At 39.4% G+C, this 232,510-nt stretch overlaps 3 protein-coding genes across 5 annotated transcripts; 2 read left to right on the top strand and 1 right to left on the bottom strand.

The window, feature by feature from the left end:
• Positions 1 to 14,636: 14,636 nt before the first annotated feature.
• Positions 14,637 to 169,482, top strand: NT5DC1 (5'-nucleotidase domain containing 1). 2 transcript variants are annotated; one of them, XM_050892975.1, is made up of 13 exons: positions 14,637 to 14,729; positions 16,792 to 16,883; positions 18,559 to 18,630; positions 20,152 to 20,258; positions 21,642 to 21,721; positions 22,365 to 22,367; positions 25,421 to 25,502; positions 118,901 to 119,075; positions 123,628 to 123,725; positions 148,747 to 148,865; positions 149,724 to 149,882; positions 156,030 to 156,198; positions 169,211 to 169,482. In XM_050892975.1, the coding sequence occupies exons 1-13, from the start codon at positions 14,637 to 14,639 to the stop codon at positions 169,327 to 169,329; spliced, it is 1,368 nt and encodes a 455-aa protein (XP_050748932.1). In that variant the 3' UTR covers positions 169,330 to 169,482. The 2 variants fall into 2 exon arrangements, with proteins under 2 accessions (XP_050748932.1, XP_050748931.1); XM_050892974.1 differs by lacking the exon at positions 22,365 to 22,367 and having other exon boundaries at positions 169,211 to 169,481.
• On the bottom strand, positions 32,077 to 39,590 carry COL10A1 (collagen type X alpha 1 chain). The gene is made up of 2 exons (XM_050892970.1): positions 39,452 to 39,590; positions 32,077 to 33,975 (listed from the first exon to the last, which is right to left on the bottom strand). The coding sequence occupies exons 1-2, from the start codon at positions 39,588 to 39,590 to the stop codon at positions 32,081 to 32,083; spliced, it is 2,034 nt and encodes a 677-aa protein (XP_050748927.1). The 3' UTR covers positions 32,077 to 32,080.
• A 13,306-nt stretch (positions 169,483 to 182,788) lies between the features above and the next one.
• DSE (dermatan sulfate epimerase) lies at positions 182,789 to 219,526 on the top strand. Of its 2 annotated transcripts, XM_050892965.1 has the most exons (7): positions 182,789 to 182,805; positions 183,490 to 183,559; positions 196,438 to 196,906; positions 208,454 to 208,707; positions 212,481 to 212,720; positions 214,211 to 214,418; positions 216,458 to 219,526. In XM_050892965.1, exons 3-7 carry the CDS (start codon positions 196,491 to 196,493, stop codon positions 218,220 to 218,222), a joined length of 2,883 nt encoding a protein of 960 aa, XP_050748922.1. In that variant the 5' UTR covers positions 182,789 to 182,805; positions 183,490 to 183,559; positions 196,438 to 196,490; the 3' UTR covers positions 218,223 to 219,526. The 2 variants fall into 2 exon arrangements, with proteins under 2 accessions (XP_050748922.1, XP_050748923.1); XM_050892966.1 differs by lacking the exons at positions 182,789 to 182,805; positions 183,490 to 183,559; positions 196,438 to 196,906; positions 212,481 to 212,720; positions 214,211 to 214,418 and having other exon boundaries at positions 208,573 to 208,707.
• Positions 219,527 to 232,510: the final 12,984 nt, after the last annotated feature.

Here is a 232,510-nt window from a genome sequence, read left to right as displayed (position 1 = left end):
GGTTCCCAGTGGGAAGCCTTTGCTCGCCCGAGGCCGGCAGACGCCCTCACCTGGAGTGCACCTGCGGCTTCTGCTCTCGCTCACACCCCGGTGCTTTCCCCTGCCGAGCGCCCGCCCTTCAAACCAGTCCTCCAGCTTTTTTTTGTTGAGCTGGGTTTGGCACTTCTTACCAGGAAAAATAAATATATGGGGCTTACAGTAATACAGCAATAGATTTTAATTCATTCCTTATTTTGCATTTTAAGGAAACAAAGGCACTAGCCAAAAAAATTGCTCTAGGTGGTTGGCTAATTATATCAACCACATACAAAAATAATGGCTGTCTTCCAGTCACCATGTAAGCCAATGAAACTACATTGACCAGTATATTCCCATTTCTAAAGCGCCTATAACCTGGCATACAGACCGAGCACGAGTGTCTGGATACTGCTGTGGCAAAGCAGCCTGGAGAGCCAACTGCCACATCCCAGCAGTGCAGCCCAAGCTTTACAACAGCTGGAAATCACCACAGCCTGGGGGATATGCAATGCTCAGAACAGGAGCAGGAAGCACAGGAGATAGCCTGTCTGCACCATGCGGTGGCATTTCAGTAAGAGGCAAACTCTTACAGATAAGAGGTCAATCAAAACCTACACGTGGACCTATAACTTCCTGATGATAAAGAAAACTGGCTCCCATCTCTTTTTTTTCTTTTTTTTTTTTTTGTCAGGAATAACTGCTGTTTTCCTAAACCATTCACACATGTCTCAGCTCCATTTAGAGTTGCTGACTTCTGCTGCTTTACTTTACTAGAAGGAAAACGCAACTAAATAACGTAGAAACCAAAGCCACTTGTTTTCATCATGTCTCTCAGTCAGTCCTTTGAATGAGGAGACCAGTGGCACAGGCAGAAGCCTACTGATGGACTAGGGACTGTGGGATGACTGAAAGAAGTCTCCACTGAAAGTTTATCACTATCAGTCAGGTGCCTCTCCACTGAAAAGGGATGGGGAACTGCTTATTCACTCCTCTTCTGCAATGCTGCAAAAGAAACTGAATAAAGGAGAAAGTACCATGCACATTAAGTGATCACTAAACCTCATAATTTGTAGTGAACCCTTTGGGTCTGATAAAAAAATGGCATGCTGATTTTGCAGATTATGAAAATAGTATTTAGTTTCTGAAGCACCCCTGGACAGGATTTTTCCCCACAGCAATTATTAATCACTACCCAGATCAATAAGAACACAGATATCCAAGACATATTTACTTTTCTTAGTTCTGATGGACAATATCCAAAGTCAGGAAAGGCCTGTGTTGAAAAAGAAACTATTTTCATTAATCTTGTTTAAAGAATTATCTACGTTTACTGAAACCAGAGAATACTAGAAAAGATGTATTAAATAATCTGGGTTTTTTAAGTTTGCATATTTGATTGGCTTTTCCTGTAACGTTTTGTGGTTCTAGCAACTTGGGCATTAATCTGGCAAAGATTTGCATGCACATTTACTGCACAGAATAGTTTCATCATGACAATGAAGCCACTTGCATCGTACAGAATCAATCTATCTCATGCACAGCTCTTTTCAGGATCAAGACCCATCTTTACACTCAGGTACCAATATACATACACATTAGAAATCACACTGCATTCACTGAGATCACTCAGATAATTATTTATAACTGTAGCTAGAACAGGGCTTAAGCCTAAAAACATTTGTGTATTTTAATATCTTATCTCAAATAAACCCAGGCATTAAATTCGTCTTCTCTCCCAATTTATGCCCCTGCTTGGCTTTACAAGACCAGAAAGACTTTTGCTGGAAGTGATCAATAGCTATAAATCAGATTACTTTTCTCCCAACCAACTGTTCAGGATCAGTTCTGTTTATGAAACAAGTAGACTTTAACAAATAGCCATGAAATTCATTAGTCAGATTTAAAACTCTCCTCAAAAAGAGAGTGGAGTGGGGTTGTTGAGAACTGGTGAGCAGACTCCCGAGCCCGTGTGGGGCAGGACCGTGGCTGAGCTGTGGTGGCCACACTGCAGCAGTGCCTCTGCAAGGGTCTTTGTTCCCATCCTGGTGACTTTATTAAGGATTCTCTGCATTTCTGAAAATAAAGCAGTACTCTTTATGTTTTAGAGACTATATAATTTTATCACAGGCAAGAAAAAAATGAGCATGTAATAAAAATGTTCTTGCTGGTTTTACTGAAAAAAATAAAATCTGATAAATCCCATAATCCTAATTTTCATGCTCACAGTTTGGAACAAATGAGGATAATCATGTATATTCAGGAGCTTTTCAATATAAACTATTGTCCGAGTCCTCTGCACTGGTATTACACAGAATTTAACAGGACAATCTTTGCAGCACCTATTTCTGGGCTTAATTTATTTCTTTTGCCTTGCATCCCACTATATTTTCTTTTTGCAAAAGGAGGCCAAACAGATCTGTATTGCTTACTGGCCTTCTGTATCTTTTCTTAATTTCTTTTGGAGGCTGAGTGTCAAATCAGAAATTGTCCAAATAAATAAGGTACTGGATGTAAAGTGACTGTGAAAGACTTAATCAGATATATTGATGAATTTTATTAGCAAAAATGCTTCGAGAAGGACACAAGAGTCTCACCTCATTCTTACAGCCAGCAATAGCTAGTGAGAAAGATGAATTTATTATGACCAGAGAAATTTAGTATTGTGGTCCCTATATTATTAAAAAATCATTAATATTGCAAGTAGTTTCTTGAAATATGCAACACCTTAAAACAAAGATGGATCATTTACAATCTGTGTCTGACAGGATTATATAAACTTAGATTTTAGAAAAGGAAACAAATCTATTCGACCAAGTAGTACTTTCTGCCTTCAAACTAGGTCATTCCCCATTGTTTTTAAAGTATATTTCCTTGTTCCATAAAGAAAAAAGTCCACGCTGATGCTATAGGTTTGAGGATGACAGAAATCTGAAGTTACTTTTTATATTCTATATGTTCCTTACGAAGTCCTATATAAGTAAGACTCATGCAAGAAGCCTTACCCTTGTTTTAAAGGATTAATTTGCAGTCCTCTAAATCCATTAAATCAAATTCTAATTAACTTAAAGTCAATATTCTTTAGGCCTTGTTTATTCTACAAAACAATCATGTTTAAACATGGTGGTGAAAAATACTTCTCTTAGTCGCCTGAATGGACAGAAAAATAGTGTGTTAATACGATATGTTTTAGTAAGCCTAGTACAAACCTAATCTGCAACACTGATATTAATTGAAGTGCTCTTGGAATGAGGTACTGCTCTGCATGATTTAAGGTATTAGACTGAGTCATATTAAATAAGTACAGATAAGATTTGAATTCATAATATTTCAAAAGTCTTGTTTTGATAGAATTTTTATTTGTGTTCCATGCTTTCAAAAACGATTTTGTATGAGTTTTCATTACAGATATTTCCTATGTTTATTGATTTGTATGTGCTCTGTATGGAACTGTTGGTATAATTACATAAAACCTTAGAGTTTTAGAAAACATGAACCCTCCTCCACCTCATAAATATGCTCCTTCATATTTCAGAGACAGGGAGTGAACATCACTGAGCATCAGGCTTTGGTACTGATGATACATGATGTTTGAAACAATTCCCCTATGCCATGCAGAGAAGAATTACAGTCAGAACGGTACTCTGTTGGGGAGAAAAGAATATTCCAAGGCAATATCCACCAACAGTTTTGTTAAGAAATATGAGTCAGTTAAACTGGAAATTGAAAGAGAGAGGTTTTTTTCTTAATAATAAGATGAGATCACAACAGAAACAAACATTTTCCTCCGCAATTGTTTCGAATTTTGTAAACAGGAAAAAACTCCATGTGGGAAAACGAGAAATTAAGATATAAAATACAAGAATCGTAATTAAATAATGTATGAAACTGCAGCCTGTAGCATCACTTTCTATATTGTATAATCTTTTTCAAGTCAGTAGTTATACTGCTGCATTAATATATGCTAATTTAAATATTGGACATAATATACCTCGTTTAGAAAAACTTCTTAATGCATTATGATAAAGCAAGTCAAATGTTCCAGCAAACTAAAATATTCAAATAATATGATCTTTAAAGAAATTAAAAGAAAAGCAAATGCATACTGCTCTGAATCTGTGCTAGGGAAATAATTTAAATGATTAAACATTTTAAAGTTGTGTTGTTTTTTTAAGGTAACAAATTGAAATGAAGCACAGTGATTTTTTTTATTACAGCTGTCTTTTCAGCTATATTTCTTTCCATTTGCACATTAGAATGGAACACATTACCACCACTTTGTAGCTTTTTTATAATCCTTTTAATCAGCACTTCCATTTTGTTTCTGTAATTTGCAAATTGCCATTCTTTTCAATGAAAATAAATTATGTGCGTACTTTCACTCTTGACAAAATTGTTTACTCTTATTGATTAATCACTTTCCTGGTTTTATATATTATCTTAAACCATAAATCCACAAAGACATAGAGTTATATTTGATTCGGCATTTTTCAACCTTAAATCTTTTGCATTTGTAATGAGAAAACTCTGGCTATTTATTTTCATAAGGCTGATCCAGTAATCCATCTCTACTCTAGAAAGCATTAAAAGTACATTTTCAAGTGCTTCGGTGATGGGGTTTGCTTATTTATTAGCTGAATTTGGGCCTAAAACAGGCTACATCTGACAACAAATGAACACAGAGGAATAAGGCTCTGTCAAGGATTGACAGAATAGAGACTTTCTCTATTTGTTCAAACAATCAGATCTCACTCTGCTTAAATTTAATGTGAGTTTTGCCATTATCTGCAATGGGACCAGACCTCAGCCATTATTTTTCATTTTATCGTACATTATTCTAAATGATATACAGCACACACTGTTAAAAATTGTAAGTTAATTTGCTTTCTATGAAGCAGCCTTTCTGAATAAAACCACGCTGTAGCTCTCTAAGGCATGAAAAACACTTCTAATCAATTCTATCTCTGGGTGGGAAAAAATATGGTAAGTGGATGACAGAATTATCAGCAAACATGGCTTTGCCATTCTTCTAAGAAAATGTATTCCAAAACTGACCCTGTTATGGATAGTTTTTAAATTTAGAAAGAGTATATATTTATGAAGATTTTACGATGGGTCAAGATCATTTCTCACATAACTCTATCAACGTCTGCATGCTATGCCATGGATGACTTATGAACATGATTTACCATCTTTATCTTCAGAAGTTGGAATTGCATCAAGAGAAGCAGAGAAGTCCAAAGAGTGATGGACAGAAAGGAATAGTGTATTAAAGTACTGTACTCATTGTTTCACCTGTGAATGAAAGTGGAGGTTTTTTCCCAAAAATAAAATCAACACTCTCTCCTGACCTGTGCATGTGGGAAAGGCAGTACCTTACAAGGAGATAAAACTTATAATTAGAATATATTGATATACCATATAAAGGAACACATCTTTTTAATTACTTTAAATTACTGAAATATTACATGTAAAAACAGTAGAAAAACACTAGCTCTTAGTTTTTAAATAGAATAGAATAGAATAGAATAGAATAGAATAGTTCAGTTGGAAGGGACCTACAACGATCATCTAATCCAACTGCCTGACCACTTTGGGACAGACCAAAAGTTAAACCATGTTATTAAGGGCATTGTCCAAATGCCTGTTGAACACTGACGGGCTTGGGGCATCGACCACTTCTCTAGGAAGCCTGTTCCAGTGCTTGACTGCCCTCTTGGTAAAGAAATGCTTCCTAATGTCCAGTCTAAACCTCCCCTGGTGCAGCTTTGAACCATTCCCATGTGTCCTACCACTGGATACCAGGGAGAAGAGATCAGCACCTCCCTTGCCACTCCATTTTACTTTTATTCTTCCTGCTAGATAAACTGTATTTATACAAATCGCTCCACATTACTATCAATTGTGCACACACTAGGATTTTATACAGCTAAAATCTCTCTGTAGGAAAAGGGCTGGGTCTATAATCAGTTCCTGTGACTAGGAAAGGGGATCGGAAGTGCCCTGCAGCAACCTCAGGATATGCACTTATATATTTTCCACATGAAAAGGAAAGGGTAGGCAGAAAAGGAAGCTATAATCCTGGGGTTTACTTCAAAATAATGTTGGGAAGCAGCAGCCAGGGCATGTGCTAAACTCTGGAAACAATCTTAAACACCATAGCGTAGCCATGGCCAAGGGCACAACTGATTTAAAGCCGTTATTGTACCTACTCATCTTCAGAAGCATACGTATAATCTGAGTGTCAACAAATACCAATACTTAGGTGACTAATTTCTGTATATGATCCAGTATAAAAGGTCTTAAAATCATGTTCTTCTTACTCTGAAGTCAGTGGTGATATACTCATTGGATTAACTGAGAGCAGGATTTCATTTTTACCGTGAGGTCATGTATCATTATTTTTGTATCAGTTTTTGACTTATGTTTAGAATAGTCTTTATGCAAAGGTAAAGATGCAGTATGTGAAGATATTTCTTTACTATCTTTCAGCATCAGTCTGACCTGTTTCCTGTGTGTTCAAAATAAAACGTTTCACAAATGAAACTGATGCACCTTGTCCTGCAAATATGTGTACTCTTACTCTTCTTCTTTTCCTTTTGTTTCTGTATTCTTCTCTCCCTCTCTCCTAGTATCTTTTCTATATAGTTTCCTACCTCCTCTTTTCTTTCTGCTGTATCTGTCTTTCACAGGTATGCCGTGAGATGCTGTACAAAGAACATTACCCAACATGCAAGACATGGTCTTTATAAACATAAGGAAAGGGGATAGGAAGTAAGCACCTTTAGCAATACTCACTTTCAGTGAGCACTTGTGATACAGATTTCTGTTGTTGTAGACAAAATAATTTACTCTCCTTCTCTGACAAAATTTTCCCAAATTCATATTCCTCTGTCTTTGTTTCCACAGCTCTAAACCTTATTGGAACTCCCCCTCTCCCTGAGAAGAGCATGAGGCTCAACACAACAACATAGGTAAATGCAAACATACTGTTTTCCTAAAAATAGAAGAGGTGGCTCTGACCTTCTTCACAGACTTACATAGAAACAGAGTACAGATCTTTAAAAAGGTACAGCAGCATGATGGTATCTTCTTGAGGCTTAGTATATACTTAGAGTTTTAGAATATATTCTTCTAGATCACTTCCTTCTTATCAAAATCCAGCATACTTTTTTTTATCCTTTCATCAGATCATTACTAGACACCCTCTAGAGGCAGAACAGTAAATATCAAATGCAATTTATATTCAAAATAAGCTCTTATATTTGAGATTTATAAGCATTACTATTAGCATTTTATTATTGCAGCTCCAAGGAACATCACTCTCAGTGTCCAGTATACTCAGCAATGAACACATACAGAAGAAAATATTTCTTAAATAGAAGATCAAGCACTCCTTAAGAGAGATGACTTATTGTTTGTTAAAAGAAGAAAAAAAGATTTATCTTTCTACTCATCATAGTGACAGGATAGAATTTGATCTTGAAGATTCTAACATGGTGATGATTGTAATGAATTAAGTAACTTGTATGTTACTTTGAAAGCCCAGATTGCTGTGTTACATTACTGTGGGTTCATTATTTCGGTACTCAGCCCTCGTAAGGCCAAAACTGGAGCAACATGTCCAGTCTTTGATCCTGTATTCCAGAAAAAAACAGATATGGACCAATTTAATAATGAATGAGTGATGAATGAATATCATCCAGATTGAGAATGAAAGATAAGTGGGCTCAAAACCCCTCAGCCTTTAAGGAAGGACCTTAAATAACTAAACAAAAGAGTCTGTGGGAAAATATATAGTAGCAGCCTTCAAATAGATAGAAGGCTGGTGCGCAATGATGTGGTTCTCACATCTGCTAGGAATAGGACACGACATAAGAAAAAAAGATGCATTAGAGCAACAGAGACTTTATTTTGACGTGGAGGGGGGGAGAAAACTCAGAGTGTTCTGTGTGTAAGGACTGTTAAACACTGGAAGAAATTGCCTCGGTGGCTCTTTGGTGCTTTTTAAGAAGAAGTTAGACAATTGACTATTAGGGATGTTTGTAGTCAGATTGATCCTGCCCCAGGGCAAGAAGATGACTGTCTTTAGGTCTTTCCTAGTTCTGTTATCTTCAAGTCTGTAGTTTTATAGTTGTGGCATTTCCCACCGGCTCTTCAATAGCTCTGTTCTTTTCTGCAGCCTGTGTATTGAAATACATTAGATGTGTCTTTTATGCAATCATTAGCAAGTGTCAGGCTTGAAATGCAAGCCTGTAACCTACTTGAACAACTCAGAAATCCTCAGAATGTCTGAACTAGATAGATTCCAGTTCTACACATGAAGAAATTGAAGCCATAAGCGATTAAGTTATCTGCCCATGAATACACCATGAATGAATGGGAAATGAGCACTGAGAACTTAGGAGTCCTACTCTGGATTTTATCCTTAAAATTGTAAAAATAAAATAATAGTATGTTCAAAAAGAAACCATAGAAGAAACAAGGCAGTGTCCCATAGATCACAGAAACTGCACAGTTCTTTCACCGTAAAACACATACAGTTCTACTTTGGAAGTATAGCTTCCCAGAAAGTCCATATTTTGAAAGTACAATTTCTTTTGACTAAATGTAGCATCAATGCAGCTAAAAAAGAAAAATCTTTCAAAATACCTTTAGACAACTATTCAGAGTTTTAAAATATATACTCACTAAGGGTCCAGCAATCAGTCTTGGCTATTAATCACTCTGACGAAATAATTGATTTTTATTTCCTTCTTTCATGTTGCGTGGGAACAGCCTGAGTTAGATTACGAGATCTGAGAGAGGTGATAAGGACAATAAGCAGGCTTTTGAGAGATTCTGAGTGCCCTAGTGGATTACTGTCTGTTTAACCTTTTAATGAACTCTTGGGTTTAGTTTTGGGAATCTTGTCTCTTTAGCAGCATGAGTCTCATTTCTATGCTGGTGAGACAGAGAATGTAACCAATATAGTACTGAGGTGCCAGATGTAATCAGATGTCCTGCTCCCAGCAGGATGCTATAAATTGCATCTACGTGATGCTACTGAAAAAGTTAATGTGTCCATATTTTGTGCCATATAAAAAGGCTACTAAACAACCCAATAAACAGTAAAACTTCTGAAATTGCTAGAATTTAATCAAATCTTAAATGCTGATCAATAGTCAAGTATGTTCACTGGGCTTCTCTGCCTAGTAACAAGGCACCCCATGTGTCACAGAGGGATGCCTTGAAGATTATGTAGTATTTTGCTAAACTTTTAAAGGTCTACTAAAGAAATAGTAAGTGCTAGTGACTGTTTTTTCAAAGCAAATATATTCTTGACAGCTTTCATTCTCTCACAGAGAACCAGATTATCCTTGAAATGAATTAGTGTTGTTACATCTATGTCTACTAAAGCATCACTGTAATAAGTCAGAGGCCTGCTTCTGTATATTCTTATCTTATTCCTCTGATGGTTCCTAAATGGAAGTGTTTCCTTCTAAGTGTCCTAAACTTAAAAACATAGAACCAAATCCTGCAATCCTGTTTAACTTCAAACATGTGAAGTATCCCATTGAAAGTACAACTTCATGCAAAATCCCAGAAACATGTGTTGTACCTGTGTGACTACCACCTACTACTAGTGAGTTTTTCTTTCAAGCTGTGATTGTGGGGTCAGAGATGAAACTAGCTTTATGCTCCCTAGGCCCTTTGACTTAAACAGGTACAGCATCGTTATGCCAAAACAACCGCATTGTATTTGAATCTGATTATTGGTTCACACATAAGAGAGGAAGCAGAAGGGTAGTGGTGCATTGTCAGGAACTGACTGTAGGATGGGAGCTGTGTGGTGGCTTTTCAGGCGTTGTGAAGGGTGGTTGTGTGCTGTGGCAGCACCAAAAGGGCTAATAATACCTGAGATGGGAGGGAAGTTAGAGCAACAGCAGTGTTTGTCTGGGGGCTGCCGCAGACTGTGGGGAGGATAAGGGGAGCTCTCAGGAGACATGTATGCAGAGCTCCCTGAGCTGGGCCAGTTGGGTGAGCCTGAGATGTGGGTTCCGTCCTCCTGTCAGTCTGGGATGGAAGTAACAGTTCTCAGATGGGGAGTTTGCGCTGTGAAGAGCAGGGAGTTATCCCAGCGGGAGAGCGGGCATCATGCTTCAGGGGGGACAGAGGTACTCTGTCAGTGCAGGATGGGGATGCTGGGCTGTGAGGCACTCTTCTACCTATGCATTGAACAACTTCATGGGTTAAAAGCTAAATCAAGTGCAAACCTGAGGTTCTAGCTCTTACCAGTGTGCTAAAATAAAATGTAAAAAAAAAACCCAACACTTCTTGGTTTGACTTATTCTACTCCAAAAGTATCTTCGTTTGTTTTCAAAAACAAACAGGGAAAAATCTAGAATGTTCTGAGCTTACTTTTGTGTAAGAAGGTGTTACTTGTCTAAAATGAAAATGCTTCAGGTTTGTTCAAATTCTTGTTTTATTTTCACGTATCACTATTGCATACTCTTCCGTAGCAATATGAGGGGCCCTTTCCTTTTTTTAACTAAACTCTTATAACCTTTGCCTAAATAGGCAAATGGCTGCAACTGCATAGTTGGGACAAAACACAACTGACAAAGTCAACTTACACAGCCTTAGGAAACCAAACCGAAGTTTAAGGAAAGTAAAATAGATTAAGGTGCCGATGATTCAAAGTTAACTCAGAGGGATGCTCCACTGTATCGTAATGCTGCCCTCTTAAGGACAAAGAAAGCGAGGAGCTGGAGTACCTGTCTTGCTCAGAGGCCTACAACTTCTGTGTGACAGCTAAGGTTTATCTGAGGTATTTTGACATTGTTCTTGTGCCTTTATGTATGTTACCGCACTCTGTTACGTTCCTTTCGCCCTCTGGGGCATGTTGGTACACTCCTGCGCTCTAAAACTACGTGGTGGTAGGAGCCTCTTCTGTGTGGAATGCAGGCATGAGGCACGACGAAAACCAAAATGCCCCTTTTCATGTCTACAAAAGACTTTGACGCATCAGATCTCGCACTTCACACGTGTTTCCTGCAGGTCGCTAACCGCGAGGGCACCAAGCGCGGGCAGCACCTGCTGCCCTGTCCTGCCCGCGCCATGGGGGTCTGTGTGCCCACGGGCAGCCCCACCACCATGCAGCACCGGCTGGGGGGGGCTGGGGGCTGGGGGCTCTGGGGGCGAGCTCCCTCCAGGCAGCCTTTCATCCCCGGCCTGAGGGATGCTGCAGCTGCAGGAGGTGAGCCACAGCACAAGCAATTATATCTCCTTCAGCGTGAGCAGTTAGAAATTTCCCCTGCTAGGACAGGATTTACGATTTTTCCCAATGGATTATTACCACGTATTTACAATATAATTGTAATTAGTGCGATGCATAAATTAACCATGGGGAAACCTAAAATATTATCACCTAGGACCTGATAGCCCAAAAGGTCAACCCCAGTTATGTGGACACCTCTAGAGCGGCTCACGGTGCCATCAAACTTGAAAGACAGAGCTGAAAAAGTAACCTGAAAGGATGCTGTTAACACATTAAGGTAGTTCAGTTGCTACAGAGAATTTCGATTAAAGGCAGCTCCTTTCTGAGAAAGGCCCTAGAGTGGGATGTCAGTATGTTTAAAGGATGCATCTGAAAGGAAGAAACTGAGAGACAAAGCAACACTTTTAAGACAAAAGAAAAAGAAATAAAATTTGGGGTTTGTGTGCTGAAAGTAAACTGCTGAGACTTTCCCGTTATCAGGTTTGTGCTGTGAATACTGAAGATGAAGGTGATATTCTCTCATTTATCTTCTCTTTTCCCAGAACTGAAAACCAATTCTCTCCATCAACATTATCTATATTTCTTGTTGTCGTACTTCTAATTTAATCTTCAGCTTCATGTACCTGAAGTTTAACTTGCTGAATCTCTCCATTAGTGAGTATTGTGCCTCACACAAAGTGGTTTAAGATTAAATATGATTAGTACTTTTATGTTGTAAATTCTAAGATAGCTTGTCATTACTGCCAATATAACCGTGCAGCATTCACAAAACATGGATGTGCAAGATTACATTCAGTTGACAGTGAATACAGTGACCAAGGGGTTGGACTAGATGCTCTTTAAACGTCCCTTCCAACCCTAATTATCCTATGATTCTATCAATGAATATATGATTTTCGATATCTCTCCAGATGTTTCAATACTACAGCGTGTTAAGTTGTTTTTGTGGTGAGATTTCGTATAAAGTGTTTTACAGGCATAGCAGGCACAGTTATAAATTTAAAATGCCATAATCTAAACACAATTTTGGAAGCTACCTGAGTCCTTTGGGGAAAAAAAAAGTCATTCTGGAACAAGAGAGCTGTACCAATATAATCTACAAGTCAGAAAAATTTTAAGTATGTGAGGATAGTGTGAAACAGCAGCTGTGGGTGAACTCTTGGACCTACTGAAGTCAATCAAAATTGTGGCCATTGACTTCAGTGGGGCAGGAATTTACCCCGTGTGTCCTAAAGCGAGCAGCTTTAGGAAGGTAAATTGTCTTGTGCTCTGAGTTCCCAGGCTGCTGCCTCATCTTGGTAGTTACGATCCCTGTTGTGTGTAAGAGCCCAGATGTATCTTTCTGTATGCTCAGGTTTCACACCTGTTAATTCAGATGTATTTAAGCATATATGCATGTATTTATTTAACATATATCTAAAACATGTTTATCGTTATGTATATATAATTCATGGTGTGTGTATATATAATGTATGGTGTGTATATAACATACAATGTATATATAATGTATCGTGTGCATATATATACATACACAACAGCATTAGAAAGTATATTAATGTCTGTGGGAGATACTGAGAATCTTTGAAAGAAGCTGCTATACAATGGTTTGAAGTAAAATTATGCAATCCATTTCTTTCTTGTGCTGACACCTTAAGTGCTCATGCTGTCCTACTATTAGCATTAGTGAATTTTATTCCTAATTTCCATATATTTTCCTGTCTAGTCCACTTTCTAATCTGATACTGAACTTCTCTGTAGAATTTTTAAACATATGTGATAGGTCATGTTATTTAAATTTCTCTCATCTGTGTCTACCTGGGCATAGCAAACTGAATTTTAATATATAAATACCTTGTATCTCATTCAACCATTTGAGTGTATTTCCGAAAGCATTTCACTCTGGAATACCAAATCATCATTGAGCCGTCCTGCAAAAATCAAATCATAATTTGATATAATCAAAACATAATTATTTTCATATAATCAAAACTGCTGCTGTGCCCTGCTGCTATGGTTATGCACCCCAACTTTCCCACCTGCAAAGCACAACACTTACAGCTGTGCACAGGAAGGCAACGCTGGGAAAGATGACTTGCATTAAATGTTTCATAACAATTGCTCTCAATTCAAATACTTTTTATATTCTTCTGTGTATAGCCATATAAGAATTTTAAAAATGAGATTTATTTGCAGAGTAATTGAACTAGACATTTTCATCTTTTGTGAATCAAAACAAAGTTTTGATGGTGTCACCAGTCTATGGAGAGAAAAGAATTGCAGAGAGGAATGAGGAAGACCTGCAAATAAGGCTGTCAAGCCCAGCTATTTAAGCATCCTGAATCTGGCCTTAACTAGGCACTATATTCAAGTTCAACCACAGAGAACAGAATTAAGTCAATGCAACTCTCATCTGTTTACTTTTCTCCAAACACGGTACTTCCTTTCAAACAACACTTTCTTTCCAATTGCACTACGGCAATACTTGTTGAGCGGATACCTATCAAAATACCCATTTGATTATGTTACCTGGAGACAGACTGTACCGTTCTTAACGTTATTCTTTTTTTGATTACCCAAGCTGTCAAGAAATTAAAAGGTAGTTAGTTACCTCTGCGGTTTTATTTTTTTTAACAGCTATGTATGTACAGTGTTGCTTACTTTATAGTGTTGCTTATACCCTACAGGGACTTTGATAATGAAGTAGTAGTAGTGTTTTTCTACTTACACGAGAAGATTCTGCCTAGTAGGGCCCTTACGGTGCGGCACTGCCTGCCTGCCCTCACGCTAACCAAGGCTAACTCCTTTTTCTTCCCGCCCGTCTGCGCCCTGCTTGCCAGGGCTCAGCAAAGCACCCTCCAGACGACTTGCATTTGCGAGGAACGCACTTGCGCTTCTGAGGAACCGCAGCTAGGGCTGGACCCAGCAGGAGCCCCTGCGCTTCCTCGCCTGTTCCCAAGTACACAAAGCCTCGGCGGGAAACGTATTTTTTAAATCCGAGCGCTCAAACACGCCTCCGGCCAACTGCCTTGCAGCTCGCCTTTCCAAAGCCCGATTTTACTGCCGGGGGCTTTGCCGCCAAGTTTCCCTGGAAGCGACGGCCCGTTTGGCGGGGAGGGGGCGGGGGGGGGAGGATGGGCTCGCCCCGAGCTCCGGGCCCGGCCCCTGGGACGTCCCCAGACCCCGCGCAGGTGAGGGCAGCCCCGCCGGGGCGGGGCGGGGCGGGGCGGGGCCAGGGCGGGGGTCTCCGGCTGCCCCGCCCCGCCTCGCCCCGCGCCGCAGGAAGCGCCGCCCGCGCCCCTTCGTCCTCCTCCTCCTCCTCCTCCGCCCGCCTCCCCGCGGCGGCGGCGGCGGCGGCTCGGCGATGCAGCAGCACTTCTCCCTGGCTGACTGCGACGTGATGGGCTTCGACCTGGACCACACGCTCTGCCGGTACCACCTCCCGCAGAGCGCACGGGTGAGTGCGGGCCGGCGCAGCACGGCACGGCACGGCACGGCCCGGCCTGGGAGCCGCGGGCCCCCCGCTCCGCTCCGCTCCGCCCAGCTCGCCGCCGCCTGCCCAAGCGAAAGGGAAAGTGCCGGGGAGCGGGGCGGCGGGGGGCGCGGGGGCCGGGGCCGGGACCGGGACCCCCGCTGCCGTGGCAGCGAGCCCCGAGCCTGCTGGCTCAGGTACCCGTGGAGAAACCTAAAAAGGGAAGAGAAGCACAAGTGCATGTCTCGCCGGCCGCTTCCTCAGCAGGCCTCTGCCCGAGCAAAGGGCACAGCCATGTCTTCTTCCTTGAAAATGGTGCTTCTTGAGAGCTTTCCTAACCGTAGCGGCGCTGAGAAAAAGGTAGAGCTCCCCCCGCCAAATCTAGAGATGCTGCAGGCAGAGTTAGAAGTCCGCAGCACTTTCGACAGGCGACCTTTGCAAACTTTCTGGTGCTTAAAATAAAACGCCAGGCTAAAGGCACTCAGCATCTCTGACTTAGCCCTGTTGTCCCTTGCGGAGAGGAACTACTGCCATGTGCTGTGCCTTGCCGCCCTTGGCACTTTTTTTTCCCGACGGGTACATCTTAAACTCCCTGATAATCTTTCATTTACTCGTCCTTCTTTGTTAATGTCAGGACTTTGCCACGGAGCTATCTTGTGTTATGGATGCTGGTGATGTCCCCCTCTCCCCTTTTATTTGCCTCCGTTCACCTACAGTACATTTTGCACTACACAGGACTCCTACGCTAATTGCAAGATATTTCAGAATTTGGTATAGAAACAAATGTTTATGAGGTGTCCCATTTATAAATAGGCATGGTTCAGTGTGTCCTGTGTTGAAAAATTGCATTGCTTCCTTTAGCTGTGAGTGACTTTCTGTAGAGAGGCATCTTTCTTACAAAGGAGGGTTCAACAGTAGCAAGTTATAAAATGTATGTGCTCTTAAGGTCCTGCTGGAAACTATACAACTCTAGGCTTCCATGTTCATTCTGTTATGCCACACACATTACATCTTACACAGGCACATTCTTCCTGATAAGAATTTTGTCCAACGAAGGCAAACATTAGACAATTGATAACTAGAAGAGTTTAAAAAAAAAAAAAAAGAACAAAATAGAGAAAAAACCAAAAACATTTACTAAACTTAGTTCACTCTTCGTCTTCTCACAGCACGCAGAGACACTGACGCATGCTCATTGCATGCCTCCTTATCTATTGGAAATAAAAATTACTTAAAAAGGCTGACAGGCACAGCTGAAGATGCAGTTAGTTCTTACTCTTTCAGTGTTGGCCTTCATATTAGTCTTTCTCAGACATTATTCATATTCATTCCAACAGCAGCTTTTGTAATTTAAAAAAAAAAAAAAAGGCCAGGGAACAGCTTTAATGAAAGAACCATGAGAAAAAGGGAGCAATTACTATTTTTGGATGGTCTTTAAGGACCTGGCGGCATCTACATAGATCTTCTTGTACAACTTTACCAGCACGTTACATTAATAAATCGCTGACTGTTGTACCAGGCTTTAACAGTGTTCTTTCTGAACTTAGAAATAGTAAAAATTTACTTAGTAGCTGCCTGTTTCCTTCAAAATATGTTCCTTCGAATACTTTTAAAATGTCCCCTGAGGGTAGTTGTTTATTGGTTTGGAAGCTGCTTGTTGAGTCTTGGTAACTGTGACATTTAAAATTAAAAAACAAAACAAGATTGGGGAAGGGGAAGTAGTGACTAGTCTCAAGTACTTACCACCTTGGTTTCCCAACAGTCTTGAAGCACAGGGGCAATAAGGTAGAATGCTGTAAACTTGACTATGCTGGACCCATTGCACCAGAACAGTTGTGTGAGCATCTTGAGCTGGTTTCCAGCTATGACAGAAATAACCTCAGGCACTATTTCCCAGTAGTGGAGGCAGTGGGACAGGGCCACTAGCTCCCTGGTTTGTTTTCACTTAGAAGGCATCTAACACTTGCATCTTGCCACTTTCCAGGGAAGCAGTATCTTTGGTCTCACTTAATCAATATAATTAATGTATATATTTTTTCATTTGTAGCTAATATATGATAGTTTTGCCCAGTATCTGGTAACGGAGAAGGGTTATGACAAAGACTTGCTGACTCTAGCTCCAGACAGCTTAGACTTCTGGTGAGTATGTTGAAAATAACAGAAACTTTCTTCATAACTTCCTTTATGCTGTAACTTTTACAAAGCTTGGAAAACAGCTTCTCTTATTAGGCAGCTGTTGTTGTGATTGTCAAGCCCAATGGATAAATCCAAAATTACAGTTTTAAATACTTGTTCGAACAAGTATTTCTCATAAGATAGTTCTAACGTGGTATTTTGAAGAGAGAACTGAGCATCCACACTTGCTTTGTCTGTGCTTCTAGTTGTCTAGACACAAGCCTTTTAGTCTGACTTTCTCTCTTATTTTATATATCTCCTTTGTCTTCTACCTTCAATTCAATTGGTAAATCCAATAACCATCAGAACTTAGTAATTTTTATCTTGACAGATGTGGTTTTGTTTGTGTAAGGCAGAATAATCCCAACAGCCTTCTGAGGAACCGAGGAAAGGTGATGTGCCAGGAGGTAGCCCTTGGCTGGCACGTCAGGCACAAAGCTGTAATGCAAAAGACTGAAATGCAAGTTTCTGCTCTGAGCTCAGTGGTCTCTGAGCAGGAGCTTGAACATGAATCTCTGATCTTCCAGCTTTAATAGGTTATTATCTAGGCCATGGAGGTGGGGGCTTGAAGGCCAGGTAATCACTAAATTTTTTAGGAGAAACACAGGGGTTTTTTTTAAGTAATGCAGGCATTATTGTGTAACGGTTTTGATCAGTTGTTTTTACAATTCAGTATTTGACTGGACAGTTTCCAATGAGATCAATTTCAACTTTCATAAGACAAGCAATGTATTTCTCATATTTTGAGGCCTCTGATGCATGAAATCCTTTGTTAAGATCTAGATATCTCGGCCTTGGTCCCTTATTGGGGCTGGAGGTTCATTAACGTGGACCTGCAAGCCCACAGTGCTGGTAGTCGTGTGTGGTGCTACTCACCCAGGTGTCATTTGTGAAAGGTTGGGGTCTGCTTGCTGCCTTCATAGCATATCTTCTTTCCTTTGGGTACCTTATAACAGAGGGTGAAGGTGCCATTACCTTTTTCGGTCTTGTTTATTCATTATTATTCTAGCCACTGAACTCTGGATTAATTTTTCAAACAACCTAAGTGAACATAGATTCTGTTATCTGGAAGGTACAGATTTACTAGAAGAGTTAGGAACTCTTGTTGAGTGTCTGTCCTACGCTGTTAACTCTTCACCTTGTTAGCGCTGGCTAGCATGGCAATGCTTCTGCTTCACGTGTTCCTTGGATATTCAGTTGCCTCATTTAGAAGGATGTTCTACTCATCTCTCCCTTAATAATTGGTGTTACCAGTCTAGTAAGTTGGGGAGTTGCCACCAAGAAAAAATATATTTCTTTAATAGAAGTGGCTTAAATATCACATTTCTTAGTTGTATATGTTTGGACCTTAATCCTCCCACCTTATCTATATGAACAGTCACTGAACTCACTGAACAATGGAACTGGATTTATTTAGTAGGAATTTGCTATGTAAGTGAAATCCAGCCCTCATTGTAGTAATATGTATTTGCATATATAGAGCATTGTTCAAACATGGAAGTATTTGAAGGATTGTGACTGTTGTTTTTGTGTAGCATCATTGTATAGCTTCTGTAACTGCATTTCACTGATATATAACAAGGCATTCCTCTGAAAGCATTAATTGTTTGTTTCTTCCTTAAAATAAAATTATTCTTAGTTGCAAAGGCTTGGTGTTGGACATTGAAGAAGGAAACTTCCTGAAACTTGCAGAAGATGGAACCGTTTTAAGGTAATATTGACAATAAGTTTATATTGTTAAACAAACACCAAAATTTTATCCTCTTTCTGAAAGCCATCTCTCAGTTTTATTAAATATTTAAAATACTAATTTCAGCATACATTCATTTATTAGATGTAAAAGTTTAAATACTTTGATAATGTGGTGCTCAGTTTCTCTTAATGTTACATATGCAGTCTTTTCGTAATATTTCCATGTTAGCTGCTAGTAAAGAATATCTCATTTTTAATAAACATCTAAGACTCTGAGGGCATACTGATCGTGAAAGTAAATTCACTTTTTCAGTGGCTACCAATGTACTCTTTGTCCAGTTCTGCTAAGATCCAGGGTAAGGTTTTTCTTTGGATTGTGAGTAACCTGACTCAGAGTCAGTGCTAATGACTAATGCTAATGACAGGAGCACTACTATCTTTGTATCATACACATTCAAAATTCTGCAGGCTTACAACACATAATTTAAATTGCCTGAGGTAGATTAAACACAGAAACTGACACATTCGCTTTCAAAATTCTATTTTTTTTCCTCTTAAAAGCTATATTTTGCCTTCAGTCATCATTTCAGTACATCCTTAGTTCCCTTTCCCTTTTTTTTTTAAACGTAGAAGACTGCTATTTTGAATCACAAATCTGAAAAGTAAATGTATCTAAAGTATATCAATCCCAGTCCCATTTCCCCCTTATTTTTTTCCAAAATGAAAATCTGTGTAATTTAGCATGCAAGATAGATTCTACTTTTTTTTTTTTCTGATAGCATGTGGAAGAAGGAGCTTGAAGATGCTAGGGGAAATCAGATCTCATTGAAAGAAGGGAAGAAATACCTGTGAATCTCTGCTGTGTATCCTGAAATTCATTTAGTACCATGAATTTTGGAGTACTAAATGCAGAATTCAAGACTAGAGGGTATACCACATTAAAGGGAAGAGTGTTACAGGATTACTTCTCTAGTATTGCCTGCATTTGCTTCAAAACTGGAGTCTGCGCGTTCTTTTGGGGGCCAATTTGGTGGTCAAGCTAGTTGATTTTTAATTCCTAAAAAGGCTTGTGCATACTTCTGTATTACACAGCTGCTTGCAGCGATCAAACTAGCACTTTTCCATAGTTCTGCCCTGCATTCTGTGAATGTTACCAGGCTTCAGAATGATGTATAGGCTTTCTGCACTGTGTTTTATTGTGCGGTGTATATTGATAGTTCAAGTATAGTGAGTGTCCTCACACAATTGAGAACATTCGAGCAATACAGAGTGATTGTGTTAGCAGGTGAGGCACAGTAGCCATGGCCCCAGCCAGCCAAACCTCTGTGTAGTAAGGCTTTTATTGAGGACTGTAATGTATATGATAAAAGCTTAGGTCCTGGGAAACTTCGAACTTATAAGGAGAGTTACTTTTGATCAACTTGCATGCACCTCAGTATTCAGTTGCAATGCATTACATTGCACAAGGAGTAGTTTGGCTGTTTTCAACCTTTTTCTTTTTCTTCTTTTTTTTTTATTAATAACTTAATGCATCAAATAGGGCAAGCCATGGTACAAGGAGCATGACATCTGAAGAGATCCTGGAGACATATGGAAGGAGGGAGTGGAAGCATTTTAATACAGTCAGTGGAATGGTTTCCCGCTCAGGTAGCTATACCTTAGCATGTCCTCTTCTTTGAAATTACGCTGGCCCCTTCAGTGCCTCCTACTGTTAGTTCTTACCACAAATATTTAAAAATACTTGAGCTGAGAATTACTGAAGTAGGTAAATGTTTTGGGGGAGAGTTGTTTTTTTTGTATTGTTTATTTGTACTTCTAATGCTAGACTTCAGCTTAAATTTAGGTCACCAATGATGAGACAAATAAGCTGACATTATAGGCATGTTTTGCTTATAGAGATGGGCACATTGTTCCTTGATGAAGTAGGCTGGTAATCACAGTTTATCTCATTTAGGAAGTATTTTGCAGATCTTAAATTTTTCTTAATTGTTGACTCATTACCATCGGTGCTGTTACTGGAGGCCTAGGTGCAGGTGCAAAGAACAGAGCGGGTCTGGAAACAAAACTTCTCCTCCTGCAATTGAAGTTTCTTGGTTTTAAGATGGGAGTCACTTTGAAGGCACCGTGGCTGGGTTTGTGTTCTTGCTCTGTGCTTCCTCTCCGTTTTACTTTGATCTTGGCAATTGTGAGTAATACACATAAAGTGCTCAGTTAAGTTGCATTGTGCTATGTAATGGAGATATTTTCCTTGGGATTTTGCTGACATAAACTTGTTTGTGATGCTTATTCTAAACTGCAGGTAATCTTTTGCATCAGGGTAGAAGAGAAAGGTTTCCTTTGGTCATATAGCAAATGTGCCTTTCTTATTCATTGAAAAGTGCACTTGGTCTCTCTTGTGAATGTTAATCCCTGTTTTGCTGACTTGTTCTTTAATATACCTAAGAGACAGCACAGACAAGATCATGAATACAAAAAGAATCGCTGGTTAACTCATTTCAGTCCTAGGAGAGAGTTGTTGAACGTGACCTCAGTCTGGCGGGACATTTGCACCCTCCTGATTTAGTTCTGTTTTGGGGGCTCACGTGGGCATGCTTCCCCACGCTGTCTGCAGCATGTGTGTGCAAAGGACAAGATGATGTGTAAGACCTGTCCAAATGTTTCTGAAACAACTTCTCAAACCCTTTCTTTGTGTTTCCACTGCTAGGGAAATAGGTATTTTGGAAGAGTTGAATGATACTGTCCTGACTCTTAAAACTCACGGTTCTCCCCCATCTCTTCCGTCTTAACTTTTAGAACCTTAAAATGTATTTTTAAAATCTCACTGCCTTGATATAGGTGAACAACTTTCAGTTGCCAATTATGAGAATCAGAAGTGGGAATAAAGGCTAACAAAGATTGGGAAGCAGATAATGCTTATTACGAGTAAAATCCAAATAGGAGCTTATATTACTTAAATGTTTTTTAATTTGTGATTAAAGCATACAATACAGATTAAAAAAAAGTAGAAATTTTTTTATTATTTTTTTCCAGCTAAATACTATTTGTATGATAATTATTTTGACCTGCCAGGAGCTCTTTTGTGTGCAAGGGTTGTGGACAGCTTAGATCAGGTAAGAACTGGATTGTTTGAAACTAAATATTGCATTGTCTTTATCTTCCCCCACCACACTTCTTGCATGCATTATTAAATGCATACAGATAGTGTACTGAACAACATCAAGGTCTTCAGCTTTTTTCTTGTTTGCAATTTTTCATGTCGGACTTAGTGTATTAAAGTTGTCTCCAAAGATAATTGTGAGCTACATGGCATGTTCAAAATAAATGTACTTCCACCAGAGGGCACAAATAACTAGGATACGAATAGAAATGCACTGTTTTCTCAAGTTTACTCTGTGATATACAGACTATAGTTCTTAAAATCTCCTTTAATTATACTTGATCACACTTGAATTAAATCTAATGTAAGTCTTCTGAATAACATAGTTTGCTAATTTGCAAGGTGTTAATGAGTTGAAAGCTTAATTCCATCCTGTTTTAAACTTGTTTTTGTCTTAAATATATTGATCTGTGTACACCTCTAGAATAGTATCCAATTTTTTTTTCTCTGCTAAACATTAAGTTACATTCTCAAGGCGAAAAATACAATTGCTTGAACCTTTTCAGTGCTTTTAGATAGACAGAATGTCCTAAATCCTGCCTTTGAAGTTTGATGCTAATTGATTTGGTTGTCTTAAAGAAGGTTTGAATCTTTAGCTTGTGTGCAGCTGGGAGTAGGAGAGGGTTCTTCTCGTATGGCAAGTATATTGGTGTCAAAAGAGTACTGATGTAATCTTCTGGCTAAAGGTACCAAAGTGCTGCAGCACTGAAAATTGCCAATACTAAACTTTGTCTGCAGAGTGAAATTCAGAGCTGTGAGATGGGTATCTGGGATCCCTTTGGGTATCAGCTGACTTGATGCTTTAGCCTCCACTCCGAAATAGCATGCTGAATTGATTGTTGCCTAAGTCCAAGTGCTGCATGAAGAGCTAGCTAAAGCTAGCTTATCAGGAGGCACTGAGGACAGGTGTGCCATAAGACTCTTAATTTTGTGCCTGATTAATCTCCTTCTTCTAAGCTGTTCACAGCTTAGAACCCCATCTCAGATGTAACACCTGTATTGTATTACTTTATTTTATATTTAATTTAGACTCAGCACAAATCACCTACTTATTGAGAGAGAAAGCATGTCATAGCATGTATGTAATAAGCTTTCACATTCAGTGACTAGTTCACAAGCTGGAGCACTGACCCTGGATCAGTGCTGTCTTCAGCCAGAGAGAATTAAACCTGTGCTGTTTCTCCAGAGAGCTACCAGAACTGGGTCATGCACCCTCTTTATCAGCTAGCAGTTCTTGAATATTTTACTGGATGTTGGCCAGTTTCAACAGGAGGGCTACAGTAATTCCCTGGAAGGTTAGCATCAGCCAGATGAGAAAGATGCAAGGCAGGAGGTGGTAGGCTTCTCCAGCAGTCATGCCTGCAAAATGCTGCATCCTAAGGGTTAGAAACCATCACATTTTCTTCTTCCACATTTCTAAAAGGAAGTAGAGGCTTCTGTTTCCTGTTCTGGGAGCCTGTTTAGTAAGGGCTATTTTCTTACCATTTCCAGACAACACTCTAGGATCAGGAAAGCTTTCTACTGGAAACAGATGGGAGAATTGCTAGGTTTGCGTTCAAAATGGTTTTAGACATGAGTTGGATGCTGGGCTGCTCTACACTGTTAAAAATGAATCTGCTTTTGCTGTATCCAGAGCCAGAACTCTTAGGTATTTTCAGACAAAGCGGAGGAGCTTCTTGGTGTTTTGGATCTTAGCATTTCTTAGCATTGAAGAGCTGTACAAAATACTGCTTTGTCTGATAGTTCGGCTAATGAAATCACATTTGATAATCACACCAAAATCATGGTGGACTGCATGGGCATGCACACAGTTTTCTCTCTGCTTTCTGGGAATCGGTCTGTTTTCTTGTACGTTTCACGCAACGGCTGTAGATTTGCAAGGAGTTTTACAGTTATTTTAGTCTTCTCTGAGGTCAGATAAGTGGACCCACTTTTAAACTAGTATCCATCTGTCCACAAAACAGCACTCTGAGGAACTGTTAACTCATTGCACTTTTTTAAAAGAAACAAACAAAACCAGCCAAAACCCCAAACTAAGGAGCAAGTCAGCCACATGGAGTATGAGGGGAGCGGACAGTTGAATCTGTCTGTCTCAGGGTCAGTGCTAGTGTAGGCTAGTGCCATTGCCACTAGACAGATAGGTGCTCCCCAGGATCTCCTGAACACAGCTTTGAATAATGACCTTGGTTAGCAGCTGACTGAAGTTTGACATATATGAAACCTTTTCTCTTTATTAGTTCTTTTATGTATTTCTCTGGCAGTTTGCTGTAGGAATGAATTAAAAAACACTTTGAAAGCCACAACATTGTGTCTTTCCTGCTCTTAACCTGGAAAGCCAGTGGATGATAAGCAGACTGCCATAGTGCTTGTCAGTCGTACACAAAAGGCCTTGTTTGTGTGACCTGCTGGTTGTGAAATTAAGGGTGGACCATTCCTCTGGAAGCCTCCATGGCAGATTAGGCCTGAAATAGCAGTTTACTTCAATACATACAAACTACATGTTTTTGGTTGGCGATGTTAAGGGTGGGTTTGGTTTTTTGGGTGTTTTTTTTTTTTTTTTTCAGTTTCTGAATGTTTACCTTTAGAAAATGTTTTATGCTTACAAAATGGGTCATTAATCAGGTATCAGCGCGGTCATCAGGACACAGAGGGCGGCAATGCTGTGAAATCTGTTAACAGTTGCCTTGAAATTTATCCTACTGTAGATGCGGAAAGCCTGTAACAACACTACAAAGATACTTTCCATGGCCTACAAACTCAGAGACTATACCACCTGCTTTACTGCTGCCGGGTTACCTTGTAACTCCGAGCACCTCTTACAGGCTCTGTGGCTAATCCTCTGCTCTGTAATATTGGCTGGCTGCGTAATTACATCTGTTTAATTCAGCACTCCTAAAATTTGTGGGGTTTGAGAGTGCTGTGGGGCTCAGCTGCTTGAGAAGCTTTTCCTCTCCCCTGGTGAGATGCTGAAAGGGTGGTTGAGGTCAGCTGGAGCTCTTCGGTGCCTGGGCAGCTTTCTAGGAACGGCGAGAGACTTCACAAGCACAGATCACCTTCCCCTGTCCTTCTGCCAGAGCTGGGGTTTGGCAGTCTTCAGAGTACAATGCAATGCAGTGCTGCTCAGCCTGGCTTCTGGATGAATGTTTTATACGGTGTTTGGGGTGGAGTTGTTGGCAGAAGGGCGTTACCTCTAAATTATAGCGAAGGGGTTTGCCAGTTCTGAGGGTGGAAGGTGATATGAGTGCCAGGCTGTAGATAATGTCAGCCTGCTAATTAAGTACAGTATCTGCAACTCTAGGCACTTATTTTTCCCAAATGTCAGTGGGATAGCTCATTCAGTAAGTTGCTGTTCTGTCTAATGCCTCCCTTTGCTGTAACATTTTAGAGTTCCTCACAAATGTGAATTCTTTCTCCTTTCCCCTTCCTCCCTCCACCCCCACCATAACCTTCTGAAGTAGGGAGATAACTTGTCTGCAGTTACCCAAAGTTAAGCTGGGTACTACTGAGTCCTGATGTCCTGAATCCTACTGTCTAAGACTGATTTACGCCAAATACTTTTGTTTATTAATGGCATTCCTGTCACTGTTTCAATATGAAAGATCAAAATAGCTGATACTTGATATAATGACTAGGTTCCTTTTGACACTTACAGCATGATGGTCAGAAAAAATATGACTTCTGGAAGGACATGGTGGCTGCTATCCAGCATAATTATAAAATATCAGCTTTTAAAGGTAAGTGGGTTCACTGAAAATGTACTCTAATAGCCGAAAATATTATGTGTGCTTGCCAGAGCAAATACATTTGCAAGTACACTGTAGGCTACTCAACACAGCTTTTCCTTCTCAGGCTTACAAGTAGTTGTATAGTATACACATGTTTTCCTGGAATAGAATTCTATTTCATTTAGCTGAAACTTTTGCTGTCTTTAATAACACTTGTGATGTGCTACTTCACTGAATTTAGAGGAAAAATGGTTTCTTACCATGATTGGTATGGTAATGTGGACATCCTTGAACTGTGTTTTGATTCTATTCCTTATGTTCTTGTAATCATAAATAAAATCAGAAATGCATTAGGAAAAAAATTAAAGTACTAACTAATATTTGATAATTTTCTTTAGCGTTCTAGTTTTGATTAGAATTCCTCATGTAGTATTGACACAACAGCAATGAGATTGTTATTTTGTTATAAACTACTAAAAATTGCAGAGGAATTTTTTTTAATAATAGCCTTCCTCCACCCAAAGCCAACCTTATAATACTGTAATATAAATTAGAGTTGGAAAACATCTTGGATACCCTTCAGCTAGAAATTATTTTCCTTTTCACAGACTTGACTTCTGAGTTTCTGTTAGGCATATAAAATAACAAGTTGATAATAAAGGCTAACCATCTTGTGTGTGCACACAGTTAATTGAAATTATTTTTAACTATGTTTTTTTGTAAAAAGATTATGTGCAGCTTAGTTCAGAATTCTGTATCATTTTGCTGACAGTATTTTCCGATAGAATTACCTCTATTAATGCAATGTTCATTAGGCACGGGTGTACTTTGAACCCTCTTAAAACTTACCTTTTGTTCAGCAGAGCTGTACTACTTGCTGTATTCCTTTCCAATGTAAATGACAAAATTGTCTCAGAGAGGTTCCAAACAAAAATAGAAGTTGATGTCAGGATGCATATTGTAAAACACAGCAAGATATTCCTAAAATGTGTTGTTTGTTGTTGTTACTGTGTTTCCATTGGAGCTTAGAGTGTGATTGGTAGTTAAGAATTCCTCTAGGCACTCAATCATACATGAAATAAATGTATCCTTCGTTTTCTGCTGGTATTAACCCAATCCTCATCAACTGTAACTATTTTTTATGCATTTTTTCATTCTTTTTTCAAATCATGAAAGCTCTTTGTTTTAAAAGGTGTGGATCATGCAGCATTTGGCAAAAAATAATATTTTAAAATGTTCTTTGGAAATTAATTAGATCAAACAAAAGTTAAAGCCTGATCTTTGAACTCATAAATACTTGCTCAGTTTTATTTATATATGAGTGTCTGCTTGTGTGTACAGGTGTATGTTTATGCATATACTTACCTATCAGGTACCTATTTGTGTATGTAAGCATGGAATCTGCATACAAACAGATGTGTGATATGACTTAATCCTTTCTAACTCCTATCAGAATTGGTACCTATTTTAATACACCTCATTCTCTGTTATAAAAGTCATGAGGCACATGTACAATGGTGTTGAAAATATAAGAAAACATAGTAACTGATAGGCATGAGTTGTTTTGGATAAAGCTCTGTAAAATCAGAAGTGAAACAATGCAGATTGTATACACTACTTAAATATTTTAATACATGAAAGTGCTACGCTCTGTCATGCATCGCTTTGAAAGGCTTCGTAGTGGTCTTATTTTCCTTTTAATAACATGGTCCAGTGGATAAAGCACTGAACAGGGAGTCAGAAGAACCAGAGATAATTTCTTCCTGTATCACTTACCTGTGATATTCCCATGGAGTATCTCTTTTTTTGGTTCAGGTCCATCTGTGAAATGAGAATAATGGTACTAATCTTCTGTCACAAGTTTGTGCCAAAGAGATTTTTTTTTTTTCTCAGTTGCAAGCTTAACATAACTTCCTGAGGAAACTCCTAAACCTGGCTTCAGCCCAACGTCTACATACCAGGAAGCCCCACCGTCTTTCTTAGCCCAGAGCCTGGCCTGAAAACCACAGTCTCTTGACTTAACTCCATGCCTTTGATGCCTTGTAGAGGGTTTAACCCTTCAGAGAAAAGCAGTGCTCATTAACAGTTAGTCAAGGTAAAATTTCAAAAGCAAAATTAAGTGCTCAGTTGAGGAGACGCAAAGTTCCCAAGTCAAAATGCCATCTTGGTAGTGCCATTGTCAGTGATGGAGCAGAACGACTGACCGTTTTATTTTTTTAAATCCATTAAGTGTTTGCAGTTCACCTTGGTTTGTTGTCAGTATGCCCTTGTTTCTCTATGTCCTTTCTCTTTTTCACATGATTTCTTTGATCATAATCAGGTGTCTGGTGGATTTTGCTTTTCATTGTCTTAGCTATGGTAATTGCCTTAGATAATTGCCCTATGATTTTTTTTTTTTGGATGGCTCTTTCAAATAGGTATGATTGTCCTGACTCAGCTTAATGAAGGGTATTAACCCACTCTTCTACTTGTAAAGAAGTGAAGAACTGAGGCTTGCAGAGGGAAAGTAAAAGGGTACCAAAATAGTCTTGTGCTATTCAGACCTTCCTTTGTGAAGAATAACTCAAAAAAAAATTGTGAGAATCTATTAAACAATACTATCAGAAAAGCATGATGTCAGATAGCAATGAACAAGGATATTCATATTTGCAAAATGGTCATTTCTTACCTAATAATACCTGCAAGAATGCCCTCTGCAATTGATATCCAAGCTGAGCATTAAATTACTTGAGAACCCTTTTTGTAAATCTTCAACTTATTACTGGAATATTTTGCAACTTTAAGGTGATTAATATTACTTTGTATGTGTTTCATTTAGTGTATGTTCTACAGACATTAGGAAAGAGCAATTTTAAAGGAAATGTCACGTGGCAATGTATTTTACACTATATAAATATGTGGACAGAGGTCCACAACATGTTGTGGAAACAAAGTTTGATCTTCAGAGGAGTAATGAGGGCTTGAAGAACTGTATAATTATTTCCATGTGAAAAATTTCAGATTTGGTGATTTTTGACAGAGAAACCAATAGTTTTTGTAGGAGGAAGTTGCCTAATATAACTTCTTAATGCAGTATTTTGTAAAATTTCTTCTCTTAAAGGCTGCTTTCTCTCTCTTGCATGATTCTTTCCCTATAATTCCCCTGACACTTCTGAAAACCATAGCATCTGTGGTTATATAGTGACAATGACATATTTGTAATATTTTCAATCAGTTCATAAGATTATATTTCATTTTGGAAGTAAAAAGATCACGGCTAATATGGCAGCAGAGACTTCATAAATTGCCCATAAAAAGGCTTGATGGGATCTGCTCTCAGGTTTCAAGGATGCATCTGAGAAATTTGTCACTGACCATCTTTTACAAAAAGGAAAATTATCAGAGAAAGAAAGTCCTAGACTTAAAACCTGTTTTTTAATAACTTGCGTTTTGTCTTTTTTTAATGTGATTTGATCAGTATTCTGAAGTGGCATGCTGATATATGGGAAGTGTTACTTTGGGGAGGAAAACTTTGGATCTTTCTAAACTACTCCATCCTCTCCCCAAAAACGTGCACACGTACACCCACACAGATGTTTTTGATCACAAGTTTATGGTATTAGCCTTTTGTCTTGGCAGAAGATAATGAATCTAGATGTCTGTGATATGTGTGTTATAGCTTTTATATGCAACTTCAAATACAACAAACAAAAAGCGAAGATGCTTTTCTGGCCAAAAAGAAAGAATTCTCTAAAAATTCTGTAAAACATGAGAAATTCCTAATGTTGATGTAGTCCAGTGATGAGAGATCTTTAGTTGTCTTAATTGTGAAAAGTGCAACAAAGATAGAAGCACGTTAATTTGTTACACTTCTCTGCTGGGCTTTCCAGCTAAATACAGAAGAGATTATTTGGGTGCTTCATGTGTTTGACCACTTAAGGCTTCAGAAATTTCAGTAGTTCTTTGGAAGTGAGTTTTGCACTATTACAGGCTCTTATGTTTTCATTTTAATCTCATATTGGATTTTCTTTCCTCTAATGCCCATGATCCAGAAGAGATGTGGTTTCTGGAAGAACTTTATCTTTAAGTAGGTTGCTAATCTTCATGTGGAGAAAATACTAAAAAACAAACTTAAAAATCTTGCAGACCTTCTCAAGGTCCCCTCTAAATTGAGAATCCAAAGCTAAAATCAAGGTGTAAGTTGTGCTTGTGCCACAATTTGGTGTGTGATGTCTAGCTTTTCAGTGTTAAGAGTTGCTTTCTTAATGTCTGAACAATTATGAAAAGCCCTCAAAAAGACGGGCATGAGGTACTAGGCTGTAGACGTATTTGAAGTTCTGTGTGTTCATTCGAGGAACAAAGATGTTAAAGGACAAAACCTGATTTAAAGTGGATGGACGATAAGGATTAGTGAACTATGCTTTTAAGAATACTGTCTGGGCCCAGTTTCTTGTGCAGAGACTAGTTAATTGGAATCACAGGACAGTAATGTACTGCTGAGCACCAAGCATCTCCAACAATTTTAAACGTGTGCTTTGGCATACATTTCGTATGTAAAGCAATTAACCAGAAACTTTACAACTACTGAGCAGTATTTTCCAGCTCCAGTACCCAGTCTCTCTATTTGTTTCTGAAACAAAAGTGCCAGAATGGTTGAATGTGTGGGCTGCAGCACTTTCTATGTTTAAGTACTGAAAAGTGCTGTTGAACTAATTCAAGTGACTGCACAGGAAAACATTTTTAGTGCAAAAAAGAGATAATTCTTAGAAGATCTGTAATTAATGTTTGGCCTAAAACAGGAAGGTAGAAAAGTGGGGATAGACAATTCAGACTCAATTGTCTTGAGTTTTATTTTGGCTTGAAAGAAAAGTATTGCAGGATTGCTACTTACGAATCGTGGTACTGTCCACTGTATTATTTCCCTACAAACGTTTGTGTGCAGTGTTTATAATAGTAGTACCAGTTTCCTTGCCTAGGTCTACTTGGCTGCTAAAATAAGCAGATCTCATGTTACACTCTCTACTTAAGCATTTATTATTTTACCGAAGTATAGCCTAAACCACAGGCTTCCTTATCCAGCAGCACTTAATAAGGGGAGAAAAAACAATTCTGCAAAGTTACTTTCTTCGTAGCTCTCTACAGTTTCCAAAACATTACATAGTTTTGCTAATGATGGATCAACCCAAAGATGTCCTCGCTTTTTTTTATTAATCCCAACGTCTTATCAAGGACTTAGGAAATTGCTGATTTCAAATGTACACAACATAACAAGCCTCAGGTTCTGCTTTCATGAAGAAATGGTAATATCACAAAACTTTTAAACACAGGCCTATGTACTTTTAGTGCAAGTGATTAAAAACTTCTGTTTAAAAAAATAACGCTAAAAATAATAGTTTAAGAGTTCATAAGGTTTTGATGTATATGATACTAGTAACTGTCATTGGAAGAAATATGTGATCAAACTATTATGGTTTCAAAATTTATAAGCACTAAATTTACTAAGCTAGCTTACTTTATACCATTAACTTTTCATAGTGCCATAACAGATTAATGTAATGTCTAATGTTTGTGAGACATGAGTGTATGTAGGTATGGTAAATATGGTTATGTCTACTGACTAATTACTGTCATCATCTGATAAATTTACCATGTAAGTAAAATATATTCCCCAGACTGTTGTGTTTTAAAGGAATGAACTGTTCAGGGAAAATCAGTGCAAAGATTGTCTCCAATTTTGGTGTGGTAAAGCTGTTCTGATTTTGTGAGCGTCTGCATGCTTGTGAAGATATGTTCTTAATGTCTGGCTTTGGTGATAGTTGTTTTACAGTACTCTGAATATTGTAGTTTTACAGAATGGTAGGAGCTTAAAAAATATTGAACTAGTTTGTTGCTGCAGATTACAAAATATGCATCAAACAAAGCTAAGTGGATTTCTAGGCTTCAAATCTGGTTGCTTTTTCATATTGTGAAAGTCTTAGATCTTCAGTAACAGGTAATAATTTGTAAATCTACCTTTCTGCAAAGTAGTTATGTGTTAATAAGAAAAGTTGAACTAGTTTAAAACTATGACATGATATGCACTGTATTAGAGTTGTTTTCTTGACTCCTGTTTGATAGGTTAAAGATGAAGCTGACAGATAGCAGAATGTTCCTGAAGTATATTATCCAGCTGTTGTGATGACTGTAGTGTATCTGAGACTGTTTACTTTGAATAATACCTTCAGTTAATTCAAGTATAGTGAAGTACGATGTAGAGTCCTGGAGTGGCTACTTTATGTGTTATGAGAAGTGATAGTTAGAAAATCTGATTTTCCTTTTTTTTAAACAAAAAAAAAAGAGAAGCTGATGCATTATATTAATTCATAAAATTTTAATGTTGTATTCAGTCAGAAAATTGATCATCATTTGAAACAAATTTCTTATGACAATTCTCTAAAAACATACAATATTATTCTACTAGGTTTGAACCAATCTCTTCCACCTTCTCACTCCCTCCTTCATTTCTGTTGCAAAATTGAAGTTGCATGACCTGCTAATGATGAATCAGATCAGTGCCCAGTTAAATGGTCTGAAGGAGAGAGTGTCAGGACAGTGTAAGTGGGATGTTGTTAGATATGAGCAAATAGGAAACCTGAGAAAGAAGAGTGAACATAGTCAGAGGAATAGAGACCATTAGATTCTGAATTGGGCAGTTGGAGCCATACTTGATCATTCTCCATGAGATCGATGACAGCACTGCCAGAAGCCTGGTCAAGGTATCCTTTCTTGTACTCATCATAGGTGTACATGAGTGGGGAACCATTTTTGTAGAGTGCAACCCAAACATTTGTTCCTTTTGCATGTACATGGTAGGAGAAATAGTACAGTCCAGGGATCCTGCAGGTGAAGATTCCTGTTCTGGGATCATAGTGTTGCTGCCTATTGTACAAGATTTTATCAAATTTGATGGGCACTGTTGCCCCAGGGTAGGCTTTTGAGAGGATGACACTGAAAGCAGACACTGGCATCCCTGTAAGAGCTTGGTTTACTCCTCCTTTCATGAAAGACATTCCTGATAACTCCCGAGACTCTCCTGCTTTAACATAGCTTTCAGGCATCTGTGGGATTACAGCTTGGCCGGGGGGACCAGGAGGACCTGGGGGGCCTGGCAAGCCAGGCTCTCCATTGTTGCCTTTAGGCCCAGGGGGTCCAGGTGGTCCCATGGGTCCACTTAAGCCTTTCGTAGAAATACCTGCTGGGCCTGGCAGTCCTGGTGCTCCTGGCTCACCTTTCGCACCAGGGGCTCCTGGCAGGCCAGGGGGGCCAATGGGGCCTCTGTTCCCAGGTATTCCTGAAGGCCCTCTGGGGCCCGGCTCGCCATTGATCCCTGGCACTCCCTTAACTCCTTGTGGACCCATTGGACCGGGCAAGCCGGGTAGCCCAGCATGGCCAGTGTCGCCTTTGGGACCTGGGAAACCTGGGTGTCCCTTAGGACCAGCAAGACCCTGCTCACCTGGGTATCCTGGTTTTCCCTCTAATCCTGGTAGACCTCGTTCACCCTTGGCCCCTGGGAATCCTGGGGGGCCTGCAGGGCCCATGTCGCCTTTGGGCCCGGGTAGGCCGTTCTCACCGGGCAAGCCTTTGAGTCCTTGAGGGCCCATGTTCCCTGGTGGCCCAGCAGGCCCTGGTTCTCCTGGCACACCAGCTGGGCCTTGGTCTCCTTTAGGTCCTGGAAGGCCAGGAGGACCTTCAGGCCCTCTGTGTCCCTTCATCCCCGGCAATCCTGGCTTTCCAAATCCTGGAAGACCTGGGGATCCAGGCAAGCCTGCAGGTCCGGGGTGTCCCTTGGCTCCGGGGATGCCTGCTGCTCCTGGTGGTCCCATTGGCCCAGGCTTGCCAACGCCAGCTTCTCCAGGTTCTCCTGGGGGACCCTGGGGACCTGGGATACCAGCTGCTCCAGGTGCACCTGGTAAACCTCTGTCACCTTTCATACCTGGCTGACCTGGAAGACCGTTTTCGCCAGGCTTCCCTACCCCAGCAGGCCCAGGGAGGCCCCGGGGTCCCTGTGGGCCTGGAAGACCCCTGTTACCCGGGCGGCCTGGAACGCCGAATCCATTTTCTCCCTTTTGTCCGTTTATACCAGGGATGCCTGGCTCTCCCTTCTCGCCAGGGAGGCCCCTCGGCCCTTGAGCTCCCGGAGGGCCTTGTGGTCCTGGCTTGCCAGGAACAGACAGTCCTGCGGGGCCGGGAGTGCCGGGAGGTCCTTGTGGCCCTCTTGCTCCTGGGAGCCCAACAGGTCCAGCTTCTCCTTTCTCACCGTTTAGTCCTCTGTCTCCTGGCTTTCCTGGTAGACCTGGCATGCCTGGCTTTCCAACTGCAGAGAATCCAGGTGGTCCTGGGGGACCAGGGGGGCCTTGGGGACCAGGACTTCCAAACCCTGGCTTTCCAGCAGGACCTGGTTGTCCTCTTGGTCCAATAGGGCCTGGGGGACCAGGGGGTCCTTGTTCACCCCTTATCTGCACACCTGTGAGAGAGAGGAAACCAGGTCAACCAGGGCAGCTATAACAGGTCTGCAGACTTGTAGCATGGTGGTGAAATGTGTGAAGGGTTAACTTAACTTGAACCTCATAGAAGTCAAGTTTCTAATACTGTGTTTGGTTACTGAGAACCTGATGTTCAGAGCTCTTACAAGCAACAAGTGCAAATTTGTTGGAGCTGTGTTGTGAGCTACAAGGCCTCTAGAATTTTTTTTGCCTTCAATACATTTAGGGTCATCAGAGAGCTTAAAAGGTGCTGTGCAAGTAGATGCAAACTATTAAGGAAGGAAAAAAAAAAAACAGGTAACTGATTTAGCAAGTCATCAGACTTGCATCTTGATGATGAACAAAACCAGAGAAAGCTTCCTGTGCAGCTGTAGCTGCTTTTCTGAAACTACTTTGCTACATTTAAGTAGTGAGATTTTTGTTCTTCCCTCCCGACACTTCCAAAAGTGGGCTATGGCTCTGGTTTTTTTGGTAAACATATGAATGTCATATTTTCAAATACTGTCTTAAAGATTTTTGTTTTTCATAAAAATTTCACACAGGGGTAAGGTCACAACTGATAATTCATCTTACTGCAGTCAGAATTCCAGCATTGTTTATTTTTTTAATAATACTTCATTTTCTTAGTTATCAAAACAGCAGGTGGAGCCACTTAACCAAATGTCACAAACAGAGGAATAAACAAACAAGCTCACTGCTTAGTTTTCTATGCACTTTGGGGGAGCTTGCAGCTTCATGTTGGAAGTAGGATGCTGATTTGTGGGACATTACAGACAAGATTGGCATGGATATTGTGAGGCTGCTTCAGTAGATTGCAGCAACTGGCAGCATTATAGAACGAAATACCATACCTATGATGAATGTTAATTTAAGAAGTCGTTTTAAAAATAAAAACTGAGGTATATAGGAAGAGCTTGGATTCTGTTTTTTATAATGGCAACATATTCTGTTTGATGCTTATTTAGAAAAGATTGATAATTGATCAACAATTGGATTAGCTAAAATTTGTATTTCAGTGTCTTACAAAAAGAGCAGTGTGTATATATATATATATGGAAGTTTATGCAATGACTATTCTGCTGTCTCTTAGATAATAAATTGCTTTTTCCAATCTGTGGCTAGTCTTGATGAACCAAAAATGAGATGAAGGAGGATGAAAACTATTCTTGTACATACTGTATTTAAAAAAATGAGATGTGTATATGAAATACATTTGATTTTGGTTTGATATTGGATCTGCAAGGTTGCCTTCTTCCTATATTGCCAGGGAAATTGTTCTTATCTACCAAGTGTAGAGAGTGCATTTTCTTTTTTGCTGGTGCATAAAATCAGCACAAATGCATATGACCTTATTTTGCACACCTTCCTATCTCATCCTCCTTAAGGCAATGACAAGGAAGATAGTTTTAAAATCCTACATAGAGAAAGAAAGCAATGTCTGTGATTTATTGACAAACTGAAAATGCAAACACACATCCTTCTCAGCTGCAAAGGAGATTGTGGAATCTGTGAGTACCAGTGACAAGTCTGGTGCAGTCTTTTATATCTTACTGATATTATTGGATTTCTTACTACTGAACTCCCAGATTCAGCAGGGTGCAATTGCAAGTTGGTTTTCTTGTTATATAGGTGACATAAGATATAGCAAATTTTAAGAACTACATTGCATGAAAAAATGATTTGGAAAAGGCTTAAGCCTAACAAGTACCCTGCAGCAGAAGTGGCGTGTAAATGTTCTTTAAATGTTACACATTTTCTCTTCACTACAGATAAGAGGGCTACCATCAGAGAAAACAGCTTACTCAACTGGAGGACTCAGAATTTATTCCATAGGTTCTGTCTACGGATAGAACTTCAAAAACGATCTGTTCACATCAGAGAACACAGGCAGGTCAGATCAAAGCCTCAATACAAATACCTAAACAGGTTCCTGAGTTAATACTGTTTCCCTTGTAAAGCATTAGGGGAAAAATACGAATAGGTTTTTCCATCAACTGCATTGAATCCAAACCCAAGCGTTTATGTGGGTACTTTGGCAGAGGACAACAGTGACCCCAGCCAGGTCTGCTCTTTCATAATGATAACTCAAGGAACTATGTCCAGGCCTACCAAATGTATTTTGTTCTTTAGCAGTCAGAGTGAGTTTAATTTCTGCAGGGGGGGAAACAATCAATTTATTCAGCTGTGTTTAAGTAACATGCAGTTATTGCACTTGATCTAATTTTTTTTTTTTGGTGGCAGATTGCATCAGACTTTAGCTTCAGAGTGCTTCTCTTTCTTGCTTTTTACCGTATTTTAGATGCAACTTTATATCAGTCCTAGATTCACAAAGTGGTGGGTGCTGCCTTTTTTGCATAAGATGCTAAAGGCTTTGTCAGTGTTCATGTTGTTATAGAGATTTTCTGTGAGGATCTATATTGTTTCAAAGTTGTGCTGCTTTTAGATCAAGATGTCTGATAATTGTGCTGTCTAGAGACAATGGTAAGTCCTCTGAGGAAAGGACAGCTGAACGCATTAATGAAGTAGGATTTTTACCAGGAAAACTGAAGTAGTGTTTGGCTACTCTTTTATGTGTCTTGGCACATATCTTGACGCAAAATTGGTTTTCGTTCTCTGAGTGTAGTCAAACCCTGTTTATGTATTGAATTAAGTATGAAGACTTTAACATAACCTGCAATAATGGCTTATTTAAACATTGCTGAACAGTCAGTCTTAATTGAATGATTATTCTGAACTAGGACTTTTCAAAGATTTCAAGCCAAAGAGCTACTGGTTTAAAAATTATGTGCTGGTAATTTTAAAAAATGGTAACACTAAATACATACAGAAAAGGAAAGTATATTCTGACTGGAGAGCTGTCAAGAACAAGATTTTTAAAACTGTTAAAACAATTTCACCAAATCAAATGAAGATTATGAAAGCTTGGTTTTGATTTGCCAACAGAAATTGTATGATTGGTTACATGTTGTCCTGAGTGACCAGTTTGGGCCTAGACTGAAATTTTAGTTCCAGGCTGCTTTTTGACAAAGCTGTACAAAACAAAAAGAGAATTTGTTGGTAACTAAATCTCTAGAAGCCAATGTTTGGTGACCAAATAGGAAAAGTAAGCTATGATGAAAAGCTTGCCATATGCTACTTGAGCTACTTGCATATGGAAGAACTCACTAGACAATAGTTAGATGAATTTGGTTCTGTAGTCTCCTGTTTTATTCTTCCATGATTGTCTCAGACTAGAAATGATGATCTCTAACAGTCTGCCCTCTATAAACTCTTCTAAAAACCATCCATAGGATGCTTGTTTTCCAGACTGAAGAGTAGCAGTGGTTTTCTAGTCCTCCATTTTGATGCTTGTTCCCCAAATGAAGATTTGTCAAGCAATTTTGAATGACTGGACTGCCACATCTGTAAAACTGTAGGCTGTTCCTGCTTTTGAGGTCTAGTATATAGTCTTTATTACCTTTCCTAAATAGACAGCATTTTACACTTCTCACATGTTGATATAAACAGTCTCATTCTAAATATGAACTTTCATGCACATTAGATTCTATGTTAGTATATAAAGTGAAAACTTAGTTCAGGACAGTTCATTTCCCCCTTTCACCCCATTTCCTGTCTACCATGCTCCTTCCTTGATTTTCTGCTGCTTTCCCCGTTTCCAAATGTTTTCTATAGAGGGGAAAAAAAAAAAAAAAACACAACACTACAAGGAGAAGAGAAGTGAAGTATAGTAGAGGATAACCAAGTAAATATTGTACTTCACTTTAAAATAATATAAATATGTAAATGATTCTGAATAAAGTAATGGAAAACACTATGAAAAGTTAATGAGGGGAGACGGAGGAAATGCAACTTTAACTCAGTGGGAATTCCAGTTAGTAAGTCCTCAGAGTAGCTGTTTATGTACATGTACCTAAATTCAATCTGAGTGTGCTGGTAGGATTCCAGAAGGTCCTTGTGCTGAAGGCAACGTTTGAAACTGACAGTATGTTGGTACAGCCCCGAAGAACATCCTGGGGGGTATGTTTGCCAGCCATGCTGCTTTCACTTGGCTCTTACTGCAGAGTGTTCTCAGAGTATGTGGGCTGGAGCTGGTTGGGATGAGACCAGGGTTGCGTCTTTGGACTCGATGTGTGCTGCTCATGAGCATCGAGTCCATAGGATCAGACTGGAGCTATTCTGAAACAAAACCTCCTGAATGAAGGTAATGTGGATGCAATGTCCTGAGCAGCAACTATTCTGCTCTCCAGATCTGCTTCTGTTTTGCTACCCTGTTTTCTAATGCAGATATAGCCTAAAATGTCCTTTTTCTTGTGAAAAGAAGCTTATTTGCAAATGCTATTTTCTGAGTCCCTCATTCAGTTTCCTCATTTCTGCCCAAGTATGGTTATTACAACTAAAAGTAGATGGGATACAGCAAAAGTGAAAGCTATTCTGAATAGCCTGTTGATGTCTGAAATAAAATAATGTTCTTGCGAGGGGGAGAGCGGGATGTTTACAGGGAAGATTCAGTGCTCTTAATTTTAGTGATGATGATTTTGAATAGAGGCTACTGATCATACTTTGGGGGACAATTCATGAAATAAAACCAGTACCTAGGAACTTAGATATTTTGGTTTCAAGTTTTTAAAAAAGGCTTTGGCCTAAGCATGGAAAAATGAAACAGAACTCAAATAGTTTCAAACACTAAGTATAGCCACCCATTTGACTTACAAGGACAGAGAGGATACCCAGAAATAAGATGTCACAATGTATAGCATTGCAATTATATATTGCCTCTGCAATCTGCCATAGGACTGATTTATGAAATGAAGAAAACTTTTTATAATAAAGCTAGAATTGTTATATTACTATGAGATTAGTCTGATAATTAACATATAAGCTTAAATCACTCATGAAAAATCTATGTAGAGGTTTATGTCACATTTTTACAACTATATATCAATTTATTTTGCCTTTCTAGACCTTAAACAGGTCTTCATTTGGCCATGTGTATCAGATATGTATGTAAATTCACCCTAAGGTCTGTTTTGAGTAGAGATAACATGACAGAATACGTAAAAGTTCTTTGAGTATTGCAGATAACAGGTCTACTGTTAGAAACCCCAGTGTTGAATCAAGAAATTTGAGGACAATTAGCATGTTGTACATAATGATGTACACAATCATGTTATTTTATTCCCACTACTGAAGATCAGATCTGTAGCTGTGATTTTGTTTCTGCTCTATATGCCTTTAGTGATTGTTGTGTAAAAAATTTCTGACAAGTGTACATCTTTGTCAATAGGAGGCAACTGCCAGAGCTACTGCCAGTTCTTTCTGCAGTGATGACATTATTTTAATAAACCTAAACTGTTAGTGAAAGTTGAATACCAATAGTATAAAAAAAGAGCTTTTGTTCATGTATTGACCCACTAGGAATAATTGTGTTAGTTTATTATCAAAAAGTAGTAAACTTACCTTGACTCTTTACATTGAATGGTAGAAAATGTGGCCCCTTGATGCTGGATTGTTTCTGATAGCGCTCAGAAAAATATCCATCGCTACCATGGACGATGTTCAGACAAAACAGCAGCAGTAAGGATATTTGTAAATGCATGTTTCCAAATCCGTTCTGTGTTAGAAAGGGGAGAAAACATTTATTATAAAGCAAAGCTGTTCAGTTCTGGTTCTTGTGCATGAATAAATGAGTTTTCTTAAAGTATTGGTATTAAAAGTAACATTATTTGTGCTTCCTTCCTCCTGCTTTCACTAGTTGTGGAAAATCCTGTGAGAAAAAGGGAATCAGTATTGCTATCACTTTGAATGATAGAGCTCTTGTATAGATAGCTTAGAGGCAATAGTCTCACTCTTAGGAAAAGAATCATTTTAAATGGATGCCAGCCTATTTAAAACCACTGTCTTCAGAAACAGTGATTATTTTCCTAGTTATACTAGGGCTCCAAAACTAAGTTCAGGAGTTGCATATATCAAAACTCCTGAAATGAAAAAAGTTTTCAGTGGAAATACATAGACATTCTACCATGACCTTGTTGCCTCTGTCTAATGCTATAGCAAATCAAGCATGAAGTGCTGGCTCCTTCAGCATCAGTGGCAAAAATCTCACATTGCCCTGTTTGAAAGCAGGCTTTTAACTGTAGCCTTTCAAATAGCCCCAGTGGCAGTCACTGGCCCTTAAATATCAACACCCTTCCCTCCCCAGGCAGAAAACATGTATCCTGTAGAAGTTATCTTCAAAACCAAATAGAATGAAATGAAATCATGACATACCAAAATGTTGTGGAGCTCCAATGCAGAGTGGTAGAGCAGTGAATCCTCCTCTGTTGAGGAGTTCTTCTGCCACTGGTGAGTGAGCAGAAGCTGATGATTTCATGTGTCACCCTTGAGTATTTATATGATTTTCCCCCTAGTTGGGTGACTGCTGGGCATAAGCTCCTCCCCAAAAATCAGTAAGCAGTAATTATCTGTGTGTATATGTGTGTTTTTTAGGGGTGGGGGAAGCTATTTTGGGCAGTCATCCTAGATCCTGTTAAGGTTTTTTTTGGTGTTTTTTTTTTCTTCTTCCCTTGGATTTCTTATTGTTGATGAAATTGTGTTGCTCATAGCTTGTATTTTCTAAAATTTTACGGCCCCTCTGTTTTTAGAACTGAGAAAGGTAACACTGGAAAAAATCATGAACTTGTAAGAAAGGTTGGTAATTCTAAGTGCTTCATTTGGATTTCTTTGTAAATGTAAGGAAAGAACTACACATTTTGAACTTTGAGCTGTTACTTTCAGGAGTAACCCCACTGAAGTCTATAGAGACTACTTATGTGAGTAATTGTTCGTTGGAGTGGAGATCTTAAAATCAATTAAGATGTTAATAAGAGTTGTGTGAGAACCTGAAGGTTACTCTTAAGCAGTTATTTTAGGAGATTGTTATCTTCACATTATATTTCTAGACTTCTGTTTTGATGCTGGAGGTACAGTACTATGTATATGATGTATTCTGCAAGTAATGTTTCTGTATTATGAATTCTTGAAATGCAAGTTTACCTTACACAATGAGAACTTCATTGTGCTAGTTGTAACAAATGTATTGAAATCCATACTGCTTAAATTTCCAAGTGTTATACAGGCTCATGTTTGGGGCTGATGGAGCTTTTTTGAGCTTTTCTGCAGTCAGCAATTAACTTTTTAAGGTTTGTTCAATCAAATGCAGTTATTGCTGTACTTTTACTAGATGCATGTTTTTCCTATTAAATTATTTCAGTTTAGTAAATTTAAACCACTGCTTTTTTACTGTTGGTAGATCAAACTTGATTACAGCTTATCTCTTTTTTCTGTTTATTTTTCTTCAGATTATAAACTAGTTTTAGCCATTAAGAAAGTTTGTTAGACCAGTCTTAATAGACTGTATCCACACATTGTGACTTCTTTTTTTGAATAAATAATGGAATCTTACAGTGTTTCAGCATCACTTTGATTAGTGTTCAGTACTAAATAGGCAGTAACTTTCAGTCCTTGAATTGTTTGGGACTCTGAAGCATCATTTAGGATCAAAGAGCAAAATAAGAGAGAAAAAACAAAGCTTTCTCATTTAGGATGAAACTGTAGAACTAAATATATAGTGCACTTCACTTTTATCGAACGTTCTCAGCAAAAATACCTACATATAACTTATCTGTGTATTAAATCTCCTTTGCCATTTACAGACTTCTTTGACATTGTTATATGGTATTCAGTCCTGTAGGAGTTAGATTTTTTGGATGTGTTTGAAATTCTTTGTTTCCCTTGCACCAAAGATTAGTGGAAAAACGAAGATAAATGATATGTGTTGTTACTAAAGGAAGCTGAGCATGTGCTACAAGTTACTGTCCTGATGAAGTGAGCATGTATTTTTTCAAGTTAATTTATGCCATTTGTGGAAGCTGTCTCGGAGCCTTTTGGTGAGGTACAAGCAATATCTGTGCAGAAGAACATGTATACACCCATATCTTAATTGTAGAAATATTGTAATCAGGCAGGGGTACTAGCATGTTACGTTATAGGAATACCAATAAATTACGTGCATTACTGTGAGTTCTCATGCATGGTAGGTACAGAAGGGACACCTGTTACTGTTGCAACCAAAAGACTGAGCTGGTGGCCCTGAACTGTGCGGCTATCCTGTGGAATGACAGGTTAACGTGGGCTGAATTTTACCTGCTTTGTGTCTTTGTTTAATTCCACACTCTTCAAGTGACAACTTTTTTGGCTTTTATGTATTATGGCAAATATCCTAGAACACAAGTTACTGTACTGAAAGAGACCAATGGACCATCAAGTCTATTCTGTTTAAAATTGTGCTAGTACCTTTGCTTACTAGAGGGCTATATTAATGTTGTGATTTAAAGACTGCTGCAATAATTTATTTAAGGTATCATTGAACAGTTCTTTTCTTCTATTCTTCTTCCTAGCCATCCTCTAAACAACACTATGTTCCATTTTTGTAAATAAACCCTTTCTGCTGCAGGGGTCTTCAGACTGAAGCCTGCTTTCTCCATCAAGCTTGCATGCCCAATCTGGTCAGTGGTTTTCAGAGAATGTTTGCGTGTCTGAGGTGGCATTTCTACTCCCCATATGTGCATTCAGTTCCTTTTAATCTTTTGGAGAAGGAAGCTTTGTCCTCAAGTTGTTTGTGTAACTTTTCAAGGTGCTTCATTTAAAAACTATTCTCTATAAATTCAAATGAGAATCCATTCATCCACTTTTGACAGAGGCAGCAAATGTATGGGCAGAGAGTTTATTTCCTCCTTGCAGAAATGCAACTCCAGCCCCTTTTTTTGATTCACATAAATCCAAAAATAGCTTTTGATTTTAAAACATTTAAATATGCAGCCCTCAGTGGGAAGTGTGGTTGTTGCTAATTTAACAATATTTGGTTAAGAAAGTTAAGAACAGCAGGCAACAGTTTTATGCACACGCAGTTTCATGCTAATTTCTAGCCTAATTCATAAATACCCCCAAAGCAGGCACACTTATGTTACAGAAGCACCAATAATGTACACTGATATTTGCCCAGCAGCCTCACTTCCTGCCTTGGCTCCTTCTGGGCAGGAAGGCGAATAATCTCTGTGTGTCTCTGTAAATAGGGATGATTGTGGGGTCAAAAGGTATATACAGGCAAACCTGTTGTCCTTGTGTTTAATGTGAGCTCCACCCTATTGTGCTATCTTACGCGCCTTCTTTGGTTTGAGGTTTTGTTTTTTGTGGGTATGGGAAATTGAGGTAGAATTGGAATTCACTGCTTTTGTATGTTTTCCCTGTTACTGTGGCTATTTCCTATTGGGAGAGCACTAACATGCATTTAGCTCTAAGCACGTATATGAAAGGTAGGCTTCGGTATGTATTTGCGCGTGCAAAAATACATGCAGTAGACATACTTGTGTATACCTATTTACAGTAACAGCACATTTTAAACAAGAAAGGTTATTTGCATACCTGTTTTCAAAGTATAAACATTCAGATGCTTTTGTTTTGTAGTTATGCATTTAGAAAGTTGTCTTTGCTTACAAATGAAGGTGTCTTCGCTCCCTCCTGCTCCCCCTGTCCCACTACCGTAATAGTCAGGAATAACATTTGATCCATTGCACCACTCCAGAACTTGCTTTTTAGGTGTGTATTGGCTGCTTCTTCCCATGTAAAGATAGCCATGGTAGATGTTATGGTGATGTAATAGCTTAAGTCCTAAGCTTAACTGCAATAAAAAGACTCAAAATAGAGTTTCTCTGGACCATAGGTACTGGAATGACAGTGTCTTTAATGCCATTCACAGCAGTCTGCAGTGTTTCATATTTGCTGACTGAATGTTCAGTTTGTTGTTGAATGTTGTTGGAAAGCATGCACTCGCACATGCTTTCCAAAACCCCCTGTTGCTTCAGTGTCTTACTCCCACAGTTAGTGAAAACATATGCATAAGTAACATGGAAGTGACACATGATTTGGGAAATGGGAACTGACTTTCACCACAATCTTGCAAGTTACTCACGAAGTGACTTGAATGAGTCCCACAATAAGCAACTGCTTACAAGGAAGAAGTGTGGAACATCTTAATTAAGTATAAATTGTAATAAAACAAGCAACCACTCCCTGTCACACACCCCATCCTCACCCTCACCCCCTCAAAAAAAAAGGAAAGAGGAGAAGCAAAACTCAGAGAAAGGTTGGGCTACGTCCTTGCAGTAGTTGGGAACTGCTAAATACATTCCTGTTGCTGAGGATTTTCAGTGTGAATATGCTTAGATTTATTGTTTTGACTACGTGATCTTGATTTTTGCACCATCTAAGCACAAACTATGTGCTTAATTTCAAAGAACTGTGAGTTCTTTGAAAGTAATAATTCACAGCTTCAACTCAGAATTTGTCTTATTTTTAATAATTGGCTTTTAGTCTTAATCCTGCATTTTTTGTAGTTTATAATTACTATTTATGTTAAAATATGGTATCCCAAGGAACCTGGGGGTGGTTCTTGACTCCTTTTGTTTAGCTAGGTAATCTCAGCTGTGAAGAAAGAGGCAAGAATGTGTTGGTGGGAGATTTTCCTGTGGTTTAAAAAGTAGTCTGAAAAATTTTATTGATAACATATCTCAATACTATTAAAAGGACACAATTATTTTGCTGCTTCTGGCTCAGTATCTATGACTAGTGCTTTCTGATGTTGTCGGTTCCAATTTTGTTATCTGCCTGAGGTAAACTTTGAAGACTTTACCCTAGTCTGTGACAAGTTTTCCTCTATTAAAGTGCTTATACCCAAAACTCGTGGTAGCTACCATTTCGCAAAGGACTGTAATAGCTTGTAGCAGCACCTCTGGTGAAGAAATTCTCCAGTCTCCAATTTTAAGTTCTCAAAGAAAGGCGCTTAGGAATTTCTACGAGGAGTTTGAAAGCCTGCCATGAAATTAAAGGAGTAATTGGGTTTCCTAGTTTGTGGTGCACTTTATGACACTCTGGAAACTCCTCAATCATCGCAACTCCATGGTTTAAAACTGTCCTCTCTCCCTTTCCGTCACACAATGGTGAAAAGTGTTTGCACGCTTCTGTAATAGCAGCCAGGTAAGCCCTCAATGGGAGTGCGGAGGAACAAAGTGTTCCACTGTACCTTAATGGGGAAAACTAATACAGAGGTTTTTCAGCTTCTTACTGCTCACAGTCAAATGAACCCAAAGAAATAGGAAGCGGGAAAATTTGTGAATTCAATAACTGGTGGGAAATCTGGGGGGGGGTTGTTTTGTTGTTGTTGTTGTTGTTTCTTTGTTTTGTTTTGTAATTATTGTTACTTTGTATTTACAAGGAAGATATTTTCTGTTCCAACACTAGCCACTTGGACTGCACGGAACTAGAAAACATCTTGGTGAAGAAAATATTTACCTTGCTAATTGCAAAATAAATAAGATTTCTTTTGAGTTTCAGAATGCATGTCGTCTTTTGTAATGAATAGAGGCTTGTTGAGGTAATCTGCAGGGCTGTGCAGTCCTATCTATATTCAAATTTTGAGATACAATAAAGAATTCTCTCTTTACACAAACCAAACAAAAGAAACTGTGTTACTCCTACAGTTCTGTACTAGTCTTTTTATAGATTTAAAGTCCTTATACTTTTAACACTTGTAATTGTGGTTGAATAAATGTCCTACTTTCAAGTAGTAATGGAAAGATGGTCTAGTTATTCTGGCACTGCAAAACTGACTGCTGACCAGTTTGTTCTGTTCAGCTCAGGTAACTTGATCACAAGAGCTCTATTTAGTATAGCAGTATATTTGAATAGATGACACCCAGTTAAATATTTATAGTTGTATTCTGACTGAGTTAACTTGCAGAGACACTGAATAACCATGCTGAAACCTCAGGAAAAGATGTGTTCCACATAGGCTATAGAGAAAGCTTTGAGACTGACATGAATTTCTGATTATGCATTCCTCAGTCAGATATTATTATTGATGAATGCTTTCTAACAACACTACATTGTTTGTGGCCCCAATTCATTACGCTTGTATAAAGATAAGATAATCTTCACCCATCTTAGAGAATTTATGATACTAGAGTAAAAGATACCAAACAGAAGTACTGGTGTTAGGAAAGATGTTTTTCAGTACCTTGGGTATGCTGCCGGCCTGACCTTATTCCTCCCTCATTTTTATTCCTCCTTCCCTTTCCTCTGAAAGTAAAAACAACAAATACTGTTCAAATGAATGCATTAATTTGAAACTCATGTCAGATGTGTGGCTTTAAATGAAAACTGATCAGTTTTCAAGACTGAAAACACAAAGCTGTTTTTATATATTGATATTCATCCTTTCTCCCACAAATGCTTTTCTGATTAAATAGTGTAAATGTTTATATATTTAAAGTTTTGGATTTTCACTAGATCTGTTTAAAAGTGTAAACATGCAAGTGATGGCAGGACTTGCACCTTCCTGATGGAGGGAAAGAGCAGAAGTATCCAGTTAACTTTGTGCACAATTTAGGAAAAAAAATTTTCAGTGGGCCTGACCACTGAATAGCCTAAGCAAATATGAAAATTTGACTGTGGATTTTGATGAGGGGGTTCCACAAAATGGTTTCTGGAGCTGCTTAAACATAATCAGGTAAAGAGGTTTCCAGTTCCTTCTAGCTGGAGATGTTCATTTTCAGCCTTCTGCCTGATGTTGACTGCACTCTCAGTTGTGTCAATACAATGGTTGATGAAGCTTTTCTGTAAGCTGAATTAGTAAGAATTTGATTTGGACTAAAATGCAATCAAACTTTCCTGGGAGTGATAGAAGGAAGGAGGCTTGTTTTCCATAGGTCCAAATCATTTCACAGGATGTGTTAAATGATATTCAAACACCTGAAATATGTAATTGGTCTTTAAAGATTACCGCAAGTGTTCTTTCTTTTTTAGTAAGTTCCTGGTGTTCTTGTTTAAAAACCTGATATATAACAGTAAAAAGAGCATTGACATAAAACCTTGAAATTGCTAAATAGTCATATTTTCCTGGGGAGGAGTATTTTTATGGTTTCTTTAATTCATGCTCTATTTTTCTCTGATTTTTATTAGATTATTTAATATCTTGTTCTACGTCTGTGCCTGCTGGACTCGAGGTTTGTCAGACTCCCCTGGACCACAGTGAATAAAGTAGAAGCCGTAGTAAAAGAAGGGTGGGAACCACTCCTACTTTCCCAAAGGTGAAAAAGTTCAAGCAGCTTCCTCAGGTATCCCATAATTAGGGGAATCTTCCAAATAGTTGGTGAAAAATAGGTGTAACTGAACTGCTTTTTCAAGCGTACCCACTGGAGCAGGTAGTCAGCCTGCTGAATAGTCTCATTCATTGACCTTACTACCTGCTGTGGTTTGGACAATTGGCACAGAGTTGTTTTTAAACTTTCATGTTTAAAAACAGGTGCCAAAGGTGGTGGTGGTGGGGGAATCCAGACTTTTACAGCCAGAACAAATAAAAGTTGTCTGAGTTCACTTTAAAAATAAGGGATTTGTTTGGGTTTTTAAGTCTAGTATTTTAAATATTGCTGTTTTCATTTATTTAAATTGAAACTTAGGAAAGTTTTGTTGGTAGGTGCATATAAACTTTCTATACTCTGTCCCTTATGCAAAATAAGCTTGAGTCCATGGAGTCTAATGTTTATTAGGACTGGTTTTAGTTTCACTTAGCTGAGATTGCATTTTTACAAGCATTATATTGTCATAAAGGAGAGTCATAATTATCTGCTTGTAATAAAGTGCTAATGAAGTGGCTGCTTTTATTATTACAGAAAATGCATCAGGGCTGCAAAGTTTTATAGGTGACACTTACCACATTACTTGACTCAAATCCACAAGCTTCAATGTCTCCTGCATTTCACAGGAGAAAAATCACATGAATGTGAAGGGTGATTTTTTTTTTTTTTTTTAGAGTACTTTAACCAGTAGGTTCTCACGTTCAAAGATCTGAGGATTGAAAGATAGTTATATAAAAGTGGTTCATATGTGGAGCTGGTAAATACTTCCCAAACTACTGATACAAAAAATTATCCAGATACCAGGGAAAGATGGAGACTCCTAAACTCATGACAGACAACCTGACCAAACTGCCAGTTTGTTTCCAATGGTGCTACTTTCTGACCCTGCTGTTACTATGGTAAATGGTGGAAAAATAAAACTGGAAATTGAATTCCTCCTGGATATGATGTTAGATGACTTCTGCACCCATTGATGGAGAGATGTAAGCAAGGATCTCCATGGAGTTAATGGATAAGAGCCTGATGTATTTCTGCTGCATACAGAAGTAAAAGTGGGTACCTTTGCAAGCAGAAATTAAGTGCTTTGAGATTTTTGAGTGTGTTACTCTTGGATTTAGGTGTGCAGGTTCCACTGAAGCCATTAAACCTTTCCGGACATTCACAGTAAATTGACTGTACCTTTGACTTTGTAATTATCACAACTTAAGAATATAGCCATGGAAAGGTAATGGCTGCTTGGATTATATGTGGTTAAAGTGCTGTAATGTGAATGTGTTTAAGCCTTAACAGATTTACTGAAGATCAGAGAAGCTGAGAGGCAGGGAACTGAATCCACAAATACCAGGTCCCCATTTGATTCATTAACAAATGAGCTGTTTTCTTCTGTGTGATCTGTAACCAATAGTCAGTTTTTGTTCTTGAAACAGTTTTTCTGGCAGTAGCTTAGCTAAGGATGTAGATAAAGTTTCTGGGACTCCTTTTGTTAAACAACTCATGGTCCATAAGCACGGAGGAGGCTGCTCTGCTGTCAGCAGCTGCTGCCAATGACATGCTACAGCAGAAGACTGATACCAGATTTCAAGGAAGATTTTCTGACATGCTGGTGTTGCCACAGGTCTGGAGTGGAAGAAGTCTTCCACCAATCTGCAATAACCAGGATAAAGAGTTAGGACCTTGAAATGGGGATGAGAAAGAAAGTCATATAGGATAGGAAGTGGGACGTAGAGGGAAGGAGTCATTTATCTGTGTCACATAGTCCAGATTGTGATGCGGAGTCTGAATTTTATGGTTATCTCAAGCAACATCTTTCTTGAGGAATTCTTATAGACCCTGTGGGTTTCTTTAGTAACAAAAGATAAAAGAGGAGGAGGGAGGACACTGCAACTCCTGGTGCTCGGCTCATCTGTTTTCTGATCAAACTTTCATGAAATGGGGAAAACCTCTGAGCAGTTCACCATACTAGGTGAATGTAAGCCTATGTAATACACAAATTTGAGAGAAATAAATGGTGTTTGGGTACAGCTGAGTTGGAAATTAAACTGCCTTAAATGTAGGTGCCTTAACCTGGGCCTGAACCCCAGCCTTTCTGGCTGTATACAGGCTGTTGGACCTTAGTGCTGAAAAGCTGAAGCAGTTTTACTCTACTTAGCAGTCTGGCTGCAACCTGTGTTGAGCTGCTACAAAACCAGAGGGAAAGGCAGGGTAAATGCCTTGTGGTTAGCTTGCACTGTGCCCCAAGCTGTTGTGGGAATGAGCAATCTCCGTCTACGACTAGTTTGAGATTGTGTACTGTGCGTTTGCATCTTTGGCGTACTCAAGGACGTACTTATTTTGCTGTATATTATACTGTTGTGACAGGTTTGAAACTCACTATAGTTTGAGTATGAAACCGCTATAGTTTCATTTCATTTTATTCTCACTACTGAATTGATTTAGTAGGTCTTTATAGTGCTTGAAAGTCAACTTTAAAAAAATCTCTGGCAAAGTCAGTCAGTTGTCCAGATTGCATCAGTTCTATGTTTCTGATTAGAGCTTTAAAATGGTATTTTTTAAAATGTATTTTGCCTGGCTGGGGAATATATCTAATCATTGCAGCTATAGCATTGAAATGTAAGGGAGTGAGAGTTGATCAAGATCAGTAGTGAACATCTACTCCAAGTATCTTGGAGTTCTTTACAGATTCATCTCAGACAGAAACGAAGAGGGGTGTAACTTAAACAAGTGGCTGTCTTCCCTAGCACATATTCCAGACTATTCAAATGGTGCAAAGATTTGGCCACCCACAAGTTGTAGATTCCAGTTTGAGAGCTAGTATAACTACTTGTCTGCAGAGGAAAAAAAAAATATCATATGATGACTGGGAGGGCTTTTTAACATGTAGAAAATAAAGGATGTATGTAAACCCTGAAGGTTCGAGACAGCTTGCCATGTTACTCTAAATTATTTTTCAACCAAAAAAAGTGTGGCATCTGGGAAGCTAGGGCTAAAATGAATGCTGTTACTTGATATGATATCTACATTTTGCTTGATACATTTTATTCATGCTAGTTTCATCACATAATTTATCATTAAATCTGGTAGCGTCAATTCAACATTGCCTTATTGCCATTGCATGGCTTATCCATTTAGTATCTGGTTATCCAATTCTGCACTAGAAACAAGGCAAAGTTCTGTCTTTATATTAGCAATCTCATTCTGCATGCTAACTATTTTTTTTAAAGGTACTTCACATTTTTTGGATAAGTGAGAAATAGATTTCAGTATTAGATTTAGAAGTAGAATCAAAAAGGACCCTTATATACAGAAGATCCATCTGCAAATTCAGTAGAAGTTACAGGAATGAGATTTGGAATTTAGTTTTTGGATTGAAACCCTTTCATTTACCAGCTTAAAATATTTTTATATAAAGCTGAGCATCTTTAAAAATTCTCCTTTTTTCAGGACCTAAACATAACACTGTTTATCCATTGAAATATTAGGTCACCGAGAATGCATGTTAGGTCATTCAGAGAGAGCTTATTGTTTCAGAAAATAGACCATCTGTGTCTATAGACCTATGGTGGGATGTATTTGCTTACCTATGTATTAGTAAGTAAAAGTAAAATTAACATTACTAGCATATTTTTCTCCTGGTTCCTTTTTATACCTGTCTAAATCCAGATCTTTTCTGGTATGTCCTGTGTACATAAATTGTATTGGGTTTCAGAGTTGGATTCCACCTTGGGCTGTGCTGATGACCGCAGGATGTTTATGTGAACTATGCTAAGTTTCTGGCAGACTTCTCCCTCTGAGGCCTTCATGCAGTACACTATCCCTGAGACACTCATGTCATTTAGAACAGGTTTGTTTGTTTGTTTGTTTGTGCACCAATAGTTTGCAGGTACTTTAAGGGAAAATATATTTAGGCTAGTCCTGTAGGGAATGTCAACACTGCTGGGAAGCTGAGAGCTGGCAGGCTGGCAGGAGCATGAGCAGAATTCCTTTGATAGGTGAAATAATCTCTGGACAACCTTAAAAAACTATTTAATAGTAGTACAGGGTAATTTTAATACCTTTTCCAGTTTCTAGGGATCAAAAATGCCAAATAAAGGTAAGACAAACTTTTGCATTGACAAAGGAAGATCTATTTTACAAACTTAATGGGGGTAATGGACATGGTTTTGTCATGTTCTTTCTAAAACTGTTTTGGAATATTTAAACTTCTACTGGATCACCTTTTAGAAGCAGAGAAAGAGCTCACTGTAAAGATTCATATTCTCTAGGAAAACAATCTGTAGTTTCTAGAGTATTTGATTAGAAGCTGTCACAGTGATATTACCTATGAATCTCCCAGTTAGGGCTAAATGGTCTCATGGGAACTCAGGATCTTGGTCTTTTGAGAATGAAAAGTCAACAACAATCATAGAGGTAAAGGATCAGAATATCTATTTCGGTTGATAGTTGACTTCTGCAAATTCAAGAGTAGAGAGCAAGTTAACATTTCAATATTTTTAAACTGTTCTCCTGAAAGATAGTGCAGGCCGCACTACCATCTGGCTGTTCTGATGGAAAACTGCCTCAGGCTGTTTGTTCAAAGCCCTGGGAGAAGCCTCTCTCCTGAGTTGCTAACATGCTGTCCTTGGAGTCCTTCATTCCTGGGTTGGACCAGTATGACACCTCAGATGCACAGATGCACGTGCTTTTTTGTGTCTAATAGCTGTGGGCAGTTATTTTGAATACTTACATGCATACAGCTGCAAAAAAAGTGATAGTTAACAAGACTACATTTTGTGTTTGGAGTTATTTTATGGCCTACATCTAAAATATCTACTGAAACAAAACATTTTTTGTCCTCAGTTATACTTACGTTCAGGAAAGGACTGTAGGGCTGTCCAAGTCTCAACAAAAAACTTATCACCAAGGACTGATGGCATCTAGTTACATTTAAGATGACTGCACAGTGGCCTGTGAAGTAAAATATTTCTTTTTTTGGCAGTGGGTTCTACACTGGTTTATGCAAACGTGGATCAGGCCTCTGATGTTTTTTAAAGGATATGTATGGCCCAAATCTGTATTTAACAGAAAATGAATTTATAAACAGAGTCTAAGAACCTAGTTCTGAGTTTCTGCAGTCAAGCTTATGGCCCATCAAGACTTTACCAGCTCCCTGTACCCCTACAGCACAGCACTTCCCTCTACTTCTGCATTTATGCCACGTGCCTCGGAGGCACATAAGAAGCATCTCAAGTTTGTGTTCTTGTGCTTGGCGGACAAAGCAGATGCGGTTATATTCTGCTACTGCCTCTTCCAAAAGAAACACAGTCTGTTTCTTTCGGTGAGTGGTCCATTAAGCAGCTAAGTAGGTGTGAGGTCTCAGGGGCTGAACGTATAGATAGGCTCTTCAGAGCACTTAGCTGCCAAACTCTAATAAGTCTTTACTGTGCAAATGCAATCTGAAATTTGTAATAATTGTATACAATTTCGTGGCAGTGGCAGAATGGATATTTTGCACATTACACCAATATGTAACAAATTCCAGACCTGTGGAAAGAATGAAGGACTTGAAGCTGCTTTGCAAGATGGATGTATAGAACTAGGGTAGAGACTTTTTTTCCTAATATTTTTATTGAAAAATAGACAAACAGTTTTAAACAAATCTTTCTGAAAAAGCAAAAGCCTGAGGTATAAGAAATTGGAGTTGGAATGGTGAAACTTTAGCAATGTTTTAATTGTCTGAAAACCTAATCTTGAGGAAACCTCACACTTCCCACTAGAGATGAAGCAAACTGTTATAACATCAGGTAATTATTTTAATGATTAAGCTCTTTTCTCTTATGCTTTCACAATTCAGGGCATCAGGTTTTTGTTTTGAGGAAAACTACTTTCACAGTCTTTACTGTTTATTATTATTACTATTAAAGACATAATATTTAATATTATTATTAAAAGCTGTTTAATCTGCAAAAACTGCTGTTGAAAGTGCTGTGTATTAAGGTTAAATTACTATGAATTAAAATGAAATCTTCACAAGAAAAAAAGCCAAGAGTACAAATGTTTCATATGTGTCCTTTATAATTCTATAATTTAAAGCATTATCACTTGTTATCTCTGCATTCTCTCTCCTTACTGATATTTGCCTTCCTCTGAGAACCTCTTGCTAAACAGTTCCTAAGAGTAAGAAACTAGTGCCTTGGAAAAGTTTAAATTCACAAGTACACCAGCTTCAGGCTTGCTATCTCTTCCCAGTGGGATTTCTTCTCTTCTTCATCCCAATCATTTATGAAGTTTGCATCTGGAGAACCTTTTAAAGTTGATTATTGCAATGTTCCTGGCTCTTTTTGAAGAACACTGTTTTTTACTTTTGAAGTATAAAAAACAACCGCAAAGTTGGTAAGAACTGGTTTTTTGAATTTTGTTTTCCCAAGGTCTGGCATTTGTTTTTTTTAGTCTGGTACAGAATGTTTGCTCTGAATTTTAGTTATTGTCCTTCAATAGGAGGACTTAGAAATGCTTTCTATATTCTCTGTTTTGGAGCTGATTGGACTATTAATCTTGTATCCTCCTATATATATATATATGTATATCAGAATAATCTGTAGAGGACTATAAATATGGTTAGGGATATCAATATATCTTTTGGGGAGCATCCCTTTGGGGGAGTGGGATTGTAAGATGCTTTTGGAAACTGGTTGGTCATTACAGCATGTAAGTACAGAGAGAGGATTAGAGTTTTAAAGCTCTGCACATATGCATAGGTCATCACTCTTTACCTTCACCTCTCAAAGTAATCAGAATATAACTATTAGCCTTTTTTCTGTGGTTATTTTTTGGGTTTTTGTTTTTTGTTTTTTTTTTTTCCCTGCCCTTTGTTTCCTCCTGCGTATTGTGGTTAGGCAGGTATTAAGGATTTTCATGATTATACAGACCTCCAACTTTTCTTAGAGCCCTTATGCCAGGAATCTTGGATGCCAATGGCGCATATATATATATATATATATATATATATATATATATATATATATATAACACCACTGCTGTTTCAATGGCAGTAACTAAAATGGTAAATAAAAGTACAGATGATTGTATACCAGTGTGCTCAGTTCACACTGTCGTCTTTTAGTTTACTTAGACATAGCCCACAGGTCCAATGCTGTCCAAAGAGGTTTGGCCTTGCTGCCTGCATACTGTGCACTGTGAAGTCATGGTGCTCATGTGCAGTAAACACAACGCTTTCAGGAAGTCTTGTTTCATAGGTGAGCTAAAGTATAGGTCCTCTCTCAGAGGCCTCAGGATTACTGTGTGCTACGGTTGTCTGGGAAGCCCAAGTTGTCAGACAGGATCTATAATTCAGAAAATTAGGGATAAGTTTTACCTTCCCTTCCAGTCAGGAAGGAGCCAGTGTCAGGGGGCCAGAGTACAGCAGAACGGGAGTCGCTCCAAGGGCAGGAGTCGTGGCTGCTCAGCAACAAATGGTAGAAGCAGGAGAGAAATGAGAGAGAAAATTGACTCCAGTTCAGTCAGGTTATGAGAAGGTAAGAAAAGAGGGCATGCTGACAGAATTTTTAGCCCCATACTCATAAAAATAAACTCACTGTGTAGGCCTTAATCAATTTCTCTAAGCATTGAAGTTCTTAATTCTGAAAACAAAGTGTGGATTAGTTTGTACTGGAAAATACAACACTGAAAGGTATTTGAGTAGGTGTGGCTATTGCAAGGAGTGCTGTCTCAGATCAGTAAAAGTGATCCCTTTTAGAAACTGCTGCCTTGTTAGGCACCACACATTTTGACTGAAGTTTTGTAGGTGCTTGAAGTATTCACAGAATTACCTCCATTTAGGCAGTGAGACATTGAAGCCCATGCATCAGCCTCAATCCTAAGTGATGGAGGCAGTTTCATGCTCTGAATACCACTTTTACAGAGGCAACTAATTGCTATCCTCAGGTGAGGCTGGAGATAAGATTTCAGATGCATGCCTTTCTCCAGGTGGCTGACTGAGGCATTCTGGCACTCAATATACTGGCAGTTATAAATCCATCCTTAAGTGTCTCACTCTGTCCATTATTTAGTGGACTGCAGTACTGAATGCTCTGTAATGGCTGAATCACTCTTTGCATCTGGCCCTTAGTGCCCAGTGATGATGAATGACATCTGCTCCCTGTAGGCAGAACCACCTAAAAGGACTAAATCACGGCAGGTGCTGTCCACATTTTAGTCAAACCTTCCTAAAATGCAGTTGTAAGTACCTTTATTGATGGAGGAGGAGGAGATCATACAGCTGACCACATTTGTATTATAGTTGGTATTTAGAACAGTTAGGTAGTGGAAGATGAGGGGTTTAATTTTATTTCTTCGGACTTCAGTGTTAGTTCTATCCCTGTCTGACCCTTCCCTCAGCATCTGCTTATGGCAACTGTTTGAGACAGGAAAGTAGAATAAGCAGATATTTTGATTTGACCCGTTTTGGTCACTTCTAAATTCTTAAAGCATGTGTCTCATTCCCCAGGATGTTTGCCTAATTCCCAGGCTATGGGTCGGACCAAATTGGAGGCAACTATTCTATTCTGTTTCTGCTGAAGCTGGATCACTGCTGAAAACCATGAAAGATTCAGGGAGCCAGAAAGCGTTTGCATAACATCTTGTTTGTACTGCAAATTTTAGTCTTGCCACAAAGTGTAAGAACTTATTTCAGAAGTATTCTGTTATGCAAAGTAATTTAGATAGCATTTAACAAGTATATAAACTTATGCGCTGTCATATCTATGATCCATGCTGATTCTTCACCTATTGGTTTTGGGAGCATCAAAGATGCTTGAAAGATCATCTGGTCCAACCTTTTGAGGGAAAGGGAGCCTAGATGAGACTATCTAGCATCCTGTCCACTTGCGTCTTGAAAACCTCCGGTGATGGTGACACTACCATGTCCCTGGGGAGATTGTTCCAGTGAATGATTGTTCTCACTGTAAAAAATTTCTTTCTTATGTTGATATGAATATACTTTACAGCAGCAAAGGATTTTGTTGATTTGTTTTGCTTTGTAGTTGTTCGTTTTTAGTAGAATATAATTAATATTAAATTAATACATTTTAAGAATACGCCCTCTTTCCCTTTCCTTTACTGCTAATTTTTTTCTCAGCATGTCAGTTCCTGAAAGTTGCTTTCCAAAGTTTGCAAAAGGCAAAATGGCAAACTGTAAGGAAACAACAAAGGAAACCTGTTTTGCTTTCAGGCTATCCTCTTTCCAACAGCACATCAGAACATGTTTTCACTCCCTTTATTGCTGCAGGATTTCTTCTGAAGACTCTGGGCTGGTGAACGTGTGTGTAAATGGAGAAGACAGTTGGCTTTTAACTAGAAGTGCGAACACTGCACATTTCATACATAAAACATGCAAGCAATAAATTTTACAAATGAAGGCTTATCTCTCTTTCAGTGATTCTTTCTATGCATTTCTTTCCATCTTCCATACCTTTAGCTTTGCTGTGTGCTTGTCCATGTATTTGATGCTTCCTCATACTATTTACTGTGTTCTATCTATGCCATTCATCATGGCATGAGTGGAAGAATTTGTTGCTGCTCCTTATATCAGCTCTTGATACTCATGCAATATCAAGCAGGGGTTCCTTGGAGCCAAGCAGCGTGAGTAGGGTGAGAGTCCTTTTTTGAAAAATGAGGACCAGAGAGAGAAGGAAATACATTTTTGAAGTTGGCTAGAATAGAGGCTTTAGATAGCAAGAAACTGCTGCATTGTACACTATATTCTTGCTGCACATTGTCTGACTCTATTGACATAGAATCACGGCTTTTAAATAGAATAATTTAACTAGCACATAGTTTGGGTCATATTTTACAACTCTTCAAAAACACTATATCCAAAACTCAATATTTAGCATTGCTACTGAAGATGCTGGTCTGTCCATTGACTCACTTTAAAATGTGTTCCTATAAAAATGCAACCTGAGACAGAAGCCAGCAATCCTGAAACCTCAGAAGGAATCACCATCTACTCTAGGTGAAAGCTTTGGATTTTCTAATTTTATTATAATAATTTCTGTCATGCTGTCTGAGAGCAGAATTTTCAGTCTGTCTCATCTTAAATAGCATCTTTCCCATTCAGCAGAACTGAAGAACATCTGAGTTTGAGTGCTAGCCTGGATGTACTGGATAAAAATTAAGTTTTAAATTTCTCACTCATTTTGCTTGTATGCACACAAAAAAGAAAAACCTGCTTCTTGGCTCGTAGCTCCAGGAAGCTGCAGAGTGATTCAGGCTTGCGATGAAATGTTTCTGCTGTGATGACAGCCCAAGAATGCTGTCTGTTTGATCAGGTCAGCTTTGGAATTCAGGGCACTTTTCTTTTGTTTATGTCCATGAACTTGACAGGAGCATCTTCCAGCAGGAAACAAATACGGATATTTTTATGATATGGCAGTCATTTCAGGTTTCTTCTTGCAGTTGCTCAGTCACTTGTTTTCTTCAATTTTATTTAAACTTGGTGAGACTGAAGAGCCTTCTTGCTATCTGAGAAATCACTACCAGGTTTTCCAATAATTCTCTGGAGTCTTGACATGTGTCTCCAGCTTATTCTCCCTTTAGCAAAACATAATTTTAAATATTTTCAGTGGCTAAAGCCAGACTGGATCATTACAATAATTCATTCCAACTGTCATAACACAAGCCGAAGAAGCTTACCCAGTAGCATCTGTTTCTGTCCAAAGCATGTCTTTAAGGACATAACATCCTAGCATCCTAGCCTTTGTTTAGCTGTGGGTTACTCTGATTGCTTCACATACTGCTTCTGATTCTCAGGAGGAGAATTCCTACTTCACACCACATAGGGGAGCTCCCTTTAGATGATTTGTTATCACATCTTTTGAATGTTTGGCAGGGGTTTGGGGGGGGTTTGGGTTGGTTTTGGGTTTGGTTTTTTTTACTTTTAAATACGAATTCTGCATTAAAGTATTGTGCAATACCATTTTAGTATGCAAGGAGAACTGAACTTTGTAAAACTATATGGCCTTGTTTTGATTTGGGAGAATCTGAGCATCAGGAACTATCATAGATGGTTACTTCAGACACACAATCTCTCCTATATCTCCAATGAAACTTGATTTTTCTTAGTTTAAGTGTTTTGAGAACACTTCTCTCTCTTTCTCTCTCAAATACTGCTTTAAAAATTAGTTCAATGGTTCCATTTTCATATCTATCTTTTTCTTTTGATCAGATTTTTATCCTGTCTTTTTCCTGCTTGTTTGGATATGATATATATTCTGTCTTTTGGATACAGCACATGTGTTGCTATTCAGATATATACATGTATATATCTGCATATCCTGTATATAAGTATACAAATTGGATAATAGACTTGCACAAATAAACTTTACAAATATGCTTTTCTATAAAAGATATCTTTTGTGTATATGGAGATGAAAAGTTATCTAGCATCACCTGATTTTCAGTATTTGTTTCCAACACCATTTTCAGGCCATATATAAAAATCATAAGTTTTTATTACAAAATATTCATTAGTTTTGGAAAAGTGATGTAAAAAATTAATCCAGACAAAATTATGAGATTAAATAGAAAGTATATAACCACTTATTTCTAATCTGTGAATTCAACTAGTTCCTGACTTAAACTTTCATACTAATTGACTTCCAAGAGATATCTATCAGTGCTAGGTAAGCTATAGCAAAACTTTGTAAAAATTCTATTTAATATGTTTATCTGCAAATTCAAAAGAAAGAGGAGCATTTTTTCCTTATCAAAGGAGGAACATTCCTTGAACTATTCTCGAGACTTTACCCTTAGGTGCATCAAAATCTTTGCTTTTTCAAGTATCTTCTTTTTTCTTTTCTCTTTTCCAAAAGTTTTAAACAATGTAATCATCTTCTGAGAATTATTAATTAATGCTTTTATGTATAGAGCTCAGTTAACTCATTTGTTATGCTTCAGAACAGAGTTGTTCCCAAAAGTGAAATTACGAGTAGTTTCAAAATTATTTCAGGCTCTATACGCTAAAACTCATCTCCTTTGCAAATGATGGGGAGCAGAATGACAGACTGTACTGTTCACCAGAGCAAATGTCTAGACTGGCCCCCTGCATCTTTAAGTAGAGTCTGTTGGATCCTGACTTTGTCCATATTGACAAAAGTCCTGCCCTTGTCAAAGGTTTTCTATTAGGATAGTCTGCTAAATTAGTCTGAAGTGTATCTTTCAAGCTGGAAAATGAGTTTAAACAGGAAAGGCTAAGGTAGAAATAAGGCTGTGGCAGCAAATACGAGTCAACAAAGGAATGCTGTCAAGCCTGGCAGGCTCAAAGCCTACATGACCTACATGAAGCATTTCACAGTGTTTCTATTGACAGATGCATGACTGAACTTGCATCTGGCAAGTTCTGCTGAGAGACACCAAAACAGCTCCTTTTTTTTTTTTTTTTTTTTTTTTTTTTTCTGGCCAGAAGAGTGAATATAAAACCCTTTCTGTGACTTACCAAATGCACACAAATAAATTTGGGATGCCGATTTTTATTTGAGACCATGGTAGCAGGTTGTACTTTTCCTCTGACTGTCATTATTAACTCTTCACAAGTGCTACATCACATCTTCCATTGCTAATGTCTAGTTGACCTTGACCCCGTTAGATTTGTTGTACTTCCATTTGAGTTATTGGGAGGTCGCCTCTTCTCTAGCAGCTGCAGCTTTACAGGAGGATGCTCCTTAGCATATTTCATGCCTCTGGCCAGCTACACAAAGCAAATTTTGCTTTTTGATATTTGAGCTTCTGAGCACATCGGACATGTCTATACAGCTGGCACCAGACTCTTGCACTTCTGCAGAAGCTGGCTGGGTGTGAAGCAGGCGTCAACTGGAAGCTATGTGATCATCCTTCCTAGAGTGGTGCAGCACCTGAGCACTGATACATGTATTAGTGAGAGGACACCCATGCTAATGCAGCTGCTTCCAGGCCATCACTGCTTTGTATCCAGCCAACCCAGGGTGTAAGCAGAGTCTGGTTGCACCTGCCTGCGTAGATATCTCTGTGTCCAGCAGATTGGGTAGAACTGCCAGTTCTGGTCACCTAAAAATAAATTATCAAATTACAGCAAAAAAAAAAAATAGTTGTACCGTTACAGAATACGAGAAGAGTGGAAAAAGAATGCTGCTGGAAAGGGAAAAGAACTTTTTCTTTTACACCAAACTATTTCCATCAAAATGCCAGAGCATACGAGACTGGGAATTGGCAGGAGCCTCTTCCACACAGCAGTTCTCTGTTGGATGCTTAGGGGAAAGCGGCTTTGGAGCTGGATGAGTGGGGAGGCTGGAAATCCTATTGTGTGTGCTTATGATTTTCAATGGAAGAACTTCTTCATCCTGAACTGCAAAATATGGTAGTTGGTATGTGGCAAATGGTAAGGTTTGTAACAAAAACACATAACCGATTATGGAGTATGCTGTGAAGCAGTGGATCCAGAGAGAACAGCTTTGGTGTCTGTTACACTGCATTCCTAGAACTGCACTTGGTGATTGAGCGATTTTAAAGAAAGTGAAAGATAAATACTTCCACACCCGTTGGAAAAGCAGATGTTTTCCTTTTAGCAGAGAACATCTGTTGTAGTTAAACTTATATATGAAATACTTTTTTCTGAGAAATCAGAGCTACTGCAGTTTTTACAAACAGTAAAGACTGAAAAGAGGACAAGAGTCCTTATGAATTAAAGGTCCCCTTCTATATAGAAAATAAATGCTTCCTTTGTATCAACAGAGATTTTACCATAACCTCCATGACTCACATAGATTAAAAAAAACAAACACAAAAACCCCACAGCCTCATCCCCAAGAAGAACTCTAGAGCTGTTGTCTTTCCTCATTTTAAATAGACGTAGTTTGTGTTAGTATTCTGGAAATGTAGATATATCAAAAGCCCTGCTTTACACACTAGACAATGTGAACAGCTAAATATTTGTGTAAGTGACATTAGGTAGCATTAGTCTTTGTCTCCTAAAAAGGCTAGTCCAGATAATAGTATAAGAGCCACCTTCTTTAGCTCAAAAGTTGACTCATGCTTTTAGTTACTGATTCAGCTGAACAAGTTCTGCTTACAGCACATGAACCGTCTCATATAATCGCACAAACTGCTCACATGATTCAGAGAACAATTATCTTTTTGGTTAGTATGATGGTGCTTTTTTCCCCTCCATAAAGAAGGTCAAGAGTCACAGAAGACAGTTTAATTTATCTTTTAAAAATATGTTTGATGCTTTACTGATAGAAGCAATATTTTGCGGCTGATTTACAGCAGGAGGAGCCTCCAAACATCGGTTAGGAGAAGTAGTATCTACTATTACATCAGCCAGCGCTATTATATGAGACAAATTTTGGGACTCAAAAGTGAATTTAATAAGAATTAAAAAAAAAAAAATAAATCCAAGCTAATCAGTCCTGAAGGTTTTTTAGTTTTACTTTTTCTAGTTGTTGCAGTTAGATAAATAGGTATATTTATACATCAAAAAATGTGGAGGAACAGAAAACACTATAAATATGCCTTGTTTGAGGACCAACCACAGCTTTGATACTTGCAATATTGGCTACAGCTAGGTGTTTTATACTAGCCTGACTTAATTCAGTGGAGTATGGATTTGCCCAAAGTAGGTATTGATTAAAAAAAAAAGGAAGTGTCCAAATTGTTTATTGCTGTTACAACTTAATACCTAGTTCAATCTATGAATTTCCAGTTCATCTGTGCATAATTTTCACCCTGTCATGGATTAGTTAAAGCTTCCAAAATAGCCTAAGGGAAATGTAGAATGTTGATTTACAGTGCTACTAATGCAATGTTAGAAACGAGCTGTTACGCCTTGAAAGAGCAGCGGAAGCAGTTATATGCAAGACGTGATTGTTTTTATGTGAATGGAGATAAAAGTGACATGGTTGATGAAGTCAGCAGTTGGAAAATGTCATAATATTCCTCAGTAACTAGATTGCCTCTGTCCCCCACAAATGGAAAGAAATCTCAATAATGTTTTAAAATGTGCGTTTCTTTTTAAAAAGCACTTTTCATTCAAAAAATCATTTGTTGGGAAAACTTTGTAATATGTTTTTCCCCGAAACCCTTTTTCTTCTAAATATTATTGTGAAAGACTGGGAATTTTGTGGCTCAGTTTCATTATTTCATATGGTTTTCATTTTCTCTTACTAAAAGCAAATTAAATTCTATATGTATGTATGTGTGTGTACGTGTATTTATAGTGAGAGAGAGAAAAGACAACCTTCAACCTGGAAAAGGTGACAGAAGACTAAGAAATATTTTCCCATCACTAATTTAGCCATTCCAACTTAGTTACATATGGTCAACTAGTAAATTTCTCTTTCCAAACTGGCCTTTGCTCATGAAGCACAACATGTTTACTTTGGCTGCAGGAGCTTTAAGCAGACGTGGTACGAGAGGCGGACAGTGCCAACTTAGCTGAAAGGTCTATTAAAAAATTTTAAAGTGGGCAAGGAGCAACAGTGCTACTTATTTATTTGAACTCAAAGTATTAAAATATGGAACTGCTTTCTGTGGTAGTAGAGAAAGCATATTTTTTCCTGGTTGAGAATGTAAGATACTATTGGCAGATGGTTGTTGATTATTTGTAGACTTACAAGAAATCATTATCTTCTATTATAAGTAGAACTATTTGAACTTATCCTCTTCTATAGACCTATTTTTTTTACTTAGCAGTTCATGAAAGAAAAAGAGTAAAATTCGTATTAACACTGAGGATGGAGAAAATACTTAAATTCTTAGCAGTGGTTTGAGTTTAGCCTGGGAGGATACTGGTTTTTCTGAAGCTGGAATGCAGTTGTTTTTCTTTTGTTTGCCTGAGGACTGAAGTCCACGAATTATGGCAGGTCAACTGGTCTGCAAATAGCTTTTAATTTGTAATGCTTAATGCTTAAATTGGTATTTTTTTCATTGCATTTTGAGTTTCGACTTAGATTTTTTAAAATGATGTGATGAAATATAGAAATAAATTATTTCCACAAAACACCTTATAAAAAGGAATGAGGCATATGTCTGTATCTAAAACTGAGTAACACAGTTTGCCCCTTCTATTTTTCCTTCCTTTGCACATCTTTGTCACAGTTACATACCTTCCACCTTTTGTTAGTCTTTTTTTCTTTTGGTTTTCCTAATTTTGTTCAGATTGTAATTTTTTATTGTCAACAACATATTTTGTTATAGCCTTTTTTTAAAATTACATTTATTTTTCTCATTTCCTATAGGTAATAATATTTCTATATGGTATCACATAATGAGAAGTCTGCTACTATCTTCCATTGGTTTTAATTGTCAAAGGCTTATGTGTAATGGACAAGACACATTATATTTCGATGAAAGCAGAAGGATTAACCCTTTTCCAGAACTGGAAGAGCAGTGTGGTTGTGAGAGATAATAACCAAGATGAAATTTTGCTTTAAGCTTGTTCATCATAACAATAAAATTTCTCTGAATGACTTTTTGAATAACCTTGTGTCCAATTCCTTGTTTCAGTAGGACAGAGGAAGCGCACAAAGGTATGTAGCGGACTGAGAACTCCATGGTCAAACAGAATTTTTTGCTTATCGCAGCACACCCCAGCCATCTTATCAAAGCAGCTTCAGCGCCCTCCAGTAGCATTCGTATATTCATATTCAACATACAAATTATTCCTTATGTTCCTTTTCATTATGGTTTCTCGTTGTAGTAAGAGAAATGAACAGAGAAGACCTGTTCATACACAGGTCACCACAGGTGACAAACACATCAGGGTTTATCTTTCTGCCTCCAGACTAGAAACCTCGCTTAAAGGAAAAAGTGTTTGTAAAGAACAAAAAGAATACATACCTGAGTGCTAAAAGTATTCTTACGTTTCTATTTAAAACTAAAGGTGTCTCTGAGTAATGCCCACAGATATAACATTATGGTTACCTTTAATAACTCAGCCTACAATTTCATATGTGTTTTACTACAAGAGTTTAAGTGTTCAGTCTAGCACAGAAAATGTCATCTGTATGGGACAGAAGAGACTGTATTTAGAAAATTTACCCCTTGACCATTGGAGTACCAGATTCTTGCCCTTTTATTTCCCAGTAGTGCCTATTTTTATGAGTAGTACTAGTTGGATTTAGATGTAAGGATGGCAAAAGGGGGCTCTCAGCTTACATTGTAGTAGTGTAATTTGTTTCACAAAAAAAAAATGTTCTTTAATAAGAAAAAAACAGAAGCCAAAGGAAGTAATACCTTCAGCATGTGTGGCATTCGCAAGTTACTTTCCATATTTTAAAAGTGTTCCAGCTCTTTTTCTTTGTAATATAATGCTGCTTCCTAATTTAATAACTTCCAAGATAATCTTTGGCCTAACAAATGATTGGAATAAACCTAAGAAAACTGTAATACTAAGAGACATTTTTGCAAAAGTTAACCTTAACATCTAAAATTCCAAGAGGAGCAAATTTGACATCTCTGTCTTATTTTTAAGCAATGACTTTAAATAATTTCACGTGTTATACAACGTCTTTATCAAGTGCATGTTTTTATACCTTCTAAATTGTATCCCCTACATTTCTGCAAGATATGTGCTTCTTTCTTACTCAGTAACCCTTTTTTTCCTCCCCCCAAAGTGTCATAACCATTGGAATGGTTTATGTGTATTTCCAGGGGTATGTACTTGGAGGTTCACATTTTATGAGTAATATGAGTCCAAAGCACAATGCTAGCTGTCATCCCTCTGTTTCTGTGCTTTAACTCTGCGACATGCCATGTGATGAATTACCTTGCATCAAAACAGCAGTGTGTGAATATGTGCTTAGTAGCCTATGGTAAATGTGAAATTATGAGAGTAATTAATTATAGTCTTTATCTTTATGGGCTAAGCCAAAGTTTCACAGCTGAGCCCATCTAGTGGGCTGCTGCCACCAAAAAGTCAACTTCTCTGCCCTAGCTCTGTCCTCTTCTCCCCCTCCTGTGCTCTCCTCATTCCCTGATGCCATGTGTGGCGATTGTCAGGTTCTTCTGGGACCTGCTTTAGCTTGAGATAGCTAAAACTAATCAACCTTATTTGCTTGTTTAGTTTTCTCCTATTTTAGAAACTGTCCTGGTTTCGGCTGGGACAGAGTTAATTTTCTTCCTAGTAGCTGGTATAGTGTTATGTTTTGGATTTAGTATGAGAATAATGTTGATAACACACTGATGTTTTTAGTCCTTGCTAAGTAGCGTTTATACTAAGTCAAGGATTTTTCAGCTTCTCATGCCCAGCCAGCAAGAAGGCTGGAGGGGCACTAGAAGCTGGGAGGGGACACAGCCGGCACAGCTCACCCAAACTGGCCAAAGGAATCTTCCATACCATATGACATCATGCCCAGTACATAAACTGGGGGGAGTTGGCCAGGAGGGGCGGATCATTGCTGGGGAACTAACTGGGCATTGGTTGGCAAGTGGTGAGCAATTGCATTCTGCATCACTTGGTTTGTATATCCTAATTCTTTTAGTATTATTATTGTCATTTTATTATCATTATTATTATTTTTCTTCTTTTCTGTCCTACTAAACTGTCTTTATCTCAGCCCACAAGTTTGGGGTTTTTTTTATTCTCTCCTCCATCCTACTGGGGGGCAGGGAGTGAGCGAGCGGCTGCATGGTGCTTAGTTGGCGGCTAGGGTTAAACCACGACAGAAAAGTAAAGACCATTACAGAGATGTTTCATCAGCATTGGATTGAAGGAGTGAGCAGAGGAGGACAGGTCCATAAATCACTTAGCATGTTTCATAGCCCATATTTTTAATTCAGGTCTTTTGCTCTGGCCATGAGCACAATAGATAGTTACTATGGTTTAGCTGAGTGGTGTGATTTTTTTTTTTAAACCTGCATCTTGCATGTGAAACAGAGCCATTTGTTCCCTTATATGGTTAGAAGTAAACTGAAGTCTTGAAAATGAGCTATGTTGCAATTTATCTTTTACAACTTGTCCTGGTTTTGGCTGGGACAGAGTTAATTCTCTTCTTAGTAGCTGGTACAGTGCTGTGGTTTGGATTTAGTGTGAGAATAATGTTGATAACATGCTGATGTTTTAGCTGTTGCTAAGTAGCGCTTATCTTAAGTTAAGGATGTTTCAGTTTCCCATGCTTTGCCAGCAAGCAGGTGTGCAAGAAGCTGGGAGGGAGCAGAGCCGGGGCAGCTGACCTGAACTAGCCAAAGGGGTATTCCATACCATAGAATGTCATGCCCAGTATATAAACAGGGGGGAGTTGGCCAGGAGGGGCGGATCACTGCTCAGGCATCGGTCAGCGGGTGGTCAGCAATTGCATTGTGCATCACTGGGTTTTTTTCTCCCCCCTCCCCCCCCCCCTTTTTTTGTTGCATTCCTTTTCATTACTATTATTACTATTATTATTATATTTCGTTATTACTATTGTTAGTATTATATTTTACTTTAGTTATTAAACTGTTCTTATCTCAACCCACGAGTTCTGCCTTCTTTCCCGATTCTCCTCCCCATCCCACTGGGAGCGGGGGCGGGGGGGCGGGGAGTGAGGGAGCGGCTGCATGGTGCTTGGCTGCTGACTGGGGTTAAACCACGACATAACTTTAGAAGGTTGATTATATCAGTGCAATCTAGATATTTGAAATCCTTTTGGATCACTTAGTAGTTTGGGGCATCTTGAGTTAAAACGTGATGTTCTGTGGGAAATCAAACCAATCTGGGTTCAGATCTATGATGGCCAGTAATTTCAAACTGCTTCATACTGGAAAACAGGACTGGAGAGAAGTGTATGTTGGAGGAATGGGTCCAGTGCTTGGCTGGTCCAGCTCCTCTTTTCCCCTGTACATCCACGACTACGTACAGCCAGCACAGCAGCATCTGAACAAATCGGATAGCCAGTCCTCCAGTGCAGATGTGTAGGAGTCTGGGATGTGGCCACCCTCCTGCCCATGCCCACAGGTTGGTCAGAGCTAGTTGCAGGCAGCTGCAGGTGGATCACGCTGGTGGGCTCCGCTGGATGCGGCAGCACAGCAGCCGAGCGCCAAGGCTGGACTCCTCTTGCGTGTGGCTCGTGCCACGGCAGGGAAGTAGGACAAGCTGTGACCTTATCCTGCGCTAGAGACTCCAGAAGTTGCAAATTTCGCAAATATTAAGGAGACCTGTTCCTTAGTTAAAACACTTTTCTAAACCTATAGCGAGAACCTATTAATCTAGAGTGTGAATGAAACCAGGAAACTTCCATTAGTACAAAAGCAACTGTAGAGACTTTTATATAAAACTTGGATGGAAAAGAAAACATACGTACTATTTCACATCATTCTGTGAACTCTAGTATATGTGTTGAAGCAGTTCTGAAAGGTATAGGCAAAAGATTAGAATATAATAGACATTTGGTTTGGTAAATAACAAATATAGTTGTACCTCTTGGTACTATTTGATATATTCTGCATGTTTTTTAAGATCTATGTCTTATATAATTCAAATATAAAAGTAGACTCCCTGGAGTTAAATTAATTATTCTGAATGCCTCAACTTTTCAGTATTTTAATTAATTTTTAGTTCCTGCCTTTAAACTCATGACATTTGCTTTACTGCAAAATTGTTACCATTTTCCATGCCTGTCCTTGACAAAGATGGACTGTGCTGTTCCAAGGGAAATGGAATGAGGTCACCTCATGGAAATGTTTGTCATATAATAAACATCATAGGAGGAGAGAGTAAAAATGGAGCATAAAAGTGACAGAAAGAAAATTGTCAGCTATTGGCAACAGCCGAGAGGAGTAGAAGGAACCGTGTGGCAGCAGGGAAGTGTGCAAGAGGAAAAGAAGAGAGCAATGCAAAAGGAGGTGGAGTGGAAAGCTGGAAATGAGTTCCCATTGTTCAGAAAGGATAGCACCGCAGCTTTGCATACCCCAGCAACAGGGGAATGTCAACATCTGTGTATTCACTGAAACACAGACAACATGTTTAAGTCTGTATTTAAAACTGAATGTTGGCTGTAGATGATACTACAAAGAAACTGTCAGAATGCAATGACGCACTTTGTCAGGCAAATGTCCCTGCAGCCCAGTGTGCTGACTTGCAATAGTCCTAAGCAGATGCTTGGGGAAGAGGAGGAACAGGGTAGGCATCCTAAAAGATGAAAAAGTCAAAAGGCTGTTCAATTTGGTTTCAATTTCATGTTTCTTGGGATTTCAGTCACAGTTTTTGAATACTTGGAGATGACAATACTTCTGTGTCTAAGTACACCTATCATGCTGTCTCCTTTTTATTTCCTGATAAAAATTTAGTTTCTTGGTATGTCTTGATTTTGTTAGAAAAAAATATTAAAGATAATTTTTAGATAATAAATATTGTCTCCTCTGAACATTTTTCACGTCTTAGATTTTGAAAATGGGGACACTTTTACTTTTTCTACCAGAAAAGAAGCTAACCAGCTTAACTTCAGCAAAGTATTGTGTCTTTTCCTTCGCAGCTTTTTGAAAGGAACCTGATACTTGGGTAACGGTGCTAATGCTAATGTGCTAATAAGGATTTAATAGTCTGATTTCAATTACATAGATTATACTTAGGCAACCTTGACCCAATGGATTGTTGTTTTCCTCTGTTTCATAAAATAGGATATGATTCTTATGTACTGCTCATTTTGAGAACAGAGTAAGCTATCAATCACTGTATTCATCCAGACTCCAATGTACGAGCACCTGCCAATTGCTGTGTATTATATTTGCGCATACACTGCCATCTGCAGAGTGGCCTAATGGAGGATTATGATGTTCCTTAACGCCACCCATCTGGGTGGCTGTCCTAAAAATGACCAGATAATGCTACTCAAGGTAATACCAAGCACATTGACTGCAACCACTGCCTACTCCGCTTCCTTATAAACACCAAGCTATCATCTAAAATAGAGATGAGTCACGTTATGCTTATTTTGGTTCTGTCTGCTTTAGAGTTGATCATGGCATGCAGTTTTGCTCTCCATGGCCTATTCTGTCGTTTAAAGAATCCAACGTGTACAGTCTTTTTCCTTTCACCTATTTGCCACATTATTGATGAAGACAACCTCTATTATTCAAAGGATCCATGTATTGTTTGATGCTGGGGTAGGGAGCTGTAAGCAGTGGCACTTGTGAAATATTACCCCTCAAAATTGCTACCTAATTGTATCCTGAGATTTAAACAGATTCTGTCATAATGGATCACTTGGTACAGGCCTAAAGCTTGTCTTTGCCAAAGGGAGACATTCTTAGCTAAAGATCTAGATGTTTCCCCCAACATTATCATTATTCTACTTTTTTCTTTTGTGTAAATTGCTGAGTAGAGTTCTTTGGGTTTGATTTTTTTGATACTATTTTCTTCTGAAGCAATAATCAGTGGTGGTTTCTATGCTACATATAAGTATTAAGTGTTAGAGAAAGATAAATACTGAGCTAAAAGATAGTATGATTTAGCCAAATTCTTGTTCCTCTGTTTCATGTTCGGAAGTTATTTTCAATAGATTTATTTTTTATCTGAATTGTGTGCTATTTGTCTTTTCCCACGTTTCACAAAAAATATTTGGTGAGCATATCTTGGAATCGTTCTTAGGGTTGAGTTGTCTCCCAGACACAACTACCACAATCTATATGGCTGATTTTTCCATGAAAGACCTTAAGTGTGATTTCATGTTTATTCTTGACCGAACTCTGTTCACTGATTTATTTATTTCTTTAATGTAAAGTGAAAGTTGATAGCATCACCATTGCTGGGCCACTGTGTGTGTGTGGTACCCATGGTCATCCTGTCCAGAGGCAGGAGTCATCTGTGACAGTGCTTCCTCTCTCTGGTGGGAGAGTGGAAGACTGTATCATGGCTGATGTGGGCCAGCCATGCCACCCAGACTGCAGGGGAGCAGATAATACTGGAAGTCATAAATATAAGGTACTATTGCACTATTTGCAAGTTGAATTATTTTTGCTTTTTGTAAAAATTTTCCAGGCTATGATCAGTTTTTCAGTAATGTCACTTCTCATACCACTACAGTCAAGGCACACAAAAAGTATTCTGGTGAAAGGAATGTTTAAAATGACATTTTGTCGTTCAAGAGGAATAGTATTTATAAAAGGTTGGTAAGTGACCTTTCCCTGAACTGTGTAGTGAATGAACATGACACTGGACTTTTTCAAATGAAAATGAAATGTTTGAGAAGAGTAATTAAACTGTTGCAAGCTATGGGGAGGGTAAGGGAGTGAGTGCTTTCAGAGTATTAAAAGTTGAAGAAAAATCACTGATGAGTCAGTGAGGAAAGCAATCATAGAATCACAGAATCATTTAGGTTATCTGAATTGGTTTAGTAAGCAACTAACCCTTTTCTCATCCCCCAAATAATTAACAACTGATTCCATCCTTAATCTAATTTAAATTTGGCAAAGTAGGACAAATTTATCAAACCTTTAATAATCTTGGGGCAGAGTTATGAAATACATGTATGCTTTGAACTTGACCCAGAAAATTACTTAATGCAAATATAAATAGCTCAAATGCTGTTTCTTGGAAAGTATTAAAAATGAAAATATAGCATTTGGAATTACTGATGTGATGGGTAATAAATAATACACCGTCCTGTAAGGAATTGCGCGTGGGGCATTGATAAGTGATTTATAACTGAAAGATCAGGCTGAGTCCACTGGAAAATGGTCATAATGACGAAAAGGCTGGTGATCTGCAATCTCCCATCTGGTTGCAGAACGTCACTGGGCTTGAAGAGAAACTGAAAAGCAATTCTGACACTGGAGGAGCCATGAATAAGATTTGTTGCTGTCAGAGTTACTCAGACTTCTTCTATTCTGTTTAAGTTTAGGTTGTCCCTGGTACAAGATGTGCTTACCAAGTTAGACAATCCAGAGCAGAGTATTTACATGAGCTATAACGATAGTTGCATTGCTTTCAGTGAAGCAGCTATGTTAGTTTGATCTTGCTAATTCCTTTATGCTGTAAGCGATCTGCAAATCTATTGGCAGCCTTTTGAAATGTCATTGATTTGGTAATCTTAGGCTATGCCTGTATTAGTAAATTAAGCTGTGCCAGGGCCCAGGCCCCGGCCCCGGCAGGCAAATTGTTAAACTCTCCTTGTCCTCCCTGTGGCCCAAAGCAGCTGCCATGCTCCCAGACACACCTCAGGCACACTTCAGGAGTTAGGGACTTGGCCAGCCTAGCAAATGATCCCACTAAGGCGTTTGGATGGGGCCTTTTTTATTCTTTTTTTTTTTTATATTTCACTTGTGTATGACCAGACTGTGCCAGTTGTGCTCAGGGCCAGAGAGCAGCAGGCAATGGCCCTCTTTGGCTTCCTGGCCTGAGAGGTAGCGGGGGAACTACCAAAACACACCAAAATGTTCTGCAATCTGTTCAAAATACGTTGACACCAAATGGCAAGTACTTTAATGAAAAAAGTTGTCATGTAAAAAAGATGTCCAAAGCCAAACAATATTTGATAGAATGATATTAATTTGGTGATTCCTAAATGCAGCTCCGTATAAGGTAAATTTTATTATGTCAATCCATTCCATAAATATATTAGAAAACATAATTCATTATATCCTCAGATAATAGCTTGATGTAAGTTGAGATAATAGCTCAAAGTTGTAGTGCACAGCAAATAAGTCAAGTCCTGGCAGAATAGAAAGATAAATGAAAATCTTAAGTTTTAACTGATGTGTACACTCATACACTTTGGAGATCCTTTATGCTACCAATGGAAGATATGCTGCATCTTTAAAAATTGCATTCAGTAACTGACTGTTATGGGAAAATAAAGCTCAGTCAGCAACGGCTGTGTTTAGGAGAAACAATATTGTCTGGTACATTTCTCTCTCACTCCGTCTTATATTATTAAGGATATTCTCCTTTGATTTATACCACAAAGTAATTTAGGCCACGATTATTAAAATGCATACTTTTCTTTCTCAGGGCTGCTTTTAAAAGGCAGAATTATCAATTCTCATGGCAAGCCATGATAAACTCTTTTACCAACCACAAAGTCTTAAGTCTTTAATTTTAGGAAGGCTGCATGCTGTATCATAGAGGAATTTCTGGCACATCCATTTTAAAATGAAGGAAGAGTGTTCTGCTCTTTGTAACAGGCTGCTTAGGTCTTCTGCACAAATAAAAATTATGATGTTACATTTAAAAATATGTTTGGCTGCTTTATATGCAAAAATGTGTTAAAAAGTAAGTGCTTTTAAATTCTTAATGCTGTTGGAAGACAATACCAATTTAGGCATAAAGGAAGGACATTTTCTTTGGGGTGCTCTCCAGCTTTCTCTGATTTTAATACTGCTCCTGTTGGTAAGGTGTGTGAGGGTAAGCATGGGGATAGGTCTCACGGTCAGTGCGCAGATCTTTGCAGGTGATGACTACCTGCAACAGACCACCCGGATCCTCCACCTCACACTTGAGGAGTGCCTAAGAACATGCTGAGATGCAGGATGACCCGATTGAACAGACCGTCTTAAAGAGGTGGTGAGCCATTACAGAGCTTGTACTATCAATATAACTGTAAATGCCTGGAATGAAGGCTATTAATTAGCTTTTCTGAAGTTATTAACTTCAGAATGTTAATTAGAAATGTTAATATTCGATCTTGAGCCCTCAATCAGCCCAACTAAGGTTAGGGACGTGCCTAACTTTAGAAGTGCTGATCACTTTCTAAAAGTGTCTTCAGTGTTTTTATTTTGTTATACAGAAGTGGAAACACAAATTAAGTATTGAGCACATTGAGCGTATTGAGCAATATTGAGTAATTCCAGTGTCAGGAGCTACAGGGCTAGACTGGGGAAAGGTGGGGTTTGATATGAGGAGATTTCGGGTACAGTGTGGAGTTGGAAGGAGTGGATCAGGAAAACAATAATTTTGTGAGGGTACTTGGATGACACAAGCTTCAGTGGGAGAGAATTTGACAGTAAAACCTCAGAGGAGGTGCAGACTTGACATTAGGAAACATTTCTTTACCAAGAAAGTAGTCAAACACTGGAACGGGCTTCCCAGAGAGGTGCCCCAAGCCTGTCAGTGTTTAAGAGGCATTTGGACAATGCCCTTAAGAACGTGCTTTAACTTTTGGTCAGTCCCAAAGTGGTCAGGCAGTTGGACTAGATGATCATTGTAAGTCCCTTCCAGCTGAACTATTCTATTCTATTCTATTCTATCCTATCCTATCCTATCCTATTCTATTCCAAAAAGATTGGAAAGGGATTGGAAGTAGAGGGGGGAAAGCAAGAGGTTTTTGAGGAGCATTGTGGGAAAAGGAGATGGAGTTTAGTTGGAAGTGGCAATGGGTGGCATGGCCAGAGTTTAGGAGAGTGGAACTTTGGGAGGCAAAGCATTGACATTCTTGGATAGGGAGGATTAGATTTGGGAGGAACTGGGACGAAAGAAGTAAAGCCAGGGGCTTTAGGGGAGAGGAGTTTTGGGGAGGAAGACTGGAGAGATGGGAGGTTCTATGGCAAAATGGACCCTGACTCAAGATCAGCTTCAGCTGCCAGAGGCCATTTCCCTCTCCCAGACATATGCATGGTTTTGAAATATCTTTGCCCTGACTTTTTGCCTTCGTAAAGCCCTACGTTTCAAATTTCAGGGACCTATTTTCTTAAAACAAACGCCAAACAGCTTTAAGATTCTGATTTTCCTTAAATTCTAAAGTTAACAAACCAACCCAGCATTTGTATTCTGTCCTTGATTCTCTGCTTCCCCACTCCTCCTATACAGAAAGGTTGTGGGGCGTAATTGAGAGCTGTAGCTGTGACAGCTTTTATGCTTTCCTTTTACAGACTCGTTTTGGGGCACATTCATTTATGTGTGTCCTGGTGTGTGAGTTCCTACACCAGGCTAAGGTACATCTGAGAACCTCTTATAACAAAAGCTCTAGTAGAACTGGGTCAAATGCATTTAAGTAAATACGCTAGAGATATAACACAGTAAAAAAGATAATAATTTAAAATAATGTAATACTAAAAATCTAATAGTCTGCAAGACAATTAGATGTGAAGTGCTCTTGTTAATATTGAGCAAACTAATGAGTTCTTTTGAGTTATCACCATGCATTATTTAATTTCAGGTATGGAGGAAGTGTGTAGGCAAAGATAAGCCCACACTTGCACTTTACAATATAAGCTGTAAGGTAAGGCATGGAAGAAGTTGTGTTGGTGCTTCCTACCCCAAATTTGGGCCCTCATGTATTAATGTATAACACGATAACTCTCTGATAAGATGCTTTTCCACTTTATTGGGATCAGTACTTTGACAACGTTGCGGCTTACTCTAACTGTGTCCATAGAGTGGAGCTGTAAGAGTTGGCATGGTGAAGGTCATCTGGAATCTGCATTGAAAGTTAATTTTTGTCCCTTCAAAAGCCAGTTTTCAAATCTTAAGCTTTTAAGAAAAATAAGGCCAACACCACAATTGGTTGCTGAGGAGCCTAAAGTTCAAAGTAGGATTATGGGGTAAAATTTATTCATTAAATGTTACTGGGTAGACTGTGGAAAATACCTTAAGCATTTCCCCCCCTTTTGCCTAAAAATAGCCAAATCGGTTTAGAGGAAATCTTGGGAGGCAGCAAAAAAAAAAAAACCAACCCACCTTGTACACCAGGTATCCATTCAAATCTTGTTTAAAGTAAAGAAAATTGGAGACAGTTTTCAATGCAGCCTCAGTTTTATAGCTGTGATAAGCTGCTTCCCAAAAAAAGATGGTCGTTTTTGTAACCCTATTTTTATACTTTTTCACATAGATACATTTCCAATGTATTTAAACAATAAGAGCAGACATCAAAACAGATGAAAGAAAATGAAGTATTTGTTGTCAATCTAATTTTTCAGCACTTTTGTGCAACTGACATTCTTTTGTTAAGCTCAAGGAGTTTTGCCTACTGCTATTGTAAGTGTTACAAGGCTGCTCTGCAATATTTTAAACAGAAGTCTTTTGAACACACAGGAAATATTCATTGTTAGTAATTTGTTAAATGATCAGACTAGTAAAAATGTAACATATGATTAATTTGGGAGACAAAGTAGTATTTCTTTCAGTTGGCTTAACGAGTAGGACAAAACCCCCATTCAAAATGCATCCCCTTGGAAATGTGAGTGAATTACAGCAGAAATAGTTTTTTGATTGTGTGCATTGCATGAAGGAATATTAAAAGCATTTGAAGGCACAGCTAAATCATTCTGCGATTCAAGCACTGAATTTAACATGAGTGAAATACTTAGTGCTGTTTTAACATTTTGTATCATTTCCCGAGACTTGAATGGAATGTCTTTTTCCATCTTGCAATAGTGTTTATTGCTCAGTTATTCAATGCTTGCTAGTATAATCACAAAATATAAGCAAAAATCAGCATATTTTATGAAGCATCTTGTTTTATATAATAAACATTTTTCTTTTTAGAAAACACTATATTGGATTTTTTTCTTTAAAAACACTATGGTTGGGGAAGGGTTGTAATTGCTACGTATTTTCATCATCAATCTAGTACCTTTTCAGTGTCCAGCTACAGGAATTCGTGTTTGTCCTACCTTTTAGTTGAATGAAAGCTGTCCCTCGATAGAGGGAGTGTCTGCTTGCCAGCTGTCACCGAAAGTCCCTGCTTTCTTAACTCAGAGGTGCTCCTCTTGCAGCAGGCATGATTCACAGGAGTACTCAGCAGGCATTTCGGAAGAGTTAGAAGGAGGCAGCCCTCTCATTCAAAAACCCTTTTTTGGTGGCTTTTGGACTTTTTTAACTTATTGAAAAGCTGAGCTGAATCATATGCTGGCTACTGACTGACGGGTCTGCCTTCTGATTCAGTTCCAGGAGAGAATAATTTTTTGTTTCCCAGCAGAAAATGGCTCTGTATGAGAGGTGGAAGGGGATTGGGGATTCTCACTCATTTAACCCCCGTGTTCTTATTTATCTATGTTAAAGAGGAGCATGAAATTTATTTGACGTGGCTCTAATGGGATGGGCTTTTTTGGAGAGTAGAAAACAAATTCCTTTATGTTCTGTAACCAATAAAAATTGCTTCTTAGGAGAAAAAGTTATAGCATTTTCCCATGTTTGTTACTCTATTCATATTCTTGTAGCAAACCTCAGATTTCAGAAAGGGGAGACAAGCTTACTAAAAGATCTTACAAATGCCTTCATGTCTATTACCCATTTTTCTATTTCTGTGAATGTACAGGTCAGATACAATATCTGTGAATTTTTTCCATATTAAGGAATGACAGAGAAGTCCAAAGTATTAGTGTTTCCTGGAATCCAATAGAATAATCTCAAATCAAGATCTTTTCTTCCTTTCCATGACCACTTCTGAATCTATTAATTCAAGTGTTGGATTTGGATGATTTGAAAATTCCATCTTTTAAACACTGGTTTCATGCCTATGATAGTCCCATACCAGACTTTCAAAGATGACTGTGCTGTGCTTTATTGAATCCATGTTTTATCTCTTGTTTTCTTGTTTTTATCTTGTTGATATATCTCTTATGCTGATACTTATATTCAGCATAAACAGTCATTTGTTATCAAAGGAAGAAAACCTTGCTTTTGGAGTATATTCAGTCACTGCCATAGTCCTTGGGATAAAGAAAAAAGATAGAAAATTAAGTATAAATCTTGAAGATGACAGTGCAGGGTGTGAATTATCATCATATCCCTTAGTTGAAGCAGATTCATCTTTTTTACAGTCACTGTTTCATTTTGACATTTCTCTGATGTGAGACTTGTAACTGCATCTTAAGAATGCTTCTTAAACACCATTAGAGCTACATTATTGTGCTATTTCAAAATGCAATATCGGAAAAGTTATATACTTCTATTAATTTATATAGACACGTCTAATTGTCATGTTCCCTGCACCTTAGTTTCAGAGATATTTCAAACCATTTTTCAAATTTTAGTGCAAAATACCTCAGAATTTAGATATCAAAATTATAATTGGCTCCATGGCCTTGAATTTTATCTGCAACGATATAGAAAATACTTTTTACTTCTGATTCTTTTCTGCATGTAGCCAAAATCTTGTGAGATTAGATTGTCTACAGCTTTTGATCCTGCTACATGGAATGTATCCTTTGAGAGCTGCTTATCTGCCTGATTAATTTCAGTTTAATATGAGTCTGTCCACTCTAAGGATGAGCAAATTTCTGAGATTATATTAACTTCATTCAAAATGCAAGTCAGTTACAACTCTAAACCTGAAATGAAAATAGTTTGGCTGAAAATTGTAGTTTAGTGCCATAGAGAAGACTAAGTGGGAATGCCAATGTTAGGGCATTGCTGCTCTGGAGGCAGCGATCCCATTCATTTCTATGACATTTTTGGCAATGATTTGAGGAGACACAAGCTTTTCACTGAACTGCAGACAGTTAGAGGCACAAGGCTGTCACAAGGCATATCTCTTTTCAGGTGGTCATTCATTTTTTGCTGTACATTTTATCATCCTTCAGGCACTGAGGGCTTGACATGCAGAAGGGCAGAAGAGAGGGACGTAGTAGAATTCAATGGGATTTCTGTTTATAAGTAAGTTTAGAAGAAACAAAAATACGTCAAGCAAAAGTGTACCCAGAATTAGTGGATATACATGCCACAGAATCTCTCTGCTTCAAGGAACTGGAGATTCTTGTAGGATAGGGATAACAAAATACCAGTATCTCGTAGGAATCTGGCGAATGTTCATAAATGTTTGTATAACTCTCAGATGCCTTGATGGGTGGTAATGCTGGCAGTCATAAGAAAGCCAACATTAATAGATTTCTGTGCAAAGTATATGCACACATGTAAAAGGCATATAGAAATAAGGTAGTGAGCCTGGCTTATTAAGAGAAAAAATGAAACTGTACAGTTATAAAGTGCAAGGAATATAACATCATATTTCTGGCACTTCAGTCTCAACTGTTTGCTTCACATAATGAATGCATGACCTGATTTTTACGATAGATCTTACAATGAAAGTGAGATTTCCTGTTCTGTATTTATTGAGCTGGCCCTTTAACATGTATGTGAACTTCCTTAATGCATCACTTTAAATTCGCAGTTTAGGACCACAGTATCTATCGTCAAGAGTATCAAGTTCTGCAGAAGTGTTGAGAAAGACAGGAATTGGCAGTAGGTCAGCTATCGATCTCCATAAAATCATTTCTGTATATGCGGACCTGAATTCAGTCTTTGTCAGTTCTGAATTTTTTTGATTTGAATGCACTTGTATTTGGCCTTTCACATGTCACTGCTGGGTAGTTAACATGGCTGGGATGAGGATGGGATAAACCATCATTCCTTTGCAATAGATCCTTGCTTCTTCCCCTCTCCCTTCATAGCTTCCTATTCCCACTTTCCCATGTCTGTTTCTTAAAAATTTCCACGTCAGTTCTCTTCATGATTTGTCATTTCTTGGGAGACTCTTTTGTTCCTCTGACTACCAAGATAGCTGAGAACTGAGAAGCTCATTGCTGTCAGCTGTGGCTGCTTCTCCACTGGGGGAAGGAATTGCAGGCAAGGTCCTCTTCGTGCTAAGGAGACTTGGAACAGGATGCATTGAGTTTCTAGGCAGGAATAATGAATTATGTAATCCTACTGGCACGGCAGCGCTATGTGGGAATAGAAAATGCATAGGAAAGATGGAATCTTTGGAGAATTTTACTGCCTAAACCCATAATGCAAATTTCAGAAGTGTGTATTTTAGATTGTTGCTGAAATGTAAAAACAGAGCTCTTTAACACCAGGAGACAGCCTGTGCCGTTACATAAATTTCAAAGACCTATATTATAAAAAGTAAGAGTTTCTTATTAATATGATTTTTAGGTTATGGTGGTGGTGGTTGTTGTTGTTACCACCACCACCACCATCATCATCATCGTCGTCATCATCATCATATTATTATTATTATCATTATTATTGTGTGCGAGTAAAACAAGTCTTTTTTGTTCTTTGCATTCATGGCAGTGGCTAAACCATGTTCCTGAAACTCTCTACAAATAAAATTTTTTCAAAAGTTAAAGAAATTGGTCATGATGCAGCCATCTGGTGTGGAAAATCCTGACTAACTGGTAGAAGTTTAGGAGTCACTCAGTTTAGGAATCTGGAATGGAAATGCCAGCCCACCCTAGCTGTAGGTATGGTGCTTTATCTATAGATTCATTCTTTTCATGCCTTTTTTACAGCAAAGGAAATCCTTAGAGGACAAATATTTTTAATCCTGTTTACAAATCTTGTTCTAAATGTAAACCGGACCTGGGTTCTTGTCTTAAATTACTTGTCATTGCAATACCTGTAATACTAGAAAAGACTTCCAAAAGCAAATCATTGATACAAGTTGACTTCATTGCAGTAAATCCTGCATACAGGATGCTAAAATACATAAAGTGTATTTAGCAATCACAGCTATATAACTTTTTAATAGGCTTTTATTTATCTTAAATCAAATCATGTTGTCATGAACACTGTAGTCGCATATTTCTTTTCTCAGTTCATACTCTACTTGATATTTAACCACATTTTCTTTGCTGTTTTAATTTAAATATATCATTAGACCTTTTGATCAATATGAAATCAGTGCCATAAAATGAACACACACAGAGTCACTGTTCAATTCTAATTGAACGTTGCTTCTTTACTCTGAATACCTAGTTACTAACCCTATTATAATGAATTTAATGGCTCTTAGTTTTGTTTCCGTTAGAGCTGTAGAGAGGTCAGACTCTGCTGCTCATTGTAGAATTCTGGGTATTGTCTGAGTTGTGTTGTTCTGCTTTGGAAAATGAATTTTGCGTTCAAAGTGATTTTTTTTTTTATTTGTTGACACATTGATACATACTTTCGTCCATCTTCAAACTTGATTTCTGTAATTCATTCTTTTAGACAGGAATCATAATACAAATTTCATCATGTAAATTATATATCAGTATAAAATACTTCAGTTGACTTTTGAGAGTTTTGTTACTAGATACATTGCTTATTATTCTTTGTTAATGGCATTAAATTACATGTGACTGTATCCCAGTTTTCAATAATGTGAATATATTTAGAGTTGAGTTGGGGTTTTTTTCCCCAACTAAGCATGAGTACATACGATCCAATTCTGCTGTAGGGGAACAAACAAACAAACAATCATAATCCATTGGATTTTAGTTGCTAAGGAGGAAGAACCTAAGGCCAGATGCTTAACTGAAATTGAGATGTTGTAGAGCTGCAGCTTTCTTTAGCCTTCAAGTGTGTAATCCTGATGGACACAGAGAAGTGATCACTAAAGTTCTTACTCTGTTTAAACATAGTCTTTTTTGTTTCACGCTCCCCAGCTCTTAGCTTGTTTTCTGTGAAGCTTTCTGCACTGTTTCTGGAGGCAGAAAAAGAGCTGTTAAAACCAGATCATCATGGAAAACAAGCAAATAGTGGCCAAAAAACTGTGAGGCTGGGTACCATTGATCTAAAAGACTTGTTTTAGTTTAAACAGATAAACATTGCATTTGTAAGAAGAGTTTTTTTCACTTTTTCTGAATTAGGGTTTATACATTTTCCTGTCTCTTGATTAAAGCCTTCTCAGTTTTCTTTTTTTTTTTTTTAAATACAATGGTTAATTATGACGATAAATGCATTTCATCCAAAACATGTTACTTTGGGAAATTTGAATACGTACAAATTCTCTTTCATCATTTAGTTTTCATCTAATGAGAGATCACTCTGCTTACCTTAAGATCTGCCTAAGAAAGCTTTGAATAGATTTCTGCTTGGAAAGGAGAAACTGGTAGTATTTCAGGTTTTACTCTGAATTTTCCCTAGCCTGCACTGCCAATAAATATTATGAAAAGTAAGAATAAAAAAACAAGAAATAAAAACAGGAACTGGCAAAGTTCCTCACAGTTTTGGCATCTCAGTGTTTTACCTCTCTCTTTCATTTAGAAAGGCATTTGATCATTATAATTTGCTTTTAAAAAATATTTAAATACAGATTTCAAAAGATGTTGTATAAATGGGATTTGTGATTTACTTTTTTAATACTGAAAACTAAAGATAAGCAAAGGATGAAAGTGATATAATCTGTGACAAACGATGATTTAGGAGACTGGTCATGAACTAACATCTGAGGATTATAATTTCTAATTTGAATTCATCTGTCAGGTAGTCACTGAAAACAAGTATCATCTGGCAACAATAACTTTTCATTAATCCATGAGTCTTATTTCAAGTTATTATTGGAAATCTTGACCTTACAATAGGTACAGCCTGATAGAAGCATTTTCCTTTTGTTACTGTCAAAGTGTCTTAGTGGGAGAGTTTCCATTTTTCGGTGGTTGTATTGCTGATGGCACAGAGCTAATGCCGGAAGACAGTGGTGTTCCTATTGCTGTGTCGTACAAGTCACAACCTATAGTCATGCACATGAAATTGCATAATTTTATAGGAATACATACGGGTTTATCATGGTAGTCCCCAGTCCTGATGACTTCATAAGTTGCTGTAGGCTAGGACAGACTACCTATAACTAAGGGTATTAATGCACGTAATAACCTTGTTCACAATAGAAAGGGAAAATATCTTCCAGAAAATTTTGTTCATGCAACAGCTTACCTTTAAAGCGTAAGGATATAATTTTAACACATATGTACAATGAAGTTAAGATTTAGATTCAAAGTAGCATCTGTTCTTGCTTTTCTTCCCAGAAATTGCTGCAACTGAATGTTGCACACATCATACATCTTGCTTCATTTGGGGATTGATTTTCAACCTCAAATATGGAATTTCCTGCTTTTGGTCTATATTGGATCCTTTATGTTGCCTAGTCTTAGGTATTTTTCAAGTTGCAGGGTTTTTTAAAAACCAATTAGACAAAGATTTGTCGGTTTCTGATTTTTATGGTTTTTAAAAGCTCATGGAGTTGTAATAGATGTTGATGTTACAAAACTTAAGAATTGTCTAATGTCTTATAAATCTAGAAAAATGCTGTTTCTTGCAAACACTGAATCTAAATATATGCCTAAATCATCATTATTTTGAGGTCCAAATAATGTTATGTTACTGTGCTTGAAACTTATCTAAATAATGCAAGTGGCAAGGTTTGGGTTCTAGATAAGTTTGGTTCTAGGTTGGAGGGGGAGGGTTTGGTTGGTTGGTTGGTTTTAATTTTTGTATAGTGCAAAATCTTGAACTTTCCTAAGGACAATACATATTTAGAGTTTATGATCTGAAAGTTAGCAACATTGCCTTGAGTCTTTAAAACAGTACAATAAGGGCATATTTTTAATGTTAACTGCAGTTTAATGGTTTCATTTCTTTAGAGCTACATTTGTGGAATTTTATGAATAAATTTCCATCCTATGTACAATGTATTGCCATAAGAATCCTTCCTGCAACCAAAGCGAGTGGAAGGCCTTTCTGTAATTTATAAATCCATTTTTAAAATATTTAATTGCTTTCTCAGTTGACTGTTACTGTAGTTTTGATGCTGATTAACCCTTTGCTTATAGGTTCTCCCTCATATCTCATCTTACAAGCCTGTATTTAATTTAAACTATTCATGAGTTTTCTATGTCTGTCATTTAGAGTGTCTAAATGATACCCAAGGACACTAGAATGAAGCAAAACAAGACATTCATAGTCATGTCTTCTGCAGATACCAGAATTCTTTATTCTTCTCCTTTCTCTGTTACATTGCTCTTGCTTAAGAACTCACTTTTTCTTTTTTTTTTTTGTTTCAAGTTTGCTTCATTAATTAGGCTTTGCATCATGCCTATTTACACCATCATATGATGGATCAGCCAGACTACCTCTAGAAGTTTTTTCACAAATGAATGTTCTTGAGGTATATGGATTTGCCTTTCACCCATGCCATCAGCTGTATTTATTTTAACTTGGTGTGGTACTCTTAGGTAGTATTTACTGATGGCCTATTCCTTCATCATAGTTTATTTTCTTTATACCATTCAGAAAGGCAACAGAAGGCATGTTGAACCCATGTGGGGCACAGATGCCACATAATATCAATTACGTCACATGCATTTCATGAGTATCATCTGTTGTATTCCACTGAGCACAAGTAGGGACACTGGTGTTGATCCTATGGAATATCAGTCTTGATTAGTAACTTCAAATACTATTAACATATAAACTGTATATTCTTTTCTGTGTACATCTATGTGACTTTCTCTGCGTTGCCTCTGCTAGTGCTTACCCATGGATGATGCATATCCTATTAGTTACAAATGCCCTGTTCCAAGTCAGAATGCACCAAGACAAGCCTTGCACTATAGCAGAAGCCGAGTAGATTGGGTTATATCTTCAGCCTGGCTCATATCCTTTTTGTACAGGCCAGATCCTCTAAGCAATTTCCAAACACCTCAGATAATTTGCTGAGGATTCCCACTTCCTTGCTTTCCTTTCCTCAGCTTTGTCTTCACTTAAACAGAACATAGATTTGGTGCCGTTGTACCAAATCTTACTAGATTTTTGTACGTGGTCCATACGGTAGTTCTTCTGTTGAGCAACGTAACTCACTATTGTCATTTTACTCATTCAATTTCAATTACAATACTGGTATAAATAAAACAAGCCAAAAAATCTACTTTTAATCCAAAAAGCATGATCATTTTTCTGTTGCCAAACTAGTTACTGGAATAAAATCTGGTGTCCACAACCTTAACTCAACTTCAGGTAATTATTTCAAGTAGATGGTATTTCATTCAAATGCTTAAATATTTTTCAGTAGACTAACTTCAATAGAGTTTTGATCTTTCTTAGAACTTACCTTGTGTATAATTTCAAGCATATGTGTCTTCTTTTCTGAATCTCCTTCTAGAAAACAAAGAAAAAATATTTTGTTCTATATAAAATCATTAAAATAATGATGTCTTTGTCCTGAGCTTTATTCAGTAAATCATTTCAGACTAACTTTTATAGTTAGTCTGAAAATATAATATTTACAACTGCTTACTTCTTTTTTCTTAAGAACAAAAATCAGTTCTTGAGCTGTTTTGCAGTAACCTTATCCCAAAGTTAACATTTATTTCTAACATTTTGGAAAGCAATGCCATATTGATTTGCTAAACTTTTGAATCATGATACATATATTCTTCGTTTTGTATACTCTTTAAGTGGAGAGAGAATCTTTATTTTTACACAAAAGTTAAAATGACATCTTAATAAAGAAGAGATTCTTTAATATTCTGTTCTGTGGGAAAGAGAACTGAGTGTTTCTTCTACAGTGGAAAAACTTGTGGTCTCTCAAAAGCTCTGGCTGCAATTTTGTCCTCAGCTTCACTTTCCTGTACTTAACTGACACTTCTTTTCATCCGTACGCTTGAAGACTACAGTCACATTCATCCATCAGATATGGTCCTCCCTTATCTATGTTCTTATTTCCTTCACATACAGCCATCTCTCTTCAAACAAGCACCAAGCTATAAATGCATAATAAATCTACCTTGCAAAAATATTTTAGGTCTTGAGACACTCCTAGATCTTCTTAAAATGATTTAGCCTGATCTGAGGCTTTAGCCTGGCCTAAGCAGCTTTTTAAGGCTTTGTGCCATATGAAAATGCAAACTAATTCTGAAAAGATAAACAGAGCTGGGGGAGAAGAGTGTTGTGTTTAGGAATGAAAGAATATACAACACATATCTGCAACATATCTGAAATGAGCGCAATAAAAGAAATACTGTCTTAGCTTGGTGTGAGCATTACTTTTCAGCATTTTCAGTTGCAAAATAACAGAAATTACATGTAAGTAAGTTTGTTAAGAGGGAAGGATACTGCAGAATGTTTCCAACTGTCTGCTTTGCTTAAAAAAAACTTCCTTCTTGAAAAGTATAGTGCTAACATGGGAAACTTTTCACCCATTAAAAAATGCCTGCCCAGAGCTTGCCCTGCTGTTAATGAGCCAGAGTTTGTTTCATTATCACAGCTGCTGATGATGATCTTGAAAAGAAAAAAAAATAAAAGAAAAAAGTAAAACCAATATGTTTAAAGCTCATTAGGAAAAGTTTTGTAATGAATACTACTCTGAATGCCAGGTGACATATTACCAGTGTGAAATGGGGATGTCGTTAGAGCTCTGGAGCAGCAAGGCATGCCTGCCATCTGGCCTTCCTTCACATTATGCAAATCAGTTATCTCTGGACCTTAGTCCCATGGGCATAAAATGGCTCCTACTGTACCCTGAGTAGCACTTGGCTAATGAAAATATTGGGCTGGAACTTGTAAGTATGATAAGCCTTTAACAGAGGAACACGCAAATGTACAGAAGCTGGAAGAGCAAGCTTGTCATCTCGGGAGAAGGATCTGTGCATCTCTTGATCAGGCTGCTGAGCATCTTCTAACCATGGCAACAAGTACTTCCAGCCTGAGGGTCCCAGTGCCTGTTACCAGCCAGATTTCCATAGAGCCCTTGGCGTGTTTGGAAAATAAATGCATTAACATTCATAAGAAACCTAGAAAGTTCAGTGAGACTCTTCATAGAAACACACAGACAAATAAGCAGGAGGAAACAAAAGCACTTGGAGCTTGAAACTGAATTTGTCAATAGTAAAGAGATTTAAAGCTAAAGCTTCTTTCTTGTTCCCTTAATTAAGTTACCACATGATATTAAAGTATTTTAAAACTAATTAGAAAATATAGATAGATAGATAGACAGAAATAAGATAGTAATGGCATATATAGTTCATTCAGTTCCTTATTTTTTTATATCTTTCTATTAAAAATATGGAAAATATATTTTGTTCTGAATGTATACAAAATATGAAGACATCAACACTTGCAGTGATTTTCTGCTGTCCTAAAAAGTGTATAGCTTTGCTTCAAAAATTAACCATAAAACCTTATTCACTTAGCGTGTTACAACCAGGCTTCAACATACATCATTAGTTCTGGCACAGTTTCACATGGGCTCTATTTTAAAATAATTTATCTATGCAAGATATACTTATTCAATAGCTATTATATCTCTTTACAAATAGAGACCCAACAGTGAAGACTGGCTGTCTAAATAGATTTATTTGTCTATCTGTTTTGGATAAGATTGCCCCTAACATAAAGACATCCTTATGTCTTCAACATGAAAGATTGACACTGTAGCTTCATGTAAAGGAACAGAGCAAGTTCACGCTAAAATCGGTCGTTACCTCTTCAATCATTACCATGTTTACATTATATATTTTTTAATTTATATATATCTGGCAAGATAATGTGTACTGTGGAAAGACAGTCAGGTTACTAAACATTAAATTAATGTTTATTGATCTCTGAAAGTGCACTCTTCCGGCACACCTATTTTTCAGGCAACCTCTGCCTGCTATTCTGCCCTGCTTTGCAATGTTTACTCTTCTTTATCATCGTATGCAGATGTCACATTTATATACAATATTGGCTTTAGATCACAATTTCACTATTATACTGATCCTTATCTTGGCACCTTTTGAGATTGGCAAAGCAATCCTGGATGACACTATTTGAGGTCTGTTCTCCTATCTGTAAATGTTTAGCCTGACTTTCTAAGAAAACATGTATGGCGTCTATGTGAACACGAAAGCGTAGCTTGTGTGGGTGTCACAGGGTACACTGAAGACCTTTGGGAAATTTCAAAGGAGTTTTACAAGTTCAAATGTAATTAAATTCCTAAAAAGCTTCATTAGAATTGGTAACCAGATAAAAGAAAGAGATCTGGTTTACTACCTTCTATGTAAGCTCATTTGCTAACAAGCTCTAGGAAATCCATGTTGGGGAGAAACCATATGAGCTTCAGCTAAAATTCAGACCTAGCCTGTGCAACAGAAACCCATAGGGTCATCAGATGCCCTCGTTTTGATTATGCAAGCAAAATTCCACCATATGTATGGAGCACAGTGGGGATAAACATGTAGGGATACATGGCCACAATGCTGTGAGTATGGAGAAAGCTTTCTTGCATGAAAGCAATACTTCAGACTGTAGTTAGAGCTAATAGGCGATGTACCTACAGCTGCCGTGTAGCTCTGACTACATAGTGCATCTCAGCACAGTGCAAGCAAGATCCCTGATAAAGACAGAAATTAACAGGGTTTTTTATGACCAGATGGAAATAGTTTGTGGAACAGTACAGCTAAAATAATTAATTTTAAGATGTACATACCCCTGTGAATAATGTAATTGATATTCCTGAGTTTGTTGGACTTCTTTTGTTTGTCAGGACACAGCATAGAAAAATCAAGAGATATCTTGATTTTACCTGTATTTTTGGTTTTGCAGAAGGCTTATTGTGTGATTTTGGATAAGCCACTTCAACTTTTCATTTTCCCATTTCCCTTATAAAAACAAGATACTGTATGTTTGCTTCAAAGGACTTTTCAAAGATGCATGAAAGAAAAGGTGAAATATCAAGTGTAACGTATTCTTTATATCTTTTTAATTAACTACCTCCTTTTTCTTGGGTGAGGAAATGTAATGTAAGGTTAGGAATTGAAGACTAACAATTTTCTTTCTTTATCATACATTTATTTTACAATTCCAATATTTTTGTCATTAAGTGCTTGTTTCAGCATGTGCTACCCAAGATCTATACTATGAGAAGATGCATTTATAAGAGAAATGTAGATTCAGTCCATAGCTATTTGGTACTGCTACAATTAGGACTGGCATATGGCAAAAAGACAAAGTGAGATTTGAAGTCCAAGGGCAAGAAATAAAATCTGAGTATTCACAGTTGTTGACTCTTTACTTACACTGAGCTGATTTAAACTGGACATGCTACAAAACCATCTGGTGGCTATGTTGTAGGCTTTGTAAATTTAATTTTTTGATTAAACTCTTCAAGCTCTCTTTCAAATTTACATAAGGACATCAGAAATTAAGTAGATTTATCTCATAATGAATTTAAAACCTATTTCATATGAAATTTCAAGAAGATAGTTACTGAAACAAATTCAAGTTATAGTATTTATTTTAGTTGATATATATTATTTCACTAATGATTTGATTTGTTTAACAATGTGTATATTCCAAAAAAGCTCAAGAGAAAAAAAGAAAGTAAAAAAAAGCTCTTTAATAAAAAGTTCATGTGCTTGATCTGTCCAAATGGGAAAAAAAATTGTAAAGAAATAGTGCATTTGAACATATTTCAAGGGAAGGCTCATCTGTATTGTTCAGATCACTCTTTCTTTGTTTCTTTCTAAAAAAAAAAAACCCAACCAAAAACATAAAACCAACAACCAAATGTTTGATATGATTAAATTAACATGCCCCCATAAAGAAAAACATTAGCTTTGGATTCAGACATTTGGTTCTGTTACTGTCATCAGAATTGACAAATCCGTTATTTCCCTCTGAAAACCTGTATAAATATACTAAAGTACACTGGAAAAATATTTTAAGAGCTTGGGAGATGGCTTTTGGGTTTTTTAAAGTTTAAAATAAAGGTTTTCCAGGGCATTTCAGCACATTTCCAAATTACAGTTAGGAATTTAGCGTCTTGAGTCTTCTTTCAAGCGAACATAAAGCTAGCCAGATCCTCCCGGCGCACCAAGTACAGCCTCTTCTTTTCAGGCCCTGCATCATATAATCTGTTTCATAAAATGGTTCAGCTCACTTTTAAAACTCTTCAGGTTTCTAGCCTTCAGTAGCTCTCCTGGAAGTCTGTGCCACAACCTCACTGTTCTGATGGTTAAGAAAGTTTCCAGCCTAAATCTGTTTGTGGCAAGTTTATAGCCTGTTGCTCTTGTGCTTTTTCAAGATAAAATTGTGCTTCTCCCTTCCAGGGGAGGTCTAATGATATGATGTATTTAACTATTCACACGATTCTTGCTCTTGCGGTGTTTTTTTGCAAGACAGGCTGTCTGTGTTTTGAAAGACTCTTGCAGAATGTGGACAACCAGATATTTACTCAGATGAGATCTCACTAGTGTTTTTTACACTTGTATTAACTCTTTACTGTTTCAATTGAATTTACCTTGTGTAGTATGTCTGAAGAAGTTATTTGTGTTTTACGGAGTCCTGGGTCATACAAAAAATACATGTTTTCCTCCTGTCTGATTTCTGGCTGATAAGCTACTATAATGAAAATTTTTAATAGTCCTTGGGGAGATTTTTCTCATCAAATTTAGAAGTTTAAAAGTTAGGCACCTAAGTAAGTCTTCCAAACATTCTTTATGAATGACTATAGAAAGACGGAAGAATCTCCAAAGAATCTCCATTCATCCCATTTAGACATGTGTCTAAACTAGATAATATAAAATTACCAGTGGACTTGTTCACATCTTTCTAGTGATTATACAAGGAGACTCAACAGCTGTGAAGATACGAAGTTTTTAGATGGATTGAATGAGATGAATCCCATCTTAACTGCAGGACGCTGTACTCTGTACTATTACATTTCATCCCATGTTTACTATTCCAGTCCATTTTTCCCTTCACATGGTGTTCTTCCCCCTTCATGCTGGCAATGTTTCTCATTTTTTTTCGGACTTCTTGCATTCATTCCTATTTTAGGGGTGAAATCACAAAGTAAAATAGTAAACAAAATGAATGCCAAGACTAATCCAGGAGGAGCACTACTGGAGTAATCTGTTTTCAGCCCAGAGGTTCCCCTTTCAGCACAGTTCATTGGCATTTCCTCTGCAACAGTCACTTTAGTCAGCACCTTCATAGTCTTCTTCTAATCTTCTTTTTTTCCAGTTTACCTAGTAATCTCCATTGTGACACCTTACCAAATGTTCTGCTGAAGTTCAGATAAAATCTAATCTCTCTGTGCAGTTCTTTTGTCTGGAAAATCAGGTATCCTATCAAAGGAAAAAATCAGGCTAGTCTGACATGACCTAAATTTACTAAAGCCATGTTACATTTTATTCTATTGTCCATTTACCTTCAAGCCATTAATTATTCTTTCCTTCAAATTTTATCCTAAGATTAACATAGAGCCTAAGGTGTGAAAGGATAAAGAGTTTTGAGTCACTTTTTGCTCTCTATTTATAAATCCTGTTATGATTTGAGCATATTTTGTAGCTCTACCTAAGTATCATCTTCATTAAAAATCCTTTCTATTGGATCTGGTATTATATGGCCATTTTTCAGAGTTCTGAGATGAAAGTGGGCTTATGAGTAGACTCAAGTGCATTAAGCTGTTTAAGCTTTGCTTGTGCATTGACTATGATTATGGGCATATACTTATCTCACCACATTGTCTTCACTGAAGACTTCCATTTCATTTGGGGATCACATGTTGATTTCTGCTATGGTATTTCTACTTCTTCCCTAGAGCTACTTTTTTTTTCCCCACTAGATAAAGCAGTTGTTGGCATTTCCTTGAGCATCTTTTTTTCAGGGAGGAATTAATTTTGCCATTTTGACAGTTCTTTCTTTTCCCAGTCATTTTAGGCTCTCTGCTTTTTCAAATATCGTTATTTGTCCATTTGGATCTGGAGACATTATATAAAAGGATTTCCCTTTCCTTGAGATGCAAGGTCCAATTAATATGTGAATACTTGATATAAAGAAATTCAGATGTCCTTCATCAATGTGTTGGTCTTTTTAGAAATTTTTTGTCTGAGAGGACTAATATTTTCAAATACATCTCAAGGGAGCTCTTGAAAAGGTGCTTTAAAGTATGTCCTCTCTGCTGAGTAGTTTATTTTACAGGTAAAATAAATAGCTATGCATGTTTAATAGTAAAACTAAGCTTATATTACTTGCACACTTTTAAGAGAGTATCTGGTTAATCAAAGCTTGTTTTCAGTGACTGTATCATTGCTTAAGTAGAAAGAAAAAGGCTTTGATATTAGTGATCAAACAACTTTTACAAAACACTTTGACTAAGATATAAACACACTATTTTAAGTCATTAAAAGGTAGTAGACTAAAAGACATTTTGCAAAGGAAACATAAGAAAATAATGCAGTGGCATTACATCACTCAGTAACAATTACGGAATTATTGTACTATAAGTTTGCCAGAAGGACGTGGAAAGGAAAAAAGACCAAACGTCTGTAGACACGTGCCCCACGCAGTGGATGTGGCTCTCCCATGACAGTACGGGACCTTTTGCTGTCTAGATTTAGAAGTGCTTTGAGATGCCAACATGTTGAGCCGTTTGCTTTACAAGAAAGGAGAAATACAATTGATTTAATGCCATTTTGGGCTGCAGCTGCTTTGTTTGCTCCTTCATTTGTTTCTCTGAACTAATTGGACCATGATCCTAGCAACCTAGTTCAATAAACAAGGGAGTACAGTTACAAAGAATATCACAACTGAATATTTTCTTATGAAATCAAAACACCTCACCATCAATGACACTTGGCTGCATATTTTCTTCTTCTGTATTAAGTGGAGAGAAAGAGGATTATTTAGCTCAGAAAAAGAGGATTATTTAGCTAGTTTGTTCAAATGTTTAGTCAATGAGGTTTTGGAAAGTTGCTAATGAAGTACAGAGGCCAATATTCTCTTTTGCAAATGTGAAAGGAGGCTGTTATGTGCCCCACTGGGAATACTCTGCGCTATTTGATGTATGCAAAAGGCTTTGCATGACAATCAGAGGTCACTGGGAGACCCTTTTTCAAAAATCTCCATATTACCAGTTTCTTAATCCAGGTTATGGAATGAAGCAGAAACACCTGCTGTTACCCCCTGTAGTATCCTGATGTTTAGGATTGGGATCAGCTAGTTGCCCTGGATCTTTTTCATTCAGCTTAGCCTAATCTAAAATGAAATACACATAATTAATTGCAGAATTTGCAATAAAGAGAATAGTTGCAAAGTTTTATGAGAAAAGTCAATGCAAGTAAAAGGAGTAAACCCACATAACTTTGCTTAGCATAAATACAAGTTTAAAGGTTTCTTTTGTCTCCATGCCCTCTGACACTGGCTGTATTCAAGCGAAGACATCTCATTTTCCCCAAATTATGGGTATTTGCAGAAGACAGTCAAGATTTGGGGCGTGTCCTTTTTATCTGCATGGTCAACATTCATCTTTCATGAGAGGAGGAAGAGGATGGAAAAGGAGATAATTCATATTCAGACAGTCTTATGCCTCTAGTCATTTGGTATTCATTAATCCAGTTCATTCTTGCCTAACCATTGTTTGCTATCTCCTGTTTTAGAGATGTTCATGTTTAATTGGCCCAGCTGAACAAATCTCATCCTTCCAGCCAGACTGGGTTTCATGTGACTGAACATTGGACATCGACAATTAGGCATCTGTTGTCTAGATCCCTTTCTAAGCAAAGGGAAGAAACGGGCATTTGTAGCGTGTGACTCACATGATCTATTTTAGACATCTGTGTACACTGGGATGGGAGGAGCAGCATGCTAGAGACACCCGTTTGTCTTCACCGACTATAAAAGAAGCCTTGCCATCCTGGACAGATTTAGGGATTGTCAGCCGTAGGTGGGGTGATTCCCATCCTTAAGGACTGTTCTTGTACTAGGCTAGTTTTTACCAAAGCAGTGATTCATGAGGAAGTCCTCTCCTTGCAGAGCTGGGAAATTTCCATGTCCCAGAGGGAAACTCCTCGTTCTCCCTCTTTGCTCACCCCACAATTACAGTGTAGCTGTACATTACGTATTTGGAACTGCATGTGCATCTCAGGGGAGAGCTCTTGTTTAGGACCGGTCCCAGAAGTGACCCGTCAGTGCTGGCATTAACTGCTTTGGGAGCTTCTGACACTTCTTCATGACACTGTGATGAAGGCAATGAAAATCTGCCTTGGAAGACCTGGGGGGCAGACAGGAGGTCCCAGCGCTGCTCTTCTCTGTGATCTCATATGGTTTCAGGACTTTGCCAGCATTCTGCTTGCACCTGCAAATGTTCCTGCAGCAAAGGGAGGCAGACTATGGTAATCGAGATGGAAACTCAAACAAAGTAAAGCTTTCACAGAAACAGTGTTTGCAGTAAGTAGAAAACATTGTAGGTGTTCTAAAACTGGTGCAATTGTGGACTATTGTAAAAGGGCGCATTTAGAAACATCCTTAGTGCCTGAGTATGAGCGTCTTCAAACACTTTATTTTGAGTTGAACCTGAATGCATGTGCTCTTAGGTTCAATGATGAACTGAAGCTGGCTTAATGCTCCTAATGCCTGATCCAGAACACCACATGACATAAAGCACTGATGTAGGGTAAAATCACTTTGCTGATACTCCAGAAATATCATCAGGTTAACTTTGTCCCAGCAGGCTTTCTCTGGGGCCTCCGCCACTCAAACTTTATAAAAGATCAGGTATTTCATCTGCATTTAGCATAAAACCAGCACAAAGTCATAATGTCAGCATAAAGAGCTTATTATAGTGTGCTTTAGGAAACGTGAAAGTTATGTGATTGTGTCCACACCTGGCCTGGTGCAAAACTGGGTGATCTGCTAGAACACAGATCTGATATAAATGTCTCTGGAGCTTAGGTTTTATCCTGTTACGCTTCTGTGAACTTACCTGCCTATTCTAAGGAGAATAAAGAGAGAGTGATGAAAGAAAAGAGAAACCACCTGGTGAAGGTATTAAGATGACAAAGGTGCTTGTATTGCAACTGCACTAGTATTCCCTTCCCTAGGGAAAAGTGAATATTGTTCTAGTTCCTTCCTGGGAGGAATGACAACAAAGGGGCACTCATTGCAATTTAAAAAAAAAAAAAAAAGTAAGAAAAAAGTACATTTTAATAAGACAACACTGTTGGTGCTTCATTTATTCATTTTTAGTTCTAGATTTCCTAGTAGAAAAAAAGACAAAAAGAATAAAGAGGAAGTAGAGATACTGAGTCTTTAGTACCCCTTTGTGGTTCAAACAATATTCCAAATTTTTGCTGGTGTAGATTTCATTAATTAAAAAAAACAGTAATATTTTCAATATCCTAGCTGTTCCTCTACATTACAAAGCACACAAGGGCTTTGGTTTTTAAAGCTAAAATAGAGCAAGCTGTTAATGGAATTTTATATTTGTGCTCCCAAGAGATTTAAATAAAGTCTTGAGGGTAACCACAATCCCTGGCAAGAATCCTCTTTCCTATTAAAGCTGACCTGGACAGGACTTGCTTTCATGCCACATTTAAATTGTCCAGAGAAAAGAATCTCTGTGGGAGACATCACACATTCTTCTTGCCTCCCTGCCTCTGACCAGCCTAGCAGAGCCACTGTGTCTTAGTCATTAGCAGGGGAGAGAAGGAAACCAATACTTCCCAGTTCTGGAAAAGAAAACCGTTCACAAAAAAAATACTTACTAGATCCCACGAACTAATAATGAAAGGTCTGTTTGATCGCCAACAACTTACTCCTGACCTCATGAACTGGAAAATATTTTCTGTTCTCCTTGGGTAAGTCTTGTCAGTGAATTGTTTCAGGATTTCTTGGGATGGATGAAGTAACTTAAAAGGTGACTTACTTAGGTTTTTAAAATATTTTTTATTTATTTATTCAGTACACTTCGGTTTGCTAATTATTTAGCCTGAGCAGAAGCAATTAGCTGCCAGTAGAACATTAGCAGTGAGCTTTCTGTGATGTTCCCTCTACAGAGTTAGCACCTGCATTAAACTCTTGTTCTAAATCATCACCTGGACCTGCCTCAGTCTCTGCATTAATAAATTAGGAAAACTGGTTGGGAAAAGTTAGACAATATAAACAACTCCCCTCCTAAAAAAAATTAATATGTTATTTACATACATTTTTATATCAAATAGATACTTTAAGGTACATTTATTTTTGCATTTACATAGTTTGAAGTTATTGAAACTGCTTTATAAGTCCAAAGCAGAGATTTGCTAAATATACACTTGCTTGCTAAATATAAACTTGCTTGCTAAAAATAAACCTGGAGTGAATTCTTATGGTCAAATGTGTAAAGTTCTTTGAAATTGGATATATGGTGTCGTTATTATACTACTTTTTAATGAGGTTAAAAACAAAAGAAAGAATACTGATGGGATATGGGTTCTAACTCTGTATGGGATCTGACTCTGTGTGCAGTGCCAGATACTTTATAACTGCTATCAAACTTTAGGAAAAAGAGATCAACTTCTTTTTCAAAAGAAAAAAATCGGAAGACTTAGAAAAGGATGGGAGAGGAAAAGGAACCAGAAGTTAGTAGAAGTAGGCTGAAAAAAAATTTTAAATCATTTTCCATTAAAAGCAGGTGTCTGCTAAATATTGATAATGGTGGTAACTGATTTTCTGACAAAACTGAAAACAAAAAACAATGCATGATCATGTGCTATTTTTGGAGGATTATAAGTGTCAAAGAAATCTGTCAGGAAGCCAGATAACTACTTTAACACAGAATTATCACTGTGGTAACTTACATCAGTCTTAGAAGGTGACTTGAACTGTCTTGCTGGTAAATTTGAAAACAGTGTGAAATATGTCCAATCACTGGGGATATGGCATGCATCCACCTTCCAGCATGAAAGCCAATATGTGGCATTAATGTGTATTTCAGAGGGAAACTAACTTCCAAATGGCTGGAGGATACCGGCCAGCTGCCTGCACGGAGAGCAAGAGAAACCAAAACCCAGGGGGAGAACGCCACTGCTGAAATCCTTTCAGTCTCCTGTGCCTTTGCACCAGCTATTTGCCTTATAGAGCTCTGAGCAAAACCAAACAGGAAAGATCTTAGACCTGTTGCACTGCCAAATATTTCGTGGTCTCTGGGAGCTTGAGAGTTGAACTACGAGACCTATGTGGTATGTGAGAGGGCTGGAAAGGATCGTTTCAAGTAGGGAGGCAGTGACGGTGCTGCTGGATCTCAGTAGCCTGTGTAAGTGCCAGGCAGCCTCTTCCCTGGAGTTTAAAAAGGGCAAGTGAAGTGATCCGACAGCTACTAAGTTTATCCAGTAAGGTCAGGTGAAGTACAAACTCCCTAATTACAGTAACCTCTCTACTTACCACAAGGAGGGAAAAACTCTGTGGAGTTTATGAAATCAGTTATATTTCTTTGATTCAAATATACCCTCCAGTCTTTAAAAGCTCACAGTTCTTCCATAGACCTGGAATACCAATTTTGTGATGGAGTTGTACTAGTTGCAAACTATAGTCACAATATCATTCCTCTGAGAAAAGGATGCATTAGAAAAAGCTGTGTTGCAAGGCCGTCCCAGCCAGAGGTGGCTGTCATGGTGTGAATGGCCTTTCTTTGGATGAAGGTTGCTAACAGCGCTGGCCTGGAGCCCTCTCACCGCAAGCTGTCACTCTATCAGATCCATAAGCAAACCTAAGATCTCCAGTTGGACAAGGTAAATATCAATGATCCAAAGAAAAAGAGAACTCAAGTGGCTTCTCATAGAAACTTTAAACTCACATAACCGCACTGAATCCCTGGGAACGCGTGAGCTTGGTACTTTAGGTGAAAAGGTACGTCCAGAATGAAGGGCTACCATGCCATTTGTGGGAGCTGAAACATTGCAGTCACAGGGCTGCAAGAGCCATATGCTCTCTTTATATGCTGTTGTCCTGGTTTCGGCTGGGATAGAGTTAATTTTCTTCTTAGTAGCTGGTACAGTGCTGTGGTTTGGATTTAGTGTGAGAATAATGTTCCTAACACGCTGATGTTTTAGTTGTTGCTAAGTAGCGCTTATCTTAAGTCAAGGATGTTTCAGTTTCCCATGCTCTGCCAGCAAGCAGGTGTGCAAGAAACTGGGAGGGAGCATAGCCGGGGCAGCTGACCCGAACTAGCCAAAGGGATATTCCATACCATAGAACGTCATGCCCAGTATATAAACTGGGGGGAGTTGGCCAGGAGGGGCAGATCGCTGCTCGGACATCGGTCAGTGGGTGGTGAGCAATTGCATTGTGCATCACTGGGGTTTTTTTCTTTTTTTTTTCTTTTTTTTTCTTTTTTTCCCTCTTCTTTGTTTTTGTTATATTCCTTTTAATTACAATTATTGTTATTGTTATTATACTTCAGTAGTAGTAGTAGTATATTTTACTTTAGTTATTAAACTGTTCTTATCTCAACCCACGAGTTTTACTTTTTTCCCCCAATTCTCCTCCCCATCCCACTGGGCATGGCGAGGGGAGTGAGGGAGCGGCTGCGTGGTGCTTAGCTGCTGCCTGGGGTTAAACCACAACAGCTGTGAAGTAAAACTCAGCGCTTCGAACTAGTTATCAAGGCAACTGTAAGAAAAAGTTCAATACAGTGTTTCACAGCATAATATTACCTCAACAACAGGTCTTCAAGTCACAAAAAAATGGGAAGGAGATAGAAGGATGTAGTTTGTGGACAGAGTCCAAGAAGCCAAGACTTTGGGTTCCTTAAAATCTCATTTCAGGACCTCCCTAATTTCTAAACAGCCGTGTGGGCAGTGCAGTGGTTATGTACCCTGAGCAGAGAAATGATGCAGCCATGAGGCGATGAGGGATGAGCCTCTGAAGATCTCTGTCACAGAGGGCAGGCCTGGCAGGGTGTGACCTTCTTCGCATATGTGTCTGTCTCCTGTACTGCCCCAGTCACGAGGCTGTGCTTGCACCCCAGCAGCCCTCACGTTGCCAGATACCGTGACAGTTTTCCTTTCTCCAGCCTGTACTTTGGAAGCAGGAAAATACTTGGGATCTAGGCGTTAGAAATCCTCCTAATGCTGCCTAAAGGTGGCTAGGGGCAATAAGGCATTCTCTGATACTCTTTTTGTTTGACAGACTTTTAACTGACTTAAATACAGCTACAGGGTATGTTGCGAAGTACTGTCTTTTAGTCATTCTTTTTGCTTGCTCCTTGCACCCAGATCTCTGCTTCTTGCAGTAATTATGATGATCAGATCCCTGGGATCATTAGTGCCTTTCTCCCATGTGATCATAAAGTGTTTGGAGTGAATGTAATATGAGACGTTTTGCTACTACAATACCAATTAGATCAGGTCCAAAAAAACCTGTCGTGATTTCTGCTTTCTGCTGCTGTTGCTGCTCCCTGACCAGAAACCCTGCTCACTCAAGAGGCAGCTTTTTTTCCCTTCTCCCTCCCCTTCCCAGGCTTGGCCCTGTGACTTCCTCCACTCCTCCTCCCTCTTTTCTGAAACTCATTGTTCTTAGATTGAAAGCAGGCTCCAAAACCACCACAAACTGTTTTCTTCTGTTTGAAACAGCCCTTCCTGTGCATACTGTATATATGGAGTGACTTGCTAACGGTTTGCATCAGGCACCATTCACTGGAGAGAGCAGGAAGGAATAAGATGATGTGCATGCACAGCGATCCCTCGGTCCCAGCGGAGTGTGAAAGCATCAGAGGACATTTTCTTCAAATATTTTTGGTTCACTTAAAAATGACAAACCAGATAAAAGTTTTACTTTTAATTTGGCAAAACTCAGATGGATAATTGTTCTTTAAGAATTTGGATATAACTGTGGTCAACAGTGGAATGATAAGTTTAACAAACCTACGTTATTTTCCCTTAGAGTCACTGAGCTACTAACTCCATAAGGGTTGGTTTTGACACTTAGCCACTAAATACATTGCTCATGTAAAGTTTTATCTGCTGAGCATGAAACGTTAGAATTATTTACAACTTCCTTTCTAATTCTTCTTTTATTTATTGGGTCAGGCCAACAGCTAGACCTAAAACTTCGTAATACAGGTATGAGGATTTTAACAGATTTGTGATCATTAAAGATGTCCCAGTCTGCTGCACTGTGTGAAACATTTGGTTTCTTGTATGATATTATTTAGCTTCTGAATCATATAATCTCAGTACCCCACACTATTAGATGCCATTTGATTGCTCAAAAGTATATATTACTTCAAGCCTGGGGTTTTGTGTGAACTATGTGTACACTTCTGAAAGATTTTCACCGTATGTCAATATTTCTAAGGGAAATGCCACTAGAAGACATGAGAGGCTATGTAAAATATTACTGAGCTTTAGTCTTCAGGTATGTATACAACACAGTCAATTAAGCAGATGAATAATCTTTTCTGTATAGCAACAATTACGTCTGCCCCCTGTGGATGCTACAAACTTGAGCAAAGAGCTCTTGGCCACCCCGTCCCAGCAAACAAAGATTATTTTCTGCATTACATATAAACCTGTTACAGAGTGCCTATAAATTAATTTTGATGGAAATGGAACATATCCTGACACATCATTTTTTTGTAAATGTGGATTGGGATTAAATTATTATCGTTTGGCAAAGAGAGGCTGCAGGTTAGAATCTATAACAAATTTCAGGAGGGAAAGGGAATTAAAATGAAAATGCTGTATTTTAAACTAAAACGGAAGACCATCAGTAGTCTGAACAATGAAGAAAGCTGAAAAATTCTCCATGAGGAGAAATTGCACTAATGGTAATGGAAAGACTACTCCTGACTTTAGAGGTCCCTCTGGAGCAGGTCACCACCAGCAACAGGACAGCAGTCGTGATGAGAATCCCTTGGGATCTCACCATGTAGTGGGTAGCAATGTCTTCTGGCCAAATCTGGGCCCAATGTAATGACATAGAAGGATTTTTATCATTGCTAAATTTTAAACAGTATTAACGATGCAGGCATACGTTGTCACTTGGTCAATCCTTAAGAGCAGCTGAACAGTTTCAGTTCCCAGTTAGGACTCTGCCGCAAAGTCACTTCTGATTCAGGTCGAGGTTTTTCAGACGTGAATCATCAGAGAGACAACTGATTTGGGGGGCTCTTTCTTTTGAGCCTTGCCTAGGTTTAGTCCCTAATGGAAGACAAGAGAATGTGGTTTTTCCAAGTAATTCAGTTCATTGCATAGGTGGGTTTGACTTTGATAATTTCTATGGTTTTTTTTTTAATCTTCTTTTAGAGGAGGTGTGACTCACAGCTGAATCTGTGACTTTGTGCTGTGAAAGAGGAGTGTGAGTTGATTTTTAAAAACCTGTCTGTACCAAAATAATCTTTATTAGACAAAGATGGCAAGGCTATTTGGTTTTCATCCCATAGTCAGTAACAGAAGATTTTTAAACTTTGTGTGTAAAAACCTGCAGCCGTCCAAATGAAGCACATCCTCACTTTTTCTGCTGTTTCGTGGCTCCTTGTTACATATTTTGTCACAAGTTGAAGGGCTTTGCTTCACTGGCGTATCCCCAGCCATCCCAGGTAATCTGACTAAATTCTTTTGCATCTTACTAAATGATGAAACACTGTTAGTAGCCGGGAGAGTCTCAACAGAAGCATTCACTCCTCTGTGAAACTTGCTCCCTCTGGTGTTTCAGCAGAGCCAGTGCTTGGTGACATTTGAATCCAGGCGTATAATTTAATTACATCATAGTAATGAGAAAACTTTTTCTTTACAAGATCTGTAAAATTATTTTAAAAACTTATTGTATTTTAGTGTTAAATAAGATTTTGTTCAGTCATTGTTTTCATAGAGACACTCAGGTGTCATTGCAGTGAATACAAAGAGCAATACACATACCTTGCCTGGTATTGCTCTGAATACCATCTTCCCTATAAATAATCCTTCCATTTTATTATATTATTTTATTGTATTCCCAAGTTTTATGCTTACATAATTAAAGAAAAATAATTTGTCAGTCTCATTTTGGAACCTTCATGTAGAAACATAGCTTGTTGTTTGGTTTTTGGTTGTTGTTTATAATGTAAAGCTATTTGTATCTGTCAAGCTAGAAAAAAAATGGCATGTAAGCATACTTCTAATTTAAATTGTTCCCAGAATATTTCTAGAAAACCTATTTTGGGAACATAAATTATCCTTGATACTGAACTGGAATTATATTTAGGAATACCTAATTGTGGAGAGAAGGCAACTTTCTGTATCCATCTGATGTGAGGTACTTCAAGGGTTTAATCCTACTCCCAGTGAAATTGGTATTACAAATCCCTTTTACTCTTCAAAGGACCAGGGCCAGGCCATCATGAACAGGTAGTGTGGATAGCAATGGAGGTGATAGAAAATACTTGAAAAAGCAGAATGTTGACTGATGGCTGCGAAAGGCAGATTAAAGATAATGACAGAGATATTACAAGCTCCCTCACAACTATCCGAAATATTTCTCTTGTATCAGTTTCAGTAGGTTATTACATACTTTAATTGCTCTCTCACTGAGATCAGAAAGGTGTCATTACTAAAAACATTATTGGTATAAATATAATGAAGCATATTGGAACAACCAAGTTGAAATTTCTCTTGAACTTGAACAAGCAGTTTCTGTAAAAACAAACTCCTGCTTCAATTTATCAGTATAAGACCTGTTATGGTCTTTCAGTTCTCACCTACTACATGAGAACTTGATATTCCATATTATGGCATTATTTGGGGAAAAATTCTGTACCTTAACATGGTAGAAAACTTTGAATAAGCCACTTTTCTAGTTTTTTATTTGGAGTGATGTAATTCTGCCATGTTAGAATTTGGATACGTGCTTACAACTCAAATAAGGTTGACTGAGTAACATATGAGACACATATTGTGTAGACAAACTTTGCATGTAGCAATCGAAATGTTCCTTGCGTGTCTAAGATGGTGAGTCACTCCGACAAGCTTCTTACTGCACTGTGGGGAAATACTGTCACCTCTTTGGTTTAGTTCTCCGTGCTTAATAAGCCAGAGTGCTTTTCCCAGTCATGGACTCCTGCAGTCATCTCTGTATCCATTTTGTTTGGCTCACATAAAGGACATTTTAAAGAAGCTGGAAAGGAAGAGTTTAAACTTCCCAGATGAGCACTGTGAAAGGTGTTTTTAGATTGGCATGTTACATGGGGCACGTTCCTGGGCTTGCAAATGGCATAAAAAGTTACTGCCTGCCAGGTCAGATGAAGTAACTGATTGTATATGTGCACATTAAACCTGTCCCCATGGTGAATTAAAACGTTTGCCTAAATGAGAGAGAAAAGGAAGCAGGTGTGCAGGCGCAAATTCTGAGCTGCCAGATGGCAACTACTTAGATTTGCTTGTTTGATCACTTGCAATCATCTGCAACACAGAAATTGAAATGAGAGCAGGAGTAGGAGCAAAACCAGCTTGTGTCTTTTGAGTGTATAAAATTTCAGTAACATGCTCAGTTTGTCTCTTGTCATATTTAAGAGGATAAAATCCCTGAAGACCCTTAGCCCATTGAAGGCAGTGAGAGTTTTGTCATGGGAATATGAACAAATCCTTAAGGGGCATGCTTCTATCAATCTATAAAATATCTCTTAGTAGTACACAGTCACCTATGTTCAAGTACCAACAGATACACACATATCAAAGTGTATATAGCTAGAAAGAATCAGATAAAGTTATTTAGATAGCCTATGGCATGTTACCTTTTGTCTCTATATAGCACTCCCACTCTTTGGGCAAAAATATTTATGCAAGAATGCAACCATAGATCCAGGATAAACCAAGAAAGACTTTTATTAACACAATGATTGTGGTGAGCTAATCATGAAAGAGCACAAGGTTAAATAAAAATTCCAAGAAAATTTGTATTATAGCCTTTCTATGTTTCCGTTCATAACAACGTGTGCTGCTGTCCTCATATTTTCTAACAATGCATTTCTGTAAATGAATTATTATATTCTATAAATGCGGTCACATTACTGATTTCATGAACAGCAGCCAGTCACACTATAATCACACGCTGGGCATTTATCTTTGGCATCTGAATAGCTACCACATCAAGGCACCTCACAGTTGACTAATTTTTCCAGTCATATTGCAGCTTGCCTAAATATTGACTGTTGTTCCAGCCCTGCCTGTACCAAATCTGTCCACAGCAGACTGTTCCTGGGTGGATTTCTGTTGCTCTCACTTACGAGGATATATTTCATTCTTCTAGACTATTGTGTATTTTTCCACTTGACTCTCTTGTAATTGCTAACTGTCTTATATGCTCCTCTGTTTTACTTTCTGGTATAGTTTTTATTGTGCGCTTAGTCATTCTAGCCAGCAGTAGAATTGTATTACCACAGTTTGAATGTCTGCGAAAGGCAGATTTAAGTTGTAATAGCTGGATGCAGACATTGTGTGTCCATCCTCGCTTTGACACCTTATATTCGATTATGTTAATACAGAAAACATACTACTGGCAAAACCTCCTACATCTTTGATTTATTAGAGACCTTATTTCTTGTATGCAATGAGGGAAGAAACACTACGAGCATTACATTGGATTCCCTGGCTTATCCTGGGATACTGATATAAACCGTAGGCCAAAAGTTCTGAATTTTCAGAGAAAACCAGCATCACCTCTTACTATCACAGAGACTTTGGCTGTCTAACCATGGGAAGAGTATGAAGGCAAAAAGAGAAATCCAAAGACAATTTTATATATTCTTTTATACTTTTCATTGTAAGAGAATGTGCAAGCATATGCCCACATTTCACAAAAAACACATTTCTATAAGCAATAATATCAAAGATTACATATTATCAACTAAATATTATGATTGCAACTTATACATGCAGCTTTGGCAATTGGGTAATTTATACTACTGAAGCACCACACAATTTCATAGAATCACAGAATCATAGAATGGTTTGGGTTGGAAGGGACCTTTAAAGGTCATCTAGTTACTCTTTTTGGTTTTCTAATGTATTTATGGCATTCCAAAATGCTTATCTTATCTACTGGTCAGACTCTGTTCGTACTAAGCTGTCCATCTCATGGCAGGATGTTCTTGAATGGATTTCATATGTTCCTATACAGGTGTGCTTCCATGCGTTCCATTACATTAGCTCTTTGTTGCCTACAGAGACTTGGAATTTCCTTCAGCTGAACTCCTATATGAAAATTATCTCTATTTACAACTAAAGATATTTTTGTCAACAAGCTTGTCCTACATCATTTTTGATGTTACTGTATTCTGTATTCCTTTTTCCATTAGTGGTAACAGTACAATTTTTAGAAATTTTACATGTGGAAAAGCCATAAGTAATCCAAATGTCTAACAATTATATGAGCACATAAGAAATTACAGTCCTTTCTCTAAAGATTCTTAAAGTCTTTATGTATACACAGACCTGAAAATTTAAAATTTCTTTAAGTGCAGTTACTGATTTATTCTATCCACTAGCCCATAAATTTGTAATTATAATGGTATAATGGCATTTTCCATAGAAGTATATTTATCCCTCTGTACAAATACATCTTACACTCACATATGTAATATGTGCACATACAGATTTTGTTTTATAGCAGCCTTTGCCAATGAATACAGATAAGGGCAAATTCCTGAAAGATCTGCATATATCAGGTATAGTATTATCAGAGTTATGTCTTTGATACTCAAATGGTTTCTGATGCCTGACAATTTTCATTTAAAAAGGAAAAAGAAAACCTTATTTCTACTTCTGTTTCTTTTTCTTGTTTCTTCAGTCCTTATACAGCAGGGAAATTCCTTTTTAAAAGCAATTGTAACGTAGCTACTGTTGTTAATATATTTTAAGATTGGTCCTGATGGGAGCATTTTAATGATAAAAATAGAGACTTCTACTTTGTGTCCTATATCACTATAAAAAGTCTGAGACCAGCATTAATTATAGATACATTTTCCATACTCAGTTCATGTCTTCTAGTAGAAAGGAGGTAATAAAAGAAAGCCCATATTACACATGATATTAACACAGGAATCTGACATTAATGTTCAGTTGTCAGTCTAAAACATAAGTGAATGAGGATTAAAATGTTAAGTCTCATTATTGCAGAATGCATAGAGCTACATGCAAACATGCTGTATATGTCATTGCCTTTGGCATGAATGGTAATTTAAAGCCTATAGCTGAAGTGGGACTCCTTATATGTCTCTTTTTTTGGGACTTAAGAACCAGTCCTGCAGTCTGGAAAACAAAAGAACTGTTTGTGTGGCATCTGGTTTCTTCATAAATATTCAGGGAAGAGTTTTGTTGCTCTGTGGAAGCTGCCTCTACAAACATTTTAAATGTACCATACATATAAATACAAATTGTTCATGCAGTCTTTACTTTCATAAATACTCCGTCCTGTTTGGCTTAGCCCCATGTAAGTGGGATTTGAGTGGCAGGACTTTCTTCCTTGCAGCCTAGTGAGGGTTTGAGTGGTAACCAGGCTCTTGCCTTCTGTTTTTTCTCATCAAAGAAGTGTTTAATTGAGGGTGTGGCAGGAGGGGAAGAGAATTGGAACAGGGCTGTTGGTGGTGGAGTGGAGGTCCACAGAAACCCTCCTGCTCCACAGCCCGCCCACCCAGGAGAATAGCGGGAGGATGCCCAGGAGTGCCCACTGCTGTAATGAGCGGCGTGGGTTCCCAGCCACCCCCTGCCAGGCTGCCAGCCACTGCACAGCGGGGCAGGGGCTCAGCTGCATCCTCTGGCCTCTGCTGTTATCCCTGCAGTTTGGGGCACTGCAATATTGGCATTGTTCCCAGCTTCTGCCCGAAGATGTGAGTAAGGCAGACGCTCCTTCTCATCAGCGCAAGGCAAGGCGGAAATGAGCCCTGAGCTTTACGGCACTGTCACCATGTAGAGGAGAGTCCTGAGATCAACCAGCTGTTGTTTGCTGACCAGGGGACACCATGCATTTTTTAGTAGTTTTATAGCTCTGCAATTAATATAGATATTTTCAAAATATGTACCTTAGTCCATGTCCTTTGTAGCTGGGGTTTTTGATGTAAGCAGGTTTGGATTGTTGGCTAGCAAGAGAGAGAATCATTTCCAACAGCAAAATGGATGTATTGTATACTGTTGTAGTTGATGAACCGCAAGCAGATTAGTTCCAGAGAAATAAAGAAATGTTTTTTTCAAATGTTATGCTCAATAAAAAGGTATTATATGACTTCAATAGACCTGAGAGATTGAGCCCTGTAAAGTTTGCATCAACAGAAACAGCAACAGCATTTCAACAGTGCTGTAAGAGATATTCTGTTGTCACACAAATATTTTTATCAAATATATAAATTGCCTTAAATTTCCAGAATTCCCTACTAGTAGCTGCAGACATCCATACAAAACTGGCCTCAGAAAGCCAAGAGTTCTCACGTGATAGAGCCTATAGACGACCTGAAATGGCAGAGTGGTCTGTCCAAATACATACGATCTATCCAGAGTATGTTACCATCTGCTTGCTGCAAGAGGTATCTTTTAAAGCCAGAGCACACCGGGACATGTACCCAAATGTATCTTCAAAAAAGTTTGGACTCCACTGTCCTAATTGTAAATGTAGCTGCTTTAACATGCAAGTTTCTTCAAGCTTGTATGCTAGATCACTATCAACTTGAATTGTCCATGCTAGCATCTCTGCAACTCCACCATAGAAACAAAATCTGACAAAAAGTTGAGAAATTTCTTACAAGAAAATGGCAGTGGAACTGGCCATGAGAGTACATGATCTCGCATTAACAGTTAATTAATTTCTGATCAGAGTGAGAAAAAAGGAGAGATCAAGCATATCAGGTATCCTTAGTCAGACATTTATGGGGCACGGAAAAGGGCCTGTGTTCATGTCATTCCTTTTCTGCCAGATTTAGGTTGTAACTTTGGACTAACTGAGATTTCAAAAGGATGAGCTTGAAATACAGACCCAGAGACTAATTCCAGGTTTGATGATTAGGACACCCACATGCAGAGAGGTATTGTAAAGTTTGAGTCCCTGTTGCCATATGAAGTGGAGAGGGTCAGATAAGTGAGATTAAAGCACAAAAACAAAATCACGTCAGCACCAGGATTCAGCCGACTGGAACCGTGTTCCAGCAAGGCAGAAACAGTACTTCTGCCTGCCTTGCAAAATGGACTTGTGTGCAGTAAGCGAGTGCCAGTCCATGTGCACATGTGTTTCTCCCTTATTTCTTTTTCTTTTTTTAAGGGCTTCTGTTTAATCCTGATGCAGGACAGGGGAAAATCTAGAATCCCAGAGAAATTTGTGAGCTAAAAATAATTGTTTCTTGCACAATTCTGCTTACAGAAACCCTTTTTCCTCCTCATGCTCACTCCTGGAATTAATCTGGGCTAGCCACTGTTCATTTGGGATCTATTTTACATGAAGTGATATTTACAAGTTTACTTTTCATCTGTTTGCTCTTGTTTAGATAATGTTAAAACAGATGAAGAATCAAACCAGGAGAGAAAAGAATGGAGGATCACAAACAGAGCACTCGGAAGATTTTTCTTCATAACTTTTAAATAGATTTCCCTGGGCTCTAAACTCCAAAATTCTAGTAGACAGACTGACCAGCAAGGACCTTTCCAACAGCGCTTTAGGTATAATTTTAAATAATATCTTCTTTTCCATTCTCCATAAGAGAACGATGAACTCAACACACAGGCTTTGCACAAAATTAGTTAATTTAGTTTTGCAATTTTTTAAACATTCTTAATGGAGACTGTACATCTCATTAAATTTCTAGAAAGCAGCTTTTTTTTCTTTGTTCTCAAGCTGATAGCACTACAATAGAATAACCAGGTCTTTGTGCTCAAAAGAACAGCATTAGAAATTGAAGGTTCCTCAGCCTTCCTACAGCAAGTTAGCTGGTACAAATGGGAGAGGGATGGTCTGCAATGAAAGTAGCATGAAGTCAGGAGTCTCTCTCTCTCTTGTTTTGATGAAGTTGTCAAACCTCTAGTTTGTGTATCGTTCAGATTGGCAAAAACTGTGTTAATAGCAAGAAGTCAAAAGCTGTGTGCTGCTGCTCCTTGCTAAATTCATTCCTTTTACTGCCTACAAGGAAATTTTGTTTCTGACATGATCATAGGCATCATTATCCGTAGGTGAGGTGAATAAATATGAACACTAGCATCACTCATTAAAGCAATGGGTGGAGATGGGGGTGCATATTCATCTGTAATATGTAATCGTAATACTTTAAGGAACTATAGAAGGTATCTTGCATTTAGCACACCACTACAACAGGGATGGATTGGGTGTTCACTTCCTAACAGATGATTTTCTAGCCTCTTTTTAAAGACCTGTGCTTACAAAGATCATACAACCTCCTAGGCAGCTTTTCCAGTGCGTCAATACCCTTAAAATTAGAAACTTTCTTATAATTTCTAATCTAGGCTTGCAGAAGTATAAGCTCACTGCTTCTTGATTCATTGACCTTGGTCTCAGGGGACAGATTATTCCTTTTTTCTTTTTTTCCCCAAGCAGGAGCTTTCTACATGTTTGAAGACTGTTATTATTTGTCTCTTAGATTTATGTTTAAGCTGTCAAATCACCCAGTCTTTTCCATTAAGCCTTCCCCCACACCCACACCCTGACCTCTGATGGGTGCTCTTTGTGGATCGTTGCCATTTGGCGTCGTTGCTGTGGAACTGCTCGTTTCAGTTCTGTTCTGTCTTTTAAAAGTTTTATCTAAAAATCGTAGGGGATTTCCCAAGACCCTTCTGCCTTCACGGAGGCCAAGAAATAGAGAAAAGGCAAAACATAACAGAAAAAAATGAGCAGCCCAGGAAATAGCAGGGCTTTGCCCTCCCGACACCCATGTTTTGATGGTTCTTGATAGGAGACAGGCTGCGGTGCTTCGGGGTGACGGTGCAGCTCCCCACCCGAGGACACCCTCCTCCACGCCGCCCGCGGTGCCCGCCGGGGCGCTGGGGGTGACGATGCCGGCGGGGGCTGCGCTCCCGCGGGGTTCCCGGGGAGCGGGGTTCCCGGGGAGCGGGGTCCCCTGCTCGCTAGGTGGCACCACCCGCACGTTGTACCGGAGCAACACCGCCTGAAAGGATGAGTTTCCCGTCAGGGAAGTTGCGGGCTCTCTTTCCGGTACCATACGGCTGAACTATTTATGTGGCAAACAAATATGCATACATGTAGGTTTTGTCTCCTCCAACTGCGCTGGCTTCTTAGAGATAAATGAATGCCTTTATACTACGTCTCACTGCGCTGTCTAAATGTAACCTGGCTCTCTTCTCGTCGTTTAAGCTCTTTGGGTCTTATCCTGATGGCCCTTCTTCATACATCGTCCTGTTAATATTTCTTTAATACATGGGGACTGGAAATACACTTCTACAGTCTCATCCAGGAACTGGTTTATGAAGCTCTATAGGCCAGAACCATGAAAAGTATTTGGTATATATGTGATTTGAGAGCTGTATTAACAGGATAGCTAGCGTGAGATCCCAGGCAAGAAGAGTAAGACTTTCATTATATGTAATTAAATATGACCATAAGCTTAACAGAAGATCGTACATCACCTACAGTAGAAGTAGCTATTATTGAACACTACTTGTAAGTTAGAAAAATCATGAGATCACAGGAAGCACACACAACTCGTAACTTGAATTTTCTGGATATATAGGTTAATCATAAAGATGAAAGGTGAATAGCCTGTTACAAATCTCCCTTATTGTCACACTCTTCTCTATTGTCTTTTATTTTCTGGTATGTTTTTCTGATACAATTTAAAATGTCTCAATTTATACATAGTTCATCCCCCTACCCCATTCTTGTGGTGCTTGTTGCTTGCAGTTTCCCATTGCCCATCAGGGTGTTGTGGAAGTGTGGATGTGGCATCTGTACAGGAATGTTAAGTAGCAAGCAAAACTGGAGTCTACATACAGCTCTTGGTCCATCTGTACCCATTTGGAAAGTTTGCAACTGTAGACCCAGAGGTTGGAATAAACACCATTTATTATTGTCAGCGTGTGGTTCCTTGGAAGACAGAAAAAGATTATTTCTTGTTTTAAGAAAAAATATGTTTTTTCTTTACAATGTGTATACATATATATATCTTCATATGTGTGTGTGCGTTTTAGTATGTACATGTGCATATATGAGAGGTATATGATGCTACTGCTTCCAGTAAAAATATTTCTGAGAACTTTAATGTCATTCTTACTGTAACAAGTGCCTCAAAGTAGCTGGTGCATTCAAAGCTTCAAAAAGAGTTTCAGTTCCTCCCCAGAGCTATTTTAGTTTGAGATCTACAGAAAAGGGGATTACCTGTAATGTCGTCTTGGTGGAGCAGTACAGCTGAGTAGGACTTTTAGTTTGTTTAAGTTTATCAGCAACCTGTAGTCTGGATGTGATTATAAAATATCTATGGACTGTATTTTATTTCTTCATTATGCATTTCATTTCCACACCAAACATAACAGCATGTTTCATGCAAGCCAATGAACTCAAGTAAGCCTCATCAGATGTATAAATAAAAATGTACTCTAATATTTGACTTCCTGTCAAATTAGGTGCCAGCATTTTAGACTACAGCAGCATCCTGAGCAGATCCCATTTCCCACCTTCTTAGCTGTATTCAGTTGAACAAAACGATTTCCTCCTTCTGTCCTAAACTGTTTTGCAGTTTTTTTATTATGTGTTTACGAGGGGATGTGTTTTAAAGGTGTGAGTTGATCCCAGGTAGAGTTTAACAGGCATTTAAGTATGCAAAGTTTGTTGGGAAAAAGTGTTCAGTGCAATTAGTTATAATCTGTATAGAAGAATAATCTCAAATATACTTCTATGGCAAAGAGCAAGCTTGTATGACAAATGAATGTATAAGGATCGGTAGCTTTAGCAATCTGAGTATAGGTGAAGATGGAGATTTCCAGAATATTTATGATAATTTCCCACTGATAGGTTGTCTCCCTATAAATATTAACACTATGGCAATACTTATGTAACAAATGATCCATGTAAATCTTTAACAGGAGAAAAAATGTGGATTTTGTTGCTTTGAGTAATCACTCTATCACCTTTCTGTCTTTTACTTCCAAGCGTAGGTAAGCGTGTTGCCTGAATCCTATAAGAAGACATTCTTGACCATGGAACAAAACAGATTTTCCCACCTGCAGAATATTCACTTTAGATGTTCACACATTGCAGTAGGGATTATGAAGTTCTGGAGAATCAGACTGATTTAACTGAATATGTTTGTCCAACAAATGGTAGTTACCTCTGCATGGGTTTAGTGCTCAGCCTGTGGGTTGCAAGAGTGTCATCACAAACTCATTGATCTCATACAGTTTGATAAATCTGGTCTGTTACACTGCAAACTAGCATGGTAATGTAAAGCAAGGAAGTGAATTATTTTGAGAAAGAAATAATTTCCTCTAAAATGTAGCAACAGATCCTGTCCTACCTCCAAAGTACATCCTTCCTGCTTTGTAGTGTACTGTGGAAACATTGCTATGTTGATATAAATATTAACATAAAACCAGAAGGAAAAGAAAAAACAAGGAAAGAAAGAAATGCTGTTTCCAAGTTTTGTGTATACAAAACTATGGAAGGTCATTCAAACTACTCACATCTAGACACCTTTCTAACAAATGTCATGTGTTAGCAGTCCTCATGAAGTCAGGCTGCAAACTTTGCCACGTACCATGTGCTTCTCATTACTTTTTTAAATTTGTGTTGTTACCCTTTAGTAAAGGAAGGGATCTGCAAGCATGGGATGAGATAGGGCAAGGATTGCAAAGTGGGGCTAACTCTGGCAGCGGAAGCAGTTCTACCAGCAAGGGAGAAGCAGTCTGGGCTGGTGTCAGCCATTTGGAAATGCTGATAAGAACAGATAACATGTGAAAATAGCCTGGCTTTCTCTTCCAGTGTCCACAGACCTCAACAAGAAGCAAGAATAACTCTACGTGCAAAAAACCATGCAAGCATCTCGCTGTGGCATTGCACTCCTAGGAGCCTTGACCGTTCTGCAGCCAGGATACTGCTGATGCGATGGGAGATGAGGCAGGACTAGGAAGCAAGAGGGTGAAGATTAGGGGCAGACTGAATGGGGTTGTTCTTTCAGACGGGGGGGGGGGGGGGGGGGGGGGGCGCGTGTCAGGAAATGGTATTTTTTTAAGCTTGCTTGAAAGGCTTTTGGGAAAAAGTAGTTAACAAGTTATGTTTTCAAGAAAAGATACAGCCTCACCTTGAGGCTGACTTTGGTTAGGGCCAGCCCTGAAACCTGCAGCCTTGAGGTTCTGGGCTGGCCATTGTAGGTCTTTGGTCCACTGTGAAACGCAGATAGCAGTGGCGGGGGTGGGGGGTGATGTTCAGCTAAGAGATGGCAGAGCAGCAATAGCCTCTAATTTTGACATTATGACTTCCATTTAAATATAGCTAAAGGTCCTGTGCTGTTCCTGACAGCCTTTGGCATGGGAATCTCACCTCGAAAATGCAAGGGTGGGAGGGAGCGTGGTGGTTCCTGCCTCATTATATCAGACCAGAAGAAACAACAGTTGCTCTTGACTTCCTTAGGAGAATTTCTAGTCATTCAGCCTCCTTTTAGTTTGAGATCTATCTTTAGTTACCAGAGCATTTTAATTTTTGCAGTAAGCTTCTCCTATGCCACAGGAGTAGAAAATGAGTAGAAGAGGAAGTGACCCATGAAATATTTGCAGAGGTGATGTTTTGTGTGTGTTCTGCTGAAGTGTTTCATTCAGTTTATTAAATATTTATATAGCCCTGCAGTCACTGTTAATCTAAGTAGTCATGTTTTCCCTAGCCCACCACAAATCCTTACCTTATGGTCACCCCCTTGAAACTAATCAAGGTGAACATAGAGTTGTCATCACTGGAAAATAGTTTATTATTTCAGAAAATACCATCTATTTCTGCCTGACCAGAGCTGGATGTTGCTAAAAATATTGAGAAGGTCGATGTTACATGAGCTGTAAACATTTTCTTTAACAGATACATAAGCAAAAGAGGCAAATGGAGGATGAGTTGATCCTCTCTTTCCATTGGTAATATGTGATTTGTTCAAAACTGAAGTGCCACATGCAAAGCGTCTACTTTGTGATCATAAAAATCCTTAGTTTTCTGAGAACACAGGAGGAACGGTTTTCTCTTTAATTTGACATACTGATACATGTTCCCTATCTATGGGTATGCATTTTTAATAGAATACAACTTATCCTTAATACTGGTCTATTTTTCATTTCTCTTCATATTTCAGCTCCTCTCTTCTGTCTGATTTGTGTCATTTTTTCCCTTTTCTTTCCCATTGTGTTCCACTTGTACATCCAAGAGTAGCCTGAAAGATACTCTGCTTTGTAGGCAGCCACTCACATATCCAGGCACACAAGCTAATTCTTAGCTATGACATGTAGAGGTTCATCATGCTGCCAAGTTCGGCCTTTGACGGGCAGCGACTCACCGAGGTGTCATTCTGAATTCCTGGTCTCCACTGGCCAACCCACCCAGACTCCTTTTTTTCCCTTGTCTCCTCCCAGATATACTGCTTCTCACTTTTTTTCGGGTGAGAATGAGAGATTAGGTACCATAATATTAACATCTCCTTTGTCTCCGAACTCAGTATCCTCTTCTCATGTCTGCTCCTAGTTAACTAAGAGGTGTAAATAACTAGTATCCTTCCTACCTGAACTGGACCAAGATCCTTAACCCTTTGGTCTGTTAAGAAACTGCACAGTAAGGAATTCAGACAACTGCAGAAAACATAAAAATACAGAATATTTTACATCTGTCACACTTCTTTTTTGCTCTTATGACATTTGCCTCTTCCTAACCTCCTGTCCTCCTGGACTCTCATCCTTTTATTCTGTTTTTAAATGTCTTTATCTCCTGGGGGAAGAGAGGGATGATTTATCTCTTCCTGTTGCTCCCTGTTCCTGATATCTGCCTGAACCCAGGCCTCCAGAATGTAACCATATTTCGCCCAGTCGTCCCTGCTTCATGCTTCACTCTGCTTTCTTATCTTGCTTTATGTTAACATTTCCTTCCCTCTGTCTCTCGTTTTGCTTCTGCTGTTCCTACTAGAATACACACTTGACCTTAAATGAAAGGAAGTGAAAGACAACTTGTCTAATGTAATTTTAACCATCACCCCCTTTCTCCTCTACTTGCTTTCATTAGATGAAATGTAAATTCTTTTGCAAAATCTTCTGTAATGAAGGTATTTTTCTTGTGTTTCTGTTCAATGCTCATGTTAGTTGTTGAATATGTTTATTTAGACAAGAGAAGAAGAAAACAACAATGGTCAAAGAAGTGTCTCTGTTCACTCTAAGAACCCGAAGTGCCGTAAGACTACAGTGGAAAGCAATATACAATGAATATAGTTGTCTGCATCATTGTTGATAGTAACACTTTATTTCAGCTCTACTCTGTTTATCAAATTAGTAACTGTTACCTACCAGCCTGCATTCAGACAAAAATTAGGGAAGAGGTATAAGTTCTTACTTGCGTCAGAGCTGCAGAAAATCTGGTTATGGGTATTGATAGCTAAGCTATCAAATTGCCTTTGAATTTAAAAGAGAGAAGAGTCACATTCCCAAATACTACTTTCATTGTAAGAGCTGGTTAGTTGTTAAAGCCACTAAATACAAGCTACAAATTGGCAGCTGAAAGTTTATTTTTCTTGGCTGAATTCTAGGGATTTTTTTAGCCTCAAACCTCTCTGCTTAGCTAAATCGTATAAATAGCGGATAAATTCTTTTTAATTCAACCAAGTAGGTGCCCCTTAGAAGCAGTGACAATACTAAAAAATACACTGTGTTCCTGTGTTTTAGTTCTGGACAGAAATCTTGGAGAAACATGCCTCTTGAACATTTGCCTTTTTTATAATCCAAACAACAGTTAAGGGATGAAAACTGCCGTGTCCTGGCAGTGCGGATTTACAGACATTGAGTCCAAAGGAGTCCAGAGCCAGTGGGGTGTAAACTGACCCTGCCAAGGAGAAGTGGTGTAATAAAGAGCACAAGAGAAATCCACAATTATTTTTTCCCCAAATAGAGGTATTATATTAGAACATCAAACTGCATACTTCAATAGAGTAATTTTGCGACTGTAGCAGAGGAGGGCGGTTGGATTAAAGACTGGATTATTGTCTGGGCTGGAGGACTTCTGCCAGTCACGGCAAGCATTGTACAGGCTCTTTCTGAGTTTGGTCTGGGGGTTCTGCATTTCCAGCTATACATAATTCCCATCACATTTGCTATGACAGCTGCATTACAAGCAATTAAACTGTAAGGCAAGACGATGCAAAGAACATCTTGATCAAATTACAATGTCAGATGAGACAAGAAAAAACAAACCCCAAACTGGACACTAAGGGAACCTCTGATAATATACATAGAGGAAATTATATTGCTTTGAAAATAAAACAGGACGTGGATCCGATAAGAGGCTCTGGCAGGACTTTAATATGTGGCAGTTCTAGACAACTCATTTTAATTGCTTATATTTCTATCTTCTGCTTAAAAAGGAAATATATTTTTCTGAAGGGATACTTAATGGACTGCAAAGGCAATTATTATTTTTGAAAGTGTATTTGGAAGATGATTATAAATCCCTACAGAGGCTAGTTGCTAATTTGCTATCCAGGCTGTATTTGAGAGATTTCAGATAAACTCCAAGTTGTTTAGTAACAAGAATGGAAATTGAAAAACTGCATTTGCTCCATGACAACATACATGTAATAAATTACAAAGTTGTGCATAAAATGCCTAGATGTTTGCTTTCCTGCTCCACATCATTGGATTAAGTTTTCTTATACAATCACAGAGGGTAAGTATGTTGATTGTCATGTTGATTGTCACGGTCTTCTTGTTTCCTTTTTTTTTTTTATGAAATGCTCTCTTGTATTTTGAGAAAGTGTTCACACTGCCAAAGAGCCAGAGGTTACTAGTGTAGGCTTTGGCATGCATGCAGATAACTGAAAACAACAGAGACATCCGAGGTGAAAGTTGGGACATTTGTTTTGTTATTGTTGTTTTGCTTTCACTGATTTGTGGGTACACGTTAATACGTGTAAGTGTCCGTATAGCCATATGTTAAGTAGTATTCATAAAACAGAGAGATAAAAATGTAGAGGTTTTATTTTAGGCAGTGTACAGATAGAAAACTGTCAGTTGTAGATCTGGTGGTGACCACAAGTCCCCCATTTTGATACAGTGAATTTGTGGACCAACAAAGCTTCTCTAAAGCATGCTTATAATTCCATTTTTAAGAGTATTTTGAAACTTGGATGGTCCATAAGCATTATCAGGAAGGTATTGCAGGCTAGAGACATTTCTTATTTCTCAAGAATGGTGTTTGTCTGAAGAATTACTTTTTTGTTTTTCAAGAACAGAGCTGTATGACAGTGGCATAAAATCACTCTTCTTACCATTAACTCACTTTTTCCTTTCCTCTGTTGGCTCTGGTAAAATTAGTTCTTTTCTGATTTCTCACTGACTCTTTGCTCAATAGGGTTTCCTTATTATTTTTATGGTTTTCCTGCTTTAGAAAAACAAAGTGCAGCATATGGCATAGTGGTAATATATACCCTTGGAAAAAATGCTTCAATTCTCACTGTCATATCATTCCATTTGATTGTGAAGGCTTGACGTGATGCTATTTCTCCATCACATGTTAAAACTTCCACAACTCTTTTTGCCAACGAGGTGCCTGTGGCTCTGCTGTCCTCCTCAAAACTGGCTCTTGGCCTGGGATAACGAGCAAGGTTTTCAGCTTTTATTTTATTTGACTTTCAATAAAATCTTGCAAGCTTTGGTGGTTAAACTCCTTTACAGGTATGAGTATATATTCAACCAAACTGTCTTCACCAGACACAATAGTATGTTAGGAATTAAGTTAAACTCTACTTTCCTGGGCCATGTTGGCCTAATTACAGTAGAGTATGCTTTAATGAGGGTTCTTCTAAGGTACCTCTGCCTGATATGGCAAACAGCCCAGAGGCAAACTTCTGATCCCAGTGTCAAGAACTGATTCATTGCTTGTTTGCAATTAACAGTTGGGCTTCAGGGTCTGGATAGAAAACTAGAATAAGACTCTCTTTCAGCTCATATGTTGAGTCCAGAGTTGTTGACCTTTTCCAATGCAGATGTAACTCAAGGACCAAACATCATAGATTTATCACGTAGCAGATACCGCACAGAGCATGGACAGATAAGACAGTGTTGATTAAATTAACTCAAAGTCTTTAAATTAGTTGCACATCAAAGAATGGTCAACAGAGGATGGGAGGCATTTGATAAGGAAAGAAAAACAAAGAGTGTCCAACAGCAAAGTTCATATAAAACAGATCTTTTTACCTTAGGGTAAAAAGAGTGATAGATCACTGTATATATAAATGAACTTTACCATCTTTCTTTTAATTGTTTGAACCTGTGAGAGCTAATGCCGAGCCTGCTTTGTGTCCCCCTTCATTCTCATGTAATGTTGTGCGTTTTCCGAAACAACAAAGAAGAAAAATTGTCATAGCATAGCATATGAAATATAATTACTAATGATAATACTGAAAAAAATAATGCAGCTTCTGCTCCTAAAAACTATGTTGCTCATCCCAAACAATATTCACGCCCCAGGAAAGAGGGGGGGAACACACTACAGGAAACCTGCTTTCATAAATCTGCTTTGTTTAATCAAAAAAAATCATTGGTCTCAGCTAGCTCTCATGGCTAGCTCTCAAGGCAAATGTCATGGCATCCCATAATGCTCGCTGCAGGAACAGGCTCATATTCCCCGGGTACACGCTGTTACACAGCCTGACCTAAATACTATGAAGAACTGGAATAGTGACCTGGTTATGAGTTGGGAGATTTTGTTTCAGAGACTTTCCTTAGATATAGTAGTCCACTCTGTAGCTTTTGGGAAGAAATCTGTCAAGTCACAGTACAGAGTAAGACATTTTGCTTCCTGTGTTACTGCAGTGATAACAGCCAATTTGAAACTTCTTTTGGGAGACTTTTTTTCCTGCCATCTGTAGATGTTTGAATGTGTAATTTATGAAAGTGTTATGTTTAGCACCCAGCGTCTTTCAGTCTTTCTTTGATACTACTGTTTTAAACATACATGTTCTCTTTCATTAAATAGCTGAAGTTCAAGTGGTTTAAATCTTATTTTTTCAAACTAGAGAATAGCATTACTCACATACCAGAAGGCTAAGTAATGTCTGGGATTTATTAAATCATTCAGCAAAGTTGACCACAGACAGTTGCATATAGAACAAATGCTGGAAGAAAAATAATCTTCTATGATGATGTTCATTATACTATAACACACACAAACTGAGAGCCAAATACTTAGTATCATTTCTGTCTCTACAACTATTATATTTCTCTTTAGACCTTTAACTAGCTTGACATTTTTGGTTATAGAGGGTTTGAGCACAGAGGGAATATGTAGTCTTAGATCATAGGAACGATTAAAAAAGGTAAGTTTAATGTTAATTTGACATCTTGGTAAAGCAGCTATGGGTTATAACAAGGTAAATATTTATTGGTGACTTTAATGAATAGGTAACTTTTACTGCCAACTTAGTGTTATTGAACACTTTTTAAAATCTTACATTCCAAGTGTATTTGCAAAATTCTATTGCTGTTACATTCGGCAAAAAGAGCATTATTGAAGCTGGAATTGGAATTGGGGGGTTTTTTGCATCTGTTCCTAGTATTCCACATACCTGTGAGTCTTTGGCAGTTTGTTTTATCAACCTTTCACAGATAAAGTGCTAGTTGTGAAAAATGCAAAAATAGTAAAATGGATGTTATTGATCAGACAATGCTAACCTAAAGTGTCAGAAGTAACTGAACAGATGTTCTTGGCAATTTCAGGTCCTTACCATTTTCTAAACATTAAACTCATTTTAAAATCACAAACTGGATATCCAAAAATTGAGCAAAGGCAACAGGAAGTAATTATTTGCTGTGTAAGACTATAATCTGTAATTTATGTATTATTTATTCTTGTGAACAAAAGAACATCAAACAAAATAACTATGAAAATTCCATAATAAAAAAGAAAAGTCATACAAACTTATTTCTGCTACAATGTATCCTCTTGGTTTGATTGGTTTTTTGGTTTATATTGAGTTACAACCCAGGGAAAATTTTAAACTTTGCTTTGCCTTTTTAAAATTGTATTGTTTGCACATAAAAGGATATTTGTTGTGTGGATTAAGTGGTTTGTGAGCAGGATTGGATAATACATAATTATGTTTTAATTTTTTAGAAGACTGTGGGACATATTTCCCAGAAGTGAAAAATCATCCAGACAAATATTTACAAAGATGTCCCGAGTCTGTAAAAAAGTGGCTGAAACAACTGAAGAGTGCTGGGAAGATTCTGCTATTAATTACTAGTTCTCACAGTGACTATTGCAGACTCCTGTGTGAACATATTCTTGGGTAAGTGCAATGTCCATTTCAAATTACATCTGCCAGACAGCAACTGGAGATAAGCCTGAGCTATAGGGAAGTTAATTTAAGTTTCTTTATGTGTTGTGAATTATTTGGATCTGAGGTTTCTGGTGGGCCTTTCTCTAGTAGAGCGTTACAGGGTACTCGAGGCACAGTAGTCCATCTATGAGCCTGTGAGCTGTATCTGACCCACAGCTCACTTATATCCTGCATCTTTTCTGGGCATCATGATGGGATTGAAGATGACAGGGAATATCTTTCAGGCCAAGACCCAATACATCATCTGAATCCCAATTTTATCGTAAGTTTTTGCTAGACTGTCTTGTTCAAGCCACTTTCTTTCTGTGCTTCTCCAGTGGTGAGTGCAAGTAGTAGTAATATTTCGTTTCCTTGCAGTAAATCTGCATGGAAAAGCTTACAAACACTTCTTCCCGCTGGTGGTTTCCAAGAGATGGTTGTGCATGAGAAATGTGCATTTACAGATCACAGCAGAAAAGATAAAACAGGTAGTTCATTGTACTTGGCAATTGGTTCAGATTGTAGTTGCTGATCACAACAGCTATTTTTAGCTGTAATGTTAAGAACATGACTGGTCAAGTCAAATTCAGTGAAATTCAGCAGAACCATCACTTGTGCTCCTAGAAACAAATGAATCAGTGATGCAAATAGCTAGGTGGGTGACATGGTGAGACTATTTAATAAATTAATCAAAGAAACAAAGTAGTGCAATGCGAGCCAACCTTGGCTATCTGGATATGCAAGGGAACAGCAGAGTGAATACAGCAACACAGTAAGAAAACCACAGTCCTGCCAGTATCACTTCTCTTTTGTACTCTCTGGGCTAAATGCTAAATGGAGCATCAGCTGTGCCCGTTCTCACTGCCTTGCATGAACATTATACTTGGTCATTTGAGGGAAAATCTACCTCCTCACAAAAAGCAATTCTCCTCGTGAGTAAGATGCCTGTGAATTCTCTCTTTTGTGTAGATCTGTCTAGTTGTTTTCTGAATGAAAATTTGGTATAAAACTAAATTCTTGGCCACATAAAATGATTTTGGCTTTCTTTTCCTTGGTGAATAATGTTTCAGCTGTTTAAGGCAGCTGTAGAGATCTACAGTAAGCAAGGTAGCAGAGAGGGTCGGTTGCCTTTCAAAAGACAGAAAAGAGATGTTCTGCTACAAGGATACTGGATCACTCTCTCTTTCCACATAAGTATAGGATGTTCTACAGTGTTTATTACAATCATATTTTCCAGTGACTCATGCAATGTGGCTTCCAAGACATCTTCTGGAGAACTGAGTACTCCACTGTCCATTAGACATTACTGAAGTCTTTTTTCCCTGAAAATAATTCTAAACTTTTTATTGCTTTTTTTTGTTCCATGCCTCTTATATCAGACAATAAGACTCTACGTACCCGTGCTGCTTTTTGCGGTACTGGAATATAGTCTAGGTTCACACCTATTATCTCTGCCCTTAACTTCAATTTGACCAGGCTAACTGCATTTTATTCTTGACATCAACCCTTATGAATTACGTCTATGTAGTCCTTTCTTAATTTCTTTCCCTACTTCTTTCAGTTAATCAATATGATACTGAGAAGTTCAGAACTGTATAGTATTACATCAAAAAAAAAAACCCTAAGGATAAAGATGAAAAGCAGAGATGTGTGTGAAGTTTTAGCCTCTTACTCTTAATATCCTTACCTTGTAACTGTTAACTTTTTTGCACTTTAAGAAGTTCCTTTTTGGCTAAGAAATTATTGTCCACATAAGCATGAATTTCCCAGCGCTGATTTTAAGTGTATCATTTACCATTTCAAGAGCAAACTATCCCAGTTGTGTTCATCTTACCAAGTTGTCCTTAACTGAAAGACATTTTGGTAAGGAGGGACGAAGTCTAAGAGAAAATCTCATTTTGAAATAAAATGAGAACCGTTTCCCAGCCAGAGCACACACATATTGCTGGGATCAGTGTATAAGGCATGTAAACATACAGAAGCAAGTGCCAGTTCATTCACACAAGTAGCAACATCATGGTGTGACTTTGCAGGCTTACCTATCATGAGAATGTGTGTCCAGTTAACTGAATGTTTAAGTGTTGGCAGGAGAACACCTAAAGACGAGTCAATTGTTACATAGTCACTGAAGCCAAATGTCATTTCACCTTTTCATGAAAGTTAGCCATCTAAAAGCTAGGAATTTTTTGAAGCTGGTAATTTTGATTCCCTCTGTGGTTAGTGGAGAGAAAACACTGGGCATCATCCTTGGCAATTCATTCTGTACCATAGAATTATGTCTGAAATAAGTGGGATGAATTGCCTTCTAAGAATGTGGATGTTTCTCCATTGGCTCTGTCTGTGGTGTAGATCACTAGCTGTGGATTCAGCGTGCAATTTTGAGATGGCTAAAGTTACGTGAGATACATCCTACCCTTTGTCTTACCCATTTACTGTAACCACAGGCCACTATACCAAGCACAAGCAGTAACTGGAACAGATTTTATCATGAATAATGTTACGTAGTAATGTAACACAAGGTACAGGCTCTCATAAAATCAGTAGCTTTGTACTTGAGATTTAGTATGATTCAAAAAAGGCCATAGATAACACCTCTCCGCACAAAACATAGTTTTTTCTTCAATAGATCAACAAAAAGTTAACCGAATCTTGTGAAAACTTTGTTCATTCTGTTTCGAATTTTTTACACAAAGCACTCACCACTGTTCCCACAAGTCTTCATTGTGCTCCTGAGGTGTTGGCTTTATTTTGAAAGTTCAAGCTTAACTTACCTGTGGAAGCATTATTTGCACCTTATGCTAATTTGAAATGTTTACCTCTATCGATACTTTTCACGTAAGGACAGAAGAGCCATGCCTGTTTGCTCAACTTCTGGAATCTTCCACACAGAAGCTAATTTAAAAAATACACCATTGTCATATTTGATACTGGTTCTTTTAAAAAGGTGAAGGTTTACATATGGTCACAAGTGGAGAAAAATAGACAAAGCTAAAATTTTGTTAGAGGAAGGAAATTTAAAGACATTCTATTTTAAGGCTGGAATGTAATTTAGAGCACAAAATAAAAGCTTGAAGATAAGCTCATAGGGAGAGCATCCAGTTTTTTAGTTAAGATATCTCAGACTCATGGGAGATTGTAGATTATTTGAAAATGACACAGTTAGCTAGTTTACTTTCAGTAAACTTCCTCTACTGTTGATAGCATTTTAGTGCCTGTACCCATCCTGGAATTGCCATCTGTGACTTCTTTGTTCCATGCAAGAGTATCCATCGTTTTTTGGAAGTTATAGGTGATAAAGTCACCTAAGCAGTGAAACATTTCTAATAAAATAAAATACATCACAGATGGGGAATGTTTACATTTTCCAATAATAAAAAAACCCCACTCTTTAAGCAACATGTGTCTAATTTTATATTTTAGTAACTTCAAAACTTGTAGGTAGGCATTATTGTTATTATTTCTTGCTATGGTTCCCAGCTTGATGATGTAATAAGTGAGGTTAGCTTCCTTAAAAATAAAGAAGACTCTTGCTAGGGTAGGAATAACTGGCACCTCCAGAAATAGTCCATCTCACAGTAGGATGGGTGGCATGAATGTTCCCCAAGGTTACCTATTTTTCCTATTGGCTTTGTAATGTTACTGACTTGTATGCAGGTCTCTAAAAAATACCTAAATATAAATATGTCCCACTTATGTACCATGCTGAAACGTTCAATCCCATTTAAATTGATGGGAGTTCCACAGTTCAGATATCAATCTGTATTCTTATGGACCTAATGATCTTTGAAAAATCTGAATTTAGTGGTGGGATTCAGCTGGCAGATTAAGACTCATACTTGGTAGGTGTTTATTTGTGAGCCACATGTCTAACCTCCCTGTAACCAGTGGGGATTTAGACAGAGCAGCCAGTGGAGTCTGAAGAAAGAGTTCAGCTAACAAAATGGTATTTCGACTTTAGGGTATGTGAAACCACCCTTTAGACTTCATTGGCTGTGTTAATTAGATCTCTGTTGACTACAGTGGCATCTTAGACACCCATTAGGCCTGTGCATACGTACAGTATGGATACCAACAATATAAGCACCCATGCTTAAGTGTCTTCAGTCTTCAGGTACTTCCTACCCCATCACTTGACTTCATATATTCTGCTTTATAAAGAAAATCCCTCATTTACACCTTTCTATACTTGTCTATGCATATGTTGTCACCTGAGATTAAAATATGTCATCTGTTACATGTTCTCCTGAGATTTAAAAACTCCTTGGGCCAAGGAACGTCTGTTTACAAATAATGAGTGATCCTGAAGGTACAGCACTGTGGGTTCTCAGCCAGCTGTCTTCTCACTTTTGACAACCTTAGGGAAAGAAGGGCAGTAGTGACACTGAACAAGCATCGGGAAAAAAAGTGACAGAAGAAGGTGCCTTAAAGAAGTGTTTTGCTATTTTCTTAAGTCTTAAGGAGTATTTAGTGGCATCTTAGCTAATTCATTAGTTTAACTAACTCAATTTCCTTTACTTTCTAGGAACGATTTTGAAGAGTATTTTGACATTGTGATCACAAATGCTTTGAAACCTGGTTTCTTCTCCCATACCCCAAACCAAAGACCTTTCCGAACTCTTGGTAAGTTGCAGTCGTGATTCCCTTCTCATCTGCTTACCGCTATCCAAAAAAAAAAAAAAAAAAGAGAAGAGAAATAAAAGTAAGAGGACTGGACAACTGGACAACATATTTTGAAAATCTAGCATTGGGGAGGCGAAATGGACTCTATACAAGACTCTTCCAGAGATATTAGTAAAAAATTCTCTTAAGACTGAGGACCACTGAGAAATTAAAAATTACAGTGCTGAGGACAATGAAAAGGCAGAGCTGCGACAGTAATTAAAAATGGCGCTGGGGCTCAGATATTGCATCATTAATGAAAAAGGAAGAATCCTTTTCTTTATTGTGCTGACAAGGTCATACACAGAAAATGAAATTTAGTTCTGGGAAAAAACATAGCAGAAATATTTCAAGAATTTAAAGGAAATTCAGAGAATGGTACAAATAAAATTGCAAGGCTGAAGGAAATTATTTATGATGGAAATCTGACGGTATTAAATGTGTGTACTTTGGCTAAATAATGACAGAGTACGTGAAAAGGAAGTGCCCCTGTACTCACTTAATTTAATTAAAACAATCTGAAACGTTTGGCAATGTTGTCCATTAGGTAATTAAGGTTGTAACAAAAAAGGTTTATAAAAGCAGTGTCCATTGAACTACAAATAACAATAGTAACATGGCTGAAGACAGTTAATTTTTCCATATTTTGGTAAATACCTTTATGATTAAGTCTTACCTGAAAATTAATCTTATATCCAAAATAGCATAAGTCAGCATATATTGAACTGTATTTTAGCATTTTATGACAGGAAAGTCAGCTGTTCCAGCCTAAAAGAAATTTTGCCTGTGGAACTTTCACAGTAAAACTAAAATGAGCAGCGGAAATATATATTGAAACTGCACTTTAATGTTTCACATATTTATGTAGGAAAATAACTAAGAAATATCTTAAATGTGATTTTTAAAGGATTAGTTCAAATAGGAAACTGCCAAGTTGACCATTTGAGAAAAAATAAGCTCAGAAGGGAAATTGAAACTATTTAAATGAAATGGGGGGGGAGGGGCTGCAGAAGCAAAAACATAAAGGGTGAAAAAGGCTCAGTTCTGCAAGCATTTTATTTAGTTTCATATAATGCAAATTGAAAAAAAATGTAATTCACTTTGGATATTTTTTAAACAATCTGATTAGCCTGACTTCCTAAGGAAATCCTGCTGTGTCCCTTTGTCAGTAATCCAGCCAGCAACTTTTGAACCTGTTGGCCAGTTTCAGTAAATTTGATAGACAGCCAAAAAGCTCCAAGATATTTTGACAAGGTTTTTTTGTGCAAACAATGGCAGAACAGAGGGAGAAGACTTGAAATTACTGTCTTCATTGAGAAATATTGTGTAGTATTAGCTTAATCACCTTATTAGATTGTAAGTACCAATTTTGATGAAGCTGTTTCTTTCTCATGCATTCAAACAGGAACAGCATTCCCTGGAGTCCTCTTCCTGACTTACTGGTTTTCATTCACTTTATATTTTGGCATTGCAAAGAGGCTCGAGTGAGGGTTGATCACTCATTACATGAATACCTTATTAATGCAGAATAAAATGTAGTTTCTGTTCCGGACACCTCACTATCTAAATAGATGAGGGACACAAACGTAACTAAAGCAATCATCAGATAAATAATTCGCTGAAACTACTAACCTGTGAGTGGGTTTTTTTAAAGATATTTGTATTCGATTGACAGTAATTGGTTTCTTCTGAAAGACCAACCAGAACATTCAAAGCAAAGAATTATACATATAGGACAGGTTTTAAGAGACATGTTTTGAAGTAATGAAGAGCTTGTTTAAGAGTACGTGAAGTTTAAACCATCAAAATAGGAGCAATTATATGAGAAAATGTCCAAAATAATATATTTTTATAATGCATCTTTTGCTGCCCTCCCTCTGTGTTCCTCACAACAACCATATAGCTTCAGGGTAGGCACTGATAGTTTCACTCAGTCACCGCAGATACCAAGGAACACAGTTCATTTCTGAAATAGCATACAGTGGAGCTTCTAATACATGGGGGGGGGGCAGTTTTCCAGTTTCCAGAATTTTTTTAATGGTTTCTTTCATATCAGAACCACTGAAAATTCAAAATTTCCTTATTTTGCTTTGAAATAGGAAAAAAACTAGAGGTGTACATCATAGTAAATATTTTCTTAAAGCACAAAGAGTAAAATTTTGTTAGTGTAATTTAGGGAAAAAAGTAAACGAAACAAAGCTTGTTCCGTGAAGAAATTTGTTGCAGAAAATGAACTGAAGTAACTGCTTATCAATCCTATCCATCTCTCCAGAGCTGAGTTTCAGCCATGTTCTTCCATCCATCTGTGGGTCTGAATTACAATAAATTCCTAATAATACTGTATTCCTTTCTATTCCAAGGGAATTGTGTTATAAATGGACTTAAGGCACAAAATATGGAATGTGTTCTTAATTTCAAACATCCCAAGTGTTGCATTATGTACTGGAGCTAAATTTTATTTATATATAACAGGATTTTTGCTGCACATTTACTAAGGGAAAGGTTTTGAAGTTTACTAAAGAGAAGGATAAATTCTTTTCAGTGAATAATTTCAAAAAGGCGACCGTGTTGAGTAAACATTTGAAGGCGGACGAGAAACAGGACAAGATGACAAAGAAGGCATTGTCTAGAATGTGATATTGGATAACTGCTCTGCAGAAATGTTTTTTCAGTAGACAAGTAATTTTAGAACTAATCCATTTAGAAACCATGAAAAATTATTTTAATTGTGCAATTAAAAATGCATCACTACTTCATTTGAGTTTCAAGACATGCATCATTTAAAGCAAGCAAAACACTGTTTGAAATCTTAAAAGATTCGTGTGACTGCTTTTTATTGAACTGGGGCACTAAAAGCACAATAATTAATTATTTAATTTGCACAATTGTCTTTCAAAGTACCATTCTGTTAAATGGAGGAACAGTTTTTACGTATCTTTACAGATTTTAGAACAGCTACATTTATTTTTACCTGGCAAAACAGGTTTTATAATTAGGGATAGCTTATGTAGCAAAGCACATAGTTTATGAGAACAGTGCTATACAGAAAAACCCCAACTTTACTACCATAATACGAATATCCCATAATTTACTTGTTATTCACAAGGTTACATTTTCTTTTACACAGGGAAATTCTTTACATGGTTCTTGAAAGTACTAATAATATCTTGAGCTATTGGATCTAAGGATCAGGTCGAAAATGTTTGTGTAAATCCTATGTTGAGAATGTAGGATTTTCTTTGCTTTCAACAGCTACAACCAGCTTAAAATAATATATCATTCCATGAAGGACTTGAAAGAATATGAATAGCAAATACAGTTGTGACTCATCTGATAATCTGCAGTACACCAAGATTTCTGTAACATTTTACAACCACCTCAGGAAGTTCAACAAGGCCAAGTGCAAGGTCCTGCACATAGGTCGGGGCAATCCCAAGCACAAATACAGGCTGGGCGATGAGTGGATTGAGAGCAGCCCTGAGGAGAAGGACTTGGGGGTATTAGTGGACAAAAAAATGAATATGAGCCAGCAATGTGCACTCACAGCCCAGAAAGCCAATCACATCCTGGGCTGCATCAAAAGAAGCGTAACCAGCAGGTCGAGGGAGGTGATTCTTCCCCGCTATTGCACTCTCATGAGACCCCACCTGGAGAACTGTGTTCAGCTCTGGGGCCCCCAGCATTAAAAAGACATGGACCTTCTCGAGTGGGTCCAGAGGAGGGCCACGAAGATGATCAGAGGGCTGGAGCACCTCCCCTATGAAGACAGGCTGAGAGAGTTGGGGTTGTTCAGCCTGGAGAAGAGAAGGCTCCAGGGAGACCTTATAGCAGCCTTCCAGTACTTAAAGGGGGCCTACAGGAAGGATGGGGAGGGACTCTTTATCAGGGAGTGTAGTGATAGGACAAGGGGTAATGGTTTTAAACTGAAAGAGGGTAGATTTAAATTAGATATTAGGAAGAAATTCTTTACTGTGAAGCTGGTGAGGCACTGCAATAGGTTGCCCAGAGAGGCTGTGGATGCCCCATTGCTGTGGAGGTGTTCAAGGCCAGGTTGGATGGGGCTTTGAGCAACCTGGTCTAGTGGAAGGTGTCCCTGCCCATGGCAGGGGGGTTGGAACTAGATGATCTTTAAAGTCCCTTCCAACCCAAACCATTCTATGATTCTATTATTCTGTGAACAGAGCTTTCCTTTTATCACATCACTCGTTAATGTATGGCAAATTACTAGCCTGACTGCCAGTTCTGATCGTTGTCAAATATATTTTTTAGAATGCAAAATTAAAATAGAAATGCTAAAGATAACCCTAAATTCCCTGAAAGCCTTCTATAAGTCTGTATGCATAGGGAATTCTTACTTTGTCCTAAATAAGACTTTTATATCTTTTATTTCCAGCTCAGGAACAGTTACTGTCTTTATTGATCTGTTTTTTTGATAAACTGAAAATGTGCTGGTGATAGTTCAGTGTCTGAATGTACAATGCATATTTAAAAATGTATCTATATCTTCATATATATGTGTACATATATGTACAGGCCGAAAACAATCCTATATATGGAGTGCCAGTGGATGCCATATTTCTGTGAGATCCTTTTGCCTTTATCCAATGCTCAGAGAAACAAACCCACTATGCTTCTCCTGCAGAGAGTCTCAGGTTTTCAAAGCCCACTTTCAATTGCACTTCCAGGCTGTCTGCCTTATCCCTGCACTTGAATTTCTGTCCAGCTTATGGTGCCTCTGCTACGTGATGTAGCCCCCAATTTAGGAAACTCTTTCAGTCCTCCAATTTTTTACGATTCTCTGGTAACTGCCATTTTAACAACTCACTGCAGAAGCTTTTTTCCTCCTTCAGTCATTCTTCTCTAGCCTTCTAAAAATCCAGGAAAATGCTATAAACTGAAAGGACCGACTAGAAAAGAAAATAAGGGAACAGGATATAAAATGACATACTTCTAGACTGAAGACTGTCTTTTATTATTAGGGGCTGCAAGACTTCAGAAGGAGGAGGTGATCGCATGTCTGCTATTTAAGTTTTCTTCTGCCATCTTCTACGACATCTGGGCTTGACTATTGCCAGAGATGGGATACAGAACTGGGTGGAGAATCAAGGCTGATCCTATATAGCTATTTTTATGCATTTATATTCTAAGGCCTTTTAGGCCTGAGGACTGGGATCAGGAAGGGAGTGCCTTCGTTTTCCTGGAAGTTAAATATGTAAGCCATATAACTTCTTTTTAGGTCATTCTTTTTATTTGAGATTTATGTCTTTACCGCCAGAAGAATACCAAAATACTACCCAGCAAATATTTTAAAGATCTTTAGTAAAACTGTAGAATATCTATTAAAAATGCGGAAATTTTGAAACAGATCATATTGCACCATTACAAGGGAATATATCATTTAAGTAGTCTTGCATTTTTCACTTAGTTGAAGAACATAAATGCCATCTCTAGAAAATTCTGATTAAATTTTCAACCAAAACACATTGAATTGAGTGTACAATATAGCTCAGTTGCTATAATTGCTATGTAGTAGGTATCTCAGTTGCTACCTCTACAGTGAAGACTGCTTTGATAAGAAAAAAAGCATGGTGGTTTTTTTCTTTTACATGAGCCTGAGAGATTAAAACTCAAGAAAGCCTGTCTGCTCTTTTTGGCTATTTTAGTTGTTCCAGTAACCTCTCTTTACCAATCTTGTCTTGATTTAGATCATCAGAACTTCATATTTAAATGTAGATTCAAATTTAAATTTAAAAATAGTTTTAAAGTTAGCCTTTAGCTCATCACAGATACAACAGCACAAATGTTGGTGTTCATGCAGAGACTTGATACTTGGCAGAGAGCTCACTCTCCTGATAGGAACCTGGTCTTTCGCTGCACCTGTGAATCCTTACCCAAATGTATGGATTGTGATCCTCAGTCTACAAAGACTGTCATGTTTTCTACAGATTTGGTCTGTACTGAAGTCCTCCGGCCACAAGTCATTGCTGGGATTAAACAGGACTTTTTCTTCCATCATTTGACGTGGATCCCTGGTACATCCTTAACACTGAACACTGAAGCTCGGATGTCCACTGAGCAGCAGAGGAGATGAGGGGAAGGAAAATCTGACCTAAATGCAGAGGCATGTGTGTGAGACAAAGATGAATCAGAGAGGGGCTGGGGGAGCCAGGTGATGGGAAGGGAGAGCACAGGAGGAGGCAGAGTAAGAGCAGAGCAGCACATGTAAACACACAGAGGAGAGGGATTTCACTCTGATGGGGTTTTCTGAATTTCAAGTCTTTGCTTTTTGACTTCTACCATTGCCTTAAGGAGGATTTTTTAAATAAGTCTAATCAGTCAAACAGAGAGCTGAAACTGATTTACCCATGTTCTGCGTGGATTGGTGCCCCCAGCTTGCCCTCCAGCCACAGCAGGGGATGTGGTGCTGCCCTCCCGGAGGCTCTCTGAGCTCAGTAAGCATTTTGGGGGGAGACCACAAAGGGCCTCTTTTCCCGCTTGTCAGAAGACACAAGCAGAATAACAACACCATCAGCAAAGGACACCTGTGTAATCTACTCTTCCAATGACTCGGGGTGTCTCTTTATTTAATGCAGCTGTGCTTGCTGCTTTTCTTCTGGAGATGGTGCCTCTTCATATCAGCCTGTCTGGAAATATTCTATAACGTGAGGCCACATAATAATGCATATTTGCTGAGAGCTTGTGACAGAGTGGCATGTAAAGGTTGCACTGGCTGAGGACTGCATTATTCAGGAGGAATAAAGTCCATAAATGTTTCCCATATGTCTTCTAAAATGACTGCCTTTATATTGTTATAACATCCAACAGTGCCATATAGTCTGTGAAAGCAATGCAATTCTTTTCAAGGAAATCTTGTTTAGTAATTCTTTATAGTGTATTGGCACTATTTTTCATGTATTTTCTAGCTATTTAGGAAAGAAAAAGAAGGGTTATAACTAATAAATAATCATATTTTGTAGTCTAGTTTTCAAAACTAGATCTTTTTTTACCTCATGAGATCATGATGTTAAGATCAAGAGTCACCTAACTCTTTAATATCAGAAACAGGTTCTGTATGTAGCTGGCAGTAGGAGGTCCACTGTTTTAAGGGATAAAGTATCTGGTTCTATACCCAAGCCACCAATGAGAAATAATTCCCTACTCTTACCTCAGCTAGACATTTCATTTTATCCATCATTTGTAGAGAAAGAGGCATTCCTTTTTAAGCAACTAATTGGTATGGATGATGATATAGAAGGATCTTCATATTCAGTAATAGAATCTGACCATTTTTATTTTTTATTATGAAAACCCATGAGGATTATGGAAGTGCCTTATAAAGATGATTCGTTCAGCTGACACCCTCTTCAGCAGCATGGTCAATGCCTGATTCCACTTTCTGAAAAGCAGCCTACGGTAAGCCAGTAGGGCTGACAGTGGGACATGCATACAAACAAATTTAATCTCATGTTACGGGGTTTGTTTTCATACAGATATTCATCATCCACTGAAGAAGCTCAGAGGGTGTTTCCAAAAATCTACAATGTCAGGCTCCTTGGCCAACTGTTTCACCTCCCATCCTTTGTTTAAATGATCTTGGTCTAAAAGTATTCCACTTCGTGTACTGCGTTTCCACAGATATCAGCCACTCAACAGATTTTTTTCTGACAGTGTAAACAGCTGTCTCTCTCCAGGACTTTTGGTTTCTCAATATTATTTATGTGCTGTAGACAAACATTTAAAAAATCAGCATATGTTACCTTGTAATCAAAGGGATTTACCAATTAATCTTTTTAAAGTTTGCTAGATAGTACCTGTGTGTAGTTTGGAATCAACAGTTTGGGAATCATTTGAAAATAGAGGTGATCATTTCCTATTGTGTCATCGTTTGTAATTAAGCTGTGGGATAGGTAAGATGGGAGACTATAGTTAAGGACCTCTTTTCTAACAGTTAAATTTTATTTCATGTTTGATAAACATAGTCTTAGTTGACAATAACAGTCTGGATTTTGTTTTCTACATGTTCAGTACAGTGGTCTACATGAAAGCATTTAAAACAGATGCAAAAAGCAAAATAAAGTTGGGCCAGCGCATACCCTCATCCTTTTGCAGAGTAGGTTGTTAAAGTCACAGACAGACACAATGCATTTTTAACAGATGATAGCAAAATGTTGGCATAAAGCTGCATTTTTTCTGGTAGTTTTCAAAGTTCTTGACTACCATATTTGATGGTCATTGCCTCATAAAAACAAGTGTTTTGAAAATAAAGTACTTTTTTTATTACTAATTGGAAGTGTATCATTTATAACCCTTTTGTAAAATGATGCAAGGGGCCACTCTGCAGTTTGCACTGATGGTATGTGTATCTGCTCGTACAATGACGTAGTTAAGCTGCTGTAATTTCTGTAATTTGCCACTCCGTAGTAGTTAGGCTGTGTGGTAGCCAAAGAACAAGCAAGCCAAACTTTCCCTTACAGTACATCCTTTTAGACAATCTGAGCAGAGAGGCCATTCCTTTCTCCTAGGGAGAAGAACGGGGCGTTTTTGTTTTGTTCTGTTTTTCTTGGAATGGGCTTTACTGGTATTTGCTTCAGAAGTGCTGGGAGGCCAGATTTTCATTGCATCATTTAGACATACTCTCAATGATGACTGGTCTCACTCGGGCATTTTACAGCACATCAGAAGCTAGAGGTTGAGTGGCCAAGTTCGGTTTCTGTTTCTACCAGGAGGGCACAGTGCTGGCCTAACCACGGCAATTCACTGTAAACCTGGAGCATGGGCCAAGCGCTGGGATTTCAGCTGATAGCCCCTCCTAACTGGCATGGGCAATACCTGGTTATCAGCCAAGCCAGCCATTGGAAATTGGGATGGTTGCTGCTTCTTGAGCTCCTTTGGCTGATGCCTCAACCATATTAGCCAGAGGAGCTACTAGGACACAGGCTAATTCTTTAACATTTAGTCTGTTCTCCTAAACATCGAGGCTTATGCAATCACATGGCATGTGTGAGTAGGAATTTCTGCCCATCCCCTACTGTAAACCTCTATCAGTAATGCCATTTCAACCACATTTGAGTGCGGCCTAGTATTCTCATAGAGATATTACAGCCTCTACAGGCTGGAGAGGAAAAAATGGGTCTGTCACTGCCAACTCAGAGAAAGGCTGCAATGTAAACTTACCCCTGATTAGATATCTGAGTATCCATCCAGGAGAGCCTGGCCACAAATGACCCAGCTACTGGAAGAGCATCCATGAGACTTTGCACCCCATTAGGCATTTAGTGAATCCAACTGCAAGACACAACTTCATAGGAAGATAGGCCCCATTATTTCCACTATTGTTCATAAACAACTCCTTGTTTATAAAAAAAAAAAAAATAGAAAAAAATTAAATAGTCTTTGAAGTATGGCACCTCTTTGTTTCTGAGTATCGAGATGAATGCTGAACTGTGCATTCATTCTCCAACGCCCATCCTTCTTTAAAAGAAAAAAGTAAATATGTGGAGCCAAGTTCTTTATATGTTTGCATAGTGTTCAAAGTACCTCAGAGGATAAAAGGAGTAAGAAGTTATTCTTCCAAAAGTCAAAACAATGAAAAGCTGCAACGTACTTCTGCATAAAGACAGCAGGGGTTGCTTCAGCTGATTACCTTTGATATTAAATACCGTGTTTGGCACAAAGCTGATAAGAATATTACAGAAAGCTAGTTCAAAGAAAGCTAAAGCTGCTGCTTTCAAAAGCACAATATCAACAATATTCCTTTTGTTAAAACTGGAAAACATCTTTAGCATAATTGCCAAGTACTCTAAAACCAGAATTCTTTGTGTATGGAAAGTGTATCTTCATTTTTCAAAAGGAGTTACAGTAACTAACACTACTGCAAAATCCTAGTTATTGATTATATTACGCTATAGTCAAGGCCTGGATAAAACTCAAATCCCAGTTCTTTAAGGTATTGTGCAAGCACGTGATAAGAGTCAGTCTCTGTCTTCAAGGAGCCCACAGGCAGACCAGATAAACAAATGGTAGAAAAACAAAAGCACTGGCTTTTCTGTTACAGCCAAGGAACCGAGAGATTGAATGACTTAACCATAATCATATCTCTGGCAGATCTGCATATTTAACTAAGATTTCTAGTGTCCTAATCCAGAAGCAGTGAAGAACTGTAAACTAAGTTTGCATAAGGACTCCATGAGAGTCTTGCCTGTGAAAATCCCTTTATCCCTTTCCAAAGATTTATGATAATGGGGAAATTAAGATAACATAATTGCAATTAATTCTGCTGGATTTACTTTTTATGGTTCAGTGATATATCCTTTATAAGTTCAAGGAATTGGACCTACGAACTTGATGTGTTCTATACTGAAATTATTCAAATTATTCAATAATTATTCAATAATTATTTCAAATTATTGAAAGCAATAAGCTAGAGTGGTTGTTTGTTTTGGAAGACAGTTCCATACCAATGATTTCTTAAAATTGGTTATTGGTAATCAGGTCATGTTTATGTTTAATTTTAATGGAAGAAACTTTCTTCATAGAGAAGCATGTCAAATGCCTTCTTAATATGGTGAATTATTTTAAGTTTTCCAAGCCTGTGTACTTAGAAGTTTATCAAATGACCTATTTCTGTGAAATAGGTTGCAAAATCTATGTCATGATGATGCTTTAAATATGGTTGCCAAAGAGGTGACATCAGAATTTAAAAGTAACCATTGTTTTAACAACAACATTTAGTAACTATATAAACTGCAGATAAAGTGAGTTAAATGTAGTAGCTATACATAATTGCATTTAAACACATACACCATGTGATTGGGAGGTCATTAAAAGTCAAGATCTATAGAAAATCCTCAATCATAGTTTTGTGATCACTTTCTGGTGTTGCTATTTTATTTTCTTTTATTTCAGGATATTAGCAGAGAATGGAACCGTGATACAGTCTGATCTGGATTGTACCTGCAGTACCAGAGAGATAAGGCACAAAAGCTCCCACACTTACGAAGCCAAATTCATCCAAAAAATGCAGCTTGTTTTTACAGCAGAATGAGCTGCTAAGGGCCTGTCGACCCCATCCTCTCTCGTGTTTTGCCATATCCTAGTCTGTGTTTTCAAAACCAAAGCCAAAATGCCTAAATGACCGGTTTGTATTCCAGACAAAACTGTGTTCAGCAAACAGACTTGTCTGGCTTAAGGAAATTCTCCTCCAACACATGAAAAGATTATTAAGAGGAGATGATTTTTTCCTCCATAGTCTCTGAGAAAAGATAGCCAAACGCTACGCAAGATTTAGAAGCATAGCAGTCAGCACTCAACATAGATCGCATTTATAGTGTGATAATATTCTAACAATATGTGATGCTGAAAAAGACTTGGGATTTACAGAAGATTTTGCACTGAATGTGAAGACCCAATTCTGTGTGGAAGACAAAAGCAAATGCATATCTTCCATACATGAGCAAGATTTGCAACACTAACTCTCACTGCAGCATTAGTAGCCCCTGTTCTGAAATAATACCTTCAGTTCTCATGTTTATAGTTCCATAGAAATGCTGAAAGTTTGAAAGGGTTGGCTAAGCAATTGCATCTGAGGGACATGTAAGCTCAGTTAATTTAATTTATCGAAGAGAACATTAAGATGTAGTCTTAATGATCAAGTAGTTTGTGGCTCCTTCACGTTGGATACATGGGAGCTCAGAGTAGTATAACATAATACCTGAAGAATGTCTAGCAATTATTTATACAGATAATTCAATATCCAGAATTCTAGTCTAGAAGGTTTTTTTAATATTGCTTCTGGTTATATGGAATATTTCTTTTCACCTTCATTCTATTTCCTAGCACACATAAGAGTGTCTGCCCATGACTGGGGGGGAAGAACTAAATTGGAAATATCAAAAGACTGAAAGGAACACTAGGGAAAGAAACCATGCACAAGTCAGCGGCTGTTTTGGCATAAAGAGAGTACATATTTCCTTTTGATCTGTTTTGTGCATTTTTAATATAAAATGGTTAAACAAATACATTTTATTTCACCCACGGAATAAAAAAGGTCCCACTGGAAAGCTTATTAACTCATGCAGATCATTACCAGACTCTACTGCTGTTTACAAGTAGGATGTTACGCCCTTGATAGCTTAGTTCAAAAGCTGGCTTCTCTTCTTGCCAAACCTGTATCAGAGAGATGGATAGTTTTCAGAAGCTATTTTTTGCCATTTTATTGCAAGCCTCTCCCTGAAACAAGAATTGACTCACAACTACATTGTAAGGGTGTTGCCATATGTCAGAAGTCACAGAGGTCTGTCTTGAAATAAATAAATAAATAAGTACCAGGAATGGATATAGAAACAACAGTGCATAGAAACTTCTCTGGCTACCTGTCATTTGGTGTTCCTCAGCTGACTCCCATTGTAGGCAATGAAGAGCTAGCCAACACGGTCAGTGGAGGGCTGTACAACTGCCCAAATGGCAGTGCCTACACTGTACTCTGCAGAATACGTTGGCCCCATTGACCCAGTGCTGCAACCTGCGGTGGCTATGCTTCCTGTCATAGACCCTTTACATTATATTTCTGCATCTGGAGCTGAATCCCAGCCGTGATGCACTCGTTGCCTAATCATAGGCCTCCAGTGCTAATCAAGCGCCCCACGGAATCCAAACACAGGTCTTGCAGAAACGGCACAGGGCCTGTGGAAGACCCGTGCCTTCCCAATTTGGACTAACTTGCTGGAGGACCTTAGGGCATCTCAGATGTCTCTAGGCACCAGTATATTAGCGACTGAATAGGCTACCTGCTGATTAGAAAGCTGTGATCTGTGCAGGTCTGCTCCTATGCCGGCAGCAGCCAAGGTCTGGCTGCCTGCAGGATGAATCAATACAAGTTCATAAACTTTACCACTCCGCTAAGATTCAGTACAAACCTGTATGAATTAGGTTGGTGGACATTTAGTTTAAACTTCACATTATAGTTCTTAAACAGCTGTCAAAATCCACAAGGAATTTCTGAAAGAAAGATTACCTACGTCATGGGGGGACTTACCAGTATGACTTTGCAGGGAAAAATCATTCTTTGGCATAGATCACATATGTGTAAGCAGTAAGTGATAGAATTTGGGTTTTTTTAATTTATCTTTGTTCTCCATGTAATTGTTTTCTTCTGTAGGATTAAAAAATAAGTAGATTATTAGACAAAGAACCTCATAAAGAGTTACCTTGTGATTTGATTTTTAATTAATTTGGAAATTGGGATTGAGGTAGTTTGTAGTAGAGCAAAAATAGGGGGTTGTGTATGGCACATTCCTGGCAGAACGAGGACTGGCAACCACTGCAGAAAGCTTCCCTGCAGCATAGTTTCCATGAATCTGTATGTGCTGGTTTTCATTAAGAAGCTTTAGAGTTCTCATGTGTGCTCTTCCAAAATGTCAAGCTTTTATTAAGGTTAGTCTGCAGAATTGTTTTTCACAGAAAGCACATGTTGATTTTTGTACTGCAGGCATCAGATCTGCTATTGGAAGCAAGTAGTGAAAAGAGCTGGCTAGGAGGCCCTGGAAATGAGCTGGGAACACAAGGAGGTATCATGACCAAAGCCTGGGCTGAGATGTGGTTCAGTTTGATATGACACTGAATCTCTGCCTCAGTTTCCTGGTTTCTAAAGACCAAGGCTTACCTAATATTTATGAAGCACCCGGGAGAGCTGCAAAGCGGTTAGTGGCAGAGGAGAGCTGCAACAAATAGCAGGTGTGGATTTATTGCGCATGGGGGAAATCGTAGGTGGCTAGATAGTTACCTAGTTCAGCAGCAGCTCTGCCTCTCCCACCCAGCAAAGGTCAGAGAACATAAAACTGGACGTTTCTTGGATGGCAAGCGATCGTGGGACACTGCATTGTTTAGATGAGCAGCAAGTCCTCTGCAGCTGATGTTCAGAAGGGAATTACTTCTTGCAAGCTGAAAGCTCAGGAAAAGGTAAAAGCGATGTGCCTTCTTCTTCTTCTTCTTTGCTCTCTTTGTTCTTCAATTTTTCTTTATTATTCACATAGGACTCCAGATGTCTTAAACTTCAATATGTATGTTGCACGTTTTTCTAGGTAGAGTTAGCGACCCCAGGACTTTTCCTCTTCGTTAGTAAACATGTTCATTCTAACCTGATTCTTATCTACTGTGAAACCACTTTATATATTATTACTGTCCACAGATCCCAGGTGTCTCTGTGATACTGCCAGACTAAGGCTGACTAAGATGATTATTTTTTCTGGAATAATAGTAGCAAGAGATTTTATCTGTGAAATTCCTGCATACGGAGATCTGGCACAATGCTCTTGGTTCTGAGAAACAAGGTAAAGCACATTTTCATATAGACACTAAGTGGTTTTGCAAACCACGCGAAGCGCACAGATAAGGAACTGGAAAAGCATTATAGGAAGTGTCATGGGGATCATTTCTCTTTTACTTCTTCAAAAAACTCATTACTACAAATCTTTCATGTCGGTCTTCCCATCAAAGAGTAACTAAACGTACTTTGCCAGAAAGAAATAGTTTCCATTTTTCCTTGCCATCTCCAGCCCGGTTACATTGTTCTGAGATTTACAGTGACTGTTTCACACATAAAAACTTTTCCTCTTTGTTAGAACATTAATTTCCTAACATTTTTCATTTTGTTTATTAAATATGAACTTCTACTATATCTCAACAGATCTAATAGGAACAAGGTTTCTTGTTCTTTTTCATTCTGGTGCTCCCTGACATGCCTGGCCCCGTAGCAGACCTTAAAAAGCATCTGAAATCTCTGCCAGTTGTTCTAACCCTGTCACGTTCTTTGTCCCTCCTTTGAATTCATCCATGACTGTGGTCCACAGGGCCGTGAAATTGTCCCCAGACCTCAAGACTGAACTTGCCGTCACCTCTCTGTCTTCTGTCACATGCACACGCCTTGTCCTTCCTTTCTGCTCCCCGTCTGCCACAGGTCGTAAGGCTCAACAGGGAGCTCGGTGTGCACACCCTACATAGACAGGAGCTGCAAAGGGGCAGGAGAGGCACAGAGCAATGGAAAGAAGGTGAAAATATTTCTTGGTTTCTCTGGCCCCCAGGAGAAGTTTTCCTGCTGTGCCTCATCTCTGTATTCATGGCCTGAGCAACATCATAGTGCAGTTATTTTGTCTTTTATCCAGAGTCTACATAAATCCAGTTCTACCTCTCTCATCTTCATCTCACTTTGCCCTCCTAAGCCACGTAAATGGCTATTGTTGCCACTGTACCAAAATATTTCATGAACCTTAATATATTTACACTCATAGGACTTCTGCTATGTGGGAGCTTTTAATGTTTCTATTTACACATGAAGCGCCCGAGGTCAGGTAGGAAATCTGTGGTAGAACTGGTGACTCCCTGTCCCAAAAGCCAGACTAACCCAGACCAAACCATGGGTGCAGCATCCTCCCCGCATGCAGCCGACCACGATTTCCCAAACACTAGCTGCATTACGATGCTTTTTCCCTGCTGCGCCCCCAAGGACGATCACCCTTCCCAAGGACATCCTCGGTCACGGCTCCCCCACGCCTCTTGGCAAGGCACACACTCGAGGAGCTGGCTGCAGCTTGGCCATCCTGCTCCCCAGCTGGCCCGCACTCCAGCACACCCGTGGTCTGGGAAGGTTTCCTAGTTTACGTTCTCCTTTTTCTCCTGTTTAGCTGTAACTTGGCATAGTGCCACCTAATTACTCACCAGCGCAACTCCAAATGATTTTCTTTCTATAGCACTTTCTGATAATGGCTTTCTGTGATGGACCCTAATGTGCGCGTTGCTCGTGGCAAGGCTGCACTGCACAACCCCAAATTTTTAAAGTTGGGGTTTTTTTCCTCTAGAAGGGATAGTAATAATATCAAAGCATCTAAGGGTCCTCCTTATTGCCATAAGATTGCAAAATCCTCATTGGGATTCATTGATGATACATGAACAGAGGTATGTCTCCAAGGGGAGATTCTCTGAAGCTAAAATCTGTCGTGGTTTAACCCCAGCCAGCAACTAAGCACCGCACAGCCGCTCGCTCACTCTCCCCTGGTGGGATAGGGGAGAAAATCAGAAGAGTAAAAGTGAGAAAACTCATGGGTTGACATAAAGGCAGTTTAATAAGTAAAGCAAAAGCCACGCATGCAAGCAAAGCAAAACAAGGAATTCGTTCGCCGCTTCCCATCGGCAGGCAGGTGTTCAGCCATCTCCAGGAAAGCAGGGCTCCATCACGCGTAGTGGTCACTTGGGAAGACAAATGCCATCACTCTGAACGTCCCCCCCTTCCTTCTTCTTCCCCCAGCTTTATATTGCTGAGCATGACGTCATATGGTATGGAATATCCCTTTGGTCACTTGGGGTCAGCTGTCCCAGCTGTGTCCCCTCCCAACTTCTTGTGCACCCCCAGCCTACTCGCTGGTGGGGTGGTGTGAGGAGCAGAAAGGGCCTTGACTCTGTAAGCACTGCTCAGCAGTAGCAAAAACATCCCTGTATTATCAACACTTTTCTGCACAAATCCAAAACATAGCCCCATACTAGCTACTATGAAGAAAATTAACTCTATCCCAGCCAAAACCAGCACAAATCAGTGTTAGGTCCTGAACTGTCTTTTGGTGTTTCTTGAACATTTTCTTAAGCAAAGGGAAGCAAAATAGAAGGCAGAAAATGTATCAGGAAAAAAAAGTCTATTTGCTACTGAACGTGACCATCCACTGTGATTGTTTTGATATTTTATTCTTTTCTGGCATGTTTGATATTCTGTCATATCTATGATTTTAAACCATTAGTGGCAGTTTCTACATTTTCTAATAGAAAATGATCCTTAACTATTTAACAGCATCATATTCAGATTATAATTAAAGATTTTTTCTTTTATTATTACTTGAAGTACTAAGTATTATTAATAACCTATAAATATACTCACAATTTAGTACATATATGAAGCAATGCCAAGGTAGTCTCTTCCCTGACAGCCATATTCAAATGGTTTTAATATCAGTATGATTTTTAAGTGTGTAATGTAATGCTTCTCTTCTACCATGTGACAAAAAGAAGTCTTGGGTCAACAGGAGCCAGAACCCCTCTCTCAGTAGTCTCAGATGTTAGCTTTTATTTCCAGAAAAAATTGATTATTCTAAGGCATCTAGTTTTGTTTAGGAATATTGGGAATGAGCATACTTCACAACTTCTAAATAGCAGCATAGCTGTGAAGCACTGAGAGAATAAGCTCTTTTCAAGTAGTCTCTTTTTTTGAGAGAGAGAGAGAGAGAGATTTCCCCTTTGCAGACAGCAAAAAAACATGTTTGAGTTTTTTAACCTCCACACAGCAGCGAGGAGATGCCTGGGCTCCAGCGGCCGGGCCCCTGCACTCTCCAGGAACGCTCTCGCCGCCGCTTGCTGACCTTGCCGGGCTCAGCAGCACTGTGCTAAGGAAACTGTTGTGGGTTGGGATGGGGGTCTTTTTTAATTACTGAGTCAGAGGGACAGCCTGAGCAAGGTTTTAATAACTGCTATCTGCAGCTACAGAATGCTTGTACAGTTATTAACATGCAGAAGGCTGGGTGGATTTTTTTTTTTTTTTTTTTTTTTTTTAATTCCCAAATTTCATTTTTTACCTGTGGAATCTTGAATCTTAAGTTAGTCTTTAAAAGTTGATGTAAAACTGCCCCCTTCAGAGGCAGCCGATATTTGGAGAGCTGGAACTTCAGACAGAACTAATCAATAAAATTAAAGTAGGGATTTTAGATAGTATAATAAGTTAGGAAAAAAGAATAGAGCTTTCTTATACATTATAACTCAATTTGGCTGTAAAAATAGTTTTCATATAAAAGTTAATGAAAACGTCTATTGTGTATTCCAGGCAAATGAGTATGTGCAATAACTATGCATGCTCATGTCTACTTCACGATTATTATGCCCTTTGACATAACGTATTTTAGGGAACAGAAGAAATAAAAAACAAAGGCCCCTTGCAGCAGGGTCCATATACTGCTTTGTGGCGATACGGTTGTTCAGAATCAAATGGTCTGTTCTAGTTTATGTAATCTATTTTATACCTGAAGTATTAAGATGTAGGGGAAAAAAAAAGTTTCTGTAACTGAGGATTAAAGAACTTTTGTTCTTTTTTTTATTCTTTTTTTTTAATGTCTGAGGCCAAATTAAATGAACGGCAGGAAGTTTTTCCCCACCACACTACAGTGTCGATTTTCAGTGTGGAAGAGTATGGTCCAAGAGCAAATTCCAATATGCCTTATTTCAGCAGGTATTGCTAGAGAGACTTAGAGGGTTAGGATAAACTGAGAGATTACAGTCTGCACAGTGCAAAGAAGATGCTTTGTGTGTCTCAGTTTTATTTTAATTATGAAAATTAAATGAGACATTTTTCTGAAGTGACAGGTTAGGTCAGAACTGACTGATGGCCCTCATCTCATCTTCTGTGCTTCCCTCTGTCTTCTGCTTCCATCCACTCTTCAAATTTTTGTACGGCAGTGAAGCACATCCTAGTAAGAAAGGTTATATACAGTTGCTTGAACTGAACTGCATATTCCTGAAATGATTACATGGGGTTTTTTTCCCAATTACCATACCTCTCCTAGCTTACTTGAATTTAAAATGCTTTCTGGAGGAGCCTGTCTCTCTCCATAATTATATAGGGATCTGTAGGATGACTATGATATTAATATTGATAGGGCTATTGGGGGACATTTGTTTGGATATTGGGAACTCCTCATTTATAAGACTCTGGAGCTTTCTTACAAAACTAATGAGGTCCAGAATAAAACTGTTCTGGGGAGGGAATTTGTTTCTTATCTTGCTGTTTTGTACTTCTCCAAAGATCCCAATTAAAAAAAAAAAACAAAAACCTTACAAAATATGTGCAAGGAAGAAATTAAATTCTGTATTTATGTCCCTCTTATCCTTCCAAAATAGAAGTTCTTTGAGTTATAAATACAATTAAATAAAATTATGGAAAAAGCTTCACCAAATCTGTGCATAAACTGCATTAAAAATGAACTTGCAGATGAATCATTTTCCAAAAAGTGATTTTCCTTTTCCAAGGAAAAAAGGCCTTGCTTGTATTTCATCATAGCAATGTTTTAAATATAGAAAAACTTTGTTCATTAGCCAGACTATTCCTGGGAAGGTATAAAGTTAATGTTTTGACAGATTTGAAAACAAGTTACTAAATCTGTAGTGAGCTGTTATTTTCAGTTCCTGTAACACAGTAATCAAAACTTCCTAAAGAAACGTACTTGCTGACTTCTCTAAAGGAAATACTGATTTTCTTACAAGCAAGTAAAACTTCAGCCTTGTCTCTACATATCCTATTGCTTGGCACAATTAAGCAGTAAGGCAGATTTTAATAAAAACTAAAAAGGTTTAAGTAAAACTAAAAATGCAAAACTTTTATTTATTTATCTCTCTTCTCTAAGGAGTCTGTGGTTCTTCTATGCCCAGGGCAATTTGAAAGTACACTATCTTGTACTTTGCTCTTACCAGGCCTTATATATGAGCGAAAGAACAGAAGTCCATCATGAGAAAAGGAAGTGTTAGTAATTGGATAAGTAGCACTTATGAATTATTATGAAATAGGTTGTTTTTTTTCTCACAGGATGGTATCTGTATTTTTCTCAGCTTTATCTATGGTGTTCTTTCAGAATATTGCCAGGTTTTAGTAGTACTGTTATTTAGTTCTCCATACGAATGAGCACATATATGTTGGGGTTGCTGAGCATAAGAAAGATGTATCACTGCCTGTGTAAAATTAAAAATCATGTTCCAGTTTTCAAAAGTGAATTTTAACTTTTATTAGTTCAGCCTTTGTTTCACCAACCATAAGCCACCCTAAAGACAACAGAATGATGTAAGGGCAGGAAGAGGAGCTGATCTTCAGGCTTTTTCTGAAAAAAATCAGATGGGACAGCCAAAAATGGAGACGGCCAAACTCACTAGAAGCCTTAACCTTTTATTTCAGCACATCATGCTAAGGGAATAATTTGTTCCTTATCACTTCCCTGCAGTCATCCACTCAGAGAGGAGCCTGGCAAGTGCTGGTGCACGTGTCGGGCAGATGGATTTCACAGCTGCTTCCAGGGCACAGAAGTAATTCAGGGACAGCAAAACACAGAGTAATACCTGCATGAACCCTGGACACCACCCAGGAAAGGTGGTTGGTCTATACATAAGAATTTGGGGTACTACCCTACAGAAGGGTGCCCATAGGGTATGAAGTTTTACCCCCAGCAAGCTTGTAAGTACTTACTTTCTTCATGGAAAGCATGCCCACAGAGGAACTCTAAAGCTTATGTCATCCCATCTCATTACCTTTACAAGTGGAAGAACCCACCAGACGGATTTTGCTTATGCAGGTCCCTTTGTCTTGACTCTAAAAGATGTGGTTTCCTGCCCTGAGTCCCCTTCTGGAAAAGAGAGTTTGTGTTTCTTAATTGAACTCGAAATGCCATCTAGAATCAGACTGTGCTTGCAAGCCAGGCTGGAACATAACCCAGGTTTTATATTAATGCCCTCGGGGCCTGAAATGACATTATTTTAAATTGCAGAGAGGCATATCAGTATGATAGTTGTGGATCATAAAATGTGCTTGGTTTACAATAGCCCCCTGAGGCAGTAACCAGGGCTTCAGCATGCTAAACACATACACCCATCTGCACTAAGCGCCTGCACGAGAGCCCGCAAGAGCTGCCCATGGGTAGGAAGAGGCAGGAGCAGGTACAGGCACGAGCAGCGACAGAGTCACCGCATGCTTTTATTCTACTGCGCAGTTCAAAGGAACAAAAAATACCAGTAACCCTAACAGCCTGTCTAACTAGATTTGTATGGAAATGAGTAAAAGGCTGTCAGGAGAAAGATAGGAAGGCAGAAGAAGGGGCTGCTGGGGACCTGTACACACACCACAGTTACACCTAGCACATCTTCAGCTGGCATGGCCTCCAGGCACTTGGAGTTGCTTTCTTACCCCCCTCTCTGCCCAGTCAAGTAGGTGTGAGGTGTCCTCGGGCTCTCGGGTGAGTCACTCGCGGGTCCTCGCCCTGGCGTAACCAACACTCGCCGTAGGGCACCCAACTGGAGGAGCTGCGCAGGGTGGTGGCCTCAGGGGTGGTGAGCTGCTGAAAATTAACCTCAGCATAGGTGTGGCTGAGTATAGGTGAATAACTGTCGGAGCGTAAATTCGCCCTCACCTCTTAGCTTCTCTCTTAACCTCGGGCTTCCCAAACGAAAGCCCTGTCCCATGGGCTGGGGTTTAACAGTGTAAACACCAGCCAGGTTAGGGGTAGAGCTCCAGGTTCAGGCCCTGGGCTGAACATTTAGTGTGGACACAACCTCAACACCACGTGTGTTCAGGTTTCCATCTGGGCAGGTATAACCCATAAACGGATAGCAAAGCAGACGGCAGTAAGCAAGCGTGTGCAGAGTCTTTCCCAAGGAGCTATTCTGTGCCAAAGTAAATTACCATCAGTTGTCATTTAAATGGGAATAAGCTTCACTGATTACTTTTTGCATATTCATTCAGAATGAAACCAGATGTTCCTCAGCCCATGTTATAAACCTGCAACTCACATTGAAAGGCAGACAAAATTCTCACAAGAAAAAGGATATTGAGTCTTGTTAGTGAATTGGTTTATCTGAAAAAACGTATCTGCTAATGGTGATGGGAGTACATTGCTGAATCAGAAAACATTTCCCGAGCTGTTAGACACAGCAATATGCAAGTTGCCATTCCAGCAATATTAATATTGCCCCAGCATGAGTCAAGCTTTTGTTAGTTTTAAAAAGGAAGAGGAACTTCCCCTCAGGAAAATTGCTCTGAATCACTGTCGAGGTTTGGGCGAGTGTTTTAATAGAACTATTTTCTGGGTTTAATTATTTTAATTTTACTTGCTTGCTACCTTTACGTTTCTTGTCATGGCATGTTTTCAGTCTACAGCCAGGAATCTGGGTTGCAGTGATATATTAGACCTCAGAAGGAAGCAAGTCACTCTATCTAAATCATCTGAGAAATTCTTTTTGGTTATCCAGTCTGTTTGAAATTGTCAGGACGTCTCCTTTTCCTCCCAGCTTATAAGACCTGAAGCATTAGCATCCCCGCCTATATATGTGTTGCTTCCTGCTGAAGGAATATTTATAGCATTTCTGACCTTTCAATGAACTTTTACAAATCAATAACAGCAAAGTGGAAGGAAGGTCAGCAGCAGTTTTCCTCTTGTCTGAGTGTAGCCAATGTTAGGCTTGGAATATCTAAAATATATTAGGAACGATCATAATCACATTTATGCAGCATTTTTGCCGGAAATTTGCAGATTTCTTCAGCGCTGTCCTGTAGCTGCTATCTGAAGGACACATTACAATGCCGGAGCCAATGGTGTCATTAATGGGTTTTTTAGTTGTGTATCAATTTTTACATGGCAGAACTACTACAAGAGGTCTTAAGAGCTAGAGCTGAAGAACAATTTTCTTAACTATATTTTGCCACAGGGAAAGTGTAAGTGGATTAGAAACCCTTCATGTTAATGACTTACTGCAACTGAAACACCATTAATTTCCTCCCACTTCAGATTACAGAAACAAAATTGACAGTCACCCCTAGATGTGTGAGCACAAGCAGCCATATGAGATGGTTCGAGGCAAGGTTTGCCAGTTCAGATTCATTATCCCTATAACCCTACAACTCAAATATTATAAAGGACCTTTCCTAATTCCTCAGATTTCTGAAGCTCCTTGCAAAATGAAGGTATTCCCATAATGAATTAGACATCTCAATGCTGTTTGCTGCCTCCAAGCATAGAGGAGGAAACCAGGCTTCGAAATTTCCCTTCATTTCATTGCCTAAAAGCGAAGTTCCTTACTTAATTAAATCCATCTGCAGGGCTGGCACCTCTAGAAAGTGCTTCTTGCGCTCTCTTTTGCCTACCAAGGGATCCCGGCCAACTAGCTCAGATTGTAACTGTAAATTAGAAGCCTAAATTCCGGATGCATCGAGTTAAGTGAGATGAATCCCATTGCTAGGGGTGACAGTAATAGATCTCACAGAGTGAGGGATCTTCTACCTTGTAATTAGAGTGAATTTTTTCAGTCAGGACTGCCCCTCATGCCTTTGCATAGAGGTAGCAAAGCAGGGTCTTGCTCTTTGCTGGAGCCTTCTGGTGCCGCTGTAGTACATCGGGCTCCTATTCGCAAATGCAATGTTGTTATTCTGAAAATCCCTCTCGTAATAGCTCCATTTTTCTCTAGGATTTTCCTGATTGACTGAATGAAGAGACAATGATAGCTATACAAAACTTCACAAATTTCAAGAAACTTTTGATAGCAGCTCAAAAGAGTTGTTTTCATAAGTTTCTTTTTCTATGTCCATATCGTTGGAAGATTGTGTCTACTTGTTCAGCCAGCCTTACAAATATGTCTAAAAATACAGGGAAAATAAAACAATTTTGCTGAAGTTTGACAACTTCTGTTTGATCAAAAGTTGTTTGGTCAGAAGTATTTTAAGTCAGGAAATGAAGATTTTTTTATGGATGCTATCATACTTGTTATTATTATCGTTAGGTTTCTGAAGAAGAACAAAGGAAAAGACATTTCCACACAAGTTCTACATGAATTGTTAGTGTCGATTTTTAATTTCTTCTTTTTCTCCTAGTTTATAAAACACCTTTAATATAGAATTGTTTTGTCTGAGAATAAATCCTGTGTTTATTCAAGTTCTTAGATTCATAGTATTACAGAATGATTTACCGCCTCTCTCCACATACCTATTTCCCTCCTTTTGCTTCTTTTTTTTATTTCTTTCAAGGACCAATGTACTGCGCCATGTACATCTTCAGTGCTCTTAAACATAAAGCTGTCTTGTCATTTCACTGTTCTCCAAAATTTGCATTCCAGCTTTCAGCAGTCTCTAGCCAAATGAAGTTTGCTCTGTCTTAGTTTTCTTCCTAACACGTTTTAAGTACTTTGAAAAATTCTATAAAGCGGGAGAAAAACTGAAGCGCTGATGTTACACCTAAGTCAGATCAAAGTACTGTATTGGCTTCTAACCCCTCTGTCTCTAGCATAAAAAATAAGACATGTTTGATTGAAACTGAATAACAAAATCACCCTTTTGTTTAACCACTTCAATAGACAGAAGACATTAATATTAATATTTCTGATGAAATTCTAGTTTATCGGTTCACTGAGGCTAGTATTTTGGCTCCAGCAAGAAGCTAAAAGGAGTTCATCTGGCAATAGCACATGGATCTGAATGAGCAATAAGGTTACATGGACACCAGGACAGATCCAGCTGCTTTGGGACCAGCTAGAAATGAAGCCTGTGGCACAGTTGGGTGATGACCAGGGAGTTTCAGCTTCTACTGACTCTCCAGTTCACTGACAGCTGCCAGTGTGGATACATGCCAATGTGGATTACACCAGCAGCAGCAATATTGTCTGCTCGTCCTTTCTTCAAAACTGGATGATAACTAGAACAGCTCATTGTTTGTGCTGATCTAAGGCTGGCAAATGCCCATAAGAGCTACCTCAGTCTGTTTTGTTGTATTTATTTCAGTGTTTAAAAGCAGTAGGTAATTTGTCTGTGGGGAGAGGTACATGCTGTCTCTTACAGTCTGTCTTATCTCATGGTTTCACCTCAGATCTGTAGCAGCTCCTCCATCAGTCTGGTCCGTGTGGTTTCCTGCCTTCAGTGCTGCAGTGTTTGGGAGGCAAAGCCTATGACTTTGAATCCTCAGCTCTTCTGTAGCCCTTGCAGATGAGACTCAGCTGCTTCTTTTCTCAGAAATGTCTGCCTACCCCCAGCTACCAAACACCTTAACTGAACCCACAGTCAGTACCAGAACTTGAGCCAGACACTGGAGCTGGTTTAATGTCAAAATAGACCATGATCTCCAAGCTGTGCACAGACGGCTTCTCGCACGTCTCACGAATACAGGAGCATGGGCTGCTCTCACTAACAGCAGGCGATTTTGCTTGGTGATTTCAGAGAACGACGAGGAGCAGGAGGCTCTGCTATCACTGGACAAGCCTGGCTGGTATTCCCAAGGTAATGCTATCCAGCTTTATGAACTACTGAAGAAGATGACTGGCAAGTTGGATCCCAAGGTATGCTATAAGTGAGATTAAATCTTTCTGACAATACCCTGTTTCAATCTAAAGTTCACCAGACAAGCTTTCATTAAAGTTATTGATGTGATTAGTCACAAATTTTTTGTTCTGGTTACACTTGCTGTTGTCTAACAAACTGCAGTCCAGAACTGGAAGTAGCACATTAGTCTTCTTATCGGTAGAATATGTAAACTCTCTAGATGTTTTATTCTGTGTGCATGGTCATGCATTTCGGCAGCTTTCAGGAGAATCAGATTGTAATCAGGAAATAAACAATCTCCCTGAGAAAACAGGTCAAATAGATTAAAAGGTGGCATCAGTGAAAACTAGGATCATGTTATTTTAATTACACGTCTGGATGGGTGAAAATGCCACTGAAGATGGTGGGACCACATTTTCCCTAGTGGGTAAACTACCCCCTGGGTAGAGAAGAGTTCTGAGTCACCGAGAGATGCTCCATGTTGTCCCTTGTTTCCAAAGTTGTCCAAAATTCATTCCCGTTGTTTAGTGTATTTTCTTGGTAGTCTTTTCCACTGCTTCCTGGCAGGCTATTTCTGTCAGTCAAAAATCTCAGCAGTGTCCCCTGTGCTGGTCCCAGCCAGACATCCTTGTCCAATGCCCCTGGAGGGTGAGAGAGAGGAGGGTGTGCAAGGCCAGCCTTTTCCTTACGGAGCTGGTTGAAGATAAAACCCCAAACTGTGACATTAATAAGATCTGTGTGTGTCATGACCAACTGTAAACACGGAGGAATTTTTATTAGGTTGTTTTAAAGCTCTTTTTCTCTCTCTGTGAAATATAGTTTGCTTGTGTTTTTCTCATATACAATGAACTTTTAATTTGCTGCTTCCCTTGTAGGTTGTTTATTTTGGTGACAGCATGCACTCAGATATTTTCCCAGCTCGTCACTATAGCAACTGGGAAACCGTCTTCATCTTAGAGGAGCTTCTAGGGGACAAAGTTGTGATGCCTGCAGAGACTGAATCTGAGCCCTTGGAGAAGAAAGGAAAATATGAGGTAAGGGTTCCTTGCAGATGTTTCCTGGAACAGAAGAAAGTAGGTTACAAAAAAGCCTTATGCCACCTGCGCTGAGAATGAGCCTGCTTATCTTACCAGTCTGCTGGCAGCACCAGCATCCCTCGCAGACGTATCCTTCTGGCCGCACCGGCAGGGTGCCATCCTGTCCCAGCTCAGCATTGCACGGGTGACACAGAAGCCTCTACCCGGAGCTAAATCACGGATCTCAGAAAAAGACCTGTATGTGCTTTCCCGTAACAAAAAAACATAGTCTTCTCCTTTTCAGTAACAAGAACCTGCCCTCCATCCTACAAGGAGAGATTTCATGGCCGCTTATCACAAGTCCAGCACCTGAACTCTGCCGAGTTCATGACGTTTCCCTGCGTGTCATGGCCAACTGTAAACACGGAGGAATCCTTATTAGGTTGTTTTAAAGCTCTCTCTCTCCGTGAAATACAGTTTGCTTGTGCTTTCCTTATATACAAAGAACTTTTAATTTGCTGCTTCCCTCGTAGGTTGTTTATTTTGGTGACAGCTGCGCTCATATAAGAGAGACTGTTTCAAAGTCTGGTCCAGTGCAGACTACTAATAGTTACTTCAGATAAATAATGTGATTTTCAGGTTGATCGCAGCTGGGAAGCAGGGCCTTAGCACTACTGCCACTCTTTAATTCTCTCACAGAGGGTGGAAGGTAACTATGGTTTATCCTTCTCTCCGCTGCCAAAGAACAAAGTCGATAGGGAACGGCGCTCCGATGGCCAACGCGGCAGCATTGTACCTCCAGGGTGTCCTATGTAGGAACTACAGTGCACCTTCACTCTCCATTTGGAGTGTTTCTTCTTTTCTTACGTTCCTACATAAATAGGTCATTTTCTTCTAATTGCAGAGAGATATATATGCTTTTTGCACTTTGCTTTGAAAAGCACTTAACTTTTTTTTTCTTTTTAAATAATTACTCTTTGTGATTAAAAAGTTAACTTACTGATAGGAAGATTTTTGTGGGGTGCTTTTATACTAGAGATGTTTTTAATCTGACTAAGAAGCATTTTAAAAGCCTCTGGTTTTTGTGGAGAAAAGGATGTCTTCAACGGGAGTAAAACAATATAAATGTGACATCTATTTCTCTACTTTTTATGATAAATGTATCTAATATTTTCCTCCACTATCCTGATTTCTAAACTAAGGTCAGACAAGGACATTTCAGTCACTGAAATAAGGAAATGTAATCATTAATATTTAGGCTTTTTCCTGGGTTGTAGAAAAACAAAAATGAAGACAAACAAACTCAAGTCTCCTATCAAGAAAAATGTGTTTCTCAGTAAGAAAGGGGGGAAAAAAGGGAAGAGTGAGTAGTAGTGCTACATAGGTTAATATAATTTGATTTAATTAATTAATGCTATAAAAATAACTCATTCTCCTCCATAAATTTGTTCATTCTCTGACTGGAGACTCTGCTGCATTGCTGTGTAGAACCTACATCTCTGTAAGGTTGGGGGGTTTTTATTCAACCATGGTTTCTTAAGCATGTTCAGTATATGCATTTGAAGCACACATATTTAAACAGCCAGCCAGAACATGTTTCTTTTCCTGGAAGTACAAAGAGAGAGTTATTGAGTGATGTGTTTCTAAGCCCTTGATGATGATTTGGTTTTGTCTTGTTGCAATACCTCTGGCTGACTGCTCACAAGATCCATCTTCTCTATCGCTGCAGTTATCAAGCAGGAAATTGAGACTTTTAGACAAGTGCTTGACATTTCACTAGCGCTGTAGTATTCCTGATAAGAGATTGCAGTATCTCGGGGAGACACCACCCCTGCCACACACAACCCCTGTTCGGTTTACATCCGCTACCAGTGACAGCAGGCAAGCAAGGGAGAAATGAATTGCGTTGATTAAAGGAATCCGAACCAGGGGGGCCGTGGCAGGTCAGTGGTGTTCTTTCATTACCGTGCTGCTCACTGGAGTCTGAACAACAGGTCACAGCCATATCTCTGCAGTTGACTGGACACCACTAACTTAACAGGACTAGTTCAAAGGGACTCCCGTTACAAGCCTATGGAAGTTTTATTTTCACTCCCCTGATCAACTTCTCCCATTAACCCTTTGCTTAAGAGGGGAGAAAAGCCAACTCAGGATTGTACAAAGTCAGGTGGTTTTGGAAAATTAGGCACTAACAAATTAGATTTAGTCTTATTTATCAGCCTTCTCATTCATTGGCAATAAAAAAGATACACTACTATTGCAGATTTTCCATGCCATGCTGTGTGTGCAGAGAGGGACTGAATATTTAATACAAGATGCAATCCTCCCTTCTATCAATCTTTACAAAATATTATTAAAGAAATAAAGTATTATTTCTAATTTGCAATTGCATCTTTCAGAAAGAAATTACAAAAAACTGTTTTCAGTTGTTTGACTGGTATTTCATCACTAACAGGGAGAGGGGAAGAAAACAACCTCCTCGCACACAAACTGGGAGGCTAGTAATTTCCATTTTCATTAGCAGTTTTTGTCTTTTCCCTTCAATTAAATGCATGATATAAGTCAGATACACATAACTGTGAAATTATGGTAACATCTGCTGTTCTTTCAAGTATATGAGTCATAACCAAATGAGAAAGAGAATAGCAAACTAGAAACTATTCATGCAATTACTCGGCTCCTAAGTGAATTGCAGCATGCAGGGGAAAAAAAAATACCAAGCATTGTGTTGAAACGAGATTCCCTCCAGATTTGGGGGTTTGTTTGCTTGGCTGGAGGCTTTGTTTTTGCCTTCTGTTCTTTAAAAGTGTGATCAATTCCATCAATGAAAACTTGCAGAAAGGCTGGAATTCGTCCCAGGATTTCGAGGGAAGCGATTACAGAGGAGCTAGTCAGTGTGTAAAAACCTTGGGCTATAGGAATGAATGGAGCAGAAATCGAAGAAGTTATTGGCAGATATAGACGATATTTTTGCAGTTAGAAGGAAAAACTAATTTTTACAGTATTTCCTTGTGGCTGGTTGATTGGGGGGGTCAGGGCCCTTAACCCCCTAAATTTCCCTGACTCCCTCAGCATGACCATAGACAAAGGCTATTTACCTGTGCCTTTTGGCTCTGTTTGTCTCTTTATTCCTGTTTAACACAAATCTAAGAGTATTTTCAGGAACAACCTGATGGGCTGTTGTGAAGCCTGGCAAGTTAAAGCCACATCTTTAAAGCAATATCCAGAAGAGAAATGCACTTTATTTTAAAGGAAGTCTGCTTATAGTGATCCATGTTGAAGTTTAGCTATAATGATCACAGGTGAAATGTTTTATATTTGCACTTGTGGGAGGCAGGTTCTGTGCAAAAGTTAGACTAGTGGCAGGTTTGCACACCCAGCATGGCTGTGTTATTCGGGGACATCTGGTCGTTGTGACCAGCACAGCTGTGCTGGCGGAAACACCTCAAATACTTGCTGTTATGCCGACAAAACTGTATTTTGAGCATTGTTTTTTCTGGCACTGAAAAGTCAGTGGTGGTGTTACTAGCACAAAGCATACAGCCATCAGTACCATCCATTATATTGGATGCAGGATACAGGATGCAGTATGTAATAAAATAATCCTAGTGTCCCACGCTTGGTATAAAGATGATGGTATAGATGGCAAATCCCAATCTAAAAATACTAATATACTGCATGTACAATGTTTTTCAGCTTGATTTTTCACTCCTGTCTCCTTTACATCCTTCTTTCTTTCATCTCTTTACCAAATGTAGAAAAACTTCAGAGCTCAGCTCCCTGCCTATTTCAATTTTAAGTAGGTCATTTGTAAGCTGACAAATCAGTGTCACCCAAGGGTCCTATTAACAGATTCTGTCTGCTCTGTTAACAGGCTCCATTTGTCTGCAGTTAATAAAGCAAAGGTGATAGTAAGTATTCCAGGTGGTTTAACTTAGTGGAAAGCCTTGGGACTTGGGGAATGCTCATACCATCGTTATTTCTCTGAAGTCTAGATATAGTCTTTGAGGCTTTGTACCCTCAGCTGACACAATCAACATCTGACCTGCTACTGTCTGACCAATATGCCTGAGAGCAAAACCACACACTTGGGGGTTTTGCACATGAAAGAGGGATTGCTCAGCACTTCGCAGGACCTACTGTCCTGCTGCGAGAGCAAACCCCATGTCTGGGGACTACAGGAGCAGCTGGTGCACCTTCCAGAGCTCTTTGGCCCCACTGCTGAACGTGTGTCTCCAGGCGCGTGAGGAGTAGCGATGCTACCAGGGGATTTTTGCCTCATTTCACAGATGTGTAGACTTTGTGGTATGTGATTTCTCCTTCATTGCAGGCTATGTATGCTGCAGGTGAGATATGGACATGTTGTAGGCAGCAGTTAGGAATGGCAGGGGGAGTGATGTCAGATGCTTCCAAAGGATGTGGGCAAAGATTTGACAGCTCTTTTCAGATTTGAGATCAAGATTTAGCATCGCTACCAAACCACCCTTGTCATGTGGAGATAAGCCAGTAGCAAAATGATGGGAGTTCTCTACCAGGTGACTTGAAGACAACTCTCATATCTAACCGGGTTTGGTTTTATTAAGGGCTTGGGCTGTAAATCCAAAATGTAACTCCCTCCTCCTTAACAAGGAAGAAATTCCCACCCTAAGAATCAGACCTCTGAAAAAAATCAATTCATTTCCTCAGATGGCAATTTTAATTGCCTATTGAACCAATCATACATTTCAAGAAGCAGAAGCCTCAGATTTTTTCTCTCGTCAATAAACAAGGCTGTGGGCCAGTACTGGGGTTGTTGTTTTCACTAATCACCTGAACAGCTGGAACAGCCTTAAGAGTTTTCTGCATGTGTCATCCAGCTGGCAAATGGATTTTAATTCAGCATAGCATCTACATTTAATTATAACTGAGGTAAGGTCCTGGGATTTGCATGGAAAGATAAGATTTGGCAAAAAAAAGTAAGATGCTGTCCCTGTGTGTGAGGCAAAAAAAACCCCACAAAAGAGCCCAGCTCTTAAGTTAATTGCTGGTTTTGAAACAAAAGATACGGGTTTTTTTCCCAACCTATTTACATCAGAAGACAGAAACCAGTATCTGTATCTGTCCGAATCAACACTTCCTCCCCACCCCCAGCTATGCTCAGAGAAAAAACTGTCACACAGAATCATGAAAAGAATGGCTCTGTGTTTACTGACGTGGTCTGTTTGGCTGGGTCAACAGCTTTCTTGTGATCAAAAGCCACGGACCTCTGTCCTAAACACAAATTATTCCAGCAGATTCTCAAAACTATTAAGAAAGGGGTTAAATGGAAAATAAAGTACAAAAGTTCACGAATCTGGAGGCACATGCTAGGATATCTGTTCTTCTATGCTTTGCTGGTCTGAAAAGTTACTTTGCACACAAATGACTTGAACAGAGTTTCTATAATGTAGTTCACAGTTTTGTTTTCCATTTTTTCATCTTTCTGTAGAGGCCTCCTAGAGCTTCTTCTGGCTGTTCATGGCAATATATAGCGGGTTTCAAGATGAACTGCTAAAAAAATCAGTTTTCCCAATGCTGCTTTAATGCTTTCCTTAAAACATAATGAGTCTACATGTTGTTGTCTGAAAATATACATGAAAAAAAATCAATTTTTCACAATTTGCTAGGCAACTGAATAGCTCTCCATGGATCCTGTGGCTCTGTTCTCACTCATTCTTCAGCTCAGAAACAGATAACATGACACAGGTGGCATGATGCGTTCTTCACAGTTACTCCATCCAGCGCCGGGAGACTCCTTTCTTCTGGGAGGAGGTCCAGGCTGGGTTACGGTCTGTGCCACAGCTACCCAGCTTCTCCAGCAGAGAAAGGCAGCAGGCTATTCACACTATCAAAAACAGAAAAATGGGGAAAAGAGAAGATTTTTTAAGGGAAGAATTTTTAAAGCCAACTTTTTATGTCCTAAAGAATCCATAAATTGCGTAAACAGGAGCTTGGGGACTAATGGGAGGAAGATTGTTACTGTTTTTTCTTTATAATATTTTAAAGTCATATTGGTCCTGAGATACAATACAGTTTTCCCAGAAAATCAGAGAAACACTAGAGTTCCTTAAACTAATGCTTGTGCTGGGATAGAGAAGGAAGATTTCTTTTTTTTTAAGATTACATATTTATTTATTTTTCTTTCAGGGAGATCAGCTCAAAGCTCCTTACTTTGTATCTAAACAGTGGGGCTCTTTCTTCGTGGACAGATTGCCAGGCCTGGAAAATGCAGAGGAAACCTTAGTTCGCACGTGGTCCTGTAAATGTATTAGCACTTACAGCACTATTGCAATCCCTAGTCTTGAAGCAATAGCAGGTAAGGAAGATGGCTTTTTTTTCTTTTTTAATGAACATGTAGTATTCATAGTAACTTTGTAATCCTGTAGATCCATTTTTGAGATTACATGTATCCAAAATACATTCAAAAATACTCTGTTCTTATCATGCAACAGTTAATGCTAGTGGCTATTAATTACTTTGATGTTTGTGCTTTTAATAGTTGTCTGATACACCCGTTTTTTGTTTCTCTCTGCAAATATGAGAAGCTTAATTTATCGTATGTTAGAAATAGGATGCAACATTTAACAGACTGTAGATTAGTTCCTGAACTTGGTCAGGACTTTCCCACAGTATTTTGCTGTTTCTACTTTCAATGGTGAGTTACATCACGAAACAAACACATACAAAGTTACTTGGGGTTTTCACACTTCCAGATATGCTTCTCTCTGATCTGGCTTGTTATCCTTCCTCAATCAGCTCACTTATCCCATTACAGTTGAAATGGAGATGAACAAACACAAGAATGTAATGAAGCCAAGAATGCTTAGGACTGTACTTCTTTCTCTCTTTTTTTTTTTTTTTAATGTGCGTATTGCTTTTGAAACTGCGTCATTATGGATAGAGCTGGAGCCTAAAACATTCTCCTTATCTGGAAAACAAGGCCACAAGAACAATATCTTGTTCTCCAAAAATTCACCTAATTGAGAAATGAGCTCAGGCTTTCTACCTTCTTACATCAAGGCTGCGTCAAAGGTACAATTATGGCTGATCTTCTGATTTCCACTAATGTTTATCCCCCGAGGGACCATACATTATTTTGGATGGTTTGTAGCAATAGTTGTAGCAGTAATACTGCAATAACTTTGCAACTGCAGTACATATCGGTTGCTTACGAAGTGGTGGTGAAGACCCTCTATCTATCCTCAATCTATCATTTTGTCTTACTGAACTTTATCGATACACTATATCTAAAGGAATAAACAAATTATTAAATTAATGAGGTGCTTAGCTATATGAAGAACACAGCAAGCTTTTAGTTTACTAACCCCTCTGTTCAGTATCTGTTGCCTACTTCATGCATAAGACCAAGGAATAAAAAGTTGTTCCGAGAGACCATTTTGGATTTGCCCAGCAGTTATTTCTACACCAGAACACATGATAGACCTGTTCTTTGCAACCATATTCTGCACACGTACGTACATTGTAAGGGTATCTCAAAACAGAAAACTCATACAGTGCCACAATTTATTTATGCTTCTGATATTTGCCGTGTTGCAGTCTGTGTTTCAGCCTAAAGGTACAAAGCCCAAATATACCAAGGGAAATTGCCAAGAGAGAGGTAACTTCTGTAAAACTCCCTTCTAATACCTTTTCCAGAGTCATTCTGTGGCTTGCTTTGGAAGTGTTGGCCTAGGGAAAACACGTCGGTCAGCCACACTCTGTGAAACTCTGCCTCCCAGCCAGCTCCCCCCAACCACAGCTCAGTTTGCAGGGCTAGCAAAGGCTTTAGACCGCAAACGTACCACCAAGTTTCCAGCTACAGATGAAGGGGTGAGAACCAGAAAGGCGTATCTGTGTAAATTAGTGAGTAGTATAGCTGCCTGTCATTAGCGGTGGAGCCCCTGCAAAGTCTGTTCCTCCATTAGGAAGGGCACCGTGTGCCGTCCCTCCCTGCATCAGACCGGTGCTGGGGCAGGGGTTGGTGTCTGCGAAACTTATACCCCAGAGCTAAAGGACAGGGGAGAAATAACGTTTTTAACTTGCAGCTGTGCGCCTGAAAGCAGACTCAAAGCTGAAGGTACGAGAACACCTCTGGTTTCTTACAAAGAGAGGTATTTCTTGTTTGTTTGTGCGGAAGAGCAGATGTTCATTATTATGGATGCTGAGGAATTCCTGACTCCTCTTGAATACCTTGTCTGACTCCTGTCACAGCAAGCTGTGAGAGCCCCTGCTTTGCCAAGCCCTGAAGTTTTTGGCTGCAGTTGTAAGTCATAGCTTAGCTGCAGCTATTTGGGAATAACTAGCTAGAAGAGATTCAAACGGGTTATGCGAGTTTGATGCGCTCCAGCTTTTCCTTTTCTATTCATCTACTTTAATTACCAGCAGAGGACTTGCCACTGCCAAGCTGCAAAAACGCAGGCCTTTCCTCAAGATCCCCCAAGCCCAAACGCGCAGCCAGGCTGCCGGCGTGCTGACCGTACGAGCCCAGCTCCCGGCCTCCGGCTGGCACGGCCCCGGCAGCACCCGGCTCAACCTGACCCAGCCGAACGAGCTGCCACCTCCCTGGAGGTGTGCTGCAGCCTCCTGTGAGTTGTGGGCTCACCAGGGCTTCACTATCATCAGCAATGTCTGTCCTGGCTTTTGTACGTCTGCACGAGCGATAGTAAGTGCCACGTACAAGTAAATATCCCAATGGCTTGCGATCTGCAAAAATATTTGATGAAAGGCAGACAATTGCTGCTATGCTAACTTTAAAATTGATTCTTGTTGTTTGGATGCAACATATATCTGTGCATAAAGAACAGCTTGGTTTATTTCTCAAGACACATTTTTCATTGAAAAAGATTATTCCAAAAATTATTCAACGTTATTCAATACTAGTGGTGTTTTACAAAAAAACCTCAGTTTTCATCAAAATTTGTATGAGCATTCTTTTGAGAGAGTTATCAGAAATTCATTTTGAGTAATAAAACCCTTCAAGCCTGTTTCCATTTTTTTCTAAGTAGAGGAAATATGTAAAAAAAATAAAAATAAGCCATAGATCTGGATTGAGAAGTTGGAATAGAAACAACTTTGACAGTTCTCTTTTTTCACCAACATGTTGTAAGTTTAGTGCAGATGCCTTCTGATAGTTTCACCTGAAGAATTTATACATGTAACTAAAGGAAACGATCTGATACTTACCAAAGAGCATTGTAGGAAAAGGTTTCACAGGGAATGCTGACGTTGCAGTTTTTGGCCATTCGAAGTATAAAATAACAGAGCATATACACAAAAGGTACGTGTAATTAGTAAAGTGACAGCTTGGTGAAAAGATAATCCAATCCATTCTTCATCAGCTTTCTGTGCTAATCGAATGTAGTTGTTCGTCTACACTTCTGTCCCCATCTTTACTTGAAAATTCAGTATCTGACTCAAAAGGGGTTTGCATTCAAAGATGCATCAAATTCTGAACTTTAATCTCTCCTCTGGCAAGGAAAGTATTAGTGGGATTGCAGATTACTGCGTCACAGTTTGTCATCTAAACTCCCCTGACAGTCCCTGAAGAGAAATTGGCATTTTCCTTGTGCATGAAAAAGGACATCTTGTTTATTGTTAAAATTGCCCAAAGGACAGAAAGGATCTTCTATAATACCTTCTGTGTACTTTCCTCAGTTTGGAGTGGAAATCAGATAAAGGTCAAATAAAACTCTTCATTTAAGACATTATCAATCACCTTGACAGTAAGACAACATTAAAAAGGTTTAACTGAAGAGCAGCATTATGGTTCTATCGTTGTAATATTAAGTGAAGATGAGTTAAGTTGAAAGTTTTCTAAACATTTCGTAGGTCTTTTATGAGCTAATTCTCCTTACCCACTTTCAGTAAACAGGGAAGTTTTTCTCAAGTATTGGAAAGCTGATGAGCTCATGATTATATTGATAGTACATGGTTAATAAAATAGTAGAAGCCAATGCCCCTCCTCCTGTTCTACATGCCTCATTCACAAATCCATCTGTTTCTTCACTTTTCTGCTATTGAATCTCTCCTCATTTACAGCTCCCTTACAGATTTTGACCATTTTGAAGCACAATGATATTGTAAGCCGAATTTTCCAAACCAGGATCCATTACCGTAGGAATGTTACATTCAAGCTCACACATGGAAATTAAAAGGTGTAGGGGTCTGTCTGAAAAATGGCATTTTGCATAAATTACAGTTTCTAATACATCCTCCTCCACTTCAGAAAGTTTGGTAGGAGCGAAGTAGAGGCAGGTACTCTTATCTATCATACCTGAATAATCTGAACTTTACCTTCATGGGGCAGGCAACCGCTACTCTGTGGCCATTTGATCAAATTTCCAGTTACCCATGTAAATAATTATATGTCCTGCATCACATAGGTATTCCAACAATAATTACAGAAGACATCTCTGATTTACAAAGAAGATCAAATATAAATAATATCTTATTTACTAAGCAAGTTTTTGTAGGAAAAAGTCACTAAAATAACTAGCCAGTGCTACCATTTCAGATGGATATTCGATTAACAATTCTTTGATCCCAAAAATGATATGCATATTTCAAGCTAATGCTTTTCCTTTGAATCTCATTATGGTTGATATTTTTATAAAAGTCCCACTTCAAAAAATTCCATGATGAGTAACTGTGGAGTTTTAGAGCTTACGGGGGAATTCTGGTAAGTTTGTTTTGTTCTTCATTGCAAAGAAAAGCTTAAGAAAGTGAGCTTTAAATCCTAATAAGGAGAACCCAAAAAAAAGTTCTTTTAAATTTCATGATTGTTAACCTACTCTCCTGAACCTGTCTCATAACCTCTGAATGGTGAGGTTTATCATAGAATTAAAAATTACTGCAAGCAAGAACAGGAGATTGAGTGATGTTGCAGCTCAAGAGAGTTGCATTTCAGAGAAGAATTAGTGCAAATGTAAATGTTTTATGGAGATGGAGTTCATTTCACACTTTGGAGATTTGATAACCAAGCTTGTGTCATGCATGAGGATAATGCATTTTTTTAAATCTCACGTGCTATATGAAAGCTTACCATGCTTTGCCCATACGGGTGCATAAGTATTTCTTCATGCCTTATTGTTATTTCAATTAGCTAGTACAAGAGAAAAATCTCCATTATAATTTACCAAAGCTGTCTCTTTAAAGACGCCTACAGATCTGTACCCTGCCACTTTCTGCGGGAGTTTGAGTCATCAGCCTGCTTGCTGTATAAATATAATGATAAAATTGCCAGTGAACCATGGCAAAGAAGTTCATGTTTCTGCTTAGAGTTGCAAATTATCTGCGCAATGGAAAGCCCAAGGCAGCTGTGACTGGGGCACCAGAACTGGCAACGTGTGTGTTGCAGATACACGGGTCTGCCCGTCACAGATCAACTACAAATTGCAAACCTCACACTCTTTCTTCAACATGTATTTTAAAGGTGAATGCCCTTGAAGAATCAACTATTACCACGGAAGTCATGAATTTCACTAAGCATGTAGCCATATACTCACTTCTATATCCTGAACAGTATCATTCATAATAATTGCTGAAGTGAAACAAAAAATCCCCCATATTTTAATACATTAGTTCTATGTTTTTTCATTGACATTACATCATTTAAAGTCAAATCTAGCTCCTATTAAAATTAAATTAGTCTTTCCTGTAACTAGAGTGATAATTATGTGCTCTTACATATTCAAATAATACAATAATAGCATACAACTTCCTTAAACATATAGAACTATCTATATCATACATTACTTGTTAATTAGCAGTAACCTTTTATATTTAATGCCTTACCTTACAACCATGCTTTTACTTACCAGCTTTGGTGTAAGAATGTATCTATACAATATCATCTAAAGACTAAGTTTATCAAAATGCTTTGAGGATTTAAACTGCTTTGGGGCTTAACTGCTATAAATAGTAGTTGCTACTAAAAGGCCCAAAAGGTCATTTTTATAATGAAGCTTTTTATGCAAGAAACGTATTTTTACATTTGGTGAAAAATTGGTATACGTATACAACGGCGACATTTCTGAGGTTTTCTGGTTCTGAGGTTTTGATGCAAGTAAAAAAACAGGTAGATAATTGACTAGAGAGAAGATACATGTTCTGAATGTATTAACAGCATCTTGCTCTATGTGTAAATTGAAAAGCATCAGATAATGTAAATCTGATTCATCTGTTCCAGGAAACTACTTTCAGTGTTCTTAATTTAAGAGAAAGAAAAACATACTCAACACAACAGACAAATATAATGCATTTATTTTTTCAGCTGCAAAATACAACTGAAACCGACAATAAGCTGCATTTCAACCATAACAAATTATTATTCAATAAATCAGAACTAGCTTGTAAAAAGTCTTCAGGACCCAGTTATCTCCCAAAGGGTCTGAGACCCCAGCTTTCCCAAAGGATTTGACTACTTGGTAGTAATTTTCAATGTAGAAAGGACAGCTTTCAGTGCATTACAATTTGTTCAGCCTTTCCTTCCTCCTCCGGAAAGGTGTATTGACTTGTGCCCCTGAAGGCCGTGTCAAATCATGCAGAACCCAAAAGATTACTTCCTAGCCAATAACTGACAGAAATGTTCCTGCCATCGTTATTCTGCTCTGTGAGATGTCAAAGTACAGCCACCTCTAAAAGATTAAAGGGAGAACTCATGAGCAACTCATTAAGAAAGGGGGAACCACTCAGTCATTTCTGCTTTAAAGTTATCCTTCAAGTCAGGCAGCATAATTTCATTTGCAGGCTGTAATTAAAGCTATAATTGGGTTTTGACTAGATCGCAGACTTATGGAGTGGGTTTAGATTTCTTCATTAAAAACACTGGTGGAAATACAAAGTGTTGATAATTTTTGAGTGTGAAAAACTGTGAAAATAGGTAAGTCACCAAGTACTGGAAATATTTCTTTGACCAGGTTGGAATTTTACATAACCTGCAACATCACGTGTACAAGAAAAAGTTGCTGGAAGCATTTATGTACCCTGGATTGGTGCCTAACATACTCCCTCTGGATTAAGATGGTAACACGCAGACAAAAAACAATGTAGGCTTTGTCTTCACTGCTTAAAAAGCTTAATGTGTGTCTGTGTGTGGCTTTTTACCTTAAGGTAAGCAATGTTTGTCACCCATCCAGAGGAAAAAATAGGGAAAGGGAAAGAAAACATTTGTTTTACAAGAGAGGGGAACATGACAACATTAACCAAGTTTGGAGAGTAAGGTTGATCTTGGTGAGTTTACCTCAAAATGAAAGTAAAGGGGCGTATCATCACTGCATTTATCTAAATATAGCTCCTTCACAGTCTCAAAATGCAACTTATTTCTTTTTCTTAATCAATCAGAAATGCTTGTCATCTCAAACGATTGCTTCTTTTCAGGCTAACTTCTTCAACTTACCTCAGAAGCCCTTGCCACTGCCCTTAGATCCAGGATGAGTCATTCAGACAGAAATTAATTAACAGATCCCTGAAAGACTAACACCTGCTAGTAGGATCTTGGCATTCTCTTAGGATTTTTTTTAGATTAAGTCTTCATCTAAATATTTAAAAATGTTATAGTCCAACACTTTCTTTTGATCGGTTCCAGATCAAGCAAAGAACGACATAGGGCTATTTTCTCAAAGGTTCTCCAAAAATCACCATTTAAACTAAAACAAAAATGAGAGAAATTTCCCTCACGTACAAATAATGAGTTTTCTCATATAAACACAAAACAGCAAAGGAATTTCTAAGGCTTTCCTTCGCTACAGACTCTATCAGGCTCAGATGCAAGTTTAGTGCATGCCTTGTGCACAGCTGTTTTGTTCAAGCTGGTCTCAGCAGTCCCTTGGCCGTAGGGTAGACCCAAAGTAATGTGAATTGTTACTCCCAAGATAATTGCGGTGAAACTGTACGCCACGGGCAATCGCAACAGCCACGATGGGATGGTCTTTCCATCCCCCCGGGCACTCATCCCTCTGCAAAACTCTGACAGCAAGGCTGCTGCTCCCCATCTCCCCACAGTTTGTCACTTGGGTTTTCTCCAATGTCACCCTCTTCCATGTTAGATACAGCAGAAGAATAACCAGTGATAAACCCCAGTGGCAGTGAAGCTCTTCCTCAGGCCAAGCTCATGCTACAGATGTCTACTGGCAGAGCTGCAGGCATGATCTCCGACCAATACACCTGTGTTGGCAAAAGCTCTTAAGTAGGTGCAATTAAAGCAGCAAACCTGCACTTTCACTGAGGCTAGTTTTAGTCTTTATTCCTGGGTGCCCAGGAATAAACTGCACTGGCTCATATAGCACATTGCAAGTGTCAGCTACATCCAAACTTAGAAGTTTTAGCCACTTCCTTCTATAGAGCATACCTGTGCTGAAGAGTCCCCCCTTTCCCATACAACACCGCACAGATACCCTCCCTCCTCCTCCTCCTCCTCCTCCTCCTCCTCTCTAACTTTTGAGACACAGAGTATACAGACAGCAGCAATGACTTCCATGTAACTGACAGAAGGAACACTTTCCTCATGCTGACTTCAGTATTTCGGGAGCTTTGTTTTAGTACAGCAAGCATCTGACCTCCTGTTTAGGAAAATCAGCCTTACAAGTTGTGCTAAAAATAACTGCTATCAGATAAATCTACTTGTGACCTTGGCTTTTTTTTCTTTTTGCCACTAGTATGCTCCCTCACATTCTGAGCTCTTGCTGCAAGCGCTGCTTTGAGTGTTGTAAAGTAGAAATTGGTCAGGAGATTAAAACATTTAGTATTTAAAAAAAACCAACACCTGTTATAGTTTACCTGTAGATTGGCAAGTCAGGTAGTAGATCACTCGAAAGTGCAGCCAAACTGGTGAGCTCTCCTGCAGCAGTTGTGCTTACTCCACTGTTAAGAAATTATTATTAGAAATTGTTACCATTAAGAAATTAATATTTTCTTTTTTCTTCAACAGCAACTTTGAAATATAAACAAAGTTTTATGGCAAAGCTTCTAAGCCAGTCTAAATTACTGGAATTCCTGTAAAAGCAAAAGAATTAATACTGGCTGACGGCCTGCCCCGATAGTTATACCGCCTGGATGCTGAGACGTAAGATAGAGCTCTGTCTGTGTTTTCTGAGATTTGCCACAATTAAGCAGTTTAAAGATTTTTCAAGTTAAAACTTGGGTATCGCTAATGAGGGTTTAGTTTTCCTCCCTGTGCCTTTTCCTTGGTGATAATCAGGAGGATATATTTGGATTCACTTAAGAACACAGCCCTGCTGTTTACTAGGATGTTTCTGCAGCGTCTGGCTCCAGCCCTGCTGACTGGCAGGGAGCAGACCTCAGAGAGGGGAGGGGAGTTCTGCTTTCTGTAGGGTTTCTCACTCGTCATGGGGATGCTGCTGTGGTGTCATGATTAAAAAATGTTGGCTTTGCTTTTGTTGGTCAATACTGCAAAATGATTCCTGACATCTCTGCTGTGTATTTGGGGAGAAATCTGTTTCAGTCTTGGACTGTGCTTTTAATTGAAAAAAATGCCTTCCATCTAAAGAGCTTAGTTAAGATTATATTTGTTTAATGTATTGGTTTGTTCAAGGAAATCTCAAAAAACGATTAGACGTGAGTATTGAGTTTATCAAGCAGGCCTGTGTCTGGATTAGATTATAGTTGTCTTCCATTCAGTTACTCAAATATTTTCCTGATCACTCATCGAGAATATTACGTTTTCCCTTCTTCTTGTGGTTTCCTTTTCCTTCCTTGTGGCTGGAACTCTAATTTTTCTTCTGATAAAAGCTTGTGGCTTTCATTTAGTTGGCTTGCACTAACTGAACAGCACACAGACACTGAGATGTTGTCAGCTTAATAACTATGAAATAGATCCATCCGTAACACCTAAATACATGCATGGATATGGGTATACATAAGCATCAGAGCACAATGTTGTAATTAATGTCACTTAATACCTGGATCTGGATAACTGGAACACAGGAGCTGGAACAGAGTAACTGACAGTGGTTACTGTTCAAACATCATCGTTGCTATTTTATTTACACCAGGGCTGCTGGAGCGCTGCAAGCGAGGTAGGACAGGGCAGGAGTCCTGCTTCTGAGCTCAGGCTAAGCCATATAACCCGTGAGGGCTGCCCAAGCCATTGGGAAACGCTAGTAACGCTGAATGATCACTGCAAAGGAAACTGGTTTTCATCACTCTCTTGAACTCAGGCTCTGGTGTGGGAGCAAAGAAAGGAGTGGGACAGAAATTCAGGGCGATGCATCTAATAACTGACATTTCTGTAGATCTAGAAAGGGACATAGACCTTGAGACCCTCCATGTCTGACTTCTAGGAGTCTTTGGCTCTAAAAGTGAATATCCTATTTGTCTTGGGAACAAAATGAGTCTGGGTGGAATTACCTAAGTATGACAGAAAAATTCTGTGATTGTGGTCCTCAGGCAATTGGGTAGAGCCAACTAGTTCATTCTTCCAGCCTCAAGCTGTTTAGTTTGTTCAGGGGTTTGGGATTTTTTTTAGGATAGCGGCAATATTGGATGAGTTTTGTGCTGTATTCTTTATCAGTGTAGATTAGGACTGATTAGAGCCTCGCTGTCAAATTATGTGTCAGAGAGGACTGGGTATCTGCCCCCTGCCTAATTTATGACTCTCCATCAGGGTTAGATGAGAAGTGGGTGCCAAGATGCAAAGGTCTGCCATGACAGCAGCAGTTGTGAGCATGCACAGTAGCGGAACCTGGAGAACCTTACTGGAAAAACACTAGGAAAACAATCAACTTGGAAATAACTATTTTTTTCCTGAGACTGGCTTTATTATCAAATACTGTATCTTATTTTTTGCATGCTTTTGCATCAAGCTGTGGCCTGTGCAAGCATTTCAGTTTAGTGAAATGGAGCTGCTTATTTCTTCTCTATGTCATCAGTGATAATATGGAATAAGACCAGATATGAAATTAATTGCTGCTATGTCCAGGAGGCAGACTCCAGACCTGTATCATTGTTCTTTGTTGATGAGCCAGTATTGCTGGACCTAGTGGTACCATTGCCATTTACATCAAAAGAAGTTGGATTGAGCTTTGGTGTACAATTCACATGATACTTTTGCAATCCAGGGGAACTGCAATTTATTTTAAGTTGCCAAGTTTTCAAAGACCTTAGTTTAAATGAACTTACAGCAGTCTTCCTCTATGACATTTTCTGGATTTTCATTTTTTCATAAATTTTGCATTCCCCCAGTAAAAAATCTTCATTTGTCTTTCCCTGTATACTTGCCCTTCTGTGTGTTTATTTATAGCCACTAAGATTCCAAGTATGCCTTTCTGGATCAGTCCAGAGCTTTCTTATAAATATATCACACAAATAAAGCATTAATATAAAATGTTGCATATTCCAGGCAAAGCAGATGCTGCAAATGCAATCATTGATGAAAAAAACCCTGGAAATACAGGAAGATTTTTCCTGTTTGTGATATATAAAATCTGTTTCATGAGTGAAGAATAGTATCTGCTTCATGCTTCATGCAACTTTCAGTGATGCCTTGGGCAACATTTTAAAATATGCATACCTTCTGGTCATCTTCCAAAGTCAGCTTGCTCAGACAAAAGCAATATTTAAATGGATAGATTGGGATTTGAATATGTAAAAAGTGATTATTCTCTTTTGGAGTGTTGTGCATTGTATATAGAATGGGTTTGGTGTTTAAGCTGATTGTGTAAAGCTAGTTTACCAGGAAATATCAACAAAATTACCATTTTGATCCAACTGGTTCTTTTCTTCAGCACAAGCAACTCTGCAGCAAGTCAGCCCCATTTGTGCTGCTCCATGGTTAAACTACTCTTGGGAGACTCCAGACTGCTAGACTAAAAAGCTAGTGAAAGCTTTTATATAAAAGTAACTGTATGGCATTTGTTTTTTATAGCTCATAAAGATATTCAGAAATATTTGCTTTCTTTTTTCTTATTATTTGTTATTTTGGAAACCTTTGTTTTAAACAGAGCTGTCATAAATAGACTCAGCAGCCAGTAAATCCATTGGGCCCTCCGCAGACTAGAAAAACATCTGCCTGTTCTGCTGTGCTCGGAATGGGCTCCAGAGATTCCCCTGACTCAGACAAAATGAGAAAATGTACTTCTTTGACAAGCTGAAGTAACCCACTTCATAAAGCGTAATTCACTTCCAGTCAAGTCTCCTCCCATTCCTACTTTATTCCAGCCTCTATCTGATTTTTCAGTTGGATCTAAATACTAATTTGCTTGCTTTCATTATGTTTAATATGGTTTTAAAGCTGCGGACCTGGATGCTGTCCTGGTGCCTGCGTATGAATCGCTCGTGAGACAGACCTGAACTTCCTGTTGTTTGTGCCGAAACTGCTAAGATTGTGTTTTTCTGTTTCACAAAAGCTGCTGAGCGCAAAAAAATTTGTAGCGTATAGTGACAAGATATCATCAGCCCAAATTTACTCCAAATGAAAAAAAAAAAAGAAGTTGTCATTACTAACTTACTGTGCAAATGAGCTGAGTAATAGTTTTTATGTTTTACTTTGGTTCTAAACAGACAACTTGGGAAGGAGCTAACCCTTTTTTGTTGGGTTTTCTTTTTCATTTATTGTTTCTTGAATAAAGTTTTATTTGTATGGTTTTTTAATTTGGTTTCTTGAACTTTGAATAAGAGGTGAGCATGGGAAGTATCAGTTTTCTGGCTGTGAGGGTGGGCGGGTCACTGCTGGCAGCAAAGACTTTTTTTAAAAAGCTACAGAAAAGAAAGCTTTGACTGTTCAGAACTATTTTAATGCATTCAGTGTTCACTACAGACTGGAAGTGATGAGTATGCCAAGTTACAAGTGCAGATTTCTAAGAATGCTTGGTACAAAATTATGTCGTTAACACTGGACTGCAAGGTCTAAGAGTGGGTGCCTTTGGGGAATCTTGCTATAATAGCCATGAAAAAAAAAAGAAACAGACTTGTTTTAAACATAGCCCTCTTACGAGTAGATTGCTGAGATAAAAGAGAAAGGTGACAAATTGAAGAATGAACTTGAAAGTGTTCTAGTGGGAAAATTCCATCTAGGCTCAATGAAGACTTTTGTTTAGCTTTTAAGCATTAGTTAAATCATTTTCTATGACTAGCATTATTTCAGCAATCAAGGAACCAAATATCCTTTACTGCAGTTGAGTAAACTCTGAAAGTCAATCCCTTGGACAGCTGAAGATGTCAAATAAATATGTAATCACACAATCTGATTGAGTTCTAATGCTGGTGAGCAAACAGCTCAAGGCCTTAAGAAGTACTGCTATTCACCACAGGCTTATTTTTTATGTGATATGGGCTGTGTTGCTAATCAGATGTGGTATGTTTCTGTCTTTCAGATTTACCACTGGATTATAGATTTACACGATTTTCCTCAAATAGCTCAGCAATTGCCGGATACTACCCAAGCCCTCCAAGAGCACTGCTGCCAAATGAGGAGTCAGTGACTACGAAATAGGTTGTCAGCTTTTTCCTTAAATAACCCTGTGGCCCTTACTTAAACTGCTATCAAATGCTAATTGGTGAAAATGCTGTGTGATACTTCATAAAATAGAATGATGGATTAAAGCAGACTCCTGTGTAGACTTGTGTTTCACTTGTTTCTCTAGTCCAGCCGGAACAGGTGAGCAATGCATCCTTCTCTCTAAGTCTTCTGACCACCACTACCTTTCACAAAGTGCTATTGGCTTTTTCCATGCACTGCCCAAAGCCTTCAAGAGAAATGTAATAGTAATAACTCATCCCAAGTTACATTCTACATTTTCAAGGACATTTTCGGTACTATCCCTATGTAAGGTGATGCTGCTGCTACTGTAAGCCCCAGGAAACACATGAACCAGACCCTCAGCCATATTTCATTAAGAGTTACCTTGGACAGCCCAGGTTGTCACCATAGATCAGTGTTTTGCAGGCTCTGAGGAATTTATTCTTTCACTGTAACTGTTCTTGGAGATAGAGAAAGACTGAGGCCCAAAAAGATGCATCATACCCAAAAAGATACTTGAATGGGATTTAGGCAACTAAATGCAGACTGATAGTCCTGAAAGCCTTTGTCACATGCTTCATATTCCTGAAAGTGCCTAACCACTATTCAACAGTAAGGTTCCCTACATGCCTTTTCCTCCTTTAGTCTTCAGTACCTCAAGAGTCAGAGCTCTTCTGCAGAAGGAGGGAAACCTGTGTACAGTTCCCTTCTCAGCTTGAGTGGATTCAAACCCCCGTTCTCCACCTCCCTGGGAAATCCTGCCAAGAGTAGGAAGGATATAGCTCCCAGCTATATAGAGCCATCTTTGCTAAGTACAGCCTCAGCCCAGAAGAGAAGCAAGACTGAAGACATAAACTGAATATATGCTTTCTTATCAGCTAATTTAAGCAAACGGGCATCCTGTTCTCTGCGGATTCAGTTCCAAAGACCCGTTCTCCAGCGCTTTGGACAGGGAGCCTTCGGTAACTAACACAGGGTAGCGGATGCAAAAGCATGTCAAATATATTTGTTTAGTCAGCAGTTTTGTCACACTAGGATGGCAGCATTTTGGATAAATTTCCCTCAAAGTTTAAAGAACAATAAACAGAAACTTTATTTTCTTGTTTTCAAGAAAAATAATTTACTTTCTTAGGCCTAGACAATTATCAGAATGGATTTAACTTGTGTTAACAGTTAACTTGTGTCAACACTTAACTTGTGTCACCACAGCTCACTCTATATTTTTGCAGCTTCACCAATTAAAATATTTTGTGTCAGAATCAGACACAAACACCATTCCACCTCATTTCAGAGATACCAGCTTTTGTTTCTGTACTTTTATCCTACCTTTACATAGGATGTTATTTTTACATTCTTGTGGCCCAGTATACTTACAAGTAATACACAACATTTCCAATTTAACATTAAGCATTGGTTTTTTGAAAGGGAAACATAAAACAAATGAGGAAAAAATGGAGAAAAACTTTCCTTAAAACAGGGTGGGTGAGGAAGAAAATGAAAGTGCCATTCTCCTCCTCATAAACTATAGGCTGAAAATATTTGACTTAAGAAGGTAACAATAAGTAATACTTGAGTTTATTTTGAAATTTTTAAATTAGCATCAATGTCTTGGGCAGCAAATCTGGCTCATGATAAGGCTATGATTTGTATTAAGCAGAGAGATATCCAGGTTAAAATCTCAGATCCCTGATTACAGCATCATTTGAAATTCTAACCTGAATCATGTAATCCTCTGCACATAATTTCTAACTAGGTTATGGTCCAAACCAATATTGTGTACCCTCATGCTTTTGTTGTTCTGAATTTGGAACTGATTTTGGTAGGTTGGGGATTTTTTTCTTGTTTTTAAAGAAAATTAATTAAAATTGAATTGTTAATGAAAATTAGAATGAAAACCATCCAAGTAAGTCCTTGGTTCCTGGTGTCTCAGTGGAGAAGCAGTATTTTTTTTACTGGAAAGGTGACAGATTCTAAGGACAGCCTGAACACAAAGCTCACCGGAAGAAATACATATATGGACTTGCTCAACTGGGAGGTGACGGTACCCGTTTCTGACAAAGGCTGTCACCAGCCATTTGCACTTGCTGCCGGAAGGACCACACAGTAGCAGAGAAAGAAGTGGATAACAGAAGGCTACTGTAGGCATGACTCCATGTGCCACCACAGTCTCTGGCTGCAGGAAGACTTAGGAAAAATAATTGAAGCGTTTGCCAAAAAAACAGAGTTCCTGTGAAATCAGGACTTAACAGCTCTTACTAAAGACTCTTATTCAAGAATCTCTGAGAATTATACAGGTCTTATTACAAAGCAGAGCTTGGCAATGGAGGAATTTTAGGAGGGCAATCAGTGCTGCAGCAACGGTAGAGCTGTTGGAAGTGGAGGTGGCATGGAGACCAGGGCGAAGAAATGCACATGGCAGAAAATTGGTAGAGAGCTGGCCATATTTAACATGACACTGTAAAGACACCATCTTTGCTTCTTCTGTCTTTCTCTTTTTTTTTTTTTAACCTCTGGGAATCTCTGAAATTTCTTGGATTCTGTTGTGAGAGGCCATTGACAGAAAGATCGCTGAAGTGCCTGCAAAACTATCTTGAGTATTGGCAGGGAGACATAAAAAGTTGTAAAGATTCATTAAAATCACTGTGTCTGGTTATATAGCCCTGAAAGCCACAGTTTTGCTTAAAACCAGAGATGAATACCAAGTCTCTTTTGGCGTCTGTTTTGGCATAAAGCACATGTGTCTGAATTTTAAAATAAAGGGAATTTATTTCTGAAAAAAAACATATGTTCTCTGAATTTACTTTACAGCTGAGCAGCAAAAAGAAAAAAGGGAGACAAGGTCATCACAAAGCAGCACAAGGAGACGTTCGTGCTACAGCCTCAAACAAAGCAAAACTTGACCCACTCAGAATAAAAGATATATAAATCAACCAAAAACTAGTATAAATTCATACCTTTAATAAATTAATACCTTTAATACCTATAGGGAAGTCAGCTTTGATGCAAAGCAGAGCTCACTGCAAGTGTTTCCAGAATAGGCCTTGTTCCTGGAAACTAAAGGCTTCTTAATCCCCAATGAGTAAAAGTTAAATAAACAAATGCAGATAGCTTATCTGTGGTAGATACGGGGCGCTGCTGGACACAGGCCTTTCTGAGGCTGGTGCTTCCCCAGGCTGCTGGGGTTCTCCAGCTCGTCTGAGTCCCAGGTGTGTGATAGTGCAGCAGCACTGGAGCGATTCCTAAGGGAATTCCCAGGAAAATTTCCCTGATGATAGGCACCAGGAACCAGCACTCCCAAAACAGGTTTAAATCTGCGTAAGTAGCAAGCAGCCGTTGTCCAGCCTGGCATGACAGCCTACTGAAGGAAAAACCATCTATAAAACAGGGATGCAGTGTCATGAAAAGGCGGGTTTGTACACAGATGTGCGATGGGCAGATCTTTTGGGATGCAGAAGGGCTCCAGGGCGCTCCAGGCAGGGTGGCTGGACTGGCCCTCCAGTGTCCTAGGGCTTGAGACACTGTGTAACCACTGATCTCACCCGTCCCCTGCAATGACCCGTAATGCTCCAAGCGTTATCTGTGTTCAAATAAATAACCTTTAGCCCTGCCCACGTTGCCTAGCGTGATGTTTTATAGCGGCAGTTGGCTATAACAGTTGAAAACAATATGACCGTGTCACTATGACAAGTGAAAACCATGTGTGCCGTGTCCTCCTAGGTCACGTTCTGCCAGCAGCTGTACAGGCTTTAGGGTTTTTAACAATCTTTTTGACAGATACTTTAGAAATTGAAGAAATGTAACATACCTCACTGGCAAGTTGGAGATTACTTATCAGTTGCTGTATTGTAAAATAGGATGCAGAAAATAATCTACCGCACGCAATACACAACACTGATCTTTGTCTGAGGGAAAATAAATATAAACTCTGCCCTAGCTCCGAGACATTGGCCCTAGCACGCTGGATCAGATCTGGCTACAACCAGGCTGCAAACCATGTAACCCTCAGTAAAGGCTGGCTTATCGTGAGATTGCTCTAATTCAAATCTGTTCACTTGTGTTTTCCTGAGAAACAGTCATGCTCCTATAGAAACTTCAATTTTTTTCTTCCCAGGAGTCCTAATCCAACCTGAGAGAGGAGTGGGGTATGGCCAACACCTATAGCCCTAGCAAAATGAATGGTTTCCAATCTGGCCTTGGAGTGCTTCTCTTTCCTATAGATGCAGAGTGATATTTTCTAGCTGTGTAGAACAATATACAATTTGTAATCATCTTTGTTACCATCAGTAGTGATGTGATTTCACATTTATCACAGTGGCCTTGTCTGAAGTGTTTGGCCATGAGTTGTCCAACCACATACCAAATAAATATTGTAGCTTCACCTTTAAATCTTTCCTCCTGGGGCCAAGTATGCATTAAATCATACTAAGGCAAATGACAGCAGAGTGTAAGAATATATAAATTAAGAGAGAGATGCCAGCAGTGAGAAGGCTGTGTCTGAGCTTCCATGTCAACCTTCTTTTGTCACCACAGGGAACAAAAACGCAGTAAGTGTAAAACCCGCTTTTGTACACAACCTTAATGGTTTACAGTACAGTTTCTCAGAAAGTCAGGTTTAGAAATAAAGTCACTGCTGTGCAAAAAGGTAAAAGTGTCACATGCCACACCATGCAGAGAGGGATCTGATAGGAATATGTTGCTTCTGACTTCCCTGGCAAGGGGGCACGGCGTGGGGCAGCCTGTTGCTCCTCAGGATCATGGAAGGAGCAAGACAAGTTTTCTGGTACATTTAAGCGACTGACTTTTAAAACAAAATACCCTTCTTTCTGTACACATGCTTGGAGGCAGATAGTATTTCAGCTGAAGCATAGCATCAGATTTAGGAGAGAAAGCAGGCAGCTAAGCTACAGGAACCTTATCTCTGCAGAGAGTGCCAGCAATAATGGTATAATGGCTATAATGGTGTAGCCACAGACATCTATTGTTAACAACTGCCCATGAACCAGCCCTTCCAGCAGGCACATAGCCGATCCAGAACCCCTCGGGGGAAAGGCTCAATCCCATTATAAATCCAGTTGCCTATAATTTTGTTTTCTGCAATTCTGAATAAGTGGAACATCAAACCCCCTTGGTGAGTCATATGAGAGAAAAAAAAAAATAGAGGTTTTCTTCTGAATGCTTTCGGTGCAAGAAACAAATCCCGCTTTTCTGTAAGCATTATAAATAGAAATGCTTAACTTGAAAACAGAGCCTGGATTAGGGCCAAAACAAGATGGAATCCAGGAAGTTAAACAGACTCGGAGATTTCCAGCTCAAAAAGCTTGCCAGCATTTTTACAGGGCAAACTGGGGATTCCTATCTACAGGTCAATGGACTAGTACTGTGGCCAGCATGACTGATCATTTTCTTGAATATAGGACAAAGGTGTAAGGGAAATCTTTTCCATATGAGGTGGGTACCCACGGCAGTTCTCTGGTAAGCATGGCAAGACCGCAGAGGTTTTGCAGCTGACCAGATGTCACAGTTCACAGAAGGGCAAACATCTGAAGCACCGCGTCTAACTTCTGCCCCCGCTGCAGCTAAACTGATTTAATCAGAACTGTGCTAAAAATCCCTCATGCTTCCCACTCACGCTGCCGCAGCACATACGTAGTTCTCTCACACATGGTCATAATGACTTTTAAATACTTGCACGGGGGTCAGAAACCATCACAGCCACTTCAAAACGATGTTACGGCTTCCAGCCCCTTTTGCAAATTAGAGGGTGCAAGACACAAAATGGCAGCAGCACAAATGGAATAGCAGTCTGCACAGCACCAATCGCAGCTCCGATGGCCCACGCAAAGCAGATTCTGCCAGTCAGAAAGGTATTTCTATTTTCCATTGACTACTAAATGTTGAGTACAAACACTTAAACACTCGGTTTGATTTCCTCTTACAAGGTTGAAGAACTTACGCTCCTTTTAAGAATGAAGAAAATCATAAACTATCTTACACTGTATACAGGAGATAAAAAATAGATATTCTTCTCCAAAATCTATGAGAGTAGTGTTTTCAGGGTATATTTTAGGAAAACAAGTCCATTAACTTTCAATAGACCTTGTTCTGTCACAACACTAAAGCAACTCTGAAAATTGTGACTCCACGGGTCTAATAAATTTACATTTAAAAGATTATTTTTTAAAGCCTCCACCATCTCTGAGGAATAAAAGTACAGGTGAATATAGCAACTCTTTTCTTGCCTTATCTCAAGGTAGTACCTGAGAATTGCAGTTTTCTTGCTACACCATCCCCTGGGACCTCAGCCCACACTGAGAATTTAAACAGGTACTCGCAGGTGCTGAGCAGCCTGCAAATTATATTAATCCAGAGAAAGAAGATGCCATTGTAAATTTTGCGAAAAGAAACATAATTTTATGAAATTGAGAGATAAAAAATCTTTATATTATACTGACAGAAGGCCTCAAAAATATCTGTTGGAGGGCTGCTGTTGAAGCAGCTGCAGCAGTATTGGAGACAGACAGCAGCAGTGAACTTCTATCCCTGTTTTCTCCCTCAAAGCTGCCCAGAAAAAAAGGCACGAGTGCCCATATATATATACACACACATGAACAGGCAGCAATTAAGGGCTAGGATCCCATGATATGGGAACCCAGAGACTAAGGGAATGAGGGAATTATCTGCATTTCATAGGAGGTGTGGGGTTTTAGGTCAATTAAATAAACTAAGCACTCTTAGGCTGTAAGCAGGGAAATCTCTAGATCAGTAGCAGACAGGTGATGGAAAATGGAGTATAGATGAAGCTCAAGGAGGATAAGGTTGAGGGTCAGCATGAGCTGACATTAATAGCTCAAGAGGGCAATAGAGGGCTAGAGGGTATCAGGGAACGGAGTTTACATATATTACAGTAACTAATAATTACCAAAATATATCTATTGTGTGGGGTTTTCCTCTTTATTCTAACCTTTCTCCTGTTATTGTGCAGGACTTGAAGATACCTGGTACATTACTGATACTAATCCATATACAAAATTAGAAAAAAAACAAATATTGTAACCTGAAGACAATTACATGAATTTAAGAAAATAGATTTAATAACCATTAATATGACCATTGTTAGATAGATATTATTAAAAGTAACTGTAGAAGTATTTGTATGTATGTATACATATATGCGTACACATTTAGAAACCATTGCTGTGTAGAGTGCACCGCCAGTGACTCATGAATATGGACGTGTGTATGAGTGAACGATCACGAGGTGGTTACAGGGGCCCCTGAAATACCCAACCGCAGTGCCCCAAAAGCCCCAGAACAATACACACAATAACCAATTATTGATGCAGACTAGTGCAACAACCTCAGGAAGCTCCTAAAACTATGAGCAGAGACGGAGCTGTCTTTAGGGAGTGTGTATGACTACAACAAGAGCAACCAGTTGGTGAGCACCATTGCTTCAGAATCAAATGTGCAGAACTGATCACTATGGTATCCTCTAGTGCTGCATAGGTAAGTATTATCTTTAAGTGGAAACTAATTTTTAATGCCTGTTTTTGTGTTTGATCTAATATCCTACCTTTGAGTCTTGGCTGCAACTAGGATGCAGCAAATCAGAGTGAGATGGTTACAGAGAGAAATGAAGAGTCAGCAACAAGTTCAAATACAGTCTCTAAGACACACCATTTTCATTTACACATCTCTAGTGTAAGGAGGAAGAGAGAGGCACGGGAGTATGAAACACAAGGATTGGGGGTGGGGATAAGTAAGCAACTTGTAAATATTTTCATGAATTCCAGCAGTTGTTTAGTTGTCTGCTTGGCTTTCCACATATCAAGTGACTCCATAAAATAGGTGGATTCTAGCCTTAAAAATGCCATTCACTGAAAACAGTGTGTTACAAATGGAAAACATTATTGCAACATATCTGGCATCCAGAGAGGGAGATTGTGGCAATCAGCTCTAAGGGAGCACTGACAAACTCCGTCTTCAGAAGGTTTCTCTCAGTATGAGCATTAACGGTTTGTGGTCCCCAGGGGATACTGCTCGATTTATAACATTGCAGAAATTTGGAAAGAAAGAAGTTGACATATTGAGAAAGGTCACACATTTGAGAGCATAAAGTAACAACCAATTCAGCTGAATGAAAAGCCACATGCTGCTGGGTGTCCCCCCACTCCAACCTTTTCTGGTCATCATCAGAGAAAAGAAAGGGTAAGTGCTAAATAAGGAGCAGGCCAGTTAGGCAACGCGACAGCTGCTAGAAGGAGATAAACCTAAGCCCAGTTGATGTCTACAGTAATGTAAAAGCAATAAAAATGATACTGTCCTACTGCTGTCATAATGGATTCTGCTGTTGAAAGGCACAGACCAGATGATACATGTGATTTTTTTATTGGATCCAGGTCTTTTTTGGTGTTTCACAGTAAGTACCCATGCACCTGTGTGGTACCTGGATGCCAGGTGCCAGGTGCCCACCAAAGCTGCTCTATCACTCCCCTCCTCAGCTGGACAGGGGAGAGAAAATATAACAAAAGGCTCATGGGTTGAGATAAGGGCAGGGAGATCAGTCAGCAATTATTGTCATGGGCAAAACAGACTCGACTTGGGGAAATGAGTTTAATTTATTACCAATCAAATCAGAATAAGATAATGAGAAATAAAACCAAATCTTAAAAACACCTTCCTCTCACCCCTCCCTTCTTCCAAGGCTTAACTTTACTCCCGAATTCTCTACCTCCTCCCCCTCAGCGGTGCAGGGGGACAGGGAATGGGGGTTGCAGTCAGTTCATCACACATTATTTCTGCCGCTCCTTCCTCCTCAGGGGGAGGAGGACTCACACGCTTCCCCTGCTCCAGCATGGGGTCCCTCCCATGGGAGACAGTCCTCCACAAACTTCTCCAATGTGAGTCCTTCCCACAGGCTACAGTTCTTCACAAACTGCTCCAGCGTGGGTCCCTTCCACGGGGTGCAGTCCTTCAGGAACAGACTGCTCCAGCATGGGTCCCCCATGGGGTCACAAATCCTGCCAGCAAACCTGCTCCAGCATGGGCTGCTCTCTCCACGGGTCCACAGGTCATGCCAGGAGCCTGCTCCAGCACAAGCTTCCCATGGGGCCACAGCCTCCTTCAGGCACCCACCTGCTCTGGCGTGGGGTCCTCCACGGGCTGCAGGTGGATATCTGCTCCACCGTTAACCTCCATGGGCTGCAGGGGGACAGCCTGCCTCACCATGGTCTTCACCATGGGCTGCAGGGGAATCTCTGGAGCACCTCCTCCCCCTCCTTCTTCCTTGACCTTGGTGTCTGCAGGGTTGTTTTTCTCACATAGTCTCACTCCTCTCTCCTGGCTGCAATTGCTGTTGTGCAGGTTTTTTTTTTCCCCCTTCTTAAATATGTTATCAGAGAGGCGCTGCCACCGTCGCTGATGGGCTCGGATCTTGGCCAGCGGTGGGTCCATCTTGGAGCCGGCTGGCATTGGCTCTGTCGGACACAGGGGAAGCTTCTAGCAGCTTCTCACAGAAGCCACCCCTGTAGCCCCCCCGCTACCAAAATCTCGCCACGCAAACCGAATACAACCTGCTTTATGGCTGCTGTCTTCCTCACATGTCTACGGACCATGAATCTGTCTCCACTCACCACTGTATTACCTCTCCTTGCTGAGGTTACTGATGCTGCCGCTTCCCATTCACTAAGAAATCTGCAGGAATTTTTTCTCATCTGACTTTCTGTCTGCTGGCCTCGGGCTAAATCAGGCTGAACACATGGTGAGAGCAAGAAAGAGGGAAAGAAAGGAAATGTAAAGCAGAGAAAGATGTTCCATTTACATACAAAGAAGAGCTGTTTAGGAAACAGGTCTAGTGCTTTCCCCTTCCAGCTACCCTACTGATACTTTGGCTACCACAATGTAGAAGAGTAAAATGCCGCATCTGTGGGGAAGAGAGAAGCGTTTCCAGCCTGTAGATACAGAAGCAGACAAAGGAAGGCAGAAGCTCTGTTGCACTAACGCATCCTTCCAGTCCCATAAATGTACCTGGCACCTGAAAGACTCATAGGAAACAACCGGCTAGATCTTCCTTTGAGAGAAATTGCTTTGCACCACACTAAATGTGCCCCAGCCAGAAAGGTATCCTAACGAGCTTAGACAAGATTTCCAGATTGCCAACTGTTTCTGATTCTCAGGACTGGTTTCAGGCCACTCCTTTTCGTTACCTAGTTTTGGAGCTGTGGCTATTTCTGCCCATTGCCTGCACAGTGAGCCAGAGCCCCAAATCCCCGGGGTAGTAAATGGTATGAATCACGCAACACTCTCATAAACTTGGAGGACGTAGTAGGAACAACAACAAAGTCAGAACACTGTCTGGTCCACACCCTGGCTGAAAAAGAGGAGATAGCCAACATTCCCCCATATGAGGCTGGAATTGGGATAAGTTGTGAAAATTAGAGCTGCCTTCATGTGGCACTAATAAAGTCCAGGGGGAAGAGTTGGGCCGAGCAGCTCAGCCCAAGGAGGGCAGGGTGAGCATTATGCAAGTATCCAGATTTGCAGTTCTGCAGTTCAGCTACAAGAAGAGACTGGCCTAATGCTCTTGTCCTAAAGATTTCAGCTCACAGTGCTAAGATTAGAAATCATCACAGCTGGACACAAAAGACAAAGGGAACAAAAGGGTTACGGTCATAAGAAAATCAATTGTTTTGGAGAATTAGTGAAAGAATCCAGAGAATTTTGTATTTTTCTCTCTTTTCATTTGAAGAGTTTTATCACTTAATGACAAAAGTAGAAGTGCCTCTTACATGGAAATTAGAGACCAAACAGATCACACAGAGAATAGGACTTCAGTGATAGGGAGATACTTCAAAAAAAAAGAAACCACACAGAGGAAAAATAAAAGGAGAAAAAAATGCTGTTGCATAGGCTGGGCAGGAAGAAAAAAGAATGGCCAAGGCTGTGTATGTGGAACAGACTGAATGAGATACCGCTTCCCTCTTTAGGCTAACATCTTCAGTCACAAAGAAAGAAAAAGGAAACCTCCCCCCATTTTCACGACTAAGTGAGAACCAAAGGCTTTAAAATGTATGAAGCATCAGCAGACACTTGGTGTCTCCTCCAGAAAGGGTGAGCCCTACATCACTGGCTTCAGGCAGCCCTGCTGCCTTCCTTTCTCAGCAGAAAAAGGAATCTAGAATGGACAGATCTTGCCTCTCTTAGATATCTCTGAATCATCCTATAAATTTTATTTATTTAGGCTGACAAGAACCCTGTGAGTTACTGGCAAGTAAAATGAGCCCCGTTTTACACAAGAGGACATAAGGCAGAGAGGATTTGTGGCTTTCCACTCTGTGTATGTATCATCTCCACCACAGTCTAACTGCACACCAGAGCAAGATCCAAGCACAGCCTAGCTCATCCTCCGTGAGGCAGAAACCCAAGTACACATGATACAGGGGAGCCACACTGTGCTTTGCCCAGGTATTCAGTAATGACAAGGCAGCACAGTGCAGTCTCTCTACAATATAGACAGATACAACCACAGACTATGGTCAAGATTTCAAAAGCCATTCAGGCGTTATGCTGTTTAGAATTGTAAGGGCTAATTCCATTTAACTTAGAGTCAGATACTTAATATATTTAAATACCTAATGATGCAGACATGTCACTAGTACTTAGTCACCTCCCTCCTCATCACTTTAGGCATCCTGATGATTTTAGAAATTGCAGCAGAATTGTCCTGTTAGCCACATCTTGTCTGACTGGGGGAGTCTGTAGCTCTTCTCATGCTCATTCGTGTCACAACTTTAATATTTTACAACTCTATGATCAATGCAGTATAGCATAATACCATTCAAATAGGTGTTTAGAAACGTATCTTCTAATGATTAATCTAGTGTTTGCATGACTGAAACTGAAGCACTTAAACGCTTTTAGACATGTCATTACTGGTAAAAAAGCAAGGCTTCACTCCAGGCTCTGGCATTGCTCTCGGAGTTTGCAGCAACAGCTTGTGGATCCCTATTCATTACACTGAGACTGTTAATAGATATCGCTGGGAAATAAAACAGGAGTGAAGGGGTGAAGGGAAATGTATAGTTTCTAGTTTCATCTAGTTTCCACAAGTTTATTAATCATGATAGAATAGCAGGAAACCCTGTAAACCACAAAGAGCCTGTTTAAAACCATCCTCAGAAAACACAGCTTTTACATTTTAAAGCCAGGGAACTGAGCACTTAGAGCCCACTGATTGATTCAGTAACATCAGTAAACACATTATTAAAATGAAGAATAAGCTTTGTGAAATGTAAACTTCAGGTAGTTTGACACTATCCTGATCTATCACTTGTAAATATTTTTATTTTCATTTCACTAGAGTAGTCCGAAGATGATAAAACATGCTCAGCTTTCGGAACCCAACAAACATTTGGAATTCTTCACTTCATACTTTTTCTTGGTTATAGTGACCAAAAGAGCAAAGAGAACTGTTCCAGAGGATCATTTATTTTATTCTCTTTTATGTTACTTTCCTAAGCATCTTCAATTGAGTGGCTGCAAAAAATGTCAGGATGATTGGCTTGAACGGTCATGGTGTTTCACGTTTTTGTTTTACATGGCAAACATTTATGTAAGTAGTCACACCATACTTAAAAGAGCAGATTGACAAATTGGCTTTTTGTTTCTTGGCTGGCTTGAGGGAACTTTCGGATGGGAGGTCCTATTACTCTCATACAGTATAGTGACAGCACTAGAGATGGATACTGCATATGAATGGGTCACCCTGGATGCTTTCACCTCCACAGCCCCCCTTGCCCGAACCGCGGTACGGTTCCGCTGCCATACGTTCCAGGTGCAGAAAATCAAATCGCCGACACTCCGGTGTTGGAGGCAACACACTCCCTGCAGAGAAACGAGTCCTCCCGCTAAAAGGGAGAATTAGGGTATTTCCGTGAAGTACGAGCCGGGGAGGAGCGGGCGGGGGAGAAAAAGCCGTGTGTACGCCAGGAATAAATAAATAAATGAGCACACACAGAACTGAACGAGCTCCCCGGGCCGGACCGGGGGGCTGCGCAGCCCGTGTGCCCGGCTGCGAGCCGCGGCGGCGGGGCCGTGAGGGCCGGGCGGGCTCCCCCGCCGCTCCGCGCTCGGCCGTGCGGTCCCCCAGCGAGTGGAGCGGTGCCGCGGCGCTGCCCGCCGCCGCCGCCATGGCGTGAGGGGCCGGCGGGGCCGGGGGAGGAGGAGGAGGAGGAGGACGACGACCGGGGAGAGGTAAGGAAAGAGGGCGGAGGGCGGGGAGGCGGGAGGTGGAGCGGGAGGGGGGAGTCACTTTCTTCCTGAGTTGAAAAACGTCCGTCCGTCCGTCCGTCCCCCCCCCCCCGCCCCGCTCCGTCCCCCGGGGCTGCGGAGGAGAAACTTTCTGGCTGCCGAGCGGCGGGTCCGCGCCGCGCCAGGCAGGGACCGCCGGCGGTGAGTGCCCGTGCGGTGCGGGGCAGCGCTCCGTTCCCCTCCCCTCCATCCCGTCCCTTACGCTTCGCTCCGCCGGGCGGGCGGCCACCCTCGCCCCTCCTTGCCTGCGGCGGGCCCCGGGGCGGCTGGCGGCGGGGCGGGCCCCGAGGGCGCCCCTCCGCCCGCGCGGGGCTGGGCGCGCCGGTTACCGGCGGATTTGGGAAGGGGAGGGTCGGACCCAGCGCCCCCCCCCCCCCCCCCCCGCCCCGCCACATGTGTCCCCATCCCCAAGGTGCCGGGCGCGCTGTGGGCGCTGGTGGGGGCCAGCGGCGTTAGCGGGCACCAGGTGCCGGCGGGCGCCCCGCGGCAGCGGCCGGCCGGGGCCGGGGAGCCGGGGCCGGGCCGACCCGGTGCGGGAGCGGGGCGGGGTGGTTGCCGGGGGCGTCCGGCGGGGAGCAGCCTCCAGGCACGGGCTTTTCCGGGCTGTCCCCGGCGAAGCAGGGGCGTGGGGGTGGCGTGGCGTGGGGGTACGGGGGTGCTGTCAGGGCACCGCGGCTTGGACACCCGCACCCTTCCGGAGGTGCTGGGCAGTTCGCAGGGTGGGCCCCGCGTGTCCGAGGGAGGTGCGTGCGGGGAGACATAGCCGCTTCTGTTCAAAGCGTTACCTCTGGGCGCCGTGTGTAACAGCTTTCTGCTCTTCCGTAGCACCATTACCGCAAGAGCCTCTGAGGCTTCTGCTGCTGAGTTAAGCCTCCCAAACATGCGTGTGTGAAAGGTAAGCGGTTAGCATCCTTGCCTTGCACCTAGGGAAGCTGAGAGACAGGAAAAGAGCGATTTGCCCGATGCAACTTCCTGCCACACTTTTTGTTGTTGGAAGAGTTGTAAGTGACCTGGGACCACAGTTAACTCGCGGAGCTCAGTCTGTTCAGCCCCAGGACGGCAAGTTGCAGTTCCTTTAGCTAGTGTTGCATGAAAGTGATGCATCATCACTTGGTGCATCTCATGCCAACTCTTAAAATTCAGTTTGGTGTGAATGAAAGTAGCCGTTCTCCCTGCTTGTCTGTCATTCCCTCTTGAAACAATATAAAGCTGTGATATTTTCCTGCATTTTCAAGCTGGAGTGGCTTCTTTTTTGGACATAAGCAATGGCAATGTAAGAAATAGATCCAATTGTGAATGAAATACAGGAAGTATTGCTCAACTAGTTGGAGATTTTTGGTCACCCTAAGAAGATCAATTGCAATTTAAATAACACTAAAGTTTTAATATAGTCTAAACAAAGACAAAGAAAATCTCGGCTAAATATTGCCACATTATGTTTATCATGCCAACAATTATTATAACTCATTGCAGTATTTCAAAAAAGGAACAATTCAGCTGAAGGGCAGCAGTGGGAATCAATAATTCAGATGCTGTTTATTACTCTGAAAGACTCTTGCTGGGTAGCCTCAGGCAAGTCGCTCCACCTCTCCATGGCTCTGTTTCCTTCCTCATAAAACAGATAAATATGCTTGCTTGCTTCACAGGGGTGTTGAGAAGTTTAATTAATTAATTTGTTTCATAGCTACTTGGAGATCTTTGGGTGCATTCTTCTACAGAAGCGCTAAGTATTATTTCAACCATGAGTTCTTTTACTGTGTGTCATTGCTTATATGTATTTCTTCAGTGACCTAAATTAGCTGAGTTTTTAGTGGAAGTCAACGAAGTAGCAGTTCTGGATTGGTATTTTCTTCACTATCTGTAAACTTCACTAGGACGTGAAACCAAAATATACTAATCACAACGTATTTTACTGGGACAGAACTACTGGTACTTTAAGAAAATGTCGTTTTCTTTTCTTGTTATTCAAAATACGAGCTTGCTTTTGTTGTTTTGTTTGAAGCATTGTGACACTTTGCATAATTTTGAATTGCCATGAAAAAAACTGAGTGCTGTTATTTAATACAAGAGCAAGAGATAAGAATAGTTTATAAACATATCTGTATCCTCTACTGTGGAGACTGCCCTCAGAAGACACTTGGTGCTGGCTTTCCACTGCATATTCATATACAATCTCTTCTAAAACCTGTTCTTCGGTCATAGAGGATATGGGTTGCAAAGGAAGAAATACATGAACTGAACAAATTTGTTGCCTGTGGTAAAAGTTGATAAATTTTGGTTGCCTAAGGGAGCTCAGTTTTTATTACAGTGTATATTAGTTGTTCTAACTAGGTATTTAGTAAATGTCCGCACCACAATGGAGAGGAAAATGTGTTTAATTACCTGGCTAAATGGTAGACGTGATTTTCATAGGTTGCTTACTGTTATAAGTAAAAAGGAGTAGCTGAAAGCTAGTTTTAGAGTGGTATCTCAGTTTTGGTACTTTCTAAAGGCTCATTCCTTTAGAAACACTGTGCTCATGAGGTCTGTGTGTACCATTTCTTTTCCTCAAGTACTATGACAGCAAGCACATAAGCTTTTTCAAAACTAAATTCAAATAAAGCCTAGATCAGCGGTGACAGAAAGTCATTCTCATCACCAGGCAGCTGTTGGGTTGTGAATGAACATAGTGAGTTTATATGCTGATGGAGAAATGGCCACATCCATCAGTACTCAGCAGTCTGAGCACTGAGAACTAGGGTTAAGTGAGGCTGTAAATGAGTCTGTAAAACTGAAGTGTCCCGTCTCTCAGAAGTGATTGCATCTAGCTAAAACTGAGTCATATTCTTAGGCTTGTGTGTGGAAACTTGCACATCTGGCACTCACAACATACTCTAGCAAGGAGCAGAAAGAAATTCAGTTACTACTGCTATTGTTCCTGGACATTTTGCAAGAAATAAAGCCTGTTTTCCCTGGTTTTTTTCTGAAGGGATTAAAAAACAATAAAGAAAGAAACAACTTTCCGTAACCATTGGTTCCTGGTTTAGACTTGGTAATCCAAGCATCTGGTGGGTGAAAGAGAATGACTTTTGTGTAGTAAGTTGTATTTAATTGGTAAATATGATATCTCAGCAGGAAGTTTGTCCTGGCTGTTTACACCTTCTTTGCTATCTCCATTCAGCTGAGGTAGATAAGAGAGCATGGTTACAGTAGTGTAGTCCCCTAAAGCTGTTAAACAGTGGTGCCAGTTTGAGTTAAAGACTGTAGCCGCATATTTATTATAAATAGGCTCAATATCTGGCGGAAAGCCCTTCCTTTGAGCTACTTTTCTATTTAGATGGGTAAGCTTTGTACCGATGTCTGTTAGCTCAGCTAAGCCCAGCTGGGATATGGTGAAGTGTGACAGAGCTGCATTAGCAAAAACCCCAAACCCTTGTGCGCTGCACTTTGGCCGGACTCGGTTATCCGCTCAGGATGGGAACAGAGCAGAGGAGGGGATTAAAGCCTGCTAGGAAAAAGGGAATTTAGCTGATGTCACCTGGGACCTTTCTCATGAACGCTTTGTCAGTAGAAGTTTAGCAGAAGTGAAGTGTTGGTAGTGGAGAGCTGACTGGAGGGGTCTGGTCATTTTGGGAATCACATGGAGGACAGAGCACTGGAAATAGTTTTTCCCGCCAGGTGCTGACATCACACTTTCATCCACTCTTGGGACACGGGCAGGTGTGAAAGCCCAGGCACAATGCAGCCATTATGTACACGGGCTGAAATTACCTTTGTTCGGTCTTTCTTTCTGGTTTTGCCCTTGCTTAAACTCACAGAGTATACAGTAGGAATCAGCAATAGTGTTGTTTAGAGCGGGCAATAGATTGTAGGGACCCTGCTTACTTGACTCAGGCAGGTATTGTATCTCAGTACCAGATAAACGTAATTTTAACGTAAGAGTTCTTTCACCACAGTTGTCCTGGTTTATGTTCTTATTTTGGCTTTTTTAATTTTTATCAGAAGTATTAAAACCTCTGAATATTTTATATAAACCTGGTATGCCCTCTTAAGTCTTCTAATCAAATGGCTGCCTAGAGTTGTTAAAGTATTTTCAAAAGTTGTTTGAAAGAATTTCTGTGGATATCACATCATTTTAAAGCCTTTTGATCAGATCCTTGCAACCATGGTGCATCACACTTTTTGCCAAAACGATCTGTCAGGTTTCAGTTCTACTGCAAGAGCCATGCCTGCACAACTCAAGGTCAGAAATGAGATTATACGATTCTAAATTTCAAAATTCACTTGTCATTTAATGGTTGTGTTGACACCTACTCATACAAATTGCTCACGCCAACTATGAGTAGCTAAATTTTGCAGGAATAATGTAGCCTTTTAACTCCATCTGCAGTTGAGGCTTCTGTCCATGAAAATGTAATTGTCACTTTTTGTTAAGGGTATTCTGCCTTTATCAAGGGTGTTCTGGGCAGCAGTGAGGACAGTAATGACCCTGAAGGAACTACAGAACAATACATTTTATTGTCTCTCCAAGGTTGTACCTTGAAAAAATCAGCTGCATCCGGATACATATATAGTATATTTATGGGGAGAGAGAGAGGAACTATATGCTATATCTAGATACATACAGAAACCGTAGATAATGAGATAACAGATGAAAGTAGCAGAGTTAACAACAGAATTGTACCAATAATAATGAACAGCATATTGATCTGCAGAGAGATGTAACTACCAGGTAGGGTGGTGCAATTTAGGTCTACAAACACAGAGGCATTTATCCTGTAGCAAACAAAAGAGTAGTTCTTCTATGTGAATACATATTTGGGGTCTACATACACACGTCATAAAATTGTGTGTAGATAATATAGAAGCAAGTGTTGATTTAAATTGCTTAGATTGCAGTCTTTTTAGTTTTGTAAGTTGACTAGCATAGGTGCCTTTGGACTTTGCTGGTGCTTCTATATGCTGTCACAATACTTTAACATAAATAATAAATAAAATTTTAATGTAGTTTTGTGTGCAAGACCGAGTCATAAACAGGATATGGAAACATAGTTAAAATGAATTTTGATCCCATAGCAACTGAAGGATGTGATGCATTTTAGAATTCCTGTCTATTAATATGATGTCCTATGGAAATGCTTTACAAATAAAAATATTTATTTGATATCTTCAGCTACTGAAGTCTGTAGATAGATACAGATATATAGAGAGCAAGAACTGGTTTTGTAAAACTCCAGTGGAAACACTTCATTCGTTTCCAACATCTTGGAGGCAATTGAATGAAGGACAATTAAAACAATAAGCAGGAAAGATTAAAACTGTTAATTATACATAGTAGAGGAGAACAACAAGCCAGGGGACTTAAAACATTTACAAGTATTTGGAAGAGTAAAGGTCAAGGCTAACAAAGAAGTATTAGTTGGAAAAGAGGATAGAAATTAAAGTCAGAAATGGAAACACTAGTCTCGGTATCAGAAGTTTCTGGTGCTGTAATCGGCCTCCTAAAAAGTGAGGGAAGCTGCATGGCATGCAGCAGTCTGAGCGGGCTGGATTAGGCACAAGGAGGAATTCAGTTTTGACAGCAGTAAAACTGGCTTTCCCCTTTTGCATGTGTGATTATTTTTTTCTGTCCTTTATTCGTGCCTCCTGGGCATTGCAATCGCCCTCTGAAGGTTTTCCAGCTCTTCCTGCGCACCGTGGTTGTACCACTCGATCCACGCAGAGACCACGCTCTTGGCTGCCTCAGATAACCTCTTCCTTCGCTCGCTTCCTCTTGCGAGGCACAGTTGCGCTTCTGGGTTGTAGGCTGCTGTCAGAGGAAACCCTGAGCGTGGTTTCTGATACCCCACACCGAAGGGTTCACAGCCTTACAGACCCCCTGAACGGGTCTACGTGCGTGGGCCAAGAAGATGCATTACTTCTTAGCAGCTGCCAAATGAATACCATTTCGCCACCCAAATTGTTACAGGCGCTTTTGTTCTGTGTTTCTGTGGTGTCTGTTACTGTCATAGTCCTAGGCCCCAAAAGTGCCCTGCATGCTGTAACAATATAATAGATGGATGGGTGGTTTGATTGACTTCTGGGACATTAATGGAGCGAACAAACGTAGTTAATACATCCTTTTGGCCTATATGAAAATTCTCAAACTGTCTTCCGTTAGTGTTAATGTCTGTGAAAACATTTCTGAAAAAAAACCCTATATTTTTAATTATCGAAATGGCCTTTTAAAAGTACTTCAGCTCAGGATAAAGTGCTGGTGCTCTAAAGGAAATCTTTCTGTGGTAGCTTATAGTTTTATGCCTTTGATGGTAAAAGTGACTGAGCTTTCATTCACTGAATGTGGATGCCTTAACAGGCATGTCTGTACTGGTTGGGAATGATAGCCTTCAGGATTCTCGATATCAAAATTACTTTCTTACTCATTCTGTACAGTGAAGTATGGAGTAAAAGATCCCAGGAAAGGTTAGGAATAGTAATGTTAGTGCAACCAAAAAATTATTGAGAACGCATTTATACGGTAGGATAAATTATAAAACAGAAGAAAATTCCAAATTCCCAGATTATGGTTTGGGCATGCAGACAATTTAAATCTTGTTTTTTGCTTGAGGCAGAGAGAAGGTTATGCATTCAGTGTGTGCGTGTGTATGCCCTGTTAATTTTTATATACAGTGGTAAAATAGACAAATAAGCTTTTAAATGAAAGGAATAAACAGATGAAACTTCCGTCACAGATACCTTACACATCCTACTGTAAACTTATAAAAATACTTTGCAGTTGCTGTCCTATCTGTAGCATGGTGGAGAATGAATGCAACTCTCCATTCTCCCAGAATGATGGTCTCACACGGCTGTGTACTGCTCTAAATAGATCCATTGAATTTTGTGTGTAGATCAAAAGACAGACACAAGTTTAAATCTTGACTGCTGACATGATGTCATATACTGGTAACTCCTATAGGAACTAGTTGTTTCTGGTTGCCTTTATGATTTTCATAGCACAGCTGTTATTCAGACATATAAGTTGATACAAAGCTTCTTTCAAGGTATTTCAGATCACTTCAGAACAAGTGCAATACTAACACCTGGGTACCTGAGCTATACTTTATTTATTGTAGATTTGACTCTGAATTATATTTGGGATTTCAGTATTTAAGCTTTTAAATACCTTTGACATTATATAATTGTGATGTAGCATATTTCTCATAGTGAAAAAATCAGAAGAAGAGATGAAGTAATGTCCCCTGGTGGTTAAGGTCGTAATAGGTATTTTTCAAGTTGTAAGCAGTAATTTTGACACCTTTCCAGCATTTTTATTGGAGAGACAGATGGTCACTGGTTTTTACCTCACTGACCAAAAGGTGGGTGGAGGAAGGACTCCCGACTGCTCTTATCTTGGGGGACAGGAGTTTCCTGCACTGGTGTCCAGCCCCGCAGCTTTGCGAGGGACTCAGCAGTACTACTTGCTGATGTGGGAACTATACAGCTTGGGACTTTGGTCAGTAGATTTATTGTGATTGTTACAGTACAAAAAATAAGTTTATAGTTTTATTGGTCCCACTCCATCTGCTGCCTAATTTTGCTGTATCAGATATGTTTCTGTGAGTCAGTAGGAACCAAATGGCAATATATATGGGAATTAGTCTCTATTGACCCTTTCACCTCTCTGTTTTCGTGGACTTACCCTGCATTTTTTTAGTACTTAAATGTCATTGGATTCAGTTAGAGGACTTAATTGCTCTCCCATTTTTAAATATGTTTGCAAAATATTTAGATCAGTGGTAAAACTGACATTGTTGGACAAAATAGCTCTCCAATTGATGTGTCATGATTTTAAAACACTACCATTTCCAACTGATTAATTCCGTTTTATAGATGCTGCTCCTCTTATCAGCAACAAAGTCAATTGCAATGTGTGTGAAAAGATTTACTAATTATTTAAGGTATTTGGACAAAGTGCCAAAAAAGAGTTCCTACAGAAGTCTGCTTTTCTCCACTGTGATCTAACCTAGCATGCCTCATGGCAAGCAGTTATGTTTTGGCAGCTGTCAGCATTAGTACAAAAAGATGCGCACCCGTCTCCATTTAATGGGAGAAGATGCCACGCACATCTCATTGCAACTTTACCTATTAGTTTCACGGTATTGGTATGGCAGCAGCTGTTGCTGGTGATTGACCATTTCTCGTTAAAATATCTATGACTCTCTTACCTGTTTTAGCATTGGGTGCTAAAATTGCTTGTTTTAGTTTTAGCACTAGTACTTTTGAATGGCTTAACAAATTGATCTTACATAATTTAAGTTGTGACAAAAGTATAGTGACACTTGTTCAACATGAAATTGAGCATTACAATTACAAGCATTACAAAAAAATGAGTAGAAAAAGTTGGCTTTCACTTTCAATAATTTGTCAAGAAGTGATGCAAAAAAATTGTGAAAGTTAAGTCCTTGCTGATTCAGAGGTCGTTGTCGAAGGTAAAAGTTTGCAGGCTGAACCTGAAGATTTACTTTTTGTCAGTATGGTGGAACAGATTTTCCATTAAATATTTGAACACAATTCTTAGCCAAACACTTGTGGAGGTAATTCAGGCAGCAATCATGAGAACTGTAGCCTTTGTGGAAAATAGGAGCCACCCAAAAGAAGATGGAAAGTTGTAAAATCTGTGAAGATAAATAGTAATTTTGAGTTTTAAACTAGTTAAAAATTATTTTTTCTTACAGCCATAGAGGTTGGATACTCAAGCTGAGTGTCAGGGCTTCTCTTACTGTCTCTGGAGGCAGCTAGGCACTTTGCAGGGGGGTTCAGAGGAAAGCCAGCATATCCATAGCAGAGATGCCAGGAGTTTGCCTGCAGCATCTCTTGAGCAATCTAGAAGAAGACAGCACGGGAGTGGGAAACCCAGCTCTCACCAAGGGTGTAACTCCATCCACCTTCTTCTGGCTGGAGACTCCTGTTCCTATTTGAGCATTAGCCTTCCCCAGGGTACACAGTGAGGCAGAGGAAGGCCCATGACCTTGATGGGTCATGCAGCGAGGTGCAGGAGGGCGCATGGCCTTGATGGGTCACGCAGTGAGGTGGAAGAGGGTGCATGACCTCGATGGGTCATGCAGTGAAGTGGAGGAGGGTCCATGACCTCAGCGAGTGTAGGCAAGAGCTGTGCGCTGTGACAGGCACTCCTGGTATGACTGAGTGGGCAGGTCTGACTTGTTCATGTCTCAGCCCTGGGCTCTGGGAAGCTCTTTCATTCAGAAACCTGAGTAATCTGTGGTGTTGCAATGCCTCCAGTTCGTGGACGTCTTAGTCACCAGAAATCCCACCTTTTCTGTTCCTGGCTGTAGATGTTGAGATACTCATGTCAGAGGTGAGTCATGGACTAGTGTTGGAGATGCTAGCAGAGACATCTGCAATTTCTGCTTTTTAAGAAGTGATACAAGTGTTGTCCCAGCAAAAAGCATCCACAAAGCATAGTGGCTCTTCAGAACTGATACTGCAGAAAGCCACGATTCTTTACATGCTTTTATTTTTGTAATGATCCACAAGAAGGTCAGATTGCTTCAAGGATAGCTGTGCCAGCTCATGGTCCTAATGGTGCTGTCGTTTCCTCACCCCCCTCTGCTGCCCCTCTCCCACTCCTCTGCTCTCACTGCTGGAGCAGCCTTTCTGTGCACAAGTGGCAGGGGTAAACAGGGCCTCTCTTTTCCTTTAAAGAGTCTGTCAAACCAAGTTTATTTGGTGAACTTATTTGTATAAACCAATGTCCAGTTCAGTTACTGGCATCAGTTTTACAATACTTTTATTTTTTGCTGCAGTTGAACATGTAATCATCGATGCAGATGGGGAGAACTGAAATAGTTAAGATTTCGTCTGTTTTTTCTAGAATAATTGATGTTCTTTACTGTTTGTTTCTGCTGGCAACGGAGTGGAAATCATGGCAAATGCTCTTTCAATCTAGGACTAAGTGACAATCTTTTCAAAGCACATTGTGTATTAGCATTTTCTTCCATGGGCAAGCATCCTTCACTCTCCTTTTAATTTTTAATACTTTATCAGGTCATGGTTTCCAAACTGAATAAAACCCTCTCATTTTCGGAAAAGGTTGAGTTGCTTGGTAAAGTTTTTCTTGGACAATGTGGCTGGTAGTGATGTAGTGTAATGTGAGAGTAAGAAATTCTTTTAACTTTAAAAAATGGTATTGTGACTGCAATTTAAGTGATCAGAAGGCCTAAGCTCCTATTCTTTTGAGCCCTGTGAATCAAACAAACTTGTAGCAGGTTCACTTACAACTGGTAGGTTGGAGCTTATGCGGCCAGTTGTCTATACATGTCTGGCTTTGCCTAAGCTATACGGATAATCAAGGTTCATATGTGTGTCTTTGAACATGTGTTTCTTTAGCTTTCGGTATGCAAGTAAGTTAACTAAGGAAACCTCAAAGTATAGAGTTCAACACAGTTGAATATGCGTTCTGCTTCAGTGTCTTTGACTTGGTGGGCTTTTTTCCCCCCAGGTACATTTATACCATTGTAATGAATTCTAAATAGTCCCTAAGTGTTACTGGTTTTGGTCACCTTCTTCTGAAGGTGCTTTGATTCTTTTGCAACCACCTGATAATTTTTGAAGTGGTTTTATATATATCTTATCAGTGTAGTTTCTAAACAGCTACTGAACTGAGGAATGGTGTTCATGCCCGTTAGCCCTACGAAGGTACCTGGATGAATCAGTAAGGCAGTGAAGTGTGTGGTCAGGTCTGGTCCTCGTCAGCGAAGTGCTTGATGGTGTGCGTGGCTGAAGACAGTTCTTCCGTTTGAAATCCCTGCGGAGGTGGTTTGTCATGGCTGTATCCAGAACTATCCAGTTTGTATTTCCTCACTATCTAGGTGATAGTTTTTATTGCAAATCCACATGTTTATTCTATTTGGAGCTTTGTGATTGTTTTCATTATTACTTTTGCTGGTCCTGCTTTTAAGGACATCACAGATGAGAAAACGTGGAACATCTGTCTCTCCTTGCTCTCTGTAGCACGGTTTGAGCCGTAGTCATGCCATCCTGGGGCCTCACGTGGGTGATTCTCTCCACGTGGTTGTGGTTGGTGCCTCCACAGAGGTTTGCGTGGAAAGGAAGGTGGACACCTTTCTAGCTGCCTCCTTCCCTCCACCAGCCACACCAGGTTGAGCCCCGCAAAGTTATGCGACAAGGCTCACTGGCCTTACCAAATCATGGCTGCCATGGGTTATTGTCTTCATATCATAGGAAGGACGTCAGTGTGATTTAACCAAGAATAAATAAGAATGACTTTGTAGTCCTGCTTTCGTCACTGCTTATTGACTTTCTTCCAGATCTTGACTCTGAATATGCTGCCTATGAATATACGATAGATCGATTTTTCCGGTGATGCTGTTGTTAATCTAAACAATGTGGTATGGTGGTTGCTTCTCATGTACAAGGTGAAAAAAGGGTTTACCTTCTCTATTAAATACACACATGCATGAGGGGAGAAAATGAGGGAGGTTATTGAATTCTTAAAAGATGGACTATGAATTTTAGACAACGCTGGAAGTGTTTGATGATGGTGAAATGCTGGGAGATGTGTGTCCAGATTTACAAAGAAGGAGTTCTGGGAAACCTTACTGTATGCTTCCTTCTCTGGTCAGAAAGACCCTCGTTTAGGGAACTCTTAAAACCATCCCTAAATTTGTGTATGTGCTTAATTCTCATTGATGTGCAGAAGTACTTACAGAAATCAAACCAAGGAGAAGAATGCATGAAGTCCTTACTGCTAGCTGGGATTTTTTTCTGATTGTGTAAGCCAGGAAACTTTTTCTGTGATGATCATACATTGAAAGAAGTTACAGGCATTTCTTGCCTTTTTTCAGGGTTGTTTTTTTTTTTTTAGATTCTTTCCTCTGCTTCCAGTTCTAAAGGATCATAGAGGCTTTAAAAAAACTATGGTGGGTTTTTTTAATTATGAAAAAGCAGGTTTTTTTCAACAGTTAAAAAAATGACATCATGTTTCAAACATAATGTACTGGTTTGGCTGGTTTTTACCTCCTTCCTTTCAAAATATACTGTTGTATGGTTTCCTTATTTATAGATGAGAATAGGAGTAGACTTGAGTATGTTTGGATAAACTACGGTGCATGCTTCTTTGTATGTGTGTATGTGGTGAGAGACTATGTAGATATAGTAAAAGTATTACCAAATAAACCTCCCTGTGATCTGCATAATGTGTCCTGTAATGACTGGTTTACATCCACAAAAGGGCAAAACTTACTTGCAAAATGCATTAAAATACTATGAAAGTGTCATCTTCCATTATGCTCTGTTAAAGCAATTATGCTACACACTGTAATATATAAATGTAGGCAGTTACAGGGTGCAATATTATTTTTACCCTAGGCAGGAATGCACAAGAAAAGATGTACTTCTTGGCCAAAGATGCTTGCTCCCAAATTAATTTTAGGAGCTGAATGCAAGCACCTACAGGGTCTATGTAGCCAGTAGTCATGGAGGGACCCAGGCTATCAAGGTTGTCTCGTTGTCTATGCACATAATAATGACATTGTTGAATCAGGATGTGGGTCTCTAAATAAGGTTTTAGCGGCCTAAGCTTCTGTTAGAAAATTTTGGCATCTGTACGTAGGGAGCTGTGGGGAGAAATAAAAGGTTGCTTTGTACTTCAGCTTCTTACACGTTTTACGACTGAATCCTATGAAATAGGTTTTCCATGGAAAAAAACATTTCATATTTGTTTTTAGGTTTTCTTTCCTTCTGTCTATTTCTCCTTTTAATAATTGAAAACTACTGTTCATTATTTACATAAAACTGTCTCTCTTAGGTCTGCTTTCTGTAACCTTTCCCCTCGGAAGAATTCTAGGAATTTGCTGGCTTTCCTCAGGGGGATCCTGGCCATGTTTTAGCTGAGACTTCAGGCTAGATAGTTGGTAATTTTTACGAAGTAACTTACTATGTTTAAATACTTGCATTTAACCTCTGCATAGATTTGCCATTTGAGCACATTTTGAGAAGTCATGTATGTAGGAAAATATGCACTTTAATTCAACGTTCAGCCTTCTTGGTAGCTGGCAGTAAATCTCCACATGCAAAATGGAGAGCCCCTTAGCAAAATCATCATCATAATAATAATGCAAAAACCCTAAATGCCCTGAAGGCAAGATATTTCAGCTGTTTTTGTAAGTGTCTGCCGCTTTCTCTTTCTCTTTTTTCTTTCTGACTTGTTCTTTTTTTTTCTTTTTTTTTTTTTTTTTTTTTGAAAACGAGGACGTGTCAGAACCGGCAGCCTCAACCGCAGTATAAAATGACCCCGGCGCAAACCTCCAGCATTCTTCATCCTTCCCTCTCCAGCTGCTAACATCAGCCAAGGCAGCACGCAGGCTTGGCTGCCGCCAGCACAAGCTCCCTAGCTCTCCCCCTTCCTCCTCCCCTCCCGCCCTTCTCTGCTTGCCAGTACAGTCAGCACTGCTGCATATTAGGCACCGTTGCAATTATTTGAATTCTCGAGTACAAGAGCTGTCAGTGTGTTCCTTCGCCTCGTATCAGCTACTAGAGGGAAAGATGCGGGAGGGAGGGGCTTTCTTGAAAGCGTACAGGTTTTTCTTTAGGATGAATTGTTCAGTAGGTATTTTGTCTGAAGTATTCATATAGAAATGATTTGAAAGCCACCTGGACAATACATGGGGTTCTTTAAGTCGAGATGGAATCGTATTTCCTAGAGAGCATCCTGAATTATAGTATCTCACGGATTCATTTTCTAACTCTCTCTTTCACGTCCATCTGCCATAGGATATTTCAAAGATGGTTTGGCTGCCATTGAGACTTGGAGGTCTGATGCCACAATGAGGACTCACACACGGGGAGCCCCAAGTGTGTTTTTCATACACGTGGTTTGCTTCGCCTTTGCCTACGGCGCCAGGGAGGACCCAGACGCGATGGTTCCTTTTGTCAATGCCAACTACGACAGCTACCCCATGCTCTACTTCTCCAAAGGGGACATGGAGGCTCTGCGTCTCCAGGCCACCACCACGCATCAGCACATTGCGGCTCGTCTGATTGAGGCAGTGCAAACGATGCTGTCAAATCCCCTGGAGTACCTTCCTCCCTGGGACCCGAAGGAGTTCAGCGCTCGGTGGAATGAAATTTATGGCAACAACCTCGGGGCCCTGGCGATGTTCTGTGTGCTCTACCCTGAAAACATCGAGGCCATCAACATGGCCAAGGATTACATGGAGAGGATGGCGGCTCAGCCTAGTTGGTAGATTTTTGTCTTTTTTTTTTTAAGTTGTTATTACTGTATAAACTGCTTGCAGTTGGAGGAGTGAGTGGATGAGTGAATTGCTTAAATTATTTCAGTTGTTCTAACATTCACTTTAATAGTAACTAACTTGCTGAATGCATTTGCCCTCATCTGGACCAGCAGTGACATACAGCTTTTCACCTTCTCTGGACTTACCCTGTTGTAAATTAATGCCGAAAGAAGGAGCATGACCCTTTGTGTACCATCCTAATTGCTGTAAAGCAAAAAAAAAAAAAAAAAAAAAAAAAAAAAAAAAAAAAAAAAAAATCCAAAGCCGCTCCCAATCAGAAAGCAGGGTTTCACATCTGATTTGTGGTGAGAAGTGCTAAAAGTATTTTTTTAATCTCTTTTTTTCCAGACTTGTAGATAACTTTTGGGTAATTCTTCCTTAGGAAGAATTCAGGAAAGGGGGACCTATGAAAAAGGTATAATTAGGTGTAGGTAAAAATGAGAGTCTTGAATTTCTGCAGTCTGCTCTAACATCTGTCTGAGCTTCAGTTCAGACTTGCAGCTCCACTTGGCTGTACGGTTCTTGGGCCTCTCAGTAACACATACTAGGACATGATAAAGATAGTTGTCCATCTGATTACTGGAACTGCCTGAGTAACTGGCATTTTGATGACCACCTCCTGGATTAACTTCACCTGGATGTGAGTTGTCATCCACAAGTTACTCTGTCCTTGCTGTGCCACACTCTTTCTATGGGGACAGAAGTTAATGTTCTCACTGTACGAGTGAGTCTAGCAATTGGGACCCCAAGGTCTCTCTCCTTCTCCTCATGTTCCTTTTTCATACCCACCAGCAATTTCTGTCCCTTTTTTTCTCAGGCAGACACATTTCCCCTATCCCCTTGCAGCAGTTGCCGCTTGGTACACCTTGCAGACTGTGGTCCAGGGTTGCTGCCACTGTGAGGAGGTCAGAGGATGGAAACATGGGCTTTGCCAGGACAGTGGCTTCTGCCCAGGGGCAGCAAGCTGGAGCTGCAATGGGGCACCGCTCTCCTCTGTTGCAGCTGCTGTCCTACAGCTCCGTGGTAGAAGCAGCTCAGCAGAAGTCTGTGTCAGGTTTCAAGTCAGCACAGGTAGAAGCATTGGCTATTCAAGCAGTATTCATTGCTCAAACTACTATTCCTTAGCTTCTTTGGGTTAAGACCAGCTAGTAGTGTCCTACAAATGGCATCCATCCATGGACTGTCATTGGAATTATGCTGGATTTGAGCTAGCATAACTTGGGATCCATATCCTTCTGATGGGCATGATTTAAAAGGCATTACAGTGTTGGGGTTCCCCTATACCAAGTATTAAAGTGGCGAATGTCACAGAAATGCAGGAACTAGAACAAAAGAAGTGGTGGGAGAGGGAAGGGACACACTGGGCTTAATGGCTTGCATGTCACAGAAGAGAGGACACATGGGAGTTGGGAAGAAAAATATTGGTACAACAGGATGGTGGTAATTTCCAAAGTCTTCTGCTGAAGCATAGCAATACAAAGCTTCAGTCTTACTTACCTCCAGAGGCAGTTTCTCCTGGAACACTGGCAGAAGGATAGAGCCGTACAGAGGTGAATCCAAGGACATGTAACCATCTCCAACAGGACCTTTGGACTGCTCCAAAGTCAACACCTTCCTCCTTAGTTTCATTGTTTGCCCTCTTTCTTAACTTGCTTTGGGTAGTGTAAACACATTGTTACATGGTCATCTGTTTTAGTGGAATAAGAAAGAGGAGCAAGTAATATTTTGAGTAGTGGAACTTACTTGTGTCTGTCTTTCTCAGTTTCCTATGTCTCACTGTCTCAACAACCTCATTTCAGTTCCTTGTGTCCTGTGATTCCTGCTCTGGATTGATTGTAGTTCCTCTGTCCCTTGCCATAATGCTCTCCTCTGTCCCAGCTGACCAGATACCAATCAGAACTGAGCAGATATCCTATTTCCACTTGGCTTTGATGATACTTACCTCCCCCAAACTACTGTTTTTCTCAAGCAAGTATTGTGCGTTACCTCGGTGAAAGGGAAGACATGCTTTTCCCATCTTTCCCTTCTGATGTAGACATGTCATTCAGCAAACAGTCAAGGTTTAGCCAGGGTTCTCCGCTTTGCAAAAGAAGCAGGTGCAATGTGCTTAGTAAGGGAAGTACAGAAGGAGGAAATCAGAAACATAGGCAATAGGGCTGGGGTGAGCTGCCCTTTGTACAACCTCCAAGTGGCCAGTTTTTCAAATGCTGCGACAGAAACATGGATCTGGTTTCCTTTGTTTTTTTTTTTCCCCCCTGAGAACTTATGGCTGAATGCTGTCAACATGGAGTTCACAGTATAGCTCCGTCAGTGATGGCAGTAATATAGATCCCTGTCCCTTGTCCAACAGTGGTTGTCAGGAAATTGTAGGAATGTAACATCTCTGAGGCATGTACTGCTCTGTCTGGCTTTGCTCAAATAGGTCAGCAGGTTCAGAAGCTGAAGGAGTGGACAGACAGATTATGTACATCTGTTTTTCCTAAGAAACTAAACTAAAAAGTGCCAGAAAACCTGTTACTGCATACCCTTCTCCACTTAGGGTAAGACTAGGAGAACAAACATGGCAAACAGGAGAGTTGTGGCCTAAGTGCTACTAACCGGCATTTGGATGTTATGGCATCTAAAGCACTGCCTAAGACTGTACATGAACTGTTCTGGCAATGTCACAGTCTATTTAGGCATGTTTAGTTTCCCTCAGACTTTGGGGAAAATATTCGGGGTGAAATACATTATGAATGTTATCCTTATTAAATAATTTGAGGGCACACGTGTTCTGATCAGGAGGGTGGAAAGAAGGAGCGGTTTTGATGTTGCCCAAGTTTGGAGCCTTGAATGTTAGGAGACTCATCTGCCAGAACTCCTTATGTCATCAGTAAAGAGGGCTTGTCTGGAGAGGTATCAGTAAGATAAGTAAATCAGAGGAACTCTTCTCTACCTAGACTTCCTCTATAATGTAGGTGCCTAGACTGCCGTGTAAATTACCCAAAAAATGCCTTTTTATCACTGACAGACTGATCAACGTGTGTTTGCGAAGTTAAATCTGGTAGTCATATAGATTCGTGTTGGCAGCTTGATTCTTTCAACAGTATAATCTGGATTTCTTTTGACTTCTGCTGACATGGCATTGACTCTAAAATAGCTCTAGAATTAAAAAAAAAAAAAAAATCCAGTTGGATGAGTTTCCTCTAATTTTTGTGGCGATATTAAATAAAATTTAAGCCTTACCAGAAAACAAAAGTGTATTTTGGCAGTATGTGCAGTAATTGGATAAAATAAATATAATTTAAAATGTCACTGGTTATTTGTCCCAGAATGTCAGGAGATTAAGGAGACTGACATTTTAAGTTTCATCTTTACATTAGCGAGAATCCTCAATAGTCCAAATATGGTTCAATATCTCACGATACAATTATGAGAAAGTCTACTGGTAATTGATACATGCATGGAAGGGGGATGTAATTAAGGACTTTTGTCTTTTCTTATCTGTTGCAATAGTCATTTTATATAAAGTACACCCTTAATTGAGTTCCCATTCATGTAGACTAACAGAGGTTGAGCCGTTTGTCATAACAACTGATGTTGATAGGCATGCTGCTCGTAACAGAGCATCCGTAATTGCTACATCCTGGAGTAGGTTTACATTTTAAAACAAACAAAGGGGCAATGGCTAATAGCTAACTATAACAGTCACTCAAAATAATATGGGAACGGACAATGTTTTGGAGACTAGCAAGAGCAGGGAAACGTAGTGCATTAATATTTCAATAAAAATAGATGAACTTTAATGGTTTTGCCTGTAAAAATTAAAAGCTGGTGTTAAATAACGCTCTTGGTTTTCCTAGGATTTGCTATCTTGATGCTGCCTAAAATCTTAGGAACGTTTGTCCTTGTATTTAAGCCATACTATCTTATTTTACAGAGAACAGAGGATATAGATGCGTTTTCTGGCATTTTATCTCTGACTGGTCCCTAGAGCACTCCCCACCAGAAGTGCGTTTTTGGCCGAGGGGATCTGTACTCGTGATTCTTTCCATATGCCGCCTCGGCCCGTTCCTGCACTGAGCGGAGTGATGTAATCGGAGTCACACAGCATGCAGAAATAAGAGTCCAGTCAGAGTCAGATTCTGTGTTTTGGACAAAGCAGTGAAAAACTCTCTTCTTTACTAAGCCCGCCTTATAAACAAATGCCTTAGAAGTTCACAAATTCTGCGCCCTTCTTACAGCAGGAGAGACGTCCCCATTTGCAATTGCCAGACAAGAGATTTCTGTACTCTTTTTTTTTTTTTTGCACATAGTTGACGCACTGTTTTTAAAGACAAGTATGTTACCAATGTGCAGTAAGGTGTGGGATTTGACAGTAAGTCTGGCTCTGTGGGTTTCATAGGGGAGATAATTACTGTTGAGCACATGCAAACATTCCAAGGAAATAGCAGCGAGTGAGGAGACGCTAATGGGAGGCTTCGGCATAACAAATCTGTGACCTTTCTGCTATTTCTTATTAACCAGCAATCCTATAGCCTTCTGTTAGTCCCTGTTCATTAAAAGTGTTGGAGCATGCTATAGGACCGTTGCTGTTAGTATCCAGATAGTGCTCAGTGTTGAACAATATGGATTACAAAGTAAAAATACATAAATATAAATAATTAAATGTGTAGATGAATGTATAACTAAAATAAATTCGCATGTGCCAAGTTGAAATAAAGCGAGTCTCTGTGCTGACACCACAAATTTAGAACATCTGTTTGACTCCCAATAATCAACCAGCAGTCACATTCAAAGAAAACTTAGGAGGGTTTTATAAGACTGCGGCACAGAAGTTAGTATAAAAGAAGCTTGGGGGATGCTGACATAGTCTCCTACAGGGAGGAAGAAAAAGAAAAGGAAGGGTAGGAGGATGAATTTGGTATCTGGAATATATATTATGTTAGTAAGTGAAATATCAAACCCTCATGCTGTTTTTATCTTTTTCATATGTAGCATTTAAAAATAGAAATTGTGCATGACTGAAATTAAATGGCTAGCTGGATTTTGAACAGTTTCTTTTATACCTTCTTTTTTAATTGATAGGATCTCTAGGAGATAAATTGGCGCTGAAGTTCTGTGGTAGCTACAGGGAGCTCACTTTGTGGCATAGCTGGTATAAAAATTTGCTACAAGAGCTAGGGGTAGTCTGCTGAAATAATAACATAACTAAATTTCTGTGTCTGCTTAATATGGCACTGAGAACTACTAAAACAGACCCAGTTCTTGTTTATTAATGTGTCAACACAGAAGGATCATGATTGATACTAAGAGTGAGCCCAGTGTGAAAAGGACTCTCTTGTGATCAAAGCCAAAAACGGGAGAAGAGAATCTGAAAGAAGCTTTTGAAGTGGCAGAACGATGATTATAGACCTATGGGGAAACAGAGAAAGAGGATAGAGAGTAGATGAAGGTTTCCAAAGGAGTAAAGTTTTAGTTGCCTCCTCAACACCTAAGCAGTACAACCCTACTTTTATAGTAAGCTCTTAAAACTTCTGAAAAATGTTGTCTGTATGTTGGGGTTTTTTTCCATATTGATATGAACGTAGCCCTTTACATTTAACCACCCCTTTGCCTGTCTCCTGTGAACTGAGCTGCAATGAACAAGAGTACATCAGAGTGGCTGCTGCTGAAACACGACTGGTGAAGAGATAGGGGGAAACTTGTCATGTTTTACCTTAGACACCGGAAATATAAATCATCAATTTTTCAAGGATGTTTTTTATTTTTAACATTTTTGATTTTGCAAATGACCGAGCACTTAGGTTGTGCAGATAATGGGATTTTTGTTTTGGCAGCCAACCAGAAAAACGTGGAAAGGGTGAAAGCTGAGAGGTTGTTTTGGATGAAACAGATTTTTTAAGGATTCTTCTTTTTTCTTTCAAAAACAAAAATTGGAAGATATTGTTCCATTAGTGAAGAAAATATTCCATTTGAGCACAAGAAAATATTTTGTTTTGGAGGCTTTGTAAGAAAAATACTGAAAATTGAGTCTAGTTTATAAAATAAATGTTGGTGGTCTCATTCCCCTTGGTAGGTATACTCCTTCTTGGTATGTATACTCCCTCTGGTCACAGAACAGTATTTCTTTCCTTTGCCTGACGGGAGGTTTAAAGCTGTATCTCCTTCCCCCAGAAGTGGGTCAGAACAATAGCAAGGGTCTGTGGAGTGCCAGGGCATTGCTATTGGCATTGGGAAGAGTGTACAATTATGCAATCGATCAAGAGGTCAGTTGGCCCCATTACATGCCACATTTGCATCCACACTTGACATTTAATGTGCCTTAAACTCAACCATGCTGTTAGCTAGCTACCACATCTAGGATAGACTGCATGGAAATGCACTAGAGGGCTGTCCTTGAACTAATTTTCAGCTGTAAGCCTTTAGAAAAGAGCCCTGACTCGTTTCCTTTGCATCCACCTAGTGAGAGTGGGGGGGTCAGTACTGAGGAGGGAGGACTGGCATGCTTCCTTCAGTCATTAGCTTAATCTGCCCTCAACCTCCAAGAGTTATTCTGCAGTAATTTGTCATGGGAAAGTTTGGAGCATTAAACTTAAGGATGTAGATTACTCATGTAATATATGTGTCAGGATGTGCTTAATGCTTCATTTTGCATGCAGTGATGCCATATTACTTATTGACATAGAGAATCAGAATCTAGAAATCAGATCTCACACTGCCTGGAAGGGTATTCTACTTCTCAAGTTAGAGAGTGTTATTTTCCTATTTACTTCGTTTTGTTTTTAAGAACTGCATACAAAGTGAAGGAAAGGTGATTCCAAACATCGCACAGGCCATGATGAGGGAACTCACTTAAGCAGGAGAGTTTGATTTAAATCCTGCCTTGAACTGGGCAGACAGTAGTTTTTCCCTCTTGGCTTACATTTCTTACAGAAATGCTAATAATTCTGGTTTCAGTAAGGAAGTAGTTAGTAGAGAGAAATGAGGGGAAAATACAGAAAACAATTTCTACTGAGAGAAAAGGACGTTAGTAGCATTAGGAATGTTGTCAAGAAATGGAGAGGTTGTGGTAATCTTAGCCCAATTTTTCTTGTTGTTTTTGTTGTTGTTGATACTGATTTTTACTTCCCATCCAAAATTTTATACAATTGGTATACTTATTTAGAGCAAGGAATTGCATTTAATGCAGGTGGTATGTACACTCTTAGCCTTGGACAATGCAGTGCATGCATGATGGTTCTTGACATCATAAATTGATGACTGAAGAACCGAGTCTTAACCCCCCCTTTAGATTCATTGTTCATCGTAGAACATGGCAAATCTAAAACAGATAACCACGTTGCACCGTGCTAAAATTCTCAATACGTGTAGGAAAACCATACTACTTACCCATAATACGAACTTCATCCATGATCTCTTTATTTCTCCAGTCTCTTCATGGAGGATTTATATCAAACTCTAAATGTTTAAAATAAAGTAACAAAAATATTTTATATGACACAGATGAAGAGAACTTAAAAGAACACCTCAGGCATGTATTTGTTCTGTGCCATTCACAGAATTTGTCCAGACAGCAGTTCTTTGTGCAGAACGATGCATATGGCTTTGGATGCTTGTGGAGTTTGATCATTAGGCAGCAAACCTGTTCAGCACTTTTTGTTCTTTTATAAACAGTCTCAAGTTTCCAGATAGGCACCTCTTCCAAATACAGGTATAGGTATATAAGTGTAAAAAAAAAAAAAAAAATTTTTTTTTTTTTTTTTGTACTATTGGTAGGGATGCATTTATGGTTTAGCTGTTATTTTAAAATATGTTTTAAAATTTTTGGAACGGTTACCTTTGCTAAAAGTGCTTATATTTGCAACTAAGTAGTTGCTCTATACTAAAGAATCCTTTATAGATATTTTTATTTACTTTGGATTTTTTTTTGTAACATCTGATACCTTTAAAAGACGAAAGAGGCTAATGCAGCATTGAGGTAGAAGTTACTTGCTGTCTGCAGACACAGTTAATTGCTAAGCAGAGGTTCATACTATCCGATGTTAAGTTTTACTCCTGAGAGGCTTAGAAAATAGCTGTTTTCCAGTGCAAAGCATTGGCATGTTTTTACCTATCTTTATTTGTATAAATACACACAACTTTTCTTTAACATTTCAGAGCGGAGTAGTTAATAGATAGCCCTGAAAACTCTTTTTTCACATAATATGTTCAGTGTGGGCCTATGGTACCATGCTTTCCCACGGTTTATCAGCCAGGCTGTTTACCAAATGCGACACTGGAGATCCATTTGAAAAATGAGAGCATAATTTAGATACAAAAAGCATTTAATGCTTGCTACTTGACCATTCTTCTTGTGACTCATGTTCCACATTGTTTGGTGTACATTGCTTGGTTCCATTGAAATTTAGTTAATGGAGGTGCACTGATTTATATCAGCTGAAGAGTTATTACTTCAAGAGAGCTTCATTTTAAGAACAGATGTTGACTGTGGTTTTGTATGATTAGAAATGAGGGTCTTTAAATCGTCATCTTTAATTTTCTCTATCACTTGTGTGCATGTCCTCTGTTAAATTCTATACAAGACTTACTATACAGAATTGCAATTTGAGGGAAGTTATGACAGACTTCCTTTGTCTAACGTGAGGTGGGTAACTATGCCAGTATGTAGCCTTAAGTGCCTAACATAAGGTTTTTTACACTGAAGGTTGGGATGTGGTTTTTTTTTTTTTTTCTGAAGAAATCAACAACCTAAATGCAGTTATAACTGATGGATTTAGCACTTCCCATGTAGAAGAGTGCTTTCTATTTTATCAGAAGTGGTGCCACAGAGACTAATACACGCTTTTATACTATAGAATTTGATGTAGTATTGCATTCGAAACCCAACATAAAGTTAGCGTACATCTTAACAATGAAAGTTAAAATAAATCAATTCCACTGTCAAATCCTGTTTAAGATGAAGTCAGCTAAAGATCATTAAATAGCTTTAAGCACATTCTAATTAGCAATTTGTATGTTGTTATAAGGATACTGAACTTTGAATTCAGTGTTTTAAGTTAACTCAAATTCTTCCATTGTTCTTTTCTTCCCCCTAATGTATAGCTTAACTTCAATCACTTTGTAATTGTTCCAGGCCGAGGCCTTTAAAGTGATACCTCCTGTACCCATTTGAACTCTGATTTCTGAATGTGCAAAGGTTTAGTGAAAAGCAAAACTAAAAATACTTTGGAAACTAGGATTCATGATATAGCTGGTCAAAGGTATGTTCATGTGTCAAAGGATTTCTGACAGCAATCATGGTGCCAGGGTGTTGCATATAACCGGCATAGAATGCAACTTTACTTTTATGTATAGGACTAACAACATTTTTAGAGCTTTTTCAATGATAAGGAAAGGTGAAAAAGCAGAAATAGAGATGCAGAGAATTATTTGAGATTGACAAATAACCAGTTAACTCAGATTTTCATTTTTTGTGCCTCAGTGACACAGTATAAATAAATCTGGAGAGTCGGAAGAGTTGCTTGCCCAGTTCAGCTACGTTTTCTTCCAGTTTATCTGGAAATACAGAAAGAATGAGCATCTAGGAAAAGCATGTAAATGTTTTGGCTTACAGGGCTGTAATTTTTTGCACAACAATTAAGTGAAAACACAAGTAAATTTTACCATACCTGGCTGGTAGTCTTCACTGATAAGTTTAGAGTTTGAACCAGGAAAATAACGGCAGAGGTGTTGCTGACATTGACCACAGAGAATAGCATGTAGATGTGGAGAGAATGAGTAGTAAATTTCTACAACTTTTTTTCCTGATGCTTTGACAGTTATTTGTTACCACACCTACAGCTGTCTGTCTTAATATTGTTCACAACCATTTTCTGTCAATGCCTGTCTGTTAACCAAGAAACAAAATTGGGCAGACAATGTAATCTAGTCCAATAAAAACCCTGGTTCAAAAAAAAAGGTCAAATCCTGCTGTTGAATGCATTCATGTATTTAATTTAAAATCTGTGAGATAAAGATTTCATTTAAAAAAAGGAAAAATGAATGTATAACTTCACTCAGCAGAAGATGGGATTGAAGCCGAGAGAAGGTGAACACTTAAAACTGTTGGAAATTCAGCTAATCAAAAAGCCTACAGAGGCTTTCCTTATATACAGGTATGAATGTGCCAAATTCATTTGAATTCTTCCAATGATGTTAGATATAATTAAATAAAAATTAAAGGTCATTTTTCTCACTTGTACATGTTGTGTTTTACCATAGTTGCAGTGCCCTAGGCTGATGGTCGTAATTTCTACATGGTTCATTCACGCATTTTGAATGCAAATAAATGCTCCTATAGCAAAATTAGGATTTTTTAAAAATCTTGCTCTTTTGGTATTTTTTCTCATCTGTTTGTTCACACTACTGCTTACACAAATTAAGATGAAATCATTTTTATGGAGTCATAGAATAGTTGAAGCTGGAAGGTGCACGTCTTCAGGAGCACAAAACAATTTCCACTGATTGCAGTAGGACACTCTCTCATCTCAACAATTTAAAATTCATTTCTGTACTAAAAAATACATTGCAAAGAAAGTGAAAGAAGAGAATAACCATGAAAGCAACTGATGATTGTTCAGTTTATCCAAGATTTTTTTCACTATGTATTCCTTCACATTTCCTTTTCTGTAGAACAGTGGCCTGAAAGTACTGTCAGTACTGCAAAACTATAGTCTTTGATACATACTATATGCTTGATTTAAGAGAAATATTTGTTCTACACTACCTCCACCTCCATTATGAATTTTCTTGGTACAAATTTACTATTTTGCTAAGTTCAATGTAATCATTGGATACAAGCAAGTACTTCCTAGAAAATAATTTTGAGTAGTGGCATCATTTTACCTCTATTTTATGTTAAACACTGTTGGGGTTTTTTTTAATGCTATTAAGTATGTTAATTTGAACTGTAGTCATGAAAGTAAATTTCATCATCTCTACTTCTATCCTTGAATGCATTTCGGAAACGAAGAAACAGTATAGTGAGTTATTTTATTATCCTTGCTTTAAAGACAACTTCAGTCCCATAGCCACCATTCAGGAATTTATCAACATTTGGCTCCTTTGGAAAAGAAAAAGGTTGTTACAGATTTTTGGAGGAGTATAAACTATGACATATTACTTTCTCACAAAAATAATGTGAATCTTGCTTCAGATAAATAGATTCTGTTTCTGTACAATCAATATTCTGTATATCTGTTTCTCCTAGCAAAACCCAGAATATTGCAAGCACTGTTTTAATATTTAACAACTTAATCTTTCTAATAAAATTAATGAGCTTTGAAGGTTAACGTTGTCCATACTTAGGAAAGAAAAAAATGGTCTCAGAGGCTTGGTAAGTAGCTTACTACTGTGTTAAAATTCAACATGAATTGCCTAACTTCAGAGACATTGTCATACACACCTCACAGTACGGTAAAGGAGAAAAATAAGTAGGTGAAACTCAATTAATTGGCACCTTTCTTTATTGACAGGCTAGTGAAGGATGCCCCGTGGGATGAGGTCCCTCTCGCTCACTCCTTAGTTGGTTTTGCCACTGCTTATGACTTCTTGTACAGCTATCTTAGCAAGACTCAACAGGAGAGATTTCTTGAGGTAATTGCCAATGCCTCGGGATATATGTACGAAACATCATACAGACGTGGATGGGGCTTCCAGTACCTCCACAACCACCAGCCTACCAACTGTGTGGCCCTGCTGGCTGGAAGCCTGGTTCTGATGAATCAAGGTATGTGCTAAACCATAGGAACGTTTTTCTGAAGTATTTCAACTCAATCAGCCATTTATGCAGCAAAGTTGAGAAACTGATAGAAGTATTTCTGAGAGTACAGCAGTATTGGGTTTGCTCTTCGGCTGCTTAGAAAAATTTAATTCACTGAATAGAACGAAAGTCTGTGGGCAGATGTACAAGGTATAATATATATGTATATATACCTGTGTATATAAATTCAGTTATTTAAGTGATTCTCAAATTCTTACCTCGCTGTTTGTAAGAATTAAAAATCCCCTTGTGTAGAGTCTGTCTGGTCCAGATTTACAGATGGTAGATTATCAGTAAAGGGCGATGCACTTCGTCTCCTTACACAACGCATCGAGAAGGTCAGCAGTCAGAAACGCCCCGTGCTCTGAGCTGGAAGCTAGACAACGGGATAACCTGGAATTTCATCCAAGACTTCTGTCCCGTCTCCCTGAGAGCTGCAAAGGTGTAACCTTATCCACCCAAAGGCCACAGCTCAGGACCTTTCTTTCCAGCATCCGTTTCTATGGAGATGAAACCCCACAACCTTCATCCAAGAGGTGTCTGTGCCAGGTGTCATCTCCTTCTTTGCTTCTGCGACTTAAACCCATCCTTCCCAGTTCCCATGTGAATAACCTCACCAGTTGCTTTTGGCTGCTCTGCCTGGGGGCTATCCCTCTCCTCCTGTCTAAGTGATACACAGTGTGAATGAGAACGCAAGTCACAGAGTCAGAAGGAGAGAGCAGATAAGAAATCCTGACTTTAAACCCCAGTGGTATTTCAGCTGAGAGGTGGAAGGCATGGAGCCAGCTCCTGCTTTTGTAAGAATGTGTCAGTAATTTATCAAGTGATTATGTAGTAGGTGCTAGAAGGATTTTGAAAACATGATGCCCAATGGAACTACTTTCTTGCTGCAAGTCAAGGAAAATCTAGTTTCTGGATGCCGATGGAATTGCCAGCCTGTATAGCCCTGCCAAGCAAAGGCACATCTGCACATCGCTGAAGCTTTGAGATGCCCAAAGAAGTGTGACAAAAAATTGTGGCCCCTACTGTGTTTGGAGGGGGGGGGGTCATCTTTTTGTTAAGTGTTTGTCGTAACAAGCGCATTCACTGATGTGCATGTGCTGAAAAGCAGCAAGAGTATGTGTGGAAGTTATTCCCTTTTCTCCTATCTTGCCTTCCACAAATTGAAGACTTAGATCATGTTTATTCAGTGGTTTTTGCTAAATTCCTCATAATTCCATCCTTCCCCGAGCCTCTGTTGTTGCAGAAAGCTGGCAGTTACAAGATGACTCTGCTTTTTGTTAGAGTATAGACCATAAGTATGCTTTGTGCCAAACAGTGGTAACATCACAAATAAAGTTGGGCAGTATTTCTTTCACCAAAGGTTGGTGGGTTGTTTTTTTTCTTGGGGGGGGGGCGGGGGGGAAGTTCAGCTACACTTGAATAATTTGAAAATAGTGGTGATATTTCAAATGAAAATAGGTCAAACCAGACTGTATATTTCTAAATGAAAATTCAGTTGTTTTCAATATAAAGCAACTTTATTTTTAAAAAAATGGAAATTTAAATGAAGTTTTCCTGTTGGTCTAAAATAAGTTGGTTTTTTTTAAAGGGTTTTTTTTTTTTTAAATTCTTATTCCAAGATGAAAGACCTTTTCTGAAGGAGAAAAAAAAAAAAAGGGAGGGAGAAAGGGAGTGAACATACCATTCTTCCTGTATCAGATGCATAGCAATTTCAAATAGTGTATCCCAGTGTAGATCTTTCTCCCAAAAGGTTTAAATTCCAACTCATAATTTTAAACACAATTCAGCTATTGAAGCATGCAGAGACTAAATAGCCAGCTTAAAAACATATAAACATTGTCATAGGACTGAAAAATGAAACTAATTGAAATGAATTCTAGGCGCACACATATATTGAAATCTTTGTAGTTAAAGTGAACACTCAGATATTCACAAAAGAAACTTGAGTAAGGCCTAACTTGATATAGATAATTCTAATTTTAGGTGAGATTTGTTCTGTTTTGTTGTGTAGCCTGACAAGAGTGTCGAGTCTTTTTTTCATTCTAATATATTATTAGTCTTTTAATATACCACAAGTATAGGGTTATAGCGTAGATATACACTAAGTAAACAGAACATACATGCATTACAATGGTAAATGCCCTGTGCTGAACCATGGAAAATGCCATTCTTGCTAGTGCGGTCGTCAAAAGCTAGCTATTGTGGCTGTTATGTCACAAGGGAAAACAAAGGTGGAAGCATTTGGGATTTTATTTGGACAGGCCGCTGTGCTGCCAGCTCCATCAGAGTAATGAAGTAGCATCAAGATAGCTGTGAGTAAAGTAAGTGGAAGTAAGTAGCGCCACCTGCCCCTGTTGCTCAGGCCTTCCCCATCGTACTTATCTCTTCAGCCAGCGGATAAAAATACCATGTTAGATTCAGGTATCTCTTTAACTTAGACATTGCAGTTTTTTCTCTCTCTGTTAACTGAGCAGGATTTGGCAGCCTTGACTAGTAGGATGTCTGAATTGCTCATCACTCTGCTGAGCATAAATACAGTAATTGTGGCAATGAAGTGAAACAGTCTTAGTAGCAGGTTTGAACGTAGCTCACACTCCCTTAGCCTGGCACGTGCACTTCGTTCAGCAGGCACCGCTTCACCACGTAATGGGGTGTAATGTATGCCAGCGGAGCTCTGCTATATGGTGGAAATAAGTCTGGTTAAATCTGTGTCCAGACACTTTGAGTAGGGTAGACACTAAGTTGCCATATAGAAACGCAAGGCAGTTGGTCTCTGTTTAGTCCTACCTCTCTTGCCAGTGAATCGAAAAGAAAATAAGAGAAGGCACGTAGCCTTTCCTCTGCTGGGATCCACGTGCTGACTTCTGCAATATATAAATGCAGTGCTGAGGCTCTCGTGCTTGTGCTTGTTCCTTGGTGAAGGCAAACAAGCCCTGAGAAGGTCTTCTCACAACCTTTTCCCAGCTCTTGATTTGTGTAGAGCAGACCAAAATAGTAAGATCTCTGAAAGTCTTTGGAAGAAATATAACTGTTTAGGGTTTGTATATGTGGAGGCTGAAAGTTAACCTAGTTGGAAGATTAATTTTATTCTTGAACTGAGGAATCTGCATTAGGAATTAACCGTGCAAAACGTTTCCAAAATAACTTCTATTTGGATAGCCCTTTAGGTTGTACAATAAAATGAAAATGTAAGTAGAACAGAGCATGTCTTAAAATAGAGCATGTATTAGTAGAATATCAGTTAACTGCAGTTCAAATGTAAACTCCTTTGTATTTTTAAACTCTGAGGATCTCCTTACCATGCTGGTGATCATGCCAGTGAAAAATGACTGATTAGAATATTTGCATTATTGGAGCCCTCTAGTGGGGACCGTCAGTCTGTTTTCATAAGGCTTCAATTTGAGATACAATAAATAGTCTTGGCGTGGCTCTTCCCTTTTTGCATGTCCTGAGCGCATTAAGGAAATTTTCCTTTTAAGATGTAAAGCATAATTCCACATTATTAGCAAAAGGTGTTTGATATATTTTCCCTGCTCATGTGACCTTGCTTTGCTGTGTTTAAATACAGTGTTTTATTTTTCACCTTAGAACTAAAGGGACGCTGCAGCACTAGGTCATATTTTAGAGCTCTGGATTGCAGATTCCTTGCCGTAAAGGATCCCACTGTGAGAGTACAGATGAAATAATCTATGATCTATGGTGTTGTAATCAGATTTGCCAACGTCTTTTTCTTTCAGGCTACCTTCAGGAAGCTTACCTGTGGACCAAGCAAGTGTTGGCAATCATGGAGAAATCCGTAGTCCTGCTGCAGGAGGTCACAGATGGCTCCCTCTATGAAGGGGTGGCCTACGGCAGCTACACCACCAGATCGCTGTTTCAGTACATGTTCCTTGTCCAAAGGCACTTTGATATCAATCACTTCAGCCACCCCTGGCTCAAGCAGCACTTTGCATTTATGTATAGGACTGTCCTGCCAGGTAGGTCATTTGGGTGAATTCTTGAAGCAGCAGTAAATTTCATACTTGAAGTAGGGCATTTTTAAATAACATCGTACTTGGACTTTTTTTAAATAACCTTTTCCTTGGATTTTACCTTCATCATCCATCAAAACAGTGACATCCTTGTTTATCACTGCTTATTAAAGATCATTGTTTATTAAAGTCTGGCTTTTAAAACCAGTCAAAAGATAGGAACATCATTTGGGAGAAAAAACAATGGTTCAGAATTTGATTTCTGGTTTTCAGAGTTTGAAACAGCCCTGTTTCTGGGGTTTTCTGTTTGAAAAATAATATTCTTCAAGATTCTTACTGATTTTTTCCTTTGCTAAAAATCATCACACTAAAATACTAGGTGAAAGGAATAGAAAATGATGAAGCCAGGGTAAAAGTGTCAACAAAGTATAGGAAAGTTGTATATGATCACCAGTTTTTCACAAAACATTGAAACAGTTTTTTATACCATTTTTATTAAAATATTTTTCATATGGAAAATGTAATTGACTCAAATGATAGGTTTCTCTGTGCAGGGGTACACAAACCATTTTCTTTTTTCAATGTGAGAATTAAACAGAAATATCTGACATCACTAATGGGTCAATTTTGCAGACTTTTTAATATTTCTGTTCTTTTGCTGGATCTCTCCGGTCTCTCACAGTGTATTTTAGCATCTCTGATTTGAAGTCCTAGTTGTGACTGAAAGATGGAGATGTACAAATACGAAACCAGCTATAAGTTGATAAATATTGCTGACCCCTTCTAGCTTTCAGAAGAGATTTAGTTTCAGGCAGCCCTGCAAGTTTTTGATGATGGTTTTCTGTTGCTTGTTCGCAGGACAATTCATTAGGAACTTACATTGCTCAAATTCCGGGTTGAAAAGACAGTGATAACTTTATGGGCTATAAGAACCCCAGATCTAGCAGTGTGTGTAAGGGGGGCTGAGCGCAGCTTTGGCATGCCGGCATAGGCATGTAAGGAATTGCGCTGACTCCATGTGAGACCTCTGGCATCTACTGGGGAGAGGTTCCTAAGAGCAAAGTGAACTCATGCTAGCTGTTTCAGAGTGAAGCTGATTGGTTTTTTTTTTTTTCCTTGGGGGAACCTCTGTTTTCTTGCTTTAGAGAGTTTGGATTGACATAGGAAAAGTGAAAGCTGTAAAGAGAAAGTTACCTTTGCCAGATTTGAGTGAGGAGAGGAAGTGGATGGGACATTGCTGCTTACATTTTTTGTAGTACTGTGACTGTAGCCCATAGCCGAAGAAGAAAGGTGAGTATTCAAGTTAGCTACAGCAGATGGAAACAGCTCCTGTGTAACCTGTTTATGGCTCATTTACAACTAGGTCTATAAACATCTGAAAAGGCTGTTTCTGTTTGTGTCTGTTTGTACTGCTTGGCTTCACCGTCATGCTCTACAAACGCATCTTTGTACGTTTATTTTGTTCTTTCTTACATTCCTTTTCACTTTTTCCCAAGGGTTTCAGAGAACTGTGGCCATCGCAGATTCCAACTATAACTGGTTCTACGGGCCGGAGAGCCAGCTGGTGTTTCTTGACAAATTTGTCATGCGCAACGGCAGCGGGAACTGGTTGGCAGAGCAGATCAGAAGGAACCGAGTGGTGGAGGGCCCGGGGACACCATCCAAAGGGCAGAGGTGGTGCACTCTCCACACTGAATTTCTCTGGTATGAAAGGGAATGAGTGGGCTCAAAAGGAACCTGACAGCTGTTTGCTATTAGTGATAATTCGTTATCTTTAGATTTGTACTGTAGAAGCAGAGATCAGGCTGGCCATGTGCGACCCAGAGAGTTGTTAGGCTCAGAAGAACTTCTTCACTTCGCATAGATGCACAGTATGTGTTGCTGCAGGGAACGCTTTGGTCTTGTCCTACATCTGCTTTTGTGTTTTCTTTCCATTGTCTATTGCTTTTATAGAATACAAGCAGTTCCAAAAGGACTGAAAATTTGCCTGCGTGTATTCTTCAGTTTATTTGGTCTATTCTAATGGTTTTTAATCCCGTTGTGTTCTTTAATAATTAATTAGGTGAATATTTAAAGCATAATTTTCTTTTAAAAGCTATAAGTAATAATATAAGCTTTCTTTTAAAAGCTAAAGTAATGTAGGCAGTAAGGCTACTATTAGTTGTTTTTGCACACTAATTTGCAAGTTATGCTTAGAAAAAATATCATGATAGATGACTAGATCCATATTTTCCATGTAATTTACAGCTCTGCTAACTTGTATGTCAATCTTCTAAAGGTAAGAAATGAAAAGACCGAAGAGGCCTTAGATATACATATAAATTCCCTCAGTCTCTGGAGAGAACATGTACATTTTCGAGGAGTCACTGTAGCTCTATTTCTCTCTCTTACAAGAAAAATATTATTGAATATATATTGTTTTGCATTTATGATATGCACATTAGAATGCATGTTTACTAGGCTCCTTCATCTTGTTATTTGCAAAATACAGAATCTCTCCTCTACAATCCCATTCCATCATTCTTTTCTCCTGCATCTCCATGGAAATCTTGGGAATTTATACTTAGAAAATTCTTTTTGATGTCAAAGGGAAAGAAATTTTTTAAGAGCACCTGAGTTAAAAAAAAAAAAAAAAAAAGAAAATATCTGAATATTCCAACAATTGCCTTTTCCCTGTGCTGCAGTGTTGCTCTTGGGATGAGCATGTCCACTTGCATTAGAGTCTCAGGAAGGAGGTCTGCTTTTAGGGGAATCTCCATCAAGGACCACTAGATATAGAGCAGCCTCCCGGTGCTGGCTGGAATTACCCGAAGCCATATGCAGGACATGAGCTGTGATTGTCTAGGGCCTGACAGAGGCCCCTGGTGAGCTGTAGAGAATAAATCTGATGAGGAGCCATCTAACAGAAATATTACTGGGCTTAATGATGGTTTTGTTTGTTTTGGTTGCTTATAAACAATGCCAGAAGGTTAGGTTTTTGTTTTCCATGGTTGGGGGGTTTTTTTGTTTATTTTAACTCCTGTCGATCAAATAAAACAAAAATTATAAGCATTGTAACCTTTTTTGGAATTAAGACCTCTTTTTAAACCGAATGTCTTACATCTTATAATTTGTACAAGAAAGCCATGCAAATTTTTCTTCAACCTAGTTGGAGAAGGAAACTAACATACACTAAGTGATATAAATCATAAAAATTTATCCTTTAAAATGCCTTTTCATTAATTTTTAGTTTATTGCTAGTTCTGTTTGGAGGCTACAGACTTCTGTAATCATCAGTTTGGGGAAACAGATACTCAGCTTCTCTTGGTTAAGTAGTCAGTAAATAGGTGCAAATGTTGATGTCTAGTGCAAATAGACAGTGTCTACAGCCTGGTCCTAATGTGCCTTTTTTAAAGATTTGTATTGCAGTCAGTAGCTTTATGATATAAGACTAAACGTGGCTAGTTTGAAATTAGTGGTACTCTTATTTTTGGACTGCAGAAGGATTGCTTGCTTTAAATGTGGAGCAGATGCTTTCAGCTGTTCCGTAAAAAGCACACAACAAATTTGCATAGGGATTAGCATGATAAATATCATTACAACTATATGATTAGTTCACTCAGGAAGCATACGTGTGGGCTTTATATTGTTAGCTTGCTCCTTGATGTAAATATTGAATCGGTTTTTGAGTTTTGTACAGGCGCTGATAATGGAATCAGTCAAGTGATTTTTTTTTAAACCCATTTTCCTCGTCTTTTTGGCAGGTATGATGCAAGTTTGCGCTCCGTACCTCCACCAGACTACGGGGTTCCTAAGCTGCATTATTTTGAGGACTGGGGAGTGGTAACCTATGGAAGTGCTTTGCCAGCTGAAATCAACAGGCCTTTCCTTTCCTTCAAGTCAGGAAAGCTGGGAGGACGTGCAATATATGATATTGTTCATAAGAACAAGTACAAAGAGTGGATCAAGGGGTGGAGGAACTTTAATGCTGGCCATGAACACCCAGACCAGAACTCTTTTACTTTTGCTCCCAACGGTGTACCTTTCATAACAGAAGCTCTGTATGGGCCAAAATATACTTTTTTTAATAATGTGTTGATGTTTTCCCCTGCCGTGTCCAAGAGCTGCTTCTCCCCATGGGAAGGGCAGATTACAGAAGACTGCTCCTCAAAGTGGCTTAAATATAAACATGATTTGGCTGGTGACTGTCAGGGACGAGTGGTTGCCGCCATGGAGAGAAGCGGAGTGGTTTTTATCAGGGGAGAAGGAGTGGGTGCATACAATCCTAAACTGAAGCTGAGAAAATTGCAAAGAAACCTCATACTTCTCCATCCCCAGCTTCTCTTGCTAGTGGACCAAATCCATCTAGAAGATGACAGCCCCCTGGAGGCAGCGACCAGTTTCTTCCACAATGTGGATGTGCCTTTCGAAGAAACAGTTGTTGATGATGTCCATGGGGCCTTTATTAGGCACCGTGATGGGATATATAAGATGTACTGGATGGATGACACTGGCCACAGCGAGAAAGCTACCATCGCCTCGAGGATGTATCCCCGAGGCTACCCGTACAATGGAACGAACTACGTGAATGTAACGACCCTCTTGCGGCACCCTGTCACGAGGGCCATTTACCTTTTCATTGGGCCCTCCGTCGACGTGCAGAGCTTCACCGTCCACGGAGATTCTCCGCAGCTGGATGTTTTCATTACCACCAGTGAGCACGCCTACGCGGTGTACCTGTGGCCCGTTGAGGATGGGTCCCGCTCTGCCTTTGCACAGGTTATTGCAGACCGCCAGAAAATTGTCTTTGACCGAGCCTCTGCCATCAGGAGCTCCGCAGTGCCAGAAGTGAAGGACTACATAGGGATTGTGGAGAGGAACCTGCAGCATTTTAAGCCTGTTTTCCAGCAGCTTGAGAAGCAGATCTTGTCTCGTGTACGCAACACGGCTAGCTTTAGGAAGACTGCTGAGCGCCTGCTGAGGTTTTCAGATAAGAGACAGACAGAGGAGGCCATTGACAGGATATTTGCAATCTCACAGAGGCAGCAGCAGCAGCAGCGCAGCAGAGCAAAGAAAAACAGAAAGGTAGCCAAAGGCTACAAATTTGTTGATGCCGTTCCTGACATTTTTGCACAAATTGAGGTCAATGAAAGAAAAGTGCGACAAAAGGCACAGACTCAAGCACAAAAAGAGTTGCCTGTAGATGAAGACGAGGAAATGAAAGATCTTCTGGATTTTGCAGATATCACTTATGTGAAGCACAAAACTGGGGTGTCAATCAAAGGCCGATCAGGGCTGGCACAGATGGTGACGACTGCTCGAAGTAGTGCCCCATCAATATCAGCTTCTTATACCCGCCTCTTTCTAATTCTCAACATTGCTATTTTTTTTGTCATGTTAGCAATGCAGCTCACATATTTTCAGAAGGCCAAGAGACTGCATGGCCAAAGATGTCTGTATGCAATACTTTTAGTAGACAGCTGTATATTATTGTGGCTGTATTCTTCCTGTTCTCAGTCACAATGTTAGCAGAAGACCTCTACTAGTCGACCAGTTTATGGTCATATACGTCTATGCAAAAGCATTAACCCTAATAGGGCCAAAGTTTATCTTCTTTTTTCTGAAACATTCCAAAAACAGCTGGGGAAAGATTGGTTTCAGACCAGAAGGGATGGAAGAATAGGGCAAGCAATGAATATCTCAGAAAACTAAGTACTTAATAAGTACTCCTCCTTTGTGTTTTGAGTTGGGCCTCACATCTGAGGGAATGTTATGCTTTGTTCATCAGAGTTCAGTAATGTAAAGTTGTAATTAATTTTTTGGTGAGAAGAGCCCTCTTAATAGATTTGTTTCTAAGGGCTTTCTTTTTTTATACAGAATTGGATTTGCATTTAGTGAGTTTTCATTTCAGGCTGCTATGGATATCTCTGGACATTCTCTTAAGAAAAGGACATTCAAACACAAGTATGCAAGGCAGATCTTAGCAGTAGACTTCATTTCTCTCTGCCAAACCAAAGAATGCTTCAATATGGGACACTCCTGTGTAATTATTGCAGACACTTACATCATGTCATCTCTTCCATGCTTTACAGTCTGGCACGGTGGGAAATGGCAATCACGTCAGTACTTGCCAAGTGAGAGGCACAACGCCTAGTAGGCAGTAGAAGAAGGCAAATATAGGGCTAACTCAAAGTATAAAGGAACACAATTCTCAGGAAAAAAAACCCTTTATCTTTCAGTCAAGTGTAGACTGTAGAAGGATGAATGCTGTAGGGTCTGTTCTTACTTTTACAAGGCAGGGTTTCACAAAAGTTTTCTATAGTTTGAAGCATGTCTTAGTAGGGAAATAGTGTCCTAGATCACTGCCTTTCCATATGCAATTGTAAAAAAAAAAAACAAACAAACCCAAAGCGATCCTGTGGTAACCTCAGCAACTGCCAGTATGGAAAAAGAGGTATTAAGGAAGTATTTAATGTCTTTTTTCTGTTCACATGGCTAGAAACAGAGGACAGTTAAAATTGTGTGAACAGCCTGTTCTCTATAAAGCACCAGCAAGGGTTCTGCAAGCTCTTGGTGGCCCCGGGTCAATTATTTGGGGATTAGTGGTAAATGGAATCATGTGGTTTATGACAAAAATAAGTTTGACATCTCCACATATATCCCCTTCTGTTCATTAAACTGATTTCAAAAAATCGTAGCTGTTTGAGAGAATGGAAGCTCTATGGAATTGGGGCATATCCATATGTCTTTACAGAAAAACAATTCTTCCAGTAATTTGCTAAATAAAAACATTATAATTGTCTCTGTGGAAAAGTTGTTTTTCTTTGAGTAAAATGTTTTTCCCGATAATTACAGTAATGATGTTCATCAGCACTTTGTTCAAACCACAAACCTTTGTTTCCTATTCCTTACACTCGTTTAGGTATCTGTTATCTACATTGCTGCTGTTAAGCCTTCAGCGAGTTTGTGTGTTGAAATGTGATGAGCTTTCCTTGTCTAAACATCTTTAGTGAACAGATCAGAATATTTTCACGAGGTTCCAGCTACTGAGCCAGTTCTGAGCACTGTATTCGCATACATAAGCCCTACTGCAGCCTCCAATGCCTGGATTTATCCAATGAAATTTGCTACATTTAGCCTAAGCAAAGATTTAGGACCCCAGTTAATTTCTGATCCGTGTACAGTCAGTGGAGAAAGAGAGCCTTCAGATAGCTACTCAGTCCACCTAAGACCTTGAAACACCTTCAAGACATACCCTTCCCTTTTCCCTAATTGCAAAAGGCATGTAGGGTGGTTAATCACCTATTTCAAATAACCTGCTTAATTGCTTAAGGTGAGGGGAGCTGAGCCTCGGGAGTGTCACCCAGTACAGGTCCATGTTTGTAGTGGTGCCTGCTGAAAGTATGACTAGATTGTGACAGGCTGCGTAATCACTGGAAATCTCCTTATTTCTGCCTTTGCACTGATGACATAGAGACATGCAGAAATAGCTGTTGGGTTATGTTCAGCTTCAAAGACACTGTTGGTTAGTTTTTCAATATTAGGTGATACTATTATTGGCCATGAAGCACTGAAAAATCAAGATGCAGGTACTGTTGCAGTTTAGTTGTATGGCCTGGCACATCCCTCCGCTGGGAGCCAGTGCCATAAAATTGCCTGAGGGTAATTCAGGGCATCGTTATGTATGATAAGCAAATAACCTGTGCTTGTGTCTCCATGTCCTCTTTGCGAACATATGAACCTTCAGGAAAATAAAGAGCTGTAGTAGCTTTTAGCCTTTATCAGGCTAGTGTCAACAGTGGAGTTCATACAAATACTTCACTTTATTTCATGTCTATGCACATTTACCCTGTGTCAATTTGCTATTGCTTTGAACAATCAGCTATAGAAAGCCAGCCTATAGTCTAGAAGGCTTCTGAGAAATACCTGCATTTCTTGGTCTGCTTTGTAGTGTGGCATCTGAATTCTAGCATGGGGTTTGTGTAGCTGTCAAAGGAAACTGCAGAATTACAGAGATTAGAAAGTAAGGTATGGTTGTGCACACTAGCTCTCATTTACACTACGCTTCTCTGCACCATTCTAGCAATGGAAAGGGAAAGAGGTGGTTGTAAGAGCTGCCCATGCTCACAGCCAGGTTTTAAAGCAGCTTTTAAAGCAGACCAGCATTCAAATGAATAGTGTACATGTGGAGTGAAGGGAAGTGAAATGTACCAGTCTGTCCTCCTGAATGGGAGACCAGACCCATTTCAGTATAAAGTGGGAATCCAAGGGTGTTCCAGCCTGTGCTTGGTTTGCATCTGATACCTTTCTGTTAAAGATTTATGAGTTACCTGCATATGACTGTCATTACTGGCCACTCTGAACTCCGCTTACACAGATGTAACTTTGATTCAGGTAGGGCAACTAAAGTTTGCTTCAACTAGTGATGAAGCCGTAATTGTGCTGAGTATATTTTGGATACGAAAAGAATCTTGTGTACTTTCTTACTTATTCTTTTCCAGGCCAGAGCCTTTAAAAAGTCTCTCTCCAATGGTCATGTAAGTTTTGTTTCCATTCTTTGCTTCCATTCTTCTTGTCCCTCTCATTCCTTATCAAAGATCATAATTTTCTAATGGAATTTGAAGCAAATGGAAGAACAGATGGTTCCATGCCATTGGCAACCAGCAACTCGAGCTGTTGGGTAGAAGTGTCTGTGTCACATTGAAGAAACAGTTCAAGCCCTCAGATGGCAAGCAACACACACTGAAAAATCTGAGCTGCCCTTGCTTTGCTAGAAGTGCGATGAGGAAGAGCAGGTAAATGGGATCAGCCCAGGTAGCCCTACTGGCTGGTGGGAGGGCTGGACAAGGTTGGTGTTCCTCAACGCTTGCTGACACAAGAGAGGATGCTGTCCTCGCCTTTGTGTCCTTTGTCTGAAATGCAAGAGAGAAGCAGTCTCAGTGAGCTCTATGTCCATGGCAGAGGCACTTAGCACTAGTTTCATCTGGACTGGGTATACTGAACAACTTTTGAAATGTCACTGTATGGTACCCAGTAGCAAAGTTATCTTTCACTCCCTATTTTAAATGGAGTCACAACACTGAAGTGTTTCTGGCACATGCCTCTGCTCCCATTCTTATTCTGCTTCTTTTTGGTTTCTAAAAATGTTAGTTTTCTGCATCTCTGGCCACAGGAAAAGATGGCTATCCTACAACTGCATGTATGTGGATGGGTTCCTGTATTCATCTGAGACCCCGCTGACTTCACTCAACTTCCCTGCAATAGCTGATGTTCAGTCATGCATGCTTCATTTCAGGGCTGCAGTCTAAATTAGTCTAAAGTTAGTTCAGTGTATTCTGAATGAAGTGAATGGGAATTCAGCCCAGAGGTAGCAGTGTGTATGTTTGAGGGTGGAATCTGGTTCTTAGATTTTTTAATTTTTTTGAGTCCAGCTAAAAATTGGCTATATATGTTATATACATCATTGTGCCTAAAGGAAGCAAAGAGAATGGAGCACATTACCTCATTTCTTAAAACTTGTAAGATCAAAGCTTATTCTGAAGGATTATATGTCTGAAATAATACATCAAATTCTTCTGTTGACCTATGTATTTTCCACTGATGAAAAGTTTTTTCTTAGTGTTTGAAAGCATATAGTGTTTGGAAAATAGCTGTATTTCTGCACTGGGACATTACATTCACATTTATTTGGTCTGCAAAAGTCTTAGTTGGGACCAAACATACTTTTGTCTAACTTTAATCAGTTTGCTCTGGCTACTCTGTTAAAATTCAGTAGAGTAACTTCAAGCTGGTAAGTCAGACTCAGCTAACGAAGCCAAGATGTTATTTTCTGTTCCTTCTTGGCAGTTGACTCCAGGAGCACTCTGCAGCAGGAGGCCTATGCAATCCAGTGCTGGATAGGTCCATACTGTCATCAGTACACAGACTGTTGTCTAAACAAGTTCAACCTTGAAACAAATAATGTCAAAGCACTTCAGAGAAAGAGCCCAGGACCCTTTCAAGGAAGGAGCATAGCTGTTGTCTGCTTGAGGCAGGCAGGAGAACTGGACCCTACTACACAATATATAAGTGCATTCTAAAAAATACTCTGAAATACAGGATTATCATTGGGTCTTCCTCAAAGCTGGCATCAGTTTTTCTCCTGATACTAACTAACACAGATGGCTGACATTTAAATTTGTGCTTGCCTTGGTTGCTACTCTACACTGCATAGTGGCTGCAGCCATTTAAGTCAAGAGGAAAACTAATAATTTCATGAGAATTTAGATTTCATCTTCAGTTTTCAGTGAAACTGAACATGACTGCAGTGGCCATGAGATACTAAGGAGCACATGAATCCATATATACAAGGCCATATCCTCTCTGCTTTAATTCATATTAATAAAAATAGCAAGAGAACAATGTAAAACATGCATTGTGGTAGTGATGTTCTTGTGGTAATGGAATTATGCAGTTAAATGCCACAGATTTGTTCTCAGTCAAATTCCAAAAGGCAGAAAAAAGCAGGAGGAGAGATGCTGTTGGCATGCCTTTATATATCCATGCTCTCCACAAGAATGCCTGCAACACTACCAGAGTTACTGTGGGAATCCTCATTATACTGAAAGATAAATGGTGGGATCCTAATAGTCCACCTGGACCTCGGTGATCCTGTGAAAGCTGTGTTCTTCTCGTTTGTTCTCAGGTGAGCTTTAACTTGTAGGTGTAAGGTAAGCTGGGACTTCAGAGCTCTTCAGCTCAGCATCTAACTCGGGGCTGCCCAACATACGGCCCCATCCATCCGGGCTGCAGATATTCATCAGTCACAGAAAGGAAAAACACTGTGGGGTCCCCCAGAAAAGGTAGCCATGAGGAATGGGCTGTGAACACCATTTGTTACTGGTAGCCTGCTCTGTGTATGAGACCCTTGGGGAAGACATCAGTCCGGCAGGGTCTCCATGACTTGTCACGGTGGTGACAGCCCACTCCCAGCTTCGCTCTTTTCTAAGAACCTCTGACACGTGGGCAGGCAGCAGCATACTGATGTTCACATGCACAGCACACACACAGAAAAGCTGGCATGTGTCAAGCCTACTATGCATCAGTTCTATCACATTCAGTCATTTGACAGGACAGGGTCCAGTACATATGTCCTCCATGACATACGTAGTGTATCCCACTGCAACAGTAAAGTTGGGCATTGCCACCTAAGCAAGGGGCACTTGCTTCTTCCTCATACGTAAGCCTGCTGTAGGCAATGAGCTGTGGCACAGGCGTATGCCTGTATGAGGAAAGAAGCTCCCAATCTTGTTACCCTGTTTGCCATTTTATCCCAGTCTCTCTAGCCATTCCTTTAGCTAAATGCACATGTAGCATTTCCCCCGGATGCTCCCTTTCCTGCCAGGTTCCTCAGGCTGATAAAAGAAAACAGCATTCACAGCATTTATGATGATTTTCCAGAAGTTTAGGAACTGAGAGAAAAATTGCTTAGCATTTGAACCGTGCTGTTTTGTAAGATATTTAGCATGACATTGCGGCCTTTTTACCCTTTGTGGTGGGTTGACCCTGGCTGGATGCCAGGTACCTACCAAAACCGCTCTATCACTTCCCCTCCTCAACTGGACAGGGGAGAGAAAATATAACAAAAGGCTCGTAGGTCGAGATAAGGGCAGTTTAATAAAGCAAAAGCAAAGGTCACGCATGAAAGCAAAGGAAAACAAAAGATTTTATTCTCTACTTCCCATCAGCAGGCAATGTTCAGCCACTTCCCGGCAAGCAGAGCTTCAGTACACATAGCAGTTGCTCTGGAAGACAAACATAAATAACGAATGCCCCCCCTTCCTCCTCCTTCTCCTAGCTTTTATTGCTGAGCAGACATCATATGGTATGGAACATCCCTTTGGTCAGTTTGGGTCAGCTGTCCTGGCTGTGTCCCCTCCCAAGATCTTGCCCACCCCCAGCCTACTGGTGAGGGTGGGGGGCAATGTTGGAGAGACAGCCTTGATGCTGTGTGAGCACTGCTCAGCAGCAGCCAAACCGCTGGTGTGTTATCAACACCGTTCTAGCTACCAATACAGAGCACAGCACTATGAGGGCTGCTAGGGGGAAAATTAACTCCATCTCGGCTAGACCCAGTACACCCTTTGACTTGTGCACAAAACCACCAGTGATTTTACTGGTTTCACTCCTAACTGACCCTGGGACAATCAAGAGGAAAGCTGTCCCCCTCCAATCCCCAGGGCTGTGCTACCATGAACTACAATCCACAGCAAAAGGATATATGAATTTATGACTTTCCCCAAAACATTAACATACATTTTTTCACCAGTAAGCACTTTCACTCCAAACATTGCACACTCAGTCTAGCTATATGTACCTACCACCAGTTGGAAGGCAATCTTCAAGGAAGTGGAATGATTCTAAAATCATGAGTATAAAATCCCTGGTTTTCCACTTTGTCTTCATAAAGGTTGTAACACAGGAAGCCAGGAATGCCAGGAAAGATGGGCCCGTGGCATCTGCCCACAGGAAATGCCAACAAAGAAAACTTGAGGAGGATGGGGTGCGGAAACTTCCCTAGACTGCCACACTGCTGTGACAGTAAGCTAGATGAATTCAGCCTGTGGCAAGAGAGAGTAGGTGATCAGCGTATGCGTATCTTTTTCTCCCTAAAGAACAGGACTATCCTTGGGATGAGGAGCTGAACTCTTTAGGACATGCTAAGGAAGGCCAAGTTACTTCATGACCTAGTAAGATGCTAAAGCAGTTATAGTAAATCTTAACTGATAATTATAGTCTAGAACTATATTCACTTCTCTCATGCTTGTCTTTTTTTATATGGTATAACCCTTATTTTGATCAAGTAAAGTAACTGTATTCTTTCATTTATTAAGTTTGGCAGGTAATGAAGGTGACTGTGATTGACCCATTGGCAACGACGAGATCCCATTTCCCCAGTGAGCAGTGAACAGTATGCCATGGATTAGCCTTAAAATGTCATATATCTTACTCTGCCTCAGAGGGCCCAAGGCCCTGTAGGACATTCCTCCAACAGCTGTGTGGAGGATCTGGCTCTGACAGCAGAAGTGGTAAACTCTGGTAAAACACAATCTTGTATGCCTCGTGAAGTTTCCTCTGGTGGACCCAACTACAGATTGCTAGCAATGGGAAAATGGGCAGAGGACCAGAGTCCCTGGGAAGGCACTTAAATAACTCCACCTTTATGTAAGGTAAAGGAATATAGAAGATGTTCAATAATGCTATAAAATACTTACAGCCGCAAATGCCTTGCAAATAAAATGACGATGATGGAGTATTTGAGCATTACAGAATAAATGAGGGCACACCCAGAGACTTGGAAAGTTACTCCTAACATAAAATATAGGCAGCTAGGAATGCTTTCTCCTTATGTCCCATCTATCATTCTTTCCTTTTGAATCGTATCTTCCTATTAAAAAAAAACAAAAGGGAAAAAAATGTTTTCTCTGCCAGTTACAATGTTGTAGATCCTCCCAAAAGACAGGACACGCTGACAGCAGGACTAGCTGCATATAAAAGGCAGGTACTGAAAGTGCACACACAAGTGCTGTTGAGCGTAATAGAGTTCAGCCTTTAATACAAGCTGGACGTAGCTACCGTAGAGTCTGACACAGCTCGTACATTTGTGGAAAGCTGAAACAGCTTGGGTATTCTGCAGGTAGGGAATGAGATTGATAAGAAAAACTATATGAGCAAGTGAGGCTGAGGTCCAGAAGCCAGAAACTTTTCAATCCTGTAAGAGCAAAAGTCAGTTACAGGAGACTGAGACCATTTCTAGACCTCCCTCGTGGTCATCATTCCTGAATGAAGAGCAGGATGAATGTTCATTCTGCAGAGAGAAATGTATGCTAAATTTTAATTATGTGCTATATCTAGTGTATCATATAGGCTGTTTGGTGGCAGAGGGGTTGAAAAATCTGTGGTGAAGTCTAGTCACCCATCATTTCCTTTGACAAAGTAGTGCTTCCTGGTGAAGTTATCTTCCTCCAGGGGTATGTTAGAAGTAGTAGCTGTTGCAATAAATTTCTTTTCAGTGGTAAAAGCGTATTCATATTTTTGAGCAGTTTCTTCCATATGGATGATTGGTTTGCCTGTCTTCTAAGAAGAAATGACTGGCATCCCTTCACAGGAAGATTCATTAGGTTTCTTTTTTTCATTCTTAACTTGCTCACCTGATTTTGCCCAGAGGAGGCTGTGAATTTATTGGCATAACTGAGATAGCTGCATGTGGACAACTTTGAAAGGGACAGGGTCTCAGCTCTTGCACTGCCTTACTGTTAGAAAAAAATTCTTTAAGTAACAGAATTTGGGCAGCAAAGGAGCCCAGGATGGGAAACTGGAGATGAGGGAAAGAGGCGTACTACCGTGAACTGAAGAACTAGTTAATTAGTTAAAGTTTAAAAAGAGGAAGAAGGATTAATCAAATGAAAAAGTACAGATCATATTTTGTAGCATATGATCAGACAGCATTAGGCCACACACACACACACACAGAAGGAGTGGAACAGAGTCAAATCTCAGCTCTTCAGCAATTTCAAGACAGCAAGATGTGATGGCACAACCTGAAGAAAGCAAGGACACATGGAATACAAAACATTTATAATAAGAATATAGAAATATTTTGGGTTTAATGTGCTTAAATTTGCAAAGTAATTTCATGGTATTTCATTTTCCATAGTAAATGAAAAAGACTGAGCTTTGTTTTCTTAGAACTGACTAGCTGACTGCCCAGGGTGATTTACCTGATTACAAATGAGTTAACTCTATAATCTGCCTCACTAAGGCTCCTTAATTTCATCATAAAACCTGACAACTTCTACCTTTCTAATCCTATGAAAATATCATATATTTTCTTATAAACCCAGCAAATATTTTTCACTTAATCCACAGCCAACACTTAAAGAATCACACAGACTTATTTATGGCACGTATAGATTGTAGATTAGTGTAGATTGAACAGTAAAGCCCTCACACTGCTGGTTGCTGCAGGACACTTGGACTGGGTTACAGGACCCTCCCTGTCCAGAAATGAGACCTGTAGTGGACCTGTAGTTTTAAAAGAGCAGGAGTAAATAATAGCAAGAGAAAATTAGTGCAATGGCTTGTGTGACTCTGTACCAGAGCTCACTCATCAGAGCCTCCTTCAGAGCTACACTTGGTTTTGCAGACCTGGTTCCTTCCTACCCACTAAAATTCTTTTTCAGCCAAAAACTCCTAATAAATGTAATGCCTTAAAATAGCAGTATAATGTACACAAATGCTTGTAAGCTGTACATGCCCAGTCACAGTGCTACTTCTCAGGCTGCTGCTCTGCTAAGTTTTAGTACTATTAATGATTTATGTGGTGCCACTGAGCTGTGTGACACTTCACAAACATGTAAGAAGACTGGTTCAACCGTAAAGTCAGAATAACTTCCTCGGTTTCACAAACTGAGGTAATGGGCCTCCAGGGGAGGTCAGTCCACCTGGAGGGTAGGTGCAGATCTACTTGCGGACAAGACCCCCACTAGTTAAGCATTAATTTCACCTGGAACAAGACAAAAGGCGTTACAAGAATTTTCCTAGACTAAAAAGACTTTTCCATATGTCTTTCTGAACTGGGCACTGAGAAATGCAGCTAACAACTCTTTCACTTGAAGAAGCAAGTCTGGTTGTTATAAAAATAAAACCAGTGCTGAGGTGCTCTTTTCCATTGCATCCGTGGATGTACAGGATTTTAGATTAATAACGTGAAGAGGAAGTTGAGCTTGATAAGACTAATGACAGGAAATTGGGACAGGGTGGGTCTTGGTCGGAGCAGCTAGGAAGAGAATGACTTGTAGAAAAAAAACCAGTCTTTTGCTATTCCAAACAAATAGCAAATGTCTCAGCAAAAAACTAAATAACCTATTGTAAGGACTTATTATCATGACTAAAACAAGATCTACTCTATAAGTACTGGCAAAATCACCCAGCGCACGTGCGCATGCACGCACACACACACACTGCATTTAAGACCAGTATTATGCATTTGATACAACCACAGAACTAGTTAGACTACAGCTTTTTCCACCTAGAAAATGTCTGAGATTCATTCAGCTGCAAATGAAAGGATAGAAATTAAACCATCAAGGAGAAACTTGATAAAATATTAAACAAGTCAATTTGTTTTCAGCTGACCCCGTCATTTTAATGAAATACATTTTAAAATGAAAAGATGTTTCAAATAATGAAAATAATAATTTTGTTCTAAAAATGTCCATCTTTTTCATTCTGGCATTGTTTTCATCCCCCTTGGAAGGTATGAAATTTAATGCAAATCAATGCAAAAACAACCATTAAATTGGAATTCTCTGTTCTTTGACAGAAAACTATTTTTCTGAACACATTCCAGTTAATGCTTTACAGCTGTTGTGGTGAGAAGCATGTTAATTTAGAGGGCAAGAAAGAGCTGCCCTGGGAGAACAATGTTCTGAGGTGAACAGGACGCCCAAAGCAGCCGGGCCCGTAGGGCTCCGCACTCCCCTGCCCCTCCGGCTCCTCCAGCCCAGGACCCTCTCCAGCCCCCCAGCTCCCGAGGCTGCCTGCAGGAGAGGCTCGCCCGGGCCATCGCTGCACCCCACTTGGCTCCTAGCACAGCTACTCCCTCACTTTCAACCAGGGTGGTTTCTCCTCCCTCTCCCACCTCTTTTTGCGAGTATTTACTGGAAACATGTTTGCTTGGAGGGGAGGGTTAATCCTTTTTGACACAGAGCTCTCCTCCCTTTTCCCAGGAAGCTTGTTCCTGAAATCATATTTTATTACAGATAAATAAAACACTGCTAAAATTAGGCTCAGGAAGTGAAGTAGCAGGGTTTCTTGGCTGTACTCTTTCCCCTGTGTGGTCGTTATCTGCTCCAGAGAGCTGCCGCTGGTCATTAGGATCCATTGTTAAACCAGTGGTGCTCAGAGGCAGCCCATGTCCCTCCCTGTCCTGGTTTTGGCTGGGATAGAGTTAATTTTCTTCTTAGTAGCTGGTACAGTGCTGTGTTTTGGATTTAGTGTGAGAATAATGTTGATAACACTCTGATGTTTTAGTTGTTGCTAAGTAGCGCTTATCCTAAGCCAAGGACTTTTCAGTTTCCCATGCTCTGCCAGCAAGCAGGTGTGCAAGAAGCTGGGAGGGAGCACAGCCGGGGCAGCTGACCCGAACTAGCCAAAGGGGTATTCCATACACCATGGAATGTCATGCCCAGTATATAAACAGGGGGGAGTTGGCTGGGAGGGGCAGATCGCTGCTCGGGCATCAGTCAGCGGGTGGTGAGCAATTGTATTGTGCATCACTTGTCTTTTCTTGCGTTTCTGTTATTTCTGCCATCCCCACATCTGCTAAGACTTTTTCAGACATGGTGAATTCTCGTTTCAAGGTATGCTAACCATTGCCTCTAGCTGCCTCTAGATAAAAATCAAGGCAACAATATTTGCCAATGATATGAAGTTATTCTGGATAGTTAAAAACAAACCTCTGCTTTAAAGAACTGCAGATACACTTTACTAGACTGCCTGACCAGAAAGCAAAACAGCAGGTCAAATTCAGTGTAGAGGAAGTGGTGTTCAAAGTGAAACCAAATCCAACCTTCATATATACAGTGATAGACTCTGAGCTGACTGACATTACTGCTCAGGACTGAGATTTTTTTATTATAGTACATAGCTTGCCTAAATACCAACTCAGTGCTTCATGAATGATCAAAAAGCAGTTAAAATTCTAGAAATTATTACAAGGAAATAGAAAACAAAATCATGTCTCTATGCCGTTGTGGCAAACTGTGATTCAGCTGCACCTTCAATGCACTGCAAATCCGGTATACCTCCCATTTCCCCTCATGTAAAAAATGATACCTGAATCCTAGAGAATGGTTCAGGTGGCAACATAGATTAAAAAAAATGATACAAAGGTATACATCAGGCAAGGAATGACTAAATACATTAGGGGCTCCTCAGCCTGGAAAAAGAGGTGGCTATGATGAAGGTGTACAAGATCAAGAGTGGATGGAGAGACTGGGTAGGGATCCACTGTTTTCTCTCTTCCCCTGCCAGAACTTGGGGGCATGGAATGGGGTGCTGTCAGGTTTGAATGAAGGTTAAGCACACTTGCTATAAAATGTCTTGGATGTTAAAAAGTCTGCATGGGTTAAAACTGAAACCGGACAAAATTTATGGAAGAAATACATCAACAGGTATTAGATGCAAAGGAAATCCCTGAAATGCCAATTGTTGGGGTGTGAGTGCATTCCTGAGCTTGCTTTCCCTGTCCCTGTGCTCCTCCCCAGCTTTCCGCTGTAACCAAGGGGTGATAAGACTAACTCAACCTTCAGTCTGATTCACTCTTGCTGGTTTTACCTCCTTTTTGGTTTTATGTCTTTATATTATACTGCTGCATAATATCAAAGTCTCCTCCAGACTGACGCAAGCATTTCAGTTAGTGGCACGGTTTCTTCTGTGGCAGCAGCAGCAGCAGCAGCAGCTCGGTGCTGAGCATGGCACATCTGGTGCAAGCCCAGCAGCTGCCTGCACCAGCACTGCCTGCTCTGGTGCCTCTGCACCCTCTACTCAGCTGCCCAAAGAGCTGCAAAAGCCCTTTGGAAGGTTTCAATGACCCCCAAAGTTCATTGAAAGTAATTCAGGTTCTCACAGAGTTTTGACAAGTCGTTGTGTTTCCACCTGCTTGGTTCCTGCAGCCCAGGGTATGGCATGGGGTGATGCAGGCAGCATCACGCCTTGCTGTCTTGCCAGCACCAAAATCAGGCTGGCCCAGCTGGAAGCAGTGTTTGCCTGAGCCTGGGGTGAGGCTCTGTGCCATGATAACGGCCAGGAAGAGTCAGTGCAGTATAAATTACAGCATTTGAAATCTAATCAGGATGAATTCATATTGCTGATGCACCCGGTGAGGCCAGAGAGCTCCCAGTTCATGCAAGAGGCAGGTGATTTTGACTGTAAAATCCCAGATAAGTGGTTGTGGCAGAGAAGATGACAGTGACCACCAGCTCCCCGGCTGGCTGCACATCTGGGTGTCACCAAGCATGTGACAGCAGCAAACTACCGTGCTGCCTACATTGCCGCAGAGAGCTTCAGCTACATGGCTATGAGCAAGCAACAAAGCTTCAACTTCCTTAATTCTGAGTATCAGTTCACCTCATCTAGATTTAGACAAGACAAACCTTAGCTAGGAGCCTGGTCAAGGTCCCTCAGGGCGTGAATGAAACCTATGGACTCTGGGAGCAAATGTTTTCATAGGCAGCTCAGTCTTCCAAGCCCAGGAATCCCTTCCAGATATTTTTCTTCATTATGCAAGTCTTCTCCATAATTTTTTCACTTCATGCCATCTGCTTAGTTTCTGCTGGTTTAGGGGTGGGTTTTTTCTGGGCTACCAAGCTGCCACTACTTGCTATGGAGGAGGGAGTCCAAAGTCTCGTTCCTGGCAAATGGTACTCTGGTAGCTAGAGCTTCAGTGGAAACCACTTGCTGGGTCACTGCTATGTGTGCACTGTCTAATTTGCTCTAGCTACTTTAAAAAGAATAATTGATTAGCTTGAAAAGTTAACATGATTATAGTTGAATTTTCTACCATAAGAGAACAAGCCATATTGTGTTGGTAATAATAAGGCAGGATAAAAAACTGCACACAGTTCTGGGTGGTTTTCTCACATTTTATTCACACTTTGAATCTGTTGCCTCACTGAAAAGCTTCACTGAAAAGATTATGAGGTTTAAGGCATTGCTAATTACAATGCATGTGCGGACAAATATGAACTATTTTTATAGCAAGAAAGATAGATCTT

The sequence above is a fragment of the Gymnogyps californianus genome, chromosome 3 (genome assembly GCF_018139145.2).
Source record: "Gymnogyps californianus isolate 813 chromosome 3, ASM1813914v2, whole genome shotgun sequence".
Lineage (NCBI taxonomy): Eukaryota > Metazoa > Chordata > Aves > Accipitriformes > Cathartidae > Gymnogyps > Gymnogyps californianus.
This window is presented reverse-complemented; position numbering and strand designations above follow the sequence as displayed.

Excerpts from the sequence above, each read along its gene's own strand:
- COL10A1 (XM_050892970.1), bottom strand. The coding sequence starts at position 39,590 with ATGCATTTACAAATATCCTTACTGCTGCTGTTTTGTCTGAACATCGTC. Across the intron at positions 33,976-39,451 it reads ATTCAATGTAAAGAGTCAAG|GTGTGCAGATAAGGGGTGAA; the intron begins GTAAGTTTACTA and ends TCTCTCTCACAG.
- DSE (XM_050892965.1), top strand. The coding sequence starts at position 196,491 with ATGAGGACTCACACACGGGGAGCCCCAAGTGTGTTTTTCATACACGTG. Across the intron at positions 196,907-208,453 it reads ATGGCGGCTCAGCCTAGTTG|GCTAGTGAAGGATGCCCCGT; the intron begins GTAGATTTTTGT and ends CTTTATTGACAG. Across the intron at positions 212,721-214,210 it reads GTATAGGACTGTCCTGCCAG|GGTTTCAGAGAACTGTGGCC; the intron begins GTAGGTCATTTG and ends CTTTTTCCCAAG.
- NT5DC1 (XM_050892975.1), top strand. The coding sequence starts at position 14,637 with ATGCAGCAGCACTTCTCCCTGGCTGACTGCGACGTGATGGGCTTCGAC. Across the intron at positions 25,503-118,900 it reads TAAAATATCAGCTTTTAAAG|AAGACTGTGGGACATATTTC; the intron begins GTAAGTGGGTTC and ends TTAATTTTTTAG. Across the intron at positions 156,199-169,210 it reads TAGTCTTGAAGCAATAGCAG|ATTTACCACTGGATTATAGA; the intron begins GTAAGGAAGATG and ends TCTGTCTTTCAG.